The following is a 282834-nucleotide window of genomic DNA, read 5'->3' on the forward strand; positions in this document are numbered from 1 at the left end:
ATATGACAAATGGATATTAGCCCAATTTATTCTAGTAACCACTTCACAATATATGTATATCAATCATCATGCTGTATGCCTTAAACTCATATAGTGATGTATGTCAATTACTTCTCAATAAAACTGGGGGAAACAATAAATAAAATCAAAGGAGAATTTGGGCACAGATTTTTTTTCTAAGCCTCCCTTAATTTTTGTAATTGATTCTGAAGTTATAAGAGCAAATGTTATTATAACTACTTTCTAAAAGAGAAACAAGTACTGTGGGCAATTTAAATTACCCACTGCAAGGCACAGAGTTTAATACCAACAATAAAGTTGAGTTGAGAATAGGTCCCTTGTTTCTTAAAATCAGATTTATTCTTAAATTAATACTGAATAAGAAATATTTATAATTTTATAGAGGGTCAGATACCATGCTAATGGCTTTATATTAATTATTACATATAATCTTCCCATTGGTCAATGTGATATGTTCCTCATTTTACGGATGAGAATCTAAGCCTCATCAAAAGGCCTTCCAGTTAGGAACTGGCAGAGTAAGGACTCAAACTTAGTCAAAAAACCCATGTTTTAAATACCTTCCAGAACAACTCCCTAATCTAATTCTTGATTACTTCCCTTTCCATTTACTAATTTAACAATGGCTACCATTATAAGGGGTTAACAATATGCTAGTGTGTTTTATCTAAGTCCCTTTAGTATTCTCAACACAACATATGACAATGGTTAACGAATCAAATCATACACTAAGGCTTATAAAGTAAAGCTATAGAAACTTCAACCTCCCACCACATTCCCAGCCCACAGTCCAGAGGAAATCAATTAAACATTTCCAAAAGGTATAACAGGAACTTTGAGGTAAATTTAAACCATCATTTCTGACTTTATAAATATGAGACCTTATCTACAAATTTGTTTCTGTATGGCATGAAATTCATTGCATTTACACTGCTTCATTTTCCCCTAACCCTTCTAACAACATAGATATATCCATAATTTTAATTTTTCTATTAATCACTTCTATAACTTCCCATGACATATGAATGCCTTTTTTGTAAATTTTGGTTTGGTTTGTAATTAAACACTCTCAAATTGGTATGATGAAGTTATTACCCACCCCCTACTTCCCTCTCTTACTTTCCCTTTATTTTTTCCTCCAATCTGTTGCTTGTATTTTTTTCTTTTTCACTGTAAAGATTGAAAATATGTCTATTCTGTTCTGTAGCCAAATTTAAATCTTTTCTCTAGTCGATTCTCATCTAAAAGCCAAAAGTCAATAAATAAATAAATATATATATATATATATCGTGTTTACATAAGCCCATCTTTGAGCTACTGTTCACAGCAAAGGTGAGAAATGCACTTTACAATGTGGATCTTGAAACTGAGTGTTTCTACTCAGCTGTATCTTGGGATTTCACTAAGTCTCAATCTGCCAGCTGACTTCCTTGGTTAATTTTTTTTATTTTCTAACTCTTTTCCTCTTATTCTATTTTCTGGAAGTCTCTTGATTTTCTACATTGGAAAAATAGAATTTTCCAACTTGTCTATTGAATGTTTTATTCTATCACAATTTTTTTTCCACTTCAAGGAGCTTTTTCTTGTGTTCATGACTGTGATGTTTCCAGGGCATTCTGCCTTATATCTGCATGCATGCCATATCTTCCCAAATCTCTCTACTGGTGTTAGACTTTTTTTTTAATGAATAGTTTTATTTTATATAATTCTTACATCATTTTTCATTTTTGCATAATGTATGGATCTTCATTTTGGTTATATTCCCCATACAATTCCCACCCCCTTTTTCTGACCCTAATCCCTCTTCTCCTCCCCAATCCTCCTTTGTAGTGTGTCTCTGGTCTATATGCTTGTTGATTTTGATTTTTACTTTCTTGCAATTAGTCTTTTTCCTGGTCCCTTATTTACATTTTCTAAATTCCTGCTATGAGTGAGACCATCCGGTATTTTTCTTTTTCCTTCTGGCTTATTTCGCTGAGCATGATCCCTTCCAGTTCCATCCATGTTGCTGCAAATTGCATGAGTTTGTCTTTTTTGATTGCTGAGTAATATTCCATTGTGTATATATACCACATCTTCTTGATCCAGTCAACTAGTTTTGGGCATTTGGGTCATTTCCATAGCTTAACTATTGTAAATAGTGCTGCTATAAACATAGGGGTGCAGGTGCTCTCTGGAATTGATGTTTCTGTACCCTGTGGGTAAATACCTAGGAGTGGAGTTGCTGGATCATATGGAAGCTCTATCTGTAGTAGGTCAAGAAATCTCCACAAAATGGTCCAACCACTATGGAAAGCTGTGTGGAGATTTCTTGTTAATTAGACTTTTATCATTGCCATTCTAATCAAATTTAAATTTAAATAATCTTGGTTCATATTGTCACATGTATTTTGGCTTTTATCTAATTTAATCACAGGCAATTCTGTAATGTCTGTTGACTTGTTCTTACCCAATTATCTTCAACAGTAAGATTGATTGAACTCTTTTACACAGGTAGGACTTATCAGCTGGCAGCTCGCACTATAGAATGAATGAGAGGAAGGTGGCCCTGGTAACCTGCTATACTGAAAAGTGTCTGAAATAACAAAAACAGAAATTTGCAGACAGAGCATTGATACATCAATAAATATCAATTAGACTTTTGATTTGCTCAGCCTGGCAGAGAGTCGGAAGGAAAAGGGCAACCCTGTTTTTAAGGAAAATAGTAGAACCAAAACCTGAACCACCTTGAACTAAGAGGACTTTCAGCCCAAGTATAGAAAGAACAATTGTAGGAGCAAAGGGGGGAACAGTGATGGTGGAGGGATAATACAGGAACTGAGAAGTGATACAGAAAGATCTCACAGGGATGAAAGATCTTATTAGAAAGACTACAACTCTTAGAGAGAAGCAACACAGTTTTATTTACAACAGTGTTAAAAGGTATGAAACAATTGACAAGAGGAACTTCCTTAATCTGTTTGTTCTCAGAGACACAAAACATCAAGTTAAATAAGGAATTCCACAATGAGTAGAATTTCCAGGAAGCATGATGACTCTGGGTTAACAGAGAAAAAGATTCTTAGCCTATTTCAACTAGATAATGCACAGTGATAACTAATCACATACCAATACAAATCCTGAATCAGAAGAAAGATATAGTCTGAAAAGGGAAATGATAATGGTAAATGGTATACAAATAGTAACTTGATGAGAATATATCAGAAAAATGTGGACTTTAAGTCAAACACTGTCCAAAGAGACAAAAGAAACTATAACAATGTAATAAATTATATGTAAGTATATATACACAAATCACTTACAAACCACAATGAAATATCATTTCACATTCATGAGAATGGCTTACAACAAATGTTTATAGCAACAAGTGTTGACCAAGGTGTGAGGAAAAAGGAACTTTTATACACTATTGGTGGCAATTACCATATAATTCAGCAATCTGTCTGAAAAATCATTTACTCAAAGAGTTATATTCACCTCTCTATTTACTGCAGCTAAAATATGGATTATTCACGAGAGCTAAGATATGGAAGCCAATGAAAGATCATTGGATAAACAAGATGTGGTATATGTACACAAGAGAATACTATTCATCTTTTTTTAAAAAAAATAAAATTTTATCATTTGCAGCAAAATGGAAGGAACTTGAAGGGATTATGCAAAATGAAATAAGACAAATATTGGATGATTCATTTATATGTGCAATATTAGGAAACAAGCAGATGAACTGACAAAACAAAATAAATAGAAACCAATGGACATCAACAACAGAACTGAGGTTACCAGAACAGCAGATTGTGATGGGTGAGAGCAAGGATGGTGGAAATCTAATGGACAGTGGTGCATTACTTTTTTTAATAATTTATTTTAATTTTCTCAAGTAAGAATGAAATTAATCACCTCCACACCTTAGTCATGTTTGTTTTCAGACCCAGGTCATCCTCTGCTTCACCTGCTAAAAAAAAAAAAAAAAAAAAAAAAAAAAAAAATTGAGAATTAAATAAAATTGAGCCCAGATTCAGACTTTCAGTTTTGAGGACTATTCTTATTTATTAAAGCACCATTACTTGTTGACATTATGAGCTCAAATGTAGACATTTTAGGAGTGATTTCAAACTGTAACTCTAGACATGGCAATCAAACAAAGAGAAAGTCATGTTTACCCAAGTGGAACTCAAGTGCAGTATGCGTTAAAACAAAATATGAAGCATACAATGGTGTTTTCTATAAAACTTTGTCATTCTGTTATCACATTAATTATGATCTTTGCAAAAGGCAAATTTTTGTCTTCCACTTTATCTCCACTGTTTGGGAATTCAAAATTATATAGACAGACCACTTCTCACTAATGCTAGAGTTCAGCTTGTACATCTTTGTCTATTTTGGTTTGTGCCAGTTACATCTGTGCAATATCAAGGTCAAAACAAAGTCAGTGCCTTCTGTAGCAAAAAACATAGCCACCAATATGCCAGATACTTAAAAATAACTTTACTTAGTATAAAGCTGGTGTGCGTTTAGTATAGAAACATTTGAATATATAGGTGTTTATAGTAGAAAATAAAAATTATTAATAGTCCCACCCCTCAAAACATAAAACCTAGTATTTGTACAGTTATTTGGAGGGGATTGATTTTATGGAGTGGGGGGATGCATGTTTATATATATTCATCATAACTTTATATAAATTCCACATAATTTTAACTAGTTCAATAATGGCTCAGGTAGCATAATTTATTTTAGTTTTTTTCCCACTTGGAGACCTTTAAGATTTTCCTAATTTTTGCTTGGCATTTGAAGTCTAATACTATTTGCCCAGACTATAATTCTTGTGGTTATAAGAGTTATCTGCATCAACCCTGTGCCAGGCATTTACAATATCACTCAACTTTATTTTTTTTTAATATTTTCTCTTTTTTTTTAAGATTTATTTATTTATACAAGCACTGGGTACAGTCAGAAGCACGGGAGGGTGAGAGAATTCACCAGAGCCAGAGCGGGGAGCAGAGCAGGCAGAAGGACCTAAGTACACTGCTGAGGGGAGCAGCGGGCGGCAAGAGAGGTCTGCGCGCCATGTAGGACCCTCCTCCGGAGCAGCCAGGGATCAAACTGGCCCTGCAGAGGCTGCGGGCAGCTTCGCAATCCAGTGCTCAACCGCTGCGCCACCGGGGAGACCCATCACTCAACTTCATAACGAACTTGCAAGATGAATATTTTCATTCTTGTTTTATGGATGAGGGGACTGAAGAAGAGTTCAAAGTGACAAGACTAAACTAAAACTTAAAAAGTCAGCAGGAGTGGGTTTTTGAACTCAAGTCTCTCTTCTTTCACTGTACAAAATCCCAACTGGAAAGACACTTGCCAAATAGTTCTTTGCTATTTTTCTGGAACACAGATCTACATCTGGAATGCTGTATGGCTGCAGGTGGCAGGAATCCCTGAGCAAATGAATGAAACTAGACAGGCACTTAGTATTTAAATCTTAAACTCACCCTGATTATATTCTAGTCATTAGCCCAAATTGGTAATTCTAATAAAATTATAGCAACAAAACAAAACTGTGTCTGTGTAAAATGCAACTCCACAAAGAAAGTGCATTTATAGGTCTAGTAATGGAAATGAAAATAAAAAATTAAAGTCAGTGTGACAAGGTTATGTAAATAGAATACTTGAAAATCTACAAAATAAGAGTCCTGAGTCAGAAAAGGCTCAGGTAAATCTGAGTGGGGTGTCAAATTTTTATGGAAGATTAATATGAGTCCACATTCCAGCTCCTTTTGAGGAAGGTCCTTTTGAAGACAGATTGAGCCATCATCTTTTTAAAACCTAAAGAAGGGGTACAGAAGTTGTGATGCTAACAAACCAACAGTTGAGTGTCCTTTGTTTTCAGAAAGAAAGGTTTATTTTGCCATCCCATTTTGGGGGTTATTTTCTCTGGATGAAACTAGTGCTCTCTTGAGGAACAAATCACTTTATATATAAATAAGGTAACTTGTATGAAAACAAGTAAAAGCTATTCTGAAACATTATTTGGGTGCTTTAATAAGAATTATTTTAATGACATAAATGAATTACAAATTTTAATGGCATATATATATTCATGGTCTAAAGAGGTTACTTAAATTATTCAGTTATTTTCCTGTATTTTATAAGTAAAATTATAAGCTACCGTGAGATTTGTAAATTTGGAATTTTCAAAGATATTGGGATATGTACATTGTGAAAATCAAGGACCTTTTCTGAAAATAGTACTGTGAATTAATATCTCTACAAGTAAATCATGCATGCTTGATAATTTCCTTAGAATCATTTCCTAGCAGTATCATCATCATCATCATCATCATCATCATCATCATTATATGTATTGCCATGGCAAAGAATACAAAAGTTCTTCTGAATTCAAAATATCTCCAATGCGCTTACTAAAATTTTCTCATTTCAATTGCTCCTTGGGTTAAGGCAGTATTTTTAGAAAGTCTCTAAAATTAATGTCCAAAATAAAAAAGTGAAAATTTTCTTTTTTTTTTTTTTTTTTGCCAGGCATTACAATAGTGATATAAGAAATACATGGTGTGACTGGAGGCTTGTGCAAGTCCAGGCTGAAAATCATCTGGTCTTCTACCAGAGAAGCCTGGAGAGGAGCAGGGGGCAGAGGAGAGATGAGACAGCCATGGCAGCCCTGGGTCACGGGGCTGCAAAGTGAGTACAAAAGTCAACTTTATTTCTAAGTTTTGTTCAATGTCAATTATTGCTTTAAAAAACTTGGCAGTGCGTAAAGTTTCCCATGAGGAAAAAGAGGAAAAGTTTCCCTCTCCTTCTTGGATTTCCTTTACTTCTGAGATTTCTGATTAAGAATTGGACTGAGTGCAGTGAAATGAGGAGAGTCCAGAGAAACCTGACAAAGCCTCCCACAGAGCATCCATGCTCCAGCAGAATTATCTGCGAACTGTCCAAACTCAGGGTGACAAGGGACACATATAAATAGAATGCCTGAAAATCCAGCTGCAGAGTTTGTATCCTAACAAAAACATACAAATAGTAACTGGAAATTGACTAACTTTTCTGGCCACTCAAAGTAGCCCAATACAGTATAAATTCTCAGAAATTAAATCAGGCACTAACACCAATTCCAGAGCGATGTCAAATGCTTTTACTGCAATAAATCAGGCAACAAAGAATTTGATCTCTCTGAGATGTGGGTCTCCTGAGTGCCACCAAACAGAGACACAAAGTTGGAGCACTAAAAGGAACATCTAACAGTATCACCAATAAACCCCATCTCCACCCATCGGTAGTAACAAATCCAAAGTTTCATCTAAATTATTTAACATTCATCAAATTAATATTTAGTCAGCATTTATTAGGTGTCAACTATTATGTTATTCAATAGATGTTGGTGGTGCCCAGACTAATTAGAAAGCCAGCAATGGCTTTGCTTTTTGTTTTTAATGAAAAAACAGGGTTGTGTATTTTAAGAACTATTAACAATACCATTAAGAAAAAGGATCGGTTTCCCTTACCATAGATTTTTCCATTAATGGAACATTTTTTTAAAGTCATGATGTTTTGAGTGAGGGTGCCCGTTTTGTCAGAGAAAACATATTCGATCTGGCCCAGTTCCTCATTGAGTGTGGTTGTCCGAGCCTCAGCAGGTGTCGCCTTCCCCGAGTAATACATCTTCTGATCCCAGTTTATAAAATAACTGTGTCCCAGACGAATGACTTCCACACTTTCACCCATTAAAGTGGAAAAAGAAAGAAACACTCCATCAGTGTCAGAACATACAGGGCTTTGCCAAAGAAAGAAGTCTGCCAAAGTCTTCAGAGTTGAGAAGAAAATGTGGATGCTCTGTCCTCAGTCCTAGTGGCCTTCAGAAGCTTCGCAGTTTGTTCATAAACGTTCCAAAGTCATTTTCTTGCAGTGCCATGGAACTGTAGACTGGCTCTGCATAAAGTGTTAGAGGATGCTGCATGGTTCTCTAGCTACCTGAGAGAGGGCAAGTGAAGAGATCCTGTGGTACATCACTTAGCATCCCCTATGTCTTAGGGGAAACCATTAATAAAGGCACTGATCATGTCTAATCTAAAGAAACATGTTGAGTTTCCAATACATTATCTGAGGTGGCTTCACTTTTAACAAACAAGGTAGAAAGTAATATCTCCATGAAACACTCACAAAGCACTATGGATATTCAGTGAAAACAGGGGTGTGTTCTCACCTTACTATGCCCATTTACCAGAAAAAGTAAGCTGTCCCATAATCTAGCAGTGATTTATGATTTTCCAATTCTAGAAGTTGAATTTCTTTGGCTAATGGTATGAATTATTTCAGTCTTTGTCATTTATAAAGCCAAATCAACTTTAAAATAAGGTTGTAATAATGTAAGTTTATACCATTAGGTTGCTGAAAATTGCCTTTTACTATATACCAAGTCAAATAGCATCTCATTATTTTTTTTAAAGAATTATTTATTTATGCATACAAGACCTGGGGTGTAGGTCACAGGTGTGGAGAGATGGGTGATAGGATTCACCAGAGACAGAGTGGGGAGCAAAACAGGCAGATTGACTGAAATACACTGAGGGGAGCAGTGGGCGAGACAGGAGAGGTCTCCCTGCCATGTGGGTCAGCTCCCTGGCTGGGGTTTGAACTCATGCTGCAGTGGCTGTGGATAGCTTCATAGTGCTGACACTTAACCCTTGCACCAACAGGGAGGCCCCAGCATCTCATTTCTTTTTACTGCATTTCTTTTCTTATCAATGAATTGATCATTATTTTCAAGTTTTATTGGACAGTGGTATTTCTTTCTAGGAATTATCTAATTGTGTTATCTGCCCATTTTATATTTCCTAATAATACACCAGTCTATTACTTATAGAGATTTATAACTTACATATATAATTTATACATATTCTATATATATATATATATACACACACAATATATAAATATGTTCACCAGTTTATCATTTGCCTGTTAATTTTGTTTCTATTATTTTTGACATGAAGGAATTTTTTCTTTATAATCAATCAAATATATCAGTAACTTATAATTCTTATTTATAGTTTCTCCTTGGGGAATTCACTTTGGCCTATGCCTAACCTATGCTAAAATTAGATATTTGCAAATTTTACATATCTTCAAAATTATAATATGCAAAATTACATATTGCAAATATCTGTATTTTTCTTCTAGTTCTTTATTGATTTTCCATATATTTATCACAAATAGAATTTTTTTGAAGTATGATGTACATATGAGAAGTTAATTACAATTTTTACAAACAGAACATTTTTTTATCACCATTTTCTTTAGTGAAATTTTCTCCGCTGTGTTGGAATGTTTCTATGTCACATATAAATTATTTTCCTCACTAGAATCTGTATTAGGATTTTCATTTTAGTCCCTTAGTGAGAAGAGATGAGAATTTCTCCTCTTTTTCAAAAATCCTTAGTTTAATAACTCATTTATTCTTCCTGATTCATCTAAATATTCCTTAGAATCAAGGTATCAGCTAGTTCATAACACTTATTTGGAATTTTTATTAAGTCTATGTTAAACTCTTAATTATTTGAAAAGAACTGATATTTTATTACACTTAAATACAAACAGAAGGATAACTCCAGGAATGTAATTTTTTTAAGTCTCTCTTCTATTGAAGAGTTTTAATTTTGTTTTGTTTTGTTTTGTTTTTCCATAGGCCCATATCATAGCTTAATACATTTGTTCCTAACCATTATATCTTTTTATTGATGGAATACTATTAACTGTTTTTGATCAACAGGAGGTTAGTATTTGAAAAGTTTTTAATATCAAAAATGTGATTATTACCACAAAATAGATATTTTAACTATATTATCTTACTAAGGGTTTTACAGAATTATTCTTTTGGATAGCCAAAGTTTATAATCACATTGTCTCTACACTTTCTTTCTAATAAGTTTACATCAGTTTTCAGTTTGATGTCTTACTTTACTCACTGATAGTCCAGTTGCATGTCAAACTACATTAACAAAGACATACAGAACAGCATAAAATATCAATAATAATAGCAGAAGCCCATAGCTTATTTCTGATCTGAATGGAAATTAGCCTTAATTTCATAATCTATGAATTGAGAGAATTGAACTAGATGACACATGAAGTCCTTTCTAGGTATTCAATTCTAGCCTCTTGCTCTGTAAGTATATGACATATCTACAGTTCTCTCTCTAAATGTGATATGGTGGCAGTTCGTTTTTGAACAAATTTGAACTGTCAGATTTTTTTACCCAAAATAAAAATCACACTATGACTTTGTAGAATCATATGATATATAAGTAAATCAGTCATACTCTGCATATATTTTTTAATAGGTTTTCCTGTCATGATTTACTCTTCTGTATCCTGGCCCCTAGTTCCTTTTATGTTTCTTTCTAGATATTCTAATTCTATTTTCATTACCTCATCCATTTATTCAAAATGTACTAGTACTTACAATGGGCCCAGCACCAAGCCACAGGCAGTCACTGCTCAATGAAGAAAACTTGACCCTCTGTGGCTTAATTTCACCAGTTAGGACATGAACACTTAGTGAGGTTAAGTGGCCAATTCAGTGTCACAAATAAATTTACCACAGAACCAAGATTAGAATTCAAGTACTTGGGTGTGCAAAATTAGTCAGAAGGAGAAAGATAAATACTGGATGGTGTCATTTATAAATGGTAAATGGAGAAACCAAACAAAGGGTCAGACAAGGACAAACATTAAAACCAACCCTTGAGGGGCCTCCCTGGTCGTGCAAGAGGTTAAGTCTGAACACTGTGAAGCTATCTGCAGCCACTGCAGCACGAGTTTGATCCCCGGCCAGGGTGCTACCAATATGGCACAGCAGACCTCTCCTGTCTCGCCCGCTGCTCCCCTAAGCAGTGTATTTCAGTCAATCTGCCTGTTCTGCCCCCCACTCTGTCTCTGGTGAATTGGCTCACCTCCTGCACCTTGGCCTATACCCTAGCTCTTCTATGCATAAAGTTTTTTTTAAAAATTAAGAAAAAAAAAACCTTGAATGCTGACCATATATCTGAGGCATGGGATAGGAAAAAGAGAGCATAATGAACTATGGTGGAGGATTATGGCGGAGGATTATGGGTGCTTTGGTGGTAGGAGAGCAAATGGTGACCACATCTGAGGGAAGAAATCATATACTGTCTAAATATTATCAAGGATAAATGGTACTTCATTAAATTAAAAAAAAAAAGAAAAGAGACATTTAAAATTTAAGCATTTGGTTAAGCCAATGCAGACCTGACTTTAAGAATGCCATAAGAATGTCAGCATGCAAGTAACTGTACAAATCACTGGAAGCTTTCATTTGTCTGAAAGTAAAGTAGCTCCCTGTAAACTCAAAGCAAAATGAACAGAACAGAATTTGATCCTTCCATATTGCAGTATAAACCAATGGAATATTTTTAAATTAATTCAAATCCTTAGACCTTAAAATAGTCTGTAGAGGATTTAAAAGAGTCACAGTGGAACATTCAGCCTTTTGTTGTATAATAGCAGAAGAAGAGACAAATGCTCAGAGTTAGCATAATCAGACTCTGTAGTGTTTTCTGCCAGAATGCTCAAAGAGTGGGGCTTGGGATTCTACCCATTCTGTGGCAAACAAGCAACTTGGTAATAAGTTGCTATGGCTTTGGAAAGAACACTCAAAAGGTCTAGTAGTTCCTTGGGAGTACAACAACTGCATTTCTTAAGATGATGTGTTAAAAGTCATTTAAAAAACTGTAGCCTGGGTACATTTTAATGCTACAGATAAACAAATGGACAGCACAGACATACCCCACACCAAAATAGATCTTTGCTTATGTGCAATTAACCATTCTAAAGTAAATTCTGAAATTTTGTGCTGAGGTGGCACATGTCATTAATTTATTCTTTTACCTATTCAAGTCTAGTGGAAGCTTTGGAAGAAAGTCATCATTCCTCTGAAAAGAAAGATCTTCCTCTAATTCTCAGATTTTGGACCAAGCAACCTGAATCCCCTGAAGTGCTTTTATCAACAAATCCAGATTATTATCACTATTCTTATTAGGTAAGAGAAAAGCTCACACTTATCTTCATCAGTAACAACAGGTAGAGAATTCTAGCCTCTATTTTTATCTTGATATCTTTGCTTGATATCTTTGCTAAATCATACACTACTTTGGGGTAGAGGAAAAACACTGTCAAGTATCAGAAGACTTGGGCCTGTATCTTGGTTCTGCTCCAATCTAGCTCCACGATCCTGATTAGATCACCTCATTTAGGAAAGAAATTCAGCCATAACTACTTCATAAAATTGTTGGAGACATAAATGAGATAAAACATGTGCAAGAACTGTAATGAAATGTAAAATGCTGTCTAAAGGTAAGATGGCAGATCTGGAGCAGAAGGAAACTCAGAAACTATTTCTAATCCTCTCATTTTATTGAGCAGCACATATTTTATGGGCAAACGAAGGCCCAGAAAAGCCACGTCTCCAGGATCACATGGCTGTTTATACCAGGGCCCAAGATCAATAGTTCAAAACCTGTTTGGACCATTCCAGTTTTTCTGTTGACCACGGCAGGGGGCACATTAAATGGGGAGAAAATACTAACCTGGGAATCTAGCCTTGGTTTTTGAAAAACAAACTTTCAAATCATTAAATGAAAAACACCAATGGACTTCAAAGAAAGAGTCTATACAGAATAATCTTCCTTCAGGAGGACATATGAAACTGCATATGTGCAGATGTTAAGCCACTATGAGCATTTATTATTCATTTAGAACATAAAAGGAAAGCTATAAAAGCTGACCATGGCTCTTCTGGCAAAGAGTAGGACTTACTACAGACTTTATAATTGGATACAAGCATGAGAGGTCCTCAGAATCAAAGATGAGCCAGTAGGATACAGTTTAAATAGAGCCCATTTTGACCACAGTTCCAGAAGGCCCAAAGCAATTTGTGGTGTTGTGGCCACATGCCACTACTTCAAGTCAATTTCCCACAACTTGACATTTCAATTTCCTGACCACTATCCAAAACAAGGGTGGATTTTGTGCATTAAACTTCCCTTGCTTCATCATAGCTAGAACTTTGGAAAGAGAGAAAAAGAAGCTTGTAAAAATTAGTGGGGATTTAGAGTTGGTGATTTTGTGTATTGTTAAAATACTGGTGATGAGGAATGTCAAACAACCAAGACCTATCTTGGCTCCAGTGTCTTTGGGACTGTCTGCCTTTGTCTTCATAGGATTAGAACCAAGAATGACTCAGGTACAGATCCTAGGGCCAATTTCCAAACTTTATTACACACACATATACATAGAGAGAAAGATTTATAGGTGTGTGTTATACAAAAGAGAGACCATTTTAGTGCTAGTTTGTAAGACCAAATGTAAAAATTACATCAAATTGTAATGGGAGTTATGAATCATACTTCATATTTAACAGTGGACAAGCACCACCAACTATATTTCAACTCATTTATGTATTCACTTAAAGTTAGGAACAATTCACTTAAAGTGAGTAAAGTTAGTAAGATTTTATTAGTACAATGTTCCAGGTATTCTTCTAAGAGCTTTACTGGCATTTGATTACTCTTCATAAAATCCTATTAAGTAAAGTGACTATTTTCTCCATTTTTAAAATGAGGAAACTGAGGCACTGGGAGATAAACTTGACCAAGATAACTTGACCAAGCTTATGGAACTAGTAAGTGGTAGAATATAATCTGAATTCAGGTATCTAGAGCCAGACTAGTAACAAGAGATACCATCTTAATAGATATCCCCAAATATTCCGTTTCACCCAACATCAACACAATTAAGTTGCATGAGATTACACTGTAGTTTCCATATCTCAAAGAAAAACATTCCTAAGAAACTGAATTGAATAAAGAAGAAACTAAAATGCATTTTATTATAATTTTAAAATGTAAAAGTTAAACAGATTAAACAGTTTAGTTGCCTCATTTGTAACAGATGTAGCAGATTATAAACAGTACAAGACATCTATCTTAGTGTTTTAACGTGAAGATCAACAAAAATGATTTCACAAAAGGATGAATTTTGATGCAATGACTACACTAAAATATAAACTCTCACCTTACCTCACATATAATGAAATGGGTACAACTGTGTTGAGAATAATAATGTATGACCAGAATGTTAAGAATCCTGAGAACACAGAGTTCTTATTTCCTTCACTCCAGAAGAGGAAAGTTCTGAATTGGTCCCCAACTTCACTCTCCCAGATTGAGTTTCCTATTGCAAGAATAATCCCCAAGCATACCAGAAATCCAAAAATCTGAAATGAGAACGTAAGTATGGTGAAGGTTAACTTGAACCCCAAACTAGACATATCAATGTAATCCAATTACCCTCCTAACACCAAGAAATTGACATTTGAAAAGCAAGTTATGCAAAATTCTCCTAACTTGTCAGTAATCATATGAGTAAACTTTAACATTCTTATGTCAAGAACTTGGCTAAATATTTTACATACAATTACTCCCTTAATTCTCTCACTGACCTTGAGATTGGAAAAAATATTTTCACATTTCATATCTCAAAAACAAAACAAAATAAAATGGAAGCAGAGAAAAATTATATAACTGCTCTGGTCACAATGTTAGTACCGTCAAATCACACGTGCATACATTTAAATGACTTGAGTCAAGAAGAACATAAATCGTTATTTGTTTTGCTCCACCCCAGTTTACATTATTATCTAATAATGTGATATTAACAGTGTTCCTTGTTCCCTTCACTTTCACCTCCAAAATTATACCTTGTTTGAATTATAATTCACATGATCACCCAAGGCATAAAAGCACAATGAAGAAAATAACATTGATATAGAACTATCTCAGTCTCTTATCAAGTCAAGTCTCTGAGCTTGCTGGACAAATTACTAAAGATCAACCAAAAAGGTGAATTGAAAGATTTAATGACATATATACATTTCTTTTGAGATTAAAAAAAAAATGAAGCAACCTAAAAACTTAGCTGACTCCTACATTACGATTAATTAGAAAAACTGACATTGTGGAGGTATAAAAAGTAGAAAAAACAACAAGGAGCAAGGGGTGGCCCTTATGAGCCCAGAACTCCAGCCTGAGGAAGGAAGGACATACACTCAGTGAGCATTTAAGATCTGCGCTAGCCACACTGCTCTGCTGACTTTGCTGGTGTCGCCGTGAGTAAGGAGCAGAGACCAGCACTGCTGAGGAGGAGAGGGGCAAGAGAACAGGAATGTACTTCCCTCCTATTTGGTTTTCATCCAAAAAAAGAATATTCAGAAATTTTAGGATTGTTTTATCCTTTCTATTCTCATAAACAAAACAGGTACATAAAAAGACAAAGTTGGGAAGTACTGGTTTAAAGTATTTCAGTAAACTATGTATTAGAGAAAAGTAGACTTGTGAATCCATTAAATCCTACGAACTTGGTATCTGTATGATACCCTTTCAATGACGGATACCCTAAATACAGTGCACTCAACTACATTAAGAGCATTACAATTGGTGACACCAGGCAATAAATTGACGAATTTAAAGATGGACTTGTCTCTAGTACCTCCACTAGATCATCCTATTTTCTAGTACATAAAGCTGGGACAATCTCTACTTCACACCAGTAATTTTACTCTTGGTAGAGAAACATACAATGCCCATGGAAGCTAAAAGTGGGCTCAGGGCCATTTAAGTTGGGAATAATAGAAGGGAGGCACTGACACCTTTTGGGTCTGTCCCTTTTACCCCATGAACTCTTTCCCAAGAGAAAAATGGAGCAAGAGCAAAGCTCAGGTTTGGGGGTGATTCTGATGATATAACAGAGAGAAGCCATTATTTTGTGTCTAATGGTATTTGTTTCTTTCTTTCATTCCTTATTCAGAGTTCCACTATTACATGCCAGTTAAGGAAATATCTATTTAGTTCAAATTTTGTTTCTAATAAGCCTGTGAAAAAGGAACTCTCCTGCACTGTTGGTGGGAGTGCAAACTGGTCCAACCACTATGGAGAGCTGTGTGGAGATTTCTGGACCTACTAAACATAGAGCTTCCATATGATCCAGCAATTCCACTCCTAGGTATTTACCCAAAGGACACAGAAACATCAATTCCAAAGAGCATCTGCACCCCTATGTTTATAGCAGCACTATTTACAATAGCTAAGCTTTGGAAACAACCCAAATGCCCAAAAATAGATGACTGGATCAAGAAGATGTGGTCCATATACACCATGGAATATTACTCAGCAATCAAAAAAGATAAACACATGCAATTTGCAGCAACATGGATGGCGCTGGAAGGGATCATACTCAGCGAAATAAGCCAGAAAGAAAAAGAAAAATACCAGATGGTCTCACTCATAGCAGGAATCTAGAAAACCTAATTAAGGGACCAGGAAAAAGAATAACTATAAGAAAGAAAATATCAAAATCAACAAACGATTATGAACCAGAGACACTCTATGGGAAGTGGGGGGTGGGGGAAGGTGGGATTGGGGTCAAAATAAAGTAATTGTATGGGGAATATAAAAATAAAAATTAAATTTAAAAAATGAAAAATGATGTAAGAATTATATAAAATAAATTTTTTTTAAAAAATAAGCCTGTGATGGGGCAGGTATAAACATGGTTCTGAGTCACTGTCTTCAAACTTAACCCCCATATAAGGAAGAAAAACACTTTTGTACAAAAAGTCAGATAACAACACATTGATATTATGAGGTGACAAGATTAACTGACAAGGATAGGATACAATCAATGCTTGAGGTTTTTTTGTAAACAAGTGATAAATTATTAAATATTATTGATATAATTTCAGAGGAAAGATAAACATGGATAGGGGGTTTAGACATCTTCATGAAAGAGAACTGTGACTTGAACTTCAGAGGATTCACCAGCAGAATCAGCTACATAATTTTTTTTTTTTTGTTTTGTTTTGTTTTGTTTTGTTTATACATGCACTGGGTACAGTCAGAAGCGCGGGAGGGTGAGAGAATTCACCAGAGGCAGAGCGGGGAGCAGAGCAGGCAGAAGGACCGAAGTACACTGCTGAGGGGAGCAGCGGGCGGCAGGAGAGTTCTGCGCGCCATGTGGGATCCTCCTCCGGTGGCCGGGGAGCAGCCGGGGATCGAACCTGCGTCGCAGAGGCCGCGGGCAGCTTCGCAACCCAGCGCTCAACCGCTGCGCCACCGGGGAGGCCCCAGCTACATAATTTTCAGGGCCTACTTTAAAAGGCAGGAAGCCTTGCTCAAAAAGTGTTAATTCCATAGAGAAGGCAGATGAGTAAATCAAGCATGAGACCTTCTGTTTCTGGGTGGAGGTCTATGGAACTACAAGTCATTCACCTATGAAGCCAATATTCTCCATAAACTGTGTAGAGAGGAAATAAGCAAGGAAAAATAAGACCAAAAAAAGAAACCCCAAAACTAGTTTTTAAATTATGCTTTGTTTTTTCAGAAACAAATCTCTCAACTATTGAGAACTTGCAAATCCCTCAACTAAGGGGAACTTGTCAGATTTTGAAATATAAGCACTAATCCATTTCTCATGAGAAATTCTAACAATGGTTGAGAAATTATTATCTAGAAGATAGAGGGCAAATTAGGCCCAAAATGCAAATCCCAAATACAAACTTCACAGGAGAAATTTACAGATTTCTGAAACATATGTTAAGATAACAGTGAGTACTGATATTTCCTAAATTTATAACTTACCCACAATACTAGAGTGTTCATCAACCTATCAATGCTTGTCCTTTTAAACTTTGTCTTACCACTGTTCTGCATTAGTTTAGTGTCAGGACCTGAAAAGAAAAAAAAAAATAAGTAACAACTTTGAAATGTATTATTATTATTATTACTATTATTATTGATTTCTTCTTATATCACATGTTCCTAAAAGGAAAAATATGTCAATTTTTTTAATAATAGCACTTTTATTAAGAGCAAAGACAATTAAGTTGTACATGATTCACAATTAGTGGTTTGCAACACCCTTGGAAACTGTTCTCCTTAGAATAAGAGAAATTCAGAAAGAACTTGCAACTGAAAGGTTGATTAAACGCTATTTTCAAAAATCTGTATATGAGGGAGGGGCGGAGCAACATGGCGGCAAGGAGACGCTGCGAGTAAGATCTCCCATTAAAAAAAGTTAATAGGGAGGAAAAGCGGCAGGTCCCAGTGAGAACTGGGACACGGAAGACAAACGGATGACTCCAGCAAACTGCCCAAAGAAGAAAGTTGCCATAAAAGAGGACCAGAAGGGAGGGAAGCGGAGAACCCTGCTCCCCTCCCCCGCCCACAAAGTCGGCAGAGAGGAGGGAAACAACAAACCAAAACGGCCAACAAGAAAAACGGACGCAGCAAGTGGGACTGTGAGTGGAAAGGAACTATTGCAGCCACCACACCCCGTGAACGGGAGCTGAGGCGAACCCTGCAGGATTCGCCGCGGCGGTGAACAAACGGCTCCGGGCGCCATTAGAGAAGAACAAAGACCCCGGGAGACGAGCACACAGCCCGGGCTGCCAGTAAGCTTGCGCGGAAAAGGGCGCGCTCAGCGCGCTTGAAAAGCAAGTGCAGACCAGGATAGCGGCTGCCCAGGTCCCCGCGCCTGCGACCTAGGCTTGGGAGACGACCTAGGCTTGCAGGAAGACGCTCGGAGGTCCTCACTGAGGTGAAGGTCCCTCCCTGAGTAAGCAGGAACCAGGCGCCCAGGCACGGGAGCGGTGCAAAAGGCGCCATTCCCGCGCCACTGAACTGGGCTACAGCCCGCGTCCTGGAACTGAGGGCTTTGGAACTGAGACCCGGGGCACGAAATTAGGGGCGTGGGTTCCCCACGACGGTGGGGCACAAGGCAGACACAGCACCCCAAAGCCGTTGAGGTGTACCCTACCATCCCCGCTCTGCTCCCTGTCCCACGGGGTGGAAAATCAGCTCCCCAAGGGCTCTAGGAGAGATCTCTGGCGCCACCTAGCGACTTGAAGCCAGCACAGGCTCCTGAAGGAGCTAGTGGCCAGCTGGGGAGTTAGCCCACACCCGGCCCCTTCCGAACAAGTAGTCTGAGCCCACAGGGAGAGCGAGCATCCACAGCCAGGGCAGACCAGGCACACAGAAGAGTGTGCCTGAGAACAGACGCGCAGGGAGTGTGTCCCACATCACCATTATAGAACAGGGACATTTCTTCAGTAAAGACTACCTGCAGAAGGCTTCCTCAGGAGCCAGAGGTGAGCGGGGGAAGTTCGCCCACGCCAGACCCCCTCTGGCCTGCAGACCAAGCCCAGAGGGGGAGCAGGAACCCATCGCCGGGGCAGACCAGGCACACAGGGGAGTGTCCCCACATCGACATTTTAGGACAGGGACCTTTCTCCAATAAACACTGCTTGAAACTGACTGATGACTCCTGGAGGAACCAGAGGGGAGCAGAGAAGCTCACCCAAGATGCCGGCCAGTCCCAACTACACAGTGTCCCAACGCATATGGCAAATTAGAAAACAGACAGTAGGGAGGAGAAGAACCACACGCAACCTAGCAACTCTCCAGAGAAAAAGCACACCACAAAAAGAAAACCAGCCCTCAGATTGCAACGACAGTAACTTGGAAGAACTTCTGAGCCTTCCAGAAAGAGAATTTAAAATTGCCGTGATTAAAAAACTGACAGAAGTCATAAAGGAAAACAATGATAAGGGAAAAATAATCAACGATCAGAAGAATGAAATTGAGTCCCTAAAGAGGGAAGTAAAAGAAATGCAGGAGATCAAAGAATTAGTGGAAGAACTAAAGAATTCTGGGAAAAGCAATGAAAGCAGAATTGATGAAATGGAAGAACGAATAAGTGCTCTTGAAGACACAGAAATAAAAAGAACCAAAACAGAAAAGGAAAGAGAAGTACGAAGGAAAAAGAATGAAGAAAGACTTCGGGAACTATCTGACTCCATGAGGAAAGGAAATATAAGAGTTATAGGAATACCAGAAGGAGAGGAGAGAGAAGTAGGAACAGAGAAAATATTCAAAGAGATAATTGAAGAGAACTTCCCAAATGTGAAGAAGGAGCTGAAAATTGATATACAAGAAGCAAGAAGAACACCAAACTTCCACGACAAAAGAAAAAATACAGCAAGACACATAATAGTAAAGCTCCCAAGAATCCAGGACAAGGAAAAAATAATGAAGCTGGCAAGAGGGAAGAAACAGATAACATTCAAAGGAAAGCCAATCAGGCTGACATCAGACTTCTCCGAAGAAACACTACGGGCAAGGAGAGAGTGGAGGGACATAGTCAACAGACTCCAAGAAAACAGATGCCAACCAAGAATACTCTATCCCACAAAGCTCTCCTTCCTCTTTGAAGAAAGAATATGGACCTTCCCAGACAAACAGAAACTCCGGAATTTCATTGCAACTAAACCCCCACTCCAAAAAATACTACAAGGAGTCCTAAAGCCAGAACCTCAGAGGGACGAATAACAATGAAAGAAGGCCAAAAAAAAAAAGTTATTAAAAGAATAAATAAATAAAATCAAAGGAAAGACAAACACAATGGCAAATACAGATGTTAACATATCAATATTAACTCTAAATGTAAATGGACTAAACTCTTCAATAAAAAGACACAGAGTTGCAGCCTGGATTAAGAAACAAAACCCAACCTTTTGCTGTCTCCAGGAAACACATTTAGCTACAAAAGATAAAAATAGGCTCAAAGTTAAAGGATGGAAAACAATCCTACAAGCAAATGGACCAAAAAAGAAAGCAGGAACAGCTATACTTATATCAGATAAAACAGATTTCAAACTCAAAAAGATAAAAAGAGACCCCAATGGTCACTACATTATGATCAAGGGGACAATGCTTCAAGAAGAAATAACACTCATTAACATATACTCACCAAACGAAGGAGCACCAAAATATATCAGACAACTGTTGTCCTCTCTGAAAACAGACATCAGAGAAAACACATACGTAGTGGGAGACTTCAACACACCACTATCAACAATGGATAGATCAACAAGACAAAAAATAAGTAAAGAAACCAAAGCTCTAAATAAGGACCTAGAGCAATTGGGCTTAACAGACATCTATAGAACACTAAACCCCAAAAAAACGGAGTACACATTTTTCTCAAGCGCACACGGATCATTCTCCAGGATCGATCACATACTGGGGCACAAGACAAACATCAACAGATACACCAAGATTGAAATCATATCAACCATCTTTTCTGACCATGAAGGCATCAAACTAGAAATAAACCATAAAAAGAAGGCAAGGAACTTTCCTACCTTATGGAGATTAAAAACCACACTACTGGAAGACCACTGGACTAATGAGGAGATCAAAGAGGAAATTAAAAAATTTTTTGAATTGAACGACAAGGAGGACACCAATATCCTAAATGTATGGGATGCAGCAAAAGCAGTAATAAGAGGAAAATATATAGCAATAGAAGCTCACATCAAGAAACAAGAAAGAACTCAAAGAAACAACCTAATCTCGAAGCTCAAAGATCTAGAAAAAGAACAACAAAAAAACCCAAAACCAGTAGAAGAAATAATAAAAACCAAAGCAGAAATAAATGAAATTGAAACTAAAAAAACAATCCAAAAGATCAATGAAACCAAGAGCTGGTTCTTTGAAAAAATCAATAAAATAGACAAACCCCTAGCCAGGCTCACAAAGGAAAAAAGGGAGAAAGCACAAATAAACAGGATCATCAATGAAAGAGGAGAAATCACAACGGACACAGCAGAAATCAAAAGAATAATCAGTAACTACTATGAACAGTTATATGGAAACAAGTTTAACAATCTAGAGGAGATGGACAAATTCCTACAACTCTACAATCACCCAAAGCTAGATAAAGAAGAAATAGAACACCTAAACAGACCAATTACAATTAGCGAAATTGAAATGGTAATCAAAAACCTCCCCAAAAACAAAAGCCCAGGACCTGATGGATTTACAAATGAATTCTACCAAACATTCAGAGACGAATTAGTGCCTATTCTTCACAAACTCTTCCAAAAAATTGAGAAGGAAGGGACAATACCAAACATGTTCTATGAAGCCAACTTTACACTAATACCAAAACTGAACAAGGACAACACAAAAAAGGAAAACTACAGGCCAATCTCCCTAATGAACACTGATGCAAAAATCCTCAATAAAATTTTAGCCATCAGAATCCAACAATGTATCCATAAGATAATTCACCACGACCAAGTTGGATTCATTCCAGGGGCACAAGGATGGTTTAACATCCGAAAATCAATCAACGTTATCCAACACATCAACAAAAAGAAATATAAAAACCATATGATAATATCAATAGATGCTCAGAAAGCTTTCGACAAAGTGCAACACCCATTCATGATAAAAGCCCTTGAAATTCTTGGGATACAAGGAACATACCTCAACATCATAAAGACCATCTATGACAAGCCAACAGCCAGTATCATTCTCAATGGTGAAAAGCTGAAAGCAATTCCATTAAGATCTGGAACAAGACAAGGATGTCCACTCTCACCACTGCTTTTCAATATAATACTGGAAGTCCTAGCCAGGGCAATAAGACAAGAGAAAGACATCCAAGGAATCCAAATAGGAAAAGAAGAAGTCAAACTATCACTATTTGCAGACGATATGATATTATACATAGAGAACCCCAAAAACTCCACAGAAAAGCTAATTCAACTCATCAATCAGTTCAGTAAAGTGGCAGGATACAAAATCAACACGCAAAAGTCAGTAGCCTTCCTATACACAAACAATAAATCTGAAGAAGAAGAAATCAAAAAAACCATCCCTTTTGTTATTGAAACAAAAAAAATCTAATATTTGGGAATAAATCTAACAAAAGAGGTAAAGGACCTATACAAAGAAAACTATAAAACACTGTTAAAAGAAATAGAAGAAGACACAAAGAAATGGAGAGACATCCCCTGCTCGTGGATTGGAAGAATAAACATTATTAAAATGGCCATCCTTCCAAAAGCAATATACAGATTCAATGCTATTCCAATCAAAATTTCAATGTCATTCTTCAAAGAAATAGAACAATTATTGATGAAATTCATATGGAATCACAAAAAACCCCGAATAGCCAAAGCTCTCCTGAAAAAAAAAGAAGGGAATGGAGGCATTACACTCCCAGACTTCAAACTATACTACAAAGCCATAATCATCAAAACTGCATGGTATTGGAACAAGAACAGACATACAGACCAATGGAATCGAATAGAAAATCCAGAAATAAACCCACAGATTTATGGTCAACTAATCTTTGACAAAGGAGCAAAGACTATGCATTGGAGCAAAGAAAGTTTGTTCAATAAATGGTGCTGGGAAAACTGGGTCGCTACATGCAAAAGAATGAAGCTTGACCACTACCTCACACCATACACAAAAATCAACTCAAAATGGATTAAAGAACTAGACATAAGACCTGAAACCATAAAATATATAGAAGGAAATATAGGCGAAACACTACGTGATTTGCACATCAAAGACATCTTTACAGACACATCACCCAAAGCAGTGATAGTGAAGGCAAAGATAAACAGCTGGGACTACATCAAATTAAAGAGCTTCTGCACAGCAAAAGAGACAATAACAAAAACAAAGAGAAACCCCACCAACTGGGAGAACATTTTTGCACCCAACACTAATGATAAAGGACTGATCACAAAAATCTGCAAAGAGCTGATGAGACTCAACAACAACAAAGAAAATAATCCAGTCAAAAAATGGGCAGAAGAGCTAAAAAGAAACTTCTCTGAAGAGGAAATGCAAATGGCCAACAGGCATATGAAAAAATGTTCAACATCACTTGCCATCAGGGAAATGCAAATCAAAACTACCATGAGATACCATCTTACACCAGTGAGAATGGCACATATTAAAAAAACTAGCAACAACAAATGCTGGCGAGGGTGTGGAGAAAAAGGAACTCTTCTACACTGTTGGTGGGAGTGCAAACTGGTCCAACCACTGTGGAAAGCTGTGTGGAGATTTCTGGACCTACTAAACATAGAGCTTCCATATGATCCAGCAATTCCACTCCTAGGTATTTACCCAAAGGACACAGAAACATCAATTCCAAAGAACACCTGCACCCCTATGTTTATAGCAGCACTGTTTACAATAGCTAAGCTTTGGAAACAACCCAAATGCCCAAAAATAGATGACTGGATCAAGAAGATGTGGTCCATATATACCATGGAATATTACTCAGCATTCAAAAAAGATAAACACATGCAATTTGCAGCAACATGGATGGCGCTGGAAGGGATCATGCTCAGCGAAATAAGCCAAAAAGAAAAAGAAAAATACCGGATGGTCTCACTCATAGCAGGAATCTAGAAAACTTAAATAAGGGACCAGGAAAACAAATAACTATAAGAAAGTGAAAATCAAAATCAACAAAAAACTATGAACCAGAGACACTTTTAGGGGGGCAGGGGCGGGAGGGGAGGGATTGGGGTCAGAATGGGGGGGCTGCAATTGTATGGGGAATATAACAATAAAATTTATTATTAAAAAAAAATAAAATAAAATTCTAGGACATTAAAAAAAAATAAAATAAAATAAATTGTATCTGTGTTAAAAAAAAAAAATCTGTATATGAACATGCTTGTAGTTTGAGGCAGTTTAAGATGAACGCAATAAAAGGAATAATTTTAAATGATAAAAACAACACAGTAGTAAGTATAATGCAGAATAATGTCATAATGGAAAGTTAATATAATAAATAAATTTGTGGATCCATTTTCCAAAAAGATTTGGCATATCTTTAGCAAAGAAGCTAGAGTAATTTCAAAGGTATATCAACAAATAATTAAAACCATTATTATATACTGCACACTGTATAGAATATATACTATTTATTAGGACAAGAATTACTTTAAAGCTTGTGTTAGACATATTCAAGATAAATACAATACAACATTTCATGATATATTTACTAAATCACCTGCTCAAGTAATTCTATAAGAATATTATTAACTGACTTAGAGGTAAGTTACTGAACGATTAACAAAGAATAATACTGGAGGGGCCTCCCTGGTGGCACAAGGGTTTAAGCACAGCACAATGAAGCTATCTGCAGCCTCTGCAGCAGGAGAGTTCGATCCCCAGCCCATCAGGGAGCTACCCACATGGTGCAGCAGACCTCTCCTGACTTGTACTCTGCTCCCCTCAGCAGTGTTTTCAGTCAATCTGCCTGTTCTGCTCCCCACTCTCTCTGGTGAATCCTCTCACCTCCACACACACACTTCTGGCCTACAGAAGTATGTATGTATAAATAAATAAATCTTAAAAAAAAAAAACAGAAGAATACTGGAACATATTGTTAAGAAAATTCCTTGGGGACAGAGAAGATGCTCAATAGACACACTTAAGCTTTAATTATATCTTTTTTGCTGTCCCTTCTCACACTGATTTCCCAGAAGTAACTTCAATCCATGTACCTATTTAATACAAGGGAACAGGGGAAATGAAAGATAGGAGAGAAGAGAGGGACACATGAAACTATAAGTCATCCTGAAATTCAGGGAGGACCAGTACCTCTTTAAAAGATTTTCATTTACCTAAAAGACAAAGTGAATTGGGGGGCAATTAAATATGATTGGGGTCTCCTAACAATCCATAGTCTTGAGTTGGAAATTGTGCCCCAGTGTATTCTTCCCAGCCACAGCTGTGTAAAGGAAACGGCCCACAGTTTCTCTGAATCAGTTATTAAAATCATATGGACATTGAGAATGGGAAAGGTTTCTTTTATAATAAAGATCACAACAAGCATATAAAGTTTTTGATTGCTACATGCTGAAACATTGACAGTTCTATGCTAGAAATTTACTTTTGTGAAGCATCCAAACATATACACCAGCAAATTTTTCCCTTAATGGGCTTTTTAAGCATTTATTTAAATATATTTACAAATGCTAATATACACATCTCTTCTTCTCATATACGCAGATTTTGAAATTTTTTCTATATTCAACTGTTCCTATTTCCTCATCTCTGACTCATTATTCGACCTAGTTTCTGGGTCAATCATTCCACCAAAACAAATCTGGTATTATTAGTATCATCCATATCTTCTCTAATGTCTCTGAAACCTTTGACACTGTTGACTACTTTTGTGACACTCTTCCCTCTGAGTTACAACGTTCTCCTGCTTTTCCTTCTACCTCTTGGTTAGCTCCTTCTTCATATCCCATGAAGCTCATCCCTCTCTGTCCAGTCACTAAATACTGGAATTCCTTAAGACTCAAAATTGGCTATCCTCTCTTCTTTCTCAATCCATCCACTCTGGGAAATCTCACTTAAGACCAGAAATCCAGGTACCATCTATAGGACAGATGTCTATCTCCAGCTCTCAATGCTCCTCTGAGCTCTAAACCCATATATTTTAAACCCATTTATTTAATACCTATGTGACATCCAGACTCCTCCTGGATCTTTCTAAACCCCTCAAGTTGCCTCTGCCCAGATTGTGACCTCCCTCCAATGTTATTTGTCTTTGTGAATGGCCCCACTCTCAGTCCATGTGTGAAAGCTGGGAGAAACCAAGGAGTCTAGTCTATCTCCATGACTTCCCCCATCCAAAGAACCATCATCTCTCAACTTTCCATAATAAAAGACTAATAATTCTCTCTTTACTTCCACTCTGGTACCAATTCCATTCAATAATTTTCCTCCTTCCCCACACCCTCCCCAATCTTATACTCTCCCCAGAATCTGCTATCTATTTACTAACTTAACAATATAGGGAAGAGTAGAGCTATCAGATTTAACACATGCATACTCATCACCTGTTTGGAAAATTTGCAATGGCTTCCCAATGCTCTTAGGATAAAGATCAAACTTCTGGATACAGAACACAAAGTCTTGCATGGCTCAGCTCCTACCCATGTCTCCAGTGACATGTCCATTCCTCTCCTCCAAGGTTTCCATGGTCTACACTGCCCTTGTTTAAATTTGCTTGTTTGTCTGTTTTTAAAAAAATCTCACTGTGGTCACTCGTACCCTAGGGCCTTTACTTATGATGAGTCTTTCAGTTTGCTTTTGTTTCCCTTCACACTCCTTCATTATATACACTTGTGAGTCAGTGTTCTTTTTCTTCAAAACATTTAGCTAAGTTTAAGACTATGTATTCACTACTATAATTATAGGAGATTAATGTCTATCCTTCCCACAAGTCTATCTGTTTCCTACCAGTCGTTTCACTCTTGTGAAGGACCTGCATTTGTTTTTGTTGAATTCTTAATAATAAATGAGTTAACTAGCCCAGTGCCTGGCACACAGTAGGCCTGTAACAAATAATTGTCTAATGACTTAATTCATTAATCTGCATATCTCAGGCAATGTGCATATATACTGTTTCTCTATTGTCTCAGCTAATGTTTAAAACTGGGAAAAAATGCTTTTATCCTTATACTTCACTAAAGATGAAACTGAGGGCTAAAGAACTCAAGTAACTTACTGAGATTTCTTTAGTAAGTGTGAGAGTCAGAATTTGAACCTGAATATATCTAAGTTTAAAGTTCTTACTAGAAGAGTTTTAATATTTTTAAAACCATATGAAATAGTCAATTAATTAATTTCCTGACTTCATAAATGTGTATTGAAGACTGACTCATTCAGAGTTGTAAAAAGATAGCTGATGCATGGGACAAGGATAAATGGAGGGAGATTAATTCACAGAATTGTAAGTTTAACTATGGAAAAACAAAGGGTTAGTACAGTAACCAAGGACTTGGTGGCAATCTAGATGTTTCTTCACATAAGTCAGAAGGGAGGGATGGAGGGTGGGTGTGGTTATTGGACACTAAGAAAGAGAGATATGTAGAATTTGCATCCTTCAGAGGAAGACTGCTCTTTTGTTGAACCAGTCTGAAGTAACCATACAAGGAGGCAGCCTGGGGAAATAATATCTTGACCTCAGTCTTCTTTTTCCCTTTAATCTCTTCTCATGGATTCCAATAATAGAACCAACTTAGAAATCAAAGTTCAAGGAAACCTGTTAATGAAAACCACACAAGTCAGCTTTCCAAGGTAGAAAGAAGAGTAGGAAGAAAGGAGAGTAGATTTATGAGGCAAATGGAAGATATCAAGCACAAAAGCCTAGTATACACCAAGATGGCACTGACTCCTATGGACTCCTTAAATGAACAAGACTTCTACCCTCAGAAATAAGACTTTATCCTTTCTTGAGGACAAAGGAAATACTACTACCAGGGAGGTATGACCTAGCTGTTAATACATATTAGACCCTCATAAATTATAGATTTGTAAATTAAATCATGTCTGTGTCAACTATATTCCTTGCACAATCCTTAATGGTAGATCAACTATAGTTCTTACACAATCCTTCAATAGTAGGTCAACTATATTCCTTGCACAATCCTTAATGGTAACTATAAACACAGAAAGAGATTTAATTCATTTTGACTAATTTTCATAACAGCTAGTTGTTCACTTAAAACTAGTTCTCCAAAGGAAATGTCTCAAGACTTAGGGGACTTCAAACACCCATCTGTTCAAATCTGACGCTAACAAAACCAACCACTAATTCCTCTGCCTACTGTTTTCTAGTTAAGCTTTCTATTAATATTTATGCACAGACTAAAATCAACGTAGCATGGTCCACTTTACAAATATCTGCCTCGTGCAGGTCCCTGTAAGTGAACTTCCAGACCACATTACCATAGAAGAGAGTATCCCCCTAATTTCCCCTTGCCAAGATCCAGAGAGTATAGCTCACAGCCTGTGGAGCAGGCAATAAACTCTGAATTGATGATGAAAGAAGGGAGCAGCAAAGAAGGAAGAAAAACACCACCACTTGTCAAACATCTCCCATATGCATTATCTCATTGAGTCTTTACAGTGGTTCTCTAATGGACTCATTATTATCCCCAAGTTATAGTGGAAGAAACTACAGTTTAGGAAGTTTAAATAACCAAGGTTTAATATCCTACAGCTGGTAAACAAATCTGAAACCAGATTAGCCCAATCTAAATTTGTGAACTTTCTATTATGCTTCCTTGGAGGGAGACCCTTTCAACATAGCACCAGGGAAGGAAGAATCCTTCCATGTAGTAACATTTTCCCATTAGCCAACTTTATGAAGAAAAACTTGGCCGTTGAGTGGCTCATAGCAGCTGTCCTAGCAAAACATGCTATCACTGAACCATAGGCCTGAATTAGTCATTTCAAATAAGATCATACATATGCAAACAAAATTTTGGGCTACTGCCTATTCCTAGGATGAAGCACCCCCATTTCTTTAATGACAGGGAGAAAACCAGGAGGATATTGCGCATCACAGGACCTTCAGGAAGATTCTGTTTCATTAAATTGAAAGGTAAAGGCACGTTGATATATTAGCTAGCTCTCTTTTTCTCAATGCAAGAAAGAAGCAAGCAAGGAAATACACAATCCTAGGTTTACTTCCCTGATAAAAGTATCTAACGAGAAAATTATGGAACCAGATTCACCCTAGATAAAAGCACATATACTGTCTCATTTCTAGGGATTCCCCAGGTCCTGACAATGGCAATGCCCCAAGCAGCCACAGACTGGCTAACACCCACAGCTGAGAATGTTTAAGAGGAATTGGAGGACTTTTTTAGGTTTGGAACACTTTTGAGTCTTTAATGAACATTTTGTTGTTGTTGAGGAAACTCAGTTAAGAAAAACATTCCCGTTTTGATTGCACATACAGTCAACGAGCCCAAAACACATCTTAATTTGGTGTCACAATAAACAGGATTTTTAAAAATCAAGGGCTGGCAATTGGAGCCATGAGTACAATTTGAGTAGCTGTATGAAATGGTGCTACTGTAAGCTTCCTTAGCAAGAGAGTGCCCCCTTGGACCTGTAGAGATAAAGCAGAGAAAGGGGAAAAGTAATCAGGAAAAGTAATCAGGAAAAGTAAGGAGCACCTTGCCTCCTTTCTAGTCTTCCCAGGATTCACCGTCCTATTGACAAACAGTAGGAAAAGCTATGAAGTATAAACAGGTATGGTTGTAGGAACTACAAAAATGTTAAAAAGGCTGCTGGACCTTTGCAAATTACAAAATTAATAGCAGAGTAGGGAGCCTTTATTCCACAATCCCTACCTTAAGGACAGCTAGATTAATACAGACAATGATGGGGATGATTAAGATGGGGGTAAAAATAAATAGATAGAGATAGATAGATAGATAGATAGATAGATAGATAGATAGATAGATAGATAGATAGATAAAATAAGCCAAAATCAAGCAGTAGGTATCTAGTCCCCACAGGTAATTAGGGCCCAAACACCTTGAAGGAGAAGTTGATGATGCCAGACCTTCCTCACATAGTAGGACCACACAATCTTTTTGTAGATCAGCGGTGTCATCCCCTGGTGCCCTGCCCATTGCAGACACACAGAGCAGGTCCCCACCCAAGACTGTGCACCCCAGGAGCCCCAGACTCTGCTGATACATAGCTCAGGAAAGACTCTCCTAGAATCAACCCCGGGCCATCAGGTGTACCTGCAAAGATAACCATCCCAAAACACCAGCTGGTGTTTCTCAGGACGCAGCCCCTCAGGATCATCTTCTCGTTGTCGAGGCAGTGCTTGCTGTCCTTCCAAGAGAGGACTCCTGTGAATTTATCTAATCTGTTGTTAGGTGCCTCGCAGGCAACAATTCCTGTAAAATAAAAATAAAAAAAGAACCAAACCTCTTTAAGACTCGAAACCTCAAGTCCACAGTATTGTGTTACCACCCAACTTCTAATACACAGTACATTTTCCTTTCTCTTTGAGACAGCTCTGTCATACATCTGCAGGATGGTGCTAGGGAAAAAGCAGCCAGAGGGCACAAAGATGGAAATCCATCTTTGGATTCCTGAATGTTCTGAAACATACCTTTCTGCAGCGTCCCAAGAAGAACAGAAACCTCAAGCGTCATGGGATTTTTTTACCTTAAAATAAATTACTTTTCTTTCCTTTAGTTTGAAACAAATGACAAAGACAAAACAGGACTGTCCTAGAAGTATTTCTCATCTGTCTCTTTTTGCTTCATATGAACTATCACTCAGGTCAACATGGCACAGAGCTCCAGTTTCACAAGCACAGATAATCAGGTCTTCGTAGGCTCATACTCAGAATTTCGGGGGTCCTACTCTATTGTACCCTTAAGAAACCTGGGCCTTGTTTGCCACATGTGCCTGAGAATGCGTGTGATTCCTTTCAGCTGTTCCATGCTTCTTATCTTGATTAGATTCAGAGTTCTGGGGACTCTCAAAGGCACCATATAACTTGCCCCTAACTGGCCAGAAGATGTTTCAAGTTTTTTGCTGTTTTTTTTTTTTTCCTTTAAATTCCAAGCCCATTCCAAACCAAGAGCGTGCCCATTCCAAATCAATAAATCAATTCGTTCCATTATTTCAATAAGAAAATGCACTTTCAGGGTGGGGGTTTTCTTGATAGAAAAAGAAACCAGAAATAATCTTGCATGAATCCATCACAAAATGTAAGTATTAGATTAAGATACATTTGCCCTGCAACAGTCGGGGTTAATTTTTTATAAATAGTGAGTAACTGAAAGACAGAGGGAAACAGAAAGGAAAAGAGAGAGAAGGAATGAAAAAAAAAATGAGGTTGTTGTCAGTAGATCCAAACAGATGTCAAGGCAGAGTCAGTAGTCAGATAACCTACAAAATTCTCTCTTTCAAAAACAGTAAAAATACATTTATGTAATCAGAAGTCAAAGGTTGGATTGTGAAAAGTGGCATTTGGAAATTAAAAATAAAAAGACAAAATCATGTCTTTAGCATTGATTGAAAGGGAAGGAGAGCTGGTCAACCTGGACAACCTCTGCATCACACCTCTGCACCACTCCCCAAGCACCTTCTGAACTTTAAGACTATCACAGGCTCCATTCTTCCTAGGATGCTGTCTTTCTCCTAACTCTTAGACACAGGTGACAGCAGGCAGTTTTCACAAAGCCTGATCTTCCTTGACCAACAAAACCCTGAAAAGAATGAGGGATTCAAGCCCTCAGGACATATTTTCCAAGCTCCTCCTCCTTTTCTCCAGCTTAACAAAATTACCACCTCAAGACCCCCACCTGGATACTCACTAGCATTTTCCCAGACATCACTGCTAAGTGAGAATACTGACAAGACAATGTGGATGAGGCCAAATAACCTATAAAAGGTCATTTTTTATACAAATTAAAGTGCCTAAATTCTGCGGGTTGCTCCTATTAGAGCCTATCGCTGATACTAAAAGGTAAATTAAACCAAGTTGTCTGGACAATTATGTTGTGGAAGACATTTTTTTCTAAATGGCAAGAATTTAGTATGTATTTTTCTTGACATATAACGTTCACTCCTGAACTATCAGAACCTGGAGTTGAGTATCACCAATAACACGTACATAAAATAATAGGTTGACAGCAACCCTTGCGGCTTAGTCTAGTTTCTTGACCCAAGACTCAATTTCTCAGGCTTCAGACTTGGCAATTAGGAAAAAAAAAAAATGTGCTTTGGGCAAAAACAACATGATACACACTCCCTGCCAATAGGAATATAAAAAACAGGCTCATTTGATCATTTTTTATTGTCGCAAGCAAAGACTGACATGGAGGCAAATACAGCCTTGAACATGTTGACTTGCTCCTCCCTGGCCCCAAGGCTTATCCACTCTGGCCTGACACCAAGGGTGTGGTTCTAGACAGGAACAGGCAATAAGGCCAAGGGGTTCTGCCTCAGTGCTTGGAGGCCAAGCCCCAATTCAGCCTTCGTCGACGAATGCGATCCCGGTGTCTTAAGTACTAAATAGAAGGCCCCGTCAAAACAAAATGGCAGGAACAAAGCCAAACTACATTTTTATATCTTCAGAAATACTCAGCTTCCCCTTCCGTAACATTGTTAGAATTAAACACAAGTGTCCCAATTTCTTTTCTGCCTCTTTCCAAAGTGGTAAACAAGGTCCTCTGAAGGGAGCACTGTGTCATTCATATCTGTGTCTCCACAAACCACCATACGGTTTACATAGCAGAATCTTAGGAAATATGTCAGAGAGATGGATGGGAAGGTTTTCAGATGTCTTCAAGAGAAATGTTGGGAGATGAGCTGGGGATTAGAGAAGATTTAAAATGAATTAAAGAAATGGGTACATTTCCCTGGTTATAGTAGTAAAGAGGATTGTCCAGCTACAGCTGGACTTATGTTGCACCAGGGGGCTTATGTTAGCCTAACTCTAAGGCGCTGCAAATAGATCTGAGAACAGTGAATAAAGGAGGAAACCTTAAAGCACCTTAGAAGGAACCAGAAAGTTATAAAATAGATGAGGGAAAACTCTTTTAAGTCCTTTCTTCCTTTTGTAGATTATACAGGAAAGAGAGAGGCAGTGAACAGTTTGACAATGGATGAAGAAACCGTTCAGAAAAATAAGATGGTGTCTCAGGCAGTTATTTCGTACACAAAGCCATCTTTAGTGGGCAACAGAACAAGTAGGGAAAAAATCATGACTATAAAGTGTAAATATAATCAAACTAGCTAGTCCCTTTTGTTTGTTCCTTTGAAGCAAACAGATTGAAAGAGATTGCAATTCATACAGTTTACAAGCACCCAAATAATCAAGGCACATACAAAACAAAGTCTACAAGATTTCATTCTGGATCTTCCTTAGCACTCTGAATTCAGCTGTATAGTTGGTCAATTCCAAACTTCAAACCCTTCTCAAACTAAAGTATTTACCTCAACATGGAAATTTGTAGTCTACCATGAAAAGGGAACCCAGTATCCAGTAGTCCATGATTTTCATGAGAAATTGGCTTTCTTTATGTATATTATTATTAGCAATATTTATTGTTTATCTAACTTGAAACACTTTCATTAAAAAAATGATCTATTGATGAAGACATTCTTTTCAAGAGCTTCTACAGCCAAGCTCATTTTAGAGTTTAAAAGATTGTCACCACTATAGCCCTGGCCATTGTGATCAGTATATGTTTCATTAAGAAGGAAAGTGTCACCTTCAAATTACCCAAAGTTTCTTTTCTCCTCAGCCATCAAGTCTCAGCCACCCATCATCACCACATCAACACCAGCAGTAAAGAAGGAAACTATTCTTCATATCTTTACATGGAATCGATGTCTTATACAGAGACATCAGCTATGTTATTGGGTTGTGCTTATGTCCAGGTAAAGGGGAACCTATCTGGTGAGCTAAAAAAAAAAAAAAAAGTCATAAGATGCTAACCAAGTATTTTTGTTTTCTTTTTAACCAAAAGGAGATGCTTGCTTTTCTGTGTTTTAATTAGACACATGCTATTCTTTAGAAAGGACCACAAAACACACAAAGATTCCTGAAATAAAGAGTCAACCTTTCCCTGGTTCAGAATTCAGTATTAACAGTCATACAAAATATGTAAACTTGTCATAAGTTGCAAAACACAGATCTCAGCCCAGTCAGTTACAATATGCAAAAGATTCTTAAACACATTTGGACAATTTACATCCGGGGCTTTCCCCAAGGTATAAGCATGTCTAGTTTTCAAATGAATTAATCGACAACTATTCCAGTTACTCATTTTAAAAACTGTCTGATTCTGGTAAGACTTTAACATGAAAAATCAAGGTCCACTATTTTTATATTTATTATAATGTCAAATCAAGTTACATATCTTTCTTATAAAATTCACATTACATATCAGTATTTTTCTGATGTCCAAAATGTATATCTTTTTATTTTTTTAAGATTTATTTTATTTATTTATACAAGCACTGTGTATAGTCAGAAGCGAGGGAGGGTGAGAAAATTCACCAGAGCCAGAGCGGGGAGCACAACAGACAGACTGACGAAGAAATACACTACTGGGGGGAGCAGTGGGCGGCAGGAGAGGTCTGTCATGTCATGTGGGACCCTCGCTGGTGGCTGGGGATCGAACCGGCGCTGCAGAGGCTGCAGGCAGCTTCGCAGCCCAGTGCTCAACCGCTGCACCACTGGGGGAGGCCCCTGATGTCCCAAATGTAAAAAATATTTACATGAGAACTTTTCAAATAAATGTGTTTACCTACCAAACCCCACTCTATTTTGCATGTGCTCTTCTCTCTGTTTGACCAGCTCTTCTCTAAACTCTTGTTAAGGATTCTGACATTCAATTCTGATGTTTAAATATATGATATTGTCATCTGAGTACTGGATGGACTTGATCATACCCTAACTCCCCATGGCTGCTTTCTGCTCGTTAAGTCTAGTGTCCTCTCATACAACAGCCAACCAACAGCCCTGTGTTCATACTCTGGCTCCCGTATTTAGTAACCATGTGACATTGGGGTTGGGAAAGTTATTCAGCTTAGCTGGGTCTTGGATTCCTTGCCTATAGAGATAATAATAATCTCTTCCACCCATGACTATAAGGATTTAATTAAATAATGTGTGTAATTAATTAGTATAATGCCTCCTATATAGTGAACACTTGTTCATATATAAACCACAATTAGGGCCTATGAACTTTGGACTTTTACCTAATTAAAGACATCTTTGGGGATGAACACTGAGATGATTCTCCCCTCAGCTATAAACTCTTTGAAAATAAAGCCTGAGTCCAACTTACTAATCACTATATCCCCAAGTTTAGCAAAGCCCCTGGCATCATGTTAAACATACATTTGCTTAGTGAAAGAACAGGTGACTGGGAGATTGAATGAAAAGAGAGAAGCTTATGCCATTCCTAAGGAGGCCACTAGTAAGACGCTGTCTTTGGGTTTAGGGGCAAAAGTGGGGAGGTAGAGAGCCTTACAGGAGACATCCTGAGATCCTTCTCACTCATCTTTGACCCTTGGTGTCCCCATTGGAGAGCCCCCTAGTGTAGATTTCTCCAGGGATAGGAGTGGGAAACTCAGGTCTTTGGATACACGGAACATGCACTTTCAATGTGCACTTATGTTACAAGCTCAGAAAACTGTAGTTTGGTGCTAAAGAAAGCATTCTCACAAGCCTCGGAAGAAAAACCACAGGGGAACTAGAAGCAAAAATAATGTCATACCCAGATTTGCCCAGAAGTCACAAGCTACAAGCTATACTTAGTACAGACAGAGCATGGGAGAGGGAGTGCCTCCTGTGTCTGCCTCATCGCTTAACCTTGCCATGGTGAGGCGGGGCATTCCCAAATGCAAACAGAGCTGATACCATACTTGTAATTTAAATGAAGGGATGTAATATCTGGTTTTAATTCCCATAACCCAAGGAAGTCTTTTCTGGTCACCAGAGGAAAACCTGAAATCTATTGCCACCACATTATGACAAAAGTACATAGGGAAGCCTAAAAGAAAAGGTAGAAAAAGAATGGGGGTAGGGGTTAAAGGGATCAAAATAATTCTGAGAATGCCTGTGGAGATACTTTAAATTTCCACTGTTTAAAGTTCCAAGATGCTGTTGCATCTTGTCCTTATGAAGAGATTTAAACTGATTCATTTGAGTGATAAAAGCATGAAAGTAGAGAATAACAGAAAAAGACACATATATGTGAGAAAAATAAGTAAATCAACATAAATAGGAGAAAAAGATGCAAAGAAAATAGCAAAAATGAGACAAAAAAAAGGATGAGAGGATTGGTGAAATGGGGTAGAAAAATGTGCATATATACGTGTGTATACAGTGTAGGGTATGTGAATGTGTGTGTCAGAGAGACAGAGATTGAAATGAAAACCTGTGAACTAGGACTTGGTAAGAGAATGGAAGAAAAGCTGAAGGCTATAGAAAAGTAAGAGTGATCATAGGGAGGATTATGTGTCTGTTAACTGTTCCAATTCTTTCAGATACTTTTCCATACTATATCTTGCATCACCATTTTGGTCTTTAAATTTGGCTGCTAACAGGGAAAAATCTAATTTGTATATTACATTTAATTCATTCCTCCTTAATCCTTCCAGTCATTCTTCAGATGCTTTCTTGAAAACAGGAAATCGTATTTTAATTAAACTAACCTCACAAAATATTATAATGTCTTAAACGTTAAGGTACATTGAAATTCAACCCAAGATTTAAGAATGAAAGAGCAAATTTAGCAGAAACTTGGTTCTTGGCCCAGAAATATACCAGCCTCATGAATTTGGCATTACATGTTCTCTGAAAAGTGACCACAGTATAAGTATAAATGATTGAAAAGAGCCCTGTCTTGACTTTATTTGGAAAAACAATTACAGATTAGAGATTTGGTAAGTTACCTATTCTGTATAAAGTAAATTCAGACCACCGCCAAGAAATAATATTAATTCACTTAAAAAATAAATTTTATAAAGTATTTTAAAAGACTATTTTTATATAGTAACAAGTCCTTTACCCTCTAGGGATAGCTGATCTGTAATAAAGGAATGGTTTTTAGATGAGGAAGGATTCTCTTGCAGCACCACACTTGGATTGTTTTAAATTTGGGAGTTTTGTGTTTTTATCTCTAGAAAATTTTAAAGAAAAGACATTATAAAACCACAATGCCAGGTTGTCCCTTTTCCAGCCACTGGCCCTCTAGGAGCAGGGGACCGAACACTCTTGCTTTATCCTACCAGCCCCATCAGAAAACTTACTCCTCACCACACTGTTTCACACTCCATTCCTTGTCTCTTTACCTAGGACCTGGTGCAGAGCCTATAGCACTGGCAAGTTTTCATTCACTCAACAAGTATTTATTGAGCACCGCCGTGTGCGAAGCATTGTTCTAGGAGCTTGGTGTCTCCCAGTGAACAAAACAAAGATCCCTGTGCAGCTTTCACTGCAACAGGTAGAGATGGAAAACAGATAATAAAGGTAGGAAATAGGTAAGTTATGGAATAGTCCAGATGGTAGACCAGATGGCTATGAGAAGAGAATGTCAACAATGTAGGGTGGTTGAGAATATGAGAAATCACACTGAAGAGGGGGACATATTCCTTTTGTTCCATATAAGAAATCTACCTACTCCAGCCTGGATCTTTCTACACTATCCTGGCACTGATGTAATGTCAGAATTCCTAGAGGGTATGGGAGAGACAATTATTACTCAACAAATATCTATACTTGTTATTTCCCAGCCTCCCTTGCAAGTAGTTCAGTTCATGTGACTTGTGCTATCAATGAAATGTGTGAGGAAGAAGTGTGTCTCTTTCAGCTCATCCCTGCTTTGCTGTGCTGAACTTAGAGGGGCATTAGTCTAGGCACCGTGGCTACCTGATGTAGTGTGCCACCAAACCCACAACAGAATGTGATGTGAGCAAGAATTCAGCTATCACTGTTTATGCCACTAAGATATCAAGGACGCGTGGTACTAAATCAATGTGTAGGCTATCAGTAAAAGTATCTACAAAAGGAGGTGAACTGGTAATTATATCACTTTCTGCTTTGTAACATTAAATAAAACAAAAATTGTGAATTTTTACTTCCTCGCAGATTGATAAAGGGAAGACAGATGATTCTGCCAGGAAAGAAATGAGTAATGATGAATTATATTTAGGTTGCCCTTTTAGGACTCCATAAATATTCTATGAGGTATTTTAAGCAAGTATTTTGATTCATGGACACAATTTACTTTTCTTGGATTCATGTAACAGTAAAATTTCATTGAAAAAAATTACTTAGTCGAAAATATGCAATTTGTTTTAAGCTAATCAAAATATTTTTGGGCCATTCAAAGTTTCCTGGCTGTGCTGCTGACTTCAATTTCAAACTAGAGAACTTTTTTCTATAAACATTTGTTTATAAACTGGAATATTCTTCCTGAACACTGCTATCTTTAAGACATTACACCAGGCACGATGCAAGATAGAGATATATAGGAGGCAGGACTATTTTCTCCATAATGTGTGCAGTCTACTGTTTGCTCTTTTGTTATGTAACCCAAGAATGAATGGATGGTTAAATCTAGAGCTAGAAGTAAGAATGACCTGTATTCATCCTCGGCAAGCCTGCACAAGGCTCCAGGGAGGACAAGGTCAGGCAAGAGAAGTGTATTGTGGGACAAGAGGGAATGTAATTCAGAGAAGAGAAAACAGGGAAGAAATAAACAATGAACTGATAAAACCCTTTTCTCCTTGGTAAACTTTTTTCTCTTGAGCGTGAGAAGAGATTACAGGCTTTGATGCCTGGAGAATTTTACGTCTTTCCACCAAATTAAAAGAAAAAAAATCCTTAAATTGGTTTTCAGATGGATTTAGTTTGCTGCATTATTTTTTGGTATAGAGATTTCTGTTTGTCTGTTTTAAATACTTACCATCAAACTTTGCGAGTCTGCTAATTTCTGCTCCGAGTTCTGAGGTAACTGATAGCGCATGACGGACTTTAAGGTTCGTTTCCCTGTGAAATTAATTAACATGACATGTATTTTTATACAGAACAGCCCAGCAACATCTTGCACAAAGCAATCAGGCGGGCGTAGCACATGCAAAATCCAACACAAAACATTCAAGAAACTCCCTTTAAATGTCATTCGCACCTCTCACACTCTCTCAGGAAAGCAGGCGAGACTTTGCAGGCTCCTAGAGTTGGCGTTCAACCCACGACACATCTGTATAACAACACAGTAATCTGTTTTGTTATTTAAAAGAACAGAGAACATAATAAATATGGTTTCATTCGAACTTACTCAGACATCACGCATGAGTTAGAAAACACATTAGGAATGGCAACACAGATGCCAAATAAAGGAGGCCTTTATCACTCCAGAGTCTACTATCTACTTATGGGTTTTACTGGCAAAAGACAGTCATGGCTAATTTCACAGTAGCTGAAATTTAAGTGGAAAATGAAGGCAGCTTTCTTTTTCTTGGAGAATTAAGCCAAGAATCCCATGAGTCTAGAATGATACAACCAGAGAGGAAGTCAGTGGGTCATAGTGAACTGGTCATCTTCTTCCAGGCAGAAATACACATACATTGAACAGATGGCTCTCTGGCATTCATGAACTGGTAGCAATAAAGATTCAATGACCATCATTCCTGTCTTGCATTTAAGGGCTTACCATGCCTGTTTCTCATGCCTGATTATCTTTTACTGTTGTTGAAGAGAAAATGTCTTAGTTCAGAGTTCTTTCTTTTCTGAAAATTTTAGTAGTAAGTTCATTAAGTCAACAAGTATCATGGATACTTATCACATAATACTCATTGCTGCCCTGAGAAAATTATTGTCCTCTTGAGGGAAAAAAGTGATAGATGAAAAAAATATCAAATATCACTGTGTGGAAGTACATGCAGAACCAAGAAATAATTGAGTTTAGAGAAGCAAGATGCAGGCAGCCGAGAGAGCATTTGATCCAAACTTTCTGTAAATGAGTTTCACAACAATGTTAGGACAATATGAACCCAGCTCAGGAAATGTTCATTCCCATCTAGGTCAAATAGCTTTCAGCAGAAAACACTAAGATGGGTAAGATTGCTTTGTTAAAATTAATCTCATTGATTAGAATCTACCAGTTCCTAGGAGGCAGAAATCAGTAGGACTTCTGACAGTCAAGAAGAACTTCATAGCTGAAGCAGAAATTAAGCTGAACTTGATGGGTAAGCGTGAAAGCAGTGCTGTAGACACCAAAGGAACAATGTCCGTGTATTTAAATAAACTTTCCAATAATTGAACAGTCAGTCACACTAACCAGGATAAACAGTTTACATTCATTCACTCTGCTCTGTACGCAATGTATGGTACAGTTTATCTTCTATCTTTTTAAGTTAAGTCTTTAGGATTCTCTCCAATATCTCACCTCCACCTTCAGATATGAAAACTATAGGGGAAAATAATCACAGAAATAACTTATTGATTACATAGAATCAAGACTCATAATTAATACTTTCATTGCCAGGTGTATTCTTATTTACCTCAGCATCTTGTTAATCTGCAAAATTATTTCAGCATAAAAAAAATACGGAAAAGATCCTTTGTGTCATTTGCTCAGTTTTCCCAAAAGCAACATCTTGCAAAACCATGTACAATATCATATCATAGGCAGCATTCTGACATTGAAACAGTCAGATACAGAACATTTCCCAGCACCACAAGGATGACTCAGGTTGTCCCTTGTAGTCACACTCACTTTTCTGCCCCTGCTCCTCCTCCACTCTATCTTTAATTCCTGGAAACCACTAATCTGTTCTCCATTTCCTTAATCTTGCCATTCAAAAAAATGTTATAAAAACAGAATCATAATATGTGACCTTTGAAGATTGGCTTTTTTAAAATTCAACATAATTATCTGATGATTCACCCAGGCTCTTGCATGTATCAAATAGTTCATTCCTGTTTATTGCTCAGTAATGTTCCATGATACGGATGTACCATAGTTTATCAACCATTCACTTGTTGACAGTCATATAAGTTACAAAGAAAGCTGACCTAAGCATTTGTGTACTTACTTTTTATATAACCTCCCACTGGAGTAGGTTCAATGTTTAGGAATAAAATTGCTGGGTTATATGGTAGCTGTATGTTTAGTTTTTTAGAAACAGCCAAACTGTTTTCCAGAGTCACTGTAGCATTTTATATTCCCACCAACAACTGTGTAACTGATCTTCCTTTTCCACATCCTTGAGAGCATTTGGACTTGTCACTATCTTTTATTTTAGTCATTCTGATAGGTATATAATGATATTTCATTGTGGTTTCAATTTTAATTTCCTTAATGATACTGAACCTCTTTTCATATGCTTATTTGCTATCTAGAGCTATCCTCTTTGGTAAAATGGCTGCTCATGTCATTTTCTAATTTTCTAATTGAATTTTTTGTTTCACTGTCAAATTTTGAGGACTTTTTATATATTCAAGATACAAGTCTTTTCAGAGAGATGGCTTGCAAGTATTTTCTCCTCATTTGTAAGAGTTTCTTGCAAAGCAAATTTTTCTAATTTATGAAGTCCAACTTATCAAAGTTTTCCTTTATAGATGATGCTTCTTGTGTCAAGTCTTGATTAGCTCAATGTCTCAAAATTTTTCTCCTATGTTTTTCTCTAAAAGTATTATTATTTTATGCTTTACACCTGAATGCAATTTTCTTAATATTGATAGGGCCATTATCTATTTCATATTGGGCTAGTTGTGATTGCTTCTCAACAAAGTGATCTATTTCATCTATGTTGCTAAATTTTTATGTATATAGTTGTTGCAGTACCTCCTTATTATCCTTCTGTCATCTCCAGGATCTAGAGTCATATTCCCTGGTTCATTCATGATACTGCTAATGTGTGTTTCTTTCCGTTTTTGGCAGTCTTTCTAATGCTTTGTTAATTTTATTAATGTTATAAAGACCACCTCTTTGCTTCATTGACTTCATTGTTTCTCTGTTTTCAAGTTCATTGATTTCTGCTCTTCTCAATGTTATCTCGTTCCTTCTGCTTGCATTGTATTTATTACACTATTTTCTGGGTCCTTGAGACAGAGTATTAGATTATTTATTTGAAATGTCTCTTTTCAAGTGTATGAATTGAGGTCTGTAAATTTCTCTCTCAACACTATTTTAGCTTATATTCAAACCAGGGGCAGGATCACAAAGACCAAACTTTAGAATTTGGGGACAAATTACTCAGTCTCTCTAATCACTGGTTGTCTTTTCTGTAAAATGGGACTTACATAGTCCCTATGTGAGGCTTAAATGATAAAATTCATTTAAACAACATGTATAGTATCTTTAAAGTGTAAGCATTCAGTAAATATTTTTATGCCAGACAGATAAATCAAACCCTCTAAAACAGAACTGTTCTGTGGTCTATACTAAATTCTAAATTAACATAAAAGTCAAGACTACCAAAAATTATCTATTATTCCTCTCTTTGCTATGAACAACTTGATTTGTCTCAGTTCCAGAAGATTGCCTTCTTTCCTGATGGATACTGCTCTTGTTTTCCTTAGTAAATCATTTGAAATTTGAAAGAAAAAGAGAGAGAGAGAGAGAGAAAGAGAGAGAGAGAGAGAAAGAGAGAGAGAGAAAGAGAGAGAGAGAGAGAAAGAGAAAGAGAGAGAAAGAGAGAAAGAGAGAAAGAGAGAAAGAGAGAAAGAGAGAAAGAGAGAAAGAGAGAAAGAGAGAAAGAGAGAAAGAGAGAAAGAGAGAAAGAGAGAAAGAAAGAAAGAAAGAAAGAAAGAAAGAAAGAAAGAAAGAAAGAAAGAAAGAAAGAAAGAAAGAAAGAAAGAAAGAAAGAAAGAAAGACCTCTTAAAAAAAAAAAAAAAACTCAGTAAAGAGTGCCTGTGTAAAACTGTTCACATATACATGGCTAACTCACTTTTTCTGAGAGAAAATAAATTCAGGAGGAAAAGATAAGACTTTTCAAAATATCTGCTAAGTCATCAGCAAAGAGACTTTGCAATTTAGACTCCTATTTCTTCCAAGAAAATAAAGTGGAGCATAAGATGTAAGGTTCAAGCTAAGTCCTATTTCTAAAGTGATTACTCTTGAATAAATTAAAAGTCAATTCAACTAGTTATTGAACTTTAATAACTTACCCATCAAGCTCAGCAGTTTCAATATAACAGAGGCCGTGTGGCTCGCTACTTGATAGGAGAAGCAGATCAGCCTGTTTTAAAAAGCATATTAAGAATACTTGAGAGGGGAAGATTGGTAAAAGCCTTCCTTGTTATATCACCCCTCCACTACTGATAAGTCAGGAGGGCCTTTGGAAATAAGTGAAAGAGGTGAAATCCTGTTCCCCTGTCCACCATATCTCCTGAATCCAATGTTCCCTCTTCTTCCTTGTTCCTGTTGTGCACACCTTGTGGCCATCAAAACACAAGAAAAGGCAGGGGCTAGCACTAAAGTCAATAACCATGTCATTTATGACTTTACAAGAAATACATAAAATTCAATTTTCTTGTTGTGAGAATTATTGATGGAAAATATAAAATTTTCCTCAATAAATACCATAACACAAATATTTATATGCACACTAACATTACTGGTTAAAAGACAGGGGCAGGGAAAGGAGATGAGCAAAACACAGCAGTTAAAGAAGGGAGTAAGACAGAATACACAGCATGATGAAAGATAGGAGAAAACACTCAGATCAGTTAACATCTTTGACACAGAGAAATCGTTCTCTTTATCTACTTCAGCTTTGGAAATCACCTCTCATAATTCAGAATTGGTTTAAGCTCTTTCTGTTAGGAAACCATTTACTTTAAATTTCAGAATTTATACTAAAATAAGGGTTTCATGAAATTCTGGAGGACTTGACTATCTAAAGATCATTAAAATATTAGCAATTTATTTTGATCGATTAGCCTAACAATTTTCTAGGTATATCTGAATGTGTGATTGGCATTCCAAATTTGTACGATTTTCTTATCTTTATTTTTCAATATATCACAATTGTCCCACAATACTAAAAGATAAAAGCTATCCAGCAAGAATATTTTACCCTACAAAATTATCATTCAATTATAAAGGAGAAATTAAGGTTTCCAAAAAAAAAAAAAAACCTAAAGTTGTTCACTACCACCAGAAATGCTTTTGGAGTTCATCTACATGAAAGGAAAAAAAAAAAAAAAAAAACCACAAAGCAAAGAAAACTTTGAGCAAGGTGGTAACAATGAATGCATAGCAATAAAACATAAACAAAACAAAACTATTATGAGACAACAATAAAATATCCTATCAATAGTCACCCTCAAAGTGAAAGGGTCTGAACTTGCCAATCAAAAGTCACAGAGTGGCTGGATGAATTAAAAAGTAAGAGGCATCTATATTATACATGCAAGAAATGCACATCAACCTGAAGACACAGACTCAGCGAAAGGCTGCAATAAGGTATTTCAAGAACTGCTATTTTCACACTTGATAAATTAGACTATCGACCAAAAAAAGTCATGAGACAAAGACAGACACTATATATTGATCAAGTGATCCATCCGACAAGCAGATATATCAGTTATGAACATGTATGCATCCAACATATGCACCTAAATATATAAAACAATTATTAACAGACCTAAAGGGAGACACTGACAGCAACATAGAATAGTGGGGAATCTCTTATATCGATAGAACAATCATCCAGACAGAAAATTAACAAAGCAATAATAGCCTTAAATGATGTAATTGGTCAGATTAAGCCCAGAATGACCCATCTTGAATTTATTTTTTTTTTAAGATTTTATTTATTTATACAAGAACTGGGCTGCAGGTCAGAGGCATGGGAGATTAAGAGGATTCACCAGAGACGGAGTAGGGAACAGAACAGGCAGACTGACTGAAATGCACTGCTGAGGGGAGCAGCGGGCGAGGCAGGAGAGGTCTACTGCACCATATGTTTCTCCCTGACCAGCCGCGATAGAACTGGCGCTGCAGAGGCTGCAGACAGCTTCACAGTGCTGTGCTCAGCCCACTGCGCCACTGGGGAGGCCCCCCTTATCTTGAATTTAAAGAGGAAATAGATGTTTTTGAAAATTCACCTTGTTCTTACTGCTCACATTTCAGTTTTTATGAATACGGTAGCATCAATCATCATGCTTTTTGGTCTCTCCTCCCCTGACCTTAAAAGGATCATTTTAAATGAAATTCAGAATTCCCTAATTCTTATCCTCAGATTGTGTTGTGCTGTATATGTTAAGTGATTGTGTTATGAAGTATAAAGATAACTCTTTTTACTGTTACCTAGAGTTGCTCTCCCTCTATACTCTGCATAGTAAGAACAATCCACCGTTGCTGTTTATCATGCACTTACATATTTTTGGTCAACAAAGAGAGGAAAACTACACACAGTCGACTCAGAACTTGCCCATAGTCCCCACCACTGGGCTCTCCTTTGAGCCAGTGACTTCACTTCCAAGAGATGGAAAGAGAGAACCACAAACCCCATAAGTTCTGGGCTAACCCTTCCTGATCTGCCTAACCCTGGGAACCTGAAATACCTATCATTGACCTTTCCAGCCTCTTCCTGTCTCCTCCATGTCACCTTTTCCTTTGATGTCCTCTGAACCTTCCTCTTGTTTTCCCATCCCCTGATTTCTATCCTGCCTCCTCTCATTCATCCTCTGCTCTCCCTGCCCCACCATTAAGCCTTGGTTTTCCCTTTTGCTAACTCCTCCCTCGGAAGCTTTTTAATTCACTACAGTCGAGGATGAAGCATAAAGAGGCAGGACCAGCAGGGGCATCCAGCAGAATAAGTGGCCAATCCACTTATCATCACACAGTCCCCTCCCATGACTAGGTATATTTGGTAATAATTCTGAAAAGAACAGGCAAGGAAATTACAGTAAAAACCTATTAGTCCCTGGTTACCCTTTTATCAGAGATTCTGGAGAAGTAACTCATGAGTAGCCTTAGGACTCCACCAACCCCATGATTCTGTAAGTGGTCTTCTCAAGCTGATTCCCTCACTGGGGCTCAGGGGACCCACTTCGTAGTCAATCCAGAAACTGGGGTTTGAGTTGTAGATTTTCATGATACCAATCATTAATATTTGTGAGAGCTTACTATGTCTGACACTATCCTGAGATATTACATGCAATATTATATGTAATACTCACAAAATTCCTGTAGTGTCAGTCCTATTGTTATCTCCACTTAACAGATGAGCAAAGTGAAAGGCTCAGAGAGGTTCAGTAACTTGCTTGAGGCCACCTAATAAGTGGAGTTTCTGGCATCAGATCTAAGGCATATACAGCCAGGAAAGCTAAAATGAGTAAAAACTTCTTTTTTCTCAAGAATTTTATAGTTTCATAAAAACCAAAATGATATAGGAGTACAAGAAAGAGAGAAATAAATGGAGAGAGAAATAAGGAGAGAGAGAAATAAAAGGAGACAAATAAAGAGAGAGAGAAATAAAAAGAGAGAGAGATAAAGAGAGAGAGAGAGAGAAAACATAGGGTTGATGGCTGGGGAAGGATCTCACGGGAAGTTCAGGATGGAACGGATGGCAGAGACATTAGGAGGAGTAAAGAACAAAGAAGGGACAGAGTGATTAACAGAACTCACAGGTGGGACAGATAAACAGAGACAGCCAGAAGCATCTTCCTCTCACCCCATTTGTACTGTCCTCTGTCAGCTATTGGCACATTTATCCCCACACTCTGCCCAGAGAGACTCAACTGAGTTCTCCATGACACAGTGTTTTCCATCACCAATGCCCTTGCCCCCACCTTCCACTAGCAACAAAAAGCCCAAGCCATTGCCTCATGGAAACCTGAAACAAACACTCCAGTCAGATGAAACTCGAACAGAATCCACTGAACGTGTGTGAGTCACAAAAGGCAGGGACAGTGTTATCAGGCATAATGTTTGTTGAAATAAAAAGTCAGTTAAACAAAATCTCAAGTCATGATAACACCTCAAAACTGTATGATTATTTCAGGGTTTCTAAAACACTTTTGTGTTACTTTGTTCTCTCCAGTGTCCCTGAGGCGGTGATATTTCCCATTGTGTGGCTAGGAAAGCTGGGAAGGTTGTCTCTGGTCCTACAACAGTAGATGAGATAACCAATGAGAAGTCCACAACCTTCACAAAGGTTGCTGAGAGCTTTAGCACATCTAATTGAAGAACCAAGGTTCTGAGAGATTCAAAGCCATATTCGTGGTCATATGGAGCTTAAGGGCAGAGCTGAACTAGAATTCTGATGCCAAAATGTGTATCTTTCCTGGGCTGGCTACAAAAGCAATGGAATACAACTATGAGAAACAGAAAGTATTTTGCTTTGTTTTCTTGAGTTTTGTTTTGCTTTGTTAGTGTTCACAAAATCAAAACTACAATGATGAAAGAATATTGGGATATTGTTTCCATAATGGTTCAAATGATAAATTTGTCGAATTAATTGGAACATCATACCTGGATCTTCCTTTATTTTTTAAGTCATTCTCCCACAAGGAGTTCTTTAACTTCTTTATCCTTTACAATATTGTCTTTTCTTTTTTTAGTCCAAAAATGAAAATGCCAAACATCTCATGCTAAAGTATGATACAAAAGTATAATACATGTAATACAAAAGTATTTTCCAATAGCATACTTTGGAAAAATGTTTGATAGGGACAAGAATCATTATGAGGTCCCCAAAATGAAAATGTTTAAGACTATAGGTAATATTTTTATTTAAAATTTAAATTTCAGATCCTACAAATGTAAGTTGAGTATCTACTAATAAATACTGTAATTACTTTTGTATTTTATAGTTTAATGAATTTGAGAAGAATAAGGAAAGATATTGAAAAAGGAGATTAGTGGAGGAGAATAATAATAGATCTCAGTGCACTCACTTGCAGGCAAAAAATCCTTGACCATATATTTCACTCCCACAAATTAGTAACTGCTTATAAACAGAACATTGGCCAGCAACTGTTTATTAATGTAGGAAATAATGAGTCATTCCTCTACACGTTAGCAAGAAGCTTCTTCAGTATAATTCAGGCAAACGTCAAACAAAAATCTTTGTCTTTCTACTCTATCACATTTTTAAGAGGGTACTTTTTTAATACCAGCTACAGTGAAATAAGTAACTTATCTGAAACTTTAAAAACTTAAAATAACAGGGAAGAATTAGAACACAAAATGATCTCCCTAAAAAAGTGAGGGGGAGCTGGTAAGAACCAGATGAGACACATGGATGGATCACAACAGTGCCAAAGCCTCTGGTCAGGACTGGTGTTTAGGCCAAATTCATCAATCTAGCTCTTTAATTTCTTAAGATGAAATTTCTAATTCCTGAAACAGAAGAATGCCTTTATTTTAAAACAAAACTTTTACTATTGTAAGCATTTAAAGCATGAATATTTTTTTGTGGCAGGAGTTGGGGGAGCACTTATTCAAATACCTAAACAACTATATTCATGCAATGTTTAAATATGCATGAATTACTTTTAATTATAATTATAATTACTAATTATAGGGGATTACTTCTGCCACCTGATCAGTAAAAAAAAAAAAAAAATACACAACAACACTATTGTCAATTGAAAGAGGAAGGTTTGCCTGGCTCCCCAGCGTCTGTCAGTATTAGGAATTCTGCAGTAAGTTTTTCTAACATTTGACTCGCTTCTTCTAATGCAAATTAATCTCACTGTGGCAATTGAATCATACTCTGCATTTTCCCCCTAGTTTGGAAATAAAATTAGGGGCACTGAAAATTCAGCCCCAAATTGTTTTAGAATTAAAAAAAAAAAGTGAGGGGCAGCGGGAGTTCTGTATCTGGAGAACAAAGGTAACTTTTTTTTTTAAAGATTTATTTATTTATGCATACAAGAGCTGGGGTGCAGGCGAGAGATGGGGGTGGGGAAGGGGTGAGAGGATTCACCAGAGACAGAGTGGGGAAGAGAACAGGCAGACTGATTGAAATATACTGCTGAGGGGAGCAGCAGAGGGACTAGACAGGAGATGTCTGCCTTGCCATGCCCAGGTTGTGGATTGCTTTATAGTGTGTTGCTTTAAACCCCTGCACCACCAGGGAGGCCCAGAAAGGTTAACTTTTGAACATATGAAAGGGATCAGAGGGAGGGAGGGAGGAGCACAGGGGACTGAGGTGATGATGCACGGGTGCATTGGTGAAGGACACTCTACAGGGATTACACCTGAGGGGGTGGGGGGAAGCAAATATTGTTTAAAAATGAACAAAGATGTAAAAAAGAAAAGAAGAAAAAAAAAACTTTTGAACATATGAGCTAATTGGCAGTCAGGTGATCCCCTTTCCTTGCTTAAATAAGTCCACGTAAATCAAGCTAGAAATTCTAAATATGGACAGAGGTCATACATCAAAATTGCATGCAATATTCCCCAGTTGCTTTACTTCCAGCATCCAAGCCTATAACTCCTATCTGTGAAAGCCCAGGCTCAAGGCAATCGACGTGACTTTTCTAGTGGAATCAAGAGCCCCATATGGCAGTAGCTGGGGGCTGCATGTGGGGGTTCCTATGGAGCCAGAAGGCCTTGGTTTAACTCCTGACTCTCCTATTAGCAAGCAAGTTGATCTCACTATGCTTCTGTTTTATCATCTGTAAGATGGAATAACAATAGTATATAGTCTACTCTCATGTGAGCTAATATGAGGATAAAATGAGCAAGTTATATAAAGAGACTAATATGATCTGGCCTGTAGCATGCATTCAATAAAGACTAGCTATTGCAAGTCAGCAGTCAGTAGAGATAAGCTACCATCTTTATTACTGGTAAATCTGTTGGAGGCTAGGCTTTAGGCCCATGGGTCAAATGGGCTTGTTGTTCAGCTCTAAACTACAAGGACATTGCCACCATCCTCACCAGGAAGCTTTGCCCTTATAAAACTGGTGGCATCAAGGAGGAGGGCAGAATGTACCCTCTAGAAACAGGTAGAGCCCAGAGAGAAAGAGTGGAGGCTTGGGATCTTGTACACCACTCCTTCCCTACAAACTCAGCCATCAGAGAAGTCACTTCTGGGAGAGGGGAGCAGGTAAGGGGTTGCAGGACTCTCAAGAATGTTATCTGGGGCTGTCCCTCCAAGTGAAAATGCAAAGAATTGGACCTAGAAAGCATAGAGAGTAAACATTCCCACTCCATCACATAGCCACAATTCAAAGGCTGCATCTGTGCCATCCACCGGTGGAAGCAGAAGTCACTGTGGCTATTAAAATCTAAATTAGCTGAACTCAAATGAAACATATCTCAAGCCTTCAATGGCTACATAGCCTATTGGTTGTCACATTGTACAGCACAAATACAGAACATTTCCTTCACTGAAGAAAGTTCTTTTGGAAGGTGCTGAAGTTCGGGCATCACTGACTTATAGGAACTAATCTCCGTGTGTGACTCATTTGACACCAATGCTAAATAAAGATGCTGTCACGGAACTGGTTTTCTTTCACCTGATACTTGCACTGTATCCATTTTCCATGCCTCATTCTACATAAGGCTTTGCAAGTAAGCATGCAACATAAAAAAAAAAAAAATGCACACAAAAGAAAATATAGCTAAAAATGAGGACTGAAGAAAATAAAAATTTGAATACCTGTAGTAGAGGGCAAATTGGAGTACAAATATGCTGGCTGTGTATTCATATGGAGTTAGGAGATTGAATCATAAATCTGACTCTTCCTTTCTGGTACTTGCTCTGAAACATTTGACAACTGAACACACTAAAACGTTATATTAGAGGACAGTGAATTTCATCTAATATTTGCCCTTGTTAGAGCATATCTAGAGGATTCTTAAAAAACACTGTCCTTACTGAACCTTAAAGCATAAATGTACCTAGTATTATCCCTGAAACATTCAATTCCAGACCAAATAAAGTAAGGCAAAATAAAGTATGGCTTACTTTAATTTACACTCATTCCAACATAATCTTTATGCCTGGCATAAAGCGGTGGCTAAAAATTGTTTTGAATGCACACATCTCACAATTCCTCAAATGCCAATTTAAGCCCAAAACTCTCTCATTATAAGCATTTTAATTGAAAGTAAATTTACTTTTAATTTGGAGTTCTTTCAGCTAAAGCGAAGATTTCTGAATATAAGTCATATTTTCTTATAGGGCTTATAGATTTATTTTTCATATTCCATTGACCCAGAACACCCTGAATTTTTTAAATTAACATCTACTTTCTTTTTCTGTCTTACTCCTTAGAAGATTCAACTAGCATTAACTGTTTCCTATGACCCAATGTGGCACTAGGGGTTCGAAACAAGTCAAGTCAGTGTATCCTTTACCTTTCAAGAATGTTGTGACAGCCTCAGTTCAGACAGAGAATCACAACATGTGATGACTGCAAGAGATCTTTGAGATCACACAGTGGTCTAGCACCATGATTTGCCACATGAAGCCACAGGCAGAGCAGATAAAGCGCTGTCACTGAGGAATGGAGAAAAGAATGCATTCTTCCTCAGTTCTCCATCCTATCCTACCTCTCTTTTTCCTGAAGGGGATGTTCTTCTAACAGATGCTACACCCCAGTAAACTGTTCCTAATTTTTAATGAGCTGAAAAATAAACTGGACAAGCTAATTTGAATTGTGTCTAACAGAAAAGTAAATAGATTGCAAGAACTTGGCAGACTGTCCTATGTATAAGGAGCTCAAGTCACAGTTCATGGACTGGGAGACCTCTGGTTTTGGCTGCAAGGACATCTTTTTGCTTTAGTTTTGTTTCTCTGCTGTTTTCCAATGAATTGAGGTTGTCGAAGAAATAAGCACTTCTCTATTTAAAGAATGAACTCTTCGGGCAGGGTCTGTCCACTGAGTAGTCTCCTTAACGTGGGCGTTCTAGAGAATTAGTACCCACAGGAGGTGCATTAATGAAAAAAGACTGTTTCTGAAAGTGAATGTTTAAGACTCGCAACTGACTTGTTTTCATAAATAGATCCTGAGGCCTTTTTTTCCCCCTGTGAGAAAATGTCTCAAATTTAATGAAGAACACAACTTGATACAAAAAAAATTGCAGTCAACACAAAAATTTCCATAAGTAACCTAATATATAGTTGACATGAAGACTTCAATAACTTGAATTTTTAATCTCTGATCTGGAGAGCTTTTGTCACCCTTCACTTAATATGAACTATAGTTAGTCACATATTTTAGTGATTGAAACCCTTGGTTTTTATTAAGAAAATGGTAACATAGGCAGTTTGAGAATATATATTGTGCAACATTTGATTCATAAACAGCATTTTATTAATTTGGAACAATCAACAGATATTTTCTGATTGGGATTTTTTGGGAATGAGCACACATTTTCTCCTCCTCCTGCTTATCCTTTCTTCAAACAAACTGCAAATAAACAGTGTTGATCTCATAATTGAAGGACAATATTCAACTTATGTGAAACAAACCATTTCTAAAGTACTCATGTATTTTAAAAACTAATTTCCATGAAACTATTGATAGCCTGGTTTTTGTATTTGTAAATCATTTTAAAAGATATCAAAGGAAATAGCAAAGGTGATAATCATTGAGCTTTTTCTGAGTTACCCAGCCATTGAAAGTAATTGTTCAGTATCTTCTAAAACTTTGTATTGAGATTTTCTACTAGCACAACCTTGTATTCCTTCCTTAATTACTCTGAATTAGTATAGATTTACTAAATTTGCAAATGTAAGTACTTCAACAATTTTGCTATTTTGATCAGAGATAAAGTATTCAAATACTAAATACTCACAGCAACAAATTGGTTATTTTCTAATTTAATGATGTCTCCCACTTTGACATTCATCCATTTTTCATTCTTGAGTCTAAGAACAAAAACAAAATTAATTATTTTCAGAGTGAGAGAAAAATCAAGGGAACGTATTCCTAATGGAATACCATATGAAAGAATAAGCAAATAAAACTGTTCTAGAATGCTAAATTCAATGAGATTCAATAAAGGCTTTTACCTGATAATACTGTCACCCCCCAGCATTCCTGCATGATGTGGGAACTAAGGTCCAGAGAGGTCAAGTGATTTGGCAAAGGACAGAGAATTAGTCATACCACTGAAGCTACATCCAGCTGCCCAACGCTTGGCTATATACTCTTGCCACCATCTCATAGTGCCAGTCTTACAGAGCAGTTATTAACTCTTGCTTGCATTTCCTTGGCCAGAATATTTGAAGGAGACATCATCTCCCAAGGATGTCACAATAAATTCAGTCATTAACATTCTTTCCAAACTCTATATTAAAAAATTGGGGGCCCCTCTGGTAGCCTAGGAGTTAAGTCTCAGCATTATCACCACTACAGCCTGGGTTCAATGCCCATCCAGGGAGCTAACCCACATATGGTTCAGCAGACCTCTCTTGGCTCACCCGCTGTCCCCCTCAGCAGTGTATTTCAGTAGAACTGCCTGTTGTGCTCCCCACTCTGCCTCTGGTGAATCCTCTAATGCCCCGCACCTCTGGCCTACACCCCAGTTCTTCTGTGCAAAATAAAATTTAAAAATAAATAAAAATAAATAAATTTTAGCCTTTAAAAAAACCTCTATATTAAAAAATGTAGAAACATGTCAATCATTTCCTTAGAAAGCTATTTAACTGGGAGCAAGAAGTTAAGGAGGAGCCCAAGACAAGGAAGAATGGTCTAGGACAACAGCTAAAATGCAAGTAAGAATTAACAAAGAGATCATTTGATAGTGAACTAGCCACATATGGCTGATAACACACTATCCTTAACAATAAATTTTAGGCCTCAAAGCTGATATATGCATACGGGATATATCAGTGCATAGGAAGCTAAATTGGATGAGCAACTAGACTCAGAGAGTATGAATTTCACAAATACTCAAACTAAGGGTTTTTTATTCTGGATGTGATGTTGATCTGACCTTGGAAACAAAGATAAGGACTTTGGGCCTCCCTGGTGGCACAAGGAGTTAAGACGCAACCTATGAAGTTATCCAAAGCCACTGAAGCATGAGTTCAATCCCCGGCCAGGGAGCTATCCACGTGGATAGCTGACTTGCCCACTGCTCCCCTCAACAGTGTTTTTCAGTCAGTCTGCCGGTTCTATTCCCCACTCTGTCTCTGGTGAATCCTCTCACCATCGCCCCACACCTCTGGCCTGTACCCCAGTTCTTGTATGTATAAATAAATAAATCTTAAAAACAAAAAACAAAGATAAGGACTTCCCCACTATCACAAGCTCTGCTAGGAAGTTAATGCAAAATCTATTCTATCGCTATCAGTAGGGGGAAATGAGAAACATTAACTGTGGATTATGAAATGGACCCATCTTAATACTGCCCAAATGGTAGGGACATCAAACTCTGGCTCCTGAAGATATGAAGTTCAGTCTCCACACAAGAAAGGACAGCATGACAGTGTTAATTCTTACTGTCTTGATTTTGAACATAACAGGGGTTAAAAGAAAAAAAATATTGAAAAGGACAAGAACAGCAATTGATGATAAAATAAGCCTGGAAGACTCCACAGGAAAGCCACTTGCAAATCCTCCCCAGCACTGTGACTAAAGGACTGACTTGACTTGGTGGCATTTTAATGACTAGGACCAACAGCTCAGAACTGAAAATAACACGACCAGGATGCTACACTGCTTAATTTGAGGTTTATGCCCAAGTCTCCCCCCTTGACCAAGTTCAAAGGGGTTTATGATGAAAAGCGATTGTGTCTTATTAGGCCCCTGGTGACAAATGAGGCAGACGAGCCATCTGGAAACAGCCAACCTATGACAGTTTACTATGATGCTGATTATCTCTTCTGAAACCCTCTGAATCCTAAACCAGTTTTGTTTTCCAAGTTGGAAGTCTTTGTCGCACTTCCCTCTCTGTGATGCCCTTTTAGGAGAGAAGACTGGTATAGAGTAAGGCAGATTCTCCAAAAGTTAAGGTGAGCAGGTTAATTTCATCGTGCAGTTTTTTAAAAACAACCTAATTTACTTGTTTTATAGGTTGGAAAACAGTTTTAAATATTTATACAACAGTGAAATATGCCTCACACTATCAACCCTGCTGGGTCATTTGGCATAAACGCTCAAAAATTTTTTCTTTAATACGAATCCAAGTACATGTTGTTCTGGAAAGCTTTCAATTGCAGTATTTTCATCTCTAGCCAGAATTCAGACATGTTTCTAATGCCATACTTCTCTGCACTTTATCTAGTTCGATGACAACATGAGAATCTAGGAAGCCTTCTAACTCTCATTTTATTTATTTTTACAGGTATGGAGGTTTATTTCTCCAGGTCTACGTCCTCTGAAGCATCAGTGACATTTCTCAGGGGACAGTATCACAGACAAAAGTCAATGTGACTGGACCAAGAAGGAGACAGAGTCTATGTGGAAGCTGTACTGCTACTGAATTACCCTGAAGTTCCTATGGGAAGCACTTCAGAAAGAAGGCGAGATGACATGACATTTCATCTGCAGACTCTGAACCCTCTACTAACTTTTCTACCCAAATGAAAAAACAACCCAACGTAAAAAGGGAACACTACAGCGTCTCTTACATACTCAAAATGCACATTTCACAGGTAAGTTTGCATCAATATATAGCAATTGCCACTATTTGAGGAAACAAATAAAACCCGAGTTTTCTTAACTTCTAATTTGCTTTTCTCATGGTCAATATCCTATGCCCATGTATAACCAAAGTAATTGAGAAGATGTTTTTAAAGGTGTGGTGAGCCTAGGAATTACTTTATTCAAGTAATTCAACTGCTATACTTGGAAAAATACTAGAACAAAACCTCTTTCAGAAAAAAAGTGTATATAACCCCAGAACATGGAAAGAATCCCTGATATGAAACAATCTTTTATGGTAAATATGAAGTCCTATTGGGACAATAATAGAAGAATAGTTACAGCAAAGCAAAATACCCTTCTTCATGTCAGATCCTTATGCCCATTCCCCTCCACTCACCTGCACCCCTACCTGAATTGAACCTCTACTCTCTAACACTAATGCTTCCAAAAGTAGAAAAGTACACAGAGTAATTCTTCCGACTATCCTGTTAAGATCTGATGATTAAACTGCTAATGTTCTATGAAAGGCCAAGAAAGCAGAAAATATCCATAATACCAGATTCATTGATTTTACCTCACTCTGGACAGCTTTCTTTTCATCTCTTGCCACCACCAGCCTGCCTCTGCCTACAACATACACCCCAGTCTCTCTGAGCTCCTCCATAGGCTCCTTTGTTACTGCCACATCTTCCAGCATCTACTAGATTCTTGGTCACCTAGCCCTTTCTACTTTTTCTGATGGAAAGTCCTTTCCTAAAAAAGAAGTGCTGCAAAAATTTTGCTTTTGTAGTCATATGAGCAACAATATTTGAGTTCTAAAAAATGGCCCAACAGTTGTATCTACAAACTCCATGGGACACAATATCACCTTTGTGGGCTAAACGATATGGAGAACCTTCATCAGCCAACAATGCACACTGACACAAAATTTCTGAATTTCGTGCAAATTAGTGTTGCAAAGGTACACAATGACGAGAGAAATTTCCTCAAAAGAATTATCATCTCAAACTTATTAGCAATCTGGCAAGAAACAGCAAAAGATATTTCCTGGATGTTTACCCTGACACTAACTAACACTATCATCAATAGCATTTCATCAATAACCTGCACAACAGATACCCAGATGCATCTGTCAAATTTGTGAGCAATGCCCTATCAAGAATATGACACTTACAAAGTAAGAAATTCATCTATGACTTGAATAAGTTACCAGAAAGTAGAAGATGAGGAAGGAGGTAGAAGAGGAAGGTAATAGAAAATGGATGGATGGATGGATGGATGGATGGATGGATGGATGGATGGATGGATGGATGGCTAGATAGATAGAAAACATAGATACATAGATAGATACAAAAACATAGATAATTTTAGAAAGGAGAAAATAACACTCTACAAATGTAATTACAGTTTTGAAGACCAAAGACTGTGTGCCAAGGTGTATAATACAATCAAAGTAATTCTTTTAATGTTATTTCCTATTCTTTCTTACCAGATAATTGTATTTGACTAGGATCTCAGAGACATATTTCAGTGAGTACTAATCAACATAGCTTATTGAAACTTACTAAGCAAGAACAAATTGATAAAGAACTGCAAATGAATTGAAATCCTCTATACTTTAGAGCAAAATTCAAATTTAACTTATCTTAATTTGTTCACCTAACAACAGTATTCATTAATCCCTACAACAACCCTATGAGATAAGTGCTATTGATACTCCTATTTTATAGAATAGAAAACTGAGTTTCTACTCACTACCACCACCACTGACAACACATCAAAAACATACCAGCAGGACTGGAGGGGCAGACAGGAAGATTTGTTTTAAAGCTCATCTTCAAAATATTTCTAGATCTTCTAAGATTTTAGCTTGTATAATGATTGCATTTCATCATCATCCTGAAACAATGAAAACAGACACTCCCTGGCTTTCCATGTGTGGTGCAGCTGTTCTCAGAGCTTGTGCTTGAAGCAAGCTTGCATGGTAACTTTCAAGGGGACACAGGATGGCCACCTGGGCTGTGATGGTGAAATTTGGCTCCACATACTCAGTACCAACAAACTTTGTTTTTACCCTACCTTGTCAGGGAAAGCTCTTACACTTTTGCACAGGTATTATAATATATGAATATTTTGAAAGTAAGTTAATTCATTTAATTGCATTGAGTTGAGAAACTCTAAGACTTCTAAATAAACTTCAGTTCTCAGTATCATCATATAGTTAGTTCAGGTTTTGAAACAGACAGAAGCTTCTTTGAGCCAGGGTTTTCAAGAATAGATGGGGTAATAGCAATGATAGCTTTTACCTTAAGTTTATAAACTAATCGCTAAAAAATAAGCACAAATTCAAGACAAGGACTTATAACATTCAAATTCCAAAAGCATCATAAAACATGGGATTTAACTGCCACAGAATGGTGACTAGAACTACTTTTGGGAAGAACTTTTTTAATATAACTGTATATCTATTTTCAGAACATCCAAGAATCTACATTCTGAGAAAAAATGGTAAAAGATAGCAACTGTATCTAATATTTGTTGATAAAATTGGGCTGAACTTGCTTCTTCCTGAAGGAGGCAGAGCACACTAAGAACTACTAGGCTTCACTGAGAACCTTCTTGTGACAATGCAAATCTGGCAATGTGATAGTACCTACCATGCTCCACTGCCATTGAACTGTTAACTCCAGAGACTGGAAATCGAGGAATTACCTTGAGAAAGTTACCAAATCCATTGCTAATGCTTACAGGACAGAGGAGATCTTCAGTGTGCTCCTCAAGGCTCCTGTCACCCTTTCTATTCTCTAAAGTTTCTGACTGCCCATTAGCAACACAGATTCCTAACAAGAAACTTTCCTCAAAATCTATAGCAGGTGTATTGGGAAACTAGAGAGAGTAGATAATAAATAAGTTCAAAATATTTGACACCTCCCTCATTAACCAATCAATCCCCATACACAGAACTTGGTTTCTTAATCTCAAGCCCATAACAGACATACAGCATTCAAAAGTATTCCTCTACTCTGTAGTCATTATTCACACTCTATCCACAGGTCCTAGAAGAGTGCCTATTTCATAGTAGGCACTTAGTAACTATTTGTTTAACTATTTGATAAACAAATGATGACTATGGAATCATTTTCAAAAACATCTATGAAAGATAACATTTCCCTGAATGTCTATTAAGAATGTAGGAACCAGTATTTATTTAGTGCTTATTGGATTCCAGGGGACCGTGTTGATCCCTTCGTGTTTAGGGTTGCCAAATAAAAAGAAATGACAGCCAATTAAATTCGAATTTCAGATAAACAGCAGATAATTTTTTGGTATAGGTATGTCTTATGCAGTATTTTGGACATGCTTGTACTAAATCATTATTGTTACTTAAGCAAAATTCAAATTTAACTTATCTTAATTTGTTCACCTAACAACAGTATTCATTAATCCCTACAACAACCCAATGAGATAAGTGCTATTGATACTCCTATTTTATAGAATAGAAAACTGAGTTTCAGAGAAACGAAGACATTAGTCCTATTTTGCAGCATCTGTCAAAAAGGTAAATGCCCACACACATCTTTGAAAAGCTAATCACATATGTGCTCAAAGACAAATGCACAAAGATGTTTATTGCATTATTATTTGTAATAGCAACTGACTAGAAATTACTAAAGTGCCCATAAATACCAGTTAGATAAATGTGCCATATCCACCTATTCAATCATGGCTCATCGACTTAATGGAATATAATGAAGCTACTAAAAATAGTAAGACGGGTCTATATGTACTGATATGAAAAAATGTAAGCATTACTTGGTTAAAAATAAGCTCCTTCAAAGGGACTATGGTGATGGATCACAGGTACTACAGTGGAAGGAGAATTACAGAAAAGACACCTGAGGGAAGAAATAAAATATTCTACAAAAATTAACAACAATGTAAGAAAATAAATAAATTTAAATTTTAAAAAAGCGTGTGCAGAATGCTGTATATGCAAGGCAATATTCTATGTTTTGGGGTAAGGATATACCTACACACATCTCTATACTTACATGCATAGAAAATTTCTTGAAATACACAAGAAATAGTTCAGTGGTTGCCACAAGACAAAATGAAGAGGAGAACAGGGATAGAAGGGATATTTCACTTTGTTCTATACGGTCTTGTGCTGTTCAAATGTTTGGCATTATATATAAAGTTTCTAAATGTCAGTTGGAGAGGAAATAAATCTCAACTAAGATCGCGTAAGTGTCAGAGTCAAGACTAGAACCTGAGTCTCTGAGTTCAAAACCCATCTGCTTAATAAATCTGTATTCATTGTTACTTTTTACTTGGTTTTCTATGACAATGATGTATTGCCTGCTTAGGAGAAGAATGAACTTAACAGAGTTGAAATGATTCCATCAAAGCAATAATCCACACTTCTGGTATTTAAAACCAACCAATCCAAAGACAGCAGGCAGTCCTGGTCCTCCAAGGCAAATATTCAGTGGACAGCAAGTTTCTGGTCCTTTGCAATCACACTGCTGTCAGAGCACCATGAGACTAAGATATACAGTGTGACCCTAATCCTCTAATGGCAAACTGGTGAACAGGATCTCATTACATTGAGAATGAGCATAATACTCATATCATTGGAATTTACTTCTTTTTAGCAGAATGTTTATGATGAGGCAAAATTATACAGGGAGATTTGTGGTCAACTGCTGAAGATGTTCTCACAAAAAATTTGCCATAAAGTGAATACAAGCAATTGCCAAGAGTCTTTAATCTTCCTCCCCAACCCCTCCACCACCATTTAAAAACATTTGGGGTATAATCTGTAATATTTGGGGTCATTCAATTCACATCTTTTTCCCATGATAAGTAAATGAGATTGGAAGATAAACTTTTATAACTTTCCATTAAAAAATATTCTGCAAATAACCAAAAATTACCCAAATATCCTAAGAATAATGTCTATAAGAAAATCACTGTTCTGGAACTATTTCTTACATGAATAATATATTTTGACTAAAAAAAATTGTAAATAACCATTTCAGCCTGAGAAAAACAAACTTTCTCTTAATCTAAGCTGCCATACCTTATCTTTCTCTCCCAAATTTATGTTTAATGAGGTATAACAGGTTTACATCTTTGTATCTGCTCCAGGTTTTATAGGCTAAAACCTCTACAAATGTATGTTTTCATGCCCTGCCCACCACCAGTGCACCAACAATCTTCCATGTTCTACCTCCATTGTTCAATTTCCCCTAACCTCCCCAATCCCACCCTGCTACCCTTCCCCTCTTGACTCATTTTTTTTTTTGTTTATAGAGGCATGTTTTTATTTATTTATTTATTTTATTTGTTTGTTTACTTATACAAGCACTGGGTACAGTCAGAAGTGCGGGAGGGTGAGAGAATTCACCAGAGCCAGAGCAGGGAGCAGAGCAGGCAGAAGGACCGAAGTACACTGCTGAGGGGAGCAGCGGGCGGCAGGAGAGGTCTGCGCGCCATGTGGGACCCTCACTGGTGGCCGGGGAGCAGCCGGGGCTCGAACCGGTGCCGCAGAGGCCGCAGGCAGCTTCGCAACCCAGCGCTCAACCGCTCCGCCACCGGGGAGGCCCTCATTTTGTAGTCAGTTGTTAAGAGTTTATTATTGGTTTGGTTTTGAATGACCCTTTGTTCCATTTCTCTTTATTCCACATACATGTAATACCATCTGGCATTTGTCTTTCTTCTCCTGACTTATTTAATTTAGCATTATCTTTTCCAGTTTCATATATGTTGTCCCAAAAGGTATACGTTCCTCCTTTTTTATAGTTGAATAGTATTCCACTGTGTGTATACATATATATTACATTTTGTGACCCATTCCTCTATTCGTGGACACTGAGGTTGTTTCCATAGCTTAGTTATTATAAATAGGGCTTAATAAATATAAAAGTCCATATATCCCTTTGAAGTAGTGTTTTTGTATCTTTGGGTAGATACCCAGGAGTAGAATTGCTGGATCATATGGTAGATCCATTTTCTTTTTTTTTTTTTTTTAATTTTTTTTTTAATTGAGGCATGTTTCATTTATTTATTTGTTTGTTTGTTTGTTTTGTTTATACATGCACTGGGTACAGTCAGAAGCGCGGGAGGGTGAGAGAATTCACCAGAGCCAGAGCGGGGAGCAGAGCAGGCAGAAGGACCGAAGTACACTGCTGAGGGGAGCAGCGGGCGGCAGGAGAGGTCTGCGCGCCATGTGGGACCCTCCTGCGGTGGCCGGGGAGCAGCCGGGGATCGAACCGGTGCCACTGAGGCCGCGGGCAGCTTCGCAACCCAGCGCTCAACCGCTGCGCCACCGGGGAGGCCCTAGATCCATTTTCAATGTTGTGAGAAACCTCTCTGCTATTTTCCATGGGGCTGGAGTACATTATAATACCACCAACAATGAATGAGTGTACCTTTTTCTCCATAACCTGTAAACACCTGTTTCTAGTTTGTGATTTTTTTTTTTAATGTGGGCCATTCTCATAGGTGTGAGATGGTATCTCATTATAATTTTGATTTGCATTTCTCTGATGGTAAATGACGATGAGGATTTTTTCATATGCCTATTGGTCATTCATATCTGTTCTCTGGAGAGGCGTCTAGCTCTTCTCATTTTTTTGAAATATTTATTTATGCATACAAGAGCTGGGGTACAGGCCAGAGATGCGGGGGGTGAGAGGATTTACCAGAGACAGAGCGGGAAACAGAACAGGCAGACTGACTAAAATACACTGCTGAGGGGAGCAGCGGGCGAGACAGGCGAGGTCTGCCGTGCCATGTGGGTTTCTCTCTGGCCGTCTGGGGATCAAACTCGTGCTGCAGAGGCTGCAGATTGCTTCACAGTGTGGTGCTTAACCCCTTGCGCCACCAGGGAGGCCACTGCCCATTTTTGATTGGATTTTTCTTTTTGTTGAGTGGCATGAATTCTTTATATATTATGGATATCTGCCCTTTTTCAGATACGTTATATACAATTATTTTCTCCCATTCAGTTGGGTATCCTTTCTTTTTACTGAAGGTTTCTTTCACTGTGCAAAATTTTCTGGCTTGCCACAACTTATTTTGAGAAATCACAGAATATACTGTCATATGCCTCCCAGCTTAGCATTGAATAACAAATTTTGTTTTTAAAAAACAATAAAAATTTCGTTTTTGTTTTTAAAAATCCAATAAAAATTTCAATGACACTTCAAAGAAATAGAACAAATACTGATGAAATTCATATGGAACCACAAAAAACCCTCAAATAGCCAAAGCTCTCCTGACTAAAAAGAACAGCGGAGGTAACACACTCCCAGACTTCAAATACTACTACAAAAGCATAATAATTAAACTGCATGGCACTGGAACAAAAACAGACCCATTGACCAATGGAACCAAATAGAAAACCCAGAAATAAATCCACATATTTAGGGACAACTGATCTTTGACAAAGGAGCAAAGAATATGCAATGGAACACGGACAGTTTGTTCAATAAATGGTGCTGGGAAATCTGGACTGTAAAACAAGGAAGTTAGCCTACTACCTCACACCATGCACAAAAAACAACTCAAAATGGATAAAAGACTTGGACATAAGACCTGAAACCATAAAACATATAGAAGAAAATATAAGCAAAACACTACATGACATACATCTCAGTAACATCTTTAAAGACACATCCTCTGAAGCAAAAAAATGAAGGGAAAGATGAACAACTGGGATTTACATCAAACTAAAAAGCTTCTGTACAGCGAAAGAGACAATAACCAAAACAAAGAGACACCCTATTGATTGGGAGAAATTTTTTGCACACAATACTACTGATAAGGGACTGATCACAAAGATCTACAAAGAGCTGACACGACTCAACAAAAACAAAGTAAACAATCCAGTCAAAAAATGGGCAGAAGAGCTAAAAAAAGACACTTCATCAAAGAGGAAATGCAAATGGCCAACAAGCATATGAAAAAATGTTCAATATCACTTGTAATTGGGGAATTGCAAATAAAAACCACAATGAGATACCACCTTACCCCAATGAGACATGCACATATTAAAAAAAAAAAAAACAGGAAGCAACAAATGTTGGCAAGGATATAGAGAAAAGGGAACTCTCCTACACTGCTGGTGGGAAAGCAAACTGGTCCAACCACTATGGAAAGTTGTGTGGAGGTTCCTCAAGCACTAAAAATGGAGCTTCCATATGATCCAGCCATTCCACTCCTAGGAATCTACCCAAAGGACACAAAAACATTAATTCAAAAGGATACCTACACCCCTGTGTTTATTGCAGCACTATTTACAATAAGTAAGATATAGAAACAATCCAAATTCCCAAAAATAAGTGACTGGATCAAGAAGATGTGGCATATATACACAATGGAATATTACTCTGCAATCAAAAAAGATAAACTCATGACATTCACAGCAATATGAATGGAGCTGGAAGGGATTACGCTAACTGAAATAAGCCAAAAGAAAATTATCAGATGCTTCACTTATAGGAGGAATGTAGAGGAACCAAATAAGGGATCAGGAAAAAAATTATAATAAATTAAAAAACAAAACAAGAGGTAACTATTAATCAGAGACATTCTGCAGGGGAAGGAGAGGGAGAGAGATCAAAACAGGGGAGGGAATAGCACAAGGGACCGTGGTGATGGTGCACAAGTGAATTGGTGATAGGAATTTTACAGGGACTACACCTAAGCAGAGAAAGGACACATAGTACAAAAAGGAAGAATAATGTACTATATATATATATATATATATATATATAATAAATTTTTAAAGGTGGAACAAAGGAAAAACACCCCAAAAGAAAAAAACTTCCAATGGAGGAGAATAAAATCTGAATATCTTGGTTCCAAAAAAGAAGGCCTATATTATGTTTTCCCATTCCCTCTAATGGTACTCTGAATCAATTTTCCTATGTTGATTCAGTTGAATCAATATTGCTATATATTTCCTACAGCCCAGTTAAGAGAGAACACAATGTCCTTTAAATCAGAAAATAGTTGCTTGACATGACAAATGATAATATGTGTAATACCAAAGAAGGCAAAGGAAAGGTATCTCTCAATGGCACAGTTTGGTTTGCACTGGTCAGAGAACCTAGTATTTCTGGAAATAGCATTCCTGATTTTTCAACACAAAGTACAGCTAAGGAATCAGACTCAAAGATAATTTATTTACTAGATTTTCAGTCATATAAAATTCTAAATACTTAAAAATAATTAAATGCTACTTTAAAGTAGATTTTAATCTCTTTGAGTAATCTTTTTGTGTAACTTTTTTTAATTTCTCAGAAATAGAATAGCACAATTCTACACAGAAATAGAACAAAAATTCTAAAATTTGTATGGAACCACAAAAGACCTGGAATAGCCAAATCAATACTGAGGAAAAACATAACAAAAATGGAGGTATCTGACTTTCAAACTAAACTACAAATTTATGGTAATCAAAACAATATGGCATTGGAATAAAAACAAGCACAACCACCAATGGAATAGAACCAAGAACCCAGAAATAATACCACACGTATGTGGTCAAATAATTTATGACAAAGGAGCCTAGAGCATACAGTGGAGAAATGAAGTCTGTTCATTAAATGGTGCTTTCAAGAGAATGCAACTAGAACACTACCTTATACCATATACTACAAATAATTCAAATGGATTGAAGACTTAAATATAAGGCATGAAACCATAAAACACATAGAAGAAAACATGTCTAAAACACTTGGGCATCGGCCTTAGTACTATCTTTGTGGATTCATCACTAAAAAAAAAAGAGAGAAGAAATAAAAAGAATATACTAAAAAGTTTCTGCACAGCAAAAGAAACCACCATTAAAATGAAAAGGCAACCTGTTGAGTGAAAGAAGAGATTTTCTAGCCATATATCAGACTAGGGGTTAATAGTCAAAATATATAAACAACTTATACAATTCAACAACAACAAAAAATGTATAAGTAGATTTAAAAAATGGACATAGAGTCTAAGTAGGAACTTCACCAAAGAAGACAGATGGCTAACAGTCATATCATTAGGGAAATGCAAATCAAAGCTGCAGAGATTTCACCTCACACCTCATATCAGAATAACATTACCAAAAAGTCAACAAATAATAACTGTTGGTGAGAATGTGGAGAAAAAGGAAACCTTTGTTGGTTCCAAAATAAACTAGTGCAGCCACTATGGTTATTCAAAAAATATAAAAATAGAATTATTATGTGACCCAGTAATCTCACTTCTGGCATTCATATAAAGAATATGAAAAGATTAATTCAACAAGATGTATGTACCCCCTACCAATATTCATTGCAGCACTACTCACAACAGCCAAGGTAGGGAAACAATCCAAGTGCCAAATGACAGATGAATAAATAAAGAAGATGTGATACACACATATACCCACGCTCAGGAATACTACTCAGTAAAAAGGATGATCTTGAGGGCCTCCCTAGTGGCGCAGCAGTTGAGTGCTAGGCTGCGAAGCTGCCCACAGCCTCTGCAGTGCCGGTTTAATCCCCAGCCTCCAGTGAGGGCACCCACATGGTGCGCAGACCTCTTCTGCCATGCCCGCTGCTCCCCTCAGCAGTGTACTTCGTCGGTCTGCCTGTTCTGCACCCTGCTCTGGCTCTGGTGGATTCTCTCACCCTCCTGCGCTTCTGACTGTGCCCAGTGCTTGTATAAATAAATAAATAAATCTTTTTTAGAAAAAAAAAAGGATGATCTTGACATTTGCAACATGGATGAACTTTTGATGGGATTATGCTAAGTGAGAAATAAGTCAGGAGGAAGACAAATGTGGTATAATTTCACTAATTTGTGGAATATTGTGGGAAAAAAATCAAACAGAACAGAAACAAACCCTTAGACTTTGACACAAGAATGGTGGTTACCAGAGGAAAAGAGTTCTGGGGTTGGGGACTGATGGGTTGGGGTGGATAGTGACTGTACACCTGATACCTACACAGCATTGCAAATTGTAAACTAATGTTAACTCAATTAAAAAAAAAGAAATAGGACATGTTGGTAGAATTCTTAATTAGATCATCATCCAATGGCAATAAGATACCATCACCCTTTATAACAAGATCACCATAGATCCATATACAAAATGATTACTCTGAGTCAGATTTACAAGGAGGATTGGAGCTACAAGTGAAATTAGATACAGACTATGGTTATCAAGGAACCTAGAGACTAGAGACTAGTTGGAAAATATAAACCTGGCTCTTAAATAACCCCAATTAAATCATCTTTGCCTTCTGATACCTGGAGCATGTGGACATTCTTCGGCCAGCAATGAAGAATACCTGTACTGCAGAATGACCTCAGTGTTAGATTGTTTTCCATAGAGCTGTCATCAAAAGCCCATCAAGAAAACTGATAGAACAGAGAAACTGTCTAATAAAGGATATATTAACTTTCATTCCTCAAGATATTCCAAGCTTTATCCCATTATACAGTGAGCTCATCAGAAAACTATATGCCTGGACTGTATTATTCTGATCCCCCTAGACTTGGTTTCTCAGAATGACGACTTAACATCATGCTAACAGATTTCAATCAGGATTTTCTTGTGGTCATAAGTAAAATATCTCTGTTTTCTGGAGACTCAACCATTGTGATTCACATTTCTCTCAGGACCAGGGTAAATCGTATTGCTCACAATTACCAGAATACTTCCTTTCATTGGGCCATCAGTCTCATACCCTAGGCGCTTTCATTATGAGGAAAAACAAAGTTCAGGGTAATGTTTCAAATCCATGAATGACAAATCCAAATTGATTGTTTAAACATAAACTAGGAAAATTTATAGTAAAGACTCCATCCCTAGAGGATGATGTTGTAGAGACAATTTTTATACTTGCAAAAAGACTGTTCAGAATGGACCATAGGTTCAAATTAATTTTTTTAATCCTTACATTCTTGAAAAGGAGAATCTTGACTTTCTATTTATGAGAAAAATGAGATAACAGAAAAAAAGACCCAGTGTCATTAGAATCAGGTAGCTATAACACTGGGGCAAAAACCTGACCAAAACTGGGAATTCTCCACCATGACTGACATTAATTTGTTCATACCAAACCTTCAAAATGCTTCTTTTTTTTTGTTTGTTTGTTTGTTTGTTTGTTTGTTTTTGTTTATACATGCACTGGGTACAGTCAGAAGCGCGGAGGGTGAGAGAATTCACCAGAGCCAGAGCGGGGAGCAGAGCAGGCAGAAGGACCGAAGTACACTGCTGAGGGGAGCAGCGGGCGGCAGGAGAGGTCTGCGCGCCATGTGGGACCCTCCTCTGGTGGCCAGGGAGCAGCCAGGGATCGAACCGGTGCCGCAGAGGCCGCAGGCAGCTTCGCAACCCAGCGCTCAACCGCTGCGCCACCGGGAAGGCCCTCAAAATGCTTCTTTATCCATAAGACTAAGGTCTTTAAAATAGAATAAACCCAACTGCCATTTAAAAACCCATCTACTATGACATGACAAGGTGGATTTTATATAAGATAAATTTATGAAATCATTTCATAAACTGTATGTATTTTAAGATATCGTCACTTTTTAAATATTATAAAGCACTTCATTACAAGGATGGCATATTTTGATTTTTATTTAAGTCTTCAAAAGAGATATCTATATTTACATCGTCTATTTTTGATTGTCCATTATTTCTCCAATGAGGAGCTTATCTCCATCACTCTAACTGCAACCAAGTATCAGCTCTCAATCTCCACTTTACGTACCAGTTAGCTACTCCTTCCAGCTTCAAATACTTTCCTTTATTTTTTTATATCATTCTTTTTTTTTTTACGGTGTATGTTTTCTCATCTCTGTTATAGTTCCCGTGAAATTCCTACCACCAATTCACCTTTGTACCATCACCATAGTCCCTTGTGCTCTTTCCATCCGTTTTTGATCCTACTCCCTTCTCCCCTCCCCCCCCCACAGAATGTCTCTGGTTTATAGTTGCTTATTGATTTTGATATTTTCACTTCATTATAATAACTTTTTCCCTGATCCCTTATTTGAATCCTCTAAATTCTTTCTGGCTTATTTCTCTGAGCATGATCCCTTCCAGCTCCATCCATTTTGCTGTGAATGGCATGAGTTTATCTTTTTTGATTGCTGAGTAATATTCCATCGTGTATATGTATCACATCTTCTTGATCCAGACATCTATTTTGAGGCATTTGGGTTTTTTCCATAGCTTACCTATTGTAAATAGTGCTACAATAAATATAGGGGTGCAAAAACTTTAACATTTTGATTTTTTTAAAACACTTTCATGCTTAAATCCAGAGGACCACATTCCCTTGATTTTGCTTACTCATTAGTTACTCCTTCTCAAACCCTTAGCCAGCTCTTACTCTTCTTCCCATCAACAAATTTGGTTTGCCCAGAGTTTCTCCCTTCATTAGTTATGGATTGTGGACTCTCACCTTAGGTGGCCAGATGATTTTCAAATTTATATTTTGTGTGGAAAACACACTGCAGATCTCCCTTCTGAGTTTCAACTGCTCATTTTATATCTTTACAGAATGACTAATATCTTAGTAGTCCAGGCAAAAAGTAACTCCACCACTATAACATGAATTTTCCCCATCTTAGAATCTCAGTCAAGGAACACATACTCCTCTTGATTTCTCTCAATACAGCAGCCCTCCTTTTTGATTCTCCCTTCAAAATACATTTCAATCTTTGTGTCTTCAATGATATTAAGGGAGTACAACTGCTTAATTTGATACAGTAATGGTATATGGATAAATGTATTTTAAGTCCTTATCTGGTCAAGGTAAATACTAAAGTGACTGGAAACTGCAATCCACATGGCACAGCAGACCTCTCCTGCCTCACCCGCTGCTCCCCTCAGCAGTGTATCTCAGTCAATTGGCCTGTTCTGTTCCCCACTCTGTCTCTGGTGAATCCTCTCATCCCCCCCCCACACACACCTCTGGCCTGTACCCCAGTTCCTGTATGCATAAATAAATAAATCTTAAAAAAAAAACCCATAATAACCCTTCTCATCTACAATACTACCACCAAATCCATGCCATCATTATCTCACCTAGATAGCAGAAAGAAATTCATAATTTGTCATCCTCTTTCTGCTCTTGGCCCTCTCTGCTATACATTGTCCACATAGCAGTCAAAGAAATCTCATCCCGTATCATTTTCCTGCTTAAAACCCTCCAATGAATTCTTGTTTCATTTAATACAACATTGGGATTTCCCACCATGACCTACAAGAAATAACTCTTGAAAACCCCTCAGATAAATACAGAATGGTTCCTGGCTGAAGAGTCTTAAAATCTAGAGGAAAAGGCTGAAATGGACCGACTATTAAAACGCTGTGCTGAGCTCTAAGCTGTGACATGTAAACACTGTGGGAACACAAAGAGGGTACTTATTCTACCTGTCTGAAACCAACAAAGTAGAGACCAACAATATGCAATAAATATAAATAAGTCATTGAAAAGAAAAACAATAAATACTTGAAAAGGTATCACTTTCACTAGAAACCAATTGAATTCTTTTATCATTGTCTTTATTGTTATTTAATTTCTTACATCATTGTTTACTTTTGTACAGAAATTGGTTTTTCTTCCCTTATAGTCCAGATAGTTCTCCCACCATCATGGCACCCATAGACAATCACCAAATTCCCTGTGTTCTTCCCTCCCCTGTTTTGACCTCTCCCCTTCCCCTTCCCCTTCCCCTTCCCTGGCTGTACACCTGAGATCCATGGTCAGCTTGCGATTTTTATCTTTTTCTTGACCTTTTGTTTGGTTTCTCTATATTATGAATATAATATTCATCTTTTTCTTTCTGACTTATTTCACTTAGCATCATCTCCACCTATGTTGCCACAAATGTCATGAGCTTGTCTTTTTTGATGAAAAATAATATCCCATTGTGTATATGCACCACAAATTTTTAATCTAGTAATCTGTTTTGGGACATTAAGGTTGTTTTCATATCTTGGCTATCATGAAGAGTGCTTCAATAAACATAGGAGTGCAGGCTTCTTTTTGAATTAGTGTTTTTATGTTCTTTGGGTAGAGTCCTAAGAGTGGAATCACTGGATCGTATTGTAGATGCATTTTTAGTAGTTTGAGGAACCTCCACTCAACTTTGCATAGTGGCTAGACCAGTTTGCATTCCCACCAGCAATGTAAGAGTATTCCTGAATCTCCACACCCTCTCCAGTGTTTTCGTATTTTTCAATAAGGGCCATTCTCGCTGGTGTCAAGTGGTATCTCATTGTGGTTTTGACTTGCATATATCTGATGAATTAGTGATGTTGAGCATTTGTTCATATGCCTGTTGGCCATGTGCATTTCTTTGGAGAAGTATATTTTTAGTTCTTCTGCCCATTTCTGACTGTGTTGTTTGCTTTGTTTTTGTTGAATTGTGTAAGATCTTTGCAGATCTTTTATATAAGTCCTTTATCTATTGTATGGTGTGTAAACCTTTTCTCCCATTGTGTAGGATAGCACTTCATTTTGGTTACTGTCTCTTACTGTTTAGAAGCTTTTTAGTTTGATGTAATTCCAGCTATTTATCTTCCCCTTTGTCTTCCTTGTTACTGGAGATGAGTCCTCAAAGATGTTTCTGAGATGTATGTATTTTGCTTTTGTTTTCTTCTACATATTTTATGGTGTCAGATCTTACATCCAAGGTTTTTATCCATTTTGAGTTGATTTTTGTGTATGGTATGAGACTGTAGTCTAGTTTCACTCTTTTGTATGTAGCAGACCAGTTTTCCCAACACCATTTATTGAAGGGGCTTTCCCTGTTACCGTGTATAATTTTTGCTCCTTTGTCGAGGTTAGTTGACCATATACGTGTGGTTTTATTTCTGGGCTCTCATTTTGATTCTAGAGTCTGTTTTTGTTCCAATACCATGCTGTTTTTATTATAATGGCTCTGTAGTATTATTTGAAGTCTGGTAGTGTAATATCCCCATTCTTTGTCCTTTTAGTCAGGAGAGCTTTGCTATATGGGGTTTTTGAAAACAATGAATTTTTTAAACAACCTGTTTATATTTATCCAATAGGCCAAGATTGCTCAAATGAGAGGACAAATGAGCACAAATTTCTAGAAAGTATTTCACAAAATCTTAAGAATCTTTAATTAAAAGGCAAAGTCTAGGTTCCCTGAATTCATGGCCTAAAGAAATAATTAGACATGCCTATGGACTTTATCTTTAAAGATGTTCCTCTGAGAGTTACTTACAAAAACAAGAAATAGAAACAAGTTAATTATCCAACAATAGGTGAATGATCAATTATACCACCTCTATTATTCAGCTTTTAAAAATGTTTTCAAAGACTTTAATGCCAATTGTGAGGTATATAAAAAAATTGCCTATATTATATGAGCTTTTTTTGTATGTGTGCATTTTTGCAAATTAAATACAAAAATGCACAAAACATGTTTTGAGGGCCTCCCTGGTGGCACAAGGGGTTAAGCATCAGCATTATGAAGCAATCCACAGCTACTGCAGCAAGAGTTTGATCCCCAGCCAGGGAGGTGACACACATGGTGCAGCAGATCTCTCCTGTCTCACCGACTGCTCCCCTCAGCAGTGTAATTCAGTCAGTTCACCTGTTCTGATCCCCACTCTGTCTCTGGTTAATCCTCTCACCGCCCCCCTCAATGCACCTCTGCCCTGTACCCCAGTTCTTGTATGCATAAGTAAATAAATCTTTAACAAAAAAAGTGGAAAGTTTTACTTTTCTGGATTTTTCACAATATTTTTGGATTTTTCACATTTTTAACTGATTAATTTTATTTAAAGACTCACCTCTTCCACGAAGCTTCCTCTGACCCCTATACCAGGCTAAGTACCCCCTTTTCAGTATGTCCAAAATAGTCCTGAATAACTCTATCATCATCCATATTATTTTGAAATGATCCACATGTTTATCTCTCTCTCCCACAAAATGTGAGTCCACGAATCTAGCAATGGCATGTTCACTTTCTTTGTTACAATGAGAATACTATCTAGAGAACTAAGACACACTTAACATTCATCTTTGGTCTGGAATAGTCATATATCTGGTTTTAATAGTGCTGGGATAATACTTCAGCTGATCCCAACAAGTACTGATAAGCCTTATCAGTTTTTCCAATCCAATCCAACAGGAGTGGATATAAACAGGAATTGTAACACTGTCCCTTGGCTCCAACCTAGGGTAGAAGTCAAGCTCCCACTCTTCCTGGATGATGCAAGTGAAGGCTTCTTGTGAACGATCTAACACAGTCTATGCCCCAACATATTCTGTATAACTCTATAAGTCACTAAAAAAATTGAAAGCTTTGGGTGGAGGGCTAATATGTCATATCATGATTCCATTTCTAGTATTTTAGAAGCAAAAGGAATTATCAAAACCTTCTAATGCAATCCCTTTATTTCCCTCTGGATTTAACTCAAATCCCAAAGTCTCTAGAAATCTCTGCTCCTTGCATAAATCTAGATGTTGCTTTTTTGCCTAGAGTAGACTCTGGTTTTCTCTATTAGGAAGATGAACACTTTCTGCCAAAAAGTTGCTTTTTAATTACTTTCTGGGAAACACTCTAGACTTTGTGTTCCAACAAGCTCCAGCACAAAGATTTTCTGCTTCAGAGCAATCACAGGTTTGCCTCACACTCCCCAAAGTCCTCTACGCTCTCTAGCTGTCAAGGACTAGAGGCTTATGGTTTTCTTTGTAATTTGTAAAAGCATATCTAAATACATATACAAGCAATCTTCTCTCTTCTGAATTTCTTTCCTAGTCACAAGAGCCACTGCTGGAAATCATATCTTCAACTAGCTTCATCGGCAGATTTCATGCCAGGGATAGTGCCATTCAAATAGAACTTACATTAACCCACATTATTGACACCAGATTTGAAACTGAACATCAGTGAAGCTGCATGCCTGTGCTAAGCACTTATGCTCTCTTCCTTTGAATGTTTCTTTGCATAAGTCTGCTGTAATCTCTACCTTTTTAGGCATATAGTATTCTATAGCAGTCTCTATTTAAAAGGGCTAATATTGGATCATGTTTTCCTGTCATTCCATGCATCTCTTTTCAGAGTTCTTTCCTCTGGAACCCCAGAAAAAGAGTGAGAAAATAGATGCACAGAAAGGACAACATTTGGAATACAAAAGGAAAAAAGGAAGAATCTCAAGGAACTTGTTGATACCGAATGACAGGGGTCGCTAGTAGTGTGGATATCAGAAAAGGCAACAACATTTTTGTGCCTCGGCACCCACAGGATTTGAGACCAAAATGTGTGCTGGGGGTGAGGGGATGGAGTCTTATGAAACTGCTTTCTGTAACCAAGGATGAGGTGAAGAAGAGAAGCCCCCAAATGGGCAGATGCTGAACAGTATTTCTCAAAGTGAAAGTGATGCTGCAGCACATTAGTTAGCAAGGAAACAATGTTCCTTTTCCTATTCTTTCTCTTGCACTTACTTGAAAATTAGGCTCTATTATCTTTTTAAAAGAATATTAACCTATTTCTACAATCCAAGTTTCAGTAGGAAGTCTTACAAGAAAGAAGGCAAATTTCCATTAAAATCCTATACCTACCAACTTAACTCACAGTACAGTTGTGACCCCCAAACTGATTTCTAATAAAGCAAGTGTTGGCAGAGCTGAGTCCTCATGGGGGTTAAATCTGGATGGTTCATAGAGACAGTAAACAGATTGTATGATAGAGGTTGGTAATTTTGAACAGACATCTAATAACCAAGTCTAGAAAGAAAAAAAAAAAAAAAACCTCTGCTCTCCCCTTTTGGCAGAAAGCTTTACTTTTTTACATTTTAAAACTATTTACAGTTCATATGGTTTCCAGACCCACTCTCCAGAAGCGAGGGCACAGTTCCCTGCCTGGGTCTCTGAGCTATCCACATGTGATTTCTCAGGCATCCAGCCAGATGAGCATTTGATTTGAAAATTAAGCCTTAAATTTAGTAGTGTGAAGGGGGGAAGTATGTCTTAACACAAATGCCTGGAAAGGAACAAGGTAACCAGATGAGGCAAGCTGGGTGAAAAGGATTTGTTATCCAGCAATTTAGAAAGTCCAGCTAGAGGGAAACACCTGAGGTGGACACACCTGAGGCCCTTCTCTGCATCACTATCCCACGTCCAGGGCTGTCTCTGCTCCCACACTTTTGTTTTTCTGACATGCTGAACCTAGAGACAGCCTTGAAATAAACAGTGAACGCTGATAATTCTACCTTAAGCCCTCTTAATTCAGAAATAAATCCCAGACAGACCTAACCCTCTCCCTTTCTTTAAATGTCAGACAAGCTCCCATGCACATAATGTACAGCAATGCCAGGAGACTCCCAGTAGCACAGAGCACTTGGATTAAGGACGCATTTGGTATCCAAGAACCCCCAAGACATACACCACTCTCAAATGGCAATAGTAGCAGACAGTGATGTGCGCAGAACGTACAATAAGATGCCTCCCCTGCCCCATATTAGCTGTAGAGAAGGGGCGGGGTATACATAAAAGATATTCTGATTTCCCTCAAATGGTTTATTTACTTCATTTAAATACATTTTGTGGGCCTCCCTGGTGGCACAGGGGTTAAAAGTCTCAGCCCTATCAAGTTATCGCCGCCACTGCAGCATGAGTCCGATCCTGGCCAAGGAGCTAGCCACATGGTGCGGCAGACCTCTCCTGTCTCGCCCACTGCTCCCCTCAGCAGTGTACTTTGGTCATTCTGCCTGTTCTGTTCCCCACTCTGTCTCTGGTGAATCCTCTCACACACAACCAACCCCTCCTCACTTCTCACCTATACCCCAGTTCTTGTATGCATAAATAAAAATAAATCTTTTAAAAAATAAATACATTTTGTTTAGCTGTCAAGTAAGTATTAATCATCAACTACACACTGGACATTTGTTAGGCGATAGAAACAGAGATCGTAATCACAGTAGTATAAGGACAGACAGATCAGTGCAGCAGTGGACTCTGCCCTCTCCACTGGCCACCCTCCCCTGCCTTTTCCCCCATGTAGCAGGCATGCACCTTTCCAAAGGCAAACCCTTCTGTGTATTCCTTCTACTCTTAAGAAAAAGACACAAATATATAACATGGTCCTTGAGTCCGTGCAGGGTCTAGACTGACTGATGTCTCCCCCAGCCGCATTGCACACTGCTCTTCCTCAGCCTACTCTCCACGCTTCTGCCACTAAGTCCCTCATCATCATCATCTTCCTTCCTCTCCAAGACCTTTGCACGTGTGTTCCCACTGTCTAATTCTTCTTCCCACCCCATCACCCCATTGCCTAATTGGCTCCTAATCATTACTAAGAATTTACTACTTCCTCAAAGAATCCATTCCTAAATTGCTTTACTTCTGCCCAGCACCCCCCCACACACACATCTTTCTTTAGAACCTTAATCTTCCTCAGCAGCACTTGCCTCATCTTATAATAACACACTACTTAGCATGACTATTATATTAAGTCTGCTTCCCCCACCAGACACTCAAGTCTAGGGTGGCAGAGACCACGTCTGTTTGTATTCAGGGCATTGGCAGCACCTAACACAGTACCTGATACATAATAAGCATCAATGCACATTGACAAATGTAAGGATAAAAGACCATTATGACATTACATGCCGTGGTAGAGTAGAGACAAGAAGGATCTGCCAGAGGATCTGGTCAGAGCATTACTTCTGGCAGCCTGGTGTTTTGAATTATCTCCTGACACTTCTTGCTACAATTTCCTCCATTTGGGATACAATATCCTCATTGTTGGAAAATACTATGGTCAAATGTTCTCTTACTCTCTTATATATGACTCTCCTCGTCCATCATCTTTATTAATATTCTACTACTACTACTACTATAACTGATCTTATCATCACATCCACCCTTACATTGCCAATCTTGCATTTTCTTTTAAATCCCTTTGTCCTATAGAGTCATTCACTTCCCTTCTTTGACTCCTCACCATCAGGATGAAGCTAAAGAGGGTCAGAAGGAAAGAATTCAAGGGCTTGCAGGGACCTTGAAATATCTGATGCAGTAACACTCAAACTTCAGTGTACATAAGAATTTCATGAGGTGGCTTATTAAAAACAGAGTCCTCGGCACCATTCATAGAGATTTTGATTCAGAATGTCTACAAAAGGGCCATGTCATGTGACACAGGCCAAGGCAGTACCCAGGGTTCATTTGCAGACCATTACACAGGTCAGTGATGCTCATGGCAGCCCCTCGGGGCCACCACAGAGGGTGACAGGGCAGCTATAAGCAACTGTTCCTGGTTCGCCATTCCAGCTTCATCATGAGCAGCAATGTCTATATCTGTTGTCTAATTGGGCCTCCCTAGCGGGTTTCATTCAGAGAGGCATCTGATGATTGGAAAATGAAAGGTTCATAAAAACTGGTATCCAACCTTCTTGTTATATAAATGAGAAAAATGAGGTCCTTGATCCTCAGTCATGTAGCCGGTTGGTGACAGCCAACTGGTTGACTTTCCAAGCCCTCTCCCTAACTCATGGGATAGAAAGACAGCAGAAGTCCTCACTGCTGAATTAGCTAAGAGTCCGTAAGGAACACCTATATAGAAAATGGTAGTCATGGATGGACCACAATCTACCAGAGCACATAGTCAGACAGAGCAGTGGGATGGGGAGAGAGTAGATTCATGCTGTTCATCTCTCCATCTTTTTCATTCAGTGTGTTTTAGCCTCCCTCTGCGGTAAACCTATGAAGAGTTACCCATCCTTTATGGCCAGGACCCTGCCTTAACCCTCTTCTGCTCAACCCACCATCCAATTAATTCTTTAATGACTGACCTTTACTGGGGGCCAATTTTTTTCATGAGTTATTATAAGATAATGAAATACCTACTACCAACCTCCCATATTTTGTGTTAGGGTTCTCCCACAGATGTGCTTTCAGAGTACCTCATGCTTTTTCCCTAGACTCTAGACTCCTCAGACTGTGGGTTTTAGTCATCCCTGTATCCCTAGTACCTAGCACCAGGGCTGGTACAGAGGAATGTTACATAAATGCAGGTTGAGGAAATGGAGGGAAGAGTGGTCAGCATGGATCCCTGACACTACTCTCAAGGTCCCTGTGAAACTTTTCCTCCTGTATCTGATGAAGCCCTCATCTGTACTGACTGACACACAGAGCGAATTCCTTCATCTGAATGAAACGAATCCCCTATAGCCAAGGTTGCCCCTTCGATCTTCAATGGTGCCCAAGTGTTCTTCTCCATGAAGCCCTCATTAATCTCAATTTCATTTTCTTCTTTCCCTTTAGAGCTCTGACCACCCTACACACACACACACACACACACACACACACACACACGGCTTGCTAGACAAATTTAAAATATAAAAAAAAACACGTATTTTGATTGAAAGCTCACTTCTTTTCCAAAGCTTACAGAAAATACCCTTCATTGCACTATATATTCTCCATTTAAAAATGCTATCCAGTTTCTTTAACTTCAAAATGTTTTTTCTACATTATTAAAATCCATTTCTTTTCTTCTGCTATGATCAGACTCACTCTCAACTACACACTCCATTTCGACCTCCTTATCTCTAGTAACTGGTAAACAATGCCACTGCCAGACTTTTCTTTCCATTTTGTTGCCAACTCTATCACTCATCTAGCCCCCAAATTTCCCAGGTTCTTGTGAGTCTTTAGATCTAATTTAGAAACCAATACTCTTACTTTCCATAGCCTCTGCCCTTCTATTTTTTCTTCTATTATTGTGCATATACTCCACAGCAAAGATCAGCAAGAAGAGTAAATTTTTTAAACTTCTGATGTGGAATAAGGAAGTAGGGCTTAAGTTTTCAAAAACATTACTAAAACTTAAAGATAGTCCAATGTTCCCCTAAGTTACAGCTTTAAGGCATCATCTTCAATGAACCTCCCAGATCCTACTAAAGTGTTCCACCATCTGGCATTGTTTTTGGACTACAGAGCCTGTGTACTAAGAGGAATTTTTCTAGTGTTACAAATTCCAAATGAGATCACTCATTTTATTCACTCACCTTGCCAGTGAGTAAAAACAATGAAAAGTGAGAATTGGGGAATTCTAGAGATAAACCTATCAAGTAACAAATACGTGTGTTGGCACTATGCTTGAGGTAGAAATTCTGCCCTATTTAGATGTGATCCCCAGCATGTAGCATTTTGCCTGACACCAAATAAGTACTTATAAATGAGTGAAAGAATGAATAAATGAACGAACAGAACATCTCAGTTAAAAGTTAAAAAGAAGTATTACTTTTCTAGGACTGCTGTAACAAGTTACCACAAACTAGGTGATTTAAAACATCAAAACCAGTCTCTCACAGTTGTGAAGTTCAAAATTAGGGTGTCAACAGTTACACTTGTGCACCCTCTCTCTCTCTCAATATTCTCTCTCTCTCAACAGTGTCTCTCTCTCTCTCTCTCAACTGTCTCTCACTCAACTGTCTCTCTCTCTTTCTCTCTCAGCTCTAAGGAAAGATCTGTTGCACACCACTCTGCGAATCCAGTCCCTCACATCCCTGGACTTGGGGCTGTATAACTCCAGCCTTTGCCTCCACCTTTATAGTGTGTACTTCCCTGTGATCATTCCCTGCAGATCATTAACTTCATTATATCTACAAAGACCCTTTTTCCAAGTAAGGTCACATTCATAGTTTCCAGCAAATGTGATCAATCTTTTGGGGAGCCACCATTCAAACCAGGACAAGAGAGCATAGTATAATCTCAAAGGTTTTTCAAATGAATATTGTATGGAGGAATAAAAAGGAAAAAGAAGAGAGGAAGGCAAAGTTAGAGGAGGAAAATGATTCATAAGTGGAGGGAATACAATGTATTCTGCTCTGGGGAGTGGTGGAATCGAGAAATTTCTGTACTTTCTTTATATGCTTTAATTTTTGTTATTTTTCTACCCACAGGGCCTCCCTGGTGGTGCAAGGGTTTAAGATGCAACCTATTAAGCTATCTGTAGCATCTGCAGCACGAGTTCAATCCCCAGCCAGGAAGCTACCCACATGGTGCAGCAGGCCTCCCCTGTCTCGCCCACTGCTTCCCTCAGCAGTGTATTTCATTAGTCTGCCTGTTCTGTTCCCCACTCTGTCTCCAGTGAATCCTCTCACCCCACACACCTCTGGCCTGTACCCCAGTTCTTGCATACATAAGCAAATCTTTAAAAAAAAAAAATTTTTTCTACCTACAGCAGGCAGATAATATACCACTTTGAATGCATAGAGGAATTAGCCATTGAGATTATCTCTATAAATCTAAAGCAAAATGCTCTTGTAACAGATATGTGTAAGCAGTTAATCAACAAGTGGTGAATTGACAATCACTACTTAAATATTTTTTTGGTTTGGTATACACAATTTCTGGACTCTGATTAAAACCAAATTGACTCACTATAGTATTATGATCTCTTTATGGCTTTAGATTTTAAGAGCTTAAGAAGGCTTTACATTATTAAAGTTAATCTTCTGACATCCACAAGGCTTTTGTGGGTTAGGTTTGGGTTTGTTTTGCAAAAGAAATTCTAGATCTCCTCCCTGTGACAACTGAGTAGAGATACATAAACTTATTTTTTAAAGAGAGATAGAATCAGGCTTTAAATGTTACATAGAACTTGGTATATTTTTAACTTCCATGTCATCCGAGATAATTAGGTCCTACTTACAGAAGAATCTGACATTTTGGTAAGCAGCTGTGATGGGTTTGGTTTCAGAGCCAAGGAAGAACCAAACTACTTTAAGTAATAAAAAATGAGTTAAGTATGAGAGGCCCCAGATAGTGAGAGAAGGAGATTGGAGCCAATTGGGGGAGAAATTTAAAAGGCCAGCAGAAGGCCAGCAGAAGAGAGAGAGAAATTTGGAGAAGAAAAATGTCAAAATGGAATTTTACATTGTATGATATGGGGTATGTGAAATAAACCACCTCATTTCTATCCCCAGTCCAAAATCTGCATTCAACTCTACCTTGTTCTCTTTGCTTTTAAGTGGGGGTAGAGGGTCTTTGAGGGAGCCTTGAGAAAGGAAAAGAGAGAAGCTAACATCTGGGTTATATAAACTAAGAAATTAGGGGATGCCACTGAAAAACCCATGTGCAGGATTTTGAAAGTGTTATAAATTTCTGTTATTTCAAGATGCACTTAATTTGGGGAAATAGTCACCATTTAGAAATTCAACACTTAAGAATTGAATTTATGCAATATAATAATTGATTACAATGGAAAATCATTTATAAGAACTATAACAATGTCACGGCTCACGTACAGAAACCAGTCCATTGGCAAATATACTGTTCCATCTGCAAAGCTAAAACATGGAACTGCCCAAGAAATGTTGACTCCAAGACTTAAGAAACTGAAATTAATTTACTGAGGGTGAAACTATTTTTGAAACACTTTTAGTGTGAGTTAGAAAATAAATTTTTAAACCACCAATTTCAAAAAAGCATCAAGATTATTCTCATTAGCTTGTTTTTAAATCATTGTTATTTAAGCACATAATGGTGTGTTTTATTAATATCACTTTTAAAAAAGAATCAAGTTTATTGCCTCAAATCTTCCCTTCCAATATGCAGGTTGCTTCATATAGACCCTAAATAGCTGTCCACTAGGCCTAATGGCACTATCATAACACATAAATTATGTGAGTGGATTGGAGAGAAAATACCTTAGAGAGTTAGTGCTCGGCCTTATGATTTAACTACTCCATTGCAAGTCCACAGGCCCTGATAAAGATGAGGCAACTCAAAGCCAGGCTCATCAGTCCTTTAATGTGGTCATGACGCTGCAGAACCTCTCATGTCTCATTCCCCCACTTTCAAGAAGCACAGACACACAAAGTGTGAGCCAGCTTCAGCCACATTGGGTTCAATGATCTTCATTATTTTGGGCTGCAGGTGCTCAAATAATAAAAACAAGGTCACATTTAATAAAAATAATGATCTACTCTTACCCTAAATTGACATTTTGGATCAAATCCAGCAGGGAGCAATGCCATGCAAAAATTCCCCCTCTCCTAGTTTAAGTTATTCTCAAGAATTCAATAACAAATGATAGTCTCTTGACCATTAGTCTACATGTCTCAAATTTGGCAGGACACAGAAGATGGCAAGCATTCTTTCATAGCTGCCTGGAGGATCTGCTAGCCATACTTCTGAATTACTGCCCACATTTTCTCTAGGAACTCTGCAGACCAAAACTAAAGTATATACTTTACATATGAGTGCTATAAAGCTAGTTATTATAATTAAAAACTTATATTCAATCTGTTTCAAGCTATTGATGTCTGGGGATCTACATGTGTCATTAAAATCATTTTCTCAAGCAGAACATTTTAGAGTTTTTTCCATGTTGTGCTATGATTAAGAAAAAATAAACCTGGAACTTAGTTGTGGTGGTCTGACAGCCATGCAGGATACCTCATATTTGATGGAACTGAAACTCCAGGGTTCAGTCAATATCCCCAACCTGGTCCTGTTCACAATTCCACCCTGGACTCTCCAATCAAGGCTATAGTCAGTGGGTGGAGTAATAATGCTCCCATTGCTAATGACTTCATATAATCATTCCTTTATCCAGTTTTGCTTTATCCAGTTCAGTTTTCCATGGTTTTAGTGACCCATGGCCAACTGCAGTCCAAATATATTACATGCAATTAGATATTTTGAGAGAGAGGAGTCAAAATTTTCATTATAGCATATTGTTAAAATTTTTCTATTTTATTAGTAATTGTTCCAGCTTCCTATTGTGCCTAATTTGTAAATTAAATTTTATCATAGGTATATATGAATAAAAAAGGCAGTATATGTAGGGTTTGGTACTATCATTACTGGGGGTCCTGGGATATATCTACCAAGGATAAGGGGAGAACTATAGTGAGTTCATGTAATCATCCTATGTAAGATTTATAAAAATGTCGCAAAAACCCAATCTTATAGAAATGAGTAATTCTATTAGTTGAGAAATAGGGAAATGGAGGGGTTAAGAACCGCACTGTAAAGCAATCCAAAGTCTCTGCAGCACGAGTTCAATCCCTGGGCAGCCAGAGAGAAACCCACATGGTGCAGCAGATCTTTCCTGTCTCGCCCTCTGCTCCCCTCAGCAGTATATTTCAGTCAGTCTGCCTGTTCTGTTCCCCACTCTGTCTCTGGTGAATCCTCTCACCCCCCACACTTCTGGCCTGTCCCCCAGTTCTTGTATGCAGAAATAAATCTTTTTTAAAAATTAAAAAATAAAAGGATATATGCCTTTGTATATTCATTGCAGTACTGGTTACAATAGCCAAGTTATGGAAACAAGCTAAATGCTCAATGACAGATGACTGGATTAAGAAGATGTGGTAAGTAGACAGGATGGAATACTATTCAGCTATTTTAAAAAAAGAAAAAGACGAACTCCTTCTACTTGTGACAACATGGATGGAATTAGAGTAGATTGGGCTAAGGGAAATAAGCCAGAGAGGGAAAGACAAATATCAGGTGACTTCACTCATAGGTGGAACATAGAAAAACCACAAAAAGAAACTGACAAAACACAACCAAAGCAAAGTCTAGAAATGGCTGAGGAATCAATGCTGCCAGTGGGGAGGGTGGGACAGGGAAAAAGTGGGCAGGAACTCCATGGCATATGATAAAGGGTTACAAGGGCCCTCAAGTGGGTGGGGTGTGGTGATGCACATCTGAGGAGATGAAAACCTATTCCTCCAGACCATGTAAACCAATGTTACTTCAGTAAATAAACAAAAAACAAAATCAACATAGATAAACTATGACAGATCTTACATCTCTTTTTTGCACTGTCTTTGAAATCTGGAGTATAATTTTTACTTATAACACATCTTAACTTGAGCCATCAATTAAGTCAATTGCTCAACTGTCATGTGTGGCTAGTAACTACCAAATCAGGTAGCAGAGGATCCCACACTGTTTTCCTTTTATAAAATTCACATGACTAGAAATATTGATGAGAAAAAACAACTAAAAGTGAAATTTGTATTAATGTATGAAAGTCGATAAATGATTGAACATTAAGAACAATATAAGTAATGGGGAAAAAGTAGCAAATAGGAAAAATTAAACCTTGAATTTCTGAAAGAAAGAAAAGCATAGCAAAATAACTACTAATTGACCAAGTGTTTGACTAAAAATGTGAACTTCACTACATATATATGGAATTATTTGTGAGGAAATTTATAATGTGAAAAATGATGCTTAACTTACCATTTTAAAAATTAATGGAACTCCCTTTCTTGGCTGTCTTTTAAAATCAGAGAAATATAGGTATATAGCTATAGATATGGGGAAAGAGATGGCTTCAACTAGAGATTCTTGACTGTTTGCATATATGAATGATCTTGAAAACTTTAAAGACCATCAGAACCTCACCTCCAAGACCCTCATGTAACTGTTCTGGGGTTTCACTGGCAGTGATAGAAAGTGTAATCCCTCTGAGAAGCAACAGATTAGATCACCCTAGCAAGAACTTTTAGATTCTCTCTCTCTCTCTCTCTCTCTCTCTCTCTCTCTCTCTCTCTCTCTCTCTCTGTCCCTCACCTGCCTAGTTGGTCCTACCATAGTCAAGGATGCTAGCATGATTTAACGAAGCTTCCTTTGGTGAAATAGTAGCTATTGGTAGTCACAGATTGAGTCAGCAAATTTTTCACAGTGTGGGTTAACAACCTACATTTCTATAGAGTGGTCACATTCATTTCTATAATATGAAATCTTGCTACTCCTACTTAGTGTGAAATCTAAAGTCACCAAAAGATTTTATCAAAGGCTAAATATAACACATATTTCTTAGGCACTTTCACATATTATAACGGATAGCAGATATAGAAGGTTGGTCCTGATGTGAAAGGAATATTAGCAACAAACCCCCCCCCCCAAAAAAAAAACTGAATTGAAAAGGAAAGTTATAAAGAAACAGTTTTATTTTTCTAATTATTTGCTTGTTTATAACTTAGGTTTATAAAGTCAGCATATAATGTGGCTTAGGTTTACAGTGTTAGGAATGTAATGAGTAATGCTCCAGGCCCTGAAAGTGTAGATATGTTTATTTACATATATGTAAACACAGAAATTAAATATATATTATGTAATCATGTTTATATTATGTAGCTGTATACAAAACCATTGAAATATAAAATAAACAGTGAAGACATATCAGGCATCAAAGGCTACAGTAGACATTACTTCACAAGTGAGTAGAATTCTTATTTAGTCTTTTACTTGCCATGGAACCCTGGCAAGCCACTCCTTTACTGGGCCTTAATCTCTTCATTTCTAAAATAGGGGAATTATTACTCACACTGTGAGGCTTTAGGCATGTTAAATGTGGAAGCATTCGTAGTTGCTCAATATATATGTAATAGTGGTTGGAGAGCTGTGTGGAGATTCCTCAATCCCCTAAAGATGGGGCTTTCCTATGAGCCAGCAATTCCACTCCTAGGTATTTACCCAAAGGACACAGAATCATTAATTCAAAAGGACACCTGCATTCCTATGTTTATAGCAGCACTATTTACAATAGCTAAGCTTTGGAAACAACCCAAATGCCCAAAAATAGATGACTGGATCAAGAAGATGTGGTCCATATACACCATGGAATATTACTCAGCATTCAAAAAAGATAAACACATGCAATTTGCAGCAACATGGATGGAGCTGGAAGGGATCATGCTCAGTGAAATAAGCCAGAAAGAAAAAGGAAAATACCGGATGGTCTCACTCATAGCAGGAATTTAGAAAACTTAAATAAGGGACCAGGAAAAAGACATTATAATAAAGTAAAAATCAAAATCAACAAGCAACTATAAACCAGAGACACACTATTGGGGGGGAAGAGGGAGTAGGATCAAAACAAGGAGGGGTGGGAATTGTATGGGGACTATAACCAAGATGAAAATGCATACATTGTGCAAAAATGAAAAATGATGTAAAAAATATATAAAAGAAAAAGTGAAAGCTATATATATAATATATAATATATATTAAAATATATATTATTATATGATATTAAAATATATATTAAATTATTATATAATATCAACATATATATTAAATATATATAATATAGTATGTATATTTACTATGTATAGTAAATATATATAGTATAAATATATGTATTTACTATACATCGTATATATATACACACTACATATATATAGTAAATATGAACAAAACTGCCCACCCCCTCACTTCTGAGCACAGGAGAAGGGAGTCCCAAGTCCATAAGAAAAGTACATTGCTCAAAGGAACACAGTGATCACTTACAGGTACCCAGGTTTCCTGACTTTCATCCCACCCTCTTCTGCTCAGCTAACCTCCTCCCCAATGCCGACCATGACTCCCACCCTCCAGGGCTAGTCACTGATGGTTCCTAGCCTGTGACGATCACAAGTTCAAGATCTTCTTTCAGGAGCACACAAGAGATGCCACAAATGTCTGGTGGTGCCCATGCCAGGTGATACCCACTCCCAGTAATACCTGGGCTCCCTGACCCCCTCTAGGCTTTTAACTCTCTAACTGGATCATGACCCCCAGTTGCCAAGAAGAGACCCCCTGAACACTTTCTAAATATTTCCATTGGCAGTGGCAGGGGATTGAGTATGGATTAACCACTGTCTTAGATCAAGTTCTCTTGCAGCAGATCCTGAGATGAGGATTTGCATGCAAGTGGCTCATTAGGAAAGCATGTCTAGGAGAAAGGGTTAAGGGAGATGACAGCAATGCTCCTTCATACTTGAGCACTAACAGGCACTGGTTCTTGCAGCCCAAGGGCCATTTGCGGAGCAAAGTGGCAGGTGCAAGCCATTAGAAGCAACACACCCAGGAGCTAGGGGTGAGCACAGAAGACAGTAGGGGTCTCCACAGAGTCCCAGCAGCTTCCTCTCTAACTGCCAACTCCAAATAAGGACTTAAGCGCTCCCTGGGCTCTCTCAGGTCTGAGTACATTTGATTTCTCCAACTTCTCAAGATACCAAAAGTGAAAATTCAGTCTGAACACATGCTGCAATAACCACCATCCTAGCTAGTATTGTTTATTTTTTTCTTTTTTTTTTCATTAAGGTAGCACTGGTTTACAATGTTATATATGATTTAAAGGTATAGGATCTCCCCCTTCAGGTGCTACCAACCACACCCACCACCAAAATAACCATAGTTTTTCACATAGTCCATTGCACTCTCTCCACACTATTCTGTCCCCTTCCTCACCTCTCCCTCACCAATATCCTTAGTTCTATAGTCAGATTTCTAGGGTTTGTTATTGGGTTGGCTTTATCTGACCTATTTCTTGGTTTCTCTAGATTTCACATATAAGTGAACCCATCCGTATTTGTCTTTCTCCTTCTGATTTACTTTGTTTAGCATAATTCCCTCCAGTTCCATCCAAGTTGCCACAAATGGTAAGAATTACTCTTTTTGAGCACTTGTACACCTATGTTTTTTGCAGCACTATTTACAATAGGTAAAACCTGGAAACAATCCAAATGCCCAAAAATAGATGACAGGATCAAGAAGATGTGGTACATATACACAATGGAATATTATTCAGCAATCAAAAAAAAATAAACTCATGCCATTCACATCAATGTGGATGGAGCTAGATGGAATTATGCTCAGCAAAATAAGCCAGAAGGAAAAAGAAAAATATCAGATGTTTTAACTTATAAGAGGAATATAGGGGAACCAAAAAAGACATCAGTATTAAAAAAATAATAACAGTACAAAACACAACAAAGCAAAATCAGGCAATTATAAACCAGAGACATCCTGCAGGGGAGGAGGAGGGAGAGGGATCAGAGGGAGCGAGGGAGGAGCACAGGGGACTGAGGTGATGGTGCACGGGTGCCTTGGGGAAGGAAACTCTATGGGGATACACCTGAGGGGGTGGGGGAAAGCAAATATTGTTTAAAAAAAATTTTTAGATGATAAATGTTAAAATAAAAAAAGAATAACAACCATATAAAAAGATGCTTATCATCATTGATCATTAGGAAAATTAAAGTGATTTAAGGTAAAAATTAAAAATAAAAGGACTTCATACCTATTATATTGGTAATAATAAAAACATGTAATGTGGTTTTAGAGAAAATAAAATTCACATACACTTCAGATGAGTATGTAATAGCCTAGCCAAAAAAAAAAAAGAATTTCTCTTTTTTTATAGTTGAGTATTATTCATTTCCATACACACACACACACACACACACACACACCACAATTTTGTAGTGATGGGATTGGGCAAAATTAGACAGATTAAGAGCCTCCAGCAGATTGCCTGTTCAGCAAGGATACTTCTTTCTAGTCAGTTTGAAAGCTCAGCAGACACCGGGCTACATTCACAGGGTGCAAACATGATCAGTACTGGGAAATCTTACAAATGGAAAATCTTGCCTGATTTTTCCTGGATCCTAAAGAATGCTCCATTGTCCGTGATATATGATTCTTTCTTCAATTTATAGGTTCAGCTATAATACTTTTCAATATAGCATACCATATTGAATTACAGAGAGATGCTCCCTCATAAGAAATCAACAAAAAGCTAAATAAAAAAATACAACACTGATACCACTTCTAATAATAATGACAATGATTGCTAGCACGTATAGCTAGGACACAGCCATGCAGTTTCTGAATATCTAACTTACTGGCTTAATGCCATGGCCTCCAGATAGAGGCCCCAATATCTGTAACTGTCCAGATATTGCCAAAAAATTTAAATGGTAACTAGAGAGATGTTAAAAGATATGGTAGGCCATTAGTTCACGTTCATCACACAAGTGTACATGTTTTAAACATGCTTTGTATGAGATTACACTTCAAAGTAATGAGACTAATTATTGCATATTCTTTGAGGAACTAGTCATATCTTATTAGTGCCTTATATACCCTGTCCAAACCGCAAGACCTGAGAAAGTCATGATATGCAGCGCTTGAGCTCAAAGCCACACACCACATTAGTTTACAGATTCACGGAATACACAGAAAACAAGAACTTACCTGAAACCACACTTATTTAGGGTCAAGATTAAATTCACACTTAAGTCTGAGTGCAAAACCCATGCTTTTAAACACCATAGTAACAATTCAAAAACTGCTAATGTTGGAATGAACCACATAGTTTCATCCATATCACACAGGATCACACTTTTGGGGTCTCCATCTTTACAGTTATAGTTTTAGATCAAAATCATTTTTCTTCATCGTGCATTCAACAGCATTTTCTAAAACAAGTCAATAAAGGAAAACACTGTGTATTCTTTAGATTATCAGTGATCAGTAAGCATTTTTCTGTGAAAGAGATTACTTCAATCTTGCCAGCAATTGTCTAGGCTACCTAGCCCTTCTTAGTACCTTAATAATTTCTGGGTATTTTCTCCCCCATATGACTCATTCATTTTATAAATTTCCCTTTAAAAAAAAAAACTATACTCTTCACAATATTCAAATTATTCAAAATCATCATTCATTGTGACCAACTGCCAGATTGAAGTACATTATTTACAAATTTAATTTGCTATATGTTTATCAGCAAAAACAGGACAAAGAGGGCCTCTCTAATGGTGCAAGGGGTTAAGCATCAGCACTATGAAGCTATCCACAGCCACTGCAGCACGAGTTCGAACCCCAGCCAGGGAGGTGACTCGCATGGGGAAGCAGATCTCTCCTGTCCCACCCATTGCTCCCCTCAGCAGTATATTTCAGTCAATCTGCCTGTTCTGCTCTCCACTCTCTCACTGGTGAATCCTCTCAAACTCTGCGCCCCCCAGCACCTCTGGCCTGCACCCCAGCTCTTGTATGCATAAATAAATAAATCTTTAAAAAAAAAAAAACAGGACAGAAAGTAAGAAACAATGGAATAAAGTTTTGAAATTTACCTCTGCTAAGTTTTCTGGAGAAGTTTTTGCAATTGTTTATGTGTAAATACATGTCTTAATGCATTTCAGATTTAATAATCATTCATGTAAATATTTCTTTATTCATGGATGAATTTAAAAGCAATGAATATTTACATTATGATAAATAATCCATTTTAAATTCAACTATCAAGTGAATACAAAGTTTATATCACAATCACTTGATACAGTAATGTGTCAAAGTCTCCTAGCATCATTCCCCAGAAATCAGCAAACTAAATAACTCAAATATTTATGAAATATCTACCACATACAAACATGTGCCAGTTCTAGAAATGAAAAATGACAAAAATATATGTGCATTCCACAAAAGAAATACCAAAGGAATTTAAAGTAAAAGTTGAGAGGGAAGCATAGTCATTTGCTGAACACAACAAAGAATCCTAAAGACAGAATGGACTTATATTTTTAATGAGTTGAAGGGAGAAAGAAATGTACATTTAATTAAAAGAGTAAATCACCAAATGTCAAGACCAGTTTTGAGGTTCCAGAAATCTTAAAAATTACCCCAAAAATATATTTCTTACTTGCTGTCGATGAGCACTTCAGATTGCCGATTATTCACTTGCTTATCAGTCTTGTGACGAAACTAAAAATCAAAGTGTTTGTGAAAAAACATTAAATCAAACTTTGTCCGCATAAATAGACACTGAAAATACTTTGAGTTCATCTGCTTAGACAACATCAACCACTGATCCAAAATGAGAACAACTTATGCTTACTTTGGACCTAGGTCCATGTGTTGGAAATCTCAATCAAAACCCTTTTCACAAAATCCCACCCTGGGTGTCACCAGTGGAACAAGTCTAGCCACATGCTCTTCTTTCCATACACCCTATTTGCTTCTAAGAAGACAACACGCTCTTCATTCTGCAGCTTATTGTAAGGAAGCCATATATTAACAGCGATGTCTTCAATAAAGACTAGGAGCTTCCATTTCTCACACATATGTGCTCAATACTTTATTGGAACATCATTCATTCTGTTTTATGGATTTCTTTGACGTCAAGAAATTACTAGTAACAACATGTATTTTTATTCTCCAGCAATTCTAATTGTTAACAGTGATCGTATGACATGCCGAGCATTTAAAACAAAAATCAAAATACAGACCAACACACATTTGGTGTGGATTTGTGTGTCTTTATGGCCAAGTGACCTTATTTCTTACTATATATTTCAATGTAAACATTTTATATTGCTTAGAAAAATCCAAATGTCATGGACCTCTACTAAATCCATAATTAACATCATTCACTTTCCACATGAACTAGCAAGATCAGACAGAAATAGACTAAAGTAAAGATAAGGCATTGTTTCAGCCAATTAGTCTAAATGCACAGATGAATGGGATATTATCAGGCAAAATGAAACTTTGATTTCATGGGTTATAATCATCAGGATCAGTGCTTTTTCCCTTTTTAAAAATACTCCAAAGTATTTTATCAACAACCTAATATATAAAATGTGTCCACCAGTCCTCCCCTTTTTCAACATCTTTCCCAAACCTATCCCAATTTTTCTGTTATGCTATACCCAGTGCACACAGTTACTCTCACTGCCAGGTGTAAAGTTCATGATAACACCAGGAAAAACATGAAAGCACCAACACTTAGCATCTCTTCACATGAAAAGAGTTTTTATAATATCAGTAGAGGACTTATATTGTCGGTCCATCATAGGCATGCAACTTCTCCCCACCAATAGAACAATGGAAATGGAAAGATTATTTTATTTGAGTGCATAATTTGATAGGAGTGCTGGTTATTCTCTATTTGCACCTCCATATACACACCCCTCTTTCTTCACTGTGCCCTGTGCCTGGGGAAACTAATCACATAGTCCTTCACTCTGGTTTCTGGTGGGTCTTGGCCAACAAGTGGTACAGGAAGAAGAACAGGAAATCCAAAGGGAATAAAATGAAGCATTTATTCCCTGGTTTCCTTCAAGTTGGGACAGCAGTGAATATTCTTCCTACACAGATAGCTCTGGCTGATGTGCAGCTCTCAACTGCATCTCCAGGACTGAAAATCACTTCTGTCCTTTGCCACTCAAGGCCTAGAAGTAGTCTTGCCACCCATGTGGCTAGCAGGGTATGCTTTTTCTCACTCCCACATCCTTTGTAAATGGCCCCTTCATTATTCTTTTTTCTTCACTCGTCCCCAATTTCAAGGTGACATCTTTTTCCTGCCAAGACCCTGACTAAGATATCTGGACTAGCACATAATATCACAAAAATAAAAGCATGCTTAAGCATTAACCACGGTAAAGACAATAGGAGATTAGTATTTATTCACATCTGTTTCTGACGTAATAAAGAACCTCCTAAATTAAGTAGCAGGGCATCACAGGAAAGGACCCATAAAATCATCCTCTGAAAGCTTAGCCCGCCATCTGAGCCTCAAGATGGACTCAATTCCATTTCTGCTCAGGCTTTGCTAAGGGGTCTTGATACTTGACTGATGGAGTCTGGGAAGACTAGAAATGGTAGTCTCATCTAGACTGACTCTTTTTGACAGTTTCTACATTAGAAATAGATATGAAGGCTTAGAAGGGAATTTCACCAGGACAGGAAGGAGAGAGAGCACCAGCACTGCTGGCATACCCTAGTGAGCCAGGCACTGTGCCAGGTGCTCTACATACAGCATCTCATGTTGTCCTCCCAACAGTGCTAATGTCATCGGCTACATTACACATACAGGAAAAAGTTCAAAGAAATGGTTTGTCTCAAGTCACACTGCTAGAACAGGAAAGAATAAGGCATCTTTCTCCAAAGCCCATTTCTTTCTACCCTACCAATTTACTCTTCTATGAGATGTGACTATAGCGAGTAAGACCCTTAAAGTCAAAGTGTAGCAACTCATGCATCTAATGAGTACTATTCTCCTGAAAGATCAAATAATGAGAATAGGGGCCTCCCCAGTGATGCAGCAGTTGAGCACTGGGTTGCGAAGCTGCCCGCAGCCTCTGCGGCGCCGGTTCGATCCCCGGCTGCTCCCCGGACACCAGAGGAGGGTCCCACATGGCGCGCAGACCTCTCCTGCCGCCCGCTGCTCCCCTCAGCAGTGTACTTCGGTCCTTCTGCCTTCTCTGCTCCCCGCTCTGGTGAATTCTCTCACCCTCCCGCGCTTCTGACTGTGCCCAGTGCTTGTATAAATAAATAATAAATAAATAAATGAAGCTTGCCTCTTTAAAAATAATAATAATAATAATGAGAATAGGTCACACATTTACTCCAAAGGAGACCTTACTCAAAGCATTGTCAAAAGTTCTTGTCCTAGAATTACCTTTGGGCCATATAGTCCATTCTTTAGAATATTCTTTATTTGTTATTCTTGTATCTTTTATTCTTTAAAGATTTAGCAATTTTTTTTCTATATGGACTTGAAGGGGTATCTTATGTTTGAAAATATAAATGCTTCTCTAGGAAAGCAGGTACAGTGAATACATTTTTTTAGGGGTTGAGAAATGGCATTTGTTTCAAAGCTATGTGAACACACATCAGGAGATTGGCTTTCTGCTGTAACTTGTACACTGATCATGAAGGCAATTTTATAAGAGCTCCGAAGCACCATGAACAATGGCAACCTCACAGTAATAGGTAGATTCTACCCCAAGCTGACACTTTAAAGTGACATCATCTAGGGCGTTTGAGCGCTGGGCTGTGAAGCTGCCCTAAGCCTGAGCAGTGCCGGTTCAATCCCTGGCCGCCGGCGAGGGTCCCACATGGCGTGACAGACCTCTCCTGCCATGCCCGCTGCTCCCCTCAGCAGTGTATTTCGTCAGTCTGCCTGTTCTGTACCCTGCTCTGGCTCTAGTGAATTCTCTCACCCTCCTGTGCTTCTGACTTTACCCAGTGTTTGTATAAATAAATAAACCTTAAAAAAAAAATCTGCTCCACACTCTGTCTCTGGTGAATCCTCTCACCCTCTCGTACCTCTGACCTGTACCCCAGATCTTGTATAAATAAATAAAATCTTTTTTTAAAAAAAGTAGACAATATAGAATATGGGTATGAGTTCAGACGAGAGGCTTAGGCTGGCAGTATTAACGTGTAAGTTCCTGGCATATAGATAATTATTGAGGTTAGAGCTCATACAGTTATCCAGGGTAAGAATATAACTTGTGTAGATTTGGAATATTTGCTTTAGCCACGATTATGCTTTAAATCTTTGTATTTAAATGCCCTTCTTTGAATTATGCATACTTCAAACCCCTCTATCATATTATATCTCATTTACTTATATTACTTGTCTGATTTTTGAAATAATTTGATTTTCTAACCCCTGATAAATGATCTAAGTGTGTAATTTTTGCAGTATTTAGACAAAGATACATGATATAGGATAGATAATGCCTTGCTGTATGGAAGCAGGTTTATTTTCTGTCTCTGCACCTACCACTAATTGGTTATATGATCACTAGGAAATCATTAGTTTTTTATAGGCCTTAGTTTCCTCATCTGTAAAATAAGGAAATGAGTCAAGTTATTGAAAATCTCTTGCTTTTATCATAAAAGGCCTCTGGTTCTAGTACATGTATTAATCATTGAGCAAATAGAAAAAGAGTTATACATGACACTGGCAAAAAGAACTTCATGCAAAATTTCCAAATGGATCTCTATTTATGTTTCTGAGAGATCAGAGTTGAAATTGAGGCCTCAAGAAGAATCAAAGTAAATAAAAACTCACGTAGTCATCTGTGGCATCTTTGACAGCTGTCATAGTAATCACCAGGACCAAAGGCACAATGGTAGTAAACCAGCTCAAGGAGGAGATTTCTGGAATCAGCTGAAACAGACATTTTAAAATATTTAGAGCTTTTAAAGTTAGGAAATCTATCTTCCAATTTTTTTCACATCCTGATGAAACAGTTTTCCCATGAATCCAGTCACACATGAATATAATATACTCCTGGCTATATACACTTTTGCTTAAAATAATTTATCTTCCTGCCACTTAAAGCCAAATAATTCTTTATACAATTTAAAAATAGTTATTATTCTAGACTACACAATCTAACTCACATTCCTACCTTCTATAATTAACATAGAACCCAGCACATTCTGCATCCGTTCTGATTAGAGCACTCTAGGTACTAGATAGATAACTAACATGAACTGTTTATATGATGTATATTTTTTTAATTCCCACCTTTTCTTTCCTAAAATATAAGTAAAAGCTCAAATTTCAGTTAGATGGAAGGCAAAAGAATGGTTAATAACTACCAATTAACACTCAGGACTGAAAAATAGTCTCTCTACAGTGAAATAACATATAGCATATAGAACTTATTATTTACTTTTATATATATACATATATATGTCAAATGTGTTATCATTCTCAAATGCAACTGAAATTTGCTAAAATGAGTTCCAAAAACTACTACCCAGCTAGACTCTGCCTCCACTTATGCAATGAATGTTGTCTATATGAGGGGAGTAAGGCAAGGAGGGAAATAATGAACAACAATCATGAGGCTCTGGTTTGGTTCAAACAAAGTACAAGGTTGCATTTTGAAATGACCTCAGTGTCTCGAATGATGAATGTACTAGTTTTTACCTTTTCCAACCATATTTGTGGAAGCAGCAATAATAACATTAAAAATCTGATAAGGATGGCTTTACCTCATCATGAACATTTAGCTAAGAGAATTAACTTACTTATTCTAAGTATATTAATACTTTCAACAAACACATAAGGAACAACCTAAATATTACCTGTAAAATCAGAAGGACAAGGAAGTAGGCATTTGCCACTCTTTGGAACTGTTCAAATAAATTAATTGGCAAGAAGGTAAGAATGCTGTACTTGGATGTGTGGATACAATTATCCTGAAAAAGAAATGGCATCATGTTAGTTTATGGCAAGGCATTGTTCATTATCAGAAATAGCTCTAGAACTTATAAGGCTGAGTATGAGTTATGACAGAGCAAGAAAGATAAGCCAGTTATCTACGAAATTTAAAACTGTGTGGCCCAACCCCAAGGTCTTTCTTTTTCCCAAGATGACATGCTCCTGAGATTAAGTACTATTCAATGCTATAAAATCACCCATGAATAAAAAATGTATCAAGTGCAAAAATCTGCCTGAGTTGTTGTTATCTGAGATATCTTTATTTTTATGCATTCATTTATTTGGCAGTTACTTCTTATGCATCCACTCTATGCAGACATTGAAGTCATGTGGAGGCCTATGAGGTCAGAAGGAACTTTGGAGATCATCTAGCCCACCTTCCTACAGCATGACACTTTAGTAACTCTGACAAGGAGCTTCTAAGCCTGTTTTAGTAGTTCTTATTAATGAGAAACTAACCACCTCCAAAGGTAGCCCTTTTCCATTTCAGAATGAAAATTGCTAGAAAGGCCTTCATTATAAGAAACTGAAGTGTCATCCTATAACTTTTTGTCATCCAACAAATTCCATCCATGGGACCACCGAGGTCAAGTATAAGCCCCTTCCATCTTGGCAATCTTGAAATGTTAAAAGACATTATAGAACTCATAGAACTCCCATAAATCTTTTCTACTCTAATCCAGAGATTCCAAGCACCCTCATTCTCCATGACATATTTTATAGACATCGCTTCAAGGTCAGCCTCTTTGGAACCATCCCAATTTTTCTGTATCTCACTAAAACAGTTTGTGTGTGTGTACACACACACACACATACACACACACATACTTAAAATGATCTAAGATTTCATTAACATTTTGGCAACTCTATCACTTTTTTTTTAAGATTGATTGATTTATTTATTTATTTATTTATTTATTTATTTATTTATTTATACAAGCACTGGGTACAGTCGGAAGCGCGGGAGGGTGAGAGAATTCACCAGAGCCAGAGCGGGGAGCAGAGCAGGCAGAAGGACCAAAGTACACTACTGAGGGGAGCAGCGGGCAAGTCAGGAGAGGTCTGCGCGCCATGTGGAACCCTCCCGGTGCCTGGGGATTGAACTGGCGCTGCAGAGGCTGCGGGCAGCTTGGCAGCCCAGAGCTCAACCGCTGTGCCACCAGGGGAGGCCCTGTATCACATTTTTAAAAAGATTTATTTATTTATGCATACAAGAACTGGGGTACAGGCCAGAGGTGTGGGAGAGAGGTGAGAGGATTCACCAGAGACAGAGTGGCGAACAGAACAGTCGGACTGACTGAAATACACTGCTGAGGGGAGCAGCAGGTGAAACAGGAGAGGTCTGCTGCACCTTGTGGGTAGCTCCTTGGCCAGCTGGGGATGACTGAACTCGTGCTGCAGAGGCTGTGGATAGCTTCATAGTGCTGTGCTTATCCCCTTGCGCCACCAGGGAGACTCCAATTGTAAAACATTTTTATATTGACTCTTGATTAACTGAAAATCCATAGATCATTTTTTCTTATATTACTATTCAATTCAGTGTCTCCTTCCTAAACATTTATAACTGATTTTTTTTAATATTGACTTGTAAGATCTTTCATATATGCCTATTACACCAGACTAAATATTTTTTAAAAAATTAATTTTGAATATGCTATTCTAAAATATTAAATATTCCTACCAGTTTTGTGTTATAAAATTTCAAGTACATGCCTTTTATTATATTCTTCCAAAGTCTTTAGCAAATACACTAAAAGGACAGAGCCAGACCTTATTTTTTTAATTAAAGAGATAAAACTAGAGCAAACTACTAGAGCCCTCACCACAGGTTAATGTTTACACCTTTTTCTGGTGTTTATCTAAATCATATTAAATATGTAAATCCACATAACTACACTCTTATGAAGCTTAACTTTATCTTTCACACAAAGGTAGCATGAGAAATTTGGAGTGTCAGGTCTTGTTGAAATTCATAATCAACACGGCCAGGAAATTTCCATTCACTAATATTTTAAAACTGAGGGTTAGTTGGTGTGACTTGTTGTAAGTGAAACTACACTAGCTCCTAGTAATCACCACACCAGTTACGAAAAAAATAGCCATCTGTGAAGTGGTCATTTTTGACATTTCCCAACAATCATTGGGAAAGGAAGAGAGATATCAGGAAAAGCATTTCCAGATCAGGTGGTTTGAGGTACTATACCTAACTGTGTGCTGGAACCGCTCTGCAGCTGATGCTGAGAACTTCCACAACAATTTATCTATTCAAGATCTGGGATAGGAAGAAAGACTGTGAGCAGTGAGGTCACAACACATTTTTCTAAAGAAGCAACTTGGAGAAAAAGGGAGAGAAAAGCTAAGAACAAAAAGCAGTTAAATAAAGCAATCACATAGTCCTAATTCTGTTTTATCTTTTCCGCCTAGGTTAAAACCAAAATGGGATAAAACATGTGTCGGGACTTTCAAAGCAACATCGCAAGAGGGCCTCCCGGTGGCGCAGCAGCTGAGCGCTGGATTGCGAAGCTGCCCACAGCCTCTGCAGCGCTGGTTCGATCCCCGGCTGCTCCCCGGCCACCAGAGGAGGGTCCCACATAGCGCGCAGACCTCTCCTGCCACCCGCTGCTCCCCTCAGCAGTGTACTTCGTCAGTCTGCCTGCTCTGCTCCCAGCTCTGGCTCAGTGAATTCTCTCACCCTCCCGCGCTTCTGACTGTACCCAGTGCTTGTATAAATAAATAAATAAATCTTTAAAAAAAAAAAAATGCAAGAATCTCTCATACAGGGGCCTCCCTGGTGGTGCAAGGGGTTAATCACCACACTATGAAGCAATCCACAGCCTCTGCAGCACAAGTTCGATTGCTGGCCAGCCAGGGAGAGCAACCCACAAGGCACAGCAGACCTCTCCTGTCTTGCCCGCTTCTCCCCTCAGCAGTGTATTTCAGTCATTCTGCCTGTTCTGTTCCCCACTCTGTCTCTGGTGAATCCTCTCCCCGCCCCATCGCATCTCTGTACCCCAGCTCTTGTATGCATAAATAAAATCTTTAAAAAAAAAACAAAACTCTCATACAAAATCAAATTCCACATAGGTGAAGTACCACTTGTGTGGGGCCAAATGATAACTAATGCCAAATGAGGACTGTACCAAATAATGCCTATTTGCTTAACGTGACATATAGAAATGCTTGTGTTTGTTCTTTGGGCTCTGTTGTTAACATTCACAGACAATGTGAACCCTCACAATTATGGAAACACAAATGATTGGAAACAAGGAACAAGGGCTCCCCCTTCTGGACAATCTCTCGGCCCATTTACCTTCCTTTGTTTTTCAATCAAAAGGAAAAAATGTTTCCACTGCCACCACCACCACCACCACCCCCTCCCCCCAACCAGCCAAGGTTCAAGAATGTGAGTATTGGTAAGACCTTCTATCAGGCATGTTAATATTCAACCATTTCATTGAGTCATTCTATTGGTTTCCAGTCAGATTCTTGTACAACACATTCCATAACACAACACCGAAGATATTTGCCACTATCCTCTTGACACTAGATTTCCAGCATGGAACACGAGAATAACCCCAATGCAGTGAAAAAAGAAGAGTTTGAGAAGCCAGGGGAAGAAGGGAGGAAGAAAGAGGAAAGAAGATGAAAGTAGCACCTGGAGCTGATAGAAACCAAGTGGAAGTCACAGCTTTAGTTTGTTAGCCAGTTGTGCCAGTTAACAGGCCCATGATGGGGCAGGCTTACTAACAGTTATTAACAGTTCAGACACGTAGTGGGAAAGAGCCTGTTCCTAGGGGGTCACCATTCCCTGCAGGAAGGTCCCCCAAGAAACGAGTTGAGGAGGCCCAAATATTCACTGACACATACATAAATAGCTCCACCTCCTATGGGCAGCATGAGTAAAGGAGTAGAGAAAGAATGGTCACCCCAGGTGAGACCCTTTCACCTGGAGGGCAATGTTAGGATAAGGAAAAAGCACTGATCCTCAAAAATATATTACTACAAGTCAGGTGGGGTGGGCAGATGGTGGCACACTTGGGGCTCTCAAAAGAAAGACAATGAGGCTGAACTGCAAAGGTCAGCATAAACTCAGGCTACAGAAAAATTCCTTGGAATCTATCCCATTTTAGTTTTTACCATAAAGACTAAAATCATAAGTGAAGAGGGAATTATTGAAAGATTTTAAGTAATCTTGATGAGATTCTAGTTTTAAAGGATTACCCTATGTGCTGGGTAGAGAACAAATAGCAGATCACTTAACAATAGATGTGAGAAGACCAATGAGGAGGTCTTTTAATAAGTCCAGGTGCGAGAGGATGGTGGCATGGAAAGGATGGTAGCAGAAAGGATAACAATGAACAATAATGTTGATAACAATAAAAATGACTAATACTTATCAAACTTTGATTATGTATCCTGTTTTGAGAACTTGGTATGAAATAGCTCATTTTATGACACCACTGGTAAGTGATGGAACCACAATTTGAAACCAGGCACTCTGGTTCCAGAGCACACCCTCCCCAGCACTGCGCTTCCTCAAAACAGTGCAAAGTGAACGTCTATTCTGCTTTCAGTGCAATCAGCCCTTACTCTCTCCTCCACTCTGCATTTCTAGCCTGCTGCTACTTTCTTTTTCTTTTTTTTTTTATTTTATATCTTTTTACATCATTTTTTAGAAAACCTAAATAAGGGGCCAGGAAAAAGACTAATTAAAATAAAGTAAAAATCAAAATCAACTGCTGCTACTTTCTTACCAAAGGAAGTGTTGTGCATCTATTTCCTCTTGTGCCACCCCCCCCCCCCGGGCAGGAACTCTGATGATCTATTGCCTGATGTATGATTACAGTGCCCTTGGCTTCCCCTAAATCCCCCTCAAGAATGATTCTTTTAGCCCAGGACATAGTTCACGGCAAACAAATAATATAGAAGCCACTTCCTTAGTTTAACGCAGGCAGCTTTGGCCAAAGTCCTTTACATTTTCGACATTGACTACTTGGTGCAGGGAAAGAATAAAGTACAAAATGACATTCTTTAGAGGTGGGCCACCAAATAAAATATTAATAAAATCAGAAAAATTATTTTTATAATGAGATTTTGTTGTGCAACCATATTGCTTAATAAAACAAAGCAAATAGAAAACAACAAATATTGCTAAATGAGTAAACAAAGCATTTGGAAAGTGTGCCTCAATTCTTCCACAGGCAAAATGGAGTGAATAATGTTTCTCATCCATATATTTATGGACTACTTTGGAGAAAAGATGAGACCAAAGACGTGGAAGTATTTTTTCTAAATTGAAAGAAATGAACAAATATAGGATTGTTCCAAGCCACCCCCAACTAATCCAAGCAGATCTAGGAAATCCACTGGGCAGGATAAACTGGGTTTGTCATAGTATCAAGCAACTCCAGAATATTTCATAGCTCAACATAATAAGAGTTTATTTCTTGCTCATACTCCTTGTTCAATATGGCCCAACAAGAAGACTCTGTTCATCATGGCTATGCACAGCAAACCAGCCACCATGTCAAGTGCTTCCAACTACAGTAACTGAGGGAGAGAGAGAGAGCTCTGAACAGTCTTACATCCACAGATTATGCTTCAATCCAAATGCTCCCAACTCACTGACCAGAAAGAGCCACCATGTGTCCAAAAGGCAAGAAGCCAGAAACACTACCCCCGATATCACCACTGGCTACTCCAACCAGATGTGGAAACCAACCCTGATATTTGGAGAATGTGAGATATGAACAACAAAAAAATTAATATCAGAAACCACTGTCAGTGCTCCAAATTCAGTCCTGTTTTCATGCCAAGTGTAATAGACATTGTATGCTATTTCCCTTGCCCTCAGTGAACAGTGCTGTAAATGTCTTAGTCCTGTGGTCTGGATGGATTCAACTGCCATCCATAACTCCAGGCTCAGGCCCAGATTAGCCTAAGCCCATTACATCCCCGTTCTTCTAATTAAAATTTTGAGTTCAGGGATTAGCACATGACTTATATCAATTCTGGGAATTTGCTGGATATGTGGACTTTCTTCCTCTTTACCAGATTTCACCTGGAAGCAAATAGACTTAGGAGTCACTGACAGCATCTTGGGACCTTGAGTGAGGAGGAGGCCAAGAATAAACTCTAAACTCTTGCAGGGTCAAGAAATGCAGAAGGCCTCCCTGGTCGTGCATGGGTTAAAGACAGTGCTCTCAAGCTACTGCCAGCCACTATAGCATGAGTTAGATCCCTGGCCAGGGAGCAACACACATGGCACAGAAGACCTCTCCTGCCTTGCCCCCTGCTCCCCTCAGCAGTGTATTTCAGTGGATCTGTTTGTTCTGCTCCCCGCTCTCTCTGGTGAATCCTCTCACACACACCCCCCATCTCTGGCTTACACCCCAGTTCTAGTATGCATAAATAAATCTTAAAAAAAGAAAAAAGAAATGCAGAGAAAGAAACTAGACCAGGCTTTCCTGAGACTAGTCCTATCTCCTGACTTTTCAGGTATATGATCTATACATTTATTTTATTGTCTAAGTCCACTGAGTTGATTTTTCTTTTATTCTGAACAAAACAGTATAATATCATTAATATCAGAATGAGTAGTATATGTTTTTAATATGACAGTTTACTTTAACCTCTATATTTACTTTAAAGAATGACTCCCAGAAGGCTTAGCCTAAATGCATTTGGTGGTTGTCGGGGACACTGTCTGCATCTGTGAACCCCACAGGCCAAACCCCAGGAGCTTTCGCAATGAGTATCACAGTTTCAACACTATCAAAAATCTTCCCACACTTGATGAAACATTTCTACGTCATGGCAGTTTTAAGAAGGAACTGTCAGGGTCTTGGAGGGGGTGGAGGGGCTAAGGAGGAGAATCTAGTTGTCTTGTGACAAGAGAAGGCAGAGTACTGTTGTGGTATAATCTGGATTTTGGAGAGAGAAACAGTCCTGACTCCTGAGGGAGAGATTACCTCTAAACCATAAAATAAAATAAAAAACAAAAAGAGGCTGTGTCCACAGATCAGTTGCATTAAAAAGGAAGTGGGCTAAAGGCATTTACGCCACTCAGGAAATATGTGAAACACCCATGTTTATGCAAAGATCCCAGAAGAATGCGTGTATGGAGCAAAAAGGGCTTGGAAATTGGGTTTCTGGCGCCTCACTGACACCATGCGGAACCGCAACTACTCAGTATTAGTCGAAAGTTGCCCAGTGTGGAGTCCACAGCATTCAGGGTTGGCAGCAATGGAGAGGTGGTAGGGTTCCTCTATGGCACTGCTGGGAGTGGCATGGGGTGTAATCAACCCAGAAGAGGCTTAACAGAGAACTATCCATCAATGTTGACTACAATCACCACCACCACCATCATCATAACAGTCCCCTGTGCCTGGGGGACTGTTAAACAAAAATATTTGTGTGGAGGGAAAGAGCAGAGGACATCGCCCTGTGTTAATCCATTCACTCATCTTCTCTGTGAGGCACTGTGGCATTGATCCAGGGCTACAGAAGCGAGTCAACAAAGCCCTTACCCTCCTAGAGCAAGTCTGCCCGTTAGTTGGAGAGAAGCAGGAATGAGCAAACAACAAACTTGTGGATTAATGACATGATTTGAGAAGGCAATCATGGTATGAAGAAAACATGCAATAACAAGCAGTAGCATTTAGATAGTCAATACTCCCTTAAAAATTAACTTGTTTGACCTCAAGTTAATGCAACCTTAAGATTACGCTACCTGAGATGCTGCTGGGGCTCCTGTGGCCCAGGGGATGCCCAAAACAGGTCTTTGGACAATCAGAAAAAAGCAAGACCTTTGCAAAATATTATTTAAAATTTTAATTTTTTAAATATAAAAATTTTAAATGTTATTTAAAAATAGGTGAATAAAGAAAATAAATTTTAAGTTAAAAAACACAAAAACGAAAACAGACAACTATAAATCAGAGACATCCTGCAGGGGAAGAGGACGGAGAGGGATCAGAGGTAGGGCCTAGAGAGAAGCACAGGGGATGAGGTGATGGCGCACGGGTGCATAGGTGAAGGAAATTATATGGGGGCTACACCTGGAGGGAGAGGGAGGAAGCAAATATTGTTTAAAAATGAACAATGATGCAAAAAAATTGAAAAAATTTAAGTTAACATCCCTAATGTTTAATGCATGGATTGTCTTTAATATATAGTTTATATGCATATAGATTGATACATGTGTATACATATATTTAAAATAAGTGTATGTATACTAGGAAGCTTTCTTTATTATACTAAGGAATGGACTCAAAAACCCTGAAGACTGCTGGACTAAACATTATTATGGCCAAAGGAAATGAGTGTGGCCCATTAGACTTGGACACAGAATGGAGAACATGTGAGTATCAAACGGAGTCTCCACAAAATGACTCCAGCTAATAAGGATTGTGTCCTTACACACTCCAACCACTGTACCGAGCCTGGTACATACATCAGCTCAGGTCATCTTCAAAAATCCAATGAGCTGTTCCTATTTCAGCTTATAAGGAGACTGAGGTTTACAGCAGATGCAAGGATTGCCCGTAACGACTATGTTTTGTACAATCTATCTCCTAAATTGTTAAGTGTTTCCTGGAAAATGAGTCAAAATCAAGAAGTCTCTGGGCTCCCTCTTGATAAATGAACTCACTGACCCTTATGGACTACTGTTCAGATGGTAAAGAAAGGAAGGTCTCTAAACTCAGTACAGTGAAGGGCACACATTAGTTCAATCAGCTAAGAGACACAGTCACTTTCAATCCTTCTGATTTAGGGGAGCATGCTGGGCTTGTCCAGGGAACTTTATTTCCCATCTAGGCCTCAGAAACAGACAGCAGTTAGGCAAACGTTTAGGCCTCAGCATCCCCTCAAAGCAAATCTGCCTGACAGTTTCATAAACCTTGGCTTCTTTTCTACCCTCAGGCCTCAGTTTAGTGTTCCAGTGTGTGAAAGACTGTTCTAGAGCTAGTAAATGTCCTATGAATAGTAATTATCTACAAAGAACCAATTTTGGACAAGCACCAGGGGAACAAATTTAATTTCCCTCGGAGATTAATTTAATCAAACTAATTTTTCCCCCAGGGTATTTAGATGCATATAACATATAAAGACTTTTAAATAGTTCCAAATAAGTGGTTAACTTTTCTTCTGTAACATCTGAAAAAGGCTGAAAATACTCTTGAAATTCTATATAGAGAAAAAATAGTACATGCCTTCTCCAGGAAAACATGTTAAACAAAAGACAGGCATACAAAAGGGAAAAGAAATCGAAGGTTGTTATTTCAGAGGGGTTTTCATAGGGCATCCCTAAAGATTTGTTTGCCTCCTTTTCTGCTTTCCCAAAGCTCTGCTATGCCTGCTCTTTATAGATCACTTATCTTCTGGGGAGCAGGCCCTCTGCATTGACCCCTTGACCCACCTCATTCCAGAGCTAGGCTCAGAGGTCTTGGGACTGACCTGCTCAGCCCACTTCCTGAATTACAAGGACATCTTTGCACAACTTTGTGGATATCAGCTCCTTTGTTTATTAGGACTAGAAATTAGACCATGTTCACACTGCTGTGCAGTCTGGGAACTGGGCCAAATTCAGGCAGGACCTCAGCATTTATGACAATAACAAAGGCACAATGGAAAAGTCCAGTTAACAAGGAAAGGCACCATAAAGAATTTCCCACAGGGCTAGGGGTTATAATAAGACACTATAAATAGTCTAATCCTTCTTCAGACACTACCTCTTACACTAGGGTGCTACACAAATAACTCCAGCTCTGGGATAACTGCAATTTTCTGCAGAATCCTGGGGATCAAATGGGGGGTACATGCATCTTCTGCAGGGTGTTAGGGTCATGGGACCCATGAACACCTCACAGAGGTATCCTACAACATTCCTAGCTTTTCCTGGCCCCAACCCTTCTCACCCAGGGTTGGACTATAAATCTAAATTTATACAAACCCACACCACCACCTGACTTTGTGTTTTCTGTTTGCGGAGTGATTTTGTTTGGAAGTAGAAATGTTGACAGGGAAGATTAGGGAAACTGCGATGGAAAATTCTCTGCATTGACATGGGGAAAGAGAAACTTCAAAAGTATCTTCTAGCATTTAAACATGATAATTATAATTTCTAAATAAACTGTAGGTCATTCCTCTATTTTTTGTGATCTCATCGTATGCAAAGGATTTAATGAATTTTCACCAAATTTAGAGGTTTTGCCTAGGATGGTCTGAGTTAAAACAAAGACTACCTTAAGCTTGCTTCATGGTGCTGGCAATGAAGCCCCCTAATGACATACATAAAAACAGACAGGGGTCTTCCGTAGACGCTGGCACAACAACATAGTGAGTCAAGAAGCTCAGGGGAGGGCCAAGCAGAGCAAGAGCTGCAGTGGTTTCAAAAGTGAGTTTTAATCACAACTAACTAGGACAGAGACTTCACATCGCTGAACTAATTAGCAACGCAGCTGCTTCTCACAATACCACATTTAGTAAGTACTTAACATGGGCATACGCTTTTGGAAATAGCTACATTAATCAAAGCAACATATAATGAAACTAATTTGACCATAGGCTAATTGACATAAACAGGAGTTAAAGTCGTATGGCATACTTTGATCGAAAAAGATTACCAAACTTCCTAATAAAGATTCCAAACACTTCTAGTATGAAACAATAATTAGTGTTCATTTGTTCAGTCATTTAAAACCCATTTATTGGGACTCCCAGGTGGCACAAGGGGTTAAGACGCAACTTATAAAGCAATCTGCAGAGTCTGATTCCCGGCCAGGGAGCTGCCCACATGGTGCAGCAGACCTCTTCTGGCTCACCCGCTGCTCCCCTCAGCAGTGTATTTCAGTCAGTCTGCCTGTTCTGTTCCCCACTCTGTCTCTGGTGGATCCTCCCACCCCCCACATCTCTGACCTGAACCCCGGCTCTTGTATGCATAAATAAATCTTTAAAAAAATAAAATAAAATAAAACCCACTTATTCAAGTTCAGGGATCAGGTGGCCTAGCCTATCCTGGCTATTCAGGGGTCAAGCTTGCAAGCAACTATGAAAAGGGCACCCTTGAGTTGCAAGATGCACATGGGCGGGCACAGACACACACTCCAAATTAACCTAGTGTGCACATCTTTGGAATGGGGGAAGACACTGGAGAAAGCCCACACAGACTTGAAGAGAAATTGCAAATTCAATACAGTGTCCCCAGCCAGGAATCAGTTTTGTTTAGTTTTGTTCTCATCAACCTTATAACAAAACAACAGTGAATAAAATGGCATTATTTGGGAAACCGCTATATTGGACTTCAGGGCAAGGGTTACAGTGAGATTTATTTACTTAATAGTTAATGATCTATTGGAGTATCACTGGGGAAATCAACTAGGAATAATAGTGAGTGTACAAAACTTCCTTGCAACCAGGCAAACCAGATCCTCTCCCATTACACTAATGAATGAATGAATGGTTCCTGGCTGCCAAGTCTGCAACTTCTCAGCCATCTTGTCCCATGTCCTTCATATTCTTTCTCTCCAGCACATTCCTCTGCCACATTCCTTCTCCTGATTGCTCCATCTGAGTAAAGGCTCAGAAAATGAAGTTCATCCTGACCTCTAAGCAAGTGTGTTGGTTTTCGGGAGGAAGAAGCCAGACAGGCTAGTGGGTTTGGCAGAACAGAATCAGGAGGGATTTTATGGAAATAGAAACTGTGCTGTGTCCTCTGGCTGAAGGTCACCAGTGATGCTACAAATAGGAAAGGGATTTGAAAGGAATGAAAGAGGTGAAATCTAGAGGTCTCATTATTGTATGTGGCCGAAGGCCTTTGGGGACACTTTTTCCAAAACAGTCATTGCTTATATTCACAACAAGAAAGGATATTAAGCCCATTTTAGATAGTTTCTTTCCACAAAATTCCTTTCCAGTGAAGTGATTTGACTGCACCCTCAGTAAGGAAGAGTGACAACTGAAAAAGATAAAAATTATGTTGTAGGTAAACCAGAGTCATAATCCTAGCACACCTCAGATGTCCTAGGAAATTTTTTACTACACTTGATCTTAGCCAAAAGGCTGAGAAGCGATCCCAGGAAATTTTTTGACTCTAGTCTAATTTTCTCACCTAGAAAAGTATGAACAATATTTCTCTGCAAAACATAATAAAGAAGTTCAGCCCATTTGTTCTTCTAACCTCACAAATGTCTTGCTTATAACAATGGTGTTTTTCTGGCATGCGGCCTGTAAGAGTGTTTAAAATATCACAAGATGAGAAGTGGTTTGCAAGAATCATAGAAACATGACTTGAAAAGGAATCTTCAAAATTCAATTATTTCTTCCATCCTTTATAAAAGTCACCTAAACCTGAACCATAATAGATTTTTCTTTTAAAAAAGACTTTCTTCTTAAGATAGAAAGCAATAAAATACCAAATTTAAATTTAAGCAAAAATAGGGTTGGTGACCAGGACAGTTAAAGAAATTGGAAACTTGTTAAGTCAATGAGACATAGTGATTACTGTCCCAAGAGCAACCTGCAAACCTCTAGTGATAAGGCACATGGCTCCGCCCTCAACTGAATTGTACTCAATATTTTTGTTAATAACTTTCATCACTGATTCCTAATCTTGGTTGCTTGAATTACCTGGGAGCATATACAAATGCCTGGACTCCACCCCCAGAGCTTGTGATTAATTTGACCCATTGGTTTAGACGACAGTAAAGATGTAGAAGACATCGGTAAGTTTGCATATGAGACAATAATGAAAAGAATAGTTGAATGTCTGAGTGTCTGTTATGTGGCAAGTTCTATGACAAACAAGATGCAAAAAAACGTGACATAGTCCTTATGGTGAATAATTAAAGAGAGATGAAAATAAGGCAGAAGAGAGATAAATACCAGATGGTGCCTCTTATAAGTGGAATATAAAAACCAAAGAGTCAGACACACAAACTTAAAAACCATCCCTTGAAAGCTGACCATAGATCTGTGGTTTTCAGAGAGAAAGGGGGGGGTGGGGGAAGGTGAGAAACAAGGCAGGGGGTGGGGAAAGGAAGATGAATATGAGATTAATAGGAGTCAACAATCACCAAAAAACTAGTACATTCTTAATTCATCTTTAATTTTTTTAATAATTCTTCTAATTCAAGTTGATCAATAGATAAAATAGACTTTGGAGCAACACTTTAAGAAACTAGAAAAACGAAGCAGTTTGAAAAGAAAGAGAATGACAGGTGATGTCCTGGGGATTAGTCTACTCACTGAACCGAAATTTGAAATACAAATGCCAGAAGCATTGTCATGTGAAAGAGGAGATGCATTTTCTCTGGTTTGGCTTCTGAATAAAGCTAAACCAATAGATAATAAAGCAGGAAAAAATCAATTTGGTTAAACTGATGGAAAAACCATTTAATAATCAAAACTATCCAAAGACAGAAAAGACCATTTTGGAAGGTGGTGAGTACCCTCTATTGGAGGGTTTTACACACAGGCAAGATATGTGATCACTGAGAATGTTGTAGAGAGAATTGGACAGAATAGCGTGAAAGGATAATTCCACACTGAGGTTCTATAATGAACTTAAGCTAACTTCCTTACAGTACCAGCAAAGTAAGTCAGGCTTTTCTATTTGCAGAGAACAATTCTTCTTACCTGTACTCTTGGACTACAGATGGTGTCACCATCTGCAGCAGATCAGAAGGCACCTGGACAACCACAATTGTAAAGATAAACTTTCATTCACAGCAAGCTTGATGACCAAGAAACACTCATGAAATCCAGAACCATTAGGACTGCTAGAAAAGTCAAGACAAAGGAATCAACAGCTTGAGATATAGATCACTGATCTAGATAAAAGAATCTGATGGCTGTCCTGTTTAATTCCTTACAGAAAAGTCTCTTTCCAGCCAAAACAGTCTTACAACAGTGAATACACATCCTAACAACTACACGTTACCAATAGGCACATGTTCATACAATACATATGCATTTATACATCCACACACATACATATAAGGCCCCTAACCAATCCCTAGGATCATTTTCAAAGTAACCTCAAATTTCAATATTTATGGATTATTTTCATAAACCATTCACCAACATAGGAAACAGCATTTATACTGCTCTCTCCACACGGGAAGTTACTTTTCTTCCTGCTCCATCTTTTGAAGATACTTATAGTAATGCCTAAATATATCAATTTAATGCCTAAATATATTAAAAAAACTTCCTAAAAGCTCAGATATAAAATATGAGTAATCTGAACACTGGTTTCATAGACTGGACATGAATTTGAGACTAAAAGGTTAACATGAATGATTTTAATCTTTTAACTACAAAGTATAAAATATGACAGTGACCATCTTTTAACAACATGATTGACAGAACCAAACTATTTGATCCATAACAAAAATTACAAGACAAGATTAAAAACCACTTAGGGACCGTTGGGCTTGGCGGTTTACCCGTTAACCTCTCAAGTGTTACTGATCTTACCCAATTTGATCCACATGACTGATTTATGGATTACTTTTATAAACTGTTCACCAACAAAGGAAACTGCATTTATAGTTCTCTTTCCACACAGGAAGTTACTTCTCTTCCTGCTCCATATTTTCATTTTTCAGTCTTAGCTTAAATTTATCCCACTATAGGCAGATTATAATAAAGCCCCCAAATTTGAATATCAAAATTAACTTATTTTTAGCTCTCTAATTCCAATTACATATTGCTTGGGAAACTATCATTGAAATAAAGAAAGGAAAATTAAATAAGTAAACTAAAAATGTATGGCTTTACTTGAAATTACTTCACAAAGCAGATGGAATGGAACTATTGATAGTTTATGAGGATACAAAAATTACCTCAAGGTTGGAAAACACAAACAGCAAACAAATACTTCAGAAGTTTAGAGTTTAACTGGATTCTCCAATTACCTTAAAGTGCCATTTTAGAACATCTAAGAATAGGAATACAGAGGCTAAAATAAAAGACTAACACAGACCAAACAAATTAAGGAAACAAGGAATCAGAGAAATGCTTAGCCAAAGAATAACACCCCTTAAATAAATCAGATGTTAAAAAGATAAAATGCTTATAGTTGTAAAACTCTTGAATCCAGAAAGAAAATTAATTTGAAAGAAGTCCAAAAAGTATCCTTTCTATCATAAGTTAATTATTTATAAAAGAAATACAAAAACTTTTGTCATATAGAACAATATACACATAACAATAGCACACAAAACAGAAGGCATTTTCAATGTTTGCCAAAAAGCCACTGTTGCTAGGTAATGCCCCAATACAAAAAAATGCAACAACCAACAACCAGAAACCCATAACAAATGCAAGTTACTAGCACTTTCCATGACTAATTTAAATTTGTCACATGAATTGTCATCATCTGTACTCTTCATTGGTGTATAAATTGCTCTGGTCATCAGGCCTATTAGTGAGGATCTACGGAACAGTGGTGGCACAGCTATGCTGCTCATGAAATAAAAAGAGAAATCCAAACTTCCCATCAGGCTGGGAGTTAAAGCAGGACTAGAACATGTCCCAACATGCTGATAGTCCAAGGTTCTACTGAAGAAAATACTTAATAGTTTTACCTTACCATGGACTTTATGTATTTGAAAGTCAACACGTTTGATTGATTCAAAATGCTTCACTTAATTTCATCAAATCTGAAAGTTTTTATACTATTTCTTTCCTTTTTATTGCAAATAGTGGGCTTATACCCCACTCCCTACTTTCTTGTAGATTTTTCCCCTATCTTCTGACTTTCCTACCCCAACTTTTAGAATATCAAAATTGCTTTCTTCAAGTACTCCAGCTGCTCCTTCTGGCTTAAAAAATGTACTTCCTTAGTTCTTAACCTCATGACCTCAGTATTTACAAAAGGCTAACTGCCTACTGTTTCCTTTTCTGGACTATTATCAGTCTTATTCCCCATCCTTGATCTTCTTGGATGGCCTCCTTCCCCTCTCTACCTATCCAAGTTTCCATACCTCCCCACACACCCCACAGTTCAGTCATGATTCCTTAACAAATTCCATCTTCCTTTTACCTATAGATACCTCCTTCCAATTGAGATTCCTAATCTACAGGATGCCTTAACCTGGCATCTCCATTTGGATACCGAGTCTATTTAATCTGGAGGGCAATTAAATCCTTCACACTCTATGACTTCTTAGCTCTGAGAACTTATTACCTTACATCCAAACTCTGTGTTTTTAACAATCTGGTCTCACCTCCCTTCCCTGTCCATTCCACTTCACTCCCCTTAGTCCCTCTGATTACCACTTTATTTTTTACCGAGTTAGAATGTAATTTTTAGATGAATTCTTTCTTCATAAGCAAGCAAAACAATTTGGTTAAACATTCACCAATTTATATAAGCCTGTGCATGACCTGAATAGGATCAATAATTCGGTTCAGGAAAAAAAAAGTCCTTTACATCTATCTTTAGCAACTTCCCATCTACCTTTGTGCACGAAATACATTCAAATAAAAGTTATTAAGTATTCAGCAGGACTGAAGTTTCTGTCCTTTTAGGCAGGATAACTTTCTTATCACTCAATGAGTTAATGTCCATTCTCAAATTGTGTTCAAGTTCAAGAGAATCAAATGAAGAGAATGCCTACGTCTATGTGAGAAACAAAAAAGAACCAGCAAAAATCAGTTTCTGCATATCATTTATTCATTTTTAAATTAAGTCAGAAATAGCTATAATTAATCTAATGCTTTTTCAGATGTTTCCATCAACACATTTTAATACAACTACAACTGTTTTTACTACTTCTATCATTCACTTTGATCTCCTTTTATAATGAGCCTCATTGTTTGGCTTGCTCTTACAATTGTTCTACCAATTTCAAATTTTTAATGTAAGTTTTCATTATTTCTATTATTCATTCCTATTATTAACCAGAAAACTTCGAACTCCTTTCTAATGAGGATAATAATTCCAGCCCTTGGATCACACTCCCTTCCTCTCCCCAGCTCCACTTTGCTTCACACATCTTGGCATTCTGAAATGCAACTTGTAATTTTATCTTTCCATCTTCCCCTTTTCACAGAATCATTTCTAATGCACCAATTAATTTCACTTAGAATCATTAACTTACCTTTTGTTTATGCTCTAAAACCTTTATTTCTTGAAAGTACATTTGATTATTTTCCCTAAACCTGTACTATGTCTTAGTAATATGGGTTGAAATTTCCGGGTTTGTTAATTAAGGCTCTCTCGATGTATTTTTTCTTAAAGATTGATTGATTGATTGATTGATTGATTGATTGATACATACAAGCACTGGGTACAGTCAGAAGCGCAGGAGGGTGAGAGAATTCGCCAGAGCCAGAGCGGGGAGCAGAGCAGGCAGAGGGACCGAAGTACACTGCTGAGGGGAGCAGCGGGTGGCAGGAGAGGTCTGCACATCATGCGGGACCCTCCTCTGGTAGCAGGGGAGCAGCCAGGGATTGAACCAGCGCTGCAGAGGCTGCGGGCAGCTTCGCAACCCAGCGCTCAACTGCTGCGCCACTGGGGAGGCCCAAGGCTCTCTATATATTGAAATAGCTTCCTTCGCCTTCAAAGAGAAAAGTTTGCTTGTCCAGGCTTAGTGCTTGTGGAAACTGAACCTTTCAGATGAACTCAGTATAAATTTTTCTTCCAATTCCTCATCAACAAATGCTAATGGTAAGATTTAAGGCCATTCTTAACCTCACATTTGGAAAAACCTTACACATCCTGTATCTGTCTTTGTCTCCAGAGTACAAAAACTTAACCAGTATGTATACTAGAGAAAGGGGTGCTGGGGTGTCAGGGGGAGTGATTGTTTGTTGACCTGTTTGTTCTTGGTTTGTTTTTCAAGATTGGTCAAAAGAACAGCAAGGTATCATGGGAAAAACAGATTGAATTAGAATTTCATCTTTGCCACCTGTCAGCTGTGTGACCTTAGACAAGTCACTAAATGGAGTCCCACTTCATCTCATTGGATTTTGTGGAAGATTAGCAATATGTGCAAAGCACCTGGTACATACTAGGGACTCACAGCTACAGGGATGGGAATCTTAAATGAGATCTCTCTACCTCAGTGTCCTCATATATAATAGTGAGTTAATAAAAATACGCTCTTCATAAAACTTTTGCAAAATTAAATAAGTTTAATATGTTAGTATGTTTAGAACCATGCCTTTCACATGGGAAACACTATACACATGTAAGCTGTTATTTATATTGTAAAAAAAAAAAGTATTGTTTTTATTATCACCATTAACCATATATCTGTCAATATCTATACTGAATTTTTCAGGAAAATGTCCTGAATTCATCAAATGCTTTGCAAAGAATAGGCATTCGATTAACTCATTGAATTATCATTTCCATATGAATTATTTGGAGGAGCAGATGGTAGAGGGGTTGCTAGTGTCAAAATCACTTATACTGTTAGCCTTCTTGTTTTAGGTACATTTATTTTTTCTACTATTGCATCATCTGCCTAGTTGTCAGCAATTTCCACATCTTTAATATCAGAGATTTGCTCATTCTTTGGCATGATACCTATGCAAAAGTTTATCACTTTTGCCAATTTCCCAGTATCTTCTTAACATTATTATCACTGATACCTTATTTTAAACAGAGCTTTACAAGGAATCTAAAATTTTATGATAATACTTGCCAATATTCATGTGTGGGTTAAGAGAAAAATCCACATAAAATGTTTAGCAAAGTACGTGACACATAGTGTCTATATTGACAAGTCTTAGTACCAAATATTTTACATAAATTATCTCAATAACCCTTTAGCATATAAGCCTATGAGGAAAATTCCTCACTTCACAGGTAAAATAACTGCTGCTCAGAGAAATAAATAAATCAAGATCATAAACTAGCAAATAAAGGAGAGAAAAAGGATTCAAACTATGGTCTACCTTATCCCCAAATACTCTTCCCACTACATTTCAGGGACCTTTACCATTTCTTCTTTCATGATTTTCATACGTTATAGTTTATTTCCATTTCTTTTCCAGCATTTAGAAGGGAATATGGCTTTTTCTATTTTAAACATTCTCTCTGGGGTCTTTTCGAATCCATTGCCATTTGGAGATATGTCCTTTAAAATGAGGCAAGACTGAGCAAAAGGCCCCAGACTACTCCCCTTCTTCAAAAGACATTCCAAACAGGAAGTGGTTAAAAAGTCTTAAGTCAGATAGAGTCAAATCCCATCTATTTAGACTAGCTCCATAGAATCATTGTATATTTTTCTACTTCAATTCTTGCAACAACTCTATGAAATCTATAGCTGAACAGACTGAGACTGAGAGTGTCCCACACCTCACTATGTGACCTGCATCCTATCAGTCATTCCGGCATCAGGACGCCACCAGAGGGCTTAGTGGGAACCCATGCTTGCTTTCTAGGAGGGCCTGCCAGTGTCCCTCCCTCTGAGCCAGGTGCCCATTAGACCTAGGAAAACTTTGCCCCTCTCTGAGCTACTGTCTTCCTATTTCAGCTCTTTAATTTTTAACATTTTTTAAGGGTGTATTTACTAGGAAAAGAAGAATGAAGAAAAGAGAGAGACATGCATAGACACAGACGGGCAGTCTTGGGAGGAGAGCTGTCCCCTTTCTCAACTTTTGTCATTATTGCTTTGGCCTAGCTATAATGGGTTTTGTTTTTTCTTGGACGTTTTAACTCAGAGACTGCATGATCTTGTTGGGTCTGCTGAGACTATGGAATACTGTCCTACTGCCTTGTCATTGTGAGGACAGAAACCATAACAGCAGCAACACATCTGTGTATTTTTGTTCGCTATCATTCAGATTCAACAGAAAACTATCTATGTTACTATATCGTGTTTTTACTTTAAAAGGAATGGTAGATCTGAAGCACTCATAGCCAATTAACATATCTATAAGTTTGAAATGATTCATAAATTAAATAAAAATAACTATAAATAGAAAAGACTTTAACATCTCACAAAATGCAGACTTTACTCCTGTAAAGCGTTACTACTTACAGAATGGCAATACTTTTATATGTTGGAAAACAAGCAAGACAGCCAAGTACTGAGATGCATAATTACTCCACAGTAGATTACCTATTTCCGATTTTTCCCCAAGGTCTTAACATGTCTACTCTCCTGATTTGGGGGCTGTTGCTCAAGGCTTTCAAGGATCGCCCTCTGTAGCTAAAGAACAGAATGAATAGAGTCATCAAGTCAAAAACGGTGATGGGCAGAGGGTAAAATGACTAGATATCAGGAGGCCACACAGAGTGGCATAATCACCACGGGAATTACAATCCTCCCTCTCTCAGGCTAAAAAGCAAGCTCATCAACCTCCTGAGAGGGATTCCTTCTCTGAAAGACAGGCTTACTATTACCAAATTTACAAGCTTGAGGAATAAAAACAACATGCAAACATATTATTTTTTACATTGGGAAATCTGTCATAGAGATAACATACTGACTCTCTACAGGAAAAGTTATATTGAACATCAAATTATGTGATTAGCACAGTATGAAAAAGAGGAGTTGTCAGCTACATATATTGAATATTTAATAGTATACATACTGTTATCAAAAATACAATAGCTCAATTCACCCATCTCCATATACGGGAAAGACATGTCAATTGGGACCAAACAATAAAATGATCTCTTTTCCAAAATCCTCTCTCATCTGGCCAGTATCTGGAGGGACACTGCCAAAGTTTGCCCACATTTTATGCCTTAATAATCACCAAGCACCTCTTTGAATTCAGACTTTCCTTCATTAAACTTACGGTAAATTCAACCTTATAAAATATCTTACAAGCCACATGTCAAATACAAAATTAATTCTAATTTCTAAGAACTATAAAAGGCTCCATGTAGCAACTTAGATTGAGCCATAAAAAGATAAAGAGATTGTTATGAGGATCCATCATATAATTCATCAAGTTGTTCACCAGTGAATCCCAAGTTTCCAGAATAGTACTAGCCATTCCATACACACTCAAATAAAATCCTGTTCAAAAAGTAGTTCAGTACAAATTTGAACTTTGTAACTAATACTACCACTACTATCACCACTTCTATACCAAGCATCACCGTAGAAGCCCGTTTTTATATTATCACTATGTATTCTAGTGCCCAAATGGGCACCAGTGTGAACTAAGCATTAATCCTCGAGGAAGAAAATATTTTGTCTTTTTCCCATACCAATAAAAATATGAACCATTCTTAGTTCAGAGAAATAAGTGTAGAAACATTATTAAAATATATATTACAAAAACAAATGGCACGTTGCTATGAAAATTGGCCAACACAAGGATGTGGAGGAAAAAAACTCTAATACACCCTTAGTGGGAGTGTAGACTGATCCATTCCCTATAGTAAACAGTATGGAGGTTTCTCAAAATATTAAAAATGTATCTACCAAATTGCCAATTTGACTCCTAGGTAGAACATAAAAACACTCCTTTGAAGGTATATATGTACTCCTATATTCACTTCAGTCCTATTTACAATAGCTAAATAAGAGAAACATCTTAGTGGCCAAGGACACAAGAGTGGATTAGGGAAAAGTAAGTTCATATACACATACATAAAAACATGCACACGGTGTATATAGGTATAGCTACAATATGTATACACAATGGAGGGCCTCCCTGGTGGCATAAGGGGTTGGTCACCGCACTATGAAGCAATCCACAGCCTCTGCAGCACGAGTTCGATCCCCGGCCAGCCAGGGAGAAACCCACATGGCAAGACAAACCTCTCCTGTCTCGCCCACTGCTCCCCTCAGCAGTATATTTCAGTCAGTCTGCCTGTTCTGTTCCCTGCTCTGTCTCTGGTGGATCCTCTCACCCCCCACACTTCTGACCTATGCCCCAGCTCTTGTATGCATAAATAAATAAATCTTTCCCAAAAAATACACAATGGAATATATATCATACACAATGGAATACTACTCTGCTATAAAAAAGGATGAACTCCTGCCACTTGGGACAACATGGATGGAACTAGAGAGGATAATGCAAAGTGAAATAAGTCAGCAGGAGAAAGACAAATACAGGATGGTCTCACTTACATGTGCAATATAGAGAAACATAATAAAGGATCAGTCAAAACCAAACCAATAACAAACTCTTAACATCTAATTGCAAAATTGAGGGAACAAGCTGGGGGAGGATGGTGTGGTGGGGATGGAACATGGAGGAGGATTGTGGGGCACTGGTGGTGGGCAGGGTGGAAAAGTATACATCTGTAGAGGTTTGAACCTATAATCCGCAGAGCAGTTACAAAGATGTAAACCTCCATTACCTCAATAAACATAATTTGGGAAATTCATTTGTTTGTTTGTTTATTTTTAAAATTGGCCAACAAAGAAAGTTTTTAGAGAAGTGATAAAGTCCTATAAAACATGAGTCCCACTGTCCTCACAGTAAGACCTACCCAAGCATGTATGTGTTGTGCGTGCTTGCTTTACTTACCGCATACTGGAACTTTTCGTTATATTCACGGTCATTGGCTTTCACTATCCTCTCCACTTCTAAAGAGAAGAGAAATCAGGTATGAAATTAAATTTTCAACCCAAAGAAACATATAACTCATTAAACTAACATCATGTAGTCTACTTTGATTGTTGTCAAGGTTGCAAGAATTCTTTCCTTTGAACTTTGAAGGGCATTGGTTTTTTCCAGCCTAAATGTTGGAACAAGTGTTGGAAAGTTCCAAAATGGAAAGCTGAAATGTTTTTCATTGTCAAATGCCAGTCATAAAGCAGAACATTATGTGTCTCCAATTTCTACATCCCTTTAGTTTCACAAAGACCCTTTCTCTTCACTTAAGTACAATTGTCCTCCCTCATCCACAGGAGATGCATTTAAGGAGACCCATTGGATGCCTGAAACTGCCAATCATATCAAATCACATATAAACTATGTTTTTTCCTATACATGCTATTATAAAATATATAAATTAGGCATAATAAGAGATTAACAACAAAACTAATAATAAAACAATCATAGTAATAACTGTAATAAAGTTTATGCAAATATGATCTCTCAATCAGTTACACTCTCATATTTTATTGTACGTAGTATTTTCAGATCACAATTAAAGAAAGGTAACTAAAACTGAGGAAAGCAACATCATAGATGTGTTACTAAGATAAACTAATTAAGTTAGTTACTTAGATCCTAACAGGGAAGAAACTGCTTAAAAGCAAATGCCAACCTGAAAAAAAGACTTTTCAGAAAAGTTACAAAATATAGCATATCTAAACAAAAGCAGAATGAGGTAGCCAGAGAGACCACTGTCTTTATGGCCACAGAGTCAAAGATGATAGTTCTAAACAACCCAGACATATTGAGAATAAATCCACATCATCAGGGTACCAAGACCTGCCCTTAGCTGGAAGTAACCAAAAATTAAATTGCTTCTGGAAGCAAAGGCAAACACCAGTACAAATAACAAAATAAAAGGACAACAAACCACAGATTTTCAGAGAGCAAGAAAATTTGCCAAAAGCAAGGAAAAACAATGCTTCAGAAACACCAACAGAGCACTTTTTGTAATTAAGATAGCAAGTTCCATGTTTATTGAATCTCAAATTGACAAAAATTAAGGTTGGAATAATGAAAGCTTTGAAAAGAAGGTCCACCATATGTCAAAGTTGGATTCTCATGGACTTAACCATCTCTTCTATGATTCCCTTAATCCCACAGTTCTCTCCCTATAAAGGTGACAGATGGCAAAAAAAGAAGATAGGCTATAGCTCTATACCAGAATAGACTAGGAGGTGGAAAGTGAGTTGGAGGCACATAGGTTCACCTGTAAGAACTGCTCCCTACAAATAACAACCAGTCTTTGGTCATGGTGAATTTCCACCATCTGTAGAGTGTCTTTATTTAAATATCCACCTACATGGTTTCCTTCTTATCCATTTAATAAAGTCTTATTCCTGTTACTGTGCCTGTTTTCCAGACTAGCTCACCTAATTGCTCATTAAAACAACATTGAATTGCTGTCTACAGCTGATGACACTAAGTGGGCTTGCCCCTAACATGTATGACTCTGAAATCCAGAACCCACCAGGAAGCAACCTCTCAATCAACCATCCCTAAAAGAGATGACTTTGAAAAAATTGTATTGGTTTACAATTCGATATGTTAGGGGAGGTGCTTGTTTTGGCTGCATGCATAGTAAAAACTGAATGATACAGAGAAAATGAACAAGGATAACACACAAATTCATGAAGTGTTCCAAATTTTAAAATACAAGATTTTAGGATTACAGCTTCATGCCACAAAATGTGTGTGTGTGTGTGTGTGTGTGTGTATATATATATATATATATATATATATATATATATATATATATACACCATGAAAATTCTAGTATCATTCACACTATCAAATTGAATTCAGCTATCCATTCCCCCCAGTTCCCTTTTCCATTCCCTCTAGTAACCATCATATTTTGTTCTCAGGGTCTAAGAGTTGATTTTTCTTGAGTTTTGTTAGATTGTTTTCTTTATTTATATTCCACATGAATAAAATCATCCAGCATGTCTTTCGGTTACTGATATTTTGATTCGCATAATCCCTTTAAGTTCCATCCATGTTGTAACAAAAAAAAAAAAACAAGATTTCATCTTTTTTTCAAGAGCCGAGTAGTATTTCATTGAGTGTCTATAACACAACTTTTTTAGCCATTCATCCGTCAATGAATATTTAGGTTGTTTCAACACCTTGGCTCTTGTGAGTAAAGAGTCTATGAACAAAAGGGTGCAAATACCTTTTGAATTAGTGTTTTAATATTCTTCAGATAAATGCCTAGGAGTAAAATTGCTGCATCACATGGTCAATCTATTTTCAAATTTTTAAGGAATCTCTGTACTGTAGAAAGAAATATTTAAACCTTAGTTATAAAGCAACATCCTCTCTTTCTTGCTCTTCTCCAAAAAAAGCAAAAATATCAGTGCCAAAATGGCATTTGGAGGTTTGTGGGGACTTAAAAATATAAAAACCTGAATAATTTACTTATACATCCCTATCTTAACCCAGGCAGAGTAAAGCTGCTGACAAAATAAAGTAAAGTAAAGTAAAGTAAAGTAAAGTAAAGTAAAGTAAAGTAAAGTAAAGTAAAGTAAAGTAAAGTAAAGTAAAGTAAAATAAAATAAAATAAAATAAAATAAAATAAAATAATGGACGGCTTCCCTGGTGGTGCAGCGGGTTGAGTGCAGCGCTGTGAAGCTGTCCGCAGCCTCTGCAGCACAGGTTCAATTCCCGGCCGGCCAGGGAGATTCCCACATGGCTCGGCAGACCTCTCCTGTCTCTCCTGTTGCTCCCCTCAGCAGTGCTTTCAGATCTTCTGACTGTTCTGCTCCCCACTCTGTCTCTGGTGAATCCTCTCACCCTCCCATGCCTCTGGCCAGTACCTCAGTTCTTGTATAAATAAAAATACATCTTTTTAAAAAATGGATATTATTGGGAGGGTGGGCATGGATGGCTCTCTTCCTTATAGCAAAGCTTAGCCTGGCCCACCGGCATGTTGCATGGAATTTATAGATTAACTTTAGCTGTAAGTCAAAGTGGTTTGCTAATTTGTATATTACAAATAGGGTGATTTTTATATTAACATTCTATAAATTGTATACATTTAGACAACGATTATTTTTAGATTTCACATGTATATGAAGCACATTCAAGAGCAGTATTCTATAATTCTGTACCAAATTTTACTCACTCCACCAGAATCTTGACTCTTACCCAGCATCTCCCTGAAACCACCCTCCCCAAGGACTAAGGACCTTTTCCCAAAATAGCCAAAGAGTATTTCTGCACCAGCAAAGTTTAGATCCTCTTCTGGATGTCCTCATTGCTCTTTTCCATGAGACGCTGTTATACCAGAATGTTCTCTTTTTGCTTCTAAGTGCTCATTGTTAAATCTTAATTTTTGCTTCCCTACATTCCACAATTGTTGTCTTTATGAACTGCATCTTTGTGGATTCATGCAGGCAGAAGATTTTCCAAGCTTTTACTAAGTTCTGCAAAATTCTCGCTTTGCTTCTAAATCTCTATAGTTTTCTGCCTTTAACAGGACTATGTTAAGCCTGAATTACCTTTGCAGGTATTGACTATCTTCCATGTGCTGTGACAGTGCATGAGGGAATATAAAGCCTTCTTGGCAATGAGTCACATTCTACAAGAAGAGGAAACTGAAAACAAATCCCCCATAAACAGCTTCCATTGAGAATTGCTCAGAGGTTCAACAACTTAATGCCCAATATTTCATAGGCATCATGGGATTTTCCAGATGTGAGAACAGTGAAGGGAAGTACTCACCAAGGGATTTACAATTCACCAGTGAAAGCACACTCCTACACAATTGTTATCATTGAATTTGTCTGATTTCAAAATAGTAAAATGAAACACAAGGGGGTGTGTGTGTGTGTGTGTGTGTGTGTAATCATAGTAAGTCTATAACACTTAAGCATACATTTAAAGTGGGGTAGAAGAGTTTCCAGTTCAAGATAGCAAACTGAGAATGTCCTTCTATCTACTTTTCCCTCAGGTCCTACTGAAATGACAGGAGTATTTAAGAAAGAATAAAAATGTAAAGTGCTGGAAAACAAGAATGGGGCCAATTTATAGTAAAATCAAAATCAACAAGCAACTATAAACCATCGACACACTACTGGGGCGGGGGGAAGGAGAGGAGGGATTAGGGTCAAAATAAGGGGGGTGGGAATTGCATGGGGAATATAACCAAGATGGAAATGCATACGTTGTGCAAAAATGAAAAATGATGTAAAAAATATATAAAATAAAAAAAAATAAGAACAGGGCCTAGTAGATTTTCATAAATTTAAAAGACAGACCAGAAAATAAAATAGAAATCAGATGGTATCAATTTGACCCAAAAAAAGAAGAATATTCTTCCCAATGCGACCCCAGTGTAGGGTAAATGGTTTTTAGGCTTTTCTGCCCTCCCGCCATTAGGATTGCCCTGACTGATGGGGCACCTGCAGTTGTTACATTGCTGCAAACTGTCTTGTTTACTTCTGTGGGCCATGGAAGGAATATAGATATAGTCACCAAGAGAAGCAGAAGGAGAAAGAAGCAGGAGAGAGAAGGGGGTAGAGAAAAGCTAAGAGGGAAGACTTGCTGGGGGCTTGGAGGCCCTCCTGCATCCTGGCCCTGCAGCACCCCTGCCTGCCATGTACCTGGTTGCTACACTACATGTGAAAGATCAATATGAGCCTGAGAAAAGCCGCCGAGGGCGCCAGGACTCTTCTTTACCCGTCAGCTGGATTAGAAAACCTGCTCAGTTGCCCATCCTGCCATTACACCCAGAAAAGGTCCAAATTCAGTCACTAAATATAAAAATTGAAAATGTGTTATAATTAGAGTAACAGCCCTAGTTTATGTGCTTTATCACAAATCAATAAATTGGGTCTCCTTTCACTCTCATAAGTGTCCTGAATTGGAAGATAAATTACCTGTGTCTAAGTGTGGAAGCATCACCAGAATAATTAAATAATAATCAAGCCAAAAAGGCCTTCCCACATTGCCCTGCCTTGTACACCAAAGAGAGTAGGAAACATCCCTGGGCAGGAAACCAAGGCGGGTGTTCTGACCTAAGAGAGATGCAGATCTGAGCCTCTTCATCAGCTATGGCAGACTCAGGTCCTAAGAAACCAAGATTTACTGAGGCAGTTATGGAGTTTGCCAGCTTTCCTGACTCTAATCCACAGCAATATAGATGGACAGTGTGTGTTCCTTCAAAATTCATCCCCAATGTGATGGTATCCAGGGGGCATTCCAAGGTGACTGGACCATAAGGATGGACTCCTCCTGAGTGGGAGTTGTACTCATAGAAAAGAGGTCCCAGAGAACTCCCTTGCCCCTTCCCTGACGTGAGGATACAGCAAGAAAATGGTTCATACCATCTATGAACCAGGAAGCAGTACCTCACCAGACACGAAATCTGCCCACCCTTTGATCTTGGACTTCCCAGTCCCCAGAATGTGAGTTTTATCTGTTGTTTACAAGCCACCCAGTCAATGGTATTCTGTGACAGCAGCCAGAACAGACTTACAACACACAGAAAAAACTTTCTGTGGGCTGCCTACATCACCAGTCATCCTACTTAAAGAAAAGGCCTGGCAGGAAAAAGACCTCTGCCACTACACCAATCCATCTAGTCCTTCATTTGTAAATAAAAACTAACAAACATAAGTCACCAGACTTTTGAGAAAAACCAATAGCACCAAAAAGAAGGATCCAAGGAGGAGAAATAATCTTGAAAACAGGTGCAATAGAGGGTTTTTTTTTTCCATTTAAATTCTAATGTGTACCATGAAGACTTGGCATCTATGAAACAAGAGAAATCTGGTAGGAACAAAGAAAGCAAGAGACTAAGAAAAATACCCTGGAGATTGAAAACATGTAATGGACTAATTGTACAGGGAGATGGGCAGAATGGAAATAAGACTGAAGAATATCTTAAAATATATATCAAAATGACTAACAGGAGGGAAATATGGAAAAGAAAAGTTAGGAGAAGGAAGCACAGACAATGAACAGGAGGAAATAAACAACAAAGGAAAATTCCCTGTACCAGAGTAAGACATAATTCTTCAAAGTGAAAGGGTCACCAAGTACCAATCAGGCTCAATGAAAATGGATCCACAGATCTTCATAAAACATTGAGCTCCAAAGACAAGGGGAAAACATTAAAAACTTCCAGAGGAAAAAAGTATTGGTTAGTCTCGAAAACAAAAGAATGAGAAACACATGAAATTTTTCATCAGCAACAGGATGAGAGAAGGCATTGGAGTGAAGCTTTCCAGTTTTAAGGAGAAAAAGTCTTTAAACTTAGAATTCTACACCCAGCCAAATAATCAATCAAATAATCAGACATGTTTACCTTCAAGACTATCTCCAAAACAACTACTCAAGAAAATACAACAGAAAAAGCACTGGTTTGAATTTTAAAAGTGAATAGAAGAACTGGTGTGGAAGCAAGGATGATGATCAACGAGTCAACAATGAAAATAAAAATGCCTGACATGACACACGCCTGTTCCAAGAAGATAGTGTTCTCCCTTGTGTTCCAAGGGGGCCACAAATTCTACAGAAAAAGGAAGGGCTCATCTAGTGTTCTTTATTTCACAATCTGTAAGGTAAAAATAGGACAATTTCTCAGCAAACATAATTATGCATTAGTTCTTGGCTCAAACAATAATTTTTTTTGAGAAATCCTCATAAAAAGACATTGCTTGATGTAAAGCACACAAAATGAGCTCTTCTGAGCCTAGAGACAGCATCCCAAATACAAGGCAGAGGGCCCAATGATAGGGTCTCTGTCCTCGGTCTCTGCTGAGCTCATTAAACTCAGGAATGTGTATTAGGATATTTTAAAAAGTAAATGAACTACATGTTCTTCACACAGTTGTCCTAATTATTATTTCTCTCAACTCCACTTGTGTTAAATACTAAATGACTGTGAGATTCAGATTAAACTTCCTGGAAAATACTTGGAGAGCTGCTGTACTGTGGTGCTAACTAGAAGATGGATTGGTTAACAGTGTTAGCATTCTTCTGTGACAGCTGAGGAGCCCAACAAAGATGTGGGCCTGCACAGGAAACCATCCTTCATCATTTCAGTGAGCCAAGAGAATAGCCATTTGCAGAGCAGCATTGTCATAGAAACTTGTTTTGAATCCACTCCAGAAGATAAAAAAATAATTGAGTAATTGAGCTTCAAAGTCCTACTCCATACAGGATCATGGAAATGGCTTTCCCTGCTCAAAACTCATAAAGGCCAATATAATTGATGTTTGCTTCAGTCAAATAAAATACCAGTGAAGCCCTCATAGAATGCTTATCTTTGAGTCATGTGCTACCTGTCACACTACCCAAGATAAATAAATGGGGACATGTTTTTATTTTATGAAATGGTCATTTGTAAATCAGATAAATGTTGGGAAATATTTACCAACAAAGTAACTATCGTTTCAGGATAATTGACCTGTCGACAACCATTTACCTCCCCAAAATAATTATCTGATAGGGCTGATGGTTTGTTTAAGGCACTCCTGGTTTCAGATAATAAAACCATATTCATTTATGTATGTGTATATGTTTGTCTTTCCATCTGAAAGGAGAAAATACCCCTGTAACATAAAAAAGTGTTATCAAATCACTAAGTTACAAATTTAAAAGGTGCAAGGGACATAACACTACTCTGCTGGGAATTTTTAAGTGCAATCAAGATGTTATACCCCTGTTAGCAAGACTTTCTTGAGCCATAAAAATCAGATTTGATGACAGGGCCCTCATCTAAGATGAAGAGCTCTGAGTCTTGAAGTAAGAGGCCTGATATTTTCCATCATCTACTTGTATGAGCACATTTTAACTCATGACTTTTCCTTATCTTTGGTCCATCAGTAAAATAATACCATTGCCATCACTAAATGTATAGAAAGCACTTTGCAACAGAAAAATACCAGCACTTACCGGAAAATTGGAAAAAATGGCAAATAAGGGGTGAAGAAAGGAAATCCCCTAAGCTTGGCAAGTCAGTCTTAAAGTTGCTTATATTATTTCTCAAGAGAGTTTGAAATAATTTTCTGAATATTTTCTAATTGGAAATTGGCAAGTTCCCATTGATTCTACTCCAGCTCTTCAAAGGCAACACCCAACTCCTAATGTGGGCTCTTCTCTCTCATAATATAATAAATTATACTTTATCCAGCTTCCACTTCCAGTAGGCAAGAGAAGACAGGTCATTTATATATTTTTATTAGTTTTCCCAAAGAATTCATAATACCTTAGTATTTAAGACTGGTTAATGAATGCAGCAGCTCTGATAAAATGACCAAGAGTAAAAGGAAGATTTAAGAGGCATCCATTGGATCTGTGAGTGATCAGAGAAACTAAGCACCTAATTAATAAACATAACTATCTTTCTTCCATTAACTCCACAGCATTGTCCTTTACTGAATGTGGTTTAATAGACAGTCTTAAGGCAATTGGATTTAGATCCCCCAAATCATGAAATGATGAAGCACCACAGGGATTTGGGGGTCTCCTTATAAAACCCTGATGGCATCAACTAATATTTCCTAACCAAGGTTGGTCCCACTCCAGACGCTGAAGCTTGTCTCCAAACATGGAGTGTCATTTGGGGTTTGGGATTGTTGTTGGCTTTTTGGGTTGGGTCAGAAATCTCAGAAAAATTCCTTCAAGCCAAATCAATAACTTAAGCTTTTTCCTTTCTTAATTTTCTTTCATTCTTCACAATCTGGTCTGTGTGGTTGGGAGCCAAAGCAATTCATTAAAGACATGAGGAAAGAACAATGAGTGGGGAAAGTTTTAAAGAAAAGAGTTCCCCAGCCTCCAAGATTTTCTGATTTGACTCCAAGAACACATTCTGATACAATTGAAAAATATGTGTCCCAAATAGGGGTTTCCTATTGAAACCCAATGGTGACCCACAGCTGCTGGGACTTATTGACATTTAAGCAGCAAACTAAAGAGAACTGAAGCAAAAAAAAAAATCTTCCCACATTTTGTTTTATTCTTATCCTCACAAAAGAGCTTGGAAGCAGAGTTAGGGGACTCAAACAAATACTGAAGGACTTTGAGTTTGTTTTCCTCTTGGCTGAGTCAATTTGCTCATCAACTCCAGATATTTGGAAAATTTGATTTATTGTGAGCTTTATTCCTCCATGAATATACTTATGTTTGTCATTTTGAGATGCTTACTATATCGCTTCACAAAGAAATGTAAGGAATTTTGCCAATTCATTCTACTTGTAGCACATGTATGATTTATATTATGCAAGAGACAAGTAAAATTGATAAAATCTTCATATATGCCCTCAACATGCTATTTGTGTAATTCATGACTATAGATTTAAACATACTGTCATGTAATGATAGTAATAACAGCTAACATTTATTGAGCACCTATTAAAAGTTAAATCTTATAGGAAGTGTTTGTGAACATTATTTCATTCATTTCAAAATAATCCTATTTGGTGCATACTGTTATGAGTTCCACTTCACAAGTAAGGAAAATAAATATGTAGCAAGATTAGGCAGAAGAGTCATAATTCAAATACCAAGCTGTCTTCCTTTTTTAAGAAGCTTAGACAAGATTCCGGGTATAAGAAGATGGTCAATGTTACTATACAGAAATAATTGGAAACTGCAAACTGTTGTGTGCCTGGGTCCAGAGGTGAAGGAACAGGGAAAGAGACCACTGAAGGTATACACCAGGATGTTCTTCAGATCACACGTTCCTGCACAATGAACCTTGTAGCTCTGTGATCCTGTCATTTCACTTCCCAGCTTCTCTCTGTTTCACCCTGAAGTTCTTCTGAATAACTTGTCTGCCCTCTCTTCCTGGAGCTTTTGGTTAACTTTGTTCTTGATGAGAATAATCTCCCAAACCTCTGTTCAAAACTCACTGCATTCTTTTAAAGCTTTTGCGTATGTGCCCAATTCTAGACTGTGGTTCATCTAGCTACATTATTTTATAATTTGATTAACTATAGCAAAAAATTACATTTTTGTGGACTGAGCCAGGATCACAATGCATTCTATAAAGATGGAAAATAATTACAACTTTTCATCACATCCCCATTTAAAAAGAATAGAAATCAGGAGCTACCCCTAAAGATCACAAGAATCTCAAAGAAGCTGGAGGATATTTAATTTTCTACTGAGAGATACATTCCAGTCATCCCGGGGAAAGCAAGCCACCTGTCACAAAGTGAGAGGAAAGAAGCCCAGGTAAAAAAGAGACATGAGAAGGAAATCTGAGGAGGTCTCTTGTATGCTTAATACCTTGGGGGTTACACTGGAAACTGTGTTTTTCAAAACTTTTGTTTATCACTGTAAGATGCATGGAGCTATAAATTGAGTTTCTTTAGTACATATTGGTTTCCGTGTCTCAGATCATGAATCCATGTGGCAAATAAAATTTACTGGAATCAAGACAAAGTGATTTATTCCAGAAATATTTATTGAGCCCCTTTGAGCAAGGCTCTATTCTAGGCAGTGAAAGAAAAACAAATAAGACAGTGATCGCTTCAAAGGGTAGACATGCCTACAAATACCCGCACAGCAAGGAAGCAGAGGAGAGGCCCAGGGAGCCATGGGAAAACAGAGAAGTAAGGCCAGTCCAGATGGGCAGTCAAAAGGCATCACTAACTCACCCAAAAATAGTGATGAAGGGAACTTCTATGGCTGCTTATACAAGCTACAGAGTGTGGTGCTATCTAAACCGAGCTGCAGTCATTTACTGAAAAGAAAAGGAATTTGAGAGAGAGGCACTCTGCTACCTGAGAATGAGAGAAATATAGCCTTTACAAGAAGACATCTCCAGTTTCCCCACAACTGTTCCTTCTAGTAGAATATTAGATCAAGTGGGAAAAGACTATAAAAAAAAAAGAGCCTCACTTTATTAGTGTTTATGAAGCATTTGGATAATACAAAACTTAAGAGATCTAATGCGTGCATGACACGACCAGAATTGTGAAAACTTGTGCTTACCTCCTGACATAATCATAGTGAATCTACAGTTATATATGGATTAATCTCCATAGAAGCAGACTTGAAATCCAGATGAAAAGAGTTTATACAATAAAGGATAAAAATGTAGCACCCAGGCAGAGAGGAGCTCCCACCAAGGAAGACAGCCCATCTCAGGAGCAGTGAGGCACAATCAGGAAGAGATCTCTAAGGTCCACAGCACTTTTCTCTGGGGAGTGGGGGAAAGGACTGTGCCCTAACACCTGGACCCCAAACCTATGGTCAAACATAGTAAGTAATCCCTGCATTGAAGGCCAGGGGCAAGTGAGCACAGTAAAGCCAAGGAAAAAGTATACTCTAAGAAGCAGTCCTTTACAGACCCATGAAGAGATTTATTTGCCCTGAGGCCCAAAACATTAACACTGGTCTGAACAACACCTGGCCCACAACTGAAAGAAAACTAATCACCATCTTTACAGCACTGGCCTGGGAAGCAAGCGATAATCTGGGGTTGGAGACTTGGCAACCTCTCTTCACCTGGCCAGTAACAACACAGATCCCAAGGACAAATCAGATCCTACGGACAAATCCATGTGGAAAACTCTACTCACTGGAGACAGAGGACTCATCTAAACTGAAAAGACTCTAAAAAACTTAAAAAGAGGAAAATCTCACTTTAAAAGATATGCTTACAATAAATATAGTAAACCAACCACCTACATAGAGCAAAGATTAAAGGATGAAGTAGTAAAATTAACTAAATCTACAACTAGTCCAGCGATTTATATAACTTAAGGATGAAAATGACACAGCATAAGTTTAAAACATGGTAGGGATAAAAATACACATTTTAGATGTGTTCTAATGTAAGTGGTTATCAATTTAGTACATACATATACTTCCAACTATCTGCTACCTAGATGAGACTCACTTAAGGGATAAGGACATTCACAGACTCAAACTGATGGGATGGAAAAATATTCCACACAAATCAAGTTGAAAAGAAAGGTTGTACTGGTATACTCCCATCAGGCAAAATTGAATGCGACTCAACAACAACAAAGAAAATAATCCAGTCAAAAAATGGGCAGAAGAGCTAAAAATAAACTTTTCTGAAGAGGAAATGCAAATGGCCAACAGGCATATGAAAAAATGTTCAACATCACTTGTCATCAGGGAAATGCAAATCAAAACTACCATGAGATACCATCTCACACCAGTGAGAATGGCACATATTAAAAAAACTAGCAACAACAAATGTTGGCGAGGGTGTGGAGAAAAAGGAACTCTTCTGCACTGTTGGTGGGAGTGCAAACTGGTCCAACCACTATGGAGAGCTGTGTGGAGATTTCTGGACCTACTAAACATAGAGCTTCCATATGATCCAGCAATTCCACTCCTAGGTATTTACCCAAAGGACACAGAAACATCAATTCCAAAGAGCACCTGCACCCCTATGTTTATAGCAGCACTATTTACAAGAGCTAAGCTTTGGAAACAGCCCAAATGCCCAAAAATAGATGACTGGATCAAGAAGATGTGGTACATATATACCATGGGATATTAATCAGCATTCAAAAAAGATAAACACATGCAATTTGCAGCAACATGGATGGCGCTGGAAGGGATCATGCTCAGCAAAATAAGCCAGAAAGAAAAAGAAAAATACCGGATGGTCTCACTCATAGCAGGAATCTAGAAAACTTAAATAAGGGACCAGGAAAATGAATAACTATAAGAAAGTGAAAATCAAAATCAACAAAAAAACTATGAACCAGAGACACTCTTTGGGGGGTGGGGGGGGTGGGAGGGGAGGGATTGGGGTCAGAATGGGGGGGTTGCAATTGTATGGGGAATATAAAAATAAAATTTATTATTAAAAAAATTGAATTTAGAACAAAAACAGTAACAAACACAATAATGGGTATAACAATGAAAGGAGTCAAGCCATCAGGAAAAGCTATCACAATCATATATATGGATACATATATCTCCTATTTAGAAGTACCTATATGTATAGGTATATATATATATATATATATATATATATAAGTTTATATATACATAAACACATCTAAAGGAAAAAATTGACAGCAACATAATGATAGGAGACTTTAAACCCCCACTTACATCAAGGGATAAATCCTCCAAACCAAAAATAAGTAAGGAAACATGAGTTTTAAATGATTAAATAGACTAGATGGCATTAAGGAAGAAAAAAAGGTGAAAGATTCAAATCAAACAAAATAATGAAAGGAGAAAATATGATAGATACTATGGAAACATAAAGGATAAGAGTTACTTTGAACATCTATAGGCCAACAAATTGGACAAACTAGATGGATAAATTCCTTGATCATACAAGCTCCCAATACTGAGTTATGAATAATAAGAAAATCTGAACAGACTTATCACAAGTAAAGAAAATGAAATAGTAATCAAGAACCTTACAAAAAAACAGAAGTCTAGGACCAGATGGTATCAGTGGTGACTACCAATCAAGAAAGATCAAATATGCATCCTTCTCAAACTCTTCCAAAAAATCAAGAATGAGGAAACAATTCCTTACTTCTTTCATGGAGTCAGAATAATGCTAATACCAAAACCAGACAAGCACAGTACAGTAAGACTATAGACCATTATCTCTAATGAACATAGACACAAAAGTCCTCAAAAAGACATTAGCAAACTAGGGCCTCCCTTGGTGATGCAGGCACCAAGAACCCCTGTTCTTGTATGCGTAAATAAATAAATCTTTAAAAAAATATATTAGCAAACTAAATTAAACAACACATTAAAAAGTGGGATATATTCCAGGGATGCAAAAATGGGTCAACATATGCAAACACATCAATATAATTCATAAAACCAACAAAATGAAATATACAAATTGTGGACCATTTCAATGGTACAGAAAAAAATAATTTGATAAGATTTAGCATTCATTTATGATTTTTTAATTTTATGATTTTTTTAAAAAATGCAATAAAATGCAATAGAAGGAATATACCTAGAGATAATATAGGTCATATATGACAAACCCATAGTTAACATTCAGTTCAATGAGGAAAAACTAAACACTTTTCCTCTAAGACCAAGAAGAAAACAAGGAAGTAGTAAAACTGTCCTATGTGTGGCTGATATGCTATATATATAGAAACTATAAACAGTCCACCAAAAAAAATTGCTAAAAATAATAAACTTGCAGGCTACAAAATCAATATGCAAAAATCTGTTGTACTTCTATAAGCAAACAATGAACTAACAGAACAAGAAATGACAAATACAAAGTCATTTAAAAATCACATCAAAAAGGATAAAATACCTAGGAATATATTTTACCAAGAAAGTGAAAGACCTGTATTCTGACAACTATAAAATACTGTTGAAAGAAATTGAAGAAGACACAAAGAAATGGAAAGGCATTCTCTGCTCATGGAAGAATCAGTATTGTCAAAAGCGTAAAGCAATATATAGATTCATTGTAATCCCTGCTAAAATCCCAGTAACATTCTATACAGAAATAGAACAATCCTACAATTTGTATAGATAAACAAAAAACCTCAAATGGTCAAAACAAACCTGCAAAGAAAGGATGAAAATGAGATATCCCACCTCTTCTGGAGTCACACCACTAGTTCTCTGGCAACCATCGTTATATTCCCAGCCTCTAGGCTCAGGGGTGCACACTCACCAAAGCCCCTGCCCATACTCTAGGTGTCCACAATCAGGCACGTGTGCCCCGCACCCACACTCCCAAGCGCCCTCTGCAGCAACACAATCAAGGCCGCAGGTGACAGCCATAGAGGCTACTGGCATAACAAGCCTGATTAATTCACTTACCCTACAGGGGATTTAAGGGAGGTCACTGTCAATATCCTCCATACATGGATGGCACAGTAAGAAGCTTGAACATTGATGCTCACTGGAGATGACTTTTTGGTACCCTGCTACCCAGTTCCTTTCTATTAGGCCTTGCCAGTACCAGTGCCCATGTTGCCTATACAGGTACAAAGGCAGCAGTCTGAGAAATAATAGACACCTAAAGATCCTGGATTAAAAAAAAACTTTGGATTATACCCAGCTTTTTGTAGGTGGGGTGTGGTGGGGTAAGTGAAAATTTATCAGGCTTTTCTGCCCTCCTTCCATTAGCATTAATGATGGATCCCTGCGGTCCTACATGCATGCCTGATGGCGGGCACCTGGAGTAGGGTGTGGGCATGCTTAGGTGGGTACACCTGGGCTGAGACTGGGCTTATGAGGGCAGTGTCTCGAGGACGGAACCAGCAGAAGAGCGCAGTAGCAGCAGTGGAAGCAGCAGAGAAGCAGAGACAGCGGGATACCCGAGAGAACACCAGAGAGCCCAGAAACAGTGAGGACTCCCCGGGGGCTGGGAGGCCTGCCAGATCCTGGCCCCCTGGCACCCCCGCCTGCCAAGTACCTGGTAAAGTTCAATAAAAGCCTGCAAAGCCACCGAGGGCTCCAGGACTCTCCTTGACCCATCTGCTTGGATCATAGGGATCCTGCACTGTGCATGCCAACACTTACAGGTGTAAAGACAGTTCACTAATAAAAAGAAACTGTTGTGACTCATACAATCTAAAAATGAAGACACAGAAGAACATATTACAGATGCTAGAACAAAAGAAAATCCCTGAGAGAAGTCTCAATCCAACAGAACTGTGGAATATGCCGGAAGCAGTTTAAGGAGTTTAAGGTAAAAGTTATAACCTTGTTTGCAAAATTAAGAAAAACAATAGATAAATAGGAACACAATAAGGATTGAGAAAATATAAGACTTCCACAACTAAACTAATCTGAAAAATAGTATAACCAAATTAAAAATCACAAGGACCTAAAGAGTAGACAAAGGCAAGCAGTGGAAAATAGCGAGCTTGAAAGCATAATGTCAGAAAACACACAAGTAGAACAGAGGGAAAAAGAATTAAAAAATTAAAACGGTGTAAGAGTTCTTTGGGATAACCTAAGGAAAAAGAACATCATATTGTGAGGGTCCCAGAAAGAGAAAGGCATAGAAATTTTATTTGAAGACATCATTACTGAGAACTATCTCAATATGGGAAACAAGACATCCTGATCCAAGAGGCCAGAAGACTTTCAAATAAATTAATACCACCCAAGAAACATTATAATAAAATTGCTAAAAGCTAATTACAAGAACAGAAAAAGAAAAAAAAAGAGTAACCTATAGCACCAATTAGACACTCAGCCATAAGGAAAGACAAAATGTTGCCATTTACAGCAAAAATGGAAGGAGTTGAAAAGAAATTATGTGTAGTGATGTAAGTCAGGATGACAAAGACAAATATTGGACCTTTACATAGCAGATGATTCAACAAAGTAGAATACTTATAAAATTTAGCAGTCATTAATAAATGAAGTAAGGTTTCTGAGGTTAAGTGGGAGGAGGGGTGGAGGAAGGGTCAAGGGTGATATAAGGAATGGTGAGGGGGATTAAAAAAAATGTTAGGGGCCTCCCTGGTAGTGCAGGGGTTAAAGACAGCTCTATCAAGCTATCAGCAGCCACTGCAGCATGTGTTCGATTCCAGCCTCCAGCAGGCCAGGGAGCAAGCCACATGGCACAGCAGACCTCCTGTCTCACCCTCTGCTCCCCTCAACAGTGTATTTCTGTAGATCTGCCTGTTCTGTTCCCCACTCTGTCTCTAGTGAATGCTCTAAACCACCCCTCCCCCCAATACACACACACACCTCTGGCTTATGCCCCAGTTCTTGTGTGCATAAGTTAAAAAAAGTTAATAAAAAACATGAAAATGGCCTTCAGGGTCCTGCTTGACCTTTACAAATCCGCCCCATTAACCCGCTGTCCTCAGTTTGCTGCCAGAGGCAGACTTCCCATGAAGTATTTTCCATACCTTACATTTGCAACTTCTATTGTGTCTGGTTTTTTTTTTGGGGGGGGGAGTATAACACTCTCTTCAGTATTTTGTTTTTTTAAGAGAACCGATATGAGGCAAATTTTTGAACATTTGATGGTATTTAATGTAGACAATAGAATAGGTATTACGTTTGATTCCAAAAGTCAGAACAGAAAGTGAACTTTATAAGGACATTACATTCTAGTTAACATAAAGGACAAGTTATTATCAAAACATATCATGTTTTGATATATTTAAATTAGTTGCATATAAATATATTTATTTATATTTATATAAACAAAACAAAGGAATAGACAAAGCCAAACCAAAACAAAATTTACAATGCATATGCAGAACTGAGGTTACCAGAGTGGGGATCAGTTGCATATAAATATATTTATTTATATTTATATAAACAAAACAAAGGACTAGACAAAGCCAAACCAAAACAAAATTTACAATGCATATGCAGAACTGAGGTTACCAGAGTGGGGATCAGGAGCAACATGTGGAGGGGGTACAATAGACTGTGGTGGCGGGTAGTGTTACCTTGGTAATGGGCATGGTATAGTAATATATATTAAAGAAGAGTGAACCTGTAGTCCTAAAACATATACAGTGCTGTAAAGCAACATTACCTCATTATTTTAAAAAAAGAAAAACCACCCCCAAAATTAAAGGAATGATAAATAACAAGCTAAAAATTATATGGATTATATATATATATATATATATATATATATATATATACTACTCCCTCTCTCCTAGTTATAAAAGCTGAGGAAACTATCAATGGGAGATTTATGTCCTGCAATATTTATGACAAACTGCAAGGATTTAGAATCTCCTGAACAATTTCTATCATCTTTTTGCACAGAATTTTAATATAGTGAAATAAAAGGAATTGAGCATTTCTCCCTTATCTCAAACTGGAACCAAAGAAAATCTCCCAAGTTCTCACCACTTGGACACCAAAAAGCAATTAAAACGTAGAAGGGAATTCATTAGGAAATACTAACCTGAAAGTTACAAGAAAGCTTTTTGGAACCAGCACTATCTTAAGAATGTTGCTGGTCTACCAATACCAATTGACACTTCATTATAATAACCTCACTTACTAGTATTAAGCAAATAGATGGTTTTGAAAAGAGCAGATCCAGTTTTACAAATTACTGTAGTAGACAAAAAGCAAATTCAAACAAAAATTAATTCCTTCATATAAGTAACTGCAAACTACTTGAGAAACAGCTTTTGGATTTGTTGTTATACCATGAAGGATAAACTCAAGGAGAAATAACACTCTCTAACGTATCTATTAATATACATACATTTACTTTTATATACATTAGTATGGCACCTGCAAGGATGGGTTCTGTATCTTATTTATCTTTTTATCACCAACCCTGTTACAGGACCAAACCAGTACCTGCCAAATAATATATGGTCAAAAAAATGTCTGAGAAACAAGTATATAAACTTCAACCAAAGCACTGCTTCATTGGTAGGCACAGTAGATGCAGTACCTAGAGCCTACAATGCTTTTAGGAGCATACAAAAATGTTTTAATTTTCATTTATTTTAAAATTGGAAAAAAAATGAATAATAATGGATACACAATAATGGATCCAAGCTGGATTATATTTGTCTTTCTACCCATACAATGAAAAAATATATTTTTTAATATTTTTTGGAGAAAAGTCTTGCAAAGCACCGTGAGAGACCCAATGTGATCCTGGTCTAATTCTTCCCACCCCAAACCCCATCAATATACTAAAGACTTTCCTGTGAAGTAATTTGTGCTGGCTCCACAACCCCCATCTTAGAATCAAGAACAGCTTGAGCTAGTTTAAAGAAAGCCTGTAATTATCTACTTCTTTCACTTCCCATATTACCAAACAACATGAAATCTGAATTAGGTATTTTATACATGAACAATACTCCTCCTGATTTCTTTGTAGAAAAGGACAAAAATCATCTTTGGGCCTCTCATCTAAGCAACACAGAAAGAGTCAATTACAAACAGAAAATAGCCAGTAATCATAATGTTGTAAGTATGGAATTTTTCACATTTTGATGAATGTGAGATTTATAACATGGAGAAAAATAATGAAACATATCTGGGAGAAAATTATTATTTGCCCACAACATATATATCATCAGTGGCCCAAGCTTCCAGGGATGTTCTGAAGGTTTACACAAATGCAAATGCTCCTTTATTAAATGTTGCAGCTATTAATTATTTGTTGAGATGAAATATCACTCTGCATATTTTCCTCTCACAACCCCAGGTCAATATGAAGGTAGCGAGTCTATGCTCCTCTGGAAAATATACCACCTGTAGAGATGTTAAATAAACTTTTTAAGTTATCTTTTCTACTCTAAACCTAACAGTTGTGTGAGGACACGTGTTATATTGAAACATAAAAAAGCTACTTGAGCAGCACTGCCCACCTGTGACTATGCAGGTGCCTGTTTTCACCAACTCTGTCCCTCTGCAGGGCAGCAGCTTCCTGCCTGACCATGACCTGTCAAGGCCGCCTGCCTGTAAATATGCAGGCCTCTCTCAGCAAACCTGTCCCTTCTGGGGGACAGCTCTTCATGCCCGCTTGTGTCTATGCAAGTGTCTTTAACTGTTTGTCCCTTCCCTAATAAGCCTGCCCTTTAAATATATTTTTAAAAAAAAGCTACTTGAAGTCAAGGAAGGTGGGTACTACTTGGCATACTGTAGGGGTTCAAAAGTGTCTATTGAGTGAGTGAATAAATGAACATTTTAGGATCAAAAAATATTCATTTTCTGTTATTTTAGGATCAAAAACTATTCATTTTTTGATATTTTAGGATCAAAAAATATTCATTCCACAACCCAAATGCTCCAAAATAGATTAATGGATCAAAAAGCCATGGTATATATACATGATGAAATACTACTCAGCAATCAAAAAAGACAAACTCATGCCATTTGTGGCAACATGGATGGAGTTGGAAGGGATTATGCTAAGCGAAATAGGTCAGAAGGAAAAAGTTAAATATTGGGTGGTGTCATTTTTATGTAGAATATAGAAAAACCAAACAAAAGGTCAAGAAAAAGATAAAACTAACAAGCTAATCATAGATCTGAGGCAAATAGCAAGGGAAGGGGAAGAGTTAAAACAGGGGAGGGGAGAACACAAGGGAATAATGGTGATGGTTTACCGGTGATATGGTGGTAGGAGAACTATGGGGACTACAACACTGCAAGGAAATAAAAAAGATAAATTAAAGGGGGGCCTCCCCGGTGGCGCAGCGGTTGAGCGCTGGGTTGCGAGGCTACCTGCGGCCTCTGAGGCGCCGGTTCGATCCCCAGCTGCTCCCCGGCCACCGGAGGAGGGTCCCACATGGCGCGCAGACCTCTCCTGCCGCCCGCTGCTCCCCTCAGCAGTGTACTTCGGTCCTTCTGCCTGCTCTGCTCCCTGCTCTGGCTCTGGTGAATTCTCTCACCCTCCCGCGCTTCTGACTGTACCCAGTGCATGTATGAACCAAACAAACAAACAAATAATAAATAAATAAATAAGACATGCCTCTAGAAAATTAAAAAAAAAAAAAGAAAAATTAAGGGCCTCCCCGGTGGCTCAGTGGTTGAGCGTTGGGTTGCGAAGCTGCCCGCAGCCTCTACAGCGCCAGTTCGATCCCAGGCTGCTCCCCGGCCACAGGAGGAGGGTCCCACATGGTGCGCAGACCTCAGCAATGTACTTTGGTCCTTCTGCTTGCTCTGCTCCCCGCTCTGGTGAATTCTCTCACCCTCCCACACTTCTGACTGTACCCAGTGCTTGTATAAATAAATAAATAAATAAATAAATAAATAAATAAATAAATAAATAAATAAATAAATCTTTAAAAATTAATTAATTAATTGAAATTAAAACAAAAAGCTTTCTAGCCTCTAACCAGATCTTTAGGAACTGAAATAACCTAAAGATGCTTCATTGCTGATCCTAATGATACAAATGATAGTAACACAAAAAGTCAGACCAGCAAATCATGTGGCCAAGTGGAATACAGAACCAGCTATATGGTCAAAATATTTAGCCTAGGAGGAAACAGTCACAACTGGAGCAGAGCTGGGGACATGAGGACTGGTGTCTCAGCAAGAAGGAGAGACAGAGAGACAGAAACCATTAGAAAAGGTAGGAAAGATAGCGAAACAGTAAGTCAGAATTGGTGCCAGTTTACCTAAAGGGATAGTGCCCTTCTTCACCAAGTGCCCCTGGGCTCTCCTGAGGCTCCAGCCCTGGTTGGAGAGTGCATACTCCTCAGAGAGAGCATAACTTGCTCAACTAGTCAAAAAGGGTACCTAGGCAGCCAGTGACTAGTTTCAGTGTTGGGAGGAACCACTTGTCTACCCCCGAGGCAAATTCTGGGCTCCCAGGTTGTCTGTGCCTGTCATAGGGAGGCAGGAAAATCAACCAACCCTTCCCCCCAACCCCACAGCCTCTGAACCTGCACCCATAGAGCACAGTCAGGAGCTGCAAGTAGCCACAGTGAACACAATCTGACGAGTGGCTTTTCCGTGCCCACTTTGGGCACAGAAGTGTAGACTTGGAACTGGCATGATCTCTAGTGATAGTTTCCCCACCCTGTGCATCCCTGCTCTGTGGGAGAGTCCAGGACCTCCAGGCATTTTGCTCATTGCCATACTGCCAGGGCCTCCTGGACAATAGACTTTGGAAAATCAGGTTTTCCACCCACCACTTGTCCCACATGACCTCCAGGCTGAGCACAGAGTGCACAAATAGAAACAGAAAATAACCACAATCAACATCAACACAGCCTAGAGAGTGTGTTTTTTGTACCCCTTTTGGGAAGTTGGCAGAGGAACAGAACTGGTACTACCATGATCTCTGGCACTTGCTTCCCTGATCCTGCACATCCCTGCACAGTGGGAGACTGCCGGCCCAGGGGGAATATTGCTGGGAGCCATAGATTTATCTTCAGGGGGTACCTGGATGAGCTTCAAAAGGCAAAGAAGCCACCTACATCTCCCTACTGAGAAGCCTCTGTGCAGGCACCCAGACTGTGTAGTCAGAAACTCTGAGTAACCACAGTGACCACAGACTGTGGACAAAGGGCATCCTGCTAGCTGGTGGCCAGTGTAGGAAGTAAGGGCTGGAACCCTCCCTCACCCCAGTGTACTCTCTTGGACTACCCCTGACCCTCTCAATTTGATACTATCTGAGAGTTTAGAGTGCCTGAAGAGAGGATATAAAACAGCAAAATGCACAGGGGAAAGAAACAAAAACCACAACACAATACATGATAAGTTGAGACCTCAAGACAATATGACATCACAAGGATGGAACAATTCTCCAGAACCGAACCACAAAATATGTGGAAGATCTTATCTTCCTACAAGACAGAGAATGCATAATTGCCATGACAAAGAAATAGAAAGAAATGACGGGGAGGGGATAATAGCATGAGGAATATAATTAATGAATAGAAATTAGAAACTAAATATTTAAACAATAAGGGTGTTGGAGGATGCCAAAAGATCAATAGAGGAAATTATGGAGAAAGCCATGGAAGCACGCTGGGCCAAATGGATGACTGAATTAGTGACCTTGAAGATCAAAATGCACAAAGGACTCAGGTGGAAAAGAAAGAGATAAGAAGGGAGAAAAAAAATGAAGGCACACTTCTAGATCTAACTTCATTTGGAAAGTAAACATAAAGAAACAAGTACACCAAAAGGGGGAGAGAGAAAGTGAAGGGACCAGAGAATTCAAACAAGTAATAGAGAAAACTAAATATACAAGAAACTAAATATACAAATTCATGAAGGTAAAAGAACAGATGGTTATCAAAATGTAATGGATTATGGATTATGGAAATGGAATGATGGATTATGATGGAGAACCATGTGCCTTGGTGATGGGTGTGGTGACATGAATCTGAGAAGTTGTGATGCTATGTCTCTAAATCATACACTGTTGTAAGCTAATGTTACCTCATAAAAAAAAGAACCTATGTAGATAATTATATGAACATCCCAGTACATGTTAAAGAATGTACACAAGTTCTTTTTACTGTAATAACACTGCTCAAAGTGGTATTCATACAACAATAAAGAATTTTCTTGTAGCGCACTATATAATTATGATTCAAGATGGCAGGAAGCATACTTTGGGGGTGGAGGGGCAAGTAACTGATCTAGCTGAACAGTATTAATAATATTCAAGGTGCTTTTTTTTTTTAAGAAGCACCCAAACCAGAGAGTACTGAGCTCCTTTTCTCTAGTTATTCAAGGTCAGTTTATTATGTGGTTTTTCCTTCAAGAAATACATTTTTTGACTTATTATTGCTATTTTCTTTGCTTTTGGCCATGGACTTTATTTAAAGACTAAAGGCTGCATTAGAGTGTATCTAATGCCTTTCCTTCCTTCTAATATCATCTCTGACAGGTGGTTAACCTATTGTAGTGGGTAATTATTTCATGGTGCAGTCTGCTCCCTTGTTGGACACTTATTCATTGCAACATTCAACCTCACGATGAGCTAAAATCTAGCTCAGTGTGGTTCCCACCTACAGGCCATTAATTATGCCCTCTGGGTCAATACTATCAAGTTCCCAATGCCAGTCTAAAAAGTCTAGAATGAGTTTTATCATTTTTTCCTTTTTCAAAAGAACCACAATCATGCAATGGAGAAAGGAAAGCCTCTTTGAAAAATGATACTGGGAAATTTGGGTAGCCACAAGCAAAAAATAGAAACTAGAACCTTACTTAACTACCTACACAAAATTAATTTAAAATGGATTTAAAACTTGAATATAAGACCTGAAACCATAAAATACATAAAGGAAAACTTAGGTGATACACTCCTGCACATCAACCACCGAGATGTTCTTGGAGGCACAACTCCAATGGCAAGGGAAATAAAGGCAAAAATAAATGAATGGGACTATATCAAACTGAAAAAGGAGATCCAGAAATTGTGGAATTTATACTCAATGGAATGCTACTCAACTATTTAAAAAGATGAACTAGTATCTTTTGAGATAAAATGGATGGATCTTGAGGTGATTATGCTAAGTGAAACAAATCAGAAAGTGAACAACAGTTACTCTATGGTTTCACTCATTTGTGGTATACAAATAACCAGAGAAAACAAACTAGCAAAACACAACATAAATTATGCAGAGTCTATGAAAAATAATGTTTACAAGAGGGGATAGGGTGGGGAAAAGTGTTGTGAGTAAGGGAGGGAATTTGATAGGACATTGGGCCTAGAGCTTTGGCAGTGAGTGAAGCTTGTGCACATATTGGAGATGTCAACTTATACTCCCCAAATTGCATACTTATGTAAACAATTGGCAAATAAATAAAATTGATGAAAAATTTTAAAAAGAAAAAATGAACTATTGCTATATTCAACCATATGGATGCATATCAAAAAACTTTGTTATACCTCTAAATCATAAACAATGCTGTAAACCAGCATTACATCAATAAATAAGATTTTTAAGATTTTTTTTTAAAGATTATTTGTGCATACAAGAGCTGGGGTGTAGGCCAGAGGTGTGGGGGGTGAGAGGATTCACCAGAGACAGAGTGAGAAGCAGAACAGGCAGACCGACTGAAATACACTGCTGAGGGGAGCAGCGGGTAAGACTGGAGAGGTCTGCCGCGCCATGTGGATATCTTCCTAGCCAGCCGGGGATAGAACCTGAGCTGCAGAGGCTGTGGACAGCTCCACCGGGCACACTCAATGCACTGCACCACCACAGAGGCCCTCAATAAATAAATTAAATGTATAAAAACAAAAAAAGTTTCATGCTGAGCAAAAAAGCAAAGACAGATGCTGAATGGTTTCATTTATATTAATTTTTAAAAACAAACAAAACTAACCTGATAGAAATTGGAAGATTGTTCTGTGGAATACAGAGAGTATGAATGAAACAGGGAAAAGGGAACTTTCTGGGATAGTAGAAACTTTCTTTATCTTATTTGGGGGGTGGTATTTACACAGGTTATCCAATTAATTGCCTAAGCTTATCCAAGTTGAGATATAACTTTTGAATATAAATTACACCTCTGTAAAATAAAATGATTAAAAAGTGATATTTCTTTGCGTCATCTGAAGAATTTAGTACTTACCAACGGATCTCTTTTTACTGCAGAACATTATTGCACCTGATAATTTTTCACTAGGCATCAACAGTTGGCCTACATAATAAAAGGGGAAAATTGCCCATTAGCATTTGGAAAATGTTCATTAACCATAAGTTTCCCTCGTTTTAGTTTTGTTTTGTCAGTCATTGACATAATAAAGAATAACAGATTCAATTTGTCAGACTTAAATCTAACCAAATAAGAATAATTCTATCAAGTTAGTGTTTTTGTATTAAGTCAGCAGATTGTTAAGAGGGGAATAGCTGGGTCATGTGGCAGATGCATTTCCAGTGTTTTGAGGAACCTTCAGATGGCCCTCTAAAGAACACAAAAACACTAATTTGTTGTTTTTTTTTTAATTTTTTTAAGATATATTTATACAAGCGCTGGGTACAGTCAGAAGCGTGGGAGGGTGAGAGAATTCACAGAGCCAGGGCAGGGAACAGAACAAGCAGACTGACGAAATACATTGCTGTGGGGAGCAGCGGGTGCATCAGGAGAGGTCTCCGCACCATGTGGGACCCTTGCCAGTGGCTGGGAATGGAACTGGTGTTGCAGAGGCTGCGGGCAGCTTTGCAGCCCAGCGCTCAACCACTGCACCACCAGGGGAGGCCCCCAAAAACACTAATTTGAAAGGAACCCTGCACTCCTATTTTTACTGCAGCACTATTTCCAACAGCCAAGATATCAAAACCACTCAAATGCCCCCAAACAGATGAATGAATCAAAAAGATGTAGTGTGTATATGTACACAATGGAATACTATTCAGCTATCAAAAAAGATAAACTCAAGCTATTTGTGGCAACATGGATGGAGCTGGAAGGGATTATACTAAGCAAAATAAGTGAAAAGGAGAAAGATAAATACTGGATGGTTTCATTCATATGTGAACTGCAGAGAAACCAAACAAAAGGTCAGAGACAAACCTTGAAAGCTGATCACAGATCTGAGACATCCAGCAGGGGAGAGTTCGGGGGGAGGGGGAGAGATAAAAACAGGAGAGTGGAGAGCATGTCAGACTATGACTAAAGCTACCAAAATAGGGATGTGATGGGTTGGGAGCAAAGAGACGGGGTGTCTAATGGAGGATTACTGGAGCTTTGATGGTGGGTGTGGTGAAATAACACCCACCTACAGAGGTGTAAACCTATACCTCTAAGACTGACACTGTGATCTAAATCAACATTACCTCAATAAAAAATAAAACTTTATACAAATTGAACCTTTAAAAAAACACTATTTCTATACAAAAATGATGTGCTTACATTACAGAAGCTATCTGGAACTACTTAAGATAAACACAAATGTCCCATTTAATTTGGCACTAAAATTTAGTCCAATTTTCTAATGTATCCCAAATACCGTAAATTAGAATATCTCAGGGGTAAAGCTCCAGCATCTGTTTTTTGTTTCAAATGCCATAGGTGATTCCTTCCCACAGCCAGGTCTGGGAACCATTGCTAAACTGCAGGAGCTATATGTGAGAGGAAGTTACTGGCGGGATTCTAAAGAAAAAAGTGCAATTCAATTTTTTTCCTCAATATATTCTTATGTTTCTTCTCCAGATAGATTACCCAAAAAGCGAGAATAAAATCATCATTATCTTTCACTTTTTCCTTCATGTGATCTAATTTCCTTCATATGGTAATTTAATTCATCAAAAATTTAGAATGAATACATAAGTAAAAAATTATTTCAAACATTTAGTACCCAACAGATCATGGAAGTGAGCTCAGGCATCTTTGCACACAACTGGGCATACAGACGTACTTACTGATGCATGCTCTTTTGGTTAAAAAGAGAAGTGACTTGTTTCCTTTCTGCTCAAAGAAGTGGTGTAGCAGGATGCAGTGAACATACATAAAGAAGAAGTTGGTCAGTCATATGGAGACCAGAAGAGGGAAGAACAGAGCTTATCGCTGCATTGTTACAAGAAAGGAAAATGCAGGGGAAGTTCATCAAAACCCACTACTTTGCTGCAAATCATTCAAAATCTAAAAGGCCTGAAACAATGACTATTTCTCTCTGTTGTGCACCACCACCCCAAATCCATGCGTTCTCATCCACCACCTCCAGAAGTTGCCACCTGCTAAGGGCACAACACCCTCTGGGGTGTACCTGACAAACTGGGCCACTGACACTTTGTTGAACCCACTGCTTTTCTATGGATTGGTTACTAAAACAGATGAATCTAGCTAGAAGATGCACGCCTAGGGCCTCCCCAGTGGCTCAGTGGTTGAGCGCTGGGTTGCGAAGCTGCCCCCAGCCTCTGACGCACCGGTTCGATCCCTGGCTGCTCCCCGGCCACCAGAGGAGGGTCCCACTTGGCCCACAGACCTCTCCTGCCGCCCGCTGCTCCCCTCAGCAGTGTACTTCGGTCCTTCTGCCTGCTCTGCTCCCCGCTCTGGCTCTGGTGAATTCTCTCACCCTCCCGCGCCTCTGACTGTACCCAGTGCTTGTGTAAATAAATAAATAAATCTTTAAAAAAAAAAAAAAAAGAAGATGCACGCCTAGCACATATATCAGTGCTCAATAAGTATGTGCTAAATGAAAGAATGAATGAGGTCTTCAATATCTAAGAGAAATCCAGCAAGGGCTTGCAGATGATAAAAGTCACCTCCCTATTAGCAACTACCCCTTCCCAGACCCTAGTCCTAAGGACTAGAAGGTCTTAGAGTTTCCCAAGCTTGAGCCACCATGGCTTTCTTTTTTTTTTTTTAAGATTTATTTATTTATGCATACAAGAACTGGGGTAGAGGCCAGAGGTGCGGGGGATTAGAGGATTCACCAGAGAGAGTGGGGAGCAGAACAGGCGGATCTACTGAAATACACTGCTGAGGAGAGCGGCCAGCAAGGGAGGAGAGGTCTGCTGTGCCATGTGGGTTGCTCCCTGGCTGCCAGGGGCTGTAGTGGTTGGCAGTAGCTTGAAAGCTCTATGTTTAACCCCTGCGCCACCGGGGAGGCCCGGACCAGGCTTTCTTGACAACTCCCTCCCTCTGATTGCTCTCAGCCTCCTGTGCATTTGCATTTCCATCTCCAGCCTAGGGAAAACCTCAAAGGATGAGCAGTATTTGGTTAGCACTAGAAGCAATGTTATAGGAAAATTGAAGGGCATGAGAAAGAAGGGGGAAATTTGCAAATCTTGGTGGAGGAGGATAAAAGGAGTGCTCTGGCTATAAAAGAAGATTCACAAAAAGGATTTCTTGAGATAAAATCTTTCTATGAGAAATAACAGGGACAAAAAAGAGTTTTCATCCATGAAAGACTATCTTTGTTGCAAAAAATAGTAGTAATGATACAAAATGGCAGCAGGATGAATGAATTCTGAAACAATGACACCTAAATCTGATGGCCCCATCTGGCCAGATGATTAAGACTCATCAACAAGACTGAACTCGTTAGGGCTTGAAAACTCTCAGGGGACAGTTCTGTTTTCACAGCCTCAGGGTCCCTGGAGCAGTCAAAAGATAGAATGATACTATCAGCAAGATGGCAAAAGGAAATTTATGCTCTGACAGGTGGCCATGGGAAGGCAAGCAGAGAAAGACATTCAATCTCTCAGAAAGTTAATGTAAGTGCCTGCCAATAGCCAATTTATTCTTTTTTCTCCATATTGGCTTGCTAGATAGGTTTGAGGGATTAGTACTAACAGATATCAGAACAAAAGATGAAGCAAAATATATTTGTGCAATAAAAAGGTAACTGAAGAGAAAATATCCATTAATACCTTCCCTATCTTATTTTAGATATTTCTGCAAGTTGTCATTATGAAAGCTTCTAATTAATCAAATCTAAAAAAACATATAAAATTACCTTGAAGTCATACAGGTATTTCATTGCTTTTCAGTTTTCTAGTACCATCTCCCAAAATATCTTTAAAGCCTTTAATTTTAAAGATACAGACTATATTCAGCATTTACTTTTAACCATTTTTGTTTCTGAAGAAAATATTCTCGACATAATTAATCAAGATTAGATTATAATCACAGCTGTATGAACTGAACAATATTTCTGTAAGAGTTGTGAGGACTATTTCATAGTAATGATCTTATGTCTTACTCTCCAAGAGATAAAGAAAAATTAAAACTAAGAGTCGACATCCAAATTCATATCCTCCTCCAATCCAATCTTTTCCTTGTCAGAGCAGCCATCAGGCACATTTTATGGATTTCACAGTGAAGTAACATATTCTAGTGTAACTTTAAGAAAGTAAAACTTAGTCCTCTCATTCTTACACATTTATCAACTCACCACAATACTCCAGTTGACACTTGCTCCACCGTTAAAGGATGTTGGAGTAAAGAAAAAGTCATCATCTGTTGAATTTTGGATCAGTATAGTTCTAAGGAAATAGAGTAAACAAAGCCAGGTAAGAGAAAAAGATATGCGGGAGTGAGATCTAGCTTTACACATGGAAACAGGAATTTTAAATTCAACCATTATAAGTGTTAAGGCAACAGTAGTAACATTAATAAATTCTTCCTTTTTTGAAATCACCCCAAAGCAAAGAAATGGAAAGAGGAAAGCTGCTAGATAGTTCTTATCCTACCCTTGGTTTCATTTTATGCAAAGGATTAAAATGGTGGCCGGCATCCTCCATGAAAATGGACCAAATCAAAAAGGCCAGAAACAAGTGTTGACAAGGGTGTGGAGAAAAGGAATCCTTGTAATACTGTTGGTGGGAATGTAGATGATGAAAACCAGTGTGGAGATATTCCAAAATATTAAAAAATAGATCTATTATACAATATGATGCAGCAATTTCACTCCTAAGCATCTCACCAAAGAATAACAAAACTCTAATTTAAAGGAATATATGACTGGATCAAGAAGACATGGTACATATACACGATGGAATATTACTCAGCTATCAAAAAAGTTAAACTCATGCAATTTGCAGCAACATGGATGGAGCTGGAAGGGATCATGCTCAGTGAAATAACCCAGAAAGAAAAAGAAAAATACCGGATGGTCTCACTCATAGAAGGAATTTAGAAAACCTAAATAAGGGATCAGGAAAAAGACTAATTATAATAAAGTAAAAATCAAAAACAACAAGCAACTATAAACCAGAGACACACTGTGGGGGGGGGGGAAGAAGGGAGTAGGATCAAAACAGGGGGGGTGGGAATTTTACGGGGACGATAATCAAGATGAAAATGCATACATTGTACAAAAATGAAAGGTGATGTAAGAAATATATAAAATTTAAAAACCAAAAGAAAAAAGGGAATCTATGCTCTCTATGTTCATCGCAGCGTTATTTACAATAGGCAAGCTGTGAAACAATCTAAGTGTCCAATGACAAATATATGGGGTATATATATATATGTACACACACACACACACACACACAATGGAATACTACTCAGCTATTAAAAAAAAGATGAAATTGTCATTTGCAACAACATGGATAAAATGGATAGGATTACACTAAACAAGTCAGAAGGAGAAAGACAAATACCAGATAATTTCACTCACATGTGAAATATGAAGAAACAAAGCAAAGGAACAGACCAAACCAAAACAAAATAAACCCTTGAAATCTGAGTGCAGAAATGAGTCTATAGAGGGGAGAAAAGGGGTGTCAATAAACTATGGAGGAGGATTAATGGTATTTTAGTGATGTACATGGTGTGGTAAAATATATTTGAGAGGTGTTAACCTAAAACATATACGGTGTTATAAATCAATGTTACCTCAACTGAAAAAAAAGGAATTTAATAAATAATAATGATGATGATAACAATAATAATAATAATGCAGAAAGTCATACAGGAGTTTAATAAGAAAGAGAGAGAATATAAAAAGAGAGAAAAGGAAAACCAAAATAATAGCTAAGTGCTCTATGTATTCTAATTCATTTTAAAATGCAATGAGTACTTTAAAAAAAACCACTATAAGCTATGCTTGCGTGAAGGAAAAAACTTTTTTACATTTCAAGTTCAGGATTTGAATGTTGGTCACAGAAAAGAATTATTCTGACAGTAATTGAAAATGGCAGTCAATGGAAGACTCCAGAACATTAAGGAAAATTAAGGTTTTGGTCTCACACACTTTGCTATTAAAGTCAGTAATTGTATGGGGAATATAAAAACAAAATTAAATTTATAAATAAATAAATAAATAAATAAAATAAAGTCAGTAACAAGACATCCACACCCACGTTGAAGTGCTACTTAAGTAGATGTGTGCAGATAAGGGCATGTTGTCTAAATTATGACACCATAAGGTCTCTACTTACTGTGAAAATGTATATACCTCGGTGGAGGTGATTCAAAGTTTGAAGCAAAGGATTAAGTTTGAGATTCCCTGTAATGATGTGAGGCCACTCAACAAGCAAATGATTACAGTTAATTCCCCCTGCACCCATTCCATGATCACCCAGCAACCTGTGATAATAATTTGCTCTCCCACAGAAGTCTGCCTGCAGGTAAAGAAAGCACTAGTCATGCATGCTGAAGTGAACATTCTGGTCCTCCTGACAGTTGTGTTACACATTTTAAATTAATAACGTGTTGTTCTTATTTTATAGCATCAGTCTCCTGAGCTAATATTAGTATGGCCCAGAAAGATAGATCTGGTTTTAGTATGCTGTTAAATTATGGTCCAACATTAGCAGGACAACAATCTACTCTGGCCATTGCAAATTCGCCACAAGGCCCCCGGGAGGGAAAGGTCTGATGACCTGTTCAAGGGGCAGCGGGATGTGGAAGTTTGTCCTTTGGAGCCAAACCGCCTGATCTTGGTTCCAGCTTTTTCCACTAACTCATTACAGAATCTGGAGCAAATAAGCTCAGTACGTTTCAGAACCTACCTGGGTGGACTGTTGGGGACAGGAGCACAGGATGCAAGTGCTCATTAGATATTAGTTACCTTAAAGACAGCCTCTCAGCACTCTTTGTCAAAGCACCTACACAAACGTTAGAATGAAATGAGGATAGTGAGTGTAACTCCTTTAAGACATTCTGCAGTAAAATAAAGGAGGTAATTGTGACTGGATGATGAGACGTGTTTGTAGTGGACAGACAGGGTCATGGGGATAATCTGAGGGGCCAGAAGCAGTGGAAAGAGAAAGAATAAAAATATGAGCTGGAGTTACAGAAAGGCAAAAGAACTGGAGGAGACTGAGTTAGGAAAAAGGAAGAGCCGGCACTTGGGGAAGAGCCAGGAGCAATGGAAGCTAAGAAGTAGATTCTTGGCTGCTCCCCTCACAGTGTGCCTCTCCCTGCCTGGCTTCATCTCAGGACCTAGGGGAGAAATGGATTGTCCCCACCGGAGAGATCTCCTACTTCCTTTGAGCAGAAGGTTCTCTCTAGTTCTCAAGACTCAGGGACAAGGTGGGCCAAGTGGATTGGTGTATACACAGCTTCAAGGCGTCTACCCCGCGACCTCGACCACTGTGAGGACCTCCTTCCCTCCCCTGTGTTCTCCAGTCTCTGTTCAATTCTGTTTGCCTTTCTCTTTCCCCTACTCTGCTTTCTCTTCCCTTTTGGAGACACAATACTGTATAGGAGAGACTTTTACAATAACAGGATTCCAATCCCAACTCAGTTCTCATCGAATGTTACTCTGGCCACTTGCCCTTCCAAAGACTGCTTTGTGTAGTTAGTATGGTATGGGAGTGTAGTACCTTAGAGGGCAATAAAATAGAGGTGACTCCCAGAGCAGTTAATAGGTCAGATAGATAGATAGATAGATACATACATACATACATACATATATACATACATACATACAAATAGATATCCCCCACTTTTTGAAAGTTTACCTTAAGTCACTTTACTCTTACAAAAAACCTACATTAGTACCTGCTTTTGACAAAATAAAAAAACCAAATGGGATTTTAGCTTTTATAACAAAAGACAAGAAGTGAAAATAGGGTACACTGTTGGTGTGTATTTATTATATTATTCTTGCTTTTACTATATGTATGTGTGATTTTAGGTGGTGTTATATTATTTGGTATGATTTGGTAGGTTACTTTTGGGGCCTGGGAATCCTCAATTTTCTTCCATATAAATGAATGTAATGTCTTCTTTATTTTATGCCAATTCAATTTGTAAACAATTTCGTAGGAATACTCTGCTTCTAGGAAGCAAAGGAAACCTATATAACAGTGCCCCCTTTTTAAAAAATGTGTCCCTATTTTTTTTCTCCTTCTACTCCTTCTCTTTTCTCTTCCTAGTTTCTTTTCCATATTTCCCTAACCTCTATATATATTTCTAAAGAAGGTGCTTGCTTCCCAGCCCAACCCACCTCTACTCTGAGGCCTGACCCAACTAGGAGCAGAAATGAGACAGGCTGCCTGAGAAGCTAACACTAAGCAGGCTTAGGTGAACCTTGGAAAGCCCACCTGCTTGAGCAACAGTGGGGTATGAGGATGGGAGACTGGGAGGCAGCATTAAGTAACAAGCCCCTCGCTCCTTCTGCTACACTTCTCTTGTCCTTCTCCAGCCCAGTTCACCCTCCTCACCCTCGATTCCCAAAGGCCGATAAGCTGAGCCTCAGCCAGCTGTCCTATGCCTGGACAGTCACCTCGCAGTCACATTTGCTGCCTACCAGCCCAAGAATATTCCCAGGGCCTCTGGAGCCACGACCCTGAGGGCTGGGTGAGCTGAAACACAGTTGCAAGACCCCCAAAGAAGAAAGATCCTGGGCCTTCCCGGTGGCACAGCAGGTTGAGCACAGTGTTGTGGAGCAGTCTGCAGCCTCTGCAGCGCAGGTTCAGTTCCCGGCCAGCCAGGGAGCAACCCACATGGCAAGGCAAACCTCTCCTGTCTCACCCACTGCTCCCCTTAGCAGTGTTTTCGATCTGTCTGCCTGTTCTGCTCCTTGCTCTGTCTCTGATGAATTCTCTCACCCTCCCATGCTTCTGGCCTATACCCCAGCTCTTACATGAATAAATAAATAAATCTTTAAAAAAAAAAAAGAAGAAGAAGAAAGATCCTTGTGTAGCAGGTAAATCTCAGTGAGGGATAAAGAGTAAGCCCAGGCCTCTGTCCTGCATGTGTACAACTTTGAGTGTGATGTGAGGATAACATTTAATCATAGCTGGTGTCTGTGACAGCTTCCATCAGTCACAGAGCTTGCAGATTATTGTAGATATTGGAGGAAAAAGTAGGAATGAAAAGAATTTACATCAGTGTGTGTGTGTTTGTGTGTATAAAAGCGAGAGAGAGAAATGATTATTAGTATAGCCAACTTTATAAATTGCCTAACAATTATATCTAATTACCATGCCTCTATAAGAAATGATTCTATTTCTCGATACCATATAGCACATTGATTGTGCTGTGAATTGTCCCACTGACACCAAAATCTGTCTATATTCTATTAGGCGTGCACTTGTTACCCAGTCACAAAATTCTAAAGCAGACACATCTCCCCTCCTTCCTCTTGTTCAGCCCCTGCTCACTTTCCTTTCCTCCTTAGTGTCCCAATTCTATTTTCTCTTTCTCCTCTGTTCCTTTCATAGCCTGTTCTCACTGCCTTTCTTTTTCTATCTTTGTCTCCTCATCTTCCCTTATTCTCCCAAACATGCCCTACCAGACATAGTCTTCTTTCCCTCTCTCACTTCCCTATTCCCACGCTGATTCTGGAGCCAGTCCTGGAGCCAGAGAGCAGTGTTGGCCCTAGTAGCTCTGCTACCCTCCCTTCAAAGCCCCGGTTTACCCATCTATACACAAGGACAACCTCTGGGATTCATAGGGCCATTTAGACAACTGAATCAGGTGACATCTGTAAAGAAATTTACAGTGTCTCCTACCACAATGTTAGTAGTGAAGAAAGGAAAGCTATTATTATTTTTCTTTTTCTTAAATGTGTTTCAACTCTTCCCACGTGGAAAACCTCCTATCAAATTTGAGATCCATCCCTACTGATGCTCAATCATCAAACACTCATCAGGTGCCTGATTTATGTCAAACCTGAGCTGGGTAAAGGGAAGAAGCATACATTGGAACATGTCTCTGTCCTTCAAAACCCACAGTCTGGGGAAGATGATAAAAAGGTCACAGAGTAGCAAGTTCAGGGCTGTTTGAAGGAGCAGAAAAGAGGCAGGTGAAAGGGAGTTCCCAAGACTGCTTTGCAAAGTTAACTAAGACCTCATAAATGGTGACTCTCACTTGAGTTCTCTTAAAAGGCAAAGAAGAAGTTGATCAATGAAATGAAATAAGGAAAAGGAAAGGAAAAGCACAGGGAAAAACCAGTATTATGAAAGGGAAGAGGATGTTTAGGGAACAGTGTCAGTAGCCGCAAACAGATCACAGGGGGCGTGGAAGAGTGTAGTGTGATGTGTGGCTGGCAAAGTAGCTACAAGATGGATTCTGAAAGAAGTTATCACCATCTTCAGTGTCATCATCATCATCACTAGCATTTATGGGTACTTGGTCTTGTGCTAAGTACCTAACATGTACCATCTCATGTAACCCTCATCAAACTCTATGGGTGGGGACTATCACTCTTCCCATTTGATAATGAAGTGACACAGAGCATTGCTATGGTAATTACGATCTTGTGCTTGATCTATTAGATAGCACTGAAGAAGAACAGGTCTCTTAATAGAAGAGTAAAGTTAGAAGTTAGACTCCTGCCCTCCTTGTCCAGTTTGTAGGAAAGTTATTCTAACTGTCACAGAAAGATACAGGAAAGTGAAGACAACAGGTCAGTGGAGTTGGATTCTAGAAATGTTTGTGCTTTGAATTGACAGTTTTTTTAATGGTTCATATGTTGAATAGCAAAATAAGGAGAATCTGGGTTGATGCCTAGGTTTCTGGCTTGAGACAACCAGGGGATTGGGATACCATTAACTAAAATGATAAATACTGCAATGGAGTATGAAAAAGGTAGAAGAGCAGGGGCATATTTGGGGAGGGAAAACAGGTAAGATATGGAAACAACCCAAATGCCCAAAAATTAGATGACTGGATCAAGAAGATGTGGTACATATACACAATGGAATACTATTCAGCAATCAAAAAGATAAACTCATGCCATTCGCAGCAACATGGATAGCACTAGAAGCAATCATGCTCAGTGAAATAGCCAGAAGGAAAAAGAAAAATATTGAATGGTTTCACTTATAGGAAGAATATAGGGGAAGCAAATAAGGGATGGGGGGGTAAAATAATAATAAAAAAAAACTAGCAGGCAACCACAAATAAGAGGCATTCTGCGAGGAACAGGAAGGAAAAGGGATCAAAACAGGGGAGAGAAGAGCACAAAGGATTATGGAGGATTATGGTGAGGGTTCACAGGTGAACTGGTGGTGGGAATTTTACAGGGGAACACAATGATGTAAAAGATATTTTTAAAAATTTAGTTTGACTATGTTAGGCTTAAAATGCCTCTTGATCACTGAAAACAGTCTTAGCACTAAACAGAAATAATAGGGTTGTAGATTTGTAATCATCAACATAAAAGGAAGAACTGAGATCATGGAGGAAGAATGATCTCATTTGGGAAGAAGACTAAAGAGAAGTGAGGAGAGGACAAAGAGAGAGGCTGAGGCAATAAAACAGCACGGACAGAATCCTAGCGACACTCAACCTTAAAAGAAGGGACAGATGGGCCTCCCCGGTGGCGCAGCAGTTGAGCGCTGGGTTGCCAAGCTGCCCACAGTCTCTGCAGCACTGGTTCAATCCCCGGCTGCTCCCCGGCCACTGGAGGAGGGTCCCACATGGTGCGCAGACCTCTCCTGCCACCCGCTGCTCCCCTCAGCAGTGTACTTCGATCCTTCTGCCTTCTCTGCTCCCCACTCTGGCTGTGGTGAATTCTCTCACCCTCCGCGCTTCTGACTGTACCCAGAGCTTGTATAAATAAATAATTAATTAATTAATTAAATCTTTAAAAAAAAAAAAAAAAGAAGGGACAGGAAAGCTGCAATGCAGTGAAATGCTGTCACTTTCCTACTGTGACAGCATCTAACCCAAAGCCTGGCACAGAGTAGGTGCCCTTGAAACTGTCACTGAGGAAAGAAAAGGAGAAAGGAAGGAAAGACAGCCTCAAAGGAAGGAAAGAATATGTTCCCCAAAATAAAATGATCAATAATATTTAATATTCTATTGGAAATATCTGTAAAGTATTTTATATTGCTGAGAAGTCAATAAGACTTTAAGCATGTGCTACAAATGCGGGACGTTTGGAGGTTACCATTTCCTATGACATCTTTTCATGAGAAATCCCAGAAACAAAGGTTACCACCTCATTGTTTTACATGCTAAACAAGCATTTTGAATACATTCATTAAGAAGACTTATTTTAAGGAGAGTTACAATTTCCAATTTATTTTGAGATGACAGGTTAAGTCCTCTCCTACTAAATGAAAATTTCCAATTTACCAGATAAGAACAAAATAAGATCCGCCTGTGCACAAAAACCCTCCATGGGGACAAAAAGCCACTTGGTCCCCTCATTTTTAAAGAGGCATACATGATGAAACAGGTGGATAACTACAGGTTTTAAAAATCACTCTGGGTTTACATGTTGCGGTGAAGGCTAGCAGGGAACAGCACCTGAGCAAAGGTGACGCTTTGTGGACACAGGTGTTGGTAATCCCATATGTGGTCCTATTTCCTCATCTGCTACCTAATAAGCCTTCAGCCTCCAATTAATATTTCTCACCCATGCCCTTTTTTCTCCAAAAGAGCTAGTTGTGAACAAGGGACATAAGATCTCACGCTGTCAACAAAACAGATAGGAAACCAATTTCTTTGTTTAGAAAGATCTCAGCACTGAAAATATACCCCTCCAGCCTCAGTGGGTACAACAATCTGTTCCTGTCTAAAGCAAAAATTAATCATAGAATAAAAAATATCCTGAGTAGGTGCACTAGATGTAAACCCTCTGCAATAAACTGACACCAGCCATTACCAGCAGCAAGTGACAAATACCCACAAGCCAAGAAGAAATGGACATTGACCCTACTCCCGTTGGCCATTTATTAGGTGATGTGGACACAATAAAAGTTTACATTTCAAAGGAAAAAAGAATTCGACTTCCCAAACCAAACCAATATCCCCACAAAGCTGTTTTTTTAATAGGAGGAGAATAATAAAGACCATTTGCTAAACCTCAACCACACAGAAAATTAAAGCAGCAAGTCAGCCACCTGGAAAAAAAGAAATTGAAATTCCCAGCTAGCCCAGATCTAATTCACCTCTGGGTTCTAGCAACCACTGAATGCTCCCCACAAACTCACCTTAGCCTGGACCTAACCCACTGGCCCAAAAGAGAGATTTCCCAGCAGTGCAGGAAGATCAAACAGGTACCCATTCTGTGATCATATTAATGAGAGAAGCGAGGCTATTCAGAAAGCTCTAGTAATTACATAGAAAACAAACCAAGTCTCTAGGGGACATTCTTGCAAACCTGAGACCAACTCCTGGAAAAACACTCTTGACCACTTACCACTACCGGATGCTTCTAGATGGTAGATCAGAATCAGCCTCTCATCAAAAAAAAAAAAGAGAGAGAAAGGTGTTGCAGGACAGCAGCTTCACTATCAGTGAGCATTTGGGGAAGGAAAAAACACTCCTTGGAAAAAAATACCAAGAGCTCAGAAGAGTAACTTCTATAGCTGCCTGCTGCTGCTGCCAGGATAAAAGTGGTTAATCTTGGAGAAACAAAAGGAAGTTCCCTAGAGGCTGACTTCAGGAGGATGGCTTCCTCTGTGGGAACCAAGAGTTCAGAAGGATGGAAGCTAACTTCAGAAGGGGTCACTAGCTACCATTTCTGCTTAGCAAATTTTTATCAGCACTCAACTGAGGGAGATAAGCAAATATCTTTGCAGTTCCCACCTGTTTTTGCAGAGATGAAGAAATAAGCAATGTTTTATTTCCTTTTTTTATCATTACAAGAAGACTTCAGTTCTCTTTTGATTGGAAGCTAGGCACAGACAAGCAAAATTCTGCACACATAACAAAGATATGTCTTTGCCAACATCCTTAATTTCAGCTCAGAGTAAGCAAATATTTAACCCTGAAGGTGCTGAAGAACAAATGTAAGAGGAAATGGATCGAAATTTTCCAGCTCAGAATCATTTTGAGGAGGCTCTGGATTTAGGATGGGATTAGATGAAAACAAAATATTTTGGCTTGTGTCTATTTTTAAAAGAAAGAATTGTGGTTCATTTTAAGTATTTCTAAAGTCATTTAGGGATTTTCCAGAAGTTGCATCAGATTTGCAGTTAAGCACTGAAACCAAATACATGTTAATCATGTCTCTATAACCAGCGCAAGCTGATCCCCTGTGCATAGTCAGCTCCACTCTCCTGGAACATCCTGGTACTGTGCCCTCAGGTTTCCACAGAGAGCAGGATGAGAGAGAAAGAAGGGCCTTTCCCTGCCAAGGCTCCGCAGCCACAAGAAACTAGATTTCTTGAGCCAAGAGCGATAGATTTCTTCCTTGTGTGATAAAAATGGACCCAAAACAGTTAATACAAGAAAGCAAATATCTCTTTTATATATATTTGTAATGAAAAAGATTTTCTAATTTAAAAAAAAATTTAAGTATAGCCTCTTTACCATTTTTTACCTAAGATATTGGCAACTACAACAAAATTGATGATTCCCTGGGTTGAAGGAGAGATGGTATATATACACCACGCAATATTAGTCAGCTATTTAAAAATATGGAAACCTGCTGTTTGCAAAATGGATAGACCTAGAGGGTCTCATCTTAGTGAAATAAGTCAGATAGAAAAAGACAAATACCATGTGATAGCACTCATATGGGATATATAGAGAAAACAAAAGAATGAAGACCATATATATATATATATACACATATATACACACACGTATATGTCAGTACTATTTTTAAAGGGAAACTAATATATAATATAGTTTATAATATTATATAATATATATATAACTAATTATATATATATTATATATATATATAACTAATACATATACCATATCTTCTTGATCCAGTCATCTATTTTTGGGCATTTGGGTTGTTTCCAGGTTTTACCAATTGTAAATAGTGCTGCAATAAACATAGGTGTACAGGTGTTCTTTTGAATTAATGTTTCTGTGTCCTTTGGGTAGATCCCTAGGAGTGGAATTGCCAGGTCCTGTGGTAGCTTCATTTTTAGCAGACTGAGGAACCTCCAGACAGCTTTCCATAGTGGTTGGACCAGTCTGCACTCCCACCAGCATTGCAGGAGAGTTCCTTTTTCACCACATCCTCGCCAACATTTGTTGTTGCTTGTTTTCTTGATATGTGCCATTCTTACTGGTGTAAGGTGGTATCTCAATGTGTTTTTAATTTGCATTTCCCTGATTAAAGATATGTTTTTAATGTTCTTGTTATTTACTGTTTCTTCCCACTAAACTATGTTTCTTGTGAGCAAGAATTTTATTCATTGTGGTATGCCCAATGTTAATAATAGGCAATCAAATATTCATTGACTGAATAAACGATAACAGAAAGAGTAAACAAGAAGAAATAATTAACAGCAGTTATCTCGGAAAAATGTATAGGGATGGAGGCGCTGGTGGAGCCAGAGAGAAATATCTCATTGATCCTTACACTTCTGACTGCTTAAATTTTCACAATGATCTTCAATGCCAACCAATAACGATGCAGCTCCTAGAAGATAGTGTTTTGGTTTACAGGGAACATCTTGTTGCCCCCACTAACAACAGACAGATGGGAGAGCACAGGATGATTCTCCTTATAACCTAATAAATTAAGTCAGAAAGCACAGAGTTCTCCTCTTGTCCTTGGCCTTCCATCCATCATACCAAAGTCATGCCCATAATTGGCACACCAGATCCTCTGCCCTAGTCCATCAGAACCCCTTCTCCATGTCCTAAACATCATCTGCACCTCCCCATTGTGAAATCTTTGTTCAGGACATCTCCTTTTGGGATACTTTTCCTTCATCACCTCATTGTCCAGCCTGTCCTTAAAGGACAGGATCACATGCTCCCTCTCCAGACTCTTTTATGGCCTTTCCAGTATCTCTGGTCCCTCCCTCATGGCACTTCTAGAAACTGGGTTTGGAACCATTCACCAGCATTTATCCTACAAGGTCTGCTGTCTTCCCTGCTGGACTTATAGATTGCCAGGTATAAGGACCATGTCATTAGTTTTGCCAACACACACACAGATCCCTGAATGGAATGAGTGAACATTAAAGAGCTGTACATTATAATTTTCATTGCAAAAGTTTTCAATACCAGAAATTGTTCATGTGCCTTGTCATTCTCACTGAAATTTCAAGTGTGAACATGTCTTTCCTTCGGCTTACAAAACATATTCCTGTTAAATGTTTCTAAAAGCCCTAAACTAATTTAAAATGCTCTTGTTATTCATATATGAACTACTTGGAACTGATGTAATCATACTGTTTTTTTCCCTAAGAGACAGAGAATGAGGAATTCTTATGGGAGAAGAATAGGAGAGAAGGGTTTAGCATGCCTACTGTAAGACCGCAGATCACCTCCTTTGTGATTATCCCATATACAGAAGCTCTTATCACGCACTCATGAGAAAGACAGACACAGAGAGAGAGATAGAAAGGAAAGTGAGTCCTTGCTCTGACTCCTTATTTTTAAAATATTCATTCTTTTTGAAATGCAAATATGTTGTCATTGAATACTGTCTTTCAGATATATCTTTGGGTGCTTAAATAAAAATCAATTTTACAATATGGTAGAATTATATACTCAAAATCATAGAGCAACAGTTATATGTGTCCCATCCCTCAAAATCCTAAAGTTCTTTATCCATCGATAGAATACAAAATCACAGCACTTGGGGCATGAACAGTATAGATATAATTTCTGGATAAACCAGAAACATGTAGGGGGAAATGAAAGTTTAGAAGTCCTGCTTTTTTCCACTCCTAAGTATATACCCAAAAGAACTGAAGGCAAGGATTCAAGCAGATACGTGTATACTAAATGTTAAGAGCAACATTATTCATGATAGCCAAAAGGTGGAAACAACCCACAAATCTATTGATGGAAATCGATAAACAAAATGGGGTATGTACAGACAATGGAATATTTATTCATCCTTAAAAAAGGAACAGAATTCTAATATATTCTACAATATGGATGAACCTTGAAAACATTATGCTAAATGAAATAAGCCAGATACAAAAGGACATATATTGTCTGACTCTAGTTTAATAAGGTAAAGAATAGAGATTACCCAGGACAAGAGAGAAGGGAGAAAGAGAAGTTACTGTTTATGGGGTCCAAAGGTTCAGATTGGGATGAAGAAAAAATTCTGGAAATGGAAAGTGGTGATGGTCACCCAGCAATGTGGATGTATTTAACGCTACTCAACTGTACTCTTAAACAATGGTTAAAATAGTAAATTTTAACTAGGTATTTACACTAGGTATTTACCTGAACAGGATTTCATCTCCCATCTTCCAAGGCAGCATATACATTGTCAGAACAACAGAAGTGCCCTGTTTGTGAAAGATCTTATTTTGCTTTGATGCCTTGTTTTTCACAAATGCCCCTTGTGTCCAGAGTTTTCAGAGATTTCTCAGTGATCATCTCCATTTGTTCTCACCACTGTCCAAATTAATTATATTAAAGGACTTTTGATTAAGTATCTGAGCATGAGAGAGAGAATTTTTTCCAAATTCACTCACCCTATTACTAGGTCTCCCAACTCTGCACATATTTCATCAAAAGAAAGAGATGGATATTTTTATACTTAAGTTTTTCTAAGCAGCATAAGCAGTATCATTTATTTCTTAGAACCTGTGCATATGTCTAGCTCTACTGCCAAGATAGCTAAAGAGACAATGAACTACTATTTTAAGTGAACAGATTAAGCACCTATAACAAATGACCCATAGTTTGAAATCTACATATGGAAGAAATGGATTTAACTTATTTTCATTCAACAAATGCAGATACTCTGCTAGACACTTTGTGGGACATAAAAAGAGGAATAAAATGTGGTTCTTGCTCATAGACACGTGTGTTCTATGAGAAGTCAGACAGGCAGATGAAGGGGTTCTACAAAAAAAGGGATTGGGGAGACTACAGGCTCTGCTGTTGAGAAACCACCAAAAAGTAGATTCAGTTACCCTGTGACAATTAATCACAATGAAGTGAACTAATTAAGATTTCATGATTCCCTGGAATTTTAGTCAATGTTTGCTTGCTTTCTTCAAATAAAAGAAAGGATTGCACTTACAGAAATGTAAAACCAAGCCTTATGTTAGCCTGAATGACAGAAGAGTTATCTCTGGCCTAAAATTATGATTTGGACACATACAATAAAAAAAGCAAAGAAACCCAAAACATAGGATTCCCTAATTCCATACAAAGTTTTGAGTCTAGCTGCTATGAACTCACTAGAATTTAATTTGAACTAATGAGACATTCTCTCTGGGAAAAGCCCTGGCGTCTACAAGGTAAACCACAGTAGCATATGAGAACTACTGGGGTAAAAATCATACAGTGTTGTGCCAATTACTTATCCACCTTTAACTTTAGCTTCTTAAGCTGCTTGTGAAGATCAAATGAGAGATTCATTAAGTGAATAATAAATAATAAATGATTCATGTACATGTAAATTATATATGCAGTGACAGAACAAGGGTAACCCACCGACAAGAACGTAACCCAGCATCAGTCACACACAACAAAGGTCAATGTCCTCCCTGCTTTCTCTCCACAATCTTCCCAACTGGCTACCACACTTCCTTTATCAGAAGAAAAGTAGACCCCAAGTTCTAAGTTCTTTCCATCTTGCTACAGACTTCTTTTCTCTCCAGAACAGCAGCCCCCAAGCATATCTTTTCAGTATGCCATCGAGCAGCACAAGAAATAGAAAGGTTTCAAGGATGAATCAGAAGATACACAGATGTTTCAGCACTGTAAGTCCTCACGTAACATCATCTTTAGTTTCTAGAAAACCACAATGTCAAGTGAAACGACATCTGACAAAATCACTTTGTCCATAGGCTGGCTAATTGACAAACAAAAATTAAGTTCCCACGACATATTTCTGGTTTAAAAAAAAAACTCCAAAATTCTTAATAAGAACCCCCAAATACTTTCAATATTAAGCAATATTTTGTAATCATTCATTCATTCACTTTCCAACCCACTTATTGTAGTTGTGTCTCAGGTAGGCAGGACCCAACCCTGAACAGGATTTCCTTCCATTCCACACCCGCACTCACTCACTCACACTGGGACAACTCACCCCTGCCTATGAAGGACTATGCACATTTTAGGGGTGTGGAAGAAACCAGAGTATCTGGAGAAGACCCAGGCTAACCAGGGGAGAGCATACAAAATCCACACAGTATGGCCCCCACCAGGAACCATTTTTTTTCTCAATTTTAAAACAAAATGACATTATTTAAGGACCTGCTCTGCGCCCTAGAGGACTGTTTAAAAACCTCTGCCCTAGGATAAGTTTCAGTAAGTGACAAAATATACTAAGAATGCTTCTGTCCCACCACACCCTTCTTTCTTGAATGATTAAAACCTATTCACTACGCATTCAGAAAAGAGTTCACCAAATCATTGATATACACATATTCTCATGGTCTTTAATATTAAAAAGAAAGTAGTTTTCTAACCTCTTGGAGATTCATTTACCATCTGGCAGTTTCCATGGTGTGTTAGGCTGCAGTTCATTAAGAGAAGGTAACTCAGCTCCTCCTCCCCCAGCCTCCCACCAATTACTTCCTGGTGGTTGGTTAACCTTTTATGTCACAAAGTAGGTTTCCTACATTAGCCAATATAAACAACTGACCTACTGCTGGTGCTGCCATTTCCTATGTGGGACTTTCCATCCTCGATAAAAAGACTCAGAGTTGAGTTTTAGTTATTACTCAACTAACTCACAAAAAGGAGAAAAAGCAAAAGAGAGAATTCAAGGAGGGTGACATGTCTTTAAGTAAACCCTGGATTGAAACCCACATCTAAAAATAGAGGCATGTCCTGCTCTACTATCAAATTTCAGGAAATAAAAGCAAAGAGAAAATAACATAAATCCACCATTACTTTCAGATGAAACTGGTATGATCTCCAAAAAGTAGATACCCAAATTGCTGGGGGCTAAAATTCACCTTACTGTACCAGCTCCTCCCAGGATTTCGTAGTTTCTTTCAAGACTCTCCTGAATATCCCTTTCAGGGCAAACACCCAGACTCTAAGCAGAATAATGGGGCCCAAAAATTTGTTGTTATCTAATCCCACTCACCAATACCAAGTGATTTTCACTTAACTTGCCCTTTCAAATGCATTCTGAACCATGTGTTCTAGGACTTGCTGACCCAAGTCTAAGCCAGGCAGCCTAGCCCCAAGTCAGACAATTGGCATTCTGCATTATAAAAGTCTTTCTAACAGTCTTATCCAAATGGCGAATGCACCACAGCCAAAATTGAATCCTGGAATGGACTGCTGGCACCAGTGAGGAAAACACTTCTCAAACTGATGTACCCCTTGCTATCAGAGAAACATGGTGTCCCTTAGCACAGTGTCTTCTTTGCACATAATGAGTGCTCTGAGATATTTTGAGGCGCCTCTTTTATGGATTGATATCATAAGAAGTCATTGCAAAAGTAGTGAGTATTTACATGAAAGAAGGATTCAATCTGGAAGGGATACTGTCTGGATCCATTTGGGGGTTCTTTCTAGTGGTTGAGAACCTTCAAGATGCAGAAACAGCCAGACACATGGGATCTGACACTCCAGTTTCACTTTCTCCTTAGTGGGTTCCCAGTAAAAAAGGAAGGCTCAGGGCCACTTGGCTTTAAAGAACTTCTTCCTTTATCTCTTTGCTTTTTTAACCTGCACAAACATCAATAGTTATGAAAACTCCCCCCCCCCCTTTTATGCCATTTGGAAGGGGCTGATCCAAGACCAAAGAGGCTCAGAATCCTAATCAGGACTCTCACTAGGACATTTCACACATCCATGGTCATGTTCCAAGTCTTAATTCTGTGCCAGCTCTCCAGCAAATCATTATAGTTCCCAAGAGGCCCACACTTGGTCTCTTCCCTAGCAGAAACTTTTCTAGTGGAAGGGAAATGAATTGCTCACAAGTCGCTATGATACAATATAGTCCAAGCTCTAATAGAAGTACGCACTGGCCAAATATCCATGGAACCATGAGAAAAATCAGGACTTATTTATATGTGGATATGGAGTTGTCAGGGAAGAGCCTGGGGATAACATGTGAACATGAGTCCTTAGAGATGAGCAGGAGAGAAACAAAGGATTTATTAGCTTCACATGCTTACAGTGCAAAGGAGAAAATATCACTGATGGTTATCTCCTCTTCTTGTCTGCCACTCCATTCACCTCAGAACAGCTGCCTCCTACCATCACCTGGGTTTCCAACACAAATGACTGGAGTAAGTCACAAACACACATCCCCCCAAATTCCTGAGAGTTGAGGGTACTTCAGTACATCAGTCAAAATAATTACTAGGTCCTGGTGGATCAGAGACTAAGCAAAGGTTAGTCAGGAATTGAGTCCTGAAGACATCAGCTGCTCCTTGGGTATCCAGCTCTAAGGAATGCAAGCTGAATGCATCCTTTTCTAGACAAAGTGCTGCAGACATGGTAAATTATAGGTTGTAAGAAACCCCCCACCTCCGCTATGAAACTGGAAGACTGCCCAGGGATGTGATATAAGAGGTGAAAGCACAGGATGGCAGGCGAAAATCATAGCTGCCCTCAGCAGCTCCAGGATTACCCTGCCCTCTAGAGGCATCCCACAGCTGATGGAGAGGAACACACCCCACCAAACACTCCATTTGGAGAAATAGCATCCCAGCTGAACAATGACAAGGTACATCTCATTCCCGTTCTAAACATGGTCCCATTAATGCTGATCTATCTCAGATAGAGTGTGCTCCAGTCTCCAGGATTTGCTGTTACTAAGCACATGATGAAGCTACTTCTCTCATACATTCCCAGGTTCCAATGCATTCTGGGGTAAAGAAGGCATTTTTCAGACTTTTCCTTAGCTAGGGTTTTCATCTTGTATCCTGTCTTTCGATGGAAGCGGGCACGAATATTTTCTCAGAAAAGAAGGATGAGGCCAGATAATAGAGAGGAACAACAAACAGACACCAAAGTCCTTGTTTTCCTACATTGGGGCCCAAGCTTCAAGTGAGAGCCGATTATAAAAAATATGGAAAAATGTAAAGGTACCTCGGAAATCTGCGTTAGTGACCTATTTCCACTAACTCTAAAGGGTGCCTTTGTCCACCACGGCATCAAATCCTACAAGACTGAGAGCAGAGGAGAGGAGGAATATGGTGGTTCCAGTCATTGGAGACTGTGTTCCTGCCTTCTCATGACTGGTAAAGGACAAGGCCCAGGTCAAGATGAAGATACCTCCTTGTGTGGAGATAGACCAGAGGACCCAGCATGGGTGCAAGGCTCCCACCTCCTTTACATCACAGAATCAAATGAGTCCCAGATGCTATCTTGGAAAGGGGAGAAGATGCTATCAAGGGAAGAAGGACACCCAGAGGTGCTAACAAAGACTAAATAATAGAAGAAGCTAATTTGAACTATAAAATATTGTGATTATATATGTTGCTAAATAATAGAAGAAGCTAATTTGAACTATAAAATATTGTGATTATATATGTTGCTAATTGAATGTTTGTTGTGTTTTCCCTACCTATTCATGGGGAAGAGGGGAGAAGGAGATGTGCAGATATGAGTTTGCAAGAAAGAACAGGTCCTTTCTTAAAAATTAGAGAACTGGGTCCTCCTTGGTAGCACAAGGTAAGGTTAAGACGTGGTACTATAGAGCTAGCCTCAGCCACTGCAGCATGAGTTCAATCCCTGGCCAGGGAGCTGCCCACATGGCACAACAGACCTCTCCTGTCTCGCCCGCTGCTCCCCTCAGCAGTGTGTTTCAGTCCATCTGCCTGTTCTGCTCCCCACTCTGTCTCTGGTGGATCCTCTCACCCTCCGCATCTCTGGCCTCCACCCCAACTCTTGTATGCATAAGTCTTTTTTTAAAAAATTAGAGAACTATGAATAAAACATGATCTACTGCACTCATTGCCATCACTGAAGGCAATCTGTTTATAGACAAACAGATTTTCCTTGTTACTGGAAAAATCAAACTCAAACCAAGAGAATACATTTCCTAGATTTCAAAGTACCAAACAACAGAAATTTATTCTTATGGTCCTAGACACTTTCTAGAAATTAGTCAAGGTGTTGGTAAGGTTGGTTCCTCCTGGAGTTTCTGAAGGAGAATCATTTCCATGCCTCTCTTTTAGCTTCTCATAGTTGCTAACAATTCTGGGTGTTCCTTGATTATAGAAGCAATTTCTCCACTTTTTAATTCCATGTCGCATGGTATTTTCCCTGTGTGTCTCTTTATGTCTTCACATGGATTTCTTATGAGAACACTGGACTCAATCCCCACCCTAATCTAGCAAAGTTTCATTTTAACTTAATTATATCTGCAAAACCACATTCTGAGGTTCTCAGTAAACATAAATTTGGGGGTACCTATTGAATGTAGTGGGCATATTAATAAAAGTCAGCATTAAAATTACAGGGTAGAAACTGTAGGTAGAGTTTCTTTTTTTTTGTTGTTTCTTTTTTTTTTATTGTGGTACAATGCTGTACATGATTTAGGGATTAGGGCTGATCTCTTCAGGTATTTTTTTTTTGAGATTTATTTATTTATGCATATAAGAACTGGGTTACAGGCCAGAGGTATGGGGGGGGTGGGTGAGAGGATCCACCAGAGACAGAGTAGGGAGCAGAACAGGCAGAATGACTGTACCCAGTGCTTGTATAAATAAATAAATCATAAAAAAAAAAAATATATATATATATATATAAAAGATTAGAGAAGCAGGGCCTCCCTGGTGGCACAAGGGGTTAAGACGCAACCTATGAAGCTGTCCGCAGCCTCTGCAGCACAAGGTCTATCCCAAGCCGGTCAGAGAGCTACCCACATGGTGCAACAGGCCTCTCTTGGCTCACCCGCTGCTCCCCTCAGCAGTGTATTTCAGTCAATCCACCTGTTTGGCTCCTCACGCTGTCTCTGGCCTGTACCCCAGTTCTTGTATGCATGAATAAATCTTTTTAAAAAATTAAGATTAGAGGAGCGTATCAGGGTAGAGATCACAAGAGAGCTTGTTTTCCCTCTCTGGTCTCCTGCACTGAGGATACAATGAGATGATAGCAGATTACAACCTGGAAGAGGCCCTCGCCAGAACTAGACCATTGTGATACCTTGATCTCCAGCCTCTAATCTGTGAGAAATATATTTCTGTTGTTTACAAACCTATGGTAATTTGCTATAAGCAACCTGATAGTGATAGGTAAGAACTCCTAATACTCAATTCTGTCTTACAACAATCCTGTGAGGTAAGTATTTCAGCAGATTAAGAATTGAAGACACAGGGCCTCCCTGGTGGTGCAGCAGTTGAGCGCTGGGTTGCAAGGCTGCCCACAGCCTCTGCAGCACCAGTTCCATCCCCAGCCGCCAGGCGAGGGTCCCACATGGCACGCAGACCTCTCCTGCCACCTGCTGCTCCCCTCAGCAGTGTACCTCAGTTCTTCTTCCTGTTCTGCTCCCTGCTCTGGTGAATTCTCTCACCCTCCCACACTTCTGACTGTACCCAGTGCTTGTATAAATAAATAAATAAATCTTAAAAAAAAAAGAATTGAAGACACAAAAATGCTAAATTACAGAGCTACAAGGTGTCAGAACTAGAATTTGAACCTTGGTAGTCTAGTTCTAGAATCTGTGTGCCTAACTTATCTGCTCTCTCTTTCTATATAATGATGCCCCCTGTCATTCAGAAGCTGGTGAATTTATTCACTCCCAAGAACCTAAATGTGCTTGGTTGCCATGTATATACTAGAAATATAAACTCTATTACAATTAAATAAAAAGAGTAACATTTCAATACTTTATGTTTTAATTGTGAACAATGCTATCTAAAAGCATTGATATATGTCAATAATCTCTTCTTCAAATCCTTACTAATATTATTAGGAATAATATTGACAATATTTATATTTATATTATGATCTAATTAGTAGTACTTAAAATGAAGATTATACAATCATATTACTATTACTCTTGAATGTTTTCATATCCTTACTTCGCATTAGAAACAAAACTTTTTTCTGAAAATTTTAATTGACAATATTTATATTAGACCAAACTTACCAGATTTATCTTTTCCTTTCAGTTATTTTGGATAGTTAATGTTAACAATAATTAGTTCTATGACTGATTGTAATGTAATTATCATTCAGCAATTGGTTTGGCAACCAGGAAACTGATGTAAAAATAGGCAATTTATCGAAATATTTAGACAAGGACTTTACAATATAATAGAATCCTGTTTCATGAGTTGAAAATTTCATAATGAAAAGTATAGAATCAGTCATCTAAGCTTGGAGGTATGAAGATTGATTAGACATGAATCCTTACAAGACAGAGTTAAGTTTAGTAGAAGTAGAACATACCATGTATTATGATGACAAATTATGCAGTAATCAGTGCCCTTAGAGAGAAAGTTGCAATGGGAAAAAAAAAAAAAAAAAGCAAGAGAAGAGGCTCAAGGTCAGGTAAACTTTGAAAAGCCCAAAGCTTTAACTGCCTTGAAGCGTTGATATGATTTGTACACTCACCAACAAGCAGTGAAAGCAATTCAGGTAGAGAGAACAGCAGAGACAAAGTCAGGGAAGTTGAAAAAAAACAATGATCATCAAATACCTAAGTCTGTCTGGCAAATGGAGTGTATGGAAAGAAAAATAGGAAATAAGAAAGAAAAACATATATTAGGGTTAGAATTAGCCTCTTACCACTATATGGGCAAGTGGTAATGGTAGTCTAAATTAAGGCAATGACAATGGCAATGACATGACAATGACAGATCCAAGAAGTATTGCAAAGATAGAATCAATAACTCTTGGCAACAAGAAGGGGAAGTAGAAGAGAAGGTCAAGAATGAGGCCAAGTCTGAGTCTTCCTGGCTAGGAGAATGTCAGTGCCATGGACGAAACTTGGTAGAGACAAGGTGAAACACGTTCTTGTCCAACTATTTGAGCTCTATGTATCAGGCTCATCACCAAATAGTTAGAAGCGGAAATTTCAAACCCAACAGTCACTCTGTGATTCATCAGAAATGAGGGTGACGTTATTTTTTTTTTAATTCTCCCAGTGGTAAGACAAGTGATTAAATAGAGCCTTCAGGATATCTAAGTATTCAGGTGGGCTTTCTAGAAGGAAAAAAAGATGATCCTCAAAATCTATGCTTAAAGAAAATTTTAAGTTCTCACTCTTTGGTCTTATATAATTGAAATATGAAAGCTATCTTCTCTTTTTGAGATAAAGTAGTGATGCATCCTTCATTTCCAAACTTCCAGTTTAATCTACATTAAACATTTAGTGTGACAAATTCTCAACTCCTAAATTGATCAAGATCACTTGGATTTTATCCTCTATCTGACTAGTGTCTCCATATTGCATTGTCTTTAATCACTCCCCCACCACTCAGTGGTGTCACACTTTAGAGAACCTTTCATTTTAACTATTTCCCCGAATCATTTTCAATGTGGTTTGTGAAGATTTCTTAAGATACACCCAAATCATCTGACATATCACGCCTTTCCATCAAGATTGCTTTGGGTGGCTTTTTTAGTACATGTCTATCTACACTTTCAGACTTTCTTTCAAATTTAAAATTATCTGCTCACGACTTGGGTAGGTTTATAAAAATGTAATGGAGCAAACTGACAGAAAATCGACATTTAAGAATTCCACGCATCACTTTACCTAACAGCACAATAATCAGCTGCTTTCTGCAGAGCAAGGAATCGGAGTCTTCTTCCCACTCATCGGTCATCATAACTAAAACCTGGCATACATAAAACTAACTGAAAACTGATGTCATTGGAGCAGTGCACCATTTAAAGAGAAATTCCCTGGTTCCTTCTGATATCTGACTGGGAAACTTTCAGTGCAGTTAAGGGAACACAGATGTAACTTCAAAGTGCCTTTAAAAGAGCACAAATTCTCACTGATAAACCTTTATCTTCCCAAGATTAAACTCTAGAGTTTTCTGACATTTAATAATTCTCTCATATACATTTCAATGAAAAGTGAAGCTGTGTTATTTAATCCAAGCTTGAGGTAGAGACTTTCTTCTTCTGAACTATTGATGTAAGCATGACCTTTAAACACACCCAACAAGTAGCAGCAATTCCCGTTGGGTCTCCTGGTCGTGTGGATTACTGTGATGCTAACCATGCCCATTCCATCCTGGAGTTTAAGTAAACAGGACCACCACTTTCTGCTCTTAGCGGAGGATTTATAGGGGCCGTGTGTCTGGCACTCCGGGAGACGTTGGCTTGCTCTCAGTAATGATTATATATAAAACATCTTCATATAATTTTCAGATTTCTCAAAGACTTCAAAGCTCACAACCTTCTGTGAACTTGCTATCCGGGCATGTTTATCATGGCAAAGACGACGAGAGGAGTGCTACACAGAAACTTCAAATTATGGGCACTTCACAAATGCATTCTCTGTGTCTATAAAATGTCAAAATATCCAGGAGAAAAATGAAAGGGCCAGTCAGTCTACCACCCATACGGGGATAAAGCCAGGCTGGAGCAAATGTGGCTTAAATGTTGGTTTGGAAGGGCCATTTGATTTTTCCATGATCAGATATTTAATCCTAATTGTTTCCTTTACTAAACGAGTAGTGCCTAATTGGGGAGTAGAAATGAGTTCACTTCCTCCCCTCTCTCTTCTTTGAAAGTGACCAGATGTCCCATTTGGAGGAATTATCCTTGTGACTTGGTACTAAGAACACAGAACAGACCTTGTGTGTCTTTAGAGGCCATGTGCATGAGAGTGAGGCTGGAGGCGCTAGAGGCAAATTTGCCTGTGAGTAAAGTCCAGCCCTGCCACTATGTAGCTGAATACAATCAGACATGTTACTGTCTGTGTCTCAGTTGCTTCATCTGTAAAATGGGGATAATAATAATGGTGCCTACCTCATCAAGCTTTGAGGATTGCATAAAATAAAATATGCCTAGGTAGATGGAAAGTATACAATGATTATTTTATTTTTATAATTAACCATTGGACAGGAGAAATAAAGTACTTCTTTTCAACTCAGAGATTCAGTCCTAAAGGATCAATAAAAAAAAATGGTCTTGGGGCCCCCCGGTGGCACAAGGGGTTAAAGCACAATGAAGCAGTCGGCAGCCTCCGCAGCACAAGTTCCATCCCGGTCCAGGGAGCAACCCACATGGCACAGACCTCTCCTGTCTCACCCATTGCTCCCCTCAGCAGTGTATTTCAGTAGATCTGCCTGTACTGTTCCCCACACTGTCTCTGGTGAATCCTCTTAGCCGCACACACACACCTTTGACCTGTACCCCAGCTCTTGTATGCATACATAAATCTTTTTTTAAAAAAATGGTCTTGGGGTTCTGAATTCTATATCACCATCTTTTTTTTTTTAAAGACTTATTTATTTATTTATATATACAAGCACTGGGCACAGTCAGCAGCATGGGAGGGTGGGAGAATTCACCGGAGCCAGAGTGGGGAAAAGAACAGGCAGACTGACGAAATACACTGCTGAGGGGAGCAGCGGGCAAGATAGGAGAGGTCTGTCACGCCATGTGGGACCCCCCCAGGCGGCCGGGGATCGAACCAGCGCTGCAGAGGCTGCGGACAGCTTCATAGTCCGCCACTCAACAGCCTGCGCCACCAGGGGAGGCCCTCACCATCATTTTTGTTCATGCTCTACTGGAGCACTTACAATATCGATGCCCTGACTATGCATCAAACACTGTGCAAGAGATTTCTCAGACATGTTATGGCCACAGAATCAAACAAAACGTTAGCAGTCATTTAATGTGCTTCTTCTCACGAATATTTTCTCTTTCATTCTCTTGTTCTGTTTCATCCATCCAGTAAGGACCTATTAAATATGCCAGTCAATGGGCTACCCCAACGCAATTGTCCAGCATCCCTGGCTCTTACTGACTGATGAGTAAATTTTTCTAGTAAAACTTTTTGGGGGAAGCACAGGTCTCTAATGTTAGCCAAAACTTTCCAGAGGGCCTCATTCAGAAAGATGGCATTTCTCGCTATGGGCAGTGTTGGCTAGAGGGCTGCACAGTATATCTTTAGAATGCTGAGCATCATCGTGACTATGCAACCTCGTGACTCAGTGATCAATCACTGAGTGATATTCAAGCATCTTGACTAACTACCGGCAGTATTTACTCCGGTTATTGGAAGCTTCTCAGTAATGTGCCCTTGGGGATAAGATCTGAATCACTGTCTCTGAGGGCAGCAATGCATTTTGCCAGGAAATGCCTGACTGACCACTGGGGTACAAGAATAGTCTCACTTTGTGTCATTCTTCACCATGAGGCATCTGCTGGCGCTCCCTCCTTAGCAAGGTTCACCACATTTCCCTCGTGAAGTGACGCACATGCCCCTATAGCCACATACAGGATTAGGGCTGGGAGGGGCACCATCTTAGAGACTAAAGATAGTCAGAGAGGGGAGGAGAGGGAATCTAACATGTATTATATTCCACAATGCAGGCCTCCTGCTGCCTTTTTAATGATCTTTCCATTGCAGCACATCTGATGACAAGATTTCAAGATATTGCTCAGCTGCTCTTTTACTATTCTTTTCCCCAAAGTTTCCACTGCTCAAATTAATTATTAATATTTTGGTCAAGGCGATGAGCACCACCTGTCCACCATAAATCATCTTAGCATTGTGCTCGCCACTGACAGCAAGACACTATTGCATTTTCACCCTTCTGCCTCTGTCAGCCACACTGGGACAGTCTCTCACATACCATTAGTGAGGGGATGGATAACTTCCAGGAAGGCAGCCTCATACTCGTGGATACCTTGTATGCCTCATGCCTTGGGTGTATATATCTTGGGACATAATCCTTACATTACTAAGAATGTGTACTAAGAAATGATCGGAGACGTGGCATATGTATGTATGTGGTTAGCAATGGACAAGACATCACTGGTCCAGATACAGACATCAACACATAGAGAGAGAAATAACTGAATAAAATATATGCTCAGTCATCAGTTAGCCAAACCTGAGCACCCTAAAATGTACCAATGCCCACCTGGAATGCCAAGGATGAGCAATTACATTAGAAGCGTATCTTATAAAGTAAACCAAATTGTATTGACGGCAAGTATCCCAACTTTTAATGAGAAATTAGAAAGGGCCTCCCTGGTGGGACAAAGTGTTAAATGTCAGCACTATGAAGTTATCTGCAGCCACTGCCGCACGAGTTGGATCCCTGGCCCGGGAGCTACCCACATGGCACAGCAGACCTCTCCTGTATAGCCCACTGCTCCCCTCAGCAGTGTATATGAGTCAATCCATCTGTTGTTCTTCTCTGCACTCTGTCTCTGGTGAGTCCTCTCACCCCCCACCCAACCTCTGGCCTGTACCCCAGTTCTTGTATGCATAAATAAATAAATCTTAAAAAAGAAATTACAAAGAAAATATTACAGTAAAAGATCACTTTCCATTTGTCCTTTTCTCCCTTTGCTGCTCTCTTATATACTCATATACCACCTCCACCTTCCAAGAAGTCTGTCTACATTGTAAATCCTTTCATTTTTTCCAAAATCAAGGTAGACATGAATAGGATACAACTGCTATTATAAAGTTTCATGAATAAATAAGGTAATGAATGAAATGCATCTGTCCTATAGGTGAGTCAATACAACTTGGAGTGACTTTGGTATATCAGACTGAAATAATAGTTCAGCTATTAGGCAGTTCTCGCTATTCACTGTCTTCCTACTAAGCCTCAAATTTGAACTTGAGAAAAGTCAAATTATCCTAGATGATACATATCAGGGGAAGTAACTTCACTAACCACTATGTTCTAGATACAGTATCAAGTATTTTGCTAGAAATCACATTTTATCCTGCGCCCTGGAGTGCAGCAGGATGTTTTCTGTTATTGGGGGAGATAAAATTAAAGCTAGACCAGCAGAAATAGGGAGCATGTGCTAGAGAAGATAACAGAGACAGTAGGAAAACATTATAGGGGTTCTGAGAAGAGGCAGCTAAGATTATAAAACACAGCTCCCACTGTCCTAGCTGCCTGTACAGCCTCCTACATCCACAGTGTTTTCAAGCTGACCCCCAACTTCAAGATCCCAAGACCAGTCTAGTACTTTTCTGCCACTTCCTCATGTCAAGATTCAAGGCTGATACATTTCTACACCATCTGGTATTTCCCTTTATACTTGTAACTATTTACTTAACTACTTAGACTTTTTGGTTAAGAATGTCTGCCTTCTAAATCAAGAAAACCATCCCTTTTATAATTGAAACAAAAAAAATCAAATACTTGGGAATAAACCTAACAGAAGAGGAGAAAGACCTATACAAAGAAATTATAAAACACTGGGCCTCCCCAGTGGCGCAGTGGTTGAGCGCTGGGTTGCGAAGCTGCCCGCAGACTCTGCAGCGCCGGTTCAATCCCCGGCTCCCCAGCCACCAGAGGAGGGTCCCACATGGCGTGCAGACCTCTCCAGCCGCCCGCTGCTCCCCTCAGCAGTGTATTTCGTCAGTCTACCCGCTTTGCAATATACAGATTCAGCGCTATTCCAATAAAAATCTCAATGACATTCTTCAAAGAAATAGAACAAATTCTGATGAAATTCATATGGAACCACAAAAAAACACTACTAGCCAAAGCCCTACTGATGAAAACAAAGAAAAAAAGTATCACACTTCCCAACTTCAAGCTATACTACAAAGCCATAATAATTAAAACTGGTATTGGAACAAAAATAGACACACAGACCAATGGAACCGAATAGAGAGCCCACAAATAAAACCACACTGATATGGACAACTGATCTTTGACAAAGGAGCAAAGAATATGCAATGGAACACAGTTTGTTCAATAAATGGTGCTGGGAAAACTAGACCACCACATGCAAAAAAATGAAACTAGACCACTACCTTTCACTATACACAAAAATCAACTCAAAATGGATAAAAGAACTGGACATAAGACCTGAAACCAGAAAATATAGGTAAGACACAAGACATACATCCCAATAACATATTTAAAAACTCATCACCCAAAGCAAAGAAAGTCAAGGAAAAGATAAACACCTGGGATTACATCAAACTGAAAATCTTCTGCACAGCAAAAGAGACATTAACCAAAACAGAGAGACACCCCACCGATGGGAAAAAAATCTTTGCACCCCAGTCAACTGATAAGGGACTGATCACAAAGACATACAAAGAACTCACAGGACTCAATAAAAACAAAATAAACAATCCAGTCAAGAAATGGGCAGAAGAACTCAAAAGACATTTCTCCAAAGAGGAAATGCAAAGGGCCAACAGGCATATGAAAAAATGTTCAACATCCCTTATCATCAGGGAAATGCAAATTAAAACCACATTGAGATACCACCTTACCCCAGTGAGAATGGCACATATCAAAAATAAACAAGCAACAACAAATGTTGGTGAGGATGTGGTGAAAAAGGAACTGTGGTGAAAAAGCAACTACATTGCTGGCGGTGTAACAGGGTGGTCCCCAGGAAAGAGGGAGGTTCCAGGTTTCCTGCCCCACCCAAGGGAGGTGGAGCTGAGCAGGAAGAGGAGAAGCTGCAGAGGAGACTGAGGAAGGAAGCAGGATAGAGCCAGAAGGAGACCTGGAGGAGGCACATGGAGCCTAGAGACACGTGAAGAAACTGCGCTTGTCTTTTGGTCGTGGACTGGGTGACACAGATGTGGGTGAGACCCGTGGGGAGGTGACAATGGCAGCTTTTATCTTGATGTTGATTTTGCTCTTTTCCTCCCGGGCTTGTCTGGTTGTTTCTGACCCTTTTCTGTGGGTCCCCACTGGAAGATGCTTTGGACTTGTAACAGGCTTTGGAGCCTTGCTCTGGGCCAATCCCATTTGGATGGAGTTTTACCCACGAGGGGACGGGTAACTTTGGGTGCTTGATTTAGAAATTAGATTCTTTGCCTTTCCTGTATTGTTTCCAAATCGTATTAAAGTTCCTTCCCATTAAAGTCTCATATGTGGGGGCCTCCCAGGTGGCGCAGCGGTTGAGCGCCAGGTTGCGAAGCTGCCCGCAGCCTCTGCAGTGCCGGTTCGATCCCCGGCTGCTCCCCGACCACCAGAGGAGGGTCCCACATGGCGCGCAGAACTCTCCTGCCGCCCACTGCTCCCCTCAGCAGTGTACTTCGGTCCTTCTGCCTGCTCTGCCCCCCGCTCTGGCTCTGGTGGATTCTCTCAACCTCCCGCGCTTCTGACTGTACCCAGTGCTTGTATGTATGTATGTATAAATCAATCAATAAATAAATCTTTAAAAAAAAAAAAGTCTCATATGTGGGCCTCCCCGGTGGCGCAGCGGTTGAGCGCTGGGTTGCGAAGCTGCCCCCTGCCTCTGCGGCGCCGGTTCGATCCCCGGCTGCTCCCCGGCCACTGGAGGAGGGTCCCACATGGCGCGCAGACCTTTCCTGCCGCCCGCTGCTCCCCTCAGCAGTGTACTTCGGTCCTTCTGCCTGCTCTGCTCCCCGCTCTGGCTCTGGTGAATTCTCTCACCCTCCCGTGCTTCTGACTGTACCCAGTGCTTGTATAAAAACAAAAAAACAAACAAACCAGCAAACAAATAAATAAAGCATGCCTCTATTAAAAAAATAAATAAATAAAAATAAAATAAAGTCTCATATGTTTTGTGTTGATGCTGCGGATGGCAGAACCCATTTAGAATAGGTTTGCGGGGATTGGGTTGCCCCTCTCCCTGCCCTGTAACAGTGGGAATGCAAACTGGTCCAACCACTATGGAAAGCTGTGTGGAGGTTCCTCAGTCTACTAAAAATGGAATTACCATAGGACCCAGCAATTCCACTACTAGGGATCTACCCAAAGGACACAAAAACACTGATTCAAAAGAACACCTGTACCCCTATGTTTATTGCAGCACTATTTACAATAAGTAAAACCTGGAAACAACCCAAATGCTCAAAAATAGATGACTGGATCAAGAAGATGTGGCATATATACACAATGGAATGTTATTCAGCAATCAAAAAAGATAAACTCATGCCATTCCCAGCAACGTGGAAGGAGCTAGAAGGAACTATGCTCAGTGAAATAAGCCAGAAGGTGGGCCTCCCTCGTGGCGCAGTGGTTGAGCGCTGGGTTGCGAAGCTGCCCGCGGCCTCTGCGGCGCCGGTTCGATCCCCGGCTGCACCCCGGCCACCGGAGGAGGGTCCCACATGGCTCGCAGACCTCTCCTGCCGCCCGCTGCTCCCCTCAGCAGTGTACTTCGGTCCTTCTGCCTGCTCTGCTCCCCGCTCTGGCTCTGGTGAATTCTCTCACCCTCCCGCGCTTCTGACTGTGCCCAGTGCATGTATAAACAAAAAACAAACAAACAAATAAATAAATAAAGCATGCCTCTAAAAAAAAAAAAAACTTAATTAAAAAAAAAAAAAAAAGAAAAAGAAATAAGCCAGAAGGAAAAAGAAAAATATCAGATGGTTTCACTTACAGAGGAATATAGGGAAACCCATTAAGACATCAGTGTAAAAAAATAATAACAATACAAAACACAACAAAGCAAAAAACAGACAATTATAAATTGGAGACACACTGCAGGGGAGGGGGAGGGAGAGGGATGAGAGGGAGGGAGGGAGGAGCACAGGGCACTGAGGTGATGGTGCAAGGGGTGCCTTGGGGAAGGAAACTCTATGGGGACTGCACCTGAGGGGGTGGGGGGAAGCAAATATTGTTTAAAAATGAGCAATGATGTAAAAGATAAAAATATTTTAAAAATTTTTTTAATTAAATCACTTTATGGCAGATCTCAAAAAAAAAAAAAAAACAAAAAGAATGTCTGTCTTCTGAAGACTGAGCTCCAGGAAAACCGAAACTGTCTCATTCACTGCTCCATGCCAGGGCCTAGGGCAGTGCCTCGCATATTGCTGGTGCTCAGTAAGTTTTGTACATGTCATACTGTCGTTTATAATGAAAAGTGTATATTTTGGCGTCATCACTTCCTGGCCAGAGCTCCTTAAACCTGTGGAATTTCCTAAATGCTGAGCAATAGAGGTGGCTTTTGTCATGTTAAAGAGGTGACTTAAGGTAATCGGCTAAGGATGAGGGCTGGTTGCCAGTGAAGTCACCTTGAGATTAGAGGGTTGGAAGTTTCAGTCCCCAACCCTGACCTCCCACTGCTAGGTACCCTGAAAACTATGTGCCTCCTTCCCACACCCAGCCTCCTGTGCAAGTCTCTGCCTGGAACATAAACTTTGAAGACTCTTCCTTGCACTTACCAGACTATCCCTCTCCGGAGATTGAAGCCCAGTGCCTAAATATCTCTGGACCTGTGAAACATGCTGGTTCCCACCTCCCTATAAATCCAATCTCCCCCTCTAAATGTGGCCTTATTCCCTCACAGGCTATAGCTGCTAGATCCTGGCGTCTCCTTGTTTGGCCCCTGTTCATGCTAACAGAGTTCCAGTTCTGAGTTTGCAGAAACCTAAAGAGAGACTCCAAGCACACAGACCCTCAAAGTTTCTCCAAGTTCAAGACATGAGACAGTGCAGAAATAAATATATTGTGATAAGATTTGCCAATATAGCAAAAGTTATGTTGAATCACCCACTATAATGTATTAAACTGTCCTGAGTGCCAATGAAAGTCTTGATAAGAGCGTTTAAAACAGTCTCTTTGGGAACATAATTTAGTCACAAATATGAACATCAATTTTTTAAACACAAATGAAGCAAAATCATACACATATTAAAAATAACACAAATGGAAATAATTACCAATTGCAACTTTGTCCATAAAGGGACTCAGGAAAGAGAACTGGTTGGTAATGGTTCGCAGGGTAGCAGTAAAAATAGTAACAGTAGCACTAGCAGCAACTAGCCTTAGTCTGTGTCTACTAGGGGCCAGTTGTTGGGCTAGATATTTCACATAAATTCTGTCAGAGATTCACCATAAACTTGCAAAAGGGGTGATAACCTAATCTTAAAAATGAGAAAGTAGAGAATGAAATACCTTCCCCAGTTTAATACCTTATAAAGATAGAACAAAGACCTGAACCAGTGTCCAACTGAGGCCAAAGGCTACGCTTTATCTCTCTACTCCAAAGGCGTTTCTGAAGAGTCTGATGCTGGGTGACATCACCTGACAAGACATAAAAAGGGTCATCTGCATGAGGTGGCATCATGTCTGGGATGATCACACGGTAGAAAGTGTCAGACTGGAGTGAGAGAGTTGCTTGAGATGGTTGAAGGCAATGAAGATCAAAAAGAGTAAGAATTTTAGACTCACTCGTACAGGTTTAAAGAGTTTATTTGGCCTTTTGAATTGGACCATTACTAGTTGAGGAGAATTTTTTTGGAGGCTGAGTATGGGATGGGATTAAATGAGGACAGTAGAAGGAGGGGACAAGTTAGATCGCCATGTGAGGAGTGACTGGAGAAACAACTGAAAGAATAGGAAGAAAAAGGAAGGGCCAAAGAAAGACTCGCAACACAGACACAGGAAGTACTTGGAAGCCAAGAGGAGGGTGGCAGTGGGAAATGAATATGAAGAAAGTAAGATTTCAAAAGTGTCTAATCTGATTAACTGTGAAGAAGACTTGTATGGGGGCCTCCCTGGTGGCACAAGGGGTTGAGATGCAGCACTATGAGGCTATCCGCAGCCACTGAAGCATGAGTTCGATCCCCAGCCAGGGACCTATACACATGGCACAGCAGACCTCTCCTGTCTCGCCCACTGCTCCCCTCAGCAGTGTATTTTAGTCAATCTGCCTGTTCTGCTCCCCACTCTGTCTCTGGGGAATCCTCTCACCCCCACACCTCTGGCCTATACCCCCAGCTCTTGTATGCATAAATAAATAAATCTTTAAAAATAAAAGACTTGTATGAAATAAACTAGAGTAATTTGGGTGGAATGAAGAGGAGAAGAAATAGACATAAAGGCTAAGGGAGAATATTGATACTGGAGTCAGTTGTTCTAGATCACTTATTCTAAAAGTCTAGAAGGAAAATGAGATGAGCTGATAGCCTGTCTGGAAAAATTAAAAGATTTTTTTTTCCCATGCAATGGGAACTTGAATACAACAGAAAGAGAACAAAAGGGCAAGAAAGGGGACTACATGGAGCCCTTACTAATACCTAGGAGGACCCTCCCAGGGTAACCACAACAACACTAGTACAGGGTGAACTCACAAGTCTCCAAGCAACTAAGTGTCGTGTGGAATGACCCAGGTTGAGTCACTCCAGATCCTGACTCAACTCTTCTAACACTTGCCTTGGAATCTTAGTCAAGTCGCTTTCAGTCCATTTGCTAATGTGTAATGTGGGAGCAATAATTACTTCCCTGCCTACCCAGCACTGTTCCCAATCAATGCTAGGAACTCATTAAATATTCTTTGGCTGATTACCTCACAGAGTAGTTATGAGAATTAGATAAGAAAACATATGGGAAGGTTTAAGAGGACTATAAATGTCATTATTCAGTAAATGTTATTTGCCAAAGTGGATCAATATTTATCACGTGTTGAAGTTATGACATGATTTCATTTACTCTAGATCTTCAACTTAAAATATACATAGAGTGAAATAATACACCCTGCTTCTCTGGGGAAATTATTTACTTAAATTTTTTTTATATGTTTAGAGCTGTGGTTTCTAAATAGCCACCTGAATAAGCTGCAAGAGAATCAACAGGGAGTTTTTCAAAACAGAAAGGCATTTAGGGCCCCAGTCCTATAGATTCTGATGCTGTAGTTCTGGGGTGATCCCAGGGGAATCTATACTATTTAAAGTTCCTAAAGTGATTTTAATGTGCAAACAGCTTTGGGAAGCACTAACTGACAATGTTCTACAAAGGGACTGATCTCTCTCAGATAATTATAAAAAGCAAAAGAGCAAAAAGCCACAATTCCTTCTAGAAATCCAGTATAAAAGGTTCTGTGTGTCAGATATCTGCGAGTTCCAGGACAGTCTTGGCCTGCACATACTCCTGGGTCTATCTTCTTTGTTCCTCTTTTCCCTTTATCTTAAAGCTGCCTGACCTCTGCCTCCAGAACCTCCCGAGAGTTCAGCCTCCTAACACCCTGCCATTCTGCCCAGGACTAACTGCCACAAGGATAGCAGTCTCCTATAGCTCCTGCTCTGCTGCCTCTGTAGGTGAGGCCACCAATTCCTCCCCTTCTAAGGGGTGTTAGCTGATGATTGCTACAAAGAAGGAAAACAAGAGGTAACAAACTTGGAAGAGAAATAAAATTTCTCATGTCTTATCATCATGATCCCAGTGCCTGATTTTTTATTCCCATCAGAGAGAGCAGGACAAGTGGGAATTTTGAAAGTAAAAAGCTGAAAGATACACAGAGGCATTCAGTATAGGATAATTGGAAATACAATCCAGCTATTCACTTAAAATATTTCTTGTGCATTTCTTAGGCTGCAGACATTTCACTAGAAGAGATTAATAAGGACATAATCTCTACCCTCAGAAAGTTCTTATGTAAAAGAAAAATATTGTTGGAAGAGTTCACTAAGAGGCTGTAATCACAGGTTGACCAGAAAGTTGGACCAGGCCAAGCAGAGGCTTTTCACTGCCTCCCTGTCTTTGGAATGTGTGTTGCACTTGCCTTGCCTGCACTAGAAATTGCCTCAAAGCACTCAGCCTTGAGACGATAATGTGATGCTGAGACCATCTGCACATTATCTATAACTAAAGCCAGTTAAGGACTTTATATCAACTGTTAAAAATTTGGTGGGTGATTGCAGGGATCTACTTGTCTTGTGACCACTTAAGACTAGCCTTGCGTGTTAGTCCATTTGCTTGTTAAAACTGCCACTTTCCAACCTAGGGTTGTTGCCTCTTCCTTCAGTCTCTCACCTTGCTCTCTGTATCCAGGGGCTTCTTTCTGATTTGAACTGAGAAGCTACGAAGCCACATTTATATAAACACGTGATTTATAGGCACATTATGGTAAGAATTGCCACAGAAAAAGTCATATGTGGCTATTTAAATCTAAATTAACTAAAATTTACAAACATTAGGGGTGGAAATTCACTAAATGGGTGAACTTTTTGAAGTTGTTTTTAAAAATCAGTAAGATTAGGGCCTCCCCTGGTGGCACAGCGGTTGAGCGCTGGTCTGCAAAGCTGCCCACAGCCTCTGCAGGACTGGTTTGATCCCTGGGCCACCAGCGAGGGTCCCACATGGCGTGACAGATCTCTCCTGCCATCCGCTGCTCCCCTCAGCAGTGTGTTTCATCAGTCTGTCTGTTCTGTTCCCTGCTCTGGCTCTGGTGAATTCTCTCACCCTGCCACACTTCTGACTGTACCCAGTGCTTGTATAAATAAATAAATAAATCTTTAAAAAAAAAAAATTAGTCGGTAAGATTAGAAAAATCATAGACACAGCAAATCAGCCAGATTTTTGATGCTCACTTGCCACATGAAGCTAGTGGCTCATTATCAGATTGCACAGATGCAGAACATTTCCATCATCACAGGAAATCCTAAGGCACAGGTTCCATGGAGAAACACTGAGGTCATCTGAAGGAGAAAGGCACACACCCTGCTTGAGGAGGTCACTTCTGAGCTGTCTCCTGAATCTGCGATGTGAGTTAGGATAGGGAAAGAGGACGCAGATTGAATGTGAAAAGGAAAAGGCTAGTGGTTTGGCACGTCTAGGGAATACTGAGAAATAAAAGTAGGGCAGAGGTTGTGAGACACGTGGGCAATTTATATGCTGGGGAAGTGGGCTCTGAACAAGTGTCATCAGACAGTCCTTGATGCCAAAGCAAAGGGGGGATTATCCACCCAGTTACAGGGAAGCCAACACAGGTGCTTTCTTGTTCCAGTGTTAGTTTTTTATTAATAGATTTTTTATTGCAGTATAACACACATACAGAAGAATCACAGAGCATGAAGATGTAGCTTAGAGTTCTCACAAAAGATACTCAACATCAAGAAACAAGACTGTTGGCATCTCAAGAGCTCCCTTCATGTCTTTCCCAGTCGTCATCCACTCTCTCCTCAAAGGTAACTACTACCCCAACTTTAACCCCTCATGGATTTGTTTTATCTTTTTATAGAAGTTTTTAAGCAAAAGATCAGCATAGTAATATTTCACTTTGAAGAAGAACATCTTGGCAGTTCTGTGGAAGGAGAAGCTATAACAGAGAGAAGGAGTGGGAAGCTGTGAAGGATAATAAAGATTATCCCAGATTAAAGCAGTGACAAAGAAAGGCTGATGTCCAGGAAATCTCAGTAATAAAAATAGTAACATTTATTGAGGGCTGGATATTTTCCAGACATTGATTTAAGGGCCTTACATATATTTTAACATTTAATCTTCATGCAACCCTGAAAAATCAGTAGTTATGCAGGGAGGGACAGAGCTGTGACGTAAATACACACATCTGGATCCACAGTCTGTGGCCTTTACTCTACTTTGCCTCATAATTATTCTACTATTCTCTTCTTTTAGGGAGTACATGGGTTTCAGAGCTAATTGTGTATTGTAAATAGGAATGAGGAGTTAAAAATGAATCAAGGTATCTACCTGGAGAGAGAAGCTGAAGACTCGGGCCTTCCCTTTGAGTGTCTGATCAGTATGCCATTTTCCGTAAAGGCCAGAATTTTTGCTCTAAAAGTGGAGGTTGAAAGGCAAGACATTCGGGCCTCCCTGGTGGTGCAAGGGGTTAAAACGCAACCTATGAAGCTAACCGTAGCCAATGCAGCACAGAGTTCGATCCCCGGGCAGGGAGCTACCCACATGGCGCAGCAGACCTCTCCTGACTCGCCTGCTGCTCCCCTCAGCAGTATATTTTGTCAGTCTGCCTGCTCTGTTCCCCGCTCTGGTGAATTCTCTCGCCCTCCCACGCTTCTGACTGTACCCAGTGCTTGTATAAATAAAAAAAAAAAAACAGAATTAATCTTAAAAGTAGAATTTTAAAAAATAGGTACAGAAAGTATAGTACGGTGGGAGAAATACAAAGAAGACAAAGAAGGATGAAAGACATTTTTAGTAAACACAATTAATGCTTGCATTCACACTTAAGTCATATTTTCCTTCATTTCATCATGGAAGAGTGCTGTAATATAAGATGACATGCTATGCAATTATTAATATTTTTTACATCTTTCCTCATGATCGACTTTCCCCAACTACTAGGTCATTTTAGTATTTCCTGCAGCATCTTTTTCAAAGCTCACTTACTCCTGGAAGCCCTCCCTGACTAGTCCCAGTTGGTGAGATCACATTTATGAACACATATGTTACATAATGAATATTCTATTTGGCTCTGTAGAGTCATTTTTGGGAATTGTAAGGTCACCTCCTCAAATTTGGATGCCTCGTGTCTCAGCCCAGCCCAGAGCTGTCATGCATCCATGTGTGGACCTCAGGAGCAGGTTAAAAAGTGAGTAGGGCCTCCCCAGTGGCACAGCGGTTGAGCGCTGGGCTGTGGGGCTGCCCGCGGCCTCTGCAGCGCCGGTTCCCTCAGCCGGCGAGGGTCCCACATGGCGCTACAGACCTCTCCTGCCATGCCCACTGCTCCCCTCAGCAGTGTTTTTAATCGGTCTGTCTGTTCTGTTCCCCGCTCTGGTGAATTCTCTCACCCTCCTGCGCTTCTGACTGTACCCAGTACTTGTATGGATATATGGATGAATCTTTAAAAAAAAAAAAGTGAGAAGTATCAAAAAAACAGCATGAAGGATGAAGGGTAGGGTGATCCTGCAGTATGGCACCAGATACCAGCTTCCAGGTCTCTCCCCAAGCCATCAGATATGTTACTTTGGGCAGCGAGACTAATCCTAGACCCTTGTGGCTGCAGGAATGAGCCTTCAGATGTAAGATACTTAGTTCTGCAGCCTCACAGAGCCAGGAAAGGCCCTGACTGGTATGAAATAATATTTTGCAACATCTGCTAAATCAGTCAGGGTGGTGTTATTTCTATAATTCCTGAAAATAGCTTCTAGTTCCTACTCTAAGTTAGGATGGCTCTTGCTATTTAGTTTACTTTTCAGTTTTGTCTTTTTTTTCACTTGTTTTTAAAATCAGGATCAACTGAAATTATATTAAAAATAAAAAGGTGCTTTCAATAAGGACATTCTAATTAAATTTAGGTTTAAAAATGTAATTTAGGGCCTCCCCGGTGGCGCAGCGGTTGAGCGCTGGGTTGCGAAACTGCGCGCGGCCTCTGCGGCGCCGGTTCGATCCCCGGCTGCTCCCCGGCCACCACAGGAGGGTCCCACATGGCGTGCAGACCTCTCCTGCCGCCCGCTGCTGCCCTCAGCAGTGTACTTCGGTCCTTCTGCCTGCTCTGCTCCCCGCTCTGGCTCTGGTGAATTCTCTCACCCTCCCGCGCTTCTGACTGTACCCAGTGCATGTATAAACAAAACAAACAAACAAACCAGCAAACAAATAAATAAAGCATGCCTCTATAAAAAAAAAAAAATGTAATTTACTGAAACTTAAATTTATTTTTATTATATGCTGTTCATAACATTTTGTCTGATTTGGGACCATCTATTTAGATAGAGAGATTCAGGGACAGAGCCTCTGTTTTCAGTATATTTTAGATTACTGAGGGATAAATAGGACTTGAAATAAAAATGTTAAAATTAAATTGGTATGAGCTAATGAGTAAATCCATTTAAAAGATTTCTACACTGTACATGAGACTGGGTTATACAAGCGCCATAGCACTTTCCTGGGAGGTTTATCCCTTTTCCAGAACACTAGGAAACCCTATTCCTGGGGTGTTACTGCCATCTAGTGGGAATTTCACTAAGTGTTCAAAAAATCTCAATTGTTTTTCCCCCTATCTCTCTCGCACTGACACCACCCCTTTCTCTCTCCTTATCATAGATGCCCCTGGTGCATCAAGGGTAGAAAATGGTTGCTCAGTCACTGGGAATTTCCTTGAAATATGGTGGGGAAGGGTGCCCAGCAAGACAACATTTCTACTCAGCCAAACTGATTTGTCAAAACCACACAGTAGTGAAAATTGAAATCAAAATATTTTTATATAAATGGAAAGAAGCAAGGTAAGAAATGAGAAGTCTGTGCTGTAGTGTGCTGAAAGTTAAATAATAAAAATGTGCTTACAATGTCTTATGCCAGTTGTATTTCAGTACAGCTGGGGGGAAATGTTTTGTTTTGTTTTTGCAAAATGAAGTGCAGGAAAGATAAACCAGGAATGAATAGGCTTGGTTACCTAAAGGTATAGGTGGGAATTAACAGAAAAAAATAGGGGAAATGATGGAATTCCTCCGATCATATTTTATGTAGCTTTGACTATGATGAGCAGAATCCAAGCATCCAAAGGGAGGAATGATTTACAGAGCTGAGGGTGACATTTGTGACTGGAATGTCAAAATACTGATGGATAAAAAGCTGACTCTCCATGAGTGAATGATCAATGAGTTTTAGTTTCAGTAGTCAACAAAATTACTCTAGGGCCTCCCTGGTGGCGCAAGGGTTAATCACCACACTATGAAGAAATCCGCAGCCTCTGCAGCACCAGTTCAATCCCCAGCCCACCAAGGAGCAACCCACTTGGCGAGGCAGACCTCTCCCGTCTTGCCCGCTGCTCCCCTCAGCAGTGTATTTCAGTCAGTCTGCCTGTTCTGTTCCCCATTCTGTCTCTGGTGAATCCTCTCACCCCCCACATCTCTGGCCAGTATGCATAAATTTATGCAGCTCTTGTATGCATAAATAAATCTTTAAAAAAAAAAAAACCTGAGATTACCCTAGACTTTATGGGAAACTTCAGATTCCCATATCACAATTTTAGCCTCCTTGAGGTCTAGTACATGAAGATTCTTACTATTCCAGGGAAATTGGTAGAAACTACTTCAGATCATCGTACTCTCTCTTTTGTCAACTGCTGAACTTTCTCAGCATTCCATTCTTGAAAAAGGAATCCAAATCTACTTGAAACACAACGTGGCTTGGCATATAGTTTCCTAGGGCCACCACAAACTCTTTGGTTACAACAAAAGAAATTTATTCTCTCATAGTTCTGGAAGACAGAAGTCCAAAATCAAGATGTGGACAGGACTGGTTCCCGCTGGATGCTCTGAGATAGAATCCATCGCAGGCCCTTTTAGCCTTATAGAAACATCACTCCAATCTCTGCATGTTACAGGGCAGGGAGAGGGGCAGCCCAGTCCCCTCACACCTGCCTGCTCTAAATAGGTTCTGCCATCCGCCACATCAACACAAAACATATGAGACTTTAATGGGAAGGAACTTGAATACATTTAGGAAACAATACAGGAAAGGCAAAGAATATAGTTTCTAAATCAAGTACCCAAAGTTACCCGTCCCCTCGTGGGTAAAAGTCCACCCAAGCAGGACTGGCCAAGAGCAAGACCCCAAAGCCTGTTACAAGTCTAAAGCAGCTTCCAGTGGGGACCCTCAGAAAAGAATCAGAAACAACCAGACAAGTCTGGAAGGAAAAGAGCAAAATCAAAATCAAGACAAAAACCGCCATTGTCAGCTCCCCACAGGTCTCTCCCCCACATCTGTGTCACCCAGTCCACTACCAAAAGGCAAGTGTAGTTTCTTCACGTGTTTCTCAGCAACATGTGCCAGTCTCCTGGCTCCATCTGTTATAGAGCAACCCCGATATTAAACGGGTTCCTGGCTGTGGGTCCTCACCCGCGCGCTTTAAAGGGACTTATGAATACTCCACTACAGACACACGCCAAAGGGTTAATAAAAGGTTTATTTACAAGAGAAAAGGAAATAAGGAAAATGTACAACTCAGGGAGAAAATAGGGAAATAAAGTCTTTAATGCGTCCTACCCGATCCGACGACCTGGAAACCCAAAGTCACTCTCAGAGCTGGCCGGACGCTGCTGCTGGCCAAGAGCCCAAAAATGGAGAGCCCCCAAAGCCCACGTGTCTGCCTTTTGTATCCACCTGGCTGCTTAACCCCACCCTCAGGTCCCAGCCACCTTCCCTTGGGTGGTGATGGGATTTGGAGTTCCCAGTGTCTTTGGCTTTGACCTGGGGTGGGGGTGGAGTCCACAAAGCCTATATGGAATTTGCTTTGGGACATCCTTTTCCCCCTAACACATCCAGCTTCCCGTCTTCCCCATTCTCCTCTGCAGCTTCACCTCCCTACTCAGCTCCACCCTCCCTTGGGTGGGGAAGGAAACCTGGAACTTCCCCCTTTCCTGGGGACCCCATTACACGTCCATCTTCATATTTCCTTCACTTTTGTGTCTCTTTTCCCTGCCCTTTTCTCTTCTAAGGACATTTGTCGTTGATTTTAGGGACCACCCTAATGCAAGTTTATCTTATCTCAAGTTCCTTAATTAGATCTGAAATTTTCTTTTTTGTCTAAATAAGTTCACATTCAGGATGTAGATATCTTTGGGGGGAGCGGTAAGAAGGAGAGGGTGGTCAAGGTGTTATAGAGCAACCCCGATATTAAACGGGTTCCTGGCTGTGGGTCCTCACCCGCGCGCTTTAAAGGGACTTATGAATACTCTACTACAGACACACGCAAAAGGGTTAATAAAAGGTTTATTTACAAGAGAAAAGGAAATAAGGAAAATGTACAACTCAGGGAGAAAATAGGGAAATAAAGTCTTTAATGCGTCCTACCCGATCCGACGACCTGGACGCTCCGAGCTGGCTGAGAGCCCAAAAATGGAGAGACCCCAAAGCCCACGTGTCTGCCTTTTGTATCCACCTGGCTGCTTAACCCCACCCTCAGGTCCCAGCCACCTTCCCTTTGGTGGTGATAGGATTTGGAGTTCCCAGTGTCTTTGGCTTTGACCTGGGGTGGGGGTGGAGTCCACAAAGCCTATATGGAATTTGCTTTGGGACTGCCTTTTCCCCCAACAATGGCACATTTCAACCCTCTGTACTTTATATACTAGTGTCAATTAGGCATCAGAAAGCTCAAGTTAAAGTCCCTGCACTGCAATTTACTTGCTCTGTGTCAGCTTTTTTAATTTCACCCTTAAAAAATCATTTATTTATTTAGTTTAGTTTACAACATTGTATTTGTTTCAAGGGTTATAGGTTCAAACCTCTACAAATGTGTGCTTTCACACCTTGCCTGCCACCAGAGCCCCAGTAAACCTCCCCCATATACCACTGTTAGGGGGAAAGGATGTCCTGAGATATCCCAGCATCCATATGTTTGATCTTCATCACCATGGAAATGGTGGCAAAAAGTGAAAGGGGGGAATTGTTAGGGGGAAAGGATGTCCTGAGATAATCTCATACAGGCTTTGTGGACTCCACCCCCACTCCAGACTAAAGCCATCAGGACATTGGGAAAGACAAATCCCATCACCACCAAGGGGAGGGTGGCTGGGACCTGAGGGTGGAGTTGGGCAGCCAGGTTGGATATAAAAACCAAACACGTGGGCCTTGCTCGCTCTCTGGCTTGCGATCGCTCGCCTCCTGGCTTCACCGCTCCTGGCTGGCGGCCAACTCTGAGAGCGCCATTTTGGGATTCCTGATCGGCGGATCGGGTAGGACTCATTTAAAACTTTGTCTCCCACTTTTCTCCCAGAGCTGTACATTTCCTCATTTCCCCTTCCCTTGTAAATAAACCTTTTATTAACCTTTCACGTGAGCCTGCAGTAGAGCACTGATAAGTCCTTTTAAGCGCGCGGGTGAGGACCCAGAGTCAGGCACCCCGTTTTGTATCGGGGTTGCTCTACAACACCACTACACCCCTCTCTCCCCCACTCCCTTCAGTTGCCTCAGTTTTGCATATGTCAAGTGTTTGTTATTGGTTTGGTTTTCTCTACCCCTTTGTTTCTTTAAAAATTCTCTTTTTTTTTCCTCTGTGTGATCTTCAGCACTTAGGTTAACCTCCCTGAATCTCAATTCTCTTATCTGAAATTGAGATGCATACAGGACCTACTTACCTCTCCCTACTACATTCTCAACAAGTGCTAAATGAATACAAAGTGAATGACTGAATAAGTAACTACATCTGGAAGTGCTCAGTGTATTGTTTTCAAATCAGGGCTGGAGCTCAGGAAGGAGATTAGGGCTGAATGCTTAGAATTGGGCATCTTCAGTGTCAATAAGAAAAGATGAGGCCTCCGGGAGAGGAAGAGCTGGAGAGAAGAAAGCTGAAGACACAACCATAAGAGACTTACATTTAAGGATAGGACAAGAGGACATTACAAAAGCAGGAAAAAAAATACCAACCAAGGGGATCAGGAGTAAAGAAGGAACAAACACCTGCAGGACAGAGAAGAGTGAGCTGTGGCCAGGAGGGGGAGTCACCACGGGGTGTGGTAGGATGCTGCTGAACAAGTAGAAACCAAATTTTGTGAAGCACAAATACTGGCACTGGAAGAAATAATCATCACATGGGATTCATTCATCAGAACTCAACACCAAATCAATGAAAGCAAGTGCTTCTGCCTCTTTCTCAAGTTGTGTTTTATCTTGATCGGGTAGTTAGCAAGCACAACCTGTGTGCCAAATAAAAAATGGGAGTGCCCAGCTGACACCAACAACCAGTTGTTCCTGGTCTCCTTCATTCTTCAGAAGAAGGCCAAATCTTAGGACACACTCTCTGCAGCAACTCTACCACTTCCCTCTCTGTCTAGAAACAAATGCCACCATGGTAGGCATTCAGTAGGAGAGCCGGCAACCACATTTCAAGAAACGTGATTGATTTGTGGCAGCCAACTGTCAATTAACAGTTCCATAATCCACTGAATGAGTCAGTCACACGAAATTCTTATTTGTACAAAGTAACATCACACTTAGTACAACAGGCTTCATACCCTGCATGATTTTGTCTACAATGGTTCCTGCAATGCTTCCAAAGGCCTACAAAGTTAACATAAGACACTTAAGGAGATCAGTTAACTCACGCAGCTGTGTCAGCCGGAGCTTCTGGCTTCCAGTTCATGCCGCTTCCCATGACAGTTATCTCCCGCTTTTCAAAAGTTCACATTGTGGGCCTCCCTGGTGGCACAAGGGGTTAGAACTCAGCCTGTGAGGCTGTCTGCAACCTCTGAGCAGCAGGGTTCGATCCCCCCCAGCCCCCCCTCCCCGCCTGGAGCAGCCCACATGATGGGGCAGACCTCTCCTGGCTCACCTGCTGCTCCCCTCAGCAGTGTACTTCAGTCAATCTTCCTGTTCTGTTCCCCACTCTGTCTCTGGTGAATCCTCTCACCCCCCACACCTCTGGCCTATACCCCAGCTCTTGTGTGCATAAATAAATCTTTTTTTTAAAAAGTTCACAGTTTACAATGTATAGGGTCGCTAAATAAAAATAAACTATTTTTATATTCTAAAAAAAAAAAAAAAAGTTCACATTGTGCCTGTAAGGGGCAGGATGGGGACGGGGCAGGTTTTCTAATCCAGGAGACCAGGTAAAGCAGGAGCCTTCAGTGGCTTTTGCAGGCTTTTACTGGGATTTACCAGGTACACAGCAGCAGGCCTCCCAGCCCCCAGCAAGTCTTCACTCTGTCTGGGCTCTCCTGCATTCTCTGGTGGTCTCTGCTGCTTTGCTCTCTGATGGTTCTGCTTCTGTGCTCTGCTTCTGCTGGCGTCCTCCTGACATCGCCCTTTTAAGCCCAGTCTAAGCCCAGGAGAATCCCATCTACATATAGGATTCACCCTACACCCTACTCCAGGTGCCCGCCATCAGGCATGCATTCAGGACCACAGGGTTCCCTCATCTATCCTAATGGCAGGAGGGCAGAAAAGCCTGCTACTTTTTACCTTACCCTACGGTGCCTCTTTGCTTTTACGGAAGACCTACATCAGTACCTGTTTTCCCCAGCCAAAACAAATCTGAAGAGTGTCCTCGGTTTTACAACAAAAGTCAAAAAACACCAAGCTTGTGGGCATGCTCAGCGTGCTCTGCGTGTCAGGGTTGGTCTGTGCAGCGGCAGCCATCCAGACACTGAGCTGCAGCACCCTTGCAGCACCCAGTTCCTTCCCGGAGCTGTATTAGACGGGTGTGCATTTATCACGTCTTTCTCACTTCTACCAAAAATTAGTATGAGTTTAGTTTTCATGTGTTGTTTGGCATGTTTTGGCACATTATTGTGGGGGTCTGCAGACACCCAAAAATATTTCCTTATAAATGAATGGTAGTAGCTTCTATGTTTCACTGTTTCAGCTTACAGAAGGAATGTTTAGGAATGATTAGGAATGTTTTAGGGACACTCTTTATGTTCTGTAGGAATACTTTTGAGGGGATGAGGGTTGAGGGAGGTGCTTGGACTAGAGTCCAGGAAATTGAATTCTATTTGGGAAGGTAAAACTAACAGGCATGGAACAACAAAGAGCCAAGAATGTGCTGGGTTTATACGTTCATGATAAGGAATAGATTCGAATGCATTGGAGGTTCTCAAAAAAAGTTTGGAGAACACCTTTTTCATGTGAGGTGCACAAGGTAGTCCATTATGTAAACTAGATAGCCAGGGAATGCCTCTAATTGGAGCTACATGTCCCAGAGCCCCTTCCCTATCTCAGCAAAGGCGTTCCCAGAAGTCCTGAGTCTTTGCTGAGAAGCCTGGAAACCACTGGGCTAAATTGGTAGCTCTCAGGGTGTAATCCCTGAACCAATTTTTGTCTGGTGACTTCTTGGAAAGGTGAATTCTTTTGCCCCTTCCAGCCCCCCCACCCAATCCCAGGTTTGTTGAATTGGAAATTCGGGAGGAGGAGCCCAGTAAGTTGTGATTTTACATGCACTTGAGGTAATTCCGATGCCTGCAAAGTTTGAGACCCGCTGGGCTACTTCATCTCTGTGCAGTAGGAGGGAGAACACCTGCTTTGAAAAAACACTGGAGGCTAGGAATGAAGGCTTAGAAGGGAGTGGGGAAGGTCTGAAGGGCCACTTGAAGACATCGTAGACAGCAGAGATAGACGAGTGGGGGCTGAAGCAGCAGGGAAGTCCTGGCAAAGAGCAGGAGGTGTGAGCAAGCACCCCCACTAATCATGTCTACCCCTGAACTCTTCCTGGATGCTTCAGAATAGGACAGGAGAGAATGAGTCTTTGCCGTAACCAGAAACTCTGGGTAAGAAGTTTAAGAAAAAGAGGAGTCTAGGAGGCAGTACTGAAGTGATAGGCCACAAAGGGACTGGACTGGGTGAAGGAAATAGAACCCCTTTTTTTCTTGTATGACTTTCTTTAAATTTTCCTTTTTTCAAAGAATTTTTTAAATTCATTTTCTCATATTGTAACAGGGTGGTCCCCAGGAAAGGGGGAGGTTCCCTGCCCCACCCAAGGGAGGGTGGAGCTGAGCAGGAAGAGGAGAAGCTGCAGAAGAGACTGAGGAAGGAAGCAGGATGGAGCCAGGAGACCTGGAGGAGGCGCATGGAGCCTAGAGACACGTGAAGAAACTGCGCTTGTCTTTTGGTCGTGGACTGGGTGACACAGATGTGGGTGAGACCCGTGGGGAGGTGACAATGGCAGCTTTTATCTTGATGTTGATTTTGCTCTTTTCCTTCTGGACTTGTCCGGTTGTTTGTGACCCTTTTCTGTGGGTCCCCACTGGAAGATGCTTTAGACTTGTAGCAGGCTTTGGGGCTTTGCTCTGGGCCAATCCCATGTGGATGGACTTTTACCCATGAGGGGACGGGTAACTTTGGGTGCTTCATTTAGAAACTAGACTCTTTGCCTTACCTGTATTGTTTCCTAGTTTTATTAAAGTTCCTTCCCATTAAAGTCTCCTATGTTTTGTGTTGATGCGGCGGATGGCAGAACCCATTTAGAATAGGCAGGTTTGCGGGGTTTGGGCTGCCCCTCTCCCTGTCCTATAACAATATCGTTGTTAATTTTGGGACATTATTTCATTTCTCCCGCAGGTATCCCCATAGTACTCCCACCACCATGGTACCCATGATCCATTTCGTCCATCCCTTATGATCCCCCCTCTTGCTCCCCTGCTGGATGCCTCAGATCTATGGTCAGCTTGCAAGTTTTGTCTTTTTTCTTGACCTGTAGTTCGGTTTATTTATATTCCACATAGAAGTGAAACCATCTAATATTATCTTTCTCCTTCTGATTTATTTTACTTTGTATAATCCTTTCCAGCTTCATCTATGTTTACACAAATGGCATGAGTTTATCTTTTTTGATCACTGAGTAGTATTCCATTGTATAGATATAGCATATCTTGATCCATTCATCTGTTTTAGATCATTTAGGTTGTTGCCATATCTTAGCCATTGTAAATAGTGCTGCAATAAACATCAGAGTGCAGGTTTCCTTTGGAATTAGTGTTTCTGTGTCCTTGGGTAGATTCCTAGGAGTGGTACTGCTGGATCATATGGTAGATCCATTTTTAACGTTTTGAGGAAACTCCACACAGCTTTCCATAGTGGCTGGACCAGTTTACATTCCCACCAGCAGGAACTAAATCTTTTTTTTTTTTAGTTTTATTTATTTATTCGTATAAGAACTGGAGTTCAGGCCAGAGATGTGGGGGGTAAGAGGACTCACCAGAGACAGAGTGGGGAACAGAACAGGCAGACTGACCGAAGTATACTGCTGAGGGGAGCAGAGGGAGAGTAAGGAGATGTCTGCTGTGCCATGTGGGTTGCTCCCTGGCCGGCCAGGGATCGAATTTGTGCTGCAGAGGCTGCGGATTGCTTCATAGTGCGGTGCTTAACTCCTTGCACTACCAGGGAGGCCCCAAGAACTAGAATCTTGATGAAGGTAGCAAGTGGACTCCGTGGATGTGAGGGCATGGGAGAGGTGAGGACCAGAAGGCTTCTCTAAGGATAAGAGGATGGAAAATTCCATGTTTGAGATCTCAGTGCTGAAACAAACCAAAATTATCTCATAGCCCAAGATTTGGCTCAGCTTCACATTGCACTGTTGAATTTATATTTCTAATGTAAATTTATGTTTATTGTTTACATCTATTGTTCCAAATGGACAAACATGGAGCCTATTTCTAAACTATCATAAAATAAATCAAACAAAAGATGTTTTCTACATTCAAAAATATTTTAATTTTTTATGCTAACATAATGTTGTATTTTGACATGAATTAAATATTTTTGTGTATATTTGTGTGGCTTTTTTCCCGTGTTGTTTTTTTTTTAAAGATTTATTTATTTATTTACACAAGCACTGGGTACAGTCAGAAGCACGGGAAGGTGAGAGAATTCACCAGAGCCAGAGTGGAGAGTAGAACAGGCAGAGTGACTAAGTACACTGCTGAGGGGAGCAGCGGGCGGCAGGAGAGGTCTGCGCGCCCTGTGGGACCCTCCTCCGGTGGCCGGGGAGCAGCCGGGGATCGAACCGGTGCTGCAGAGGCTGCGGGCAGCTTCCAGCGCTCATCCGCTGTGCCACCGGGGAGGCCCGGCATTATAGGTTTATTTAGCACTGAATAAGTAGTTTCTGTATCCACTGAAAGTGTTTTTTTTTTTTTTTTTTTAAGATTTACTTATTTATGCATACAAGAACTGGGACATAAGCCAGAGGTGCAGGGGTGGAAAGGTGAGAGGAGTCACTGGAGAGATTGAGGAGCAGAACAGGCAGATCTGCCAAAATACACTGCTGAGAGAGCAGTGTGTGGCGTGTGTACCCCTCCCCCGTCTCCCATCAGTTAGTTTTACCCCAGGCTCCTGGGGGGTAACTCTGATCAGTTGATTGATCTATGGAGCCTCTGGGCCCCTCTGTCCTCCTGGGACCCTGCTACTTGAGTCATCATGACTCTCAGTTTCTCCTTTTTCTTTCCCTTTCAGTCCTGATTTCTCTTTGGGCATTCCGCTTTCCAGTGCCCAGTTTCTTTGCAATAAAAGATTAACTCACAGGTTAATCTTCAGGGCCTTGCTGTTACCTTTCCCCTGCTTCTGACCTTTTAGCCTGTTCCAGAAAGATGGTGGCCCCCTGTGACTTTGCAATATTTTGGATACTTTGCTATACGTACCAACTGGGAGTAATTCATGCCAAGGTTTCCTTCCGCCTTCTGTAATTATTTATTTTGTATGTCAGGGCCACTGTGGGAAATGTAGGTCGTGTTTACCATTCTGATATTATGGAGGGCCTGAGGCTCAGTATCAGTATGTTTCTGACAGGCTTGGTAGATCCATTCCAGAAATGCTGATGGATCCTCACTAGCTTCAGTTGGACTTCTTGAACCATGTTTCAGCTTTTTTGTTTTAGTACCCCCTTTTTGAGGCCCTCTAGATATATTTCTGATACCTCTCCAGACGTGATAGCCCATCTCCTTTGGGTACCAGTTAGGCTCAACGTATGGGACAGCAGCCTCCTGCAATAGAAGATTTCCATTTGGATTTTCCTGATGTACTTTCTCACCTTCTTTCCTAACCTTATCCAGTATCAGTGTCCTTCCATCTCCTGTTAAGAGAATAGCAAGCAGAGCCTGTATATCCACCCAATTACAGGAGAAGGTAGCAAAGATAGTTGTGACCAGACCAACTATTCCTGGAGGGTGGGGGAGCACCTCAATAGGATATCGCAGAGTGTTTCCAATTTAGAAGGTCTGAGGGGGGGAAATAGTATGAGCTGAGCCCAATAATCTCCTAATGGCTGGCCATTTTCTTCTACTCCAACGGCAAATTTTCTCAACAGGAATTGCCCTACCAGGGTTTGGGCAACACTCCCAACAAAATGAGTTTTCTGTCAGGTTTGAAAGGGGGACACCATTCCAGACCTTTCCTCACCCTCATGTTCCCTGGTATTATATGGTCACCCAGAGCACGGAGAGTAGGTTTTTCAGCCAGAAAGAAAGGGGTGATAGTCGTAGCCCTGTCAGTTTGATGGCATCAGCATCCACCTGCTCTCTCTCTTCCTGGCTCCAGCTGTGCACAGCAGCCTGAGGGTCTTTCTAGCTGTTCCATTTGTACCATTAGTTTGTCTCCTTCCAGAACTGAATCCTGATTATGCAATGCCTTACAAGTTTTAACATAGGAACTTCTCCCCATTTCTGTCCTCTTACAAAATAAATCCAGCTGAAAAATAGTATAATTTAGAATCCCACTCAATGGCCGCCTTTCCCCAGACCCAATTCATACATAGGCCAAATAGTAGTGCAATACAGTATCATTCTTATCAATAGGATCATAAGCATAATTATACCAGTTTGTCAAAATACGCCCAGAGGGTAGTTAACAGAATGGAGGGCACACCACCCATCCTAAGAGTTGGTTTGTTTGTTTGTTTGTTTGTTTGTTTGTTTTAACAGAAATGTTCTGTAAAATTACCAGGCAAGGCCTCCCTGGTGGAGCAAAGGGTTAAGACGCAACTTATGAAGCTATCCATAGCCACTGCAGCATGAGTTCAATCGCCTGCCAGGGAGGTGCCCACATGGTGCAGCAGACCTCTCCTGTCTCACCCACTTCTCCCCTCAGCAGTGTATTTCCATCAGTTTGCCTGGTCTGTTCCCCACTGTGTCTCTGGTAAATCCTCTCACCCCTCCTAAACCCCCCAATCCCGTACATCTGGCCTGCATAAATAAATAAATCTTTAAAAAAAAAAAATTACCAGACAGAACAGTTCTAGAAAATTGCCAGATCTAGAAAAATACCAGGCAGAACAATTCTAGAAATTTCCCAAACAGAACAGTTCTGACAGACAGAAAGATGAGTACCTAAAAAGCTTGAGGCTAAATCTGCCATAGCCTAGGAACAAAAATCTAGAGAAACCAGAAAAACTAGGAAGCACAGTGGCTCACTACATTAAGTGACAACCAAGATAAAGGTATCCCCTAGGAGCCAGATAGGGAGAGTCCCTAAGTGAAATCACTTGGCAGCACTGCTAAGGAATGTGCTAGCCCAGAACCCAAGCCCCCCCTAGGTCAGGGAGCCAACGGGATTCCCTGCCAGCAGAATGACTTACCAGGGCATGGAGTCACCAGAATGTTATCGGTAATGCCAGGTCCTGCTGCCTGTCACTACCAAAAGCCAAGACGCAGACATAGGAATTGAATTTATAAGAAGCACATTTATTTAGATAGCTGGCCTGCAATGTGAAAATGATGAATATATCATCCTGAAGAAATTGTTCTAACATCTCATTTCTAGCTGGCTGTTTTATAGTGAGTTGAACAAAACAGTCATAAGTGAATTGTTTCATCAGGACAGCCCATCATATCGATAGTTGGATCTGTTTATCAAAACAGCTTGTCATACAATTATAAATCAGAGATATCCTGTAGGGAAGGAGGTGGGAGAGGGATCAGAGGGAGGGAGGGAGGAGCACAGGGGACTGAGGTGATGGTGCACAGGTGCATCGGGGAAGGAAACTCTATGGGGACTACACCTGAGGGGGTGGGGAAGCAAATATTGTTTTAAAAAGAACAAGGGGCCTCCCTGGTGGCACAAGGGTTAAGCTGCAACCTACTAAGCCTCTGCATGATGAGTTCGATCCCCTACCAGGGAGCTACACACATGGCACAGCAGACCTCTCCTGACTTGCCCACTGCTCCCCTCAGCAGTGTATTTCAGTCGATCTGCTTGTTCTGTTCCTCATTCTGTCTCTGGTGAATCCTTTCACCCCCCACATCTCTGGCCTGTAACCCAGCTCTTGTATAAATAAATAAATCTTTAAGGAAAAAAAAGAAAGAAACCTTCAGAATAAGAGAGAAGAAAATGGGTGTTCATGGTCATCTAATACTCTGAAGAGCATCAGTTTAAGGACAAGGCAGGAGGTACATGAAAGAAGATGTGCACACCAGAATGGTTTCTGTTCTGACCCCTATTTGATTCACACTATTGCCTTCTCCTTGGGGATAACAAAGGCCCCCAACTGCTCCCAGGAAAATGATGCTACCAGGGCCTCCCCTGGTGGCACAGCGGTTGAGCACTGGGCTGCGAAGCTGCCCACAGCCTCTGCAGGGCCAGTTCGATCCCCAGCTCCCGGCAAGGGTCCCACATGGCGCGCAGACCTCTCCTGCCGCCCGCTGCTCCCCTCAGCAGTGTACTTCGGTCCTTCTGCCTGCTCTGCTCCCCGCTCTGGCTCTGGTGAATTCTCTCACCCTCCCGCGCTTCTGACTGTACCCAGTGCTTATATAAATAAATAAATAAATCTTTAAAAAAAAGAAATGATGCAACCAGTCACCAGATAGTAGCCAGATAAGCCATCAAGGGGTTGGGAAAAAGATAAAAAAAAAAAAAAAAAAAAAAGGGTTGCTTGAGCAGATCTCAGGGATAAGAGAAGGGGGGCCAAAAAACAAGGGAGGGGAAGATTGTGAAAGAGAAAAAAAGTTAATTGCTAAGTAAAAAAAGACTATAGAATCTAAAGAATAGGAGGGCAGCTTAATATGGGTGCTAAGAGAGGGCCAGGACGAACACATACTAGGTCCCAAAGGCATGCATTACTCACTGACTGTCCTCACTTCCCTTTCCTGTAAGTGAACAGAAAGTGCGACCTTTAGATGACTTCCAGCTCCAGAAATCTATAATATGGGGGAACTCCCTGCAGAGTGTTTGGCAGGAGTAAGCACTCATTACTGGTGGCTATCACCAAAGAATAAGATGAATGATCAGGGGAAGACAGGAGGAGAAGAAAGTAAAATACTGCTTTACTTAGACCCTCAGTAGCAAGCAGCTTCTACTCCACAGAAGCAGCACTAAAAACACTACTTTTGAGAAATGCCAATAACACTTCCTTCATTTCCTCTGTATTGTCCTATTCTCCGTAGGCCACTTAGAAAATGTGTGTTGAATTGGACGGGCAATGCTTAAAAATTTTCAGCATACGGGGAACCGGGATCACTTAACAGAAGAAAAGTATTAAAACAAATCTCAAACAAAAATAGTAAAACAAATATCGCCAGAGCTTGATTTCATGTGGTGAAAGGCGGTGCTGCTGCACGCCAAAGGTGGGCCAGCTGGCACAGGATAAGGCCAGCCCAGAGTGTCCTGTCCCCCCCACCGCCCAGGGGCTGAGTCCAGAGGGTCCTGTCCCCCCCCCCACCGTCCAAGGGTTGAGTCCAGAGGGTCCTGTCCCCACCCACCGCCCAGGGGCTGAGTCCAGAGGGTCCAGTCCCCACCCACCGCCCAGGGACTGAGTCCAGAGGGTCCTGTCCCCCCCACACCGCCCAGGGGCTGAGTCCAGAGGGTCCTGTCCCCCCCCCCACCGTCCAAGGGTTGAGTCCAGAGGGTCCTGTCCCCACACCCCCACCGTCCAAGGGCTGAGTCCAGAGGGTCCTGTCCCCACCCACCGCCCAGGGGCTGTGTCCAGAGGGTCCTGTCCCCACCCACCGCCCAAGGGCTGAGTCCAGAGGGTCCAGTCCCCACCCACCGCCCAGGGACTGAGTCCAGAGGGTCCAGTCCCCACCCACCGCCCAGGGGCTGAGGTAAACAGGGATGACATCGCTAGCGCTTTTGTTCAGTCTTGCCACGGGAGACCTCCTGGCAATTGGGCTGGGGCTGGGCGGGGGATCGGGTCGGGAAGCAAAGCTGAGAAACAAAGAGAAACAGGTAGAAAGCCCGGGGGACTTAGAAGGGCAGACGGGATATCGATTTGGCAGTGGCACCGGGCAGCCCCTACTAGTAACTAAGACTGTCTCGTATATTTAAGGCACTTCATTGACAATAAGTTGCCTCTATGGGGCAGTCTTAGCGGTGGCAATAAGGAACCATAGCCCACCCCTGCATTATCTCCTCTAATCTGGATATCCGCTTAGCGCGTTTTAGCATCACCATTTTGACAAGTGAACTGTGGCCTGGATGCGGTGAAGTGCTTCGGCCCCCAAGAGTGCGCGGTCACATCTGACCCGGGAGCTCCAGGCTGGGGCGGGGCGCTCGGCGAGACCCGCGAGAAGCAGAAGCGCCTGGAGAGGACCGCAGGGGCGGGCCTGGGTGCAGGTGGCCGCTCCCCCGGGAAGGGCGGGCTCAGCCGGCCGGTCTCGCCCGGAACCCCTGCAGCCCACACCTCACTTCACCTGCGCGAGAGGGGTGGTGCGGGCCGCCCAGACACTTAGCGGTCGCCCCAACCTCGCCGTGCGCCCCCGCGCAGCTCACCCGCCGCCTCTGCCCGGAGCCCGTCCAGCCGCCGCGCTGCACGCCCGGAGCGCGCCCTCTGCCCTCGAGGGGACAGGGGGTCCCGCCACTATTATGTTGCCCGCCATCTACACGGCCGTGGCGGGGCTGCTGCTCGTGCCGCTGCTGGTGAACTTCTGCTGTCCGTACTTCTTCCAAGACGTGCGCTACTTTCTGCGGGTGGCGGGCGTGGCGCGACGAGCGCGCAGCTATGGGCAGCGGCGGCCGGTGCGCACTTTCCTGCATGTCTTCCAGGAGAAGGCGCGCCAGACCCCGCACAAGCCTTTTCTGCTCTTCCGCGACGAGACGCTCACCTATGCGCAGGTGGACCGGCGCAGCAACCAGGTGGCCCGCGCGCTGCGCGACCTCCTCGGCCTGCGCCAAGGAGACTGTGTGGCGATCTTCATGGGCAATGAGCCCGCCTACGTGTGGCTCTGGCTGGGGATTGTCAAGCTGGGCTGTGCCATGGCGTGCCTCAACTACAACATTCGCACGAAGTCCCTGCTGCACTGCTTTCAGTGCTCCGGTGCGAAGGTGCTACTGGTCGCGCAGGGTGAGTTCGAGGACCTAAGCGCCAAGGCAGTGGGCTCCTCCAGGCCTTAAAGAACCTGTCACGTAGTAGTGGAGGGGGTTGGAGAGGGAGGTTCAGATCCGACCTGGATGTATAGCAGGAGAGAGGTGATGAGACTAATTAATGATATTTAAACTGCCTGATGTGATATATGCCAGACACGGAATTAAGCACATGCAGTGTTGTTTTGAATCCTAACAGGTAAGGTTTATAGTTGACTTTATTTTTTTTTAGATTTATTTATTTATGCATACAAGAGCTGGGGTACAGGCCAGATGTGTGGGGGGGTGAGAGGATTCACCAGAGACAGAGTGAGGAACAAAACAGATTGACTGACGTGCACTGCTGAGGGGAGCAGCCGGGGAGTCAGGAGAGGTCTGCTGCGCTATGTGGGTTGCACCCTGGCCAGCCGGGAATTGAACTGGTGCTGCAGTGGCTGCAGTTAGCTTCCTAGGTTGCGTCTTAACCCTTGAGCCACCAGGGAGGTCCTATAGTTGCCTTTATAACTGAGATCACTAAGGTCCCAGAGGTAAAGCCTTATGCCCCAGCTGGCGGAAGAACTTACCAGGGTTATTTACCTCCAGAGTCAGAGCCCTTAACCAGTACTGACATCTGCATTAAAATGAGGATCTTGACTGTGAACTCCAGTGGCTCCAGAGAGACTGTTCTCACCTCAGCGCCTTGATCAGAGGAAAGGCTCTTCCCCTCTCTGTTCCTTGGTTTCCTCCTCTTTAATGAGGTTGTCTTCAAGGGTACCTCCAGCTCTCTCCTCCCTGGATTCTCAATGCACAGAAAAGGTGACCTCCAACTGACCCCCAGGGAGAAGACTTTGGGGACCTGTTGTAGTGCCCTTAAGAGACCAGTTGCACCTTGTAGTGACCTTTGGTTCTGCGGTTACTTCTGTCACATGCCAACAAATTCTGAAATGGTAACTTCACGCTGCAGTAGTGACCAGGCTGGGAAGAAACCATGCACCTGTTATTCATAGGGCTACTGGTTTTCCCTTCTCGAAAGCTTGTCTCTTCACTTGAATAAGGACTAGGGCTTACTTCTCACTGTCCCAGTAAGAGGAGGTCTAACCATGTCCTGAAAGCCATGGTGAAGGCATAGGGATCCAGGAAGACTCCTTTTTGAAATGACTTCTATGACAAGCCCTATGCTGAAAGCTTTTATTATCCTGAATGCTTGTCATTACCCTCTAATAAAATTAAGGAAACTGAGATTTAAAGTTGCAAACTGCGGGCCTCCCCGATGGCACAGCGGTTGAGCACTGGGTTGCGAAGCTGCCCGCGGCCACTATGGCACCTGTTCGATCCCCAGCTGCTCCCCGGCCATGGGAGGAGGGTCCCACATGGCGCGCAGACCTCTCCTGCCGCCCGCTGCTCCCCTCAGCAGTGTACTTCGGTCCTTCTGCCTGCTCTGCTCCCCCGCTCTGGCTCTGGTGAATTCTCTCACCCTCCAGCGCTTCTGACTGTACCCAGTGCATGTATAAACAAAACAAACAAACAAATAAATAAAAAAATCATAAATAAATAAAAATACATGCCTCTTTTAAAAAAAAAATAAAGTTGCAAACTGCATCTATCCAACTTCAGAGTCCATCCTCTTTCCCTGCATTATGCTGCCATCTGCTCTATGACTGTAAGATGTTGTAGATCTGGAAAGGATCAGTCATCCATCAGCTTCCCATCCCCTTACCCCCACCCTCCATTTCATAACGAGCTAAGCAGTTTACCTGTGGCCACAGAAAGAGGAGATTTCTATTCACTTGTGAGAAATCAGACAAATTATATACCTGTTTCATGTGGCATAAGATAAATAATCCAAAAAATGAAGGCATTGCATAAAAGTGCAAAAGCAGGGGGACATTTTTAAAGGCAGCCAAGTTATTTGAAGGGTCGATCCTATATAGAAAATTCCCAATAATTTCTGGTTGCCTAGGAAAAGAGACAAGTTCTTCACATAGTAACTGGAAGATTCTTTTAAATCCATTACTTAATCTATTACTTTACCCATTGATTCAGAGGGGAGTTGTTAGCTCAGTGATCTTTGTACCAGGGAGGCAGTTAAATACTACTTACCTGTGTTGTATTTCAAACCCCCTGTGAGAGAGATCAAGGACTGGGAGTTTTATTGACATAAGAGCTTGGGTTTAAACAACTATAATAGAATTTGGTTCTATAATCCAGTCAGAAATATAATCAGATATCTCCTTTCTCATCCAGACAACAGTCTTCTGTTGTGGAGCATTATGGTTAGGCCCATGTACATGGAGAGTATAATGAAATTCGAACATCCAGATCAAATGTGAACCCGACTTTCCATTGGGCTTACAGCACTCTCAGGCAGTAAACTGACCTTTGAAAGGTGCTGCGCGTTTGAAAAACATTGTTTATCCAAATCACAGAGAGAACATTGCACACCATGCAGAATTATGCTCTGACCTGAAACTTACTACAAAGGGGGTAGCAGAGTCCAAAGTTACCTACTTAGTGACTGTGCCTATGTGTCAAATGGCCTGATTCTTAGAATTCTTTTAAAGTTGAGTGAATCTTAGCAGTATTCTAATGCTAAAGTTCTCCAACTTTACTGAGTGTGTGATATTTCAGTAAAAAATTAAAAAAGGAAACTTTACGAACATAAGAAGCACCTGGGAAGTTGATTTTTTTTTTAAAGATTATTTATTTATACAAGCACTGGGTACAGTCAGAAGTGCGGGAGGGTGAGAGAATTCACCAGAGCCAGAGCAGGGAGCAGGGCAGGCAGAAGGACCGAAGTACACTGCTGAGGGGAGCAGCGGGCGGCAGGAGAGGTCTGCGCGCCATGTGGGACCCTCCTCCGGTGGCCGGGGAGCAGCCGGGGATTGAACCTGCGCTGCAGAGGCTGCGGGCAGCTTCGCAACCCAGTGCTCAACCGCTGCGCCACCAGGGAGGCCCTGGGAAGTTGATTTTTTAAAAATAGATTCCCCATTCCCCCAAAACACTAGTTCACACGAACTCTAGTGGGGTCCAGAAATGTGTATTTTATAACAAGCCTACCCCACCCCACTTCCAGGTGAATGTGAAGCAAATGATCTGAAGACTAGGCTTTGAGAAACCATCAGTCTAGCTTCCACTTGTTTTGTAGTTGAACAAAGACCTAGAGACGTGATATCAAGTGTGTAGAGTTACGCAGCTAGTTAGCAATGGAATACTGGGGCAGATGCCAATTTTCTGTCTGACTTCCAGGGCACTTTGTATTCTATTGCATTATCCGAACATGTACATAAAGGAGAGAGGCTTTAGAAATACTTAAGGGTGACATTTCAACAGGGTTTGATTCTGTGCTTTGATTTTAGCCTCAAGTTTTGTGGCCTAGTAAGAGTTTTGTTTGTTTGCTTTTTTTTAAGATTTATTTATTTATACAAGCACTGGATACAGTCAGAAGTGCAGGAGGGTGAGAGAATTCACCAGAGCCAGAGTGGGGAACAGAACACGCAGACTGACTAAGAAATACACTGTTGAGGGGAGCAGCGGGCGCAGCAGGAGATGTCTGGCTGCCAGGGATCGAACAGGCACTGCAGACCCTGCGGGCAGCTTTGCAGCCCAGGACTCAACCACTGCACCACCAGGGGAGGCCCCCTAGTAAGAGTTCTTGAGTTCCAACTGTCTGTGAAATTCTGGAGTGTATTAAAGAACCAGCACAGTGGCATTGGATTATCATGGGATTGATCCAGTTGTTATAAATTTGGGGACTCATCATAAAACTTACAAGAATTTTACCCTATCAGGAATTTCAGTACCTAGTTACTCCTAAAGAATTTACTATCCTTACAGAAAGTCGGCCTCACAATTCTTCCCTGAATCAAACATAAGTACCCATCTCCATAGCATGTGATTTTCTCTCTGTAGTCCCTTTTAGGATCCTTGTCCATAGAAGGATATGACATAAGTAATCACATGGAAAAATTGCCTTTTGCAATTTGAACCTATGTCAGTGTTGTAGTTGATAGAAACCAACTTATTGGGCTGGTAGTTTTCTGAGCATCTTCCCAAACATAGATTATGAGGAAAGCATATTTAATTTCATACAACATAGGGTATTTTATAAAGCATCCAAACGAGACCCCAAATTGGTCAGTTTGCTTTGTATCCACTTACATTAGCTTTAAGCTCATCACTAAACTAGCTCTTCTACTGGGAGAATAACCCAGATCTTCATCAGCTCATTGGCCAGGTCTGCATTGCCTGACTCAACATAACCATGCAAGTCTCCCAAGAGCATGTACTACTCTTATAAGCCATATAATTAGTCAGAGATACTCAGTTGCAAGGCCAAGATTCAGAGAGGTTATAAAATGTTCCAGATTACCGTTGAGCTGGTTTTGGAAGGTTGTGAAAAATAAGATTAGACCTACTTTCAACAAAATTTATCAATTTACCTCCTGTTGTTTCTCTGGGTTGCCCAAGGGGTGAGAATAGTTGCTTCTGTACACTTTGATTGTCTCAAAGGCTTAGAATTCTGTTTCTTTGAATAATTCCCTAGTTATACCTAGTACACAGTCATTATTCAACGAAAGTTTTTCAGGTTAATGGGTTCCACCATGGTTGGTTGCAATGGGTTTTCTTCTGTAAATCTTAAGAACCATTGGGCGGCCTCCCTGGTGGCACAAGGGGTTAAGACACAACCTATGAAGCTGTCCACAGCCACTGCAGCACCCGAGTTTAGTCCCCAGCCAGGGAGCTACCCACATGGCGCAGCAGACCTCTCCTGACTCGCCCACTGCTTCCCTCAGCAGGCTATTTCAGTCAATCTACCTCTTCTGTTCCCTGCTCTGTCTCTGGTGGATCCTTTCACCCCCCACACCTCTGGCCTGTACCCCAGTTCTTATATGCATAAATAAATACTTAAAAAAAAACAACATTGGGCATTGGGTTGGACATGAAGATATTGAAAAGTGAGATAAAAAAAATTGACTGTATCCTAATTTTTTTAAATTTTTATATTCCCCATACAATTGCAACCCCAATTTTGACCCCAATCCCTCCTTCCCCCCACCCCAAAGAGTGTCTCTGGTTCATAGTTGTTTGTTGATTTTGATTTTTTTCTTTCTTATAGTTATTCTTTTTTCTGGTCCATATTTAGGTTTTCTAGATTCCTGTTATGAGTGAGACCATCCGGTATTTTTCTTTTTCTATCTGGCTTATTTCAACTGCATCCTAATTTAAGAAAATCCATGTAACCTCGATTTCCCCCAGCCTCACCCTACTGCAAACTTGTTTACTTCCCAGAGATCCTCCTAAACAGTCACGATGTCTAGCTCCTCTGGCTATAGGAAAGAGGTGCTCTTTCCAGGTCTCAGTGCCATAAAGGAATCTGGTGATGAGCACAGAATGGGCTGGGACCTTAGTGGGTAGGCTCTGTGCTTAGGTTGGTGAAGGACAGAAACCCAAGCATCAAATGAGTTAATGTATTCACCTCCATTCAATAACAAATTAACACTTTGCCACATAGGTGGGACAGCTTAACAGGCCATTGACTTTATTTTTATTTATTTATTTATTTATTTATTTACTTTTTTAAATTGTATTTTACTGATTTTTTTTTAAAGATTTTATTTTATTTATTTAAACAAGCACTGGGAACAGTCAGAAGCACGGGAGGGTGAGGGAATTCACCAGAGGCAGAGCGGAGAGCAGAGCAGGCAGACTGACAAAGTACACTGCTGAGGGGAGCAGCGGGCGGCAGGAGAGGTCTGCGCACCATGTGGGACCCGTTCCCAGTGGCGGGGGATCGAACCCGCGTTGCAGAAGCTGTGGGCAGTTTCGCAACCCAGCACTCAACCGCTGCGCCACCAGGAAGGCCCTATTTATTTATTTTTAAGTGAATGTTTCTTACCACCTGGTTATATTAGTTTGCTCAGGCTGCTGTAATAAAGTACCACAAACAATGGGTGGCTTAACAGAAACGGTCTCACAGTCCTGCAGGTTAAAAATCCAGGATCAAAATGTTGGCAGGTTTGGGTCCTTCCGTCAACCGAAGGAGTAATCTGTTTCCTGGTTCTCTGCTGGCTAATGGCAGTTGCTGGCAATCTTTGGCATTTGTAGGCTTCTAGAAAGCTTCACCCTGATCTCCGTCTTCAACTTCAGAGGCTGTTGACTTTAAAATCAAGAAGGGACTGAAGAGATAAAAACAACTCTAAATTAGTTGCTAATGTTATTCAATCTGAAGACTGTACTGCACTGTGAGTCTAAGTGGCCAAAATTTGAAAAGGGCCTCCCCACAGAGTCTGAAAAATAGGGAAGTAGATAGTTGTTAGCCAGGTGATGTCATTGCCTGTGGCTATCAAATGATAACAAATATCTGAGGCCTGGCATTACCTGGTAACCTCATGACAAGGAATTACCTTTGATTCCAGGGCTCTTTCAAAAGGAAGAGTTCACAGAAGCAAAAACTTCTGCGAGAAATGGAAAAATAATTTTAAGAAATTATATAATTATCAGATATGTGAGATGAGTATGTATTTCCCTGTTAAAGATTTACTTCACCCTGGCCAAACTTAACCTTGATTAAACATCTTTCAGACCTCAGGTTGATTTATTTTGTTGGGGAGAGTAGAGAGGAATATGCATTTCTCTCTATCTGAAGGGTGTTCTTTTTTTTTTTTAAGATTTATTTATTTATGCATACAAGAGCTGGGGTACAGGCCAGAGATGCAGGGGGCGAGAGGATTCACCAGAGACAGAGCAGGGAACAAAACAGGCAGATTGACTGAAATACACTGCTGAGGGGAGCAGCGGGGGAGTCAGGAGAGGTCTACTGCGCCATGTGGGTTGCTCCCTGGCGGGCCGGGGATCAAACTCATGCTCCAGAGGCTGCGGATTGCTTCATAGTGCAGTGCTTAACCCCTTGCACCACCAGGGAGACCCCTGAAGTGTGTTCTAACACACATCCTGTTGTTGCCTGGTACAGACTAGACAACAGTTAAATATTGTATTTCCAAACTGCCAGTGTTTTGATCAAAACACATTCCCTTTCACAGTCTTCTTTCAGAGGCCATTGTGATTCTTTTTCATTTTGTATGTAGCCTCCAACACAGATTCACTGAGCATCTGCCCTCTCTTGTACAGAGTTACTGGTATCCCTAAGTTTATTAAAAAACATTTATGATCATTTGGGTTGTTTCCAGGTTTTACCTGTTATAAATAGTGCTGCAATGAACATAGATGACTGGATCAAGAAGATGTGGCATATATACACATTCAGCAATCAAAAAAGATAAACTCTTGCCATTTGCAGCAACGTGGATGGAGCTAGAAGGAATTATGCTCAGTGAAATAAGTCAGAAGGAAAAAGAAAATATCAGATGGTTTCACTTATAGGAGGAATATAGGGAAACCAAGTAAGACATGAGGGGAAAAATAATAATAATACAAAACAAAAACAAATGGACAATTATAAACCAGAGACATCCTGCAGGGGAGGAGGAGGAAGAGGGATCCGAGGGAGGGAGGGAGGAGCACAGGTGACTGAGGTGATGGTGCAAGGGTGCCTTGGTGAAGGAAATTCTGTGGTGACTACACCTGAGGGGGCAGAGAAAGAAAACATTGTTTAAAAATGAACAATGATGTAAAAAATATATAAATGAAAATATCATTTAAAAACAAATGTATGGTCAACTAGCTTGGTCAGATACTCTTTCAGTGAGATAGTCCAGTAGCAGAACAAGTTACTAAATTTATTGCTTTTCCTATTAAAAAGCTACAGATTTAGGGCCTCCCCTGGTGGTGCAGCGGTTGAGCACTGGGCTGCGAAGCTGCCTGCAGCCTCTGAAGTGCCAGTTCCATCCCCAGTCACCAGTGAGGGTCCCACATGGCGCGACAGACCTCTCCTGCCGCCCGCTGCTCCCCTCAGCAGTGTACTTCGTCAGTCTGCCTGTTCTGTTCCCCGCTCTGGCTCTGGTGAATTCTCTCACCCTCCCGTGCTTCTGACTGTACTCAGTTCTCGTATAAATAAATAAATAAATCTTTAAAAAAATAAAAATAAAAAGCTACAGATTTAATCAATAGCCTCTTGCCACTTCAGTGATGAAGACTGATTGAGCTCACCACCTACCCTTTGTCTCTGCTTTCTAGGAATGGGTCTGTATATTCAGAAATTAAATATAAAGTGAGAGAATTAAATATAAAGGGTGAGAGAAGCTTCATATGCTATGTTGATTGTCTTTCTTTTATTTTCACAAGACAGATTTTAGTGGGGAGGGGAGTGTTGCAATCGCTAAATTTTCAATCACCCAAGTGTGTATTGTTTTCTCTGATGTTCTATTTCAAACTACGATTTAAACCTATACAAATGAGGAATTGATGGATCTCCTCTAGACCCTTCAGACCATTCTATGAATACTCATATTCACTCTTTTAATGAATCTCCAAGTTATGCTCTTCATCCAGAAGACGATTAAGAAATCATTCATATTTCTCTTGAAAGGGAGAGACACATGCATTAAGAAGCACTGAACAGGTCAAGTAGACGCCTTCTTCCCCAGAAATTTACAACATGAATGGAACTGGAAGGGATTATGCTAAGTGAAATAAATTAGAAGGAAAAAGACAAATACTGGGTGGTTCAACTCCTATATGGAATATAGAAGAAATTGAACAAAGAACTGACAAAACAAGCCCTACAAATATGACTATAGTATTGAGGCTACTCGAGGCAGAATGAGGACTTAAATATTTGTCAATAAAGTTAGATATACCACTAACCCTATTTGTACAAATGAGGACAAAGAAGGAGGAGCCCAGTGGTCTATGGTAAAGGAACTCTAGGTGCTTTGGTGATGGGAATGACATATATCTGAAGAAGTGTGAATCTATCCCCCCAAGTCATATATACACACACACACACACACACACACACACACACACACACACAGTGTTGTCAACCAATGTTACCTCAGTTAAATAAATTTTAAAAAAAGAAGTTACTTTATCAAAACTTGAACCTGAATGACAGTAAGAATCCCAAGAGTCCATGTAATGTTTATCATTTTGTATGTACCTTCCATACAGACTGCTGAGCCTCTGATGTCATTTGTAGAAAACAGGTTGCTGGTATCTATAATGCAAGGTTAATGTGAAAATTATATGAAGTGATGTATGGTAAGCTACTATAAAAAGTATTCGAGGGCCTCCCTGGTGGCACAAGAGTTAAAGACAGAGCTATCAAGCTATCACCAGCCATTGCAGTTCAATCCCCAGCCAAGGAGCTACCTACATGGCGCAGCGGACCTGTCCTGTCTCGCCCGCTGCTCCCCTCAGCAGTGTATTTCAGTAGATCTGCCTGTTCTGCTCCCCTCTTTCTGGTGAATTCTCTCACCCCCGTCCCCCCCACACCTTTGTCTTATACCCCCATTCTTGTATGCATAAATAAATTTTTTTTTAAAAAGTATTTGACACAAGTGAAAATTTTACATCTCTGTTATCGGTAGGAATTAAGAGGTTCAGTCAGTGTTGTGAGGGGCTACCCATATACCCGTTTCAGGACTGAGGTGCCCGGAGCATTTGACAGCTGTCCCCTGAGGCCCTTTCCAGAACTTCCCCTGGTTTGAAAAGAGTCATGCCGCCCAAAGTGAAGTCCTGTCACTCCAGCCTGCGTCCAATAACTAGTTGAGGAGAGAACATGACGATACAGTCTTCCCTTAGCATAGGACAACACTAAGGGCCATCCCAGGCCCACAGTCCCCATGGGAATCCTAGGATCAGCTGAGGGAGGCCTCTGTTGTGACTGCATCACAGTTCAACTTCTCTCTCTAGCCACTCTGCTTCCCTTGCAACCTCCCGAGAGTACACACATCTCAGAGTCCCAGGGAACTCAACCTGCAACAAGTAGAATTCGTTGAGCTTTTGTTGACTTGGCTGATTTCCAAGTAAACAGACTTTACTATAAGAATTTTTTTAATAATGTGTGAAGGAAAAAACATGTCTGTCCAGTCATTTATAATGACTTTAGAAAAGACACTACATAGCAAATAGATGGTTGGTAAGTGGCATTCATATCTGGAATTTCCTTTCAAGTTTCTGTTTTTATATCAGCATTTTTAGTTTCATGGGTGAAAGGCTGCCACAGTGTGTCCTAAGATGTTGGTGAGCAATTGACACCTCAAGTCAATACCCAGTGACAACTTTTACACGAACACCCCAGAGGACATGTGGGGAAATTGTGTTGGGCAGAGGCAATGAACTTCCTTCAAATGAGAGGTCTCCTGTGAAAAGTTAGGGTCATAAACCAAACAAACACCTGCAGAGGCCCAAGTGGGAACATGAAACTGTGATGCTAAGTGGCTTGACCTGTCATCAAGCATGACACCTGCTTAGTACATTTCCTTTCACTTTTATTATTACTGTTGTTGATTTTAAATAGATGACTAATGCCTGAGTATACTTCCTTTTTAGAAATTACAGAAAAGTTAAAATCTCCTTTGAACTCTAACTTTCCTCTCATCAAGATTGTTGCCAAATCTTGTCCCTTCTGCCTCCCAAACACAAGTAGCAGTAGTTGTCATTTTTTTATTTTATTTTATTTTATTTTATTTTTATTTATACAAGCACTGGGTACAGTCAGAAGCACGGGAGGGTGAGAGAGCCAGAGCCAGAGCGGAGAACAAAGCAGAGCTAGAGCGGAGAGCAAAGCAGAGCAGGCAGACTGACAAAGTACACTGCTGAGGGGAGCAGCGGGTGGCAGGAGAGGTCTTCATGCCATGTGGGACCCTCGCCAGGCGGCCAGGGATCGAACCGGCGCTGCAGAGGCTGGGGGCAGCTTCACAACCCAGCGCTCAACCGCTGTGCCACCAGGGAGGCCTAGTAGTTGTCATTTTTTAATTTACTTCTGTGGGCCCTTACTTACATGCAAGGCTAAGTCTGCTGCTTGGATTCTGCTGCTTGCTGGAGTGGAAAGTTCCTGTGGTGAGCAGCTTGCCCACAGTAGTAGCCACGCTATCTCAAACAATAAAGTCTATGATAGATGGGGTGACAAACTTCAGCGTACAAACTGTATAAAACCTTACCATTCCTGCTATTTGGGCCTCAGACTTTTGGGAGCTATCCCACTGAGCCCACTGGTGTGTCAAATAAATCTCTTTCTCTCCACCTCTCTAAGTGCCTTCTGGTTTCTCTGAAAAGTGGCCATAACAGTATCACAGAAAACACTTCATTTGACCTTATATTTTATTAGAGGTTTATCAACTCACAGTATTGTGAGGTCTGAATCCTTTAAAATCAACAGCATTAGCTCATTCCTCTGTCTCTTCCCCACTGACTAATACAACACTTTTGCAGATTCTTTCCATTATAAACATTCATTGAGCAATTACCTAGTGTTGGGGATGCAAAGATGATTCAGTATGAATCCCTTAATCTTAATGTTTTCAGTGTCTGATGGAAAAAAATAGTTCTATCTTGTAGCCCTCTGTCTGAGTACCCCATGAAGAAGGATAAGTAGGTTCCTGTGGAGAGGTTAGCTTTGCTTTATGGGAAGGCAACAGAGACAGGTGTCAGCAAAGCTGTCTTAAAGGATGATTGGGAGTGTCCCAGGTGACCAGCCGGTAAGGGGTGATTCCAAGCAGTGGAAACCACCGAGACAAAGGCAGTGAGTTGTAAGAGTTTAGGCACATTCAGTTTTCATGTTAGTGTGATTAGAGGAAAGGGAACAAGAAATAGTAAATTACATCAGAAGAGTCATCAGGGGTTACAGGAATTACCAGTGACCTTAGACTTCACATGCTGCTTTAAGAGAGTGGATTCGGGGCCTCCCCGGTGGCAGGAGGGTCCCACATGGCGCGCAGACCTCTCCTGCCGCCTGCTGCTCCCCTCAGCAGTGTACTTCGGTCCTTCTGCCTGCTCTGCTCCCCGCTCTGGCTCTGGTGAGTTCTCTCACCCTCCCGCGCTTCTGACTGTACCCAGTGCTTGTATAAATAAATAAATAAATCTTAAAAAAAAAAAAAGAGAGAGTGGATTCCATCAAAAGGGCTGAGCAGCTACAGAAGGATTTTAAACAGTGCAGTAGCAAGAAGTTAGGCAGTAATGTAACTGACAAATTGCAAACAGAGAGACACTAAAACCAAAGAGACTGGTCAGGAGGGGCTATTGTGATAATCTAAGAAGTAAATAATGATGACCTGAGCGGAGGCAATAGTAAAAGAAGAGATGTTTCCACACAGATTTTTATACCTATATTTTTTAATCCTCTCAGTGTGTTGAAGGACTCGAGAGCAACCAGTGAAAACACTGAGAACAGAGGTTTCTGGGCCATAAAGGAGAGAAACTGATCTCTGATAGATGGGTGAAAAAAGAATTGAGACAAATAATATACTAAAGAGAGATAGTCATATTCAATGCCAGGAGAAAGCTGTTCAAGAAAGGAAATATGGGGCCTCCGTGGTGGCGCAGCGGTTCAGCGCTGGGTTGCAAAGCTGCCCGCAGCCTCTGCAGCGCTGGTTCGATCCCCGGCTGCTCCCCAGCCACCAGAGGAGGGTCCCACATGGCGCGCAGACCTCTCCTGCCGCCCTCTGCTCCCCTCAGCACTGGACTTCGGTCCTTCTGCCTGCTCTGCTCCCTGCTCTGGTGAATTCTCTCGCCCTCCCGCACTTCTGACTGTACCCAGTGCTTGTATAAATAAATAAATAAATCTTTGAAGAAAAAAAAAAAAGAAAGGAAATATGATTATAGTGTGTTACTGAGCTCTACAATGCATAATTTTGTCACTTCTGATTAGTGGTTTCCAGTTTCTAGAGCCAACCCATAAACAAAGCTGGGAAGACAGAACTATGGTCTCAGAAATAAATGTAAATACGATTAAGGTAGACAATGTAAAGTGAAAACAATAACTGCTGGGCGTGGACAGGAGTAAAATGGGGGTGGGGATCAAAGTTGATAGGTCTAGAAATAGCCAGAAAAGGACATTTTTATTTGCTGATAGAGAGGTGGTTGCTACAAGAAATCACTTAAAAAATTGAAAGTCCTTGCCTCTAGGCAGCAGGGTTAGTTTTGACAAGGTACAGGGTAAGAGCTTCTTGATTTTTCCTTACAAGCCCTTTTGTACTGTTTTGTTTATTTTTATCACATGCATGAGGCCTTTTGTTAATTTTTTTTTTTAATTTTAATGCATTTCTGCAGATGATATGTCTTCTCTTGATGGAGACATCATACACGAACACCTGAAAAGCAAAGCATAATAGGTGAATCATGTATAACCTCCCCAAGGTAATTCCCTGGGATAATGAGTCACCTTCCTATTTTAAATATATTCACTTCAGTTATCACAATTCAAGAAAAATAAGCTTAAAGTCCATCTCTTCTCATAGTTTAAGGATCTAAACGTCCAAGTGGCAAAGATGAAATGTGGTTTACACATTAGATCAGTGCCTTTAAAACTTTTTTACCTTGGGGCCTCCCCTGGTGGTGCAGCAGTTGAGCGCTTGGCTGCGAGGCTGCCTGTAGCCTCTTGCAGCACCGGTTCGTTCCCTGGCCGCCGGCAAGGGTCTCACACACACACACACACACACACACACACAACTTTTTACCTTAGTAAAAAATACCCATAGTAAAAAATACATTTGTATGTGACCCAGTACCCATACACCACATAAATGAAGATAAACTTTTTAAAGAATAATACTTATTCTCACCATGTGTGATGTGCTCTGAAATTTTCTGTTTCGGTCTATTTTAATTTTTTTTTTCTTTTATAGAGGCATGTTTTATTTATTTGTTTGTTTGTTCGTTTATACATGCACTGGGTACAGTCAGAAGCGCGGGAGGGTGAGAGAATTCACCAGAGCCAGAGCGGGGAGCAGAACAGGCAGAAGGACCGAAGTCCACTGCTGAGGGGAGCAGCGGGCGGCAGGAGAGGTCTGCGCGCCATGTGGGACCCTCCTATGGTGGCCAGGGAGCAGCCGGGAATCGAACCGGCGCTGCAGAGGCTGCGGGCAGCTTCGCAACCCAGCGCTCAACCGCTGCGCCACCTGGGAGGCCCAGTCTATTTTAATTTTAAAAAATACTTCTTTAAAATGATTTTAACAAACCAGTACTGTACTGTGACCCACAGTTTGAAAACCATGCTAATCACCCCTTTTCTTAGACCAGGAAATAAATGTGTTTGTAAAGTTTGGAACTTATTGAGATCAGCTGAACCTTCTGAGTAGAGCTACTTGTTACTGATTTGTAAATAAAAACTTACTTAAAGTTGACTTCAGTCATCTTTGTGAGTTAGCGTGCCCCCCCACTTCTTTTCATTTCTCTTCTACTTCCTTCAAGTTTTCCCTTTGCTGTCACTGGTCCTGTGGGGCACATAGTTGGAAAAATTAAATTCGTTTCTGGAGTATTCTGAGATGGACGTCAGATATGCATGTAAGTTACACACTTGTATAATCTTGGTTGGGGCCTCCCTGGTGGCACAAGGGGTTAAGTCTCAGCACTCTGAAGCTCTCCACTGCCACTGCAGCACGAGTTCAATCCCCAGCCAGGTTGGTGACCCACATGGCACAGCAGACCTCTACTGTCTTGCCCCCTGCTCCCCTCAGTAGTGTGTTTCAGTAGATCCATCTGTTCTGCTCCCCTACTCTGTCTCTGGTGAATCCTCTCACACCCCACCCCAGCACCTCTGGCCTGTACCCCAGGTCTTATATGCATAAATAAATCTTTAAAAAAAAAAATCTTGGTTTTTCACCCATATGTCCTCCATTTTGTTTGCACTTGCCTTCTGAAGTACAAATTTCAGACAACAATGTGCTGCTTATGAAACCATCAAAGCCCAACTCTCCCTCAAATGTTAGAATCTTAGACATTTTCTTTTTTTTTAAAAGATTTATTTATTTATGCATACAAGAGCTGGGATACAGATCAGAGGTGCGGGTTGCTCCCTGGCCAGCCAGGGATCGAACTCGTGCTGCAGAGGCTGCGAACAGCTTCATATTGCATCTTAACCACCAGGGAGGCCCTTGTGACATATTCAAATATGGCCATTTCCATCTTTGAAAGGCATAATTCTAAGTCTCACTTTTCATGTCTACACATTTTAACAAGAATTAGTAAAAACACAATCACTGCAAAGCTCATTGCACTAATAGAACTGTGACTGGACTAATTTAGTTTCTTGTTTTTCTTTTCTTGTGAAATTAAGATCTACAAGCAGCTATTGAAGAGGTGCTCCCAACCCTGAAAAAAGATGACGTGGCCGTCTATTACATGAGCAGGACCTCTAACACGGAGGGGGTCGGCACTTTCCTGGACAAAGTGGATGAAGTGTCAACTGAACCCATCCCAGCGTCGTGGAGGTCTGAAGTCACTTTTTCTACTCCCGCCATCTACATTTATACTTCTGGGACCACAGGTAAAATTCAAGAGCGGTTTCTCAAGGAAATGGACCTATCCTTAAGGAGTTAAATGTTGGGGGTTAGGTTTTCAAATGTTCTTTCTTTGGCAAAACTTATCAGATAACTAATGCTTCAGGGGATTTAGCTCTTTTCCTGTGGGAACTGATCTTATTTCATAGCATATGATCGCATTTGGGTTTCTCCAAGCTACACATAGTTCCCCTAGCTGGAATACAGAACAGCTAAAGAGGTTAACCAAGAACCAACAAAGATGTTTATGATGGTGGATTAAATTTGAAACGGAAGAGGTTGAATTTTTTTTAATGGTTGTTGTATTTTGGTTATATTATCTCCAGAATCTATGAATGGTATATAGCTAATTCTTTTTTAATTTTATTTTTTTATTTAAATATTTTATTTTATATAATTCTTACATCTCTTTTCATCTTTGCACAATGTATGCATTTTCATTTTGGTTATACTCCCCATACTATTGCACCTCCCCCCCTTATTTTGACTCTAGTCCTTCCTTTCTCAGTCCCTCCCTCCCCACTCTGTAGTGTGTCTCTGGTTTATAGTTGCTTGTTGATTTTGATTTTTACTTTGTATTGATTAGTCTTTTTCCTGGTCTCTTATTTAGGTTTTCTAGATTCCTGCTGTGAGTGAGACCATCTGGTATTTTTCTTTTTCTTTCTGACTTATTTTGCTGAGCATGATCCCTTCCAGCGCCATCCATGTTGCTGCAAATTGCATGTGTTTATCTTTTTTGAATGCTGAGTAATATTCCATTGTGTATATGTACCACATCTTCTTGATCCAGTCATCTATTTTTGGGCATTTGAGTTGTTTCCAAAGCTTAGCTATTGTAAATAGTGCTGCTATAAACATAGGGGTGCAGGTGCCCTTTGGAATTACTGTTTCTGTGTCCTTTGGGTAAATGGTATATAGCTAATTCTAAATGGAATACTGGAGAAGACTACAGAATAGTAATAAGGATATAATTGTTTTGAACACTATCTTCCCATGCCACACTGACCTGAAGTTGCTTGGTTCTGTGAGTTCAAGATGGCTGTAGGTCAGGGCCTCAAACGCAGCATTTCAGCTTGGATGCCTTCAACTCTAAGCTGCACCATTATTTTTTTAGCCACTAGAAAGAACTCTGCCAATTAACAGGTGTTATGGGAGCTCTGCTCTATAAAGCAGGCAATAGTAAGAGTATAATGAACTAGGGACATCGTGAAATTTTTTTGTGTAATTCTCCCATGACCCTTACATTGGGTATTAAGCTTATTCCTATTCTTCAAATTCAGAAACTGACAGAGCAGTTAAGAACTTTCCAAGATGATCCACAACTCCTACAACCAACCTTTTGCTGTAGCACCTCCTGTTTAATGTACTTAACAGTTAGTGTTTGCCAGGGAAAATGGTACTGAAACATAACAACATGAAATCTGAGCAATAGGGGCCTCCCCTGGTGGTGCAGTGGTTGAAGCTGCCCACAGCCTCTGCAGTGCCAGTTCCATCCCTGGCCACTGGCGAGGGGGGTCCCACATGGCGCGACAGACCTCTCCTGCCACGCCTGCTGCTCCCCTCAGCAGTGTATTTCGTCTGTCTGCCTGTTCTGTTCTCCGCTCTGGCTCTGGTGAATTCTCTCACCGCCCCCCCCCCCGCCCCCCGCTTCTGACTGTACCCAGTACTTGTATAAATAAATAAATAAATCTTAAAAAAAAAGAAAGAAATCTGAGCAATATATTTATTTATTTATTTTGAATCACAGAGGCAGAATTTTATTTTTTTTATTCTTTATTTTAATCTTATTTTTATATTCCCCATGCAATTACAACCCCCTTATTTTGACCCCAAGCACCCCTTTCCTCGCCTCCAACACCCCCATAGAGTGTCTCTGGTTCATAGTTGTTTGTTGATTTTGATACTTTCTTTCTTATAGTTATTCTTTTTCCTGGTCCCTTATTTAAGTTTTCTAGATTCCTGCTATGAGTGAGACCATCTGGTATTTTTCTTTTTCTTTCTGGCTTATTTCGCTGAGCATGATCCCTTCCAGCGCCATCCATGTTGCTGCAAATTGCATGTGTTTATCTTTTTTGAATGCTGAGTAATATTCCATGGTGTATATGTACCATCTTCTTGATCCAGTCATCTATTTTTGGGCATTTGGGTTGTTTCCAAAGCTTAGCTATTGTAAATAGTGCTGCTATAAACATAGGGGTGCAGGTGCTCTTTGGAATTGATGTTTCTGTGTCCTGAGCAACATATTTAAAAGGACAGGAAACCCCATGCTGATTATTATTATTATTAACATTGGAAAATTGAAAATGTGAATCTTTTATCTTTTGTGCTAAATTTTTAATTTCGTTTAAACAGGTAATAGATGTATGCATTCTCCTTGTAAAATAATCAAACACTATAGAAATGGCTAAAGTTTCCTTTGAGCCTTTTGTCTCAACATCAGCCTGTAGGTACTCGCTCCTTCACCTCAACAGGCCCTCAGCACCCCTCCAATCCCCCAAGCCCCAGACAGCATTTAACCTTGAATTTTTACTTCCTTTCATATAGTCACTTTTACTAAATATTTTCTTCAACTAAATGAGGAAGAAAGACTGGGAATGACATATTAAAGTTGGTGCCCAAAGCATTGTACCTGTTACTTTTTTTTTAATTTGTCAAGTTATTTATTGCCACGCACACAAAACAGTAGGATGACATAGTTAACCAAGTATTTGCACTGCATGCAGACACTACCTTAATATATGCAACTTTTATCCTCATTTCTTAATGAAATGGAAAAATTAAATTGTAATTTTTTTACATTTAATTCGGGAAACAAGTAAGATAAAATGATCTTCTGGTTTGTGACAGAGAGTTCTAGTCTCAATTCTTAATAGGCAATGATGGAAACTCTTCACAAAGCTGGCTTGGGCAGTCAAAGGGAAAACTCATTTTAGGGAGAAAAGGAGAATGAACTCTCCTTAATTTAATCCCATAATGCAGAATTTTATTTAATTAGAAAAGAGTTTCATTGACATTCATTTTACTTTTCTCCTTATCTCTGAGTAAAATATTTGCTAAGGAATTCTTGTAAACATTAATTCAAATAACTTAGTTAAGCAATTGGAGAACAAAATGTTTTCACTGTTGCTCAAAGGCAGTCATTAGTACAAATTCGTATAATAGTTACCAAATAGTCTTTTTTTTTTAAAGATTTATTTATTTAGTTATTTATTTATATAAGCACTGGGTACAGTCAGAAGCATGGGAGGGTGAGAGAATTCACCAGAGCTAGAGCAGGGAGCAGGTCAGGCAGAAGGACGGAAGTACACTGCTGAGAGGAGCAGTGGGCGGCAGGAGAGGTCTGCGTGCCATGTGGGACCCTCCTCCGGTGGCCGGGGAGCAGCCGGGGATCGAACTGGCGCTGCAGAGGCTGCGGGCAGCTTTGCAAGCCAGCGCTCAACCGCTGCGCCACAGGGGAGGCCCTAAATAGTCTTATTTTTTAATTAATACAAACTCTTACAGCAAAGTCTCTAAAAGTACTTCAAAACAACCAAAGATATGCATTTCTTTTTAAAAAATGATTCAGAGCTTCTGCTGTCCATATGATTCTTCCCCACAATGAATATCGCTAATTTGTTGCTGCTTTCCTCTATTTCTTAATATTAGTATAGAAAGCGGCATTAACACTAAAACAGTGTCACTGGCCCACTATCAAACAAAATGAGTTTTGAATAGCATTTGCAATAACAGTAACCTGCTGGCCATACTACCTTGACTTAAAACAAATTGCTACTAATACATAGCTAAATGGGCCACCAGGTATAAAAGGATGTGAGTCTGTGGATATCTACCTTCTTCTTCACAAAGCGGTTTTATACACTCCAGTCTTAAACTGTAATTCCAGTCCTGTAGAAGGACTTCTTGCTTTCTCCAACTAAACTGACCTGCTGTGGGAAACAATGTAATCATAGACTTCAATAGGCTTACAAAAAATTCATATAAGTTACAATTTAAAAAAAGGCAAATTTTTTAGCCTAGTGTACTAAAACTACACTGAGATAATCGTATTTTACCTTTCACATTGACAGAAATCCCAGCATTTGAGATCACACCTTGGCAAGGCTATGAGGAATCCCATACATTCATGAATTTCCAAGGAGAAAATGAATGGTCAACCCTTACAGCCGGCAATGTGCCCTCTCTGTCAAAATGACAGATTTTATCTTTTGACCCAGCAATCTCACTTTAGCAAATTTATCCAACAGTTATAGCATCATTCACAGTGAATGTGGACCAGATTATTCACTGCAGTGTCATTTGAATATGCAAAATAGTGTCAATACAAAGAATTGGATGCAGCTGAGAGAGAATAAAAGAATGAATAATTAAGGGACATTTCTATGTACAAATATGGAATGTGTGTATTTATAGAGACAGGTCTCCTCCATGATACATGATTAAGTGGAACAGGCAGAGGAAGTGCATATTTTTTAAATGGGGAAAAGGGCAAGAACATACGAGCAAATGTTCATATTTGCTTGTATTTATATAAGGAAATTCTAGAACAGTACATAAATTCTTTTTTTCTTTTTTTTAAGATTTATTTATTTATTTGTTTATACATGCACTGGATACAGTCAGAAGCGCGGGAGGGTGAGAGAATTCACCAGAGCCAGAGCGGGGAGCAGAGCAGGCAGAAGGACCGAAGTACACTGCTGAGGGGAGCAGCGGGCGGCAGGAGAGGTCTGCGCGCCATGTGGGACCCTCCTCCGGTGGCCGGGGAACAGCCGGGGATCGAACCGGCGCTGCAGAGGCTGCGGGCAGCTTCGCAACCCAGTGCTCAACAGCTGCGCCACCGGGGAGGCCCAGTACATAAATTCTTGAAAAGGGTCATAAAGGAAGGTGGTAAGCAATCTGATGTCCCTGAATCTCAGTCTCATCTGCAGATTGGAAAATATAAATCTACTTATTAATTATGAGAATTAAATGAAATTTTGAAAATACCTCGCAAGGTCATAGGCATAGAGCAGAAATTCAATAGATGTTCATTTCTTTGTCTTCAACTTACTAACTACTTGAATTCAGGGTCAGCAAACTATGAACTGTGGACCAAATACAAACCACTCCCCCATATGTTTGTGTAAGTAAAGTTTTACTGGAACACAGACATGTTCATCCCTTTATGCGTTTGGCAGCTTTAAGTTGCAATAACAGACCTGAGTGGTTGCAACAAAGACCATATGACCCTGCATACCCTAAAATACTTACTGTCTAGTTTTACTTTACAGAAAAAACTTGCCGACTCCTTGCCTGATCATGGCCTTCCCCAGTGTGTTCTCTGAGCAGCAATTATGAGTCTTCCTAAGGGAGATCTTTCTTCCAGGTTCCGTGTTTGTGAATGACCAGTCTTGGCTCACTCTTGCCTTCTCTGGTATCTTTGCAAAGGTCTCCCGAAAGCTGCAATGATCAATCATCATCGTATATGGTATGCAACTGGCATTGCTCTTTCAAGTGGGATTAAGAAGGATGACGTAATCTACACCGCTCTACCCTTGTACCACAGTGCTGCACTTTTGATTGGCGTACATGGATGTATCATGGCTGGTAAGCTTTTTTGTTGAACAAGGTGCTTGAGGTTAATCCATATTCAAATGTGCTCATAAGAAAGAGCAACATAAAATTAGCACCACTAACCCTAGACTCCTTCATTCCTTGTCCCAAGCAAAATTAATCTCCCTGCACACACACACACATACACACACACTCATACTTACATTCCCTTAGAACCTCATTTGAACCTCTTACTTACTACATGCTGACTTTTATTAGAAAGACTTATTTCTAATTCCTCACCAGATTGGAAGCTCCTATAGGACAAAACCATGTCTTATTCATTTTTTTTTGCATTGAATGTAATTGGTGCTCAAACAGTTGTTTGTGAACTTAATTCATATTTAAAGTATACTTTTCAAAAATAACAAATGTAATGGCAGGCGGGGGGGTTATAGTATTTCCTTATTAACACACTGTTTGTACACTTTTCTATAGGTGCTACTCTTGCTTTACGGACCAAATTTTCAGCCAGCCAGTTTTGGGATGACTGTAGAAAATATAACGTCACTGTCATTCAGTATATTGGTGAATTGCTTCGGTATTTATGCACCTTACCCCAGGTAACTCTCCCCATTTTTCATCATCTTTTTGAAATATATAGAATGGGAATTCATGTCCTTTGGCTCATGCTAGTCTTCATCTTTTTCAGCATACCAGTTTTCAGTTTAGACTATGACTATTAGGCAGGATAAAGTGTGTGACACCAAACCTGTCGTAGAGTGGATTTACTAAGAGAGTTGCTTTTAATATTATTATTGTTGTTATTAGTATTATTATTATTATCATCATCATCATCCGCTGTCTTTTTACCTTTCTCTCTTTATATTTTTATGTAAGTATGCTTGAAATATAACATTATGTTTGTTTCAGGTATACAACATAATGATTCAATATTTGTATATATTGCAAAGTGATCACCACAATAAATCTAGTTACCTTCTGTCCCCATACATAATTAGAACATTTTCTCTTTGTGGTCAGAACTTTTAAGATTTGCTCTCTTAGCAACTTTCAAATATGCAACGTAATATTATTAACCATTGTCACCACGCTGTACATTATATCCCCATGACTTATTTTATAACCGAAAGTTTGTTTCTGTTGGCCTCATTCACTCTTTCTCCCACTTCCCCACTTCTAGCAACCATTAATGTGTCCTCTATGACCTTGATTTTTTAATAGATTCCAAGCAAGCAGTGTGGCAGGAGCCCGGGCTGGGGGCGAGGGCTTTACTTTGCTGAGACTTTAGTGTAAGTGTGACAAAGCACCACTAAAGGGTTTTCTGTGAAAGAGTGATGTGGGAGAGACACTAAAGGAAGAGAGGTTTCTTCTGTGTAAAGTAGAGATTGAGCCTTACTCTTTCCTTCCTATGCATGCTGCTTGCTTTTCTCCTCAGGGCACCAGGCAGAAGTATGACTTGTTCGTTGTTTATAACATGGATTTGGGAATTTTTCCAAGATGCTCTCTACCTTCTGCCTTTTCATCTCTTGGAAGTCCTCCAAAATCAAGGGCAAGAGAGAGACACCAAGCTCCAACATCTTAAAATTAAGAGACCAGGAACTATGTAGTACAGACAGCCAAAAGATGAAGGTCACTGACCTAGCAGGACTGAGAGGGGAGAACATTAAGAAGCAGGTGCCAGCAAGAAGGAAGTCAACTGACTTCCTAAAATCTAAGAAATTAGAAGCACTGAAGATGGGATGAGGTGTCAGTCTTGACAATAGGATTTTAGAGACCTGTGAAGAAGCACCTCCACCTGCTACTCTCTTTTCTAGCCCTGTAGGAGAAAGGAGGTTTATTCTCTGGGGAACTAGAAAAGCTTTGAATGCAAGCATCCCAAGAACAGAGGAGGGCAGGGATGAGGCACTAAATGTAGAGACTGAGTAACTGCTTATTGACTCAAAAGGCCCCAGCTCCCTTCCCCTGAACAGTTTCCAGAACTCCAGTGGCCAGTTTATGCTTGTAGGCGAGAGACTAAAGGAAGGTAATTCTTAGGGAAAACTAAACTTTCCCAGAAGAAACTGGATATTGGCTCACTGCCCCATTACCAGGCAGTACAGTCCATCTGGTGGCTCCTCCCCATCACACAAAGCTGCTCAAATGTCTTTGCATGGTCTTACTCCTAAATATGAACAGACCTCAAGGATCACCTGATACATGAGGAGAGCCCCAAAAGAAAAGAGCATCAGGGCCTCCCCAGTGGCGCAGTGGTTGAGTGCTGGGTTGCAAAGCTGTCCGCAGCCTCTGCAGTGCCGGTTAGATCCCCGGCTGCTCCCCAGCCACCGGAGGAGGGTCCCACATGGTGTGCAGACCTCTCCTGCTGCCCGCTGTTCCCCTCAGCAGTGTACTTCGGTCCTTCTGCCTGCGCTGCTCCCTGCTCTGGCTCTGGTGAATTCTCTCACCCTCCCACGCCTCTGACTGTACCCAGTGCTTGTATAAATAAATAAATAAATAAATCTTTTAAAAAAAAAAAAAAGAAAGAAAAGAGCATCAAAAGAGTAGAAGAAAAGGGGCCTCCCTGGTGGCACAAGGGGTTAAGCACAACTCTGTGAACCTGTCTACAGCCTCTGCAGCATGAGTTCAATCCCTGGCCAGGGAGCTACCCACATGGCACAGCAGACCTCTCCTGTCTCACCCACTGCTCCCCTCAGCAGTATACTTCAGTCAGTCTGCCTATTCTGCTCCCCACTCTGTCTCTGGTGAATCCTCCCACCTCCCCCCATGTCTGGCCTATACCACAGTTCTTGTAAGCCTAAATAAATAAATCTTTTTTAAAAAGAGAGAGGGAGAGAGAGAGAAGAAGAAACAGCATCAATTCAAAGAGCAGGAGGAAAAACCTCCAAAAACTTATAATGACTATCCTCAGAGATATTAGAGAAGATAAATACATAAAACAAGAATAATGTACTATTCTAAAAGCAGAGTAAGGCCTGAAAAATAAGAATATGACTTTTGTTTTTAATTCATGGAAAGTTTGAAAGATGAAGTTGAGAATTCTTTCAGAAAGTTGAAGAAAAGATGAAGTGATGGACATGAGGGAGACAAAATAAGAAAATTAAAGGGCTGATCCAAGAGTTTTGATAGCCAATTAAAAGTAATCAGGAGAAGAGACTAGAGAATGGAGAGGAAGAAATTGTCAAAGAAAAAATTGTAGTACCAAAAGAGAGGGAACTATATCATAATGACATTAAATAAATTTTATTTATATATTTTTTTAAAGATTTATTTACTTATTTATACAAGCACTGGGTACAGTCAGAAGCGCGGGAGGGTGAGAGAATTCACCAGAGCCAGAGCGGGGAGCAGAGCAGGCAGAAGGACCGAAGTACACTGCTGAGGGGAGCAGCGGGCGGCAGGAGAGGTCTGCGCGCCATGTGGGTGGGACCCTTGCCAGTGGCCAGGGATTGAACCGGCGCTTCAGAGGCTGTGGGCAGTTTCGCAGCCCAGCGCTCAACTGCTGTGCCATCAGAGAGGCCCTGTCTTTTTTCCTTTTAATTAAGAAAAAAAAGCACTCTCTGAAGTCACCTTCATCTGGATTTGGATCTTGGAGCAACTACATTGCTACCCCTGTGATCTGGGGCAAATTGTTTTCAGCTTCTCAAGGCTCCATTCCATTTCCTCCACTGTAACATAAGGCAAATATTTGATTCCATTTCATCATTTGGTAGGATTCTTTAGAAACTTAAGTAAGACAATACGGGTCAAATGCCTGACACATGGTAAAGCCCTCAATAACACCTTTCTGCTACCTGGTGCCCCACATTCTTCCCTGGGTACCCTGACCTCTTGCTCTTCCTAAGCCGTTAAATCCCAGTGTGAATTTAGGTCCCCTGGTGTGCTTGCCTACTGCATGTTAGAGAGAGGAAATAGAGGGTTTGATTCTTGATAAAGAAAAATGAGCAGGTGGCCACTAAGCTAAAATACAGTCCCTCTGATAAATATCTTTAGTGATAAGATAACACTTTCTCTTAGTTGAAAGAAAAACTCAAGTCATACTCACGTCATACTCTCAGGCACGGGGGAGCAAAAGCTTAGGTGAGAACCAGGCAACTCAGAAGCAACAGGTGGGATCTCCCATTTTGTGGCCACAAATATTTCCACCCTAGCACCTTAATCCTTTGTGCTGGGTAATAAGATCCCTCGGTTTATAATGAAAACTGAGCCCATGGTATTGTGACTATGAGCCCAACTACCTGCCACCCGCAGGTGACAGCTGCACCTGTGAGGCTGGCCTGCTTCCCACAGCCAGGGCCTGCAGTCTCCTGATCCCTAAGCCCTGCCCTTGTCCCAGTGTCCTGTCATTAACTGTTGAACAGGCAGTTGAAGGATTCCTGGAGGAGGTTGATTTCTTCTTTCATTGGAGCGATTGTACTATATGCAAAGCACAGATCTGGGCACCGTGGATGACATATAGTTGACCTCAAAAGAGTTTGCAACCCAACAAAACAGAGAGATGTTTACCTCCCATTAGACATAGAAATTATGCTGGGCTTCAAATAGAATAAGGAAGGTCTCAGGTTAACACATTGAAAGCTACTTTGAGCTCTTTGTGGAAGCCTGAGAGCAAATAAGCCCCAGGTCAAATGGTTTTTTTTTTTTTTTAAGATTTATTTATTTATGCATACGAGAGCTGGGGTACAGGCCAGAGATGCGGGGGAAGGAGTGTGTGTGAGAGGATTCACCAGAGACAGAGTGGGGAACAGAGCAGGCAGATCCACTGAAATACACTGCTGAGGGGAGCAGTGGGTAAGGTGGGAGAGGTCTGCTTTGCCATGTGGGTTGTTCCCTGGCCAGCTGGGGATAGAACTCGTGCTACAGAGGCTACAGATTGCTTCATAGTGTGGTGCTTAACCCCTTGTGCCACCAGGGAGGCACGGTTGTTTAATTGTTTAATTTATTTATTTTTTATTTATTTATTAATTTATTAATTCCTTTGTAATCTTCTCAGATCAAACCAGACATTGTTCTAAGACTTTATATATATTACATATATTAACTGATCTAATGTTCTTAACATTTTCATGAAGTAGCTTTATTTTCTATTTATTTATTTGTTTGTTTATTTATACAAGCACTGGGCACAGTCAGAAGCACTGGAGGGTGAGAGAATTCACCAGAGCCAGAGCGGGGAGCAGAGCAGGCAGAAGGACCGAAGTACACTGCTGAGGGGAGCAGCGGGCGGCAGGAGAGGTCTGCGCGCCATGTGGGACCCTCCTCCGGGGGCCAGGGAGCAGCCGGGGATCGAACCGGCCCTGCAGAGGCTGCGGGCAGCTTCGCAACCCAGCGCTCAACCACTGCGCCACCGGGGAGGCCCTTCATGAAGTAGCTTTAATGACTACCTTCATATTACAAATACTGAAATCACATCAAGAGCTTGTGCTAATGAAATGAGAAAGATATTAAACCAGTTTCCTCACTGTATGTGACATTGTATACATAGTTCATTGAGGTAAGCACATCCAAAAAAAAAAAATAGTCTTCAAATATATGTAGTGTTTTAATATCAGAGTAGCAGTGAGGGACAGCAATGGGGTTGGGGGTGGGGGTGTGTCTCTGAAAAACTGACTGTCCTAACCAAAGAGAACCATACCTAATGGTCAGGGTGACCCTACAATTCATTCTCCAAACAAGACCTGTGAAAGTGAAAAGAGTGTCATTAGTCAGTACGTCAGCACAACAGGCATAAACAGGGACTGGCTCTGGTACATCGCACAGATGGTCTCCCTACTTCTAAGAACTTGGTAATTAGGACAGGGAAGAGTTTTGTGACCTATGGACTAGGAAGCTGATTAAGAGAATACATTTTCACTCCATCAGAACACCTAGGTTCCTGCAGGTTCAGAAGTTTCAGAACTTTCCCGAATGCCCAGGTTAGGAACACTGGCACGAAGCCCCTGGTGTTTCTCTCCACATTTCCTCCTCAGAAAGCTGACTTAAGGGGCCCACTTTTTACCAGTGGCCAGTATCTGAACACCTCTTGGGCTGGGGCTCCTGAATAAGCTTCGTCACCGAAAGTTTGACCAAGGAGCTACTTTTTTTTTTTTGGGGGGGGGGGACCCTCACCTGGCAACAAGCTGCGGGCAGCCTCACAGCCCAGCGCTCAACCGCTGCGCCACCAGGGGAGGCCCCTAAGGAGCTACTTTAAAATGAAATGCATAGGCTATTCTCCACCCCATTCCCCAGCCCTTGGCTCCTTCTGCTTGGAAACCAGGTCAGGGTTTGTTTTGGTTGGGTTTTTTGCCCAAGGGCCCTCCCCCTTATCAAAAAACTGCCAACCTCTCCCTTTGACAATTCTTTTCAAGAGGAACTGTTATTCAAAATCATTTCACAGGGCCTCCCTTGTGGCACAGGAGGTTAAGATGCAACCTATGAAGCTATCCACAGCTATCGAACTGCAGCACAAGTTCGATCCCCAGCCAGGGAGAAACCCACATGGCGCAGCAGACCTCTCCTGTCTTGCCTACTGCTCACCTCAGCAGTGTATTTCAGTTAGTCTGCCTGTTTTGTTCCTCACTCTGTCTCTGGTGAATCCTCTCACCCCCCACACTCCTGGCCTGTATCCTAGTTCTTGTATATATAAATAAATCTTTTTTAAAAAAACCATTTCACAGTGATTTAGCAGTGTAGGAAATAATGTAGAAAATGCGCTTTAGAATGTGCTCTTTTGAGCAAATTACTGTTAAAGAAATTAATATTTGATGTAAGAGGAAGAGCTCTAGTTACCTGGCACGTTTACCCCATTCCATGGTTTTCTGCTAAAAGTCATAGAGTTACTCAATTTGCAAGCTGAAGTTTTATTTATTTACCTGTCTCTCCCACTGGCTTTGATCTCCTGGAGGACGTAATTGCCTTAGTAATATAAAGTTTCAATAAAATCGTCATAGGCTTGGACCTATTTGTAGGAGCCTCATAAATGATTTTGGTTGCATGGAAAGCAACCATATCTCAACCCCACCCCTTGCTGATTCAAGCTCTCCTTTCAGTTCTTATACTCCAAACAGCTTTCCTTTGTGATTTTTATTTATAGCAAAGCATATTCCTTCCAGGCCACCTGAGACAAGAGGGAGTCAGCTTCCTCCTCTCTTCCCCTTCGTATCCTTTCGGGACAGTTTCATTGTCTTGGTTCAGCACTAACTGGTCTTGTGACCTCTGCATCTGTCTGTTAAATGAAGGCATGATGGAGAGTCTTCTCTCCAGTGCCCTCAGGCCCTGATGAATCAGCCAGGGGCCTGGGGGGCCCACAGAGACTCTCAGTCTTGTCCCCGTGAGGAAAGAATTCAGCGTCAGGACTAGAGTTAAGCAGCAAACAAGAGATTTATGGATAAGTAAGAGGAAGGACAGGAAAGCTCTCTGAGAAGAGAGGGATCCTAAGAGGGTAGCCATTGAGGGGGCAAGAAGTAGGTGTTTATAGGGGAATAATGGACAAGGAGCAGGGGTTTGGCCGCTGGGTATCTCTGAGTTGTGTCTCTTGCTGGGGCCTGTGGAGTCTCCGAGGTTACTGAGACCCACTGAGTTTCCCACATTACCTGGCCTGTCTTCCCAGAACCAGCTTTGGTCCTTTGCTTTAGCATTGTGTTACTGTGTTGGTGTTCAGAACATTCCATTTTTAATTGGGTTGGAGAACACCTTGACGCCAAACGATTATTAAATGGACATAGGGTTCCTGGACTTGGAGGACACCCTCCAACCTATGGTACCTTATTCATATTGATAAGTGGTCTGGGGACACCTGGGCTGGGCGCTTGGGGCACCCTGTTCCTCACTGACTACCTATTTCCTAATTTCCTTAGTCACTAACTCTATGCTCTTCAATGGCTCTATGGCAAAGGATTCTCTCTCCTTTGAGGGTACTCTGTTGTCTTCTTCATTGTCAAGTTAAAATCATTGCTTCAGATTATATCAGTCTCTGCCTGATCTTTGCCTTGTGTCCCCTCCTTTCTGGCAATTCACCAACCCCATCAAGAAAACAATTGACACATTATTCTAGCTTCAGATTGTGTATCAATTAAAAATTCACATCACTTAGTTTTGTCGTATTGTTTCACTTTATCTCTTAAAAATCGAAATGGGAAAATCCAAGTTTTGGGGTTATTAAATCAGAGTTCAGATTGTTAACTCATAGTGGGGCAGAGGCAAAGGATGTGTTGGGGAGGCCAAAACTGAATTTGTCACGAACATGAATATGTAGACATTTAAAGACAATTATTGCTATGTAAGTACAGGCTCCAGAGATATTTCAATTTGGTCTGCTTCCCCTCCTGTCACAGAAACCAAATGATCGTGATCATAAAGTGAGACTTGCAATAGGAAATGGCTTGCGAGGAGATGTCTGGAGAGAATTCATCAAGAGATTTGGGGACATTCACATTTATGAGTTCTATGCTGCGACTGAAGGCAACATTGGCTTTTTGAATTATACAAGAAAAATCGGTGCTGTTGGAAGAGTAAACTACCTACAGAGAGTAAGTACATGGAAAAATAAGAGAATACATAGCCAGTTTTCAAAATAAAGTGATTTCTTAAAAGCTATGTCATGATGAGGTTAATATCAGAGTTTCATGCAATATCTAAGCTATGGCCCATCCATATCACTGAGGCTTGGCTCATTCTCTTTGACAATGATCTCAAAGTGACAGGGTCATCTAATTTTAAAATCTTAATTTCTATTCATAACAACTTTTTATGCCTTAACAATCTGCAATTTATGGAAAGTCTACCTGGTGCCATTCATTCTTGTATATTGTAAAACATCTGAGGTTAGCAGTGCCTCAGTTGACCACATACTGCAAAATGTGCAATTTCCTTTTCATCATGGTGCATCACAATCACCCCGGGAACTTCTTATGTATATACAGGTACAGGGCCCCACCCACTGAATTTTGAATTCTGTTGTTCTGGATGGGGCCCAGGCATCAGTGTTTCTTAAAAGCAAGCTCTGCAACCAAGGTTAAGAACCACCATCTAGGACCTCCCTGGTTATACAAGGAGTTAAGATACAACCTATGAAGCTGTACACAGACACTGCATCACAAGTTTGATCCCCAATCAGGGAGATACCCACATGGTGCAGCAGACCTCTCCTGACTCACCCGCAGCTCCCCTCAGCAGTGTATTTCGGTCAATCCACCTGTTCTGTGCCCAACTCTGTCTCTGGTGAATCCTCTTACTCCCCACACTTCTGACCTGTACTCCAGTTCTTATATGCATAAAATATATAAATCTTTAAAAAAAAAAAAAGAGCCATCATTTAGGCCTTCATGAGAACTGTGATCAATCCCAGTTCTAGGATCTTGTAAACATTTATGTTCCCCTAATAACTCAATGAGAAAGACACTTCTTAATTTTAAACCAGCTCTTATAGCAGTCTCTTTTCCCACAGTCATTTTATTGCCTGGGGTCCCCAGACATACTTTTTGGTTTTTGGGCTCAAGTGGTCACTCTAGATGATCACCTATTCTGAAAACTCCTGGGAATATTCAGTGAATGCTGAACCTCCTGGCTTGAGCAATTGCTACTGTCTTTATACCTCTGTGCAGCCCATCTGCTGGCCATGAAATAGCCACACTAGAGCTCCCAGGCAACTGCATCCCCAGGGGTGGACTTGCAGAGGAGAAAGGAGAGTATCTGTGCATAAGCGATCTGCCTCTAGAGATCAAGCTCTAACATCATCACATACCACCTGTGTGACCTTGGGCAAGTCATTTTATGTTCCTTAAGCCTCAGCATCATTGCCTGTAAGCAGAAATAAAAAGAGAAATTTCAGAGCCCTTTGCCTGACCCAAAATCAGTGTTAATAAGAGAAAAGGGTGCTGAAAGGATTAAATCAAGTAACTTATGAAAAAGTCCTTCAGTATCTAGCCTGTCATATGAGAACTTTGTATAATTGTTGGCTGCAGTGATTATTACCATTCTATTCCTCGTATTCTGACTTGATCTCAAGGCATTTTGGAATCCAACGATCCTCCCTGACAATGACAACCAAACGTCTGCTGCACTGTCCTCCACTCCTAGGCAGTCCGGTATGGTAGCTGCTTCTACATGTGGCTATTTAAAATTAATCATGAAAATAAAAATTTGAATTCAAAAGGATACCTGCATCCCTATATTTATTTTTTTAAGATTTATTTATTTATTCATACAAGAACTGGGGTATAGGCCAGTTGTGCCAGAGGGTGAGAGAATTTACCAGAGACAGAGCGGGGAACAGAACAGGCAGACTGACAAAATACACTGTGAGGGGAGCAGTAGGCACGACAAGAGAGGTCTGCACCGCCACGTGGGACCCTCGCTGGCCAGCCGGGATCGAACCAGCACTGCAGAGACTGTGGACGGCTTCACATTGCGGCACTCAACCGCCTGCGCCACCAGGGGAGGCCCCATCGCTGTATTTATTGCAGCAATATTTATAATATGTCAGATTTGGAAACAACCCAAATGCCCAAAAATAGATGACTGGATCAAGAATATGTGGTAGAGATACACAATGGAATACTATTCAGAAATCAAAAAAGATAAATTCATGCCATTCTCAGCAACATGGATGGAACTAGAAGGAATTAGACTCAGTGAAATAAGTCAGAAGGAAAAAGACAAATATCAGATCGTTTAACTTATAGGAGGAATATAGGGGAATCAAATAAGGTGCCATTATTTTACATCATTTTCAGTGTTTTGATAGTGTAGGAACCTGCCTCTCCCCCCATTCAAATATAGTCACTGTAGCCATCCGTCTATCAAAGCACCCATAGTTTACCATAGTCCACTGTGTTTTCCCTCTACCCCCATTTTAATCCTTCTCCCTCAACCTAAGCTCCCTCTGAGCCTAAGGTCAATGGTCAGTTTTCAAGGGTTAATTTTAAAATTTGTCTTTGACCCTTTGTTTTTTCTATATCCCACACATAAGTGACATCATTTGGCATTTAGCTTTCTCCTTCTGGCTTATTTCACTTAGTATAACTCCTTCCATCTCCATCCATGTTGCTGCAAATGGCACGAATTTATCTTTTTTTAATCACTGAGTAGTATCCCATTATGTGTATACTCCACCACATCTTCTTGATGGTTATACAAGATTTATAAAGGCCACTTATGATATGTCCACCAAAATACATATAGAAGAATATTCATAGCAGCTTTGTCTTTAAAATTTAAAACTATAAATAATCCAATGTCCATTAGCAGGAGAATAGATAAATGGGGTATAGTCATACAAGAGAAATTACATGGCAATAAAAAAGTCAACCACTGAAACAAACACCAACATGAACGATGGATGAATATTACAAACATTATATTAAGTGAAGAAAGGCATGTGTTTACTTCGCTATTTTAAAGTTTTTAAAAATAATGTCAGAATATCAGTTAACTTGACAGAAAGAAGCAGGAGAAACTTCCTAAGGTATTGAAAGTGTTTTTTATTTTGATCTGGGTGGTAAATACATGGGTTTATAGAGTTATAAAATTCATCCAGCTCACTGAAAATGTGTGCACTCTGTGTACTTTATGTATGCTATCCCAAAATATAGAAAAAAATGTGAAAGAATTTGTACTCATATGATATCTTTTATTTTGCTAGAAAGTCATAGCTTATGCACTGATTAAGTATGATGTGGAAAAAGATGAGCCTGTCAGAGATGGAAATGGATACTGCATCAAAGTTTCCAAAGGTAAAGTAGCCTTTTGTTCGATAAATCTGTGCCTCTTCACACCTTGACCAAGTCACTTTTTTTTTTAACTGAGCTAAAGTTGGTTTATGTCATTATATGTGTTTTAAGGGTTATAGGTTAAAAATCCCTACAGATGTATATTTCCATGCCTTGCCTACCACCAAAGCCCCGATAATCCTCCGTCACACTCTACTGGGCACCCCTCCCTTCCCTCCTCCATGCCTACCAGCTTCCCCTTCTTGTTGCCTCAGTTTTGTAGTCAGATGTCAAGGGTTTGTTACTGCTTTGCTTTGTCAGACCCTTTGTTTTCTCTATATTCCACGTATAAGTGAAACCATCCAGTATTTGTCTTTCTCCTTTCGATTTATTTTATTTGGCATTATCCTCTCCAGTTCCATCCATGTTGTTGCAAATGTCAAAAATTCATCTGTTTTTTTATAACTGAATAGTAGTCTATTGTGTATCTGCACCACATCTTCTTGATCCACTCATCTGTCCTTAGGCACTTAGGTCTATAACTTGCCTATTGTAAACAGAACTTTGATGAACATAGAAATGCATATATCTCTTCAAATTAGTGTTTTTGCATTGTTTGGGTAAATACCTATGAGTGGAATTGCTGGGTCATATGGTAGATCTAGTTTTAACATTCTGAGACAACTCCATACTGTTTTCCATAGAGGCTGGACCAGTCTACATTCCCACCAGCAATTTGCAAGGGTTCTTTTTCTCTACATTCCTGCCAACACAAAACCAAGGGACTTTTAAGAATTAACATGTTATTGCTAAAATGAACACATGGTAAAATCAGAGTGAAAAAAAAAAAAAGAAGTTTGCTTAAGTAGCCTCAAATTCCAAAGGGTGCCAATTAACCACTACATGTAACATAGTTATAGTTTTAAATCTAGCTTAACAACTTCTTAATTATTAGGTAAGCATTTTGTGGGCAGGGATATATAATTGGGGTTGTAGAACTATAATTAATTTTTAAAATCTTTACCTTTAAGCTTAAACTACTATGCATTTATCTGTGTGCATATTATTCAGTAAGAGATTAGCATTAAAAGAAATGTGTGACCCTACAGACTAATATACAGTGTGTTTGTGTGCATGTGTATAATTATGGATATGCGTGTGCATGTGCAGGAAAAATGGCATTTCCTGAGGCCAACTGGTTGCCAAGGAGTTGCATGGCAGTAGTTTCAAGAGAAGGTTAATAATAAAATTTGCCTGCTGCTAACACATAAAATAACAATTCACTTTCCTCTCTCTTAGGTGAAGTTGGACTCCTGATTTGCAAAATCACACGACTTACACCATTTGCTGGCTATGCTGGAGGAAAGACTCAGACAGAGAAGAAAAAACTGAGAGATGTCTTTGAAAAAGGAGACATCTATTTCAACAGTGGAGATCTCTTAATGATTGACCATGACAATTTCATCTATTTCCACGACAGAGTTGGAGATACATTCCGGTGGGTTTCTGAGAATTATTGAGCCAAAACAGACACATGCATAGTATGGCTTACTCCTGAATGGAATTGCATTCTATTTTGGTTATGGTGCTCCATTACCTTTTATATCTTTAGTGTCTCAGTGCAACCCCCTGTATTCCCAGAAAATAAGGAGCAAAATACATGAGCTGTCAATCTGTAGTACAAAGTTAACTTAGTTGAACACCACCAGATAAAAATAAGACAGAAAACTTGTGTCTGATTTTTGGAACCTAAGTAGCTAAGTCCATCCAGTTCTTGTTTATCCTCAGTTATTACCGGTCACTCTTAGGACCACCAGGAATTTTCACACTCTTTCTAATCATAGGGCTTTTCTTCAGATAAAATCCAATTCAAAATAATACAGACTTCTTTGAAAAGGAAATGAAATCTCCAAGTCCCACGGCTCCTCTCTCCCATTCTACAATTTCCCTACCAGGCAGATTCCCAGAGAACCCCAGGTCAGCACATTGAAGTTTAGAGTCAATGAAATTAATTCCCAACAGTAGCATGATCCTCCAGCCTTGTGACACTTTTGTTGAATCAGCTGTCTTCCTGTGTAAACTACCTGAGGCCAGTCTTATTCACCCCCAGCACCTAGCACAGCAGGCAGCACATATGACTACTTTTTGCATGTATGGATGAAGGAGAAATAGCAAATGTAGACTGTAGTAGAAGGGAGCATGTATATGAATGAAAAGAACTAAGTCCCCAGACCAGCCTCTTTACCTGACAAGCTGTGTTATTAAGACAGGTAGCCGTTCTAGATCTTAGTTCCTTCACCTATGAAAAGGGTGTCTCCAGGATCATCAGGATATCCTTCATGTCTAATACTCTGTGACTCCAGATCCATTTCATTATTTTATGTCAACTTCATATTCCTTGAATAATAATTCTGGAAGATCTAATAAAGCTTTAAACCTAAGACAAATTTTAACTCTGTTAAGTGAAAAATAACATTCTCGTTTCCCTGCTGATAAAAAGTATGATATTTTTCCTTCTATTAAAAGTTTTCTTATGGCCATGAGACTTTGAAATTCTATTAAATAGAAATTCACTAAATGAATTAAATAGCAACTGAAGTTAGTGAATGTGAAAAGTAAGAGGCCTACCTAAGCACAGCAAAAAGTAATTGAGATTTACTACTTTTATTTCCAGTGCCTTTCTTAGACCAAACCTGTATTTTTATATGAGAATAGCATCATCATCATCATGTTTCACACAATAAGGTTGAAATTTCACAATTTATCATTTAGTCCTATGTCTTTGTTTTTTATTCCTCAAGCAGAACACCTCTCCCATGACTAAGCTCGGGAGCTTGGAGGTCAAGACAGGAAAATGAGTACAGCCACTCCATAGAGATCTGAAGATGACACCTAATTTCTGTCATTGAGCCCAGGCCAGAGGCCCAGCAACCTCTGCTAATGCTGTCTTTTCTTCCAGGTGGAAAGGAGAAAATGTGGCCACTACTGAAGTGGCAGACATACTAGGACTGGTTGATTTTATCCAAGAAGTGAATGTTTATGGAGTACCTGTGCCAGGTATGCACACGATGTTATAAATCTAGGCCTAGACTCTTACAGTAACTGAATATAATTTTAACCACAGGGCAAAGTTTACCATCTCTTTCCCCCACCATGTGGAGACTCAAACAACTCTTTCAATCACCTGGGAGTTTATGTTCTACTGTAAATCGGCCATGCAAGTACATCTGAATCGGCCATGCAAGTACATCTCTGTAGCTCGGCTCACCAGCTGTTCTTAGGTTCACTGGCAAGCCAGATCTCTCCAAGGTACGGGGTCCCATACTAGGATTGGCACATCTTGAGAAAAGATGTGTCACTGGTTAATAGCTGGGAAATGGCGTCTTAGCCTTTGAACTTGAAAGCACAAAAAAAGAGCAAGTGAAGTTAGTCGCAGAAAAAAATGTGAAGCTTATTTTCTTCAGACTTTTCTGTGAAAGCAGATCCCTGACCCCAGAGCATCCCACTGAGTTTTGAAATCATCACATAGAGTGCCTCCAAGCACTTGGTGGTGCCAGGCAAGAGGGGAGTGCTGCAGTTTGACTGCATCCTGGTTCCAGACACTAAAATTAGGGATAATACCAGCTCTGCAGATGGTCAAAAGAACCAACTCACTTTCATTGCAGAAACACCAAACACAAAGGTATACATGAAGATTGTTATGAGAAGAAATCATTTTAATTAGAGATCACGGAGGGTTAATAACTCCAAATCACTGTTGAAATAACCCAGCTCTCAGTTACTAGGGCTCGCACCATATTCAACATGGAAATCCAAAAAAGTCCCTTATTCCTGAACTGTGACAGTCCTCATGACCTCATGCTCTTTTTATTTTTTTAAAGAATAGCTGAGACTCTCTGTCGCCTCTTCATCTCCCATTCTGTGATAGTGACCCGTTGGGAAGTGTCATCACATGCCACATCTGGGGTCAGACAGTGGGGGGCTCAAAATGCTTCTCACGTTAGACTCAGGCTGCATTAACACAAGGGTCATTGCTGAAGGTACCATGTGCTAGACTCTCACAGGCCCTACCTGGATGTTGTGTGCATTTGTAAGTGCCAAATTTTAAAAGGGCAACAACACAGAAGAATGTGGGTGAGAAGGTGAGAGGATCTGGGAATGAGCTGGATGGAGTTAACCCCACTCTCCTTAAAGTGGAATCCCTGGCCAGTGGCAATGACATCACACACTTTATTAAAAGTCAGTTTCTTAGACCCACCCACACCTAATCAGACTCTCTGGGGTGGGATGCGGAGAGCTGTGTTTTAACAAGCCCTCCATTGACTCTTAAAAACACTGGAATCTGCTTTGGGGGTGATGAAAAATTTCAAGAAATAGTTTCTTGACGGTTACGTAACGAGATGTTTACATAACATTGTGAAACACTAAATGCCACTGAATTGTATACGTTAAAATGGCTAAAATTATGAACTTTATGCAGCTGTGTCCACAATTTAAAAAAACAAAAAACAAAACCCTGGAAAGTACTGATGCCTCATGATTCCAAAAATCTGGCCTTTCATCCTGAACACTTTAAAGCCCAGATCTAATGGATCAGACTCAGAAACTTCATGTCTTTTTAATTCCCGAGCAAGTGTAACCATCAGTAAGACCTGGGAGCCACTGCAAAGAACAAAGAAAAGGAGGCTATTGATTTTTAAATGATTAGAAAACAGGCAGGTAGAACCAGGAGCAGGTGGTGTACTAGTGCACCGAATGCAAACCAGTGGATTGAATTGACCAGGAAGCAAATTTTCGCCTGAGAACTCTCATTTTACCGGAGGGACCAACCATTGAATGAGCTGCCTCCAATGGCAGGCAGTTTCCCAACAACTAGGGCCTGTAAAGAGCCTTGGTAGCCACTAGGGATCCTGTGAGAACTCATGCAGTAGTGAAAGACAAGATGAACTCTAGAGATTTGAGACTCCAAAGTCTCCCCCAGCTTTCAGATTCTGTCATTCACGGTGCCACGCCAGCTATTGACTGGCCTTTTACACAGAGAATAGCCCCATCCCAGCCTTGAAATAGGACAGGTCTGCCTACAGTCAGGAATTGGTTCACCCTGATTCAGCAAGGGCTGAGCAAGGCCTTCACAGCTCTCAGCTTTAGACCAGGAGAAACTTCTAGGTTTGGGCATCAAAGGGAGTTGAGTTTTTCTAGCTGTCACATCAGAACTGCCCAACCACTCCATAGAATTTGCAATGCTCAATATAACTTTCTGCAACAATAAAGAGGTTGTAGTGTGGGAAAGTGGAGAAGAGGCCTAGCACAGTTTCATTATGGATTCGGACACACAGATAAAGGAACTTGGAGCATCGAGAGATTTGACAGGCCTTTAGTGCTGAAGCACTGAAACAGGTACCGGCACACCAGTGGGCAGGCAGCAGGGAGATTGGCATGAGGAAGGCAGGGGGGCAGGAGGCTGGTCTGAAGTTGGCAGCAATCAAGCTTCCCAGTGCCAAGATCTCCATGCTCTTTCTCTGGGTCCTCTTATGAGCACCTCCCATAGTGAACACCTCTCTGCCATGGTGTCCTTGTGTGCCCCAAGTTCCCGCTCCCAAGTGCTTTTTGCACCAACACGATATCATGTGTGGGCAATGAAACCTGGGAGGAAAGCAAAACTGCAGGTGATGGCCGTAGAGGCTGGCAATGGGAATGAAAAAAAAAAAACAAAACCTGACTGTAGTGGCAGGAAGAAACAGTGCAGGTTCTTAATGATCCAGGACTCGAGAGTCCTAGATCCCTTGGTGGCTTTTCAGGCTTTTATTGAGCTTCTACCAGGTACATGGCAGGCAGGGGTGTCGGGGGGGCCAGGAGGCTGGCAGGCCTCCTGGTCCCCGGCAAGTCTTCACTCCTTCTGGGGTCTCTGGCATTCTCTCGTGGTCTCTGCTTCTCTGCTGCTTCCACCACTGCTGTTCTCTTTCCTCTCTCATTCCCTTCTTGTTCTGCTGGCATCCCCATGATGCCACCCTTACAAGCCCAGTCTCAGCCCAGGTGTACCCACTTACGCATGCCCACACCCTACTCCAGGTGCCCGCCATCAGGCATGCATGTAGGACCGCAGGGATCCATCATTAATGCTAATGGCGGAGGGCGGAAAAGCCTGATAATTTTTCACTTACCCTACCCTGACTCCATTTTCCCTACAGAGGTTCTGTTTGTGCATAGTCCAGCATGGTATCCAATAGCCATCATTTATTTAATTATAATCAGGTTTAGTAGCTATGTGTGTCCTGTGGTGACCATATTGCACGGCACAGCTCTAGGGACTATTATACTCACAGAACTATTAATACTTTGTTTTGGAACCTGAACTAACCCCAACCACCCTTTAGCAGTTGAAGAAGAGGTCTGAGGTCCATTCGCCTCTCACTTGGGTATTGCTTCTGCCACAGCAAGAAGCCAGGTGCCAGTGGAGACTAAAAATTTGTTACATCAGCCTCTGCCTTAATTCTGAAAGGAGCTTATTGAAGAAATTTGAGATTCCTGAGACAGGTACCTTTCAGACAGCTACCCGAGACCCCTAGAGAAAGAGGTGCCAGCATCCTGCTGCCTCCCTCCTCTGATGAATGGCAAATCAGATGAGGACGTTCTTCCTTTGTTTTCGTTTTCTGCCTTCCTTAGAGCCATAGGTAAACACACAATCACCAAGGGAGAAATTTCGAAAGCTGGGGCCCAGGTGAAGAAGGACAGCTCCTTCTCCATCTCTGATTACAGCTAAGTAGTTCAGGGAAGGGGACCTGCACTCCCGCTGGGTCTGCTGGAGCAGGTAGAAGATATTAATACCTAATTACCACTGTCCTTACAAGAAAACAATGGTAATTGTTATGAACACCTCTCCGCTTTTCGGCCCTGTGTGATGGGGAAGAAAGAGTTGTTAGGATCTGTTTTCTCTGGAGAGCACAACCTCTTGGGACTAAGGGGCATCAACAGGAGGGCATAAAACGGCAGGTCCTTGCACTTTACCCTCACCCTGCTGTCCCGCAGCTTCTCTGAAATGCAGAGAAGTGAAGCTATTAAGAACCTTGATTAAATCAGTAAGTCTCAAAGGTGGTGTTTGTACCTGGAAGTGCAACAGACATCATACTGCAACCTAAAGAACAACCTGGGCTCGATTATTCTTGACAGCAGACAAAGGGCTTTTCGCTGGAATCAAAAAGAAAAGAAAATTACTTTAGCCGTGGATTCTATTTCCCACTCAGTTGTTTTCATCTAAGCTGCTAAGATGGAAGATAGTTACAGCAGACCCTCAAATGACATCGTTTCATTCAATGTCATTTTGTTGTAACAGAAATGAGAATAAAAGAATCTCAGCGACAATGTTAAGTGAGGACTTACTGTATAAGTACAGCATCTGGAGCCAGTCTGCCTTCATTCAGTTTCTGAACCTGTCTAGTATTTGCTATGTGAATTTGAACAAGTCTCTTAATGTCTTTAAGCCTCAATTTCTTCACCTTTAAAATGAAAATAACATTTATACCTCTTTGTAAGGTTGCTGTGAGGGTTAAATGAGATAGTCCATAAAACATACTTAGTATAGGATATGACATGTAAGATTCGATCAGCATAAAACTGTTGTTGTATTGTTGGTATATTCATTTTGTTGTTACAGTCACTTCAACATATATTTGAAATACAAATGTCAGCTATACAAAAGAAACCCATGCAGTAATATCTCTAAGTCCACTGTTCTTTACACTAGCAAAGTATCATTAAAAAAAAAAAATAACTACAGCACATCTGATTTTCTCTCACTTTATTTCTAGGTCATGAGGGTCGAATAGGCATGGCCTCCATTAAGATAAAGGAAAACCATGAATTTGATGGAAAGAAACTCTATACGCACATTGCCGATTACCTGCCCACTTATGCAAGACCCCAGTTTCTAAGAATACAGGTGATATCTCTTGTTCTCAATGACCCTCCCTCTTAAAGTAGTCCCCTGTCTCTTAAAGAACAATTCCCCTTCTACCATGGCAAGTGGTACATTCGCCAAGTTTTCACTACCCTTTCCAGGAAGCTCAACCAAGAAAGCAGAAATAGCAGAAACCAGATCTTAATCACTTTCTTCCTAAAATGACAAAACAGTTCATTTAATAACAGTACTAGGAAATAGTTTAGAGTCTGTGGTGATGTATAACAGATGCTTACAATAGAAATGCTCCGACTGCCCATTGTTTCCAGTTTTAAGGAATGGAAAAATCCACTGCAGCTCTATACCTTTCTACATTATGAATTTTAATTGGGCATAATTAGTTGGAACTACCAAAGGCTTAACTACCACCACTAGAGGGATGGAGATTTGTCCTTCTCAAGCATTAACCCCTTAGTTAATTTAACACCATCACTTTTGGGCTTTAAGCTCCATTATTCTGTACTTGAAGACTTAAGAAAGGAAGGATGTGGGTACCAGATATTTCTGAGATCGTAGAGCTGTTTCTGTTGATGTTCATAAAGCACTGATATTTGCTTGACAGTGAGATGGTTGAGAGACATGAACATTCAAAATAGCCTCAAACCATCACCTATTTTTTTTAATAGAGGCATGTTTTATTTATTAATTTATTTGTTTGTTTTGTTTATACACGCACTGGGTACAGTCAGAAGCGCGGGAGGGTGAGAGAATTCACCAGAGCCAGAGCGGGGAGCAGAGCAGGCAGAAGGACGGAAGTACACTGCTGAGGGGAGCAGCGGGCGGCAGGAGAGGTCTGCGCGCCATGTGGGACCCTCCTCCGATGGCCGGGGAGCAGCCGGGGATCGAACCGGCGCCACAGAGGCCGCGGGCAGCTTCGCAACCCAGCGCTCAACCACTGCGCCACAGGGGAGGCCCAAACCATCACCTATTAATTGAAGAAACAAATCTTCAGTCTAACACACAAACTGAAATACAATAGTGGTCTGTGTAGATCATCCCAGCATCACCCCACCATTGTTCATAATATTCCAGTAATACTTGACGCCACAAAGGGTTGAGGTTCTGAAAGCATGATGGATCAGTGTTATTAAAAAAAAAAAAAAAAAAAAAACACCTCACTTTCATAGCTTTCAAATGAGCCGGGGATGCCAAAGGGTGACCTGCCCCCCTCCACCACCCCCCCCCCCTTACCACTTGCCCTACACCCTACCTAATCTGTTTGCAAAACACTGCACAATATGGATTGTTTGATGTTTTTCAGGATGTCATTGAGGTCACTGGAACTTTTAAACACCGCAAAGTGACCCTCGTGGAAGAAGGTTTTAATCCTGCGGTCATCAAAGATGCCTTGTATTTCTTGGATAACAAAGCAAAAACGTATGTGCCTATGACTGAGGACATTTACAATGCCATAAATGATAAAACTCTGAAACTCTGAATATCCCTAGGAGAACCACTCATAATATTTGCAGAAAGAAACTGAATGGACCTAGTACAGCCACTTGATATAATCCAAGTTTAATTTGATTGAAGATTGTGAGGTGCAATTTTTTATGCATACCAATAAGGGGAGACTTTTTAAAATTACATCTGAACCTCTACAAGTGAAAACATTTAGAGATAATTATTTTTCAACTTGCATCTACTCTTTGTACTTGCAAACTAAGCTTGTTAGGGGAAGGTGTTATTTTTTTTTTAATATATAATAAAATAGATGAACGCCAACATATAAGATGTCATTGTCTCTTTTTTGATTTTATTCAAAAAGCAAACCCTGAGTCTGACAGCCTCGTTGGTAACTTTTCACAGGTGTCCCCACTCATAATAATAATGGTATTCTAGGTTTTTAAAAATGGCAGAGTTGGGAGAGGAGCCAGTCAGGAATGAACACCCCAGTGGAAATCCTGCTCCCATGTAAAGCCAGCTACCCTCACCTGTTAACATCCTGGCCGCTGCCTACAAACAGCACCATGCAGCAGGTGGGAATTCCATGCACAGTCTTTGAAAGAGCCTTAGTGGCAAAACTCTCTCTATTGAAAGATACTCAATAAACAGATTTCAGCTGTATCAAAGGTTGCAAACTCGTGATCACCAGGATTCACACAGGGGTACTCAATGACATGGTGAGAGGGGACTCCAATCCCACCCTTGACACAGCACTAGAAATATTTTCCAAACTTATCCACTCTTTCAGGTGACTCTAAAGAGGACTCATGACTGGAACTTCTTCCCCACTCATTACTCCCAACACGTTGCCTGAGCACTTCATATGCATAAGGGACTTGCAGATGCCTAAGAAAAACCCTGGCTACCCCTGTGCCTTTTCCTATGATTTAGAGCAATTATTGCCTGTAAGGCAGCACTTGGGAAGTATCTCTGCCTTTGCTCTAATGATCTCCCAGTGAATAATCTGAACCCAGCTGATAGGAGATAACACAAATTTTGCTTTTGAGAGTATCACATTGTGCAATTGTGTTACTTGGAAACTTACTAAAGTGAATCCAGCTATAAACAGAGGTTTTGTTAAAGCAGTGACATGATTCTATGACACAAGGGATGTTTTTGGGAATAAGAGGTCATCACTTAAAACCTTAGCCAGAATATTAGTATTCCATAACCAGAGCCTACTGGAACTTGACCAACTTTAACTCACATTTTACACTTTCCACTTGGAAACTGAGAAACTCTCCCTCCCAGCCTGCTGGCTTCCTCAACCTCCCACTTTCCCTGCTGACCATTAAAACCTGTGAAAATGATGCCAAGAACTCCAAAATTCTCTTTCAAATCACCAGAACCAATGGTAAACCTACCCAGCTTGGGATAGTTGCAAAAAACAAGGGAGTAAAAGTGCAGGTCCCAGGAAAACCCAGCATAGAGCAGTACTTGAAAATTCAAGTCAATTAACAGTGCATGTCTATTCTACACACATGTTATTGGCTATAGCAAAACTCAAGCAATCCTAGAAAATGTCTAGTCAAACCTTTTGCAGTGCCAACAACCAGGCGCAGAGCAGGCAGGGGGCCTGGGTTCTGGGGTCCCGAAGTCTGGCAGAACTCCCAGCCCCCAAAGAATCTTTACTCTTTCTCTTTGGGCTCTCTCTAGTGTCATCTGGTGGCCCTGCCTCTCTGTAGTCACTTGTCCTCTCGTAGCCCTTCCACCGCGCTCTCTGCTGCCACCAAGCCAGAGAGGTATCATAAGGCCGATTTAGATAAGGCAAAAAAGCTGGTGTCATGGTTGGCAAGTCCCACGCAATTGTTAGGCACTGAAGGATGCTAAAGAAGGCAGGCAAGGCTTTTAAAAAAAAAAAACAACTGTGGGGAATGATGCCAAGGGTTCCAAGTTCTCTTTTAAACTACCTGAACTGACAGTGAATCTACCCAGCTGGGATGGTTGCAAAACACCTCTTTATTTCTGGGTGGGCGGGGGGGAATTAGAGCCAGGGAGGTGAGAGACTTGTCTGAAGTCACATAGCTTGTAGCTTCCATGTTACAGGGAAAAACAGCATCTTTATAGACTTGTGGTTTCCAGAATGTAGTCCCAGCCCAGTAGTGTCTGCATCAGCTGGGAGCTTGTCAAACATGCAGTCTTTTTTTTTTTTTTGCACAGAACTAGAGTATAGGCCAGAGGTACAGAGGGTGAGAGGATTCAACAGAGAGAGAGTGGGGAGCAGAACAGGCAGATTTACTGAAATACACTGCCGAGGAGAGCAGGGGGCAAGACAGGAGAGGTCTGCTGTGCCATGTGGGTAGCTCTTTGGCCAGGGAGGGAACTCAGGCCATAGCAATGATAGCACTGAGACTTAACCCCTAGGTCACCAGGGAGGCCCCAAACATGCAAAGTCATGGTTTTACCTACTGACTCAGAGCCCAACAATCTGCTTTCATCAATCCTCTTGGATGCGCCAACACGGCTTGGCTTGAGAACCACCAGCCCAGAGCAGTACTTTTCAAGCTTTCTGTGCATTTGAAGCACCTGGGGACTCCAATGCTGCTGGCCCACACACCCCTTTTTAGAATAGCAAGCAGCTCTAGAGCAAAAGTCCCCAAACATTGTTGCACTTGGGGAGCTTAGGAAACTGTCAAAAATCCCAAAGCCCATGCCCATCCCATACCAATTAGATCAAGATTTCTGGGAATGGGAGCCAGGCATTAGTATTTTTTTGACTCGGTATTTCAGGATGCAGCAAAGTTCAGGAATACGGTCAGGGGACAAGGGGCAACATGAAGATTTAAGTTCTTGACAAAGATTCTCTCCTTGACTAAATCCTCGCCAGACTTCTCTGAGCCCTCTTGTCATCCACGCCTGAACTTTGCCCTATAAAGACATGAACAAGAACTTAGTTTTAACAGCTCGTGGGTACAAACCTAGGATGACCCCAGCCCCCGCTTAAAGTTCACCAGCAAAATCTCAAGGCTACCAAAGAATTGGCTGTTTGTTCCAGTCACACATCTTCCAGTCTCTGTGGGAGGGTAGGGCTGTAACCTCCACAAGCTGCAGTTGGCAAGCCCAGATGGTTTTCACATGGACCAATGCCCTCTCCCTGCTTTTGTGTTTCGTCCCTGAGCCTGTTGAGCCCCCATCTGCCCCTCCCTACTCCCTCATTCTCTTTTTAAAATGCCCAATGAGGACCTCCCTGGTGGCAGAACAGGTTGAGCGCAGCACTGGGAAGCTGTCCCCAGCCTCTGCAGCGTGGGTTCGGTTCCCAGCTGGCCAGGGAGATTCCCATATGGCGTAGCAGGCCTCTCCCACTGCTCCCGTCAGCAGTGTTTTCGGTCCGTCTGCCTGTTCTGCTCCCCACTCTGTTTCTGGTGAATCCTCTTACCCTCCCGCACCTCTTACCTATACCCCAGTTCCTGTGTAAATAAATCTTTTAAAAAATTTAAAAAATAAAATGCCCAGTGATCTCCATACAGATCAAAGTTGAAAATTATTCCTGGCTCTTCTCCCTTTTGCAGTAGTATATTATTAATTAAAATTTACCACTTTAACTAGGTCCCATTCCTGTTTACCTTTGACACTGTTAATATAACCAAAGTTCAGAGCCACTCTCTGTAAAAGTGCCATCTGAAACAAAAGTGCCATCTGAGAAAATGATGTTTTGGTCTATGAATTATCATAGGTAAATTGCCTTTGAGCTTCACTATAGGGCTCAGGAAAAAATGGAAACTGCACAAGTTTCAAACCTAGAGAGGAAACTTGAAAATGTACTGAAAGCCCCACGGGTGGCTTCTGATCAAATGCAACCTTGAACAGTATGGCTCTGTGAGAACCCCATGGTCTTTTGAAAAGAAGGAGACCTCAGTTTGACCACTTTTAAGCTATGTGACCTGGGGCCCTAGTTTCCTAACTTGTGCACTATAATTCATAGTGCCTAACTCAAGCAGCCTGCCTTCTTCACTCCAAGGGCTCCTTTAAACTCATTTTTCAGTTGAAATCTCTAGCATAAGTACATTCATTTAGGCGCCAGGACATACAACGATTAATCAATGTGTTGGTGGTATTAAGTCACACGAGATAGGAGTTTTTTTTGTTCAGAGAAAAGCACAATTTATTACTGCAATATAATTCATGTCACAAGCTAAACCACAGAAGCTGCCTGTCAGTCCATCACCATGGGCCTTTTCTTTCTGACCAACCTGCTGGAACCTTCTCAAGAATGCTATTCTAAACTCTACAATTGCATCCTGACGAAAATTACGGACTCTCTTCCAAGAAAAATGCGCATGCACATAAGCACATAGATCTGGCATATAAGTGTGAGGGGTCACAGACTCCCTGAAACACATTGCAGGTTCTGGTGGAAACCCCTGGTCTAAACCATGGCCTGCAGAGGACAGCAGGGCAGCTGGAGCCCACAATGAGAGCTGCATTCGGGAAAGCTGGGGACGCTGTAGAACTTGATTAGCTTTTTGAAGGCACTTTTCTTCAGCAGCATCATGTCTTCTGGAAACCTAGAGAAGATTCTGATCCGGGAGGAGGCTCCATTCTTCACATCTGTGGGTAGCGGCTTCTGAGCACTCACAGGAACACTATTGCAACTAAGGGAACGCACTGCCTTCTTCTTATTCTGCACAGACAAATAATTGAACAGGAAGGAGGACAACTTGTGCTTGGTGACATCTGGGGCCTCCTCAGAAAAGCAGTCATCAAGTGGGTCCAGCAGGGTTTCAAGATGGCCACTGTCTTCCCTTCTCACAGGACTGGCTCCCATACGCTGAGGTTGTTTGATGATCTTCCTGGCCTGGGTTGGGTCATCGCCTGCCTCATTGACAGATTCAAGGGACATTCCATTGGCCATGGATCTGGGACCCCATGTTTGAGGGATGAGGTTCCCAACCTGAGGGCTAGGTTGGGAAGTACAATGCTGACTTAGGATGAGAGTTGCTGCATCTTGAATGAGTTTCCAGTCTCTCAGGATGTCATCCCTGGTGGTGAACTGGGATGTCACTGTGAAACGGATGATGAGTTTGTCCTGGACAGTAGCCGGAATGAGGAAGAGGCGGCCTGTTTTAGCCATTTCCTTTAACACACTTTCTGTGAGGCAATTAGGACCCTGTTTGAAGGACAAAGAGAAGCAAAATCTGCATCACATCCCTTGAACACATACCCAGGAGGCCAGTATTTATAGTTCTGAAAGACTGACAACCCACTAGCATCATTCACAAACCATGGGAGATGGTATTACCTTCAGGCGAAAAACCACAAGGCCAAGGTGCCTCTTGGCAGGAATTTCAAAGAAAGGGTCATTTCTGACCAGAGATTCAAAATATTTAGCCATTTCAGTACCCTAGAATTGAAAATAGAGAACTGAAATTAATAACTGACATTAATTAATAATCAACTACAAAAATCCTTGAACCAGAGTCCTGAAGACCTGGAGTGACTTCTGCCTGATTTTCTTCTCCATTTGATTCTGCTCATATTCCAGGCTGGAAAAGTTCTAATGGCTCCCTATTTCCTGTTACATCAGATTCATCTTGAGAACTCATGTCTGAGGGCCCACTTTCCAGTCACCCCCAGAACCAGAAGCCACGTACTTTACAATCAAGGTGATCTGGCTTCAGATCCTGCCTTCCCAGGTCCTGACTGGCTGGGGGTTGAGCAAAAGGCAAAAGCTAGTGCAGGCTCTGGGTTCTTAGCCAGGTGCCTCCAATGGGTTTGCAAATGCCCAGAGGACCCTATTTCTACTGCACATAAAAGTACCCTGTTGGCTATCGCATCCTAAGCTGACATCTTTCTATTCTCTCTCAAAACTCTTCATATCTTACACCTCAAATGCCCTTTCATCCCCTTTTCTTGGACATTCCACAGAGAACATATTTTTTCATATCACCCCCAGCTGCATTACGAGGAAGGCTTTATACTATTTCCTGGATACAGACTTTCTGCTTGGGATGATGGAAAAAGTTCTAGAAATAGTAGGGAGAGTTGCACACATTGGGAGCATAATTAGTGCCACTGAATTTATACAATTAAAATTAAAGCGGTAAATTTTGTTATATATATTTTACCGTAATGAGATCTTAACTTTGTACCATTAGATAAATTATTAGATTAATAAATCTTTCACTGAAGTTTGCCATCTTCTTGAATTTTCTATTTTATTCTACCTAGAGTAATTAATTAAACAAAGACAGGGCTGGACCCTCATTTTTAAAAATATCTCCAACCGTCCAGAAGACTCTCAGTAAAATATTTACTAAGAAATCACTATCAGCCAGTTGTCAGACCTGCTAGTCTAGTTCAAGAGAATGCAAAGTGTTTAGCTCATCTCATTTCTGACTACAATGAAGGAGGTTGCTACAAAACTCACCCTTTCTCACTCTACTGCATTGTCGATTTAAAACTGTTGCCAAAAAGGGCCTCCCTGGTGGCTCACGGGTTTAAGACGCAACTTATGAAGCTATTCAGCAGCCACTGCAGCACAAGTTTGATCCCCGGCCAAGGAGATACCCACATGGTGCAGCAGGCCTCTCCTGTCTCGCCTGCTGCTCCCCTCAGCAGTGTATTTCAGTCCGTCTGCCTCTTCTGCTCCCCACTCTGTCTCTGGTGCATCCTCTCACCCCCCGCTTCCATACCTCTGGCCTGTATTCCAGTTCTTGTATACATAAATAAATAAATCTTTAAAAAAAAAAAAAAAACTTTCTCCAAAATAAATAAATAAATGAAAAAACTGTTTGCAATCACTGCCCCAAGAATCTTTCTTGCATTCAAGACTCCTGTCTTTTTTGCAGAGAAGCAGTCTTCTAAATTCTTCAGGCTGTCTTATAGCTTTGCAATTTATTTTCTAATTTTGTCAAGACTTTGCCCTGTATCTCCTTCCCTCCAGGGCTATTTCCACGTGACTATCCTGCCAACTTTGGTATCTTTCTGAGCAAATTTTTCTTAAATCTGCATGAGTACCATAAAGACAAGGGGGGAGATTAGGGAGGGGCGGGGAGAGGAAGGACTAGAGTCAAAATAAGGGGGGAGGGTGCAATTGTATGGGGGATATAACCAAAATGAAAATGCATACATTGTGCAAAGATGAAAAATGATGTAAGAATCCTATAAAATAAAATATTTTTAAAAAATTTTCCCAGTAAATCTGAATTCACATTGGGATAAAAAAAAAAAAAAAAGACAGAATCAGGTGAGGTGTAGAGAGTGCAAATGACACTTTGAGCATGGAAGGATACTCAGACATCATTTTTGTTCCTTTTCTAGGAGGAGTCAAGGGAAGGGAAAGTGACCTCCCCAAAGTACAAGTGGCAGAATGCAGGTGTCTTCCCAGCATGCTCTGCTGCATCTACAGGACATGCTGTTTGCAAGAAGACAGAAACTGGGGAGGGGGAGAGAAGGAACAGTAGAGACTGCACCTCTGCCACCATAAAACCACCTTTATGGGAGCTGAAAGCAGTGTTACTACTAGTGACCTGACCCACTCTGGGGCGGGGAAGGCAAGTGACATCCCTTAGGCCAAATGCAGCAGCTCCACCTTCCCCAAACCACCATCTGTTTTTGTAAATAAAGTACTTTGGAACGCAGCTATGTGTTTACCTACTGTCTATGGTAGTTTTGGTTTTATAATGATAAAGTTGAATAGTTGTGACAGAGACTGTATGACCGTCTAATATCAAAAAGTGTTACTATCTCCTTTTACAGAAAAAATTTGCCAATTCCTATTGTAGGTGATAGGAGATGATGATGATGATGATGATGATGATGATTCTAATGACTTATTGTCATTAGAAGAAGAAAGGATGAAAGAGGAAAAGAAAGATAAGGAGAGGGAGAAGGGGAACAGGAGGGAAGGGGAAATAATCATTGAGTCCATTGGCAGGTCCTATGCTGAGAAAGGGTTTCGTATATATCATCTCATTTAATTGTCACCACGAATTTTTGAGAGAGGTGTCGTTATTTTCCCATCTTATGAATTAAGAAGGCACAACCACAGAAAGGTTAAGTAATTTTTCCAAGGTCACCAAATTACTAAAAAGTCTACCCCAGATCCTATTCTCTAGAGCACTGCTCTATAACAGAGAGATACAAAACTTGGTTTTATATAACCTTCAAGAGTTCAGCTAGTCAAAAATAGCCCAGAACTGTGAAGAAAGGAAGCCTTCCACATGTGAGCAGGGCAAATACCATCTCTGAGCTCCATCCATAGAATGGGACTGATAAGGGTGATAGCCCCAAGCGCTGTTGTGAGAATCTAATCAAACCCTCCAATTGTGTTTTGATTTAAGGCACTATGAGGATAATAATAATGATCACGGTCAAACTGAAAAGATAGAATTGACTCACATCAAACAACTTCATTTTACTTCCATCTCTTGCTATTGGACCCTGATAGACTCTGGAGCTGTTTTGAACACATGACCCTAGGAATACCAGGGAAGTGAGACCAGGACAGACGGAATGGCCAGGGAAGCTTCTGGGGGAAGTGGAATGTCACCCATTGACAGCATGTGGAGGAAAGAGGGCAATCCAGGAGGGGAATGCACAGGTGGAAGTGCAGAGGCAGTAAACTAAGGATGGAATTTGAATGGGTCTGTGAAAACCCTGAGCTAAAACAGAAGCTAATAATTGGGTCCTGGAAAGTCAAGCCCAGGAACGTGGATCTAATGTCGGCAACTGGGGAGTTGGTTGCAACTGGGGTGTGACTTGCAAAAGGCAGCATTGGGGAAGGTGGCAGGCACCTGCACATTGAATATCTAGTCCTAAATTGTAAGCACAAGAGATTTCCAGATGATCTGTAATCTCTACCACCTCATTCCCCAGTCACAGCTCTCCATTCTAGAGTCTGAGGATCTAGAGAGAACACACGTAAACCACTCATTGGTAAAGTCCAGTTCATAAACAGCTTGATGTTGAGAATCAATGCAAAACTAGCCACGGTAAACCGGTCATAGTCACTGCTTCAACCATTTCATTTGTGCTGTGTTAGTTTAATGAAGGAATTCCTCAGAGGAAAGGTGGAGGAGCAAAGACCAACACAGTGAAAAAGGGCAGTGTCTTTGGATTTACCCTGCTGCTCTGAGCCCTGACTTTGTCTTCCACATGGGCTCTTATAGAAATGAGAGAAATACTTCTGGACAAAGTTCTCAGTTAAGTCCCACCCTTTCCATGAAGAAAGAGACAGGCAGACTATGCCAGCCTCATCTGCTTCTGGGTTCCTCTCTGAGAACCATAATTCTGTTGTTAAATTGAGCTAAAATAAATAGGCTTTTCAGTAAATATCTAGTGGCACAAAGCGGCATTGTTTGTTCCAGATTTGGAAGGTCTGTCCGTCTAAGTGAGAGGAGCCATATTTCAGACATGATCATCATGGTGACTCAAATTTTTAGTCACCAGTGAAATCTGGGTAATTCTAAAGAAGATATGATACTGGCTTAGCCACACATACGGCATTGATTTACTTTCTCTTGCTCTCTCTGCCAACCAGGCTGTGAGGCCTTCACTCCCCAGTGACCAATGATAGAAAAATGAATGGGGAGACCCTCAGGCAGGGGCAAAGACACCAGAGAGCCCTCAGTGTCATGTTCCGTTCAGTCTTTCTGTAGCTAACAGAGAGGTCCACACCCTGAATAATCATGTCCCAGGAGCCAGAAAACAAGCCCTGACAGCTGAGCCATAGGCTGCAGATCCCCTGGGCAGGTCTGCAAAGCAGAGGCCAGCCCTCCTGCTCCCAGGACACACAGCAAGCCGGGCTCAGCCACAGTCACGTACATGTCTGATGTGCGCTTGAAGATTCTTTACTCCAAAGGACCGAATCACGAACCAAAGTTTAATAGAACGAAACCGCCGACTCAGGGGGATCTGCCAGTGCTAGAACAAAGGAACACAGTGTTCATGGTTAGAGACCAGGGCACCCTGGCTCCCTCCTGCACTCCTGAACTTCACCCCCCGCTGCCTGCACAGCTCTCCAGGGATGGGCGGTGTCACCATGACTCCCAAAGCTGCTGCTAAAGAGAAGCCAAGGCAAGATACCCCATCATGTGACCAAATCACAGGTGAAGGTGGCCAATGGGCTCTTGTCCAAGACTAGTGCAAGTGGAAAGCAACTGCATGACCCTGAACCCAGGAAAAGACACTGGGCTTTAAGTACCACTTTAAATATTCCATGCCCGGCTGAAATTCAAGAAAGGGACAGACAATACCGTACTTTCTCTAAAAAGAACCTAAGTTCCTTGAATGGCAAAAATTAGGCTCTATTTCTATTCCTCCCCACCATTTGTCTGTCAAGAGATCTGACCCTGGAGCTTCTCAGACTTGGCTGTCTCCTCCTGCCCTGCCACGTACAGGCCGGGGCCTTGGGCAGCAACACCTCGCTGGCCTTCACAAGAAGGGGAAAAATAGCACCACCCAGGGACAAAAGCTTCACAGGAGGTTGTGGGTAAGTGCTGGCTATTAAGATGGGGAAAATGTGGGCTACAAATAACAATGGTATTCCTTCTAGAACTGGGATGATCATTTTTCGATCCCCCTATCTTTCCTGAATCTTTCCTGTGATATCCCTGTGCCTCAGGAAATGTCACTCCAAATGTCACTTCAGATTTCAAATGTGCATATACATTTCATAATCCAGTAACTCTAAAATCAACCCTTTGTTCCTGGTCACCAAGTTCAAGGTTGAAGCACCCTTAATCTGAAAAATTTCAAACAAATTTCAAATTGATTTCTCAGATGTGAAAACAGAGCAAAGGGCTTGGGGAACACGTGTAGTAATTCTGATGCGTAATGTGGTTTCTAATGACCTCTTCCTCAAATCAGAAAGGTTCTACCACAATTCTGTTGAGTTAAAAAAAAAATATATTTACCTCTTATCCACAGGATTGCCAAATCCTCAAAAACATAAACACTTTCATCCTTCACCCTATTTTTCCTGACCCAGGAACAGTTGGGACATTCCCCCTCTGTTTATATTTCTCCCCCACCAAGTACTAAGCTTTTGGTTTCCAAGTAAAACTCTGCAGTGCTGAGGACCAGCTTGGGGATTTTCACTTACCAGCAGAGGGCATTAACCCTGGACATGACATGAAAATCCCTCTAACATGGAAAAAGCATCAACCCCCAGAGAATAATGAATAGATAATAGGGGCCTTCTCTAAAAACACTTGTCCTGATGGTTATGGCCAACCAGCTACTTTATTTCATCAGCAAATTTAAAAGGAGTGGCAGAGATGATTTTCATTTTGATTTCTTCATACTCCGCCTGTATCCCCAGTTGTCCCTCTTGTCACTATTCCAAAACTATTCCCCATGGGCCCACAGGGTGGCTCTAGCTGATCTTTTCTGTTGGAAATGAGGGGATTTGGACAGGGTGACATGGCTCTTCTTTAACTCAAGGCATTCCTATGCCTCCGGTGTGTCCTGCCCAGGATTTGCAGGTCCTGTCCAGTTAGGGGTAAGACTATGCCCCCTCCACTAGTGTGGAGGAGAGGAAGCTCCCTGGTGTCACAGAATCTAGCCCGAAGCCCTGAGGATTTGGTCCCTAAGCCTTTTCTCCTAAGGTGCTGCTTTATTTCTGGCTCATCTCAAACATAGTTAGGCTTCTCTTTAAAACTGCAGCCACCTGAGTGCAAAATAGCTTGGGCCATAGGTCAGAGCAGCACTGAAAACCCCCAGGATCACAACAGAGAGCAGCTTCAGTTTTCCAAATTTCATAGAGACTTGAAATTAAATCCGTAGGATTAGAGGTGAAGGAAGGAGCAGAATAAACCAGCACCTTCTGGATATGGAAATATAAATAGGAAGGTTCCCCTAGACCAGTGCTGGGGAAAACTTAATATTTTTATAAGTTGTCTGGCAGAGAGAAAACACCATAAAATCTCCAGACTGATAGGAGTGAGCCACGGGGAGAACTTGCTCTATTATTGTAAATAGGGAGAAAATAAAAGTGATATGAAATTCAAAATGGACAAAGATAAAATAATGATCTTAAGGTACAGTGATCCAAATCCACTTATAGGTGCATGGGCATCATTTAACACTCAGAAAAGTAACCTGGAGTTCACCCTAATGATATCTGTTCTCTGGACTACTATGGATTTTTTTTTTTCTTTTTATTTAAAAAATTACTGAAAACCTACCAGGGAGGGCAGCAGAGATGAAAGCATCAAAATGCTACTTTTTCAACCTCTTACTGCCTGCAATTCCAATCGAAAATCTTCAGAAGTCTAAAGGAAGTATCGGCTGTAGAGTAGCAATATAATCAAGAGATGGAGTTATTGTTTTAGATCTGAAAGGGCAAGACACCTCAGTTGGCCAAGTAGACAAGTCACATGGCTCACAATCACTGCTCTGTGTCTCACTAGATTAAGTCACTTAATCCTCACAGCAAGCCTAAGAAACAAGTATTGTCATAATCACCCATTATATAGATGAGGAGACCTAGAACACTTTAAGTCTTTTTCCCAAGGCCTTACAAGTGAACAGATGAAGGATCTGGCTTCAGCACCTGTGTGCTTGATGGCTTTGTGACAGCCAATCTCTGCAGCTTGACAGAAGAACTTTTAGGGATATTACATCCACCATTTATTGAGCGTTTGCCTGTTCCCAAGTATTGTGCTAAGTCATCTACAGGGATGTTCCCATTTCATCCTCACAAACCCTTCTGAAGCCAGTGCAAACTGTTCCCATTTTACAGATGAGGGAGCCAAGGTTCAAAGGGGTCCAGCCAGCTTCCCAAAGGCCTGTGGCTGGTATGGAATTCCCAACCAAGCTCATCTGCTCCACTGCCTCCCAGGGGGTCGTTAAATGCAATATCCATGTCTTCCATGCCCAACATCCACGTCTTCCCTATAATTATAGGAAGGGCTCATCTTTCAATTGAGGAATAAATTTAAGGACCTTGTTTCCTTAGATGGTACAGGTGAGGCATATGGGCAGTTTTTGAGAGACAAGGATGCAAGTAGCTGAGGAGACCAGCAAGGCTTGGCAGCATTCAGAACCTCAGGAAGGGCCCCTGTGCTGCTCTGCAGGGACAAAAGCTGACAGCAATTTCAGCCCCTTTCTCCCCACTACCCTGCTGCTGAGTAAGCAAAATAGATTATCCAGGATGGAGGCAAAAGAGAACCAGTCCAATTGTGGTTGGGAAGACATTTCAGGGAATAAAAAATTACCACAAACATTCAAGAAACATGTGTCTGCCTCAAAAGTTGATCTCATTTTCTAAGATTTTTAGCAGCTTGCTGTAGTGTCTCTATACAGTTCTATCTAGATACTTGAAATCAAAGGTATATAGTGGCGATATCATGGGATGGGTTCAGTGTGCCACTGTCTGAGGGGAACTGACATACAGGAGACCCCTCAAGAGTCGAGACTCAGTCACTTTTCATCTCAGAGGCCGCCAGGCTGCCCATTCCTGGTCACTCACCATGAAGTCGGTGGCCGCACCCGAGTTGGCATGCCTGAGGTAGATGGGGTTCACGTTGAAGGTCTGCTGCAGCTTGTACTTGTCCTTCACCCTGTGGGTTTCCAAATGGGTATTAGTGACTAAGGCCTCTGCAGGAGAGCAAGGCTTTCCCACATGCTTGGCTGCCACACTCACCAAAACCCAGTACAGTCAAAGTGCACCATCATCCACTTGGAAGGATTAAAGGTGAAGGAATCAGCATACTCGATGCCCTTCAGAAACCCCCGGAACTCAGGGCACAGGAAGGCAGTGCCTGCATAGGCAGCATCGATGTGGAGCCAAACCCCCTCTTGGGCACCTAAGGAGCCAAACGTCACCAGATTGAGATGTGGGTCTGGAGGGAGGAGGGGGGTGTTGTACCGGTCAACTAAAAGGCACCTCTTGACAGGCTAAGCTGGCCAGTGGGCAGCAAGAGAAGAACAGGGAATGGATGACCTGTTTTGGCTAAATGAGATGTCAGAGCCTGGGGGATGAGAGGAAGGCATGTATTGTGGGGGTGGGGGAGACTGTGGCTGAATGGCACCGTCTCCTCTTAAGGAGAAAGTCTGCAAAACCTCACCCTGGCCTTTTTGTCTCACTAGTCAGAGATGTGACACCCTCTTGGCCTCAACCTATAATTTTGTGGCACAGAAACCAACATCCTACTGGTCCAGAGAGCAATGATAATACATCTATACATGTATGATACATCTGATACATGTATGATACATCTTTATGATACATATAAGACATCCTCAAGGAGGAGATGTCCCAGGAAGGCATGCTGGGTGGTAAATGGAGAACGGGGAGTAAGTGTGTGAGTTGGGGTGGAGGGACAGCTCCGCAGGCTGAGTGCTTCCTTAGGAACAGCTGCTGAACACACACAAACATACACACATTTGGGTTTCTTCTCTGCCATTCTCTCCTACTGTAGTTTTTCCTACCCTACTGTTCTTCTTTTCTCGGCCTATACTAGGAAATGTTTCTCTATGCCTCATTCACCTGTGTTTTGGATAGAGCTGCTTTAAGTAGATATGGACATAAATGAGGGGATGAGCAACTCTGAGGCTCTCCCACTTTGCCTCCTAAAGACGGGCTGCAAGGGGAGCAGCGCTAACCCCTTGATCACACGGCCGGGAAAGCAGTGCTGTGTCTGCCTGGGAAAATTCACTTGTGACCTTGGGTGTTTCTTCCCACACTCTGCATTGATCAAGGAGAGATAACATCATTCCACAGAGCAGGTTCAGTTTCTTACTCCAGGGAACATTTTTCGACTCATTACTTGTGTTCCTAGCTGATCAGGATGGACACTTACAGATAGGACCCAGCTCCGACAGGCAGTCAAATGCACAGACCCCAGTGGTCCCAAGTGTTGCACAGACCTAGAAGAAAATAAAGCAGTTAAGGGCGGGACAGGGCGGGATTGGGGGGTGGGGTATGGGTTCATGTGAGACATTTGAGCTGAAAAACTATTTCATCACAGATATTATCTACTCCAAGCATCCCACTAGGACACTGTATTCACCTGTATTTTATCATGACCCATGGTAAGGAATACATTTTACATAACTAGTATGTTTATACACATGTATTTGAAATAAAAGTTTCAACGAACAATGCCTATTCTGGCTACAGGAATGCACCCTAATAATTTCCATTCTATTCTTTTTTTAAAAATTGGTCATGATCCACAAATTTGCTTCCTACATACCAATAAACAGAGACTTATAATTTATAAAACATATTTGAAATCCTTTGTTTTAGTTGCAGCATGCTCCTTACCTGAATTCAGCTAAAATCTCTTCCTCACCACCAGGTTCCATCATGCTAAACTCAGAAAGCATTCTGACTTACAAAAACAGGCACCAAGCCCCGCTCCTTGTCCTCCTGGATGGCTTTCTGAAGGACTTCCCCTCGGAGTGAGAAGTTGTCATCCACAGGCAGAAATTTCATCTTCACCAGAGAAATCAAACCAGCCTTTTCCACAGAGGAATGAGCCTAGAAGGACCATGGACACCTTTAGCACAGTCATCCTGCAGGGAGAACTCCCCGGAAACTAATGACAAAGGGAATCAAACAACATTTGACATTCGTCTTCAAATGTCCTGCAGTTCCTGGAGACAACCTTCTTTAAGGCCCAAGCTGCCCAGAACCCCGGCGTGCTCATGTCTAGAAGAAAATGACTCAAGGTCTAAGGTTCCAAAAGACAAGCACAGACCTGCCAGTGTGGCCTGTGTTGGGCAACTCACCTGGTCAGAGGCATAGGCGATGAGCCGGGCGTTCAGGGAGGATTCATCCGCCCCAGGCTCAGATGTTTTCATTTCCAGGATTTTGTTCTTCCTTGCTGCCAGCAAGGCAATCAAGGTGGACTCGCTGACTGTGCTCTGTAGTGGAAGAAGGATTCCTTGTGGCAGCCTCTCCTTTTCATCTCTTGCTGAATTCCCACCACCACCACCATCTTCATAGATGTGTGTGTGTTCATGTGTGTTCAACAGCTGTTCCTAAGGAAGCACTCAGCCTGCGGAGCTGTCCTTCCACCCCAACTCACACGCCTGCTCCCCATTCGCCATTTACCACACAACATGCCTTCCACAGCATGCCTTCCACCTCTAATTTTCCGTGGAAGGAATGAATGCAAACTTTCACCTGTTACTAACATTAGAGAGACCACAAAGATCAAAAAGAGAATGTTCATCCCTGCTAGATACAAGTTTGCTTATATTGGGTTCTCAAAAGTCATGATGCATTTTTGTGTAGAAAACATAGGGAAAAAAATGGCATGACTTTTCCTATAACCCAATAGATATTTGCTCCCCATGTAAAACATGCTTAAAAGGAAGCACTCTCGGGCCTCCCCGGTGGCACAGCTGTTGAGTGCTGGGCTGCAAAGCTTCCCGCAGCCTCTGCAACGCTAGTTTGATCCCCGGGTCCCACATGGCACGGAGACCTCTCCTGCCACCCGCTGCTCCCCTCAGCAGTGTATTTAATCGGTCTGCCTGTTCTGCTCCCCGCTCTGCTCTGGTGAATTGTCTCACCCTCCCGTTCTTCTGACTCTACCCAGTGCTTGTATAATAAATAAATAAGTATTTTTTAAAAATTAAAAAAAAAAGGAAGCACTCTCAAATTTATTTTTTTTAAAGATTTATTTATTTATACAAACACTGGGGTACAGGCAGAGGCGTGGGAGGGTGAGAGAATTCACCAGAGACAGAGCAGGAGCAGAACAGGCAGAAGGACTGAAATATACTGCTGAGGGGAGAAGCGGGTGAGACAGCAGAGGTCTGCCGCGCCGTGTGGGTAGCTCCCTGGCCAGTCAGGAATCGAAACTGCATTGCAGAGGCTGCAGACAGCTTCACAGCGCTGCACTCAACCCACTGCACTACCAGGGAGGCCCAGCACTCTCAATTTACTAGGTGTGAAAATGGCATTTCTTTCAACAGGGATAGAGGAAAGGCTGGTGACTTTGCCCTCAGTCGAGATACCGGTGGCTTTCCTGACCCTAGGCTGATATTGCCCACCTGGAAGACTCTTCCATATACATAATGGAGCTCATTCCTTCAATGGTCTCCCAGAGCAGCAGTATAAATTATCTAAGAGAGGGGTGGGTAGAAGTTTGCTCTGTCCCAGTTATGAAAAACCTGGGGGTCACCTCAACCAACAACAAGAATCTCCATGCTTTCTCATCATTCATTCACTGTCTTCGGTGTCTTTGCTTCTCAAAACTGCCAGGTAACCTCCAACCAATAGGCCCCACTATAAAAACCTATTAGAGAGTGTCATAGGGAGTGGTATGGATCACATCCCACAAGATATTCAGTGGTTGGAAATGATTCCACAGCAAGGAAGCCAGCGGGATGATAATAATAATAACAACAACATCTGTACAGCAATTCATATAAAATACTTTCTCCCATCCCATTGCTCCTTATAAAACCTCTCTGAGATACTTGTAATTCTTGTCTGCCCGAGAATAGTGACACTCAGAAAGGTTAAGGATAAACTGAGTCCACATGTTTGATGAACACAGGGAAAATCATGGTTTGGATGTAGACAGACCCGGGCTTAAATCCTCATTTTTACACTGGTAAGCTGTGTGACATGGGGCAAGATTTTAACCTCTCTGAGCTTCAGTGACTCTATCCCCAAAGTTGGAAATGGCACTATTTTCACATATCGGCTTCTCAGTGAGATAATTAGATGAAAATCATGCCTCACAGACATTTGGCATGCGCTCCCAGACATACTATCTTAAGTGGTAACTATTTGCTAACAACCTATGCAGTAATCGGTCTTTCCTGCAAGGTTCAGATTTTAATCTTGTTGCATGACTGGAGTGAAAGTCACTTAGCTAGCTAGCATGTGGGCTAGCAAACTTTCTGTCTTTCTCATCTTGGGGCAATGTGGTTATTTTTATTTAGTAGAAGTCATTAAATCCTCATTTTCACACATTGAGGGAAATGATTGTTATCCCTACCTTATAAAATATGAAAGCAGGAAAATTATAGATCACAGTAGAATCCAAGAATGTGGGAGTTCTCAAAGTTCTCAGAACCAAGTGCTCATGATGACAAGAGTTTATAGATGCAAAAGCACCCAGCAATGGGCACAGTCTATAGAAGCCCATTATGCTGCATTCCTCTTGGCATAAAAAGAAACATGTGAAGGGGCCTCCTTGGTGGTGCAAGGGGTTAAGCACCGCACTATGAAGCTATCCTCAGCTTCTGCAGCATGAGTTCGCTACACAGCTAGGGAGTTACCCACATGGCGCAGCAGACCTCTCCTGTCTCATCTGCTGCTCCCCTCAGCAGTGTATTTCAGTCAGTCTGCCTGTTCTGCTCCCCACTCTGTCTCTCTCATCCTCCACACCTCTGGCCTGTACCCTGGTTCTTGTATGCATAAATAAATAAACCTTTAAAAAAAATAAGCAAAGTAAGAGTAAACAGTGGCAGTAGGGAAGGCAGAAGTGCTAGTCGCGATGGTGGTGGTGTCAATCAGGATAGCATCCAGGTCATGGCATGGTAATGGCCGTGATGGAGGTGAGTGACATGGGGGAATCTCTATGGTCAACAAGAAAATTGCCCAAGCAAAGGTTTGGCTTCTCTTTCACTACTTAGTCCCCATGTTATGGTGGGGGTGGGAGGGGCTTTGTCGATGGAGGTACCTGTAATACACCACCCCCCTGGCTGCCAGGGTGGTAGTGCAGGAAGTGCTCAGGGAGTCCCAGCATTTTTGCCAGCCAATCCATAACGTTCATTTCCAGCTCTGTACACACAGGACTGGAAGCCTGAAAGAGAGAAAGACCATCATTGGGACAATCCCAGGACACCAAGATGGCCCCAAGCAGGCCCAGAAACACATCTGTTGCCACGCTGGCTTCCTTGACCTCTGGAAACCAGTGGGAACCTAATTTATCTTCTCCTTCAAGAAGTCGGTGTCAGGCCCTGTGCCCCACCTTCTACCAAGCAAATGAGTAGAAATGTGGACTCTAAATTTATCCCACCCTCAATAAAGTGGGATTCCTATAACGCCAAGGCTCTACGAAGAAACAGAAATGATTAGAAATGATTCCTCAATTTGGCTCCTCAAGTCCCTAAAATACCCAGTTCAGAAGCATACTAAAGGCCAGGAGAAAGGCATTCTTTTCTAAAAAAAAGATAGTAACACTCCATCCTTTCCCCAGCCCTCCCCTTACATACCACATAATAATTCAGGTTTAAAATATAAAGATATCGGGCCTCCCTGGTGGTGCAAGGGGTTAAGATGCAACCTATGAAGCTGTCCACAGCCACTGCAGCACAAGTTCGATCCCTGGCCAGGGAGCTGCCCATATGGCGCAGCAGACCTCTCCTGGCTCGCCTGCTGCTCCCCTCAGCAATGTATTTCAGTGATCTGCCTGTTTTGCTCCCCACACTGTCTCTGCTGTATCCTCTCACTATCTCCCCCACACCTCTGGCCTGTAGCCTAGTTCTTGTACGCATAAATAAATAAATCTTTAAAAAATATATAAAGATATCCTAGGAGGCTTAAAGCTGTTTGCTTAAGGATTTATTAAGGAACATCGTAAGGCATGTTCATAAGGAACATCGTAAGGCATTCCTAACCCCTTAAAGATGAGAGCACAAGGGAAATTGGTACCCATAGGCACCAAGTGTGCAGTAAGGGTCACAAACTGTAGCAATAACCAGATCTCCATCCAAATCTGATCTCTGTCTCTATGAGCTGTGCGATCCTGAGGACATAAACTTCTTTACTTACAAAATGGGGCAATACTGATGACTCCATAGGGTTAAAGGATAAGATGAGATGATTTATATAAAACCGAAGCTCCAAGAATGGAGCCATTGCTAATATTTAACTTAGAACCATTACAAAGGCCAGAACAAAATACATCTGGCCCAGGGTGTCACCACCAGCTACTAGGTACAGATATAGACATTGCTACTCACCCAGGTGAATCCCAGGCAGTTGATGGCATCAGCCAGCATATCTCCCAGCAGTGACGGCCAAGAGGTAAGAGCTGGGTAGTAGGCGTGCATGTGGGGACTCTGCCAATGTACCACCTGGAAGCAGAGCATGCATACAGCTGGCACCAGGAGGCTTTCCTGCTCCAGAGACCCTCCCTGGCCAACTTTTAAGACAACAAAATAAATGACACAACTCTGTGAAAATAAGACATTGTTGATGTTCTTGCTCCATTTCCCGTATTCTAAGCTAGTGCATGGAATATGGGCACATATGCAAAGATGGAAGGGAATATGCAAAATGAAAACTGTTATAGCAACTGGGGTTGTGGGTTTTGAGCAGTGTTCATATTAGTCTCTGATGTGTGTCTCCTATACTGCTCCTGCCTAGTAATGAAAGGAAGGGACTATGAGCTTCCAAAAGAATAGATTGCTTGCCTCATCTAATTTCTCGCAAAAAGCAGCTTTTGTTTGGTGGAGTGCCAACCTCTGCAGGCACACAGAGGGTCGCAGCTCCTGCAGAGGGTCAGGTGGATGTAAATGGGCTCAAAGTTGAAACCAACCATGACATCCTTCAATAGGTGATGGATAAATAAGCTCTACTACATCCAGACAATAGCATATTATTCAGAACTAGAAAGAAATGAGCTTTCAAATTAGGAAAGGTATGGACTGGAACCTTAAATCCATACTGCTAAAGTGAAAGAAGTCCATCTGAGAAGACTATATACTCTGTGATTTCAACTAGATGACATGGAGACAGTTAAAAGATCAGCAGTTGCCAGAAGTTAGGGAGAATGTGGAAAAGGGGTGAATACATGAAGCACAGAGGACTTTTAGAGAAGTGAAAATACTTTGTATTATACTATGATGATGAGTAATGTCATTGTACATTTGTGGAAACCCATAGAATATACAACTCCAGGGCCTCCCTGGTGGCATAGCAGGTTGAGCACTGCACTGTGAAGCTGTCTGCAGCCTCTGCAGTACGGGTTCGACTCCCAGCCAGTCAAGGAGATACCACATGGCGCAGCAGACCTCTCCTGCCTCGCCCGCTGCTCCCCTCAGCAGTGTACTTCGGTCCTTCTGCCTGCTCTGCTCCCCGCTCTGGCTCTGGTGAACTCTCTCACCCTCCCACACCTCTGACTGTACCCCCAGTTCTTGTATAAATAAATAAATCTTAAAAATATATATATATACAACTCCAAGAGTAAACCATAATGCAAACTAAAAAAAAAAAAAAAAAAGCTGTCCTTAGCTTCACAGCAGGGGTGGAGAAAGGAGAGGAAAGGATAGGGGACCTCCAGGCTAACTCCTGAGCCCACACTCAGATGAAGCCAGACAGAGGAAGAGGTGGGCCGGGAGGGCGGCTGCCCTATAACTGGTCTCTGAAGCCTCTTCAGTGGCTCATCAGCCTCACTGATTGTCTAGTCTGGCATCTTCTCACTGCTCGACAAACACGCCCTCTACATTTCTGAGTTCATGCATCTGAGCAATGCAATATCCCCTGACAGAAGGCACTTCTCATACACACATGGCCCTCAAAGCCTGTGAATTCTCATAAAATTACTAAATATGCATATTCTCCAGTCCCCTTTGATTCCTGCCCTATCCCACGGAACATTGTCATTCTCGATGTCCACCCTCCTGAGAACTCAGCAGACAATATCTTAGTGTATCATTGAGTTATTATCATGCACAAACTCCATTAATCCTTCAAGAGAAGAACAATGTTTGAACAGCATGTCTGGTAGGAGGAGGATAAGATTTAAGCCCAAGGGCACAGGTACCAGCCTTCCCTCTGCCCCAGCCACCTGTGTGACCTTGTAGAATTATCCTGAAGCTAATGAAATTAAGCTCCAAGGTCCTATGTTTACATGGATGCCTTTTGAGATCCATTCTTAATTTTATATTCTTTTTTTAAAAGATTGTTTAATTTATTTCTACATACAAGGGCTGGGGTGTAGGCCAGAAGTGTGGGTGGGGGTGAGAGGATTCACCATAGAGAGTAGGGAGCAGAACAGGCAGATCTACTGACACACTGCTGAGGGGAGCAATGAGTGAGACAGGAGAAATCTGCTGCGCCATGTGGGTCAACTCCCTGGTTGGGGATCGAACTTGTGCTGCAGTGGCTGCCCATAGTTTCAGAGTGCTGAGATTTAACCCCTTGCACCACCAGGGAAGCCCTAATTTTATATTCTTAAAAAGGGTCTCAAATTTTATGTCCAATCCAGAGCTCTACAACCAGAACTTTTCTCTGCATCTCTCTCTATCTCAGTTTCTCAACATAAATCATTGTTTCTAGGGTTGTTGTGTGAATCAGCCTGGGTACAAAAAATGTAAAATATAAAATACTAATATTATTTGGTAAGCTAACCACATGGTGATTTACATATAACATATCTAAAACTAACTATTAGACAATCAGACCTCTTCCTCCGATTTTCACCAGGCATTGCAGATAACAACAATATCACCCGATTTTCATGCCTTATCTTACTTCACTCTCACAGAACCCCTGCAGATAGGTTCTACCATTATCCCTATTGTGCAGATGAGAACTGGGGTTATCAACAAGAGGCAGCACTCTGCAATCACACATACCTGGGAGGGACAGAAGACAGCGCTGAGACAGACACCCAGGGATGTCTGACTCTAGAGCCCAAGCACCCAAGGGGGATGGCAACCCGCCTCCCCAGCACACACACACACACCCCTCACTCCCACACCCCCTACCCCCATTCCCCGTGCTGCTCCACTCCCTCCTGAAGGGTACGTGAGGTTTTCCTAACAGGGTTTGGAACTGGAGCAGGACAGATTTTCTTCTCTTTGTGTCTATTTGGTGGCAGGAGGGAAAAATGTAATCCAGTTTTCAATGAGTTGTAACCCAACTGAGAAAGCAAAGGGCCAACGGCCCTCAGGCCAACTCACAGAAGCCAGAGCATCCTGGAAGATGAGATGAAAGATCAGGCCTTGGAGATCAGTGTGTTTAGCAACAGTATTTTGGAAACCCCCCAAGAAGGATTTCCACCTCCAGAGTTATCAAAAGCCAATTGTCTGTTCTTGTAAGATAAAAAAGCTAAGAGAAGCCAGAGGAACCCTTATCACAGCAGACAGACCTCTGATTCCAGAAATGAACTTTTCTCACCACACCCCCAGCAACTGTTGGAATTTCTTTCAATCAAAGGAATCAGCTTATTTCCGCTTCTTCTGACAGTTGCTTTGTCTCACTACCAATTTACAGTTAATCCGATTAACATTTTACAGAATGAAATCCATGAGATAATCTTATCAGGAGCTGGCCTTCTAATATTTTAATGATATGGAAATTTTCAAAAGATCCTTGTGAAATAGGTTACGTGGTCAGAGAGAGATGAGTATCTGGCTTTGTACAAACTCACCATTACTTTCTGAGTTTGAATAATTTTTCACCCCTGCCTCCAGGCATATATCTATGACTTCCAAGTCCAAAGTTCTTTGGCGGATGATGGAAACAAATCCGAAACTGCCCTTAGGAAGAGCTGCTGATTGTATGCAATACGGGAAAACGAGAACAGTTGGTGTTTGGGGTGCAGGTGAAGGGGGAGGGGTGCCAGGCTCAGTCCAGGACACTCTGTCACTCACAACCGAAGTAACAGTATAGGAGAAAAAGTCAGTCTTTGGAGAAACACTGGCCTAGGTTAAAGTTCTGGGTTTGCCTGGCACAAATTCTATGACTATGGGAAGACAATTAACCTCAGTTAATTGTCTCAGTTTCTGACTGTTAAGCTATAGAGTCACTGCAGGATTAAATGAATTAGGCTATCGTGAGCTAGCACTGGCAGACTGTGGCATCGAGCTCTTGAGGGACAGGCCCTCTGTGGGGAGGACAGGTGCGCTTTTAGCATGAGTGCCACATAGCTCTTCTACCCTGGGGGCCAAGATGCTGTCACAGCCCACGGTGGCAGCACCAGCTCAAGCCCTGTGTATGACCCAGCTTCTGCATATTCCCTGGCCCCTGGATATCAACAGGCTGTGCCCAACCCCTCAGCCACCACAAGCCACACCCCATCCCTCAGTGGAAGTATAAGATGATTCAGGAAAAGTCTTTTCCCGGGGCTCCCTAGTGGTGCAAGGGGCTAAGTCTCAGCACTATCAAGCTGTTGCCAGCCACTGCAGCATGACAGCATGAGTTCAATTCCCAGGCAGGGAGCTAACCCACATGGAGCAACAGACCTCTCCTATCTTGCCCCCTGCTCCCCCCTCAGCAGTGTATTTCAGTCAATCTGCCTGTTCTGCTCCCCACTCTGTCTCTAGTAAATCCTCTCACCCCTGCACCTCTGGCCTATACCCCAGCTCTTATATGCATAAATAAAATAAATCTTTAAAAAAAAAAAACAACTTTCCTACTCTTGAAAAGCAGCTCAATCAAAACACCTCTCCTTGGTCAGGAAGGACATGATGTCTAACCCATGGAGAAGAAAGGAAGAGGCTGACCAGGAGGAGCTCACTCAGCTCTCTCCTGGGGCTGCAGGGGGTTATGTTCTTGGTGTTCCTCCTTCCCTTGGCATAACTCAAAATTTTGTAGGTTCTGCCAACTGGGGTGTCGGGGACTATCTTCCAGTCTCCTCTCTCCATCTTGCTCTCCGCAGCTGTTCTTTCCCCTCAGACCTGATTTTCCCTTCCCACCTCATCCCATTAGATTTCCGCACTTCTGTCTGACCAGGACCTGGGATGTGGCCCTTTTTCCCTCTAGCTCCCAACACTACAGAACACCTGCATCAGAAACCCAATTTTAGTCAAAGTCCTGGCCCTCCAAGTGCCCAGAAGACAGGCGTGGATGTTGGCTGAGTGCCTGAACCATCATGCTCAGCCTTTCTTCAGGCCTAGCACCCACCCTGATATGCCCCAGAATCTAGAATCACCCTTGTGGGCACTGTCTCACCCCAGGCATGATGATTCGTTCAATATCCCCAAAGATGCTGTCCCAGCTGTCAGGGTCCTCGGGGGCGCTCTCAGGGAGCTGGGATCGCAGGTAGCCAGGCTGCACATCGGGGGTCACCCGCCGCTCCCGCACTGTACTCAGGTACTGGCAGATGTAATCCACCATCTCCTTCCCTACAAGGAAGGCAGAGAAAACAGACTCACATCCTGACCCGTCCCTCTGGGGTGGAGGCAGAGAGATTTGGTCTAAGAAATGGATTCATCGACTGAGATGGGGTGTGACTGTCATCCCCAGCATAGGCCTTGTTTTCAGAATTTGAAAAATGAGTAACAAGTGATGGAGGGAGTACAAGAATGCAAAGTAAGCGACAGAGAAAATCTCCAAATATAAAACTTTAGTGCCCTTTTCTTCACTTACCCCTTCCTTTATCCAGATCCATCTTGTCTTTCCTGCCTTTCTTTTCTCAAAAACACCAGGTCTAATAATTCATTACCTTACACATTCAGTAGAAACTCCATAATGCTTTCTGTCCGAAAATTGTTCACACACACGTCCACACACATTCACACAAGCATATGTTCTCCCTACACTCTGTCAGCACAGCAGGCAAACTGCAGACCAGGTTCTGATAAAAGATGGAAAAATATTGTTCACCAAACCAATAAACTCCTCACCTTTTTTAGACCCATGGACCTCTATAAGAATCTGATTTAGAAAGTGCAAGTTAGCAGAAGTTTTTGCTCATTTGCAGAATATAAATAACCAAAGAAAACAAACTGAAAAAAGAAAAGAAAAGAAAAGAAAAGAAAAGAAAAGAAAAGAAAAGAAAAGAAAAGAAAAGAAAAGAAAAGAAAAGAAAAGAAAAGAAAAGAAAAGAAAAGAAAAGAAAAGAAAAGAAAAGAAAAGAAACTGGTGGGCCTCCCCGGTGGCACAGCGGTTGAGTGCTGGTTTGCGAAGCTGCCCGCAGCCTCTGTAGCACCAGTTCGATCCCCGGCTGCTCCCCGGCCACCGGAGGAGGGTCCCACATGGCGTGCAGACCTCTCCTGCCGCCCGCTGCTCCCCTCAGCAGTGTACTTCGGTCCTTCTGCCTGCTCTGCTCCCCGCTCTGGCTCTGGTGAATTCTCTCACCCTCCCATGCTTCTGACTGTACCCAGTGCTTGTATAAATAAATAAATAAATCTTAAAAAAAAAAACAAAACTGGAAAAACACAATAAAAGTCATCCTTAGACTCTGTGAACAATACTCTGGTTCCCAGAGGGGAGGGGAGGGAGGGAAGAGGTGTAACAGAGGGACAGAGGGTGACAGCGTATTGGCCCTGGAGCTTAGGTGAGCAGTGAAAAGTGAATGAGGCATGTGTGCAAGTTAAAGGGTGAAGCTGTACTCCTCACATTACATAGTTATATGAATGATTGGCAAATCCATGAAATTGGGGGGGGAAGGATCTGATGTAAATTGTCGGCTTACACACACAATATTGAGCATAATTTCTGAGTTTCATGAAATCCCCAAAGTACAACCACAGGCCCAGGCTAAGCACCTGCACTTGGGCTATGGTGACTACACTTCAAGGTGTAGGCTATTTAAAAAGAACATGCTCCAGCCTGTAATCAAGGAAATCTCCCTCCCTGCTTCAGTGTCTACAACATTTTTTGATGCTCAAAAAAATGAGCATCAAATAAATGAATAAAAAAGAAAAATAGCAGTCTAATACTCTGAAGTCACTGCCAATTTCTTTTTCCTTCCTTTCATTTCTCCAGGAGAGTCTCAATCTTCATAGCCTCTAGCTCCTGCTCTCTGAGTGCTCCTCCCTCCCTCCCGCCCCTTCACACACACACACACACACACACAGACACACACACACACATTTTCTCTCTCTCTCTCTCTCTCTCTCTCTCTCTCTCTCTCTCTCTCCCTTCTTTCTCCCATTTTTGTCTGTGGCATTGTGTATGTCCCTCTCTTCTCTCTCAATAACTCTAATCCTTCATTACTACTCATTAGGCTACTACCTGCACAAATAAAATAAAGAACTGCATTTCTTCCCTCTGCACCAGCTCAGGCAAAATCCTTGTAAGGAGGACTAGCCCCAGGGCAAAACTGAAGGAGACAATGAGCGAATCAGCACCCTTCTCTTTTATGCTCCCCGCCACCCCTCCCCAAGGCCAGCCAAGGGTACCCAGCGGGACTCTGAGAGCATGGGACCTGGTCCTCCACTTGTCTAGAATAGCATGAAGTTTATTTGTGTCTTGCTCACAGGCTAAATGTCCTCAAGAACCAGCCCTCAGCTGGAAAGGCTAACACACACTAAAGTGTAGACTGATAACCACCTAGTGCATTATCTGTGCAGAGGAAAACGCAGATTTTAATATGGGACAACACCTTGTAGCAAAATAAAAAAAATTAAGCAATCTGACCTAATAGTGGCTGAAGACATAAAAATTTATGAGACATTGCAGGCAAATATCTATTTCCTCTCTTAGGAGAGAGCCATGCCTGAAAACAGAATAACATTTAGTTTTGCTCGTCACACAAGGTTGATACAGAGTAGGTGCTCCCTGAAGGTTTATGGACTGACTAACTAAATGAAAGAATCCCACTAAGAGACTCACACATGAATATTAAGAAAAAAAGTACAGTAACTATGCAACACTTTAGGAACGTTTATTTCTAATTCAGAATGCAAATAATTCCCTTTTCCCCATTTAGTGGCTCGGGAATCCAAATCGTCTCTCTTGTGGGAAAGTTGAAAGCAACATGGCCCAGTGGATGTATGTAAGAGTGAGTGTATGAGAGGAAGAATGAAAAAATGGAGAAAAGTTTTAAACTCTCATCTCACACTCCTTTCTCAGGAAAAATTTCTCAGAAGGCAATCTCAACCTCCAGTTGATTGACACCCCCAAATCTAAGGGTCGCCCATCAGCAGTACTTCCTGCAGGAGAGGCCACGGGGAACAGGAGGGGTGCCCATCACTCACCTCTCTGTCTGTACTCCTCCGGCTCCATCATCTTCCAGGCCTGAGGCTCCTTCGCACAGAGGGACACTACCCGAGGACCCCTCGGAGGTGGAAGCTGCAGTCCTGGGCAGCCAGTGGAGGCTCTTTATTTAAAGGGTTCTCCTTTCTTTGACTTTAGCTCCGCCCTTCAAAGGCCCTTCCAGTGGGCGTAATTTACTCCGCCTCTAGTCCCCCAGTCCTTGCGGGAACAGTGACTGCAACGTTGGCTGGTCAAGAGATCCAGGAAAATAGGCACTTCTAAGTTAAACAGTGCACTTAGCAACCCAAGCCTGCAGGCAGCCTCCGGGTGTGTACGGTCAAGAGCTCTCAATTCTTTTTGTCTCTGAATTAGACAATAGAGCCCAGCCTGGACAAAGCTTCCAGCTCAGTTGCCCAGGACAAAGCCAAGTATTTGCAGAAAGAGTAGCACAAATTAGCATTATTCTATCACTGCTTCTCTCTCAGCCCAGGGAGGAAGGAACAGGCACTTAGAGAGATGCTCCCTCTGGTCATGCTGTATTCAGTAACAGTAGTCATCTAATGTGGTGGGTTATTTTTATTGTTATATAATACTATTGGGAAAGAAATGATAAGCAACTACTTCCTCTTGCAGGATATATACTATATTGCTGTAGAGAGATGAGAAAACAAGTAAAAAGAATAAAAATTGATTTTTGTGATGATTGTATAACTTTTAGCCTATGAATAGGCTAAAAGCATTGAATGCATACTTTGTTTGTTTGTTTGTTTTGGTTTTTTTGGTATGAGAATCACATCCCAAAAAAGCTATTGATTTTTTTTTCTAAAAAAAAGAATGCCCTAGAAACATAAGATCTTCAATTAAAAAAAAAATGACCTAGTGGATTTGGACTCCAGTGATATTGCCAATAGCACAAATTTTTCATAGGAGCAGGCTATGGGAAAGTTGTAATAGCCAAGGGATAATTGCTGATATTCACCCAGCACATAAAGTACTAAATAAAAGTTAGACACTTTAACAGGGAAAAGTATCAGTGTTTTCTCTTCAAGTGTTGCTTCTGCTTTTTATCTCTTCTGTTTTTCTGCAACTCCAATTATGCCTATGTTAAATTTTTACCTTATCTCATATGTATAATATATACCATACATGTCTGCATAATTACATAACAATGAATTTTATATATTACATATTATATAAATTATATCTAATACACGTTTTCCTTTATTTTACATCTTCTTGCCTGAATTTCAATTTAGAATTTTTTTCCAACTAATCTTTGAGTTGTTTCTTCATATATGTCTAATATGATAATAAACCTATTTATTGCTTTTTCTAATATCAGGGGTTTTTTTTCAGTGGTATAATTTTCATTTGGTTCTTTTTTTTTAATTTCTTACCAAATTTTTTTAACCTGGACTATTATTCCCTTGAGTATAAGCATAGCTTTCTTTTAATTTGCTACCAAACAACACAAAAGAACACCTACATAAGGGGAAAGATATACCATATTCTCAGAGAGTAAGATTCAATGTCCCAAAGATATCATTTTTCCAAAGTTAACCAAGAAATTTAACACAATCCCAACATGCTTTTTTGGCTGTCTTTTTTTGAATTCAGTAGTTATCTTTACAGTTCATGAATAAAAATAAGAAAACTATGAGGAAAACTCTGTAAAAGTATCGAGAAGTTTCTGTTCCTATCAAGAAGATAATAAAATATATTGTGAAGTCTTCATAAGTAAAACAATGACAAATTCAGTACATACACGAAGTTAGTATATAATGAAGATGGCATCTTAGATCAGAGGGGGAAAATGAACAATTTAATAAACTGTGATAGAACAAGAGGGATCCACCTGAAAAAATAAGTTGTATCTATTTCTCACATTATATACTTGGATAATTTTTTTAACCAAAGGTCTAAATTTTTAAAATAAATTATAACATTATATGAAATCATCACTATAATTGAGGCAATAGTTTCACAGGGGTACATACAAATTCATAAAATTATATAAAGTGAGACATTTTTATGTCTTAGTAAAGCAATTTAAAAAAGATGAAAATTATGTGTTGCTTTAGCTTTCCTTTCCAACCTCAGAGTGAACAGTATTTAACTGTGACTCAAAAGCCGGAAACCATAGGTTCAACCATTTTTTTTTAAACCCACAAGAAAAATCAAAAGATAATAACTGAGAAAAAGTATTTGCAACTCATAGCACAAAGTCAAGAAGACCAGCACCCAGTTGGAAAAAACAGGCAAAGAATAATTAGAGAAATTAGCCAAAAGGAGAAAAAAAAAACCCTTAATTGAGAAAATAAATACAAATCTACACTGAACCATTTTTTTAAGTTGAGGCAACATTAATTTACAATGCTGCATATGATTTAGAGGTAGAGGATCACACACTTCAGGTGTGTGCTTCCACACCATACCCACATGAAGGCACCCATAGATTTTATTTTTTTTTTAAAGATTTATTTATTTATTTATACAAGCACTGGGTACAGTCAGAAGCGCAGGAGGATGAGAGAATTCACCAGAGCCAGAGCAGGGAACAGAGCAGGCAGACCAATGAAATACACTGCTAAGGGGAGCAGCGGGGGAGAAAGGAGAGGTCTGCATGCCATGTGGGACCCTCGCTAGTGGCCGGAGATCGAACTGGCGCTGCGCCACCAGGAGAGGCCCTGTTTTTGCGTTCTTTAGGTAGATACCCAGAAGCAGAATTGCTGGATTTTACGGTAGCTCTATTTTTAATATTTTGAGAAATTCCATTCCCTTTTCCATATGGGCTAGACCAATGTACATTTCCACCCAAAGTGTATGAGTGTTCCTTTTTCCTCCACATTCTTGCCCTCACTTGTGGTTTCTGGGTTTATTCAGATGGGCCACTTCTCACAAGTGAGACTGGTATCTCGTTACAGTTTCACTTTGAATTTCCCTAATGACAAGTGACGATGAGCATTTTTTCATGTGCTTTTTGGTCTTCTTTTATGTCTTCCTTGGTGAAGTGCTATTTGCTCTTGTCATTTTTTGATTAGGTTGTTTACTATTTGTTCCATTGTATAAGTTCTTTGTAGATTTTGGATATCAGCCCCTTGTCAGATGTATAGCGTGCAAATATTTTCTCCCAAATAGAGTATCTTTTTGTTTTCGTGATAAGTTTCTTTCATTGTGCAGAAGCTTTTGCTTTTGTTATAGTCCCAATTTTTTATATTCTCTTTTGTTTTTCTAGCTGTTGGAGATGAATGCACAAAAACATCATTGAAGTCTATGTCATGGAGTGTTTTACCTATGTTTTCTTGTGAGTATTTTATATTCCAGTCTTACATTCAAGTCTTTTGTCCATTTTGAGTTACTTTTTTGCATGTGTTTTATGTGAGATAGTAGTCTAGTTTCATTCTTAGTATATGGCTGTACAATTTTCTCAAAACTATTTTTTTTTTAAGATTTAAAAAAGGTGGTGCAGGAGGTGAGAGGGTTCACCAGAGACAGAGTAGGGAACAGAACATGCAGACCAACTGAAATACACTGCTGAGGGGAGGGGCAGGCGAGCCAGGAGAGGTCTGCTGTGGCATGTGAGTTAGCTCCCTGGCCGGGGATCGAACTTGTGCTGCAGAGGCTGCGGATTGCTTCATAGGTTGCCTTTTAACCCCTTGCACCACCAAGGAGTCCCTCAAAACTATTTATTGAATAACTATAAGAAAGTGAAAATCAAAATCAACAAAAAACTATGAACCAGAGACACTTTTAGGGGGGCGGGGGCGGGAGGGGAGGGATTGGGGTCAGAATGGGGGGCTGCAATTGTATGGGGAATATAACAATAAAATTTATAAAAAAAAAAAAAAGAAGTTACATGTGGGACAGCAGAGGTTATAAAGCAAACCTCTTTGATTTATGTAATCTAATAATTTCTTAGGCATAAATGTCTCAGATTGATGCTTAAAGTTGCTCTAGTTACTGTGCTGTAGACATTCCATTTATTTCCATTTTTTTAAGTTATTACTAAGAGCACAGTAGGAAAATGGCTCCATGAAAAGGACAGATGTGGGGCTTGTAAGTCAGACAAGTGACCTGTGATTCAGCCTGCACTGTTCACTTGCCAGCTGGAGAGAGTAGACTTTGGAATGTTGTCTAATCTCTCTGAACCTCAGTTTCATTACCTGCAAAATGAGGATTTCAACAATTCTTTACATAGTATTATTATAAAAGTAACACAAAATATATTTAGAATATAATAAAACATATCTAAAGAGTTTAGTGTTTAACTCTTATTAATTGATAAACATCTGCTATTACTGGATTTTTCTTTTACCTTGAATAAATGTTAAAATAACCAAAAAAAAAAAAAACTATTTATTGAAAAAACTCCCCTTTCTCTCTGTATGCCCTTGGCTCCTTTGTTGTAGTTTAACTGTCTATATAAGTGTGCGTGTATTTCTGGGCTTTCACTGGTCTGTGTGTTTTTGTCCCAGCACCATACTAGTTTGATTACTATAGTTTGTAGCATAATTTAAAGTCTCATAGGTAATATTAGCATTCTTCCTCTTTTTTGTCAGGATTGCTTTGGCTGTTTGGGGTCTTTTGTGGTTCCATATGAATTTCTGTAAGGTTTGTCTACTTCTTTGAAGAATATCATTAAAAGTTTGATAGGGATGACATTGAATCTGTATACTTCTTTCGGTAAGATGACCATTTTAACAATGTTATTCTTAAAATCCATGAGCAGGGAATATCTCCCCATTTCTTTGCGTCTTCTATTTATTTTAACAATTTTTACAAAATTCCAGATTGATATTCACTCTGTGGACAAAGCTATAGGAAAACTGGAACATTCATACAAGGGTGATAGCAGGACATTCTGCAAATATCTACCAAAACCGTACCTGCCTTTTGACCCAATTATGCCACTTAAGGATATCCTTATCCATGTGAAATAACACGTATATAACTATAACACCGTTTATAATAGCAATAGATTGAAAATAAATCAGTCATACCACCAGTGAAAAATTAGTTTCAGAAATATATTAAACTTCAACAAAACAACAAAAATAAACCCTACCCATTAAAATGGCCTTAAACTGGCAAGTCACAGAAGAATAAACACAGACAAAAAACAAGATGGAAAAAAATATTCAACTTCACTAGTAATAGGAAAGGGAAAATAATCAGGGTAATTACTAATGTGGATTGGCAAACATCACAGTTGACAATATCAGGTGTTGGTGAGATAGAGGGAAATGAAAATTCCCATCTCTATTCACAGCCATTTTAGAAAGCAATTTGACAATATTTGTTAAGACTTACTACCCTAGACCTAACCATTCCATTTTCTAGGGAAACCTAGCACGTGTGTGCACAGATAACATACGAGGGTGTTCATTACAGTACTACTTATAATAGCAAAAAGTTGGAAGTGACATATCTCTACATAAAGGATAAACAAATTATGGTATGTTGTGCAATTTTATATAATTAAAAATAAATTAGATATTCAAATATCAACGTGAATAAGGGTCTAAAATACTGATGAATTGAAAAAACAAATATGCAAAATGATATGCATATAGTGATAGCCTTAAAAAGTTTAAGATCCACACAAAACTACCATGTATATTTTTAAAATTCAGCGTGTAGTATAAGTATGAAAATGTTTTTACTCAACTTCAGAATAGCAGTGATCTTCTTGGGGAGAGGGAGGTAAACAAATGGACTTCATTCAACTACATCTATAACACTGATTCTTAAGAAAAAAAACATTTAAAACAAAAAATATTTAAGCAAAGAAGGTAAGCTTTAAGATGTGTTAAATCTAGGTGGTAGGTGCATGGACTATATGTTTTGAAATTTTCATTAAGACAACAAAACCAGGGCCTCCCTGGTGGCACAAGGGGTTAAGCACCGCACTATGAAGCAATCCCCAGCCTCTACAGCACGAGTTCGATCCCCCTCTAGCCAGAGAGAAACCCAGATGGCGAAGCAGACCTCTCCTGTCTCACCCACTGCTCCCCTCAGCAGTGTATTTCATCAGTCTGCCTGTTCTGTTCCCCGCTTTGTCTCTGGTGAATCCTCTCACCCCTGCATCTCTGGCCTGTACCCCAGCTCTTATATGCATAAATAATCTTTAAAAAAAAAAAAGAACAAAACCAGTTAGTACTGAATTGTACCTTTAAAAGATAGTAAACACAATAATATGCTAGTGTTTGATGATAAGAGTTTCTGATACTGGGCAGAAGTATTTGGCAGACCAAGAATTTTTTTTAAAGAGACTCACTGAAGAATGATCTTTCTTAATATATGATGTTTTTCTATTGGAAAATAAGTGAATGCAATTTAAACTTGAGATAACAGAGAATTATAAGGATGATAAGTCTTAATTAGGAAAAATAGTAATACAGAAATGAATGCTTTACCTGCCACACACACACAAAAAAAATTATTTTCTAACCGTCAAGATGTTTAAATAAAATCTATAAATTCAAAATTACAGTCCATGTAATCAAACAGTAGTTAAGATTGGAAATCTGTTGTATAGAACTATATATTTATCTATAATATTAAATAGCAATATATGTAAAAAATATATAATCTGTGTACGATATCTAAGCTATTTAACATCCTTTTTTTATATATTTATTTATGCATACAAGAACTGGGATGTAAGCCAGAGGTTGGGGGGTAAGAGGATTCACTAGAGACAGAGTGGGGAGCAGAACAGGCAGATCTCCTGAAACACACTGCTGGGGAGCAGCTGGTGAGACAGGCAAGGTCTGCTGTACCATGTGGGTCAGCTCCCTGGCCTGGGATCAAATTCATGCCTCATGTGGCAGTGGCTAGCGATAGCTTGAAAGCACTGAGATTTTAACCCCTGTGCCACCAGGGAGGTCCAAGATCTAAGATATTTAAATGAGCAACTGAGTAAGCAATTATTAAAGATTTATTTATTCATGCATAGAACTAGGGTGTAGGCCAGAGGTGCAGGGGGTGAGAGGATTCACAGAATGGGAAGCAGAACAGGCAGATCTACTGAAATACACTGCTGAGGGGAGCAGCGGGTAAGGCAGGAGAGGTCTGCTGCACCGTGTGGGTTAGCTCCCTGGCAGGGATCTGACTCAGGCCCTAGCAAACTTAACCCCTATGCCACCAGGGAGGCCCCTGAATAAGCAAGGAAACATAGTAGATACAATCACAGATATGATGCCAAAATTTTTCCAGGAAGAAAATAGTTTTGGGGGGAGTTACAGTATATATCTAAAAATGAAGAGCCCCTAAGAACCTTATCCAAATTATCTTCAATATTTGATTATCATTAGATAGTGAAATTTTTTAAAGGACTTCAACTTATCACAATGATCAAAAATTTGAAGGCTCTCTTTATGTCTCTTTGGAAATAGTTTAAGTCGTACACATATTGGTATCAAAATTTTGGATTTGAAGCCAGAAGCATATTTCCAGTGATGATACTGTTTTCCATCTGAGATTACACTGAGAAATTTGAGGGAACTAACGTCAAAATGATTCCATGTGCATTGAGCTCTTCTCAGCTAGCACAGAGAAAGCAAATAGCAAACATCACTCAAACTACAACAGGGTAGCTATCTATAATGAAGTCCAGTACAGTAAATATTACTCAATGAAATAACAATTCTGTTAGTTCATTCCTAAGTTGACCTGCATGATGGAGGAGTTATTTATTCAATAGAAGCTAGGGGAATAGAAATGTTTTTTTTTCCTGTTTGCTATTTAAGCCAATGCGTTGGGAATCCATCCACATGGATATAAAGGTTCCCTATAATTGTTTTATTGTATCTGAAAAGGTTTCTTTTTTTAAAAAAGATTTATTTATTTATTTGCACAAGCACTGGGTACAGTCAGAAGCGTGGGAGGGTGAGAGAATTCACCAGAGCCAGAGTGGGGAGCAGAGCAGGCAGGACCGAAGTACACTGCTGAGGGGAGCAGCGGGCAGCAGGAGAGGTCTGCGCCCATGTGGGACCCTCCTCCGGCAACCCAGCGCTCAACCACTGCACCACCGGGGAAGCCCCTGAAAAGGTTTTTCTTCTTGATATATTTTGGGTCAATTCTTAAGGTTTTCCAGGAATTAGCACAAATAAATTTTATATATTGTATCAGGGAGAAATTTTATATGGGGTAATGAAGGAAAAAAGTTACACGAGCATAGAGGATCCAGGAATATACCTGTCAACTCATCAATTCCTATTATAAGCAAGGGTTTCTTCTAATTTCAATAAATAACATCGTAAATGATCATATGTTGTCATAGATTTTCATGAGCAATGTTTTAGAGAAATATTTGTATATGGGTCTTTTTGTCATAAACAAGTATAACTGAAATTACATGGCATTTCACATTTACTCCTTTGTCTTTATGAGTCACAGAAAAACTCCAACTTCCAACCCTCCTCCAACATAGAAACATAAAGCAGCCATTGGCAGAGTAATAACTACTCTGTCATGACTTAAGAAAAAAATTTCCAAAACCAAAGAAAACAAATGACCTTACAAGCCTTTTTCATAAGTACTTAGGATATAAATAAATAACAAATGAAAATAAGTTGAGAAATATAGTCCCACTAGATACGATTCGTCAGGTGAGGTTTTCTGAAAGCATCATAGATCCAACCTAGAATTTGCAATCCTAGAATTCCATGACTGGACACAGGGAGGTGTCAAATCTCAATCGAGTAATTCTGGTAATCAAGATAAATCTAATGAGCTCAATGTCTACATAGTACTTAACCAGTACTATTCTAGGTGCATAAGAAAGAAACCATTCATTACCAAAAAATGAGTTCATTAGGCCTAACATCTAGGGAGCTGGGGCTTCTCTTGCAGAACTCTACTTGAGAAATTGGCTGCTTTAGGTATTCATTCAACATAGCTAGAAATAAGTAGACATTAATGTGGCAACCAGATGATCTTTAACTACAAGTCTATCGTTATGGAGTGGAAATACACTGGGTGTGGAAGTCTGAGCGCTTTTATATTATTCTGTTAGTAGTTTTAATCTTCTGTTCAGAATACCATTGAGAATGATTATAATGAAAAGCTTCTTCAGTCCAACTGAAAACTAAACGTAAGAAAAAAAATCTATTTGAAGTTTTAAATTCTTGTCAAAGTATTGATTTCATAGTACAGTCATGTGTAGATGATAGAAGAATTACACAAGTCCAATACAACAAACAGACTGATCAAAATTTTTTCTTGCATGGGGTAAAGTCTACTAAATCGGGAGACTAGAAATTAAAGGCATTAACTTCAGAAATTTATCTCCAACTGTGTTTAAAGATTCTTCAGGGCTGGGCTTCCTTGCCCCTCCCTGGCCTGGTTTCATGGCCTGGGAGTCCCACTTTATTTCTGTTCTTTTTCTCCTCAATAAACTTTTTCTCTAAAAAAAAAAATCTTCAGGGCTAACCAGGTTGGGAAGCAAAAACACTAGTTACACTCTGAACATACTGGCCTTTCTCTGTTACAACACTCCAAAGTCAGAGTATTTTGCCCATAAGGAAAAATCCATAAAAGCACTGATACAATCAAAAACATAGAAAAAGTAGCTCTAAGGTACTTAAAATATATAAAATCTACAGTTTTAGGTAATTTAAAATATATATAAAATTTGGTGGAAAAACAAAAAATATGTTTTTTCTTATCCTTTTTTTCTTCAAATATTATTGATTGGTCAAATGTTTACGTAACTATGTGATTTTGGGAGTACTATTTCATATCTCCACATGTGCACATGGTTAACTCTGCCCTAAAACCTTTATAAGAGCTCCTAGATAGCAACTATCAGTCTGATAGTTTAGATCCTTTATTACATTAACAACTACCCTAATAATTCCGGTGAGGGAACTAACAAATTTCCAAGGAATTACCTCAAAGACTTTGAAGACACAGTGTACAAATTATATATCTCCATGATGGAATATAGCTCTAACACACAGAACAAAATTTTTTTTTTTTTATTTTTTTTTATAGAGGCATGCTTTATTTATTTGTTTGCTGGTTTGTTTGTTTGTTTGTTTTTACATGCACTGGGTACAGTCAGAAGCGCGGGAGGGTGAGAGAATTCACCAGAGCCAGAGCGGGGAGCAGAGCAGGCAGAAGGTCCGAAGTACACTGCTGAGGGGAGCAGCGGGCGGCAGGAGAGGTCTGCACGCCATGTGGGACCCTCCTCCGGTGGCCGGGGAGCAGCCGGGGATCGAACCGGCGCCGCAGAGGCCGCGCGCAGTTTCGCAACCCAGCGCTCAACCGCTGCGCCACCGGGGAGGCCCCAGAACAAAATTTTTAACGTGTGAGTAAAACGTGGTCAAAATAGAGGTCTACACTGAATATATGTGGAAAAGATATTTAATTGTAAAATAGAAAAGTAGGCCAGAGTACAGTTTTAAGGGTAATTGCTTCTTTATACAGTATAGGCATCTAAAGGAATCTTAGGGTTAAACATTTTCATAAAGCAGTAAAACAAAAAATAAAGCAAGGAAAAAAAAGGGCTTGAAGTTATGTTTTACAAAAAAGAATGAACAATATGTCAGCATTTAATGTCCATACATTGTGGAATTCAACAATATTGTGATGAGCGCCAAGTCACAGCACAGACATACAGCTTTCACAGGGAAAAATAAGTTGTGAGACATATCTATCGCATCACTGTAATACAAAAAGTTCTTGCTCTACATACAAAAGCAATTTTTTTTCAATCGGAGTAATTTCCTGGGGGGGAAATGCGTCCATGAAATATTTCAGAAACCCATATGCATTGAGTTTTCCAAAAACATTACCTTAAAATCCGTGCCTTAAAGTGCTTTCATGTGGAAATCATGATGGAAGGCACAGAATACAATTTCACATCCCCACTATGAAATTTTTTAAAAAGCATAAACTTTGCAGTTTGCAAATTCAAGTTTCTTGTAAGCTGCTCCTTCGAAGAACATTGTCATCCCAGTAAAACCAGTTGCCAGCTTACTTAGTTTCAAAGACCTATGGAATAAAAGGGTTATTTTTTTTCCTTGTAACTTTCATCATCTTTGTGGGAAAAATACCTACGCAAGTGATGCATTTTGAAATTATAAAACATGCAGAATATGTACAAAAAAGAAAGTTTAAAAAATAGTTGCTTCATATACATGTAAATCTACTTGGGTATAGCTGAAATTGAACAAATATAAAAATTCGCTTTCTAAAAAATGT

The 282834-nt window shown here is 40.2% G+C and overlaps 3 protein-coding genes across 5 annotated transcripts; 1 reads left to right on the plus strand and 2 right to left on the minus strand.

Annotated features, from left to right (window-relative positions):
* Positions 1-14125: 14125 nt before the first annotated feature.
* Positions 14126-170082, minus strand: LOC311175249 (putative phospholipid-transporting ATPase IM; the record flags this gene model as incomplete). The annotated part of the gene is made up of 11 exons (XM_084240154.1): positions 14126-14326; positions 17745-17833; positions 30551-30709; positions 39257-39339; positions 43466-43536; positions 53067-53139; positions 90335-90396; positions 94499-94597; positions 95527-95640; positions 118124-118182; positions 170013-170082. The coding sequence occupies 11 exons, from the start codon at positions 170080-170082 to the stop codon at positions 14126-14128; spliced, it is 1080 nt and encodes a 359-aa protein (XP_084096280.1).
* A 31245-nt stretch (positions 170083-201327) lies between these two features.
* SLC27A2 (solute carrier family 27 member 2) lies at positions 201328-243828 on the plus strand (the record flags this gene model as incomplete). Of its 2 annotated transcripts, XM_084239739.1 has the most annotated exons (10): positions 201328-201805; positions 216980-217189; positions 222627-222785; positions 223230-223354; positions 231062-231256; positions 234370-234460; positions 235736-235934; positions 237396-237493; positions 242242-242372; positions 243652-243828. In XM_084239739.1, 10 exons carry the CDS (start codon positions 201328-201330, stop codon positions 243826-243828), a joined length of 1863 nt encoding a protein of 620 aa, XP_084095865.1. The 2 variants fall into 2 exon arrangements, with proteins under 2 accessions (XP_084095865.1, XP_084095866.1); XM_084239740.1 differs by lacking the exon at positions 222627-222785.
* A 4374-nt stretch (positions 243829-248202) lies between these two features.
* HDC (histidine decarboxylase) lies at positions 248203-271656 on the minus strand (the record flags this gene model as incomplete). Of its 2 annotated transcripts, XM_084240533.1 has the most annotated exons (12): positions 248203-248943; positions 249076-249177; positions 253602-253700; positions 257251-257341; positions 257425-257587; positions 258584-258650; positions 259123-259266; positions 259518-259652; positions 262430-262552; positions 263715-263828; positions 268654-268826; positions 271626-271656. In XM_084240533.1, the coding sequence occupies 12 exons, from the start codon at positions 271654-271656 to the stop codon at positions 248203-248205; spliced, it is 1983 nt and encodes a 660-aa protein (XP_084096659.1). The 2 variants fall into 2 exon arrangements, with proteins under 2 accessions (XP_084096659.1, XP_084096660.1); XM_084240534.1 differs by lacking the exon at positions 253602-253700.
* Between the last annotated feature and the right edge of the window lie 11178 nt (positions 271657-282834).

Source organism: Talpa europaea, assembly GCF_964194135.1.
Source record: "Talpa europaea genome assembly, chromosome: 8".
NCBI classification, from domain to species: domain Eukaryota; kingdom Metazoa; phylum Chordata; class Mammalia; order Eulipotyphla; family Talpidae; genus Talpa; species Talpa europaea.